Consider the following 211236-nt stretch of genomic DNA (forward strand, 5'->3'; position numbering starts at 1 on the left):
GGAGGTCAGAAGACAACTCGTGGGAGTCAGTTCTCTCCTGCGACTGCCTCCCAGGGCCTGGACTCGGGTTGTCCGGCTTGGCGACCAGCGCCTCTACCTGCTTGGAGCCGTCTTGCTGACCCCATTCCTCATTCTTCAATGGAGGTAAGTTTGCAGAACCGCACTGACGGGTTTGATGTCTGCCTCTGAAGCTGCACGGCGAGGCCTTCCCCTCCTCGGCAGCAGGATGGCCGGAGTCTTCATCACTGACTGATGTCTGCAAGGGGCTCTGTTTGAGGGAGTGGGTGGGACTCAGGCAACCTCCTCCACTCTGGACCTGTGCCATAGTTTCCATCCTGAAGGGACTCCATCCCCAAAGCCCACCTGCTAAATAGGCTTGGGGATGCAAGCCTATTTAACAGGTGGGCTTTGGAGATCCCCCATTCCGTGGGGAGGGGGAGCCTGGAGGAAGTTGGATCATTGTCGGGGCGGGATGGCATGAGGGGATTTGGGGGTGCTAGTTTCTCGCCCTCTTGGGCGTCTTTGCTTCCAGGAGGTTAGCAGCCTCCCCCATGTCCCCCGCCATGACGTCCTCTGCCACCACAGGCCTAAAGCTACCGAGCCAAATGACTGTAGACAGAACTTCTGGAAGCATGAACCGAAATAAATGCGTCCTGCCTCTAAATGAGTTCTCCCCGATGGATAGTCTGTGACAGCAGCAGACAGCTTAGCAAACAGGGATGCATCCAGAGCATATGGCCAGGGAAGGAAGTTAGAATGTCTTCAGGTTCCACGGTCATGACCCCAGCTCTCCAGCTGAAGACTTCAGTGAAGAAGAATGGACACAGACAGCCTCGAAGGCTCTGGTAGCACCAGCTGACCCCACCTCCCGGCCACACACGTCCCTCTACTTGCCAGACCACTCTCTCTCCTCCCCTCCAGACAGGTGTGGATATCTGCTTCCACCAACCAAGAAACGAGACCTGTAGACCCTGACAGTTTTCTCTTTCTGGAGGGCAGCGGGTCTTTGTCTGAAGGATGAGGGCCCCCGGGGCAGACGCTGCCCTTCCCTCCCCCTGGCCATGGGCAGCCGCTGTCCACGTTCAGCTAGTTGAGACCCACCACTTGTCCTTGACCTCCTCAGGCCTCCTCTGCCAACAGCATTGCCTAGGCCCAGGAGGCATCCTCCCCTCCGGCCTCTCCTCCTCCCCTCCGGCCTCTCCTCCTCGGCTCTCCTCCGCCCAGGCCCTGGTAGAAACACGGGCAGCCTCCGGAGCTGAGATGTGTAGAGGTGAGGTCACGGATGGATTTTTCAGAGTTGAAGATCAGGGTTCCCTCAAGACCTTAGAAATGTTGAGGTCCAGGGTCCCTCCCAGCACCGGAAGAAAGGGCCTGCAGCCCCGGGCCCCTGCCTGTGTCTGTCACATCAGCAGTTACAGACATGACCTCATTTGCTCAACCTGCCCAAAAGCAGCTTTCCTCCCTCTCCCCCTCTCTTTCTCCTTCCCCCTTTTCTTCTCCCCCTCCCCCCCATCCCCTCTGGTTCCAGTATGGAGCTGGGAGGACACGGATCTCTTTGGAAGGGTCTGGTGTATGGCTTGAGGGTTGCTGGCAGTAGAGAGGAGAAAAGCATCCCTGGACTGGAGCCAGATCCTGCCTGCCTCCCGGAAATGCAAGTGACTCACTGCTGCAAGCTCCCCCCGCTCCCCTGCACACCAAGGGTGCGGGTCCAAGACCCAGAAACGCGTTGGCCTCTCTCATTCTTGCCATGACCTGGCTTCCTTAGCCACAATCACACACAGGCAAACCTGGACATAGCCCCACCGTCCTGTCCACCTGAGTGCTCAAGGTCAGGCCAAGGCCAATTGTGTGCTTCTAAAGAGAAAGGGCAGCCCTGGGCAGGAAGCAGGCTGGGTTTCTGGAGCAGGGCCCATCTCTTGGTGACAGCAGCATCCACGTACTGGGGCATTGCATCTTTCCTTCCTTCCACAGGGGCTATTATTGGCATTCCCCAGTCATCTTTAAGACCAAAAGGGAATCTTTACAAACCACAAGAAGAGGAGGGGATCTGGGAGGAGCCCCAGAAGCCAAGTCTGGCGCGTCACTCGTGTACACACAGGAAGGCTGGCTTTCCTGTTTAGACATCATGTCTGGCAAGAGGAAATCAAGATTGAAGTAACAATAATAATTATATTAACCTATGATCTGTTAACATTGCCAGCATCAAAAATGACTGTTTGTGCAGGCCTGCCTGCCAAGCACGTCAGGGCCAGGCCGAGCTGCGGGCTGCTGTGCTCGGAGGCTGAGGGCTGGCTGTTATGGGGAAGGTTTCTCAAGGGAAGGAGATACTTTATCACCCTGATGACTAGGTGACCTTCAGGGTTGGAAGGAAAGGGCCTACGAGTGAGGCGAACATGCTCTGGAGCTGTGAGAAGCATGTGGGCCCAGCTCCCAGCCTAGGTCCAAATGCTAGCCAGTCTCCTGCCAGCTGCTCCGCTTGGACCAGCTACTCTGTGTCTCTCAGGTTCAGCCTTCTGGGCACTGAGGTGGAAATAACGGCATTTCTATTCTTACTATGGGGATAAGAAATGGCGGCATGCCTGATGCATGCTCCCTGACCCTCACACATTTACAAGCAATGCTGAGCCAACCTGAAGAGATGCATAGGCCTGAGGTATGGTGGGGGGGTGGAGGATGAGAATGGAAAACTACATGGGTCACCATGGGAGAAGACAATTTTTAAAGGACTTTATTTTAGTTTTAATTGTGTGTGTGTGTGTGTGTGTCTGTGTACCAATGTTCAAGTGTATGCGCACATGAGTGCAGGTGCCTGCAAAGTCCAGAAGATGGCAGCAGAGGCCCTGGAACTGGAGCTACAGACATTAATGAGCTGCCCAGGTGACTCTAACTGCTGAGTCACCGGTGTCTCCACCCTGGAAGAAGAGAGTTGAAATGGGATCCCAATTCAGTCTTTGGCCTGATCTGTGGTTCCCTCAGTTCCCTGTCCACATCAGTGGAGGTGGCATCCCCGGTGCCCTGTGTCCTGACTACCCTCACGGAACCCACATGTGTGTACCCACTTCCATTCACTGAAGACATGTCTGCTGAGAGTCACCACCACCGTGCAAGGCAGAGTGCAGGCCATGGATCTTTGTGTGCATGGGAAAAGAAGATGTGATGGCCCGGTGGCCTCCAAGCCCCCACCCCCACACCCCCACCCCCACACCCCCGAAGAGAAGTGTACGTCGGTGTGCCTTGGCACTGAGACCGGGATGAAATTGTCAACACTACAACCAGACACTTCCTAAGCGTGAGGGTGGTGCTGAGATTTTGTCTGCGTGGTTGAACCACCCCCCACTCCCACTCCACCCCACCCCCACTCCATCCCCACCCCCGGCTTTTGAAATGGTCTCATGCAGCCCCAAGTCTGCTGTGAGACTGAGGATAACTGCGAATGCCTGGTTTTCCTGCCTCTGCCTCCTGAGTGCTGGGATTACAGACTGGACCCCCCTCCTCGCCCATGTTCTGCGGTGCTGAGGATCGAACCCTGCACCTCATGCATGCTAGACAAGCACTCTACCAACCGCCCCATCTCTGCTTGCTACTGTCCCAGTTCTCTTCGCATGTCTTCACTGGAACTATGTTTGTAGGAAGAACTAATGAAGGGGGAAACTGAGGCCCAGCAAGAGGAAGACTGTCTGTAGTTCACATTTGCAACCTTTGAGCATGGCAGGCAACAGGAAAAAGCTTGTCAACGCCATGCTGTAGTGGTTAGCTTCGCCCGTCCACTTCCACTGAACTCATTCACTCCTGGAGGCGAGTTTTCACTCAAATGCTTCTTTTTGCTTCAGTGTCTCTGATATCTCCATACTAGATCAAGAGAAAACACCATGTTTATGGAACCTAAGAAATCATGAAAAGTACCTCCCGTCTACAGAATGGGCTGATTGTTGGTCTCTATGCTTTAACACACTGCCAATGAACTGAGGGCCCTTCTGTGGAGGGCAGATGAATAAGAACGCCATTGTGTCTGGAACAGAGCCGCTCACTCAGGCGCCTGCCTGCCATTTGCCAGCCGCCGGCCGACACCATGCTCCCACACCCTTGTCCACAAATACCCGCTGCCCACGTCACACAAGCCCTGCACAGACCGTGACCGACTTGTCACTCGCTGTCCTGTCAGTCCCACAAAAAGCAAAGCATCTCTTTCTAAAGAAAGAACTGACCATGGAGGACGGGGCGTAGGCTGTTTGCAATGCATGCATGTGGCTGTGGTCACCACTCTGGGGACATCCTTCTCCAGGGTCCCAGTCATCGCTGGTCATCTCCGCCGCCACCACCCGCCTGGACACACACACACCCTCCAGCCCACCAAACCAAGAGCGTCATTCAATACACTAGGGACCGCCCTGAAGCCAGGAAGTCAGCTCTCTGTCCGCTGCTATTCTGGGATCTTGAACTCAGCCCTGGAATTTTACCGGCCAGGCCTCTGAGCTTCTCTTTTATACTTTCCTCCACTCTCCAGAGGCCCGCCCCCATCCCTAGACAGAATGTCTGCAGCCATGGAAAGGAAGGACCTAAGCACGCAGTGGGGAGGGCCAGGAGGAACTGAAGGGAAGGGTGCCAGGCAGCCCCTGGCTGTTCAGGGCCCCTCAGGCTTTTCAACAGCTAAAGTGCAGGGTGGGAAAACTCCCCACTGAAATAGGAGTGTGTGTTGGGGGGGGGTCTCTCAGCTGGTATTAGAGCAAAGAAGACTGACCTCTGGGGGTAGGGGCTCCTGGCTGTAGAAAGAAGCCATTTCACAATCGTTCATCATCCGGGTTCCTGGCTATTGTACAACATCAGATTACATCAGGATTTTGTCTTAGTGATTGTTTTTGGAACAGAACACCTAGCTTTGAGCGGGTTTTCAATAAATGCTGGATGGATGGATGGATGGATGGATGGATGGATGGATGGATGAGTGGGTGGATGAGTGGGTGGGTGGATGGATGGGTGGGTGGATGAGTGGATGGATGAGTAGGTGGGTGGGTGAGTGGATGGATGGATGGGTGGGTGGGTGAGTGGGTGGGTGGACGGATGGATGGGTGGGTAGGTGGGTGGATGGGTGGATGGGTGGGTAGGTAGGTGGGTGGGTGGATGGATGGATGGGTGGGTGTGTGAGTGGGTGGGTGGATGGATGGGTGAGTGGGTGAGTGGATGGATGGGTGGGTGTGTGAGTGAATGGATGGATGGGTGGGTGGGTGAGTGGGTGAGTGGATGGATGGGTGGGTGTGTGAGTGGGTGGGTAGTTGGATGGATGGGTGGGTGGGTGAGTGGATGGATGGGTGGGTGTGTGAGTGGGTGGGTGGATGGATGGGTGGATGAATGGATGATATGCTCCCTTGACTCTATCTCATAACTATATGCCCTTAGTCACTGTGGGAATGAGGAAAACAATGAGTATGGGTCTAGACAAACCACCCCCTCTACCAGGATTATAAGGTCAAGGCCCAGCTCCTACTGACCAAAAGCCCCAGGTTCATCAGCTTCCCATTCTCCCTTCATTTCCCTGAATCGTGTGAGAGTGGAGCACTGCTCTAGAGGGGACTTAAACCTGACAATAAGGGACCCTGAGCCAGCTCCATGGGTGACACATACATGTCTGCTAAGGCCCTGGGAATCAAGGTGCATTGGTTACAACTCTAACAGGGACTCCAAGGCCCCAGGTGGTTTCCAGATGGGGGGGGGGTGACTGTCCACCTGACACTGAGCATCAGCAGCTCCCAGAGAGGAGGACAATCCAGCTCTTGAGGCAGTCTCTCTGCCCTCCAAATTTAAACAGTTCATTCCTGAAGGAAGCTTGTTGAGACTCAGGAAGTAAACAAGTCAGAAATCTCAGGAAGTCCCTGAAACAGACCCGATTCATAAGGCCCCTCCCTCTCAAGGTTATAGAAGGCATAAGGCCTGCTTGGGTGAGGACTCTCCGATGCGTAGAGCTGCCGACAAGACATGCAGAGTTCCAGGGCTCTGGCTTTTGTGAGTTGTCGCCCATGAGAGTTGGGCTTTTCAGCAATTCAGTTGCTCCCGTAACCTCTACCCCTAAGTAAGCCCAGTAATCTCATCAGTTTACCAAGGTGGACTTGGGTGCTGTTGTTACTTTGGTCTGCAATTTTTTTCCCCTATCTGGGGTGAGTAGACATTTGTTCATGGCTCCCCAGAAATAATATTACGTTGTCACACAACAGTTTATAACACCCAGCAAGACATCTCCTGAGCTGTGCAGTGACATGTCCTTGACCTTACGAAAGGAAGTCCAGTCCTGGCTTAGAGTCCCTTTGCAATTTTCCCTCTTCTATGCCAGAGGTTCTCAGAACCAAAAAAATCAAAACACCATCAGCCTTTTACATCATTAAGCAGGTGAATACCAACAGTCATGTGGTGCTTGGCTCAGTTTTACCAGTGTTTGCCACACAAGGAATGAACACACACCCGATACACACGAAGAGAGTCACCTCCCTAGAAAGGCATGCTTGGCCACAGAGGTAGCATCTGCTACATTCTCATGTTAGGGAAGGGAAACTTGAGTGACTTTAAAATACATATTTTATCTTGGGGGGTCATTGCCACAGGGCATGTTTGGAGGTCAGAGAAGAACCTGCAGGAGTTGGTTCTCTCCCTCTGCTATGTAGGCCCCAGGAATCAAACTCAGGCCACCAAGCTTGGTAGGAAGTGTATTGACCACTGAGCCACCTCTCTGACCCTTGGGTGACTTTTAGAACAAGTTTTCTCTTTCATTTCAAAGGCCCAGAGATATTGAGGCACAATCAGCCTCATGTCCAGTTACTTGATAAGTATTTTGTGGATCAATAAAAATTTATCAAGCTTTGGGAACAAAAAACTTGAGTATTAACTTGTATTTACAAAAACTGGACTTATGGTGTGTTGAGCTGGGTCTTCTGGGGCCAGCAGCCCTGGTCTCCAATCTGTATCAAGCCACAATTTTCTCCAACAGAGACAGACCAATGGCTTCTAAAGTTTTGGGCTCCCAGGGCGGGGACTGGCCTCTGAACCTAAGTGCTCCCTGGCCCTCCATGCATGTCTCCTAATTCAGGATTTGTCACTCAGAACTGAGATAGTGCCCTCATCCCCAATCCATACCACTGCATTTCAAACCAGTGACCATAAGCACTGTACACAGCCATCCGTTTCTTAGCAACAGGGATCTGGATCACCATTCGTGGGATATACTCATGGACCTAACACTTTTTATTGACCACCTACTATGTACTAAGCAGTGGTGATGAAGACTGGTAAGCCAAATGGGCCTTCTTTGGGGGGAGGTGCCAAGAACTATCAGTAAGGAGCGCTTTTGCTGTGGATTAGTTCTGGTCCTGGTGCCATTCGAGTTTACACTTTCACACACAATCCTCTTGACTCTTCATCCAAACTTAAAGATTGCCTTCTTAGAACATTCAACTTCCTAAGCATCTAGCTGTGGGAACAGGATTCTAGAGACCCTGAGTCTTTACTGACTCCATTCTGGTCTGTACATGAGTCTCTGGGAGCTTAATTAATGTGATTCAGCCTAAAGAGAAAGTCTCTGAGAATTAAAACAAGGGAGTGTCTTTTTTTTTTTTTTTTTTTTTTTTTTTTTTTTGCAAAGTCTCTTGCTGTAGCTCTGGCTGTTCTGGAACTCGCTCTTGTAGACCAGGCTGGCCTCAAAGATCCCCCTGCCTCTGCCTTTCAAGCACTGAAATTAAACATGTGTACCACCAGGCCCAGCAAAAGATTGTCAAAATCTTAAAGACCTGATGGGCCTCCTGCTTGGTTCTTGGTACCCCCACAAACTGACTACACCAGGTGCATGAGTGTGAAGAAAGGTCCCACGCAGGTCACTGTGGGGTAAACTCAGTGTTTGGACACAGAACTCAGGGCTTCCTGCTCTGATGGATTGGACCTTCATAGGTATTGTCTGGCCTCAGCCTTGCAGATACTCAGCACATGTTTGTCTATGAGCAAAGCACTGATAAATGGCTGATTTAGAGCTTTTAATACGACAAACCCAGAAGGTTGATTAAAGGAGAGAGCATGCTTTCAATGACTTGAAAACACTGAGCGAAGACGATTACGTTAATCAGTCTCGCTGTTTTTGAACTCAATAAAAGTGGCTTTAATCCAATTACTTCTAATTCGATGTCTATTAACTCAGCAGAGAGTTTTACAATAATTAGCTAGCCCTAAAAAGTAAGATTCCAGACAAAAACCTGAGCAGAGCAGAGATCAGGTGACTCTGAGGGGGAAACGTGATTTCCATGGGGAGAAACTGGAGTGGCCTGTCTGCCCTCTGAACCCAAGGAAGCCGCCTCAGTGAGAGCCACAGCACCCTTTCTGGCTCTCCCACGCCTGCTCGTCAATTGGCTGAAGTTTATTTTAGCCAATGTTTGTACCTTAGCCTGACTCCAAGCTTAAAGCGTTTCTAAAAGCCATCCCTTTGTACAAATTCCATTTCTCATGCCAAATCTTCAGGGCCTGTTCTAACATCTTTCTGCTTTCCTTAGAACTTGTTCTGGAGTACTCACTGTCCTCAGGGCTTGAGTCTCAACCCATCCCCATCCCTGTGGCCATGATGCCCACGAGGAGGCAGGGCTGCACCCAGGATCTCCTGGCTTCTTAAGGGCATGATATATAATCTTATGTTTGTCTAAATGACTGGCAATTCTTCCAGTCACATCTCACAGAGATCCACACGCTTTCCAGGTGACGTGACATCTCAGAAGACAGATTCTGTCCCAGGACAGTGCCTAGGATCTAGCAGTTCCTTTTGGAGGACCCCCTTCTCAGTCAGTAAGAATTCTGCTCCTGTGTAACCTGAGCCTCAGGTGAGGCAGGAAGAACCTTCTGTGATGATATCTGCAGCTGGAGGTCAGAGACTATGGCAGAGCTCTGCTAGCAATTCTAGTCCATCTTGAGGGGTCTAGCCTGGGGCAAGGATCACATCCTGTGGGCCAGCACTGGAGAATTAGCTAGAGGTGGCCTCAGTTAGACAGTGTGAGACCAGGGGATCTCCAAGAGTGGAAGGTAAGGGAGCTGGAGGCTGCCTTGCTCTTGCTGTTTAATGACCCCAGTCAGAAGCTGACTGCGGCTGAGCCTATCGTGACCTAAGCCACCAGTGCAGTCTACAGCCAAAGCTGCCAGATGAGGTTCCCCCCAGCTACCCCCCTCAAATGCTCCGCATTCAAGGCCACTGTCAGTGCCTCCCTTCCCCCACCAACAGGCTAAGCCTCTCAGCACCGGGGGCTGTGTTTTAAACGTCTTCACATCAATTATTATTGTTGTGCAATAATAACTGCATTAGTCATAAGAAGAAGACAACCCCCCAAGTGCCGGGCTCTTTGCAAGTGTTTATGTTAATGATCGTGTGTTTATGGTAGCAATTGCTTTGACTCTTCAGAACTCTGGGCCGTAGGAACTGACAGTTCCATTTCAAAGAAGAGAGCAGGAAGGGCCAAAGAGGCTCGGCGTCCTGCCCAGTCTCCCAGCCGCTGATGGGCAGACTTGGCTACTTAGACCTAACACATTTGATATTAAAGTCGGGCCTTTCTGATAAAGGGATGCTCTGTCTGACTCTGGGCAGGAAAGATGTGAGTTAGGGAAGGAAAGTCACAGAGTTTAGGAGCACAGCCATTGCCTGCTCTGAGAACTATCTAGATGTGGCATGGAGACCATGGTGTGACCTGCAGACCTCTCCTTGTCTCTGAACCACCCTCCCCCAGAACTGTCCAGTGTGGATCATTCCTGAACTATTGGAAGTCACAAGATTGCCATTTGCCTTTGTACTTGGGACAGGCAGGAAGCCTGGAGATGCCCAGGTCCCACACTGCGGTCAGCCCCACCTTAGTAAAGGACTCGCCCCACCACTGATGGAAGCTGGGGGTCCTCCTGCAAAAGGGCTGGAGGGCACTTTAGTTCCAGGAAACCTCTTGGAAAAGCCTCCAGTTTATAGGAATTCTATGTGGAGACACAGCCAGGTTCTTGGCACGTGAGCCAGGCCTAGAGCCAGACCTTTATGATGTCCCACACACCTCACAAGAGCCACACACTGCCTGTGACCTTATCTTATCTATGGATGAGGAAAGTCAGAGCAAAGGGCCTTCTGAAGGCCATCAGGAAATATGAATACGTGAATCCTTATCTGTTGGTCCCTGGGCACTCTCCTGGGACAAAGCAGAAGGACAAGGACTTGGTAATGGAGCTAGAAATGTCCTCAGGGGTCATCTGAACTACCCTCATTCATGTATCACGGGAAACTTCTGGCCCCCGGCTGAGAGGCATCACCCAAAGATCCTTGTGTAAGCCTCTCAGACATGCCTCGGACATCCAACAGAGCAGCACCTGCTTTGGGACGGCACTGGTCCAATGGCAATCATAAGGACAATGCTGCCGGGGTCACTGAAGAGCAGAAGCCTCACCACAGAGCTCCAGAAGAACAGGAAGATGGGATATTCAAGACCCTTTGCTGAAAAGGTCACATTGGCTCCCATGAAAGATGGAGCAGTCCTGGGAGGGGCTTGCAGGGTTACCTGCAGGTCAATAATGCCCTGCATGATGGCAGTGTGGACGAACCAAGCAGATCATGACTCTCTACTGTGGGGGCAGGAGATGGCTCTGCCATGGGTAACAGGATCACAAATATCTGTAGACAGAAGTGCTCCAGGTAATCAAGAAGAGCTTTCTAACACCTCGGAATGCAAAGAAGGGGATAGGAGTAATGAAATCACAAGAGAGGAAATGCACATGGCTAATAAATATACAAATGCTTGCTCAATTTCACCAGTATGCACAAAAGTAACAGAATAATTCAATGTCATTAGGCATCCACTTTGGCAAGAACATGGAAAAAGTAGGTACTATCTGAGAGTGCATTTTCATGTAGACCACTTGCTGCTCATCGTAGCTGGATGTGGTAAAATGCAGAGTACCTGGTGTAGACCTGTGCTGTTAGTGCAACGGCTGCTATCCACGTGTGATGAGAAACAAAACAAACCTAAAACTGCATCTCAGTTGTTTCCTTTTAAATGATCAAAATTTTGTTCCACGTGGCTTGCAACTATCCCATGGAATCACGCAGGGTGGAATATGACATCACTGTAGGAAACTGGTGAACAGCTTCATTTTGTATGCACAAGTGTGTTGTTCGAATCTTCGATGGTCTTATAATAAAAAACCCAGAGCCAGATATCAGGGTCAAAGATGAAAGATCAGAGAAGCAGAACAGCCACAGCCAGCCTCACCTCGCCAGCTCCTCAGCTGATCTTGTTTCCCTGGACTGAAAGCCTCTGAGTCCTCACCGGAAAGAATCTCAGCTGAACTGCTTTAGTTCCTGTTTCCTCACGCCGTATATACCTTCCTCTGGCCAGCCATGTCACTTCCTGGGACTAAAGGTGTGTGTGTGTGCTTCCTAGTCCTGGGATTAAAGGGGTGTGCCACCACTGCCTGGCTCTATTCCCAGTGTGGCCTTGAACTCACAGAGATACAGATGGATCTCTGCCTCCCAAGTGATAGGATTAAAGGTGTGTGCGCCACCACTGTCTGGCCTCTATGTCTAATCTAGTGGCTGGCTCTGTCCTTTAGGGAACACAACATATCACTACACAAGTGTTGCTTGAAGGTGCCAAGTCTGAACAAAATAACAGCAAGCTTCTCCAAAGTGTCGTGAAGTGTTTCCTGAAGCACCATTTGCAGCAGAAATGATAGAAAAATAAGAAGCATGGTGTGTGTGTGTGTGTGTGTGTGTGTGTGTGTGTGTGCGTGCGCGCGCACACCATGGAGCATGTGTGGAAATCAGATCAGAGCACAACATGTGAGTGTTGGTTCTCTCCTTCCACCATGTGGGTTCCAGGGATTGAACTCAGGCGGTCTTCTTGGAGGCATAAGCACATGTATCCACTGAGCCGTCGCTCTAGTCACAGGACTTTCAATTTATGTCATGTGTGGATATTTTCAAACAGGAACATGATTGAAAATAGCTACATAGGAATATCATTTTCCCAAATTTGGAGAAAATAGTTGGGTCTGCCATCGTCAGCACAGTGTATGACACTCTATGTTCTCTCTCCCAGTCCCACTGACTCATAAACACTGAGTGCCCCAGACACTGGACAATGTAAGTACAAAGGCAGCATGTATGCACCATGATGGCCACCAGCCTCAATGATCCCCAGCAGCAGGCTCACAGCCACCAGCAGGTGCAGGTAGGGATGGTGGCAGCAGCCAGGGTTTCTAGAGGGACCTCAAGGACCCTGTGCCCTGAATTGGGTACCAACAGCCCACAGCCAGTCCCTAAAGATGACTGCACCAACCCAAGCAGCCAGTCCTCACGACTTTAGCATCGGCTTCAGAGGGAGATGTCACTACACCCTGAGATGGGAGTGGCAGCATCAGCATCCAGGATTCAATGGGCAAACAGCCTCTTCAGACCCTCAGGAGAGTCTGGAAAAGTGGAGAACAGCTGGGATGGATGGAGTTGGAGAAACAGTGGCTTTATGATCATGAACTGTTTTAGTGTTAGTCTGGCATCTGAGTTTAATTGGAGGCTATTACAGGCTACTGCAGACTGGGTGTTTGCACATACATGTATTTTCTCACAGTGCAGGAAGCTAGATTATCAAGATCAAGGTGTCATCAGGGTTGGCTTCTTCTGAGCTCTCTGTTCTTGACAGTAGATGGCTTTATCTTTTCTCTGGATTGTCACATGGCCATTTCTCTATAGAGAAAGCCCTTCTTTTTAAAGATTTATTTGTAAAATTTTAATTACATGTATACACATGTGTCTCTGTGTGTATGTATACACACAAGTGCAGATACCAATGAGAGGATGTAGAATCCCCTGAAGCTGGAGTTATAGGTGATTGGGAGGTTTGTGTGCCGTAAACCAAACTTGGGTCCTCTGCAAGAGCAACAAGCTCTCTTTACCACTAATCTGTCTCTCCATCCCCTAGACATCCCTTTCTAATTAAAGGGTTGAACATCCATCGATTCAATCAACTGTGGACCAAAATATTTGCTAAAAACTCAACGCTATTACACAATAAACACGTGTCAATAAACTCGCACAACCTTCTTTTCCTATCATTATTCCCTAATGATGCAAAACAAATATCTGCATGACATTCCATTGTGTTGGGTGCTGTAAATAATCTAGACACCATGTAAAGTAGAAAGTTAGGATGTGTGATGGTTATCTGCAAGTCCTCCATCCTTTTAAAGAAGAGACTTGAGCACTATTTAGCTATTTTTCTATTTCTGTGACAAAACATCATGACCAAGGCAACTTATAAAAGAAAGACTTTAATTTGGAGTTCATGATTCCAGAGGGTTAGAGACCATGACCATCATGATGGGGAGCATGGCAGCAGGCAGGCAGTCATGGTGCTGGAGCAGTAGCTGAGAGCCCACATCTGGATCCACAAGCACCAGGCAAAGGGAACTAAATGGGCTTGGTGTGTGCTTCTGAAACCTCAAAGCCCACCCCCGAGTGACACAACTCCCCCAACAGGACCATATCTCCTAATATTCTCAAACGGTTCTACCAGTTGGGGACATCAAGAATTCAAATGTATGAGCCTATGGGAGTCATTCTTATTCAGACCACATGGGTGCCATCATGATCTCTACAGGGGGTCTTGGAGCCAGCATTCTTTGGACTCTGTTTCTTTTCTCATCACCTGACAGAAGCAAATCAAGGGATGGAGGAGGATTTGGTTTGGCTCATGTTATCAGTCCGCCATGATAGGGACAGGTCATTTTGGAGCTCATGGTGGCAGAAGCATGTGGCAGAGTCTGCTCAAACCTTAGTGGATCTGGAAGTGAAGGACGGGGAGAGAAATGTTGAGGGAATCTTTGTGGAATAAGCACTCCAACCATGGGAGTGGAAGAGAGGTCACCGGTGGACCAAAGCCAGGACAGCTCCTGAGAGGCTGGGTCTAGTTTGTATCTTTGTTTTATATTCTAAACCATGGCAGGCAAGCAAGAAAGATTTTACAGAAGCACATATGGCAGGCAGCTGGTCATTAAGGACAAGGACCTACTGTTTTAGCTATTTCTCCAGGTCATCCTGTTCCAGGTAGCAAGTGAAGTCATGGTTGGCAACTAGGCAGAGCGAGCCGTGCTTGAAGTGAACCATTAAATAAATCAACAAATCGGTATCTAATTGGTCCTTTCTACCTAATTCTCCTTCAGAAGCACAGGTATAAACCTCACACTCCTACCTACATCTTCCCAATGCCAACCCTGGCCAGCTAAGCCCCACTTCCTAACGGTTCAAAATCCTCCTCAAACCGTGCAATAAGAAGAGTACTAAGTTTTCAAACATGTGAGCATGCGAGAGAAATTTTACACCCAAACCATAAGAAGCACAGATTCACTGTATGTCTATGCTGCCTCTTTGTAAGGACACAGACCATACTGAAGCCAGGCCCAGTCTAATGACCCCATTTTCAGGAGCCTATCCCTAAATTCAGTCATATTCTGAGGGGGGTGCGGTTAGGACTTCAGGCTATAAATTTTAAGGGAAACACAGTTCAACCCATAAAACTGAGACAGCTTGGGATACACCTACTGTTCACTCAGTTCATCATTCACTTCAGAAATATGTGTGAACATGGTCTGGGTTCAGTGTTCAGGATGCAGAGAGGAATGAGTACGTACCTCAGGAAACCCACAGAAAGAGACAAGCATACAGACACAACAGCCCGACATTACACAGCCTCTGGAGCCCGCTGACTGGCTGCTGCCTGGTCAACAACTGTTCTTCTTTGCTCTGAGCCAGCCTCCACCCTGGAGTCTCCCAGCCTTGGCTCTGATTCCCCACTAGGTCAGTGTCTCCTCCCACTCTCTCCTTTACCTGCCCCTCTGAGATTGCCACTATTTCCAGGTATCGCGTGATTCATCATCTCTTCACCCAACACACACTAGACAAACAAGCTCCGTATGCCCTGCCCTAGATAACGGAAGGCAATCAGCCAGAGGAGCTCCCACTCTAGACCAGGGAGGCATGCCAGAAACAACAAAACAAGCCAACATTATTTCTATGATGAACATAAAGTCGGGCAAGGAGTAGAGAGGAGAGAAACTCAATGACTTTTAATCAAAGGGTTGAAGACGTGAAGCCAGGCAGAGAGCTTAGCAAGTATTGTCATGTACACTAAGATGGGAGACCATCAGGGATTCCTAGTCTGGTTGTTTGGATTAGAAACATCCTCCACAGGCTCTGGCATTTAAACACTAGGTCCCTGTTGGTTGATGCTCTTCCGGGGGAGGCTTGGGTGGTACACCTTGCTAGAGAAAGCATGTCAGTAGGGGTGGGCTTTGAGATTAAATGCCTGACACCACTTGCAATTCTTTGTGCTTGCAGTAAAGGAGGTGAGCTCCCAGATTTCTTCCCACGCCTGCTGCTTGCATCCCTACCTTGATGGACTCTCATCCCTCTGGAACCATAAGCCCAGATAAACTCTTTCTTCTACAAGTTGCCTTGACCACGGTGTGTTATCACAACTATAGAAAAGCAGCTAACACACTGAGTGAGGGCCCTCGCTCTGGCTGGGAGGGGAGGAAAAGCGACAGCAGAAATTAGCAGGTTGTGACTGGAATGCAGGGCAGAGAGGAGGAAGGCAACACTGGGGCCTGGCGGCAGGGGTGGTGAGAACTGCTTCCGTTAGAGAGGTTGGGGGTAACAAGATGAACGGCAGTCAAACTGGCTCTCCACTGAGACCAAAGGGACAGCTGCCATAAAACCCATCTCCTGGCAGCCCTGACTCAGATCAGCTTGCTGGCACCATCTCCCACTCCACACCACTGCGACTGAGGCTGATGGAGATGCAAAGAAAGACAAGGTGGGTGACTTTCATTAAATTTCATAAGTGATCTATTAAATCACCACACAAACAGAAGTGGAGGTATCATTATGTTATAAAATAATCCATTCGTGGAGGTTAGCCAAGGACCAGCTATATCCACCCTCTCCATGAAACTGATAGTTACAAAGGACTCAGGGCAAAGACTGATGGCCCCATCCCACAAGCAGGTCAGAGGGGCCACACGGGACCCCTGTTCCTTTTGGTGTTGAGGAGAAGGCTCTGTGAATAGCACCACAGAAATGACCACCAGCGCCAACAAGCAGATGGGGCCAATGCTGGAGTTCCATTCCCAGCAGAGACCGGAATCCAAGCATAGTCCTATTTGCATGTATTCCCAGGAGGCTGGGCCCAGAGGACTGGCCAAAGTTGTCCCTAGGCAGGATGTTTGGGTTCTGTTTTGATTTAGTGCTGTGACCAGGTTCCCCATCTATAACAGTAGTATCAATAAATACCTTTCCTTCCTCCCTTGCTGGAAGACAGAGGTCCTAACTCTGTCCAAGATGCTCTCATAATGCTTGGCAGGGCCCAGCAATGCTAATGCAACTGCTGCCTCCATTCAGGTTGGTACCGATTGCATGGGGTCAGATGCAATTGCTCTACCTTGCATGAGAGACGTGCCCTCACTATCAAAATGCTTTCTAGCCATTATTACTGAGACTCCAACAAGGCTACCCATCAGCTCCATTTCCAGTTAGCCCTGCAGTAGAGAGCGAGAGAAAGAGCCAAGGGAAAGCCATCTCTGTGGGTAAGTGGTACAGTTATATATTCAGAAAGTCAACGCTATCCAAGAAGGATTAGATTTAGCCATTTAATTGAACAACGTCATTGGGGTAAAGGTCAATACAAAACTAATTATATATTTTTATTAATTGCATTTGTTCTGTTACAATTTCATGTATGTATATAATATGTTCTAATTACTCTCTCCTCCCACTCCCTCTTATCTCCCTCCTACCCTGTGAGCCCCCTTCTGTACAAATCTCTTTCTCACATGCATGCCTTTTTGTTTTGTTTTGTGACCCACTTGAGTTTAACCATGTGGAGCAGAGAATGGGGAGCTGAACTGTATTTTTATATATTAGCAACAGTGGTTGGAAAATGAAGATATTTTAAAGACATTTATAGTAATATCAAAAAAAACATCTATAAGTAAGTCTAGCATAAGATTGCAGGGCCTGTGTAGTAAGAATCTTCAAAACACTGCTAAAAGAAATAAATACAATATATATTGTATTTATAACTTAATGTGCTTAGATTGCTAGTGGCCCTAAATCTGCAGGGTCAGGCTAACCAATGCCAAAATAGCGGGGGGGGGGGGTGTTTGTTTGTTTGTTTGTTTGTTTTTTTACTTTAAGAAGGTGTCTTTAAAATTTACATGGAAGCACAAAGAATGAACCAAGAACATTTGAAGAGAAAATTCAAAAGGGATGACCTGCCTGCCAGTCTTCAAAGTGCAGCAACCAGTGTCAAAGGGACAGGGACCCGAAGGATGGAGTATCTATGCAAAGGCAGACATGTCAGACTCAGGAAAAGAAACATGGCCTCAGATACACGTGGTTGGTTTATGACTGCTCTGTGGGGAGAGGAGACCCTTCCATCAACAGTGCCAGATGACTGGCTGTCTTAGGAGGTGCATGCATGCCTGCAGTTTCAGCACTCAGGAGTTGGAAAGATCAGAATTTCAAGGTTGTCCTGGAATAACAAGTTCCAGGACAGCCTAGGATACAGAAGGGGAAAAAAGAAGAAGGAGGAGGAGAGAGAGAGAGAAAGGGAGAGGGAGAGGGAGAAAGGGAAGGAGAGGGAAAGGGAAGGGGGAAGGAGAGGGAGAGGGGAGGGAGAAGGAGAGGGAGAGAGGAGGGGGAAGGAGAGGAAGAATGAGGGGGAGAGGAAGAAGAAGCAGAAGAAGAGGAAAGAGGAGGAGGAGGAGGAAGAGGAGGAGGAGGAGGAGGAAGAGGAGAAGAAGAAGAAGAAGAAGAAGAAGAAGAAGAAGAAGAAGAAGAAGAAGAAGAAGAAGAAGAAGAAGGCAAGAAAGAATCCCATTTTAAAATAAAAATAAAAATAAGGGTGATAGAAAACTCAGAAAACACAGACTGGGTGTGGTGATACAATTCTACAGTCCTAGCACTCAGAGAGCTGAGGCAGGAGGATTGTAAATTCCAGATCCGCCTGGGTTGTATCATGAGTAGCGAAATCCTGCCACAAACACAAAAGAGAAAGAAAGAAAGAAAGAAAGAAAGAAAGAAAGAAAGAAAGAAAGAAAGAAAGAAAGAAAGAAAGAAAGAAAGAAGGAAAGAGAGAAGGAAAGAAAGAAAGAAAATAGTACTGAAACCCATGAACAATGGACAACACACAGAACACTGGGAATAGTAACTCAACATGCTGATTATAATTACTTCACTCCACAACTAAGGCTGTGAAATGTTCAATTTATTCTGCTAGATGTAGAATAATGGATTATAAATCAAAGAACAGATGATTTTTAAATTTCAATATCAAATTGCCTAATAGTGTACATCCATAAAAATGCCTCTTGCTTATTAGATTTCAAGGATTAAGCCAAGGTAGATATCCAAATGTATTTGGGAAAATGAAATTAATAAATAAAACAGCACAATAAGCTCCAAGTGTCCCTTTGCAGACACAGGTAGTAAGAAAACATGCCTCCACCTGAGAGGCGCAGCTGACTGACACCCCTTGCACCCCCAAGCCCTCACCCCACCCCGACTCCCATCCCCTGACTCACCCCACATTCATAAAGCATTCACCAGGAACCCAGAGCAGTCACAGTCACAGTCACAGCCCTTGCTTCCTCACAGTGGAGGGCTGGGTGGCTGCCTTGGAGACTGTCTGGGCTGGATGTCCTGACCACAAGGAGGGTGTGATCTGTGAGTGGAGCTGGGCACTAAGACCCATGCTGATGCTTCCATGTAGGACTATCTCAAAAAAAAATTAAAAGGAAAAAAAAGAGAATGAAAAATCAGGAAGACATACATGAGCAGGCATGTAAAAGCTCTCTTTAAGGGTGTAGCTGGGGCTGGAGAGACGGCTCAGAGGGTAAGAGCACTTGGTGCTCTTCCAGAGGACCCAGGTTCACTTCCCAGCATCCACAAGAAGGCTTGCAACTGTCTGTAACTCTAGTTCCAGGGGATCCAAACGCCCTCTGCTGACCTCCACAGGCACCAGGCACACATGTGGTACACACACACACACACACACACACACACACACACACACACACACACACACACACACACACAGAGGAGAATCACCCATATACATAAAATAATCTAAAAAAGAAAGAGGGAGAGAAAGAAAGAAGAGTGTGTCTGGAAGAGGAAGCACAGAAGGCAGAGAGTGAGGCCGGGCTGGGATGTGCTCAGAATGCAGCCAGTCAGCATGTTCCTGTGCAGTCAGAGGCACCCGGGGAGTGGGGGAATGGGACGACAAAGGTCACATGATATCATTATCTGGCAAGGTCCAGCACAGATACCTTGGAGATAATTAGGCTTTGGGGTCCACACTATCTCAATAAAAGAAATGCTGTAGCCAGGTGGTAGCACATGCCTGTAATCCCAGCCTGGGAGGCTAGCCTGGGCTGCACACTGAGTCTATCTTAAAAAAATATCAAACAATACAAAGAGTATTGAAGTGAAGCAATCACAGTGTTTTGAGGTTTGCATGTGCATATAAAGCTTTGTGTACTATAATCGGTATTCCTTTCATGTTCTCATGTATTTCCTGCATTAATGTTGAGGCTCACTCTCAATGTCCACTCTAAGCATCTCTACCCCTCTGTGCACCCAGATCCATTATGTTTTAAAGCAGGATCTTGGGTTCCACAAGTAAGACTTTTATACCATGTGTGAGGGAAATGAAGGAATGATTTCCCAGCCAATGCAAATCACATGATCCTTCTCCTCTCCACTCTCTCTTACATCAGACGACTAAAACGTGTGTTACAAAGGGCTTTTTTGGTCAGTGGGGGGAATGCATTGATGAATGCCTAGGTGTGGATGATGACAGCAGGCTGTTCTTGTGTTCAAGCAAGGGTGCCAGAAACAACCCCGAAGTCCTCATCAAAGCTCCCTCGTCATCTCCTGCAAACACTTTAGCACATTCCACTATTTTATTGTTCATGTGTTCACCGGAGAGGCATCCTTGGCTTGTCTGTCTGCTGTTGGAGGCTTAGCTCTTGGCATATCTCAGCATTTGACATCTTCCTAAACGTCATCATTGCTGAGTTAAAATGAGAGACATGCGTGTCTTCCTCCTACCTGAACACTGCGGGCCATTACAGGGTTAACAGCTGGCCTCGTTTAAATAAATGTTGTGCCTCTCAGGGAGGAGAGGAGAGGGAGAGATGGGGTGCTCCCATGAAGCAGCAGTCAGAACACACCCAGCACTTAGGAATGGGGTTCACCATCCATTGTGGGCATCATTCTTGATGCCCCCAAACAATCAAATCGAAACATTAAAGATCACAGGTCACAGATCACCACCGCAGATAGTGAAATGGAAGAGTTTGAAATATTGCTAGCGACACAAACACCAAGTGAGTACGCGCTGTTAGAAGGATGACCCGCCCGACCTCCGTGTGCAGGAGCCACAGAATCTGTGCAGTGTGACAATGGCAAGGGCTAGGATAGGAGGCGTGCTAGCTGAGGAACACGGGGCCTCATTTTCCATAGAAGCTTCTTCCGTAGCAACGGGAAGGAAGGCCGAGAGGCCAGCAGGAGTGAAGGAGGGCTGTGGATGCCGTGGTGAGTGTTCTGGCACCATGCTCTTATGGTTTATCACTCCTCAGTTATCAATAGGCTCAGTAAGTGCTCGGTAGAGAGTCAGCGGGGGAGGGAGGCGTGAAGCAATGAGAGAGGGACTGTGTGATACGACACTCTCGAAGTGGGAAAGCGAACACACTGAGCTGGCCAGGCACCACTGATGCTCCCCCGAGGCCGATGGCCATGAACCTGAGACAGAATGACTCCACATGTGGGTGTCCTTGGCCACATCCAGTTGACACACAAAGAGGTCAGCATTTTGATTTGGCCAGAGCTGAGTTTGCCAGGTGACTCATACAGGGAGCAAGGGATGCAGGAGGTCTGCAATGGCGGCCTTCCAGCAGAGCACACCGTAAGGGTGAGAGCCATGACGGATGTTTAAAGGCATGGGCAGCAACCCCAGCATGGGCAGCGTCAGTGGGAAAGCACAGAGGAGACGCCGCTCCTTGCAGTCAACTGCTGTGGAGGAGGAGCACACTGATTGATGGTGACAAGGCTGTGGTGTGTGACTGGAGTTCAGTGGAAGCCAGCGGGGGAAGGCAGACTGAGGAGAATGCTCCCCTCTCCCACCCTCCCCTCTCCCTCTGTCTTTGTTACCTCCCTACTCCTTGCCTTCCCCCAGCCCCAGTCAGTCAGCGCTAAGACTGACCCAAAGCCACTCACAGAAACAGTGAAGGAGAGGGAAAGGCTCTGGGCACCTCAAGAAGTCCCTCTGCCCACGGGCACTGTAGGGAGAAGGGGCGAGGAGAGAAAACAGGACTCCTCCTCCAGGTTCAGTGGGCTAAGCAGGGAAAGGGAGACCAGCAGGAGGGTTGTATATGACATCCGACATCCGTCCCAGGGAGAGAGCCGATTCTGTCAGAGCAAGGAGAGATAGGGACAGCTGTGTGACAAACATCTGAGGTGGGAGGGGCTGCTGACAGCTATTCCCAGATTTCACGGTACAGGGACCACAAGAGGAGGATCACATAAGGAAATACGCAGAGCTCTATGGAGTCAAAGGCCAGGAAGTCACTTCTCAGCTCTATCCCAAGTCCTGGTCTAGAACTAGGAAGCAAGGAAGATCCTCAGCAACCCAAGGTGGTGGGTGAGGCACCAAAGCCCTGCCTTGGCCCAGCCTGGCCACTCCACACAGCCTCTGGTTGTTCTTCCCGGCACTTCCCACCCGTGTCTGCTCTTCCTGGATGCTGGGCCGGGAGCCCACACAAGCCCGCATCTGATCCCATTGCCAGCTCTCTTGCCTTGGCCAGGACGGAGTCTCCGCCATGTAAACATCAGCCCTCTAGAATGAGAACTCTGAAGTATCTTAGGAAACTCTCTTTCTGCTTCCCTCTGTCAAGTGAGGTGATTTCCCAGGTCCTGTTCTGACCTCCGTGGTTAGGGTGTCTAAGACCATCTGTGTGGGGGGGCTATCCTGGCCTCTCTCTGCTCTATGGGGGCTGCAGGATAGAGCAATGCTGCTCAGGGATCCCCAGGGACCTCACAGCCCCCGAGTCCAAGCCCAGAGCTACCGAGCACTACTGGATAAATCAGTTACAGGGCACAAACGTGTTACGAAGAAGACAGGGCATAGAGCTGAGCACATGGCTGCGAATGTTCGTCAGGGGCCTCAGTGTAGACGGAGGCAGATGCCCAAGGCAGGGGAGACTCAGAGAGGGGCAGCCCTTCGGGGGCGATGGAAAACACACCAGGAGCCAGGAGACCTTGACCTGCCAGGTGGGGAGGAAACGTGGGCAGAAACTAAATGGAGACTTTATTGGGTGTTGGGCCTTACGAACTGTTTGGGTTTGAGATTTAGTCATAAATTAATCCTACACATGAGTGTTCCCAAGGAGGGAACCCAGGAAAAATATTTCGATTTTAAGACTTGAAATAAATCTCACAATTTCCATGGCTTAATGGAGGCCTCCCTCAGACTGGCGCTCTCCTTCTCCCGGTCCTCCCTCCTCGCCCTCTCCCTCCAGCTCTCCCCGCATCTCTCTCACATCTCTCTCAATCTCTTCCCCGCTCTGAACCTTTTCCTCTTCTCTGTCCTCTTCCTTCTCCTCTCCTCTCTCTATTCCTTCCACTTCCTTCCTTCTCTCCTCTTCCCTTTCCTCCTCCCCACCCCACCTCTTCCTCTCCTCCTGAAGACTGGGCCCTTTCAAGGGTCACTGGCCGAGAGATAGGCTAAGTCCTGTGTGATTGGCTGTCCTTGCCCGAGCATGGCTCCCCACCCAGACCTCCGAAGACAGCGCTGCCAGGCCCGTGGAAGGAAACACAGGGCCGTGTGTAAACACATCCTAAGGTAAGCGTGATGGAGAGGCTGTGCGAGGACACCCCTCCTCCCCCGCAGAGCGCAATGCTGCTTCTCAGCCCTGACAGGATAGAAGAGAGAAGCGAAACTGAGCCCAGAGATTGATGCAGAAGTTGAAGCAGAGGAATCGGATGAGTGGCTGTAGCCAGGGGGAATCCATCTTGATCCACAGCGGAGAAACTCTGCATGGCTTGTGAGCCCTAGCCCACGGGCACCATAGTCATGTTGTGCTATGAGACACAGAAACTGTTCCCCTTCACAAAACAGGGGCTGCTGGGTCCCTGGCTTTCGCCTTCCTCTGGTTGCTATCCTTCCCAAGGAGCAAGAAGTCCATAGAACCAAGAGAATGCCCCTGAATAGAGCCCTGGCCCTGCCTCCTAGAGTTCAGACTACATCTGGTGGAACTGGATCCCTCACCCCACGCCACCCCAATTCCCGCCCAAACAGTCCTAAGTCTGCCTGTTGATCACCATGGAATGTTCCCAGGGCTTTCTCTTCCAGGATCTGTGGAAGATGGGAACAGCTAGGACGTAAGGTCCCATGTGTACACCAAAGTCCCCAGCAGTGCGAGATGGAACCCAGATGGAGAAATGTGGTAGGCTGCAGCCAGCTCTCCCAGAGCCTCAGCCTCTGACCAAGAACACCAAAGGCTAACACCCTAAACTCAAGCCCGCCTCGCTCGATCGTTCTGAGAGTGTAGTTGTCCAGGATGGAGAACAGGGCATTTGAACTTCCTGATGTACTGGCTTCTCAGAACTTTTAAATACTTAGACAAGGGGCAAGGCAAGCTCTCTGTGTTCTTCCCTTGTGCCCAAGGTTGGGCAGGTCAGCCTAGAAATGAGTACCACAGTTGTGTTGATCCTTATTCTCACTCGGGGCCGTCGGTGAGTTTGTGCGTAAATCTGCGGGAGTCAATGGGCGGTTGCCTCCAGTGGCCCTTGCTTCCTCGACTGGTGTTCAAGACTCTGGTGTTTCTCTCACTTCCCAAGTTCCCTCATCTCCCTCCTCTTTCTTTTCTTTCCCTTCCTCCTCCTCCCTTCCTCCTCTTCCTTCTGCCTTTGTCCTCTACCCCATGGTCCTCTCCTCCTGCTTCCTCTTCCTCTCAGCATCTACACTTTGTCCAGAACCCTGCTTCTTCACAAGCCATTTTCTCCCTGTCTTCCCTTACATGACTGGCTTTTTTCAGAGCCCCTTTCCAGAGTTCAACTCCCCTCTGCATCCATGAAGCTCTCTGGGGAGTTTCTTAGACTTTCTGTCTCATGTTGCCTCTGCCCCACTGGGTCGAGGCCTGCTTGATAGATGAGCAAACAGAAGAATAAGTCATACCCTGTGTGCGCCGGGATGTGGGGGGATAACACACACACACACACACACACACACACACACACACACACACACACACACACGGGCACTGGGAAATGGGAGACTCCTATTGTAGACTCAGACTCAGTTCAGCTCTGGTTTTTACCTTCCTGAGTCTCAGAACACTTGGATGTGCTCTGAGGTTGTGAGTGAGGTGAGGTTTCGGGGTGTTGCATCTCTGTGCTCCCCTTCCCGGGCCTCTTCCCCTTACCCCCAAGTGAAGCGCTTGGAACAAATGTTTTAAAACAACAACAACTAAACCGTGACTGCAAGCGCCTGCACTTACTCACCAGGTCAAGGTCAACTGATAAGGCCGTGAGGAATGAAATCAGGTCCGGTTGGAGGGGCCACAGCATTACTGAGGCTGTGGCAATCTTATTGAGAGCAATCAGACTTTTTATACCTTTATCAGAATCAGAATAGAGTGGCAATTGGCAGGATCAATACACTTGTAGGTGCCAGGATCCAGTGACGTTTGCAAGTTGTACAGGGTACACAAGAGTAAGTCTAAGACCAATTGTCCTGTCAGCTTTCATGTTTCCTTGACTACGAAGGGAACATACAGAGAGACACAAAGAGGCCTGAATGCTTCACTGCCTGAGGGAGTGCACGGGTCTCTCAGGAACTGGAAGGCACATGGGCCCCAGGCACCATGGACTCTAACCTGAAAAGCCTATAATGCATGTCTCTCAAGGCAGCGAGGCCAAGCCAACTCCATACTAGTAAACTAACCTACCACAGCCCCTGAGAAAGTTGCCAAACTGAGTTCAAGGCCAGCTTGATCTACACAGTAAGTTCTAGGCCAACCAAGGCTACATAGGAAGATCTTGTCTCAAGAAAAAAAAAAAGGTGAGTGGGGAGGTAGGGGAATGTGAGAAGATGCCCTAGACATCTTTTCCCCGTTTCACCCTTTCCTGAGGATGATCTTGGAGCACATTCTAGCCCAGGCTGCTACGTCTCCAAAGCTCTTTTGTCAGATGTAAAATCTGGTAACGTTGTACCCCATATGAGTCTCCCAGGAGAATCAACCCATAGCCTTCCTCTGAGCATTGATTCCTGATGAGGAACTGGCACCCTGTGGATTCTGAGTGAAGTGTTAATTGATCATTAAAAATAAACGGTGGAGAGTAGTCATCCTTTAAAACTGAGGGGAGCCTTGGCGGTGGTGGGAAGCCAGGCAGTGTTCAGTGTTTCACACAGTGGAAATTGTCTGGTTAACGCAAAGGAGGGTCAGGCGCTCACAGTCACAGAAGTCTGCAAACTAACCCAAGCAGGAGAAAGCAGGGCAGAGAGAAGGCTTGGTCTTCGGTTGCTATGGCAACTGCAGGATTAGTATTGCTGTCCCAGGACCAGCACAGCCACCCTCAGACCCTGCCTCACACAGCCAGTGGTTGAGCATAGAGTCTAGGTCTCCTGGCCACAGCCCCCAGGCAAAGGAAGTCTCCCACTGACCAAGAGTCTTGATTTACTTTGACAAAATCCAGAAATAACGTCAGGGCCCTGTGTGAGGCCTCCTGTAATCCCAGCGTTTGGGAGGAAAGGACTTCAACATTATCCTCAGTTCTGTAGCAAGTTCCAGGCCAGTACACAGCAAATCTGAGAAAGAACAAATTTTGTGTCAAAGGCAAACAAAAATGAAAGAAGAGAGGGAAAGAGGAAAGGAGGAAAAAAGGGAGGGAGGGAGAAAAGGGAGGGAGGGAGGGAGGGAGGGAGGGAGGAGGGATGGAGGGAGGGAGGAAGGAAGGAGGGAGGGAGGAAAAAGGGAGGGAGGAGGGAGGGAGGGAAGAGGGAGGGAGGGAGGGAGGGAAGGAGGAAGGGAAGGAGAGAGGGAGGAGTAGGGGAATTAGTCCTAAGGTTGCCATAACAAAAACCACAAACCAGACAACTTAACACAGCGGTGTACAGTCTCATGATTCCCAAATCAAGGGATGCACATGGCCCTGCTCCCTTTGATACCTGTGAGTCTTGCCTTTGTCTTACGGAAATAAAGCCCAGGGAACTGTGTGACAGAGCCAGGACCTAACCTATACCTGAGGACTCACTCCTACAGACCATGGACCATTCTTTCTTGACACCCCACAGGCATGCTGGTGTTTCTCCGAGACAAGAGGAAAGAGAGAAAGTTCTGTGACAATGACTCACGGGCTGGAGACATGTGGCTCCGTCATGGAGCACTTGCCTGGCATGGCCGGGCCCTTGGGGCCAACTCACTGGCTGAGTTCTCACCCAAGCTAAAGAGGATCACCATAGCCCCCACGCCTCTCCACCTCAACGGAGGGCCGCTTCCAGTCTAGGCCAAACACACTTCCGGTTCATCCTGTGACTGAAGGAAAGTTCTGATGTCCTCTGCCATGCACCGTGGGACCTTCCCACGTCATGACATCAGTATCTCAACTCTGGCTCAATACCTGCTAAAGCTGAGCTGCCTCTGCGTTACAGGAAGCTTCCAAGCAAATCCTCTAAGGCTGCAGTTAGGAGAGTGTGTATTTGCCTTTCAGCTGGTGCCAAGCAAACCGGCCCTGAACCAGCCCCTTTAATCTTTGACAAGCATTTCCTCATCTGTCAGTGCCTCTCTAGACCCAATCTAGAAGGACTTTGAAGACACAGATTGTTTACTGAAAACAAAGTGACCTATTGTTGCTGCTGTCGCTGCATACAGTACAAGAATAAACCGGGACAGAGTGACACTGGGGTCCTTACCCGGAATCTGGCAGATCTCCACAGTTTCCTCGGTGTGTCTGAATGCAAAGTATTTATTTATAGCGACTTCTGACACATTGTTTCCTGACTCCCAGAATGTGTGAGATCATTCTCAGGAAGAAAAAAAAAAAGATCTCTGCAAATACTGTGTCCCAGGGACTTGTTGCTGTGACAAAATCCTGACCAAAGCCAACTTGAGGAGGAAAGGGTTTATTTCAGTTTATAGCTAACCATCCATCACAAAGAGAACGTGGGGCAGACACACACAGCAGGAACCTGGAGGTGGGAACTGAAGCAGGGACCATGCAGGGATGCTGATTAAGGGCTTGCTCCCTAGGGATCGCTCAGCTACCTTTCCTACCCCACCCAGGACCACTTGCCCTTTGACCCCATCCACTCTTCTGTGTCCTACTCCTGAGCCTTGTTCTTGCTCAGAATACTCACACCCCTGTCCCAGTGGCTGAGGTTTATGAAGGCCACCACGCTGAGCAGAGCTCTTCTGTGAATTTCATGGTGGAGATGGGGAAAGCTGTACCAGGCTTCTTCTTTTGGGCCACCAACCAGCTCCCAGATCATGACACAGAGACTTATTACTAGCTTTAGGCTGGTTTCTAGCTAGCTCTTTTAACTTAAATTAACCTGTCCTCTTTATCTACCTTTTGCCCCAGGGTTTTTTTTTTACCTTTCTTTCCTTCTATATATCTTCCTTTCATTGCTTCTCATGTCTGCTGGCTGGCATCTGCCTGGCTTCTGGCCCCAGGCATCTCCCTCCTCCTCTCCTCCTCCTCCTCTGGTTCCTCTCTTCTCTCTTTCTCTCTCCTTCCCCTAGATTGTTCCTATTTATTCTCTCTGCCTGCCAGCCCCGCCTATCCCTCTTCTGCCTAGCTATTGGCTGTTCAGGTCTTTATTAGACCAATCAGGTGCCTTAGGCAGGCCAGGTGAAACAGATGCACTATATCTTTTCATAATTAAACATGTGTCCTCACATTATTAATCAAATGCAGCATAAATAAATGTAACATACCTTTACACAGTTAAAGTAATGTTCCACAACAGGAAGCTCATGCCAAGTAGGTCCTGGAAGCTTCTGGGAACCACTGCCAACCCAGTAGTAAACTTTGTCATCCAGGGATGGCTCTTACAGACGCTAGCTGACACCTTTTTTGGAATCTGGGAATGAGGCTGAGTGGCTGCAGACATCTCAAAAACATAGTGACATGTAGCTCAGAAGTCTGGGAACTCCCACATTTTGTTGGAAAACAAAAATATTTGGTACTTGAAGCCAGAGAGCCAAGGAACCACAGATGAGGAGGATGTGGGCATTCAGGAACTTGGGGGGGGGGTGTCTCTGAGGAAGTGACAGGGTTGAGAAGGGCTCCCCCTGCAGCATTTCCATGGGGACGGAGGGCTGCTCTGCTCCAGTGACAGAAAACACCACTGGCCGGCACTGGCACCAGCCTCCAGCCCCACAGGACGAGACACAGCTTCACAGTCTCAGGCCTCCTGTCCAGGACACGCCACTATCCCCAGAACTGATTCTCTGGAAAATAAGGAGAAGGGCAACAAAACTCCTGGGTTTTGTTCCTCTAATGGACAAATTTTCTGAGATTGTCATGGCGTCTACATACCAGAGGCACAGGGATGCCCCTTCCCTGTCTTCTCTTAGGGTGAGAGATACCCAGCAACCCCTCCGTCCTCCCTGCCTGTGATGTGCCAAGAGGGAAGATTTAGAAGGACTGCAGAGACGAGGCCGGCTGCAGGTGGCTGTCCATCTTACCCTTGGTCCGCCCCTCCCTCCTGCCAACCTAACTTCTGTTCTTCTTTGCTCACCTATCGCTAGCTCAGTTCTCTCCAGCCTCCAGCAGGGGCCAGGGCGAGGGCTGGGGTAAGATTCAGAGTGGTTGTTTGGTTCTGAATACTACAGAGATGTGCAATTTGCTGGTTCAAATGGGTCCTGTATTGTGTTATCTGGGTGTGCCAACCCTGGTGATGAGGAATAGGAAGACTTCCAGCAGAGAGCCAGCCCCTCTGGCCCTCTCAACCAGGTTCCTGATGATGAAGGCACTGGATAGTACTTATTCTTCTCCACAATGAGAATCCCATTGTAAGTTAGAGGACCAGAAGAGGGTCTCTAAGGAGGGTGTTGGACAAACCCTAGCCACTACCTCTGGGTTGTTTGTTTTGAGGAGAAGTTTACTTTGTCTCACAGGTTCAGAGGATACAGGTCTGTCACAGTGGGGCAGCCACAGACAGATGGTGACTAGAACAGCTCCATCTGTGCTAGCCAGGAACTGCAGTGTGGCTTCTTCTCATCTCGACAGACCAGGGAGCAAGAAGCTTGGACTAGAACCAGGAACTGATACCACCTACAGTGCCTGCAGAGGCCTACTTCTGCCTCCTAGGCCCTGGGTCCCCATGGCTCCACAACCTTTCCAAATAGCACAACTTGCTTTGATTCAGAGCCGAGAAACAGGCAGCGAGTATCAAGTGCCCTGCCTGGTACCAGGCCTGGGGCCCCACCTTGGGGGACAAGGTTTTGACCCAAATTTACTCCAGAGTTGGAAAGAAATGGGGATGTGATCTGGGGCCACTGTAATCACTCAAGAGACACAGAAGGCATGGATGTAGTGCTTGGGTCTTCGACATGACATGTATTGACTGGCCTCTTGGTCATTGGGCTATAGTGCCATCATACAGACGCTAGTGTTGTTCTGCAAGAGATTCCAGAAAATTGTGGAAGCTCCCAACAGGTCCCCCCCAAGCCAGCCTAGAGCGTACAGGGCCTATAGCAAGCCTAGGTGCCCCTCTCCTAGCCTCTGAAGAAGGCATTCTATGGCTAGGACTTTAGGGAGAATGAGAGAGAATCCTTGGCAATAGGTGACAGCTCCAGGGAAAGTTGCTGGGGATTCTGAGGCCATGTGTCAAGGGGTCTGCTGGGCTGTCCCCCACATCCACTGTCTGAGGTCAGGGATCCTATACAGTTCTTGACAGAGGAGCTTCCAGCTAGCTGTCCTCTGATCTGTGTGGCCCAGGGACAGGGCTGGGGACCAGGTGGAGACTGTGTGGAGGTACCAAGAAGGTACTGCTTGCCCACCCACTCCTGGCATCCAGCCCTGCTGGTCCAGCATGGCTTCACTGATAATTCGGCTGAACACAACCTCTGCCACTGGCAGCCCTCCTTACTGGCTCTTCTTGGCAGTGGTACCCATAATCTCCTGATATAGCATCTAATTTGAACTTCTGCAAGCATCCTCCCCTCAAAATGCTTAATTATTATGTTCTTCTGAAATACCAAGGGAATCTTTCCAGCCATCTGAAGTTCCCTAGAGGAAGAAAGGATGAGCCAGTGATTAGTGACACCCTCTCAGATCCTGGTAAATCCTGCGGGCCTTGGCTTGGCAGTAGTGCTCAGCCTCGAGGCTTTATCCAGGCAGGGCTGGTACCTACTGGGAAACTGAGGGTAAGCCAACAAATGAGATGCAAACGGCAGGCATGATGTGTTGGTCAGCTTCTCACTACTGTAACAAATGCTCAGGGTAATCAACTCATGGAAAGAGAAGGTTTGTTTGACCTTCCAGTTTAGGTTTCAGCCTGAGATGGGCTGGCTGGGTTGGGTCAGTGGAGAGGTATGTAGCAGGAACTGCATGGAGGAGCAAAACCACTCCCCTCATACCTGGGGAACAAAGAGGAAGAGACTAGAGTCCTACAACCCCCCTCAGGAGCATCCCACCAATGACCTCAAATCTCCCCCGAAGTCCCACTTCTCAAAGTCCCACATCTCCCAACAGTGCCAAACCCAAACCCAAGCCTTTAACACATGGCTCTTTGGAGAACATTACAAACAGAAGCAAACCTTATCCCACAGTTCCGTCCTGCAGCATCTGGAGCTCACTTTGTGCCCTCCTGAGTTATCCTTCTGTTTCCTCTTTGGGTACCAAGCTGTTCCTTGGGCAGAATTGTGGGAGGCCAGCTGGGAGACCGGCTCCCACATTTACCCCAGGGTACTCTTGAAGAGTGAAGGATAAGAGATTTAGATAGAAGGACAGAGGGGATAGAGACAGGTAGAAACACAGGATAGCCTCGGGGGGGCCTGGATATGTATCCACTGGCCCCTTTTGTCTCTTCTAAAGGGCTATTAATAGGGATGTCAAGGGGTGAAGCAAAAGACCTCCCCCAGCACAGCCAAGTGCAGACCCTTCCAATCACCTGGTAACCACACACGTGGTCAAGCAATCCTCTGATGCAGCCCTGCTGGGTGAAGCAAGCTCAGATCTCACTAGGAAACCTTTGTGGGCCTCCACACAGAATACTACTAATACTCTTATAAAAATGCCACCCATCCCGTGACCTTTCAAAAACTATTCTCGACCAGCCTATACTCACTTCCTCCGGGGAATGAGATGCCGTGGCCCAGTTTTGTGCCACAGTCATCTTGCTGTCCCTTCCTGTGATGGGGCTAAGCAGAAGCCACTTGACAGCAGGGCATGCCATAGCAACTCCCCACAACAAAGACAACTGTGATCACTCTCACTCCCCTTTGCTTAGAGACCTGCCACAGAAGTCCTTGAACCTTAGGGCAACTTGAAAAGCCTGAAGAATATTCTCCCCAAAACATATGGTTAATCTCATTACCATAGGCTGAGGGGGGTCCTGGTGCACAGATTCTCACCACCTCTGGGCCAGACTGGTCATGCAGGTGACCAGGACCAGCCATGTGGGAGTATTTACCCCACAGACATTGGCAAGGGCTACAGATTGCCCCGTCTTCGTTCTGAAGACCCTTGTCCCAGCCTCACACCCCAGAGGCAGAAGTCCAGGCTCTGCTGTGAGATTGCCTGATTTTGGAGGACAAGAAACTGTAGTAGACTTCCAGGTGGCCACAGCCTCATTTACAAGAGAAAGAGGCTGTACCAGTTTGTGTTGCTCGAATCTTAAATCAGTCTTATAATAAAAAACCTGGAGCTTGATATTGGAGTAAATGCTGAAAGATCAGAGAGACAAAGGAACAGGCCACCTCTTACCTTTAGGACTCCTCAGCCTAAAAGCCTCGAGTTCCTGTCTCCTCACGCTTTATATACCTTTCTCCACCAGGCCATCACTTCCTGGGATTAAAGGTGTGTGTGCCAAGCAAAGGCATGAGATCTCAGGTGCTAGGATTAAAGGTGTGTGCCTTCACTTCCTGGCTCTGTTTCTCTCCTAGACTGAGTCAATCTCATGTAGTCCAGGGTGGCTTTGAACTCACAGAGATCCAGACGGATCTCTATGTCCCGAGTGTTAGGACTAAAGGTGTGCCACCACTGCCTGGCCCCTGTGTTTAATCTAGTGGCTTGTTCTGTTCTCTGATTTTCAGGCAAATTTTATTAGGGTACACAACATATCACCACAAGTTTCTACAGAGACCCAGTCACTTTTCCCATAGTTTAACTCTATCATGGTCAATACAGCTCAATCAATTTAGATGTTTGTTTCCTCCTGGTGAGCACCTCAAACAGCAAAAGCGCAGGCTTAGCAACACTCTTAGGACCCAAAGAGTGCTTTGCAGTTTCGTATTCAACCACGAACTGTGCCCTTTAAACCCACACTGTATGTGCGTTCCGCGCCTATCAAATGACCTCCCGAGATCAAGCCGTTATGGTTTGACAGGGTACCTTTTCAGGGCTGCTGGCTTTTCCAAGAGATCGCACAGAGCCCATTAGACATGGGAACTGTGGAAGACTGGAAGCCAAGGTCCAACCACAACTGGATCTCCCAGGCTCCTTCCAACGAACCATAAGGTGGTGCCCATAGGCTCTCCCATCCACAGATTTGGAAACTGAGGTCCAGAGGAAAGAAGTCACATAACTTCCACGTGGAATTGCAGGGTGAGAGCCACACTGTCTGAGCTGTGGTGCTTCAGGCAGCATCCCTCGGCAGCGTGTGCCTTGACGGTGTGCATGGTACAAAGCGCACACACATGTGGTGGGTTCAGAACCAAGGCTGCAGTGACGTCACCCAAAGCAACACGGGCGATCACTGCAGACACCTCTGGTTCATCATCACACGTTTGATTTGAATCACTTGTTGGCTGTTGTGTGGTCAGAACCTTTTACTGATGCCTGCTGTTTCCTCTGCTGATTCAATTTTCTCTATCGATTCATAACCAAAGGAGGGTCATGATTGGGTTTAAGAGGCTGTCACAGTAAGTTCTCACCTTCCATAGAAGACTTTGAGGTAGACGACTGTTCCTTGAGATTTATTTGAGGCCAGAGAGTGTGTGGCAGAGTCAAAGAGAAGGAAAGACTTATGGACTTCCTAGAAGAAAAAAAAAAAGCAGAGAACTGTGACATAAACCAGCAGCGGCCACCAGCAGCAGCATTGGGAAGGGCAGACGCAGCCCCGATGGAAGAGGAGAGATGGAAGCCTTCTGCAGAGAAGAATGCTGGGGAGAGGTCTGGCCTCCAGCGGTCATGGCTTCCAACCTGCCTTTGCTTCCCTCCAACACAGAGTGGGAACCTGAGCAAGTGTGAGGACCCAGAGCTCAGCTGCCCTTCTTAGCAAGCTCCAGCCTGCCAGAGAGCAGCACCCACTCAGAGCCAACCGGCGCCATGCCGGCACAACAAGCCGAGGCCCATCTCAGCTTCCAAGAGCTCTACCCCTCTACCTGTCTCCCCCGGCCAGCCAGCGGCCATCTCTACTCTGGGTCTGCCCCTGTTTCTGTCTCTGGAGACCGACCCCCGGGGCTTCTCCTGCCTTTGTGTGGGCCTCTGGGGTGTACAACAGTTGTGTCTGTGTGTCTCTGTGTCTATGTATGGTGTATGTCTGTGTGTGTGTGTGTGTGTGCATGTTTGCATATGTGTGTCTGTCTGTCTGTGTATATGCATTGTGTAGGTTTGTGTCTGTATGTGTGTGTATGTTTGTGTGTGTGTATATATGTGTATATGTATGTATATGTATACAAGTGTGTGTGTGTGTGTGTGTGTGTGTGTGTGTGTGTGTGCATGTGCATACGTGTGCTTGTGATGTGGACAACACCTGAGATGTTGTCAGTCCGTAGTCACTGCCTTCTCTTTTGAAACTGATCTCTCATGGGCCTGGAGTTTGCCACATGAGGCTGAGCTAGCTGTGAGCAAGCGCCTGGGGATTCACCTGTCTCTGCCCTCCCAGCCCTGGGATTATAAACACACACCACCAATCCTGGCATTTTAAATGGGTTCTGGGTTTGAATTCAGGTCATCCCAGCTGAAATCTCCCTTCTTACAATCCTCCTCAACGCAGTTACTTTCTGTCCTGTGAACACCATTTCTGTATGACAGACAGCAGGACAGCCCAAGTGGAAGCCAGCTCTCAGGTGTCCAGCCTGGATAGTGGCTCCCCTTTCTCTCCGTAGGATGGCAGGAAGGGCACAAGATGCCCTGACTTCAGGTCTGACATGAGGAGCCTGAGGCCACTTCCTCCCTCAGACATGCATGGCTTCCCTCCCCTGCAGCCCCCAACCACTATGCCGCACAATCAGAGAGTTGTTCATGGTGGAAGGCCTCCAGTCTGTGCTCCGTTCAGCAGCCGGAAACAGTCGTGCTTCGGCTATGAAACAGCCCACTATCAAGTGTCCGAGTGTGCAATGGTGGGGTAATCAGGTCACTCTGAGAAAGCTGAGAGGCCTGTAATGCAGGCAGAAGTGTGCGACACCAGGAGTCAGCAGCCCACTCCATGTTCCCAGGGGAGGAGGGCATGGGGACGGAAATGGTTCTCTCAGGAAACCTGGATCCCAGGGAGTGGTGCAGGGGCTGACGCCTACCAGACCTGGTGAGTTCCTATTCCCAGGGGCCTGGGTGCACATGGACCTCACAAATATGTTGGTGATATGAGCCAGACAGTGAGAGCAGTGGCCATGCTGCTGAGAACCTGACTTCCAGTGTTTCTGTAGAAGAGGGGCAATGGAGAAAACATCACCTACCATTCTCAAGCCACCCTTGTAGACAAGCCAGGCAGAAGCAGCTCCAGGAGCTTCCTGAACCTCTGTATGATGTCTGAGGTTGGCGCACATCTTATCGCCCAGCCAGGGATGTGGGCAGTGTGGTTCCATCCCGTATGGATGCAGAGAGGAGACAGGTCAGCCTCTGCCCATGCTGCTGCCACCTGGCTCTGGAGCTATTTCCCCAGCCAACATCCCAGGATCGATTTCCCTTTGTTTCATCCCTCAAAGCTAAGTCCAGCTGTTTCTGGTCCTCACTCCAGCTGGTCCAGTCCAGTTGACAGGGCAGCTCATGTCCTGGCCCTTCCTCTTGTGGGTCTGGAAAGATTCCTAGCAGGGACCATGTCATGGATCAATGTCAGGATATCCCTTTCTTCCAGTTAAAAAGAAACACGTTGTCTGGGAATTCCCAGGGTGAGCAGCCTCCTGTTTATCTTGGTGCAGCCTTGTCCCGGCAGATGGGAAAGAGCCCTTCTCAAGCAGTGTGCTTCCTTTCAGCCTCCACAATTGCTGAATAGTGGACTTTCCCCTGAGGGTGGCAGCTGGCACCACAGGCCTTCGGCTTCTGAGAAAAGAGAGCCCTAAGGAAGTGTAGTGCGGAGGTGGGGGAAAGGACAGACTTGCCCGGGAGCTGTGCTAGAACTCAAGAAGACTCCTCGGCTGTCCACAGAGAACTGGCCGCCTCTCCTGGCTCAGTGTTGCGTGGAACCCTGACCAGCTGACATTGAGCAGATCTGGCTAAGGCAAGGATGTGGAGGCCTGAGGGCTCCTGTGTGTACCAGGACCTGGAGTTACGTCCTGGTACCAGAAGCAAGCCTTACTGCCAGCCTATTGACTGTCCTGGGGCAGTGCCATGTCACCAGGCAGGCGTTCAGGGTATTTAGTATCAATACTAAATACTCTTGGTATTTCCAGACGGCTCCCTCTGCTTCTTGCTTATGGTTCAGCTTCCTGGTCCTGCTCCACCACGCCTGCTGCTCACTGCTCTGCCCTGCCATCACGGATTCTTATCCCTCTGGAACCAGAATCCAAAATAAACTCTCACTTCCTTTGCTCCTGGTGTTTTACCACAGCAACAGACCAGTAACTCATACAGCTGGGAAGTCCCAGACACTAAAAGAGACTGGACTACGGTGCTACTGATGTTTCGCTAAGTGGACACACGGCCAAACTGCTTTCTAAATATTTGTGCTGATAGCCACAGAAGCACCTCTCGGCCCGGGCCAGTGATGCTTCTGTTTGCAGGAAGACAGTGAATGCAGCTGCTGTTAGTGCTTGGCCCTAAAGGAGACTTCTCTGTCACCCCCTCCAAGCTCCAGGGGAGGTCATGGAAAACTGGGCAGAAGGACTGTGAGAGCTGGAGGGTGGAGAGGACCGCCGTGACGTGTTGATTTCTGACGTGGCTGTCACAGTCATGAGCACACAGCATGCGTGCAAGGCCTGTCAAAAAGCAAAACCAAGCGACAACAGAAAGGCATGGGGGCAGGGAGGAAACTAGGCGGAAAGAAGAAAGCCAACCAAAGGAGAAGAGGATGAGGGAGGCAGTCTGGTGTGTGAGTACTATCGGAATACATCTATCCCTTGTGAGTAGAAGTTCCCAGAAAGAAAGCTCACCTTGCCTTGACCTGTGTGTGAGGCTGATTTACTGATAAAAGTATTGGTGACCATGGAGAAGTTGGAGTGTTGCATGTCCAGAGCCTGATTACAGTATTTCTGGTGCTATCTTGAGCCTCCTAAATAGCCATTCCTTGGCCACTTCTGCATCGGACCTAACACCCTGTGACCAACAGAATTTATTAACTTAACAGGATTCCAGTTTAACCACGCAACGCCTAAGCATCAGTGGCTAGCTTGAGGCCTATCAAGGATGCTTCAACTTTCCTCCTGAATGCTTCTGCCGACAGACTTGAAAAGTGCCTTGATTTGTGACTTTCTGTGTTCTCTTGCTTTTAAAAACTCAACTATTTACCACATTAGAGTTTGAGGTAACCTAAATCTGTGGTCCCTCACATTTGTAAGTGGGAATGGTTACTCACACTAGGTTCCAGAATGAACTATCTCTTATCCCCTTTGAGGGGAGAGTCATGGTGTGTGTCTCTGATAGGAGACAGAGACTCTGAATTTTCTTTTAACAACATGCTTGGGTTTAGAGAAGGAGAGAGCCACACTCCAACTCCAAAGTCAGCTTTGGTTTATAATTGAGTAGGGACAGCAAATATTTCGAGAGCTAAAGAGATTTTACCCTGTAGAAAGTAATTATACCATCATACCAGATTGTTTCTTTTCTTGGTAATTTTTTCCAGACAGTTCTCTCTTCTTTAGATGTCTATCTGTTCAAAGGTCCTTGAAGTCTTCAAGATGGATATTTTTATTTTCCTGTAAAGACAAAAACAAAACCCTGCCCCAACCCTAATTTGTTGAGTTTTTTCCTTTTGACGTGTTGAATCGCCGACTGGGTTGATGAGCTATCATCACTAAACCAGTCCTCACTGTAAGCTGTGCACTAAGTTAGAATGAACGATTGAGAGAATATCCCGAAGCATGGGAAAATGGAATGTTGAAGAAGTCAGAGCCAATATATCAACCAGTGTTGGAGAAGGTGGCAGAGGCACTGTTGGAATGATTAAAAAATCACAACAGAGCTAGGCTTGGTGGCGCACACCTTTAATCCCAGCACTGGGGAGTCAGATGCAGGTGGATCTCTGTGAGTCCAAGGCCAGCCTGGTCTGCATAGTGAGTCCCAGGCCAGCCAGGACTGTGTAGTGAGACCCTTTCTAAAAAATAAAATAAAATAAAATTAAATTAAATAAAAGTCTCATTTTCCAAGGATAGTTTCTGGGGACATTATAAACGTCTAGTCTATGATAGATAGACTCATTTCTAGAAATTTTTTCTCCCATAACTAATGACACAAATGAACTAAATATATATGTGGGAATGTTCAGCCCTAGAATCTGAAACAATTCATGCTTGTTAGTAAAGCCTTGGTTGAATAAAACTATGGAATATATTATAGACACTAACAAGAGTGATGTAGATATTTATAAACTAGCCTTTAAAGACAGTTAAGACATCACTGAGTAAAAAAATTATAAAATAGAACAATTATATACAATGCACATACATATGCATATATATTTAGAATGAGTTTTTTTCTTTTTGAAAGTTACAACATGTTATTCACACACACACACACACACACACACACACACACACACACACACACACAAACCAAAATCTTGGGACTACTGTTGTCACAAATTTCTTTCCCCAAAATTTATTTTGACTTTTTAAAGTTTTTCTTTAGGTATATTATTATCTTAAAATTTAAACTTTCCATTTTGATATTAATAATGTTTAAGTTTTCCACAGTTAACAATAAATTTTCTTAACAGCAATCTTGAAAGTCTCCAAAAGGATGATGGGGCCCCACAACAATGCTTCTACCTGGATCACAATATTTTCTCAGGACTTGGCCAACATTTCAGTTTTTTCAGGGTATCATTGTCCCCAGACAGGAGGAAGTAATTTTGGGGATGAAGCCCATATTCCTAACAGGTGGGAAGAATGGTATTTGGTCATTTGGTGGGTTATGGAGGCTTGCCATCATTTATTGGGGTTGTTTATTAATTGTTATTGGTATTGGCAAGGGAGTAAATTGTGCAAATGATATTACATTCAGGGATCTCTTTGAAAAAAGAGAGGGGATATAGGAATGATAGGATGGATGGGTAAATTGTTGAATCTACTATAAACTAAGGGACCATTATTGACCTCAAGTATTTTGTATTTGTAAGGACTTTTGTATATTGATACAAATTTAAGGTAATTTTTGTTACAACACTATATATATATATATACATATACACATACATATATTCTAATTTGGTTAAAAGATTTTTGTATGCTGACATAAATTTAAGTTATTTTTGTCACACTGTATATGTTTCTACTCTTGTCTAAGGGTTTTTGCATATTGATACAAATTTAAGGTTGTTTTTGTTACAGCATATTGTATCTGTGCTTCAACTCTTGGTTAAGGTATTGTACCTACACAGTTTATTTAAAAATGTAAGATAAAGTTCTAGTTTTTGAAAGCTATTATTATAAACTATATAGGACAATCAAGAAACATAGGTTAGTAGTTAGTCATTCATAACAATCAAATTTGTAGATATGTTAGGTATGTTTTCTAGGTTAAATCAATATATTTTAGATAGATAGATGGTCTTCAAACCTTTCAAAGACCTATAGAACATGACATTTAAAATGTTTTGTTAGCTTAAAGTTTTTCATGACAATGAGACACATCTGTTCCTGGTAGCACCAATTTACCTCAGAGAAGATAACGGGCATTGAAACTCCTTATGGGTTTGCTTTCATTGTGGCAAGGTTAGCCACTGGGCAAAGAAACTGTTCTTGCCTTTGACTTCTGACAATGTGCTGTGCAGAAAGGACATGCAGGACACACAGGAAAAAGACTGTTGAACTTTGCCAAAACAAGGCAGAACAGTCCTTCAGGGTTCCTGCTTCACAGAAGAAACTGCCAGACATTCTGCTGGACACAGAGGAAAATGACTGATGAATTTTGCCAATAAAAGGAAGAACAGTCCAAAATTCCTGCTTCATAGAAAAGCCTGCCAAATACTCTAGGCCTGTAGGCTGAAGATGGATGCCCCATTGTTGCAGAGGAACTTTGTGTGACTGTCCAGGTAACCAAATGTCTCTGTTGTTAGATAATATTACATCCTTCTGGGTCTTTGATGGAGTTGAAGACTAGATAGTTATAGTTGCAGTTTTTCTTAGTTATAATAGAAAGTAAATTAGGTATAAATTTTTGGATCCACTAAGATAGGATAGATAATGCATTATTTTCTCTGAATATGCTAATTACAAATGGAGAGAATATTGTAAATGTAATCCTTACTTGATAATTGTTATTGTATATAGTTTTACTATGTTTAAGTTAAAACCTTTTCATTTTTATTTAGACAAAAAGGGGGAATTGTAGTAGAATATTCTTTTAAGGTGTTACTTGTGTTTATGTTGCATTTGTTTAAGTCTGTGAAGCTGTGTTACTGTGCCTGTCTAAAATACCCAATGGTCTGTCTAATAAAGAACTGGCAAATAGCAAGGCAGGAGAAAGGATAGGCGGGGCTGGCAGGCAGAGAGAATAGATAAAGGGAGATCTAAGAGCTAGCAGCCAGAGAAGGAGGAGGACTCCAGGGTCCAGCCACCCAGCTACACACACAGCAAGCCACGGAGTAAGAGGAAGATACAGAAGTAAGAGAACAGGAAAAACCCAGAGGCAAAAGGTAGATGGGATAAGTTAAGGAAAGCTGGCTAGAAACTGAGCCAAGCTAAGGCTGGGCATTCATAAGTAAGAATTCATAAGCCTCTGTGTGTGAGTTTATTTGGGAGCTGGGTGGCAGGTCCCCCAAAAGAGTAAAAGACCACCAACAACAAAATTTAAAGGAACATGCACTTACAGAACCTAGAAAAATTTACATGAAATACTTCACTGTCATAGTTTAGTTTACAGAGTCCAGGACTGTCTTTGGGGTACTTGGTGAATACAGTGACTGGGTATATTGACATTACTTTTGAGATGTAAGTCAACACAGCTTATTTGCTATCAAATTCTAGCCAACCTGATAAGTTAAAATGGTCAGTTCACTGCTGAGGAAGTGGTTCAACAGGGAACAGTGCTTGCAGAGAAAGTGTAAGGACCTGAGTTCGAATCCCCAGAATGCACATAAAAGCTGGGCATGTAACTTGAATGTCTATAATCCCAATGCAGAGAGATGAGATGTGGATGCAGGAAACTTCTGGAAGCTTGCTGAACAGCTAGCCTGGCATTCTCATTGGAGGAACAAGAGACCTTATCTCAAACAAGGCAGAAAGCAAGGACACCAGAGACTGTCCTCTGACCTCTATGTGTTCCCACGCGGCACATGACCACTCCCCCAACACACACACAAACATACACATACACAAATGTTCAAACAAATAGTAGGCTGAGTGACTAGATTGTGGGAGCCCATTTTCAGGTTCCTTGTGGCCTTACCCAGCAGGTCGGCATAGAGAGGATGATTGGACCACGGGCCTGAGTGCAGGTGTCTGAGATGGTCTGCACTTGGGGGGAGGGCTTTTGCTCCACCCCTTGGTGTTTCTATAAATACCCTGGGGCAGAGACAGTCAAGGCCCATTGGAATAGGCTCCAGGCCCTCTTGAGGCTATTCTTTATTTTCTATCTGTTTATCTCCACAATCTAAATCCTTCTGTTTAATATTTCCTGCAGCTTGCACTCAAGAAAACTCTGGGGAACTGTGGGGTTGGTGGGTAGCCGCCCCACACTAGATTACCTATTTGTCCTTCCTCCCGGTGAGCACCCGAATAGACGGCCTGTTCTTATGTTTCTGTTTAGATTTGTGCAGTAGAGACACTGCCCTTTGTGACAGCTGCCACTGAGTTGTTCTTCCCAGGGCTCATTTGGCTTAGCTAATGGTTTGTGTATTATTGGAGGCTCCTGGAAGACAGGAGCCCTGCCTTGTTTGGGCCCTGGTTAAAGTCAAGGTATCAGGGGTCTGGAGAAATGGTTCAGAGGTTGAACAAACTTGATGTTTTTGCTGGGGACCCAGGCTTGGCTGCCAGCACCCACAACCACCTGCATGCTCTCATTCTGGCCTCTGAGGACACATTCGGTGCACATATATACATGCAGGTCAACATTCGTACACATAAATAAATCTTCAAAAAAAAATCAAGCTATCAAGAAATCCTACCATTTAGAAACATGACTCATCCATGTTAGTTTTAAATTATGGGAAAAACTTTGTTACTCTGAGCTTAGGTGCATTAAGCTCAATTTCATAGTTTATAATGAAAAAAAAATCTCAGACTACTTCAACAACCCATCCATTTATACTTCATTCACACTCATTCATGTAAAACTTGTTAGCCCACAGCTTACGATGAAGACAGACTGAGCTCAAACGAGGAGGCATGTACAGATGACTTATGAGGTAGATATAAAAATGCAGCCATATTTTGTTTATAAATCTGGAATTTAGAATGCTCTGTGCTTTCTAGTGGAAGCACACTGTCACTGATGGCCTTGCCTCCAGTCCCCAGTGAGGTAGACTTTCTGTCAAGTCCTGTCACCGGCACAGTAGGTGAAAAGCATGAATGACTGCTGTCTAGAAGTCAGTCAAGTGACGGAGACATGCACATGGCCAGAAAATGGCAATTCAGGGCCATGGGCACTACTGGTGAGCCCAGTTTGGGGGGCAGTGTCTGGAAAGGCACAGGCAGGTCACATCCTCCCACTCGGATGCGGCTGGAGTCAGACAAGATGGAGTAGCCTGCTATTTGCCTCCAGGACAGCTAAAGCCCCATCAGCCTGACTTTCCCGAGTCACGGGCAGGATATGGAACAGAGAACACAGGTATCTCTGCACCTTGGAGCGGGGTCTGGATAAATGTATCAGGGTAGGATCTGTGCTGGAACTGCTCTGCTGAGCCACACTGGCCCACGGTGGCTGGGTCTGCAGATGTTTGCTATAGAACTGTGTATTTGCCATGATTGACAGTGCAGAGGCTCACGGGAGGAATTCCCCTTGTTGCTCATAGGAGCCCGGGCTCCTTTTTAGAGCAAAGAAATCCAAGCTGCGATTTGGGAAGGAATTATGAAACAGTTCAGGATCATTCAGTATGCTCCTATCCTCTGCTGGTGTAAGTGATTAACAACTATACACTCTACAGCACTGGTCTTCAACCTTCCTAATGCTGTGATACAGTTATTAATACAGTTCCTCATGCTGTAGTGACCCCCAACCATAAAATTACTTCGTTGCTACTTCATAACTGTAATTTTGCTACTGGTATGAATTTAATGTAAATATCTGATATATGACTCCAAAGGGGTCGTGACCCCACAGGTTGAGAACCATTGCTCTAAAAGGCAAGCCATGCCCAAGGTCTGGAAAAAAAAATGAGCATTTCGAACTTCAGTCAGCCAACATATCACCAGGGACTAGCTCATTCTGCAAAGCCTTTCCTCAGACCTCTTTGCAAAAGGAAATTTAGCTGGAGAGAGACGCTTGTTTCTCCAAGACCTCAGTGAAGTAAGCTGGTTGGGCCAGGCGAGAACAGAAACCACCCTGCAGGCTGGGTGCGTCCCCAGGTGGCTTGATGGTGCCACAGGGAGCAGAGACCACGTTTAAGGCTCCTTGAATACAGGTGTGCTCTCATTATTCTCGCCCAGGACTTAAACTGACTGCTGAGAGAAAACCCTAGTAGACCAGTTTTTAAGAATGAGGTTTTTAACAACCGTATCACACTGCAAAAGCAGGATTACAGGTTTTTTGTTTTTATTCTTTAATTCTAGCAGTTTTCCCAGGCAGGCTTTGTAATCTCATTTAGATGATTGGTTTACTTAGTAAATCCTTTTTCCTTTAACTGTCTAATTAGCCCCAGGCCCTAGGTTGTATTCCAAGCATGGGAAAACAAAAAAAAACACACAAAAATGGCTAATTGACATATAAAATGTGGGCAAATTTTACTCTGCTACTCTATCGAAAATTAAAACAAATTCTTAAGAATCTTATTTGATTCCAAAGGCAAATATTTCTTGCAGAAAATAATCGGCCCTTTGCTCTTTAGGAAGGTAGACTCCATTACAGGTGGAATTACAACTTTGAGGCTATTGAGTTAATATCTAAGTTTAGCCGACTCGGTTGGTCATATAGTGTGGAGTCTAGGTCTTATTTCAGTATGAGTCAGAGTGAGTCAAGAGATGTACCTCCTCTGAGAGGGCTGAGGAGAAGGGTGGAGGTGCTGACTGCCAGCTCGAGACTTGGCCTGAATGCCCACTGTATTACCAGAGCCCAGTGCAGGCTAAGCTTGGTTTGTGCCACAGACTTAGTGAACATCCACATTGGGAAGAGCCCTTTCTGGGACAGTGACTTCCCGATGTCAGTGTTTTATCCCATGCACCCCTCTATATGCTGCATGCAACCCACCCCACTTCTGAATCCCAGCTGGCATTTGCACTGTCCACTTTATGTCCAACAGACAGCTTGGGCAGCTGAGAAGACCTATTGGCCCTGGTTACTCTGGACTGATCTGGGATGTGCAGCCTTTGGTTTATGAAGCTAACACCAAGAAAAATGCCATCTTTTTCTTCCCTTACAAAATATAAAATTATAGCAGTTAAAATATTAATTAACAACAGGCTGAAGATTCTACTGGTCCACCATGTTACTTTCCCTGTCTGTACGGTGCAAAAATATGGAGCCTCTTAGCATATAAAGCCAAGCACCAATAAAAATGGCATAAAAAAGCCTTTTAAAATCAACTGGAGCTCAAACATGTGGAAAGATACAATATGTATAAGCATTTAGACATGACAGCTGCTTTTGCATTTTAAAACAAAAAAATTTCATGATTTCAGCAAATTCCTTTTTGCCATGCTCAACTTTATGAAAAATAAAATCAGTCCTTTCCTTTTTTAAAAATACAGATCTTTTTTTTTTTTTTGTTCTAAAATGACTCTCCTCGTTAATATATGAAAAGATACAGCTGTTTTTGGAGTCACCGGGCCTCATTTTTTTTTTTTTTTTCATTTAGAAACGATCCTAATTGCTGGTGGAGAGATGGTTTCCAGGTGAGGCAATGGGAACCAGGCACATTTCCTAACCTCCTGAAGGCCACATCTGTAAAAGTGCTCTACACACCACCCCTGCAAAAGTTTTTAAATTTAGAATGATTGAGGCTGGGACATAGATTATTGAAATAAAGTTTAATGACAGTTTAGCATCATCTCTGAAAAACATGGTATTAGGAGGACATATGTCTATAGCAATTACATCCAGAAATCAACACCGATGAGGCTGTGAGATGATTCCAAACCATAAGCTTTTCCTTGTGAAAAATGCCTTCTACTTGGCCAAGTCCACTTCTCAATCAAACGGGGATTTAAAAGGTGACCTTTCAAGGGAGTGGGGGAGGGGGGGACAATTTGGTGACAGGGACTCAGCAATCAGAGATGGATTCTGTAGGAGTAAGAGACACAGATAACGCCACATCACCAAACCCCCCTGCTGCGGGCATCTCACAGTGCGCTGGGCTCTTTTCCCCGCGTGGAAGTTCCTCACGCATAACCTTTGCGAGGACAACATGGGAAACTTCGCTGTGACACAGAGCCAGAAATAGTGATGCTTTTCTGCACAGTAGTGAAGCATTACAAAGGAATACTTTTAAAGCTTTGGATCTCCAGCAACCAAATTCCTAGAATAATAAAGAGTAAAATAAAATGCTAAAATCCAACCCAACTAACTAGGCAAGCAACCAAAAGTAACCCCGTAGGAGAGAAGCCCAGAGAGTTCAAGGCTCGTCCGCCCTGCAGTAAGAGTGCAGAGGGCCCGCAGGCCCAGCAAGGTTCACGGGCGATTCGACAGAGCTGGGGAGGGACAAAGGCCACTGGAGGCTCCTTACTAGGACAGCTGGTGGTGGAACACAAGATGAGAGCTTGGAGGAGAACACACGTGCTTTGGAACTCCTCCATTTCCATTAGCCAACACGATGGTTCCACATTTCAGAAGGAAAACAAGGACTCTCACCGTGGGCACTGAGTCCTGCCTTCTTAGGCTCCCATCTCCCCCCTGGTCATCTTACCTAAGAACTAAATGCAGTGGGGGCTGAGCAGATATTGCACGAAAGAACAGCTCAGCACCAGGCCTGGTGCCCGAGGCACAGCTGGCTTCTCCAGGGTTGCCTGTTAATGCTGAGCCCAACAGTATTTCTCTAAGGGAGCCAGCAGGAGCACCACCCGGTCTCTCGGGGACCAGACTTCCTCAACGTGTGTCAGCAGTCTGCTCTGGGGACTACACCTGGAGCTAACCCAAGGAAGATCGTCACCGCGCCATCTGAGAAACAGAACAACTGAGTGTGCCCAACAGGCTAGGGGGAGGACATGGTGACTATTTAAGCATCTGGAGGGACATCCAGTGGTTGAGATGTCAGAGATGTTTGCATTTTCTTCAGAAACTTGAAAGAAGCCAAATGAATAACAGCCTGGCTCAAGAGAGGCAGACATGGTAGGTCACTTGTCACTGAAATATTCAAGCAAAAGTTGCAAGTATGTGCTCTGATGGAGGGGAGCTAGAGTCGGTGACTCATGTCTCCTTTTAGCTCTTGATAGCTTTCTTTTCAAGTCCTAGGATGATAGAGATCGATTTTGGAAAACCATTCCTACAAAATAACCACTAAGACTTTTCAAAAGCAACTTTTCTACTTAGGAATATTCCTACCAGATTCTTTGGAGGAACAAATTGGATGTGTAGCTCCAGGTAGAGGCTGGCTCTCCCTGAGTGAGCTGGGATGTGTCAGATGACTGACATACTACCCAGAAGGGACACACCAACAGCTCCCACCACCATCTGATCTGACGCGTGACATGGTGTCACCAAAGATGCTGCCCAAAGGCTTAGCATCCCCAGGTGTCAGCTGTCTGGTGAAGCTATCCTAACAGATCTTGGGACACAGGCGAGAGAAGCCTTATGAACATGGCCCCTTAAGACCAGAGATGGAGGCAACACTCCATACAACAAGGTCCCTTACTCTGAAGGTTATGGGAGGCCCAGACACATCTGATGGGCCTGGGTCCATCTTGGTCATCACTCAATACACCCTTGAAGCACAGTGCTCCATGGATGATCACAGCTCTGCACACTTCTTTCCGTGGTACTAACACAACCATCGCCTGGCACAGACACAAGGTGATGCCCATGACTCCTAGGTTAGGAGGTGTGACAGCAACTGTCCATCTAGTTGATGTGGAAAGGTACCAATTTGGATATAAACGTGCCATAGGCTGCATGGGGGGCGCCCATCAAGACAAATGGAATGTACTATTAAGGCACTTGGCATGGACTTTTACTTAACATATATTTTAATGCTGCCTAGTCCCTGGTTTCTAACTGAAGTATCTCTGTTAATTTGGGTCCTAATGTTTATGCTGAGCAACAAGAAGACTTCATTGTCATCAGCCAACTGCACCTCACTGAAGACGCCAGGTAACTGACTGTCTGAGAGAACCAAACCTTCTAGGTAACTCACACCTTCAATCTCATTCACTGCCTCAGGAGGGCAGAAGAGTGGTTGGTCAAGACAGGTAGGAATGCACAAGAACTACATTTTGAAATAAAAAAAAAACCCAAGAAAAACCAAAAACAACCCCCCAGTAACCTGAAAATCCAATAATCTTAACACGCTTACTAGATCTGTGTGTTTGTTCACCATTCAGATGGAATATGAAAATATTCTGGACTGAAAACACGGTGACCCGTGAAACACGCCTGTTGTTAGCCTCCTTTTCTAAGCTCTAGATCATCTCACTCCTGATTCAAAAGAACGACGGAGGCAGTGCTTCTGAATGCAATGCTAGATTTATTATAGCGTTTTTATTAACAAACTTTGGCCAGACAGTTCTGATTGTGTTGGTACAGCAGGCACACTGGCTTCGAGGTTGGGCATCTGGCAGGCTGTGCAACTGCACTTCAATCTCACAATGTCTCTGCAACTTGGTGGACTGTTTGGGCAGGCCCTGTAGCCAGCCTTCCCTATGAAATGGCTGAATATAAACTTTGGTTCATTGTGATTGGAGTGTTCTGAGTTCACATTTTCATCAGCCTGGGGCAGGCTGGGCTCCACCTTCTTCTGCGCCTTGTCAGCCTGGTTTGGTAAACTGGGGACCGTGGTTTCCGTCCCTCCACTGCCCTCTGTGTCCCCCGTGGCTCTGCATCTGCAGAGTCCCCTTTGGTTATTCTCAGGATGGCAGCAGGCTCTTTGGAAAGACTCGGGGCTCCTGCTGACCGACTGTAATGTCTCTGCTGTCCTGGGTGGATGGTCATCCATGCTCTGGAGACTGTGCATGCCGCTGTGACCAAGCTGTTCTTGGGCCTGAATGCACTGCACTGGGTGGAGAAAAAAATTCCTCGGCTGAGAATTCTGCATCCCTGGTGGCAGCATGTGCCGGGCGGGATGCATAAGGACCTCGGCAGCCTGGTGTGTGGCCTGCAGAGGCGCCACCACATTCTGAATCTGGACAAAGCTGCTGGCAGTGGAAGCACACTGGTGGCACAAGGAGTCACCTGCAGTCGCCTGCTGGCAAGAGTGAGGGCCATATTGTAAGTGTGTGTAGGCATTTGGGCAGCTACACCTCTGGTTGAGAGAGAGGTGACACATGGCGTCCTGCTCCAGACAGGGCTGTAGCAAGGCTGAGCTTGGCTCATTTCCGGGGCTTTTGGTGAGGTCGCTGTTATAGGCTGCAGGCACAGGCATCCCTAAGTTCTTTGCTTGGCCATTGAAAAATTCGGAGCAGATGTGTGGCTCTTCGTAAGCGTTCTTCTGGGAGGCGGTGCAGCTGTGGGATGCCAGGGGTTGTAACTCGTAAAACTCATGCTCCAGTTCGGATTTTTGGCCCCTGGCGTCTACACGGTAAGCACTGGCGGTGGGCGTTTCGCTTGGTCCCCTGTCACCGGGATTTGCAGACAAGGTGTGGGAAAAGGCACTGCACTGGAGCTTTTTAGGTAGAGGGATCTGGCCACAGGTGCCCTGTGGCCCAAGGCACCGGCACAGGCACTGGAAAAAGAAGGTGGCGAAGGCCCAGCTGATGCACATGACAAGCATCATGAAGGTGCCCAGCTGGGTGTAAGCCAGGACCGTGGACGGCATCATCATGGCCCCCGCCACAAAAGTGGTCAGTGCAGCCATAGCAATCGCAGAGCCCATCCGACTCAGAGAGAAGATGACCTTGCCCTCGCGGTCGGGATCTGGAGCCAAGCGATAAGCCACGCCGTAATGGACGGCGAAGTCTACAGACAAGCCGACCGCAACCGAGATGGTGACTGACTCCAACACATTCAGCTCCCAGCCCAGCAGGACGAGGGACCCAACCGTGACAAATATGGTCCCAGCTATGGAAATGATAGCATAAAGGCTTATGATGATATTCCACGTGGTCAGCAGCATCACACTAAATGCAACAGCCACCGAGAGCCCCATGGCAATGAGGGTGCCGTCGGACAGGCTGTCCTGCAGGTCATAGAACTCCAGGTTGCTGACAAACCAGCCATGGCTGAGGCCCTCAGGCGCCGAACTCAGCTCGCTGGAAATCCACGAGTCCACCTCCTTGTAGAACTGCTGCATCTTCTCGTAAGCCAGTGTGAAGAGGAAGGTGCTCTGGAACTCCAGCACCACGGCCCTGATGGTATCGTTGATATCAAACCTGGGCCCGGGGGTCTTGTTGTTCAGGTGGTACCCTGTACTCCGGTCCAGCTCCATGATGGCCTTCTTGATGCACAGTTCGAACACCTCCTGCTTATAGGGGAAGCTGCAGTGGCTGCAGCAGGGGTACAGGGCAGGCTCGTCACAGTCCTGGTTCTCCATCCACTGCTTGAAGGTCTCAATGAAACAGCTGGTGAAGTCCTGCTGGTCAGTCTGGTAGAAGAAGGTCTGGTTCCTCAGTTTTTGACAGAAGTGCAAAATCCAGGCCTGGGAGGCCGGGCTAGCGATGTTGAAAGTGCTGTCCAGTGTCAGCTTCCCTTTGCTCTTGGGGTTTAGAGGGTTGCCGCTGTCTTCTGGGGACACCCCCCAGATGACCGTGATGGGCATGTGCAGCTCTTCTCCATGGTGGACCCGCTCAAACATGAAAAGCTTCTTGAACTCAGCGTCATAGCGCTCGAAAGGATGAGAGGATCTGAACACCTGGAATTCAGACAACTCCAACGAAGGCAGCTTCATCTTTGGGTTTATGCACACGATGTAGGCCCCACCTATCGTGAGGGCAAGGAACCAGACGAGCCAAAGGTAGCGAAACCTGATGACGATGCATGGTAACACCTTTTCAAAAAAAATCCGAGATGCTTCTGAAATGGCAAACAGGACCTTGCGGCCCTTCTGACAGACCACTGCCCAGCAGCTCTTGTCGTAGGCCTGTGGCTGGGGCTTTCTGAAGCAGCTGAATATATTGAGGAGGTACCGCTCATGCAGGACAATGACAGCTGGAAGCCAGGTGACCATCAGGACATAATTCACCAATATAGCGGTCCCCGCGTACACCCCGAAGCACCTGATTGCTGTGATGTTGCTAACGTAGTTAGCGTAAAAGGCAGCGGCCGTGGTGAAGCTGGTGACGAACATGGAGAGGGCCGCGTGCTGCAAGGTGATGCTCACCGCTTCTGACGTCTCTGCACGAGGCTTGTCGAATTTGGTGTAGTTCCAGACATCGCACAGGACAAAAGCATCGTCCGCGCCAATTCCCACCAAGATGATGAGTGCCGTGAGGTTCATAAAGGGGAAAAATTCGAAGTTAAATACAACCCGGTAGAGGAAGTAGGAGACAATCAGGGAGCTGATGATGGCGAACATGGTCATCAGAGTGATAAACATGGACTTGGTGTAGACACACATGATGAGCAGGACGATAACAATGGCTATGGCAGGATACACAGTATCCATGAGGAGGTAATCCTGAAACAAGCTGTGCTTGATGCCAAACTCGATCCCAGTGACGGTGGTGATGCCGTCCGAAGAGTTCCAGTTTTCAAAGTTGTCCAGGTAAATGTTCATCATGCTCTCCCCTTTCTCGGTGGGGGAGAAGAGCATGCTGTATTTTAAAGCTGGCACAGCATAGTCAGCTGTCTTTGGGGTTATGAAGTCCTTGTCCACCAGGTAGTGGAGAATCTGGTACACGGCGTTGTATTTGGTACACTTGCGTGGCACGCTGGTGCACTTGAGCTGGTCCTTCCTTCTGGCCGCCTTGTCCCAGCAGTCCGGCCCCAGGGTACCGTTCTGGTAGTGCTTGGCACAGGTTCGCAGCAGCTTCAGCGTGTGGGAGACATCTCGCTCGACAATTTTCTGACAAGATGATCTGTTGTTCAGAATGGCGATGTAATTCCCCAGGGTCCAGCTGGGACAGCAGGAGACAGCGGTGGTCCTCTGGCAGAGGTCGCTGAACTGGGGGTGGGATCTGATCTGTAGAGACAGACACGCAGAAGGACTGGAGTTTAAACGGGCTGGCCAGCGGCAGTTCACTCCCTGCCTCTAGGTGAAGCGACACCATCCTCTTTCACAGTGTGTGTTGGTGTGCACACAGGTGAGCACTCCCCCCACAACCCCCAACCCCCCCACCGCAAGATCTCCTATTACAGCCATTCTACAGGTTGCTCAATGGCCAACAGCAAACTCCTGTTTAAAGCTGGCAAACAAATGTAACGCCATGTCAACCAGTACTGAGTTGGGCTTAAAAAGGGGGACAACATTAACACTTGCTTAGCAAACAGGGCTTTTCAAAGTCACCGTGGAAGTAACGGAGCGAACGAGTTTGGAAGGAAACAGCTGTCCAATTGCTGTCTTCCTTAAAATTCTGGTTCTTGGCACGAGAGCTTTGGTGACAAGCCACCCAATTCCCAATAAACACAGCTGAAGGCAAAGATGCCGTTCCTGAAAGTACTCCTATGGCTGTAACACGTCCCCCGAATTCACACCTTACACTCTGATCCCCAGGGTGACAGTCCTGACAGGCAGAGCCTTCTGGGAGGGATCAGTGGATTAGCGACCTCACGGTGGCAGTTCAAGAGTCTGTGCCTTTCGGTGCGGATCATGACACACAGAGGGCACTGCCTGAGAAGACAGGTACTCTGGGTGCGGATCATGACACACAGAGGGCACTGCCTGAGAAGACAGGTACTCTGGGTGCGGATCATGACACACAGAGGGCACTGCCTGAGAAGACAGGTACTCTGGGTGCGGATCATGACACACAGAGGGCACTGCCTGAGAAGACAGGTACTCTGGGTGCGGATCATGACACACAGAGGGCACTGCCTGAGAAGACAGGTACTCTGGGTGCGGATCATGACACACAGAGGGCACTGCCTGAGAAGACAGGTACTCTGGGTGCGGATCATGACACACAGAGGGCACTGCCTGAGAAGACAGGTACTCTGGGTGCGGATCATGACACACAGAGGGCACTGCCTGAGAAGACAGGTACTCTGGGTGCGGATCATGACACACAGAGGGCACTGCCTGAGAAGACAGGTACTCTGGGTGCGGATCATGACACACAGAGGGCACTGCCTGAGAAGACAGGTACTCTGGGTGCGGATCATGACACACAGAGGGCACTGCCTGAGAAGACAGGTACTCTGGGTGCGGATCATGACACACAGAGGGCACTGCCTGAGAAGACAGGTACCCTGGGTGCGGATCATGACACACAGAGGGCACTGCCTGAGAAGACAGGTACCCTGGAGCCTGCATCTGCAGACCCTTTGATTCTCAACCTTTCCAGTTTTTAGACTTGTTAGAAACCAATCCGTTGCTGACAAATTATTTTATCTAAGGTACTTTGTTACTTGCAGTCTGAACAGACTAAGACAAAACTCTATTTGGTAAATCAAATCAAATCAAAGGTGACTGGATTCAAGAAAACACTTAGACTAAAATTGTCTCCTAAAATAAGGTGAGAAGGGTGACTATTTTAAGATTAAAACATTTTTATATCTGAATTTTAGTAAGTTAATAAATATAAATAAATAAAAAGTAGAACTTTAGTTCTTCCTCTACATTCTCAAGTTTATTCAGGTTGGCTAAAACCCTTTCTGGGGAACGCTTTCTCTGTTGGTAAATGGTGGCTGGAGCTCTTGGGAACTGTGGTGACTCTGGGCTGGTGTGGACAGTGTCTTCTTTAGAATGCTGTCCTTGGAAAGGCTGGTCTCGTCACAGTGAACTACCAGCACTCTGGATATGAAGGTGGCTCAGTTCCACTCTAGGGTTAGATGAACCACCCCTTTCCTGGGCCTCACCAGAGACTTCAGATCACAGGGAGCAGAGCTGAGGAGGCGCAGCTTTATCACTTTCCTTCATCTTTATTTACCAAAGGTTGTTCTAGGGAAACCACTCCAAAGGTCAGAAAGGGTGTGGGGAGTTTTTCTAACGTGATTTCAAACAACCTGTACCTTGATTAAACTAGGCTTTGTCAACTGTTCATTAAAATATCTTTCTAAGAGAAGTTGGCTGACATACACAATGGTTTTGGAAACCAGACTTATCTAAGACCCAAGTTACATATTATTTCCTAAGGCCTGGGTAAACTGGAACAATGTGTCAGAGAGGTGTGTGTGATTCAAGGAGGCTGTGGGTTGGATCTGCAGGTGGAGATTCATTCTAATGTTCGAAGTTTTCCTAATATAAAGTTGCTCATTTTGGCTGAGCATGGGGGTGCACGCCTCTAATCCCAGCACTCAGGAGGCAGAGACAGGTGGAAACTCTTTGAGTTAAAGGCTAGCCTGGTCAACATAGGTGTTCCAGGCCAGCCTGGTCTACATAGTGAGACCCTGCCTTAACAAACCAAACCAAGCCAGAAACAAAACAAATCAAAACAAAAAACCGAAATTACTTGTTTTGAGTAATTCTTTATGGAAGAAAAGTGAGTCACAGTTATTATGAAAATGCAATAGAGTAAGTTTTACTTTCACAAAACTTCATTTTAAAGCTTATTTCTGAAAACACATAATTACTACTTTATAAAACAGTTTAATCCCAGGCTTAAAAAATTCATATATGTTGAGAAAAATGAGCTAGTAAGTCATGGAACCCTAAAGTAGCATCTCCAGTTTTCATGGCAGAGAGCAGTTCACCCCACAAAGAGACGACAGGGATCCCAGCTAGAAGGGGCTACTGAGGTGATTTCCCAGCTACAGCTGGAACAGGGGCATGGCACTGTATCCCTGCATAGCCCTTTTCTAATAAGAGTGGGGGTTTACATGTATATTTGACCAAAGATTAAAAAGTTGGGCATTATAAATACCAACTACTTCTTTGCTGGCTATTATAAAAAAATAGATAACTGCTAGTTTGCCCCCAGGGAACAATGGTGTTGGCTGGTTACAACATTTGGGAAAACTGCTTTTAAGGCCTCATATAGGGTACGAAATAGGATCGCAGAGAAAAGTATCATGATGGGCACCCTCTAACTATTCCTTCAGGATACTAGCTCCTGAAGGGAAGGACGGTAGCACTGCAGATTGCCCACTTCCAGCAAGCAAGGCCCTACATTCCCATCTGTTCATCCATTCAAAATGCCATCTCTGGGCACCTGCATGAAATGAGAGGGCCACTGTGGTCCTTCCCTTAATTTACTCTCAGAGCAGCAGAGAAATCAAAGATCAGAACTTAATGTGACAAGCAGTGCATTACAGAGACATATGGGGACCCGAGGAGGAAGTGCCCAAGTCTGAAAGTGCCGCATCACAGTGGCAATGACTAGTTTGACTTGTGACTGGGTAAAATACAGAATCCCGTATTATAGTCTGAGGCAAAAAGAGACTGGCAGGCAGGTATCTCTTCATGCCAGGGGGCAGATGTATTCTTGTCATACTTTTGGAGTAACTCCCAAACCTTAGGAGTTCATAAAAATAAAAGGGAGTTTACGAAAGCAAATCCCTCGTGAGGAACACAGCCCTCTAATTCTAGCTATTCACCAACAGGAGTCTCGGGGAATCATCCTGCGTATGGTTGTGACATGTCGTTGCACAGTCCCTAGTTAGAGAGTAGCAGGGTGGGGCTGACTTAAAATAGGGGGTAAAGAGAGAGGAGAGAGAGAAAGGCGAGGCCAGTAGTGTTTAAATGATACCTTAACTTTAAAAACTACCGGCTAAGTTGGAGGTATTTTAAGAAGCCAAGAAAGGAAAAAAGAGAAAGATTAAGCCCTCAACAGTAGGTTCATCCGAGTCCTGAACTCTCTGCCTGGTAACCAAGCTCCCCGCCACCCAGCCGAAGGGAGCTTCGAGGAGGGTGAAGGCAAAGGCCCCTTGAAGGAAGCGTCAGAAAATATATTCCGGGTCCCCCTGAGCTTCCAGGGGATTCCAGCAGTCCGTGAGCGTTAATCTAGTAAGGCAGAGTCTTAGACACCAATTCTCAAATCCCTTTTAGAGTGTGAGTCCTCAAAGCACCAACGTCTGTACCACGCAGAGGCTAACACAAGGAAAGGGCTTACAGTGGAGCAGAGCTCGGAGACCCTTCCAGTGACCGGTGTGTGTCAGCAGGTGGGTCCTACAGGACAGAAGCAAGGACCAGAGGGGGTCAGGGAGGCGAAGGAGGCTAAGAAGGGCCACCTCTGTGGGGAGGGGACAGAGCCACTCTCTCTGGAAGCCCCCGTCTCTCTGAATTCGGGCCACAAGCGGCATGGAATTTCCGTAGACTCTGGAGAATCATCCCAGCAGAAGACAAGGGAACACCCGGCCTCACTGAGGCACGGCACTCATGGCCAGGGTCAACCACTGACCCCTCAGCTCTTCTGCTCTGGATCAGGGGGTTGGTCCCTTGGCTTGAGAGCTGCCACTAACCAGTGCTTAACCACAGTAACAATGGCCGCCGAGGGGTGGGAGGAAAGGCTGCCAAGGACTCCTAACACCAGTTCCCAAGACAGCTCCAACTGGGGACTGGAAAACGCCAGTAATTACAGCAGTAACCCCAAAGCTGAGCTGTTGACCCAATGGACATTTTATCCTTTCTTTTCCAGAGTAGAAGCTGAGACCAGAATCCAATCATGTTTGCAACTGGCTTACAGCAGGGTGTTAATTTAACAAGTTAAAATTAAAAACATGGTTTTTGAAGTAGATATTTAGGTTCCTGACTGCCTGTTTATTTATTTAATGCGGTTCTGCAACTGCCCCACCAAATACTCCTTTGGGGGTGTGTTTTGGGTGTGCCCCCCAAATTCTCACTTTGTAAACATTCTGTTAAGAACTGGGCTGATGAGATGGCTCAGTGGGGAAAGGTGCTTGTGGCCAGGCTTGAGGACCCGAGTTCAACCCCTGGGACCCACACGGTAGAAGGGGAGAACTAACTCCTGTAGGTTGTCCTCTGACCTCCACATATGCACTATTACATGTGGACCTAGACACACACACACACACACACACACACACACACACACACACACACACGCACACGCACACACGCGCGCGTGCACACACACACACACATACACACACACACACACACACACACGCACACACACAAAAAGGAACTATGTACACAACATCATACTTCTTTTTTTCTTTTGAAATGCCTGACATATTCAATATGTTTAATAATTAAAAATTTAAAATGTATTGAATATTTGCAGGTTCATACTTCTTTTATCAAGAGTATGAGAGAAGGGCTGGGGAGATGACTCAGTCTGTCAAGTGTGAGCATGAGGACCTGAGTTCGATTCTCAGAACAAGCCAGGCATGGTAGCATGTGCGTATAATTTCAGTGCTGGGGAAATGGAGACAAGTGGATCCCTGGGTGCGCTGGCCAGATAATCTAGTGTACTCAGCAAGTTCCAGGCCAGTGCAAGACCCTGTTGGTGTCTGAGGAAGGATATCTGAGGTTATCTTCTGGCTTACACATGCATGCATACATATGAATTCACATCCTTGCTTTACCTGTCTCCCAATCTCTCTCCCCGTCCCTCCCTCCCTCCTTCCCTCCCTCTCCCCCCCTCTCCACACACACACACACACACACACACACACACACACACACACACACACACACACACACACAGTATGGGGGAAATGTTCCCTTCTTCAGCATTAGGAAAAGTTGCGTTTCTAAAACACATACTTGTTCCAACCTGATTTATTACCCCATCGGTGGCTTTGGCCACTGAAGGGAAACTCTGGTCCTGCTGGCTGCGGAGAGGTTCCTGACAAGCTTGCGGCTCACAGCGGGCAGCCGGCGAGCTGGACATTCTTATGCCGTCTCATCGTTACTTTTACCTTTCTTCCCATCACTTCCCATTTATAGAATTTTTTCACTTACTTATTTTCCTGTTTAGGTGTGCCTTTTTTGTAAGCTACCTTACCAGGATCACTTGATATGTACATATGGATGGAGGAAGTACTGTACTGTTTTCATTGTTAAAAGCTATTGTGACACAGTATTGCTTACCGGCTTTTTAAGTCTCAGAGTTTAATGTGCTTTAGAGGAATTAACTGCTATCAAACTGATACTTATTCCAGGCCGTGCTGACTCTTTAAGGGTCATTCAAGTAGGAAACAGCATATACAGTAAAACAAACAAAACCAGGGCAGGGGTATCGTCTTCACTATGGAAGCACAAGATCTGGAGGTTAGGCAAGCTCTGGAGACAGATTCGGCTGCGTTCAAATCTGCTACTTGCTCTCTGTGCCAAGTTTCTCCATCTATACAATGGTACTGTAGCTCATACGCTGTTGTGGGGATGACTATGACTTATCAAAATGTTTAGAATGTACACAGTGAGCAGTCCATGATCACACAGAGTCTCCAGGAAGGCAAGGTCTGAAGACCAAGGGCAGGCAGAGCACTGAGGGGTAAGAGTCCTCATCCAAGCTGAGAAGACAAGGATCAAAGGAGCTTCCCTGCCCCAAGCCCACCTTCTCACCTGGTGAGCGGAGCTGCTCTCCAAGCCACGGGCCCACAGCCACCCATTACGAACACCCAGCATAAACTCTGCATGCACTAAATACATAAGAGGATCTGGCGGCCAGTGAAGGAAATATAGCAGATAAAACCTGACCCCTGACTAGAAAACTCCTGTCTTTCTATAGATGATTGTCAGTTTGATTGGTTTGGAACCAACGACGACGAGGAAGGTGACATGGACAGAGAACTGAAGCCATAATCATGGGTAAGGTCACCCCCAAGATGTCAAATTGCTTTTCCTATGGGAGAATGGTGTAAAGCCAGGGCATTTGGGACCAACTCACTAGGTGAACTGTGAGGGAATATTTCTCTGAAGGAATTCGTCAGCACAATGATACTGCTGGTCTGGGCGACCCTATGTGCCCTTTCCACCCCATATTTCACTAAGATGCCCCACTGAGAGCACAAGATGGGAGTCAGGTTGTTCAGCTAGCTCTTAACAGGCCGGGTGCTCGGGTTTCGGACTAACCTCTGGTTCTGTATTTTAGAGGTATGCTAAGAACACACTGAGTTCCTTCTGCCTGGTTACCATCCGTGGACAGGTCCATTAGTGATGGCAGACAGCAGTTTGGGCCTGCTCAAACTGTAGCCCTTCCACACCCTGGGGTGACTGACTCCATGTCTCCGCACCTGACATCTGTGTGGCTCTGGAGGAGTCTGACAGGAGATGATTATCCTAAATCCTAGTGTCCTCCAAAGCGGCAAGGTGTTTAGATCCTAGGGCAGTCTGGATTGGAGCATGGCGACCATTGAGACAGAAACTGTATTAATGTCTTTTGATTACCCCCCTCCTCCCCCCCATACACACCGCCTAGCCTGCTTCCTAAGTTCTCTTTTGAAATCATTGGCTGGAATGACCACTGCTTGCCAGAAAGGCAGGCATAAAACTGCATAATGACAATGCTGAGAACTGACTCGTGGAGGGGCAATTGCAGAACAGTGGACTAAATAGAGAACAGAGAATACAGTAAGAAAAGAGGCAGTCTGAACTGTTATCCTAAAAAGAACTGTTGTGAAATAACAGAAGATCATCATGGTGAGAGCATTTGAATGGCAAAGGAAGAGAGTTCTTTATTAAAGACGGCAGTGTGTTTTAAAGATAGGGAAACCCAAGGACACTTTGATGCTGGGATCTGGAGAGCAAAGCCTGCCTGCTGGAACTTGCTTTGGGTGGTAAGCCTTGCAGGCACTTCATCAGTGAGACACCAGGGCAGCAGCAGAAGTTTCCATAACAACGTAACTTTATTATGCTGAAGAGATTTCAGCTGTATTTACATACCCTGGAATTATCCACATCACACATTGACTTAATTGCAGGTAAATTCCACAGCGTCTCCCCTCCTGCTGGAGCAAACACCACTCTGGAATAGCCATCACCTAGTAGGATGGAGAGGGGAAGAAAATGTCACAGGTTATTTATTCCATAAGAGTCAGAATGCAGAAACAGCTCAAGTGAGAAACTGCACAGACAACTCATCATCAGTAGGGAATTCTTTCCTTTGATAAACTCCAGGAGAAAATATGTATGTCTCTGTGTGTGCTGGGCATGGGGGTACGTTAGTGCCACTTCAGCTCAAAGCCTGTACCCACTCGCTACACGGGAACCTTGTAGTAACTATATAACAAACTGATTTCTGATTAATTATAATTAGGAAGAAAATGCTGTAACTTTCAGCAGAAAATTAACTGAAGGTCTCTCTTCGTTTCCTTAATGGCGTAAGAACTGTTAGGATGCTATACGGCAGGGTATCAAAAAGGTTCATAAGGGTAGCTTTTCTGGCAGCTGATTACAGAGGAGAGCTGGTGGGTGACTGAACTGCTGAACTCACACAAGGGGCCACCTGAGTGCTGAAGCATGGTGCCAGCCAGGACCACAGGAGCATTGCATATCCTGGCTGTGCCCAAGGCCTGTGCCACCAGGACCACAGGAGCACTGCATATCCTGGCTGTGCCCAAGGCCTGTGTCACCAGGGCCACAGGAGCACTGCAGAGCCTGGCTGTGCTCAGGACTACTCTCCCACTCCAGAGTCCAGACAAAGAACCTTAAGTTAGACTAACACAAACTGTTTGAACAAGGTGTGCCATGTACAGGAAGGGACATGGTCTTGAAATCAGATCTGGCTGTAACCAGGCCCTGCTAATCACCTGTGTGACCTTAGGCAAGCAACTGCTGACTTCCTTGGAACTACTTTCTCATTTGTAAACAGTGACAAGATCTATGTCACATAATCATGAGAATGAAAGGGAAAGCAAGTGCTCCAGGAGACTGCTTCTGGCTGGGTTATTAAAGAGGCTCAGTATGTATCAAAGACAACAAAGTACATTAAATTTTACATTACCCAAATGCCTAACTGCTTTCACAAAATCAACTGGCAAACCATCTTTACAAATGATTTATTCATGATCATTCCGTGGTCCTCAGCAAACACCTGTGTTCACCAAACAGCTATTGTCTTATGCAGACTGAGTTTGAGCATGAAATCAGCCCCATGAAAACAAGTATTTCATTCCCACCGAGCTCATGAGGGTTTTCCTCAAGCCAGAACTTTCTGCTCAGAAGACAACTATCAATGTGGACTACTGGACACAAAAGCTAGACTTACTTCCTGAATTTGCTATTGTTCTTGGTAAGACATTAACAAGTGTTGATTGAGCAATTATAATAATACTTTGAGAGGGAAACAAAACAAAACAAAAACCAGCCCCAAACAGAAATAATCAGAATTCAGTTTTTCTAATCTAAGAGGTAGAAAACGTTTGAACTTGAACTTGCATTGCTCCCTAGAATTAGTATAAAACCTGCATCTCCTCCTCTCCCCTATCTATCTGAGATATCAAGATCTAAGTGAGTCCTCTGGTATCTAATGAGGCAGGGAAATATATAATGAAGGGGGTTTTCAACAAGTTGAAATGGAAACTATGTTACTATTAATGTCGGCTCAGATAGCAGCTATTCCCCTCAATCTGCATTCTTAATCACTCTGGCCACTGAACATCTAACATGTCACCTGCAGTTCCTTACCACCTCCTGTCCACCATCCCCTGGCAGCTGTCACCTAACAAGCCAACTGACTTTACATGTAACCGAATGCCAACATTTAGAGAGCTGTGGTTCCACACTGAAATCTGGATTCTTGCAATGCCTGGGGCTCCATTCTGTGAAGGCCACTCTGCAGCAGCATCTTCAGAGAGAACAGGTGCTCCAGGGCTCTAGCATCAGCACCACGCCCACATGGCCTTTCCAGCCAGGCAGACCCAGCATCAGCACCATGTCCACGGCCTTTCCAGCCAGGCAGACCCACTTAAAGCTCTAGGCCTCTGCACCACACTTTGTTCACCTCTCCATTTCCACTGTTAAAGTGATGGAGCATGGTTCTTTCTGATCTGGGCCAGTTCACCCCTCATGATCCCTCATTTCTGGGAGGTCACCATAGTGACAGAAAAATTAGTGTCGACACCCAAACAGCACAGGTATGACAGCCAGTACCTCCATACTACAGCCAAGAGTTCCTGGACTCAAGTGACCCTCCTGTCTCCGCCGCAAAATGGCTGGGTCTACAGGCATGCACCACCACACCCGGCAAGTGGATAGTTCTTAATGTTTGCTTTCACTTAAAGGTATAGAACTTTTTTTTTACTAATAGATTATTTTAGGATTCAATTAAAAATGTACTTGTTATTTGATCCAGAAATAAATAGGAAAAAGGATTTGACATGACTTGAAAGTTCAGACAAGGTTGAAAATTTTATCAATCACTTCCTTCAATTTGAACGGAACCCTTTCCTTAATTTTTAATCCCACATGAATTCCAACTAGTGGCTGACCCCCACCCCCACCCCCCCTAGACAGAGAGTCCGTTACTTAGCTGACATCTCTGACCACAGAACCAGGGGAGCTGTTGAGTAGGCAGCAGTTTTAGACTTGGCTCTCACTCGTCTTGCCCCCCAGGAAGCTGCCGAGGACTTGGCCCATCCAGATGCGCACTCACTTGGAACATCGCAGAAAAAGCTGTCTTTCTGGAAGTTCCAGTCGACTTCTCTTCTCTCTCTCTCATGATGATCATCTGACCATCTGTCATCTCGGTGGCTGGAAGCGAAAAACAACCTCATCTTTGATAAAGATCTAGCTATTTCAAGGAGATAGGCAGATTCTAACAGCACAACCCTAAGGTTCCAACCTATTTCGAATCTGATACTAAGCTGGAAATATTCATGTGAGCAACATTAATTTTCCATGTGTAAAGAAGAAAAACCTCACCTTTCATCATAGTACAGCCAAGACATTTTAATGACAAGTTAAACTTAATGGCAAAGGAATTGAGCCTGGTAGTTTTAATTTAGCCTTTTTGCTCAGGCAGTAAGAAGGATTCATTAAGTGATATTTTATGTAAAAGTCATATAAAGTAAATGATTACCTTTTAGCTTGCTCTTCTGCATACTTATAAGGATAATTTGCCAATGTTGCTTTGTATCCTGTATTTTTCATCATGTTATTCCACGTGACCAGCCTCTGGCCTATTGCAGTCCCTCGTGGTTCAAAACCCTACGACAAAGTATTACACGTTCCCATTAGTGTATTCCATTTCCCACTAATTACAATTATGTTAATGACTTGAGAAAGCAACATCAAAGTGATGCAGAGTTTTCAACAGGAAACGTAGGCATTCCTCGCTACCTCTCAGATAACGATCATCTCTTCGCTATGACAAAGTCATCTGGTTCTCTAGTTACATGTCTCAGGAAGTGGGAAAAGAAACTTACCTGTGCCCAAGCATTTAGTAAGTGCTTAATTCTAATTGTAAAAATTATGGTCAAATTAAATTATGTTATATATTGTTACAGTGTTTTACCGAGAGTATATCATTATCCTTGATCACAGTTTTCTCTTTATTTCACCCCAGAGGAACATTTACTTAACAGATTCTATTATATCTGGGAGGTGGGGAGAGATACACAGTATCAAAATCTTTAGGAAAATACTTTCAGAGTATGTATATTCTTCAATATGTTGCTCCTTGATTAAACATGGGGACAGAGAAGTGAGGACATCTTGAGCTTGAGTTGAGGGTGAGCAAGTTCCTTGACCTTACCTAAGAGCATAGATGACACATCTATTTGGGTTTTTGTTTTGTTTTGTTTTTTGTTTTTGTTTTTGAGACAGGGTTTCTCTGTGTAACAACATAGCTGTTCTGGAACACCCTGTATAGACCAGGCTGGCCCCCAACTCACAGAGATCCACCTGCCTCTGCCTCTGGTACTAAGGAGTGTTGGGATCAAAGGCATGCATTGCCACACCAAGCTGATAACACATCTTTACTTGCAGAAAGAGAGCTTTATGGTTATTGGTGGCTGCAGTAGGTTTTTAAAGAAATGGGGAACTGGGTGTAGTGGCTCAGACCTATAATCCCAGCACTCACAAGGTTGAGGCAGGAGGATGACAAGTTCAAGGAGCTACAGTGTAAGACTCTATCTCAGAAACAAAGGAAAGGGCTGCTAACAGAATGTACCATACATTTAAGTATTTAATCCAGGGTTTGAGGCTTAGGACAGGTCAAGTTCTCCTTACCAGCAGCGGGTCAGAGAAGTCGGGAAGCTCCGGGACTAAGACTCCCACCAGGGCACAGACCACGATGAGCAGAGTGCACATGCCCAGGACCACCACGGGCCAGTCAGCTAGCAGGGCTGCGTAACTACAAGGCACAAAGCAAGCAGAGAGGACCTCTGAGAAGCAGTGTGGAGGTAAGACTACACACAAGAGCAGTGTTAGATCCACAAATTTAGACCAGCACAGGTATTCCCTAATATGATTAGAAATATTTATACACACTGATAAAGAAAACTTCAAGGTCATCATCCTTTTGTTTTTCTGATAAAGTAGCAGTAGTTAGTAGCCACAGGCTACTGGGTCAGTATAGGCAGGTTATATGACAAATAACCGTTTGTATCTGTATGTATGCCTGGGAAGAAGATGACTAAAAAGCCACATTTTATAGGCACAAAGAAGAAAAAACAAAAAACAAACAAACAAACAAAAGCCAGAGGCTCCATCTTGCAGTGTCTTTCAGAACTTCTGTTTCTGTCCTTATTTTCTTTCTCTATACCTTTAATCAGCACTTTCAAAAAGAAAAAAGTCTATGAACAGGTTCATGTAGTACAATCCAAAAACACCCAAATCATACTTCCCAGAGCCCCTTCTTCCTTCCTAGAAATAAACCAATGAAGATGCCAGCAGACTGAGTTCACGAGGGCGGAGCATTTACTCTACTCAGTGCGGCATCAGTGACTAGAACAGTACTTTGTAGGAGGGCCCAATGCATTTTTAGTGACTAGTGGAGCACTGGCCCAGGTTCCCCAGTCCCTTGGCTCCCCAGGCCCTTGGCTCCCCAGGCCCTTGGCTCTGCAGCCCCTACAGGCTGGCTCCAAAACCTCAGAACCTTCCTGCATCACTAACTCCATCACTGGCTTTCTTCCCGCGCCATCTCTGACGGTGAGAGCCACTTCCGTACCCCCCTGGACTGTGCTTTGCCACCCTCTCTCTGACAGGTTGAACCAAGTGCCCGCCAGAATCTCATGAGACTGCACTTTCTCTCAGGTCAGAAAGCGTGTGTGTGTGTGTGTGTGTGGGGGGGCTTCCAGTCGCTCCAGTCTTTATTAAAGAAGAAACCCCGTAACAGCCAGCGTGTGACTACTGCTCTCCAGTTCCCAGTTCCCAACAACGGCAGCTCACTCGGCTACTGGGGTGCCTAGTCCTGGTTCATAGGAATTTCTCTGAGAACATGCTAGCAATTACAAATCAAGGGGGCTCTACATGCCGGGAAATATTGCTGTTTAGCCCTTCCCATCTCCACGCTCAGAGTCCTGGTTTTGAACGGTATGTGTGCTTCAATGACCACTCCAATAAAAGAATTAAGCCCCAATACAGTCATGCCTGAAGGAGCCTGCCCAGGCAGTTCCCTGCTTGTTCTTTTAAAATGACTACACAATAACAGTCTGTACTCACTGCAGTGTCAGCACTCATGAGCCCTGCACAGACCATCTTCTAAACCGTTCTTATGGCCACCTTCGTGGAGAAGCTGAGCACAGACACCTAAGGAATTAGTGACCCCATAGAGCGTTGGGTAATCTGGGTCTAGAGCCTGACTTTTTTTAACTACTGTGTTCCCATCTGTTTCTTCAAATACAAGTGGAACTAAAGACACGAGGAAGAAGTAAACTTGCCAAACTTTTCAAATTCACACTTGAAAATTTCTAGGGCTGGAGACGTGGTTCAGCTGATAGAGGCTACTCATGCCCAAAGACAAGAGCTCTGTTCCCAGAGCCCACGGCTGTCTCTCCAACTACCTTTTCCAAACCTTGACCCCAGCACGTGGGAGGCAGAGGCAGGTGGATCCTCTGTGAGCTCCAGAGCAGCTTAGTCTACATAGGTGAGTCCCAGGCCAGCCAGAGCAACATAGAGAGACCCTGTCTCACAGAGAAAAAAAGTTCTAGCTCCATGAATAGTTCATTTCTCTCTGCAAAGTCACATAGACCACAGGACACTCAGATGAACATTATTTGCCAGATTGCAAACTCTGGCCTTCAGACTTCACCGAAGGAAGGAACATTTTGTTAGGCAAGAGAGAATTGCCTTTAAGGATAGCTAAGGATGTAATGGGGACACAGGAATCCCAATGTGCTGCCTGTGGCTGTTCACATGTCCCCCAGGGGCCACATGTCCACTGCAAGCACCCTCCCCCCTTTCTCGCCTACCCCACCAAACCCAGTGAGGAAATCACTGGGTTTGAAGCACTATTACCCTTGGTCTGAGCAGCACTTCTGAGACATTCTGTTCAGCACTCCATACTTTCGAAAGAGCACTTTACACTAGACCCTAAAATACCAGCCCGCGAAATGAGGATGGCTCCAGACCTAAGCGCTTATTCATTACATTCTAAAGGGGCCCACTCTTTCAAAGGAACCTGGAGTTGTTCCTTCTTACAAACATGCTATCAATAGAGGATGGTGGCCCTGCACTGCTTAGTTTTCATCTGTAGCTTAATTTATCCAGAATGACGTTTTGCTTGGTGTTCTCGAGAAATATGCACACATACACAGAGACTCTAAAATCTCTGTGAATAACTGCTTTCCTTCCCTTTGAAAACATTTGGTTTGGATTTCACAGCCCTGCCGCATGCTGTATACATGCACCAGTGACATGTGGACACTTTGTAGTTAGTTCTTTAGTGCATACTTCTACACACATTTGACCTCACTGTATCACAACGCCTTCCGCACACAGCAGATATTTCACGCTGGCCTCTCCTAGAGACAACTGATCAGTATTGCCATTGTGAGCATGCTCAGTGCTGTGGGGACATGCACAGCTATTTAGACAAGTGCTTCTCCTGAACAGCACAAACTGCTGACAGGACTTCTGTCCCTTGTGCTGCCGAGGCCCAGCTATGGGCACTACAAATAAAATGCAAATGTTTCATGTGTGATATGAAATCCAGACACTGGTTATACTATCACGATAAAAAAAAACTATAAAACTGGGAGGAGTAAAGGCAATTTAAAATGACCTATAAAACACACACAGACACACCTATAACATTTCACTTCTGACCAACAGTAAAGTATGTGCACGTTATTTTCTTTGAAAAGTGCACCACATGTGCATTAGAACAACTTTAAAAAGGACTGATCCTTTTACGCAAGCTGCCCTGCACATCAGGTAACACTTATCCTGCACCCACCTGCTCTAGCTGGGAGATGTTCACATAGGAACACAGCACAACTGTGAATGCAGTCCTCTGTAACATCTGGATTAGGCAGGGAGTGACCTGGAAAGGCTGGGGGAGTTCTCCCTGAGGGGAGGGCCTGCAGCTCTGTCTTGGTCACCACTGTATAAAGTTCATAACATCTTTCGGTTGGCTGTCTCAAGTCCTCTTAGTAACAGCGTGTCTTAAATGTTTCTATGCTCCATGACTCTGAGGGAGGGGGCACACTGGCTCCCTGGTGAGGATGGCACTGTGTGCTGGACTGGCATCCATGGGAAGTCCCTTGAATATACTTACAGAGGCTCAACCTTATTGCCAGGCCTACTCTGGAAATAGACCAGAAATAGCGATTAAGTGAGTGCCTTACAGAACTACCTTATGCTCAGGTCACTGACATCACAGGAACCTCCATAGTGAATTATTTGCTTTTCTCCTGGCTTACCCTTTGTGGCCTCTCCAGAAAACTGCTCTCTCCACAGATTTCCCTGAAAGGGTGTAAATTGACTGGATGCCCCTTTCCTGGCCACCCTCCATGCCTTAACCCTAGTAGTCTTCACTCTCCTGATTCTGGCACTGCCCAAATCAACTTAATGGTCTTGGTTTCCACCTGACTGATCTGAGGAAATTTTAAGATCTTGTGTCCTCTCTGCTTTCCTAAAGAATCCTTCCTCCCCTTGCTTATTTTTCTCCCAATAATTCTTCCAACTTCCTCTGTCCCTTAAGGGCAGGGACTTCACAATGTTTTAGTGGCACCAATCGTTAACCTAATGGGAAGAACAACTCAGATTCGAGAAAATTCACACACAAAAACAGGACGAACAACTCTTTCCTTCGTGTGAGGTTACAAATTCATCTAATAGTACATCAAATAGTAAGATGCAAGGCATCTGTAAATGCAAAAATTGGCAGACAATCTGTGCTCGAGGAATTTACAGCTAAGTGCAGAACATCAGACAGGTACAGGTATCTACAAAAGCAGGCAAATGGGCGCCTTCAGAATAGGACTGATGCCTGGCCAATGAAAACGAAGAGGTTATTTCCAGGAGACGTGGGAACTGGAAAACCAGGAAAGGCTTTTCTGAGTAAGGTATATTTATAGGTAGTTATGTTAAAAGGAAGAAATTAAGAGTCTTAAAAAAATCAATTTGGTAACAGAGGAAAACCCAAGTCTTTTCAAAATGTTAAAATTTTAGTCTGTTGAGAAAAATGAGAATATTTTTCTTAATATGGCATGTTTATTTGTATATCTTTTCCCATGTCTCTGTCTCTCTTCCAGGAAGAGGCAAAAGTGGAAGAATTAGACCAAGTATGGCCATTACATACAGCACAACAGAATATGACCAGGTACTGAAAAGGAAGGAACTTATGACACATGCTAGAATATAATGACCTAGAGGGCCTCACACTAAACAGAACGAGTCAGTTACACTGGACAAGAGCTGGATGATTCTCCTCAATGAGATACTTAGAGCAGTCAAACTTACAGAGACAAAAATCGCATTGTGATTGCCAAGACTATAAGGAAATGAGGATAAAGTTATTGTGCAGCGTTTCAGTTTTATAAGATGAAAATATGAATATATATACGAATATACATATGTCACAAAACGGCACTCTTCAAAATGGTTAAAACTCAGGCTGAGGAGCCGGCTCAGTGGATAAAGCGCTTTCTCTGTGAGCATAAGGACCCGAGTTTGGATCCTCAGCACTGGGCAAAGCCAGGCACTGGGGACCGAGACAGGCAGATCCTGGGAACTGCTTCCTGAATGAAAGAGCAAGGTCAAGGGTCAGTGAGAGGTCCTGCCCCTAAAACCAAGGTGGAGAGTGACAGGGGAAGCCAGCTGATATTGAACTCCAGCCTCCATACCATGCACACAGATGGGGACCCCCGTCCCCAAAATAGTAAAACTGCAGATGCTGCTTACTTCTGGAGCCCTTGTTTAATAAGTGCTGAGCCCTGGGCCCAACTCCTAGTATCACAAACACCCCAGAAGGTTAAAATGTAATTCATGCATTATCTTTTTACCAAAATCGTAAGTGTTATTTCAACCAGGAGAGTTTGCTAATGAGAACTTTATTTTAGACAGTGGGTGCTCCCCTTGGGGGGCTGAGTTTGCTCTAGACAGCGGTTCTCAACCTTCCCGGTGCTGCGACCCTTACTACAGTTCCTCGTGTTTTGGTGACCCCCCCAACCACAAAATGATTTCATCTCTGTTTCATAGCTATAGTTTTGCTACTGTTATGAGTTATAATGTAAATATCTGATATGCAGGATTATATGTGACCCCTATAAAAGGGCTGTTGGACCCAAAGGGCTCATGGCCCCCAGGTTGGGAACTGCTGCTCTAGACAGTGAGTGTCCCCTCGGGAGGGCTGGATTCTTCTCTCTTGAGCTTCTGTGGCAGCTGAATCTCACAGGTCACTTCAAGTTCAAGTGTGGTGACACTGTACCTAGAATCACATTGTGTAAGAGCATAGGACAGCATCTCGGCTTTATTTTCAAGAATTCTATCTATTTAAAGTTTTCTAGGATTTGGCAGTTAATACTGAATATGGCTCTGCCACCACTGTGGCATCAAGCGTCTCACAACTGCCTGTAGCTCTAGCTTCAGATCTGACACCACTGGCCTTCAGAGGCATCCACACTCATGTGCACATACCCCCAGACACACACACACACACACACACACACACACACACACACACACACACACAAAATTAAAAAAATTCCACATAAACAAATACCTTCATCTTAATACAGTTACAGTTTTTCACAAAGAAAAACATCTAATGCATTTGAAATAAACTAGCATTAATTCAAGTCACACTAGTTGGCAGGATGGTGGATACTGTTATTCAACAAATAAGATAATGGAGGTGCATGTGACCCTGCCCCCTCCTGCCAACAAAAAGGACAGAGAAGCCAACTTAAATAGGAAAGAATGCAAAGTAGCTAGACAAATAGAAGTGCAGACTCCAAGAGGATTAAAAGGCTGAGAAAATCTACTGGAGTTTGAAAGGTACTTTTATAGATATGGGGTTCTGAAAGCAGTCAATGTATAAGAAATGTATTTTTCCTTCATAAAAATATGAATGAAAAAGGTGGAAAGAACAAAGTATAGAAGAAGCAGAGGAATGGAAACTGCAGAGAAGTTTATTAGCAAACAAGATGACTTAAATTACTCTACCTTCTCGGGAACTTGAAAGGTCTGGATGGCCTGGAAAAAAAGGAAAAAGCAAAGAAATAGTGATCAGAAACAAAGCTGTGTAGTGCAAGGACGCCCCCAAACCCTCCACATGCCAATGCTTGACTCAGCATCTCTTCCATGAAGACTCCCAGGAGGATGGCCTAGGGGATGTCAATACACACGGAGAGACTGAACCTCTACCACAGGGCCTCTGTACTCCAGAAGACATGCTCAAGTGACCGAGGACAGGCGAGGAGTCCTTTGAGCATCCCTGACGGAATCCCAGCAGGCCCCTGTGGCCACCAGAGTCCCTCCCTTCTTTCTGACAGGGGTTCTCATCCCCAAGCCTCCAGTCTAAGCAGCCTCCTCTCACCCCCCAACATGACATCAATGCCTTCTCGTGCTAAAAATATTCCGTTTTCTCTTTGAGATACCAGCTGACTCTCTAGTTTTCAATTTCTTACTTCTTAACCTCCCCAATCCACTTTAATGAGGATGAGCTTGCACTTCAAATCACCACCTTTCCATGGTGTCTGTAGCTTTTCCCTGCCCACCCAAATACATAACATTAAGCTTGCTAAAGAAATCCCAAACTCAGCCTAAACTTCTGAACTCTTTATCCCTACTAGATCCATTAATTTCTCATTTGCCGGCCCAGGGTAACCCTTTAAATAAATACTTGAACAAACCAAGCCCACTCTTCATGTTTTACTGCTATAAAGCACAGTGGTTCACAGTGTGGCCCGAAGACCACAGGGGGCTCCCGAGGAGACCCTTTTCTGAGGTCTGTGAGGCTCCAAACATGTATCTACAGGAGGACACATTCTTCCTATACTTTGAACAGGCTGTAACACGCTGCCACCAATCAAAACCCTGTTCTGTTCTGATGACCACACATCAGAGAGACCCACAAGAAAAGAACCACAAGCTGTATTGTTAAAGCATTTTTCATAAAAATGTTAACTTTTACTAATATTAATGGGCTTATTATATATAGCTATTTTCAGTATTGAAGATTGAACACAGCCTCACATATATGAAGCAAGTATTCCAACAGACTTACTAAAGACTCTCTTTTTGAAATTTTTGAGAGATAACCTCACCAAGTTGTTTGAGCTTGCATTAATCTCCTTCTGCAGCCCAGGCTCGCCTCAAATGTGTCATCCTCATATCTCACCCTCCTGAGTAGCTGGCATTACAGGTTTGCTTTGCCAGGCCTGGCTTACTATTATTCATTTATGTATTTATGTATTTAGTTTTTTGAGACGGGGTTTCTTTGTGTAGCTTTAGCTGTACTGGAACTTACTTTGTAGGCAGGCTGGTCTTGAACTTAGAGAGATTCACCTGTCTTTGCCTCCTGAGTGTTGGGATTAAAGGTGTGCATCACCACTGTCTGGCTATTATTATTATTATTATTATTATCATCGAGTTAAATAACTTAAATTTTCTCAGGGTCAATACCAATATGGCACATTTCAGCTATTACACATGAAACACAACCTCTTTTCATTTGTGTAAAGGGGCCATGAGAACAAAAGTTTGAGAATGATTTCATTAATAGAGACAGTTCATGTGACTTAGCTGCCGATTGAATGACTATATTTCGTAGCTTCCGATGCTCCCCAAGCGAAATCTACTGCAAACCTCTGCACTCAGAGGAAAGAAAACAACCTGCAATGCTGCCTGCAATTCTCCACCCCAAGCTTTGACCACCCCCACCCAAGCTTTGACCCCTCCCACCCAAGCTTTGACCCCTCCCACCCAAGCTTTGACCCCCTCCAACCCAAGCTTTGACCACTCCCCACCCAAGCTTTGACCCCTCCAACCCAAGCTTTGACCCCTCCCACCCAAGCTTTGACCCCCTCCAACCCAAGCTTTGACCACTCCCCACCCAAGCTTTGACCCCTCCAACCCAAGCTTTGACCACTCCCACCCAAGCTTTGACTCCTCACACCCCAAGCTTTGACCACTCCCACCCAAGCTTTGACTCCTCACACCCCAAGCTTTGACCCCTCCCACCCAAGCTTTGACCCCTCCCACCCCAAGCTTTGACCACTCCCACCCAAGCTTTGACTCCTCCCACAGTTCATAGCCTCCTCTGGGGTTTCTTCCTTCCTTCCTTCTTTCCTTCCTTCCTTCTTTTCTTCCTTCCTTCTTTCCTTCCTTCCTTCCTTCTTCCTCTTTCCTTCTTTCCTTCCTTCCTTTTTCTTTCTTCCTTCCTTCTTTCTTTCTTTCTTTCTTTCTTTCTTTCTTTCTTTCTTTCTTTCTTTCTTTCTCTTTTCTTTCTTTCCCTCCTCCTGCTCCTCCTCCTCCCTGCCTTCCACTTCCCCCTCCCCCTCATCCCCTCCTCCAACAGGGTAAGTTCTCCTATGGGGGGACAGCTAAGCCTGGTACATTCAGTTGAGGCAGGACCAAGGCCCTCCCCACTTCATCAGGGGTGAGCAAGGTGTCTGACCACAGGTAATGAGATCCAGAAAGCCAGCTCATACACCAGGGATGGATCCTGATCACACTGCCAGGGGCCCCTCAACAGACCCAGCTATACAAATGTCTCCTATATGCAGAAGGTCTAGTCTGGTCCCGTGCAGGAGTAAAAGTTTTCTTTCTTATTTTCATTTCCATTTGTCATTAAATTTCTTTAAAATGTATTTATCTAATTCCCAGCAAAGCCATGAATGATAGGCAGGCTCCCAAACCATGGACTTTGCATTGTAGAATGCACTGTGTGTGAATCTGTTTCTACAAAAGACATATGTTCTGCATTTCATGCTTTATTCACAATCTATTAAAAAGGCCACATTCAAGAAGGGGAACAGCTGCTGAGACCAGAGGTCCAGAAGTGGATCTTAGAGAGCATGCATCTGATCCCACTCCATCCCCAGGTTCAGAGACAACCTCCTCTGGCTTCTGGCCACTTACATTCTCAGCATCAGAGCTGCAAGAACTGGAGCTTCTTTAAGAAAAAAATGTTTTTATTTGAAACAAAATTACATAGCCTTCCCTTATCACTTACCCTCCTCCAGTCTTTCCCATATCTTCCTCCCACTCTCAAATTGAAAGCCTTTTCCTCTGATCATTATTATTATTATTGGTGTGTGTGTGTGTGTGTGTGTGTGTGTGTGTGTGTAAATATACACAGCTGGGTCCATTGTTGTTGTTGTTAGCACTCTGCACTGGACAACCACTAAGAGGGTTCTGATCTGGGAGAGGCTAGTTTTCCTCCCCTCGGCAGTCAGTACCTGTGTCTAGGGCTGGGGCCTGCAGACTCCTCCCCTCCCACATCCACACTCCCACTGATGCCAGGGTGCCAGTCCCGCTGCTGCAGCCCTGGCTCTGAAGCGCCTGGATGGCTGATTTGCTGCTCTCTGAGCTCTGCCTGTGGTGTTTCTATAACCACGAAGGAAGGGAGCCCAGAGGGACAACTGTGAAGTATGAATCTGCACAGAAGAGCTTTCTTTTCTTTTCTTTTTTGAGAGACGTGGACTCAAAGTCTGTTCCTAGTAAGAACAACATAGACGAGGTTTGTGCTTTGAAATAAGACGACATTACATATTATATAAAGGCACAAAAGGTTTGTGCTTTATAATGAGGCAATATTCACAGCATCACTAAGAATACTTAACATATTCTTTCTCTGTAAGCAGAGATGTTTTTTAAACTCAAAAAAACTACATGCCTATAGAAGAAACAGCTGTACTCTTATTTCCATAACTCAGTATTATATATGGTCCCTTTGTAGATATAAATCAATACTTGTTAGGTTAGTATGTGGGCACATGTTATTACTCTGTTCGTGTTCAACAATGTAAAGACAGGACCACTAACAATGTAAAGACAGGGCCACTAACAATGTAAAGACAGGGCCACTAAGAATGTAAAGACAGGACCACTAAGAATGTAAAGACAGGACCACTAACAATGAAAACAGCAAGAAACTAGGGACACAAACAACAATGAGGATACATGTAATTCCCTCCCTCCCTCTCCCCCTCCTCCTCCCGCCCCCTCCCTCCTCCTTCCTCTTCCCTCCCTCCCTCCCCCTCTCTCTCCCTCATCTCTCTCTCTCTCTCTCTCTCTCTCTCTCTCTCTCTCTCTCTCTCTCTCTCTCTCTCTCTCTCTCACACACACACACACACACACACACACACACACACACTCACTCATTGTCAGAACCAGGCTACTTTACATTTTCCTGTATTTTCCTCCTTTGATTTGTGTCTCTGCATCTACAGTAGGGTTCCATGACTCAGTGCCTCAGGAACTCCTACTTGGATAGTTAAATGAAAAATTCCTTTTTTAAAAAAGCATGCTACACGCACTCTTTGACTGTGGTATTGTAACTTAAGCATAAGTGCTCAGCTGGCACCCTCTTCATCTAAACCACACAGAGGCTCATTGTCTTTTCTCTGGTTTAGGACTTGGGATATTTGTAAATATCCTGGTAATACTGACTGTAATGTTATCTATGATGGTTCCCCCAAGACCTTTTACATTTGTTTCTCCATGCCTAATTCAATAATAATTTTTCTTGGTAACAATTTTCTTTATCTAATTTTCCTAAGGCAAACATTTTCTTCTTAAAAAACAAAAGAGCTTTCTTTCAGAGCCTATACACAAATGGAGTGTGTTAAAATTTTTTAATTAGAAGGCACGATGACAAAGACAAGACCATCTAACATCCATATGTTTGCTAAGCACTTGTATCAAGTGCTGGGAGGGATCCATGTGTTTGGAGGACCAGCTCTGTCCACTCACTGCACAGGATTTCTGGGCAGGGGCTGCACACACAGATGGGTGAACTGGTACAGCTAGCATGGGGCACAGTTTAGAAACACAGAGGCAAAGCACCCTTTCCATACAAATGTTCACTCCTGGAGAGATCATGAAGCAATTTACTTCTTTTGAAGAAAGCTATGGGAGAATCCATGAACCTGTATTTTCAAATATAATTACATACTAATTTTTACTATAATAGCATTGGGCTATAATTCACAAACCACATATACATTCACTTAAGGTAATATATATGTGCATATATGTATTTTTTAGCACTTTCACAAAGGTGAGTAACCAAAATCACAACTACACACAGACATGTAAAGACTAAGCCATAGGAACCCCATGGGTGGAGCTATTAATGAGCTTTGAGAAAAACTTAGTTTATATACAGTGAGACAAGGGCGCTGAGCAGACGTACCCACTGTACACTGTACCTTCATCTCTTACTCAGTCTTTCAGTCACACACGTCCTCAGGACCTCTTGAAATTCCACAAGTTAAGAGATGTTGCTATCTTTAGACCAAAAATGGTCCACAGCTATAATTCTGGACTCTATCACAGTAAGATTTGCAAAGAAATGGGATTTTATGGTATACATTTGGGCTGTACAGTACACGAACATTCTTTCCTCCCACTCAAGCCCATCACATTTTGTTTTTCAACTGAGAAGTTCGCTGTGGATCTATGACCACTTTACTCCCTACAGAGAGGATTCTTTCTGCTTGAGAGCAGACTTCATTTTACTTTCCATTTGAGACAATATGTAGAAACTGTCAGCATCAGCTGAAAAAGAAAAATTGAGGTTACTACGAAGATACCCCCTCCTGGGGAAACATTCCATTCTTTTGAAGTCTCCGTACTAACAAGCACGACAAGCAGATGTTGGACATACATACACCCCTGACACCACAGAGAGAAGAGCTGAAAGCCCTCTGATTTGCAGGGCTGCTTCTTTAACACCCTCAAATGATACTGTGCAAAGGGGTCATGTGAAGGAAGTCGGATTTGACTAGTGTTTGCCCTGTCCATCATTCACATTTGACCTTTAATATCCGACTAATAAAAATCCTGAGTGATTTTTCATCTTAATTTCAGTATCCAGTGCTAATAAATAACTAGTAAAAGCAGATACATAAATAATTTCCTTTTCATGGGCTTAATTCACCTTTTGGCATTGTGTGGTCAAAGCACACATCAGCTTCCAGACAGCCAAACCATCCAACCCAGGAAACACCAGCCTTCAGCAGCAACATCTGCCTGTTCTTTGGTTAGACTGAGCCTCTACGCCTGCAGAGAAGGCCTAAAGACAGGTAGCGGTTGCACACTCTGTAACACTCTCGCACACCGTGGCGTAGCTAAGGGGATCTTGACAGCTCCCTAGCTGTAGACTGGCTGCAGGGTCAACCTCTTCCTCAAGAAAGCATCAAATAGGCTTTGAAAATGCACTTGGAAACTGGAGCACTCATAATGAGTAACAGCCACCAGCACCTCACGCCAGGGAAGGGCAACGGTGCTGGGCAGCTCGGTGTTGGTCCTCCACTAGCTAGTGACTGCCCAGTGCATGTTCACACAAGGCAGCAGCAGTCAGTGGGGAGGACAGAGAGGGGACTGGAGCTTTCCAAGGGGACAGAAAAAGAAAAGTGGAGAAGAAGCCAAGTTCCCATTCAGGCTCTAGGTCTGTTTCCCTCAATTTCTTTTCATTTCTGGAAATTTTTTAAAAGAAAGAAGGCGAGACTGTAGGATAAAGGAGTGAAGATATGGATTCAAAGACAAAAACAAAACCCTGAACTAGCTGAGGTCTTTCTGGTAATTGCAGAATTACCATTACGGCTACCTAAGAGACAGTGCCAGCTTTATGCATTCCAATTAGCTCCTCCTAGCATTTGCAAGAGCAAACCTATAAAAAATGGCTTTGGGTACTTCTGAGCTTTATGGTCGTCTCCAAATGAAAGCCAGAAAATGCCTCAAGCAGCACTTTGGGTCTCGGCAGTGACACCACACCTCGCCGTGGCATCTCTGTAAGAGGATTCTCTGCAAGGAATGACTTTGCTGGTGTGTTAGAAGAAAGAATCTGAAAAGAGGAATCCACACTTTGATGAGCACTCTTTTAAAGATTTCCAACAAAAACAAAACTGTTCTTCCCCATTAAGTATTTCCATGAATCATCACTGGCACACGGGCTACATCTGAAGATGAAACAGATACCCGGAGACAAGCTAAGCCTCGACTCCAGGCATTTTTCACACACCACAGATGAATGTTTATGGTCTGTGTCAAGTGACTGGAGGGATAACAATAACCACAACTGTGTGTGTAGTGCATTTCCTGAATACTTAAGAGATACAGGTTCAGAAGTGCTACCTATCTTGCTTTAGAAATAACTGCACAGAGGCTGGGCTACCACACAAAATTAACCAAGAGGGGGGAAGGTGGGCGCAGGGGAGCAGTACTGAAGGAGCACCTGATGAGCACCAAGCACTTCCTAAATGTTAGATATGAATTTAGCATATGTTCAATTAATATTTTAAATATGAGGAGTCTGTGTATAAGAGAACAGTGAAACCAGAAGGTATGTGGGAAGAGCAGAGGTTTATCTAAACTTCATGAGCAAGTCCCTGCATTACTCAGTGTTTGGTAGCTAGTACAGGTAACAGCTTTCTGAAAATCATTGATCATTATCTGACAGAAAAATATGTTACTACTGTTCTTTTGGGAAAGCTGTCAAGCATGGTTAAGTAATATAGACAAGTGATGAAGAAATAAATACAGAGCTCTTCATTTGTAGGTTCTGTGAACCTCTATGGATAACAAGTTTCAACAACACTGGCCAATAGCTGGCTATGAAAGATTGGTGGGGACTCATGGTAGGACTCAGTGTCAGAGCACCTGCTCAGCACGCACAGAACCTGGGGTGATTCTCAGCACTGTTAAAGAGAGGGTGGAACTCCTACAAGCCTAATTGGCACGAGGCCTTTAGAACTGTAAGGAACCTCAAGAGTCACTCATTCAAAGGAGAAAATGTTCTCAGGCCACAGAGTAATCAGTGGGAGAGCTGGGTCTATAATGCACATCCATCCCTGAAAAAGAGAAGCTTCACACTGATAGAGGCTGGGGCATTATTGCTTGTTAACTCAAAATGGACAGGAGGGCAAGTGGGAAAAGCTGCTTCTTCACCAACAACTGCTGCAGGTAGACAACAGGGTGTATGCAGGGATGCTCACTGAGGTGTGGGGAAAACTGAGAGCAAGCTGAGTGCCAATCGATCAGCAAGGATGCCTAAACAATGGTGGTGTGCCCATGCTGAGACTGCACAGAATGAATGCGCGCGCGCGCGCGCGCGCGCGCGCGCGCACACACACACACACACACACACACACACACACACACACACACACACACGCTAATATGGACAGGGCTGCAGGACAAAGCTAAGTTTCCCCGCAAGTCATACGCTGGTTATATGAGCTACATATAAACATACAGATGCATTTGCAAACTGGAAAGGGAGTGAGCCAAGGCAGTATAAATGTTTATCACAGGGACACAGGAGGGATGAGGAGGATCAGGGTCGGGCTCTACCTTGTATCTTTTCATTTTGTCAAGATTACCATGTAGATGAAAAGAAGCAACATTAGACCCCAATGAGAAAATTTCCAAGAACTCAAAATAGATTGAATTAAAAAAACTATATTTAACTCTATTTAAGTCAAATATTTACTACACTAAAACTAAATTTCATCAAATACCTTTCCCGTCATTGGAATCACCCGTGTGATTAATTTTATTAACTTATTACAAACGCCCAGTCCCCATCCCGGGACCTGGTACAGTAGGTCCTGGAGTACAGCCTGTACAGTCAGAGTCTGTGCCACTGCCTTAGGCAGTCTGCCAGGAAACTATGACCTGTAGGGAAGCACAGTGAGACACCAACACAAGAAATACTCAAAATTTAATGGCGTACTCTAAATTAAGTGAATGAGGCAGGAGAGCACCCCACTGCGTGCTTTTGGAAAAGGCATCTCCTGGGACTGGAGCTAAGAAGTAGAACGTGAACTAGGTGCTCTGGGAGGGGTTCCACAGGTGGACAGGAGGCAAGTCAAGGAGGCAAGTGCTGGGCCAACACCTGTACTGGACACTCTGAACGCAGCATGCACACAACCACCAAGAACCTGAACGGGAGGAGGAATAAAGAGTAGAATTTGGGGGATCAGGAGACAAAGGTGGGGACCGAGACAGGAAGCCATTCAAGTTCCCCAAGCAAGAACTGATCTTGTGGAAGCGGCTGCTCTGGAGGACTGAAGTTCTGGTAGTCCCGGGCAGGACAAACTGGCCCACCTCTAACAGGGAATGTCATGCCCTCTTCTGGCTTCCATTGACACTTCATGTACACGGTGCACACACACACACATGTAGGCAAAACATCCATACACATAGAATAATTATTAAATTCTTCAGTTATTTTATAATCTAACGTTTAACTTTTAGTATACCTGCATTCAAGGTAAAAATTACAAAATCTCCTCAGTATTATTAATCTTTCTTGAATTCAATTCAAAAAAGACTTTGGGGGAAGGAGTTAAGAAAAACAAAATTACACTCTATCACACGGAATTACAACATGTAAGTGATCCCTTGCAGCTGTTTTATTAGCTTCATTTTCTTGGTGAGGTGGCAAATTTGTGTCCTCAAACATGTACAAAAATTTTTTAGTTACACTTCTAAGAACTGATTTCCCCTTACATTGTATATTTTTAACTAAAAAATTTAATTTATGGGGGTTGGGGTACAGCTCAGTCATAGAACACTTCCCTTGTTATGTATGAGGCCCTGGGTTCACTTGCCAGCACATTTCATGTCCACCTCCACCCCCATAGTTAACTCAATGACTGTCAAGAGCTTTATTTAAACAAAGGTCAAAGCAAAACTCTTAACAGTTTTAGTAAAGATAATACTGACCCAAAAGGAAACTCTTCTCTATCAAAGTCTAATTAACAAAGAAAACAAAAAACAACTGAGCTTAGAGAATCCAATTAAGGACAGACGAGAATGTTCTATAGATGAGAAAGCGTCCTCAAGCAGCAGAGATGTCCTTGTGAACTTTGCCAGTAGGGCAGTCAACCTAAACTGTATTTCATTTTACATTTTTGTGGTGCCGAGTACTGAACTCAGGACCTTGTAGTGCTCAGCATGCACTGCATCACTGAACCTCACCCCCAGCCTATTAAAATTCTAAATTCATGTATTTTTCTTGCCCAGACAAGGTCTCACGTAGGCTGAGCCTGGCCTCCAACTCTCTACGCAGTAAAGCTGGCCTTGAGCTCCAGATTCTCCTGCCTCTACCTCCTAAGTGCTGGGATCCCAGGGGGGCACCACCAGGCTCAGCTGTATTTGCAACCTTGAAACCAATTGTATATGCTAGCAATAGCCAAATAATGATGTCCCAGTATTTAGGAGCATATTGTAAGGATGACGTTTTTAATAAAAGACCACAACGAGACATCAGAAGGCCTGTTTCCAACTGGGCTTTAACCTCTCTGGCTCCAATTTCCTCATCTGTAAAATAAAGAGCTGGATTAAATTGTTTCCAAGGTCCATTCCTGCTGTGAAATTCTATTACATTCTGCTCTGGAATTTTAGACAATTCAGATGCCTGTATCTCCTGTCTCCTGGGAAGTATTTCAACACTGTCAGGATAAAAGCTGCTGAACTAGGCACCAACCAAATTCAAACTCCTGTGTTAAACATTTCATGTACATGTCAACAGAAACCCCCCAGGCTTAACATTTTAAGTATCTAAGTAAAGATTTAATGGGAGGGGAAAAGGTGTAGTGGAAAAAACACTCAAAATTGTAATAGGAGAGCAGGGCAGAGTCTCCAGGTGCTAACTTCAGATGAGCTCAGAAACTGGCAAGTGAGTGACTCCCAACCCAGATGGAAACTGGTGAGCAGGAGACACCCAACACATTTGTGCTGGTGCTTGCCAGAGCTAGAAATACCATGGGAAATCATGCCAGGTTATTAAGAACACTGGTGAGAAGCAGTTGGCAATGATCTGGCTTGCTACCTCATGGACTTAACTACAACAGCAAAGCTCCGAGTGTTTGACATTGAAGAGGTTTTTGAATCTCCCAAAGTATTTGTTCTGGGTTTCCCATCTAATGTGAGAAAGACCATATCTAACGTGAGATAACCTTTTCCTCTTATTAATTCTAAAAATGGACCTTTGGTAGGCTTACTCTAACATGTGCAAGCCCAGGCTGGGGTTCAGTCCCCAGAACTGGGAAAGAAATTATGACTTCAATTCTAAGGGAGGAAAAAAGCTTTTGTTCAAAGGTACCTTTTTTTTTTTTAAAAGTTGCTTTTGTTGTCTATTATAAAACACATGCATTCATTTCTTATAAGTCTGAAAACAGAACACTCATCCGTACTCTCACACAGATAAAACCTGTGGCTTCCCCCATACCTAGTACAGGCATTGAACATGCATAGCATAGTAGCACTCTGGGTTATTATTTTTTCTGTGTACTTCAATTCTTCTGAAAAGTAGCCATTAGATTTGGCATAATTTATTACCAATCACACAACTGCAATCACATTATTGATCTCTTAATTTACACATATTTTCCTTATTTAAAGGAATTGTAAGTTAATGTTATGACATAACAACTCTGGCAAATACTTTTCCTAGTTAGTGATACGTGCATCAATTTAAAAAAAGTGTGTGTGTGTGTGTGTGTGTGTGTGTGTGTGTGTGTGTGTGTTTCCAGGAGTCAAGCTTTAAGTGTCCCGGGGACTGAACTTAAACTCAGGTTGTCAGGTTTGGCAGCAAGCGTCTACCTATTGAGCCATCTTGCTGCCTAACACTTTCAACATGATTTTTCGGACACACATTTCAGTCCTTTCAATGCTGTAATTTTTTAAATAATTTTTATGACTACTTCTACAGTCATTTTTGATCTAAGATTGGGGATCCTTGTTCCATGTGTTGAAGATCTAGGCCAGCCTGATTAGTCTGCCATATTATTATATCACAATTGTTGCAATTCTTATTTTCAGGAATGCCTTATATTAAGGCATTAATATAAGAAGAGGAAAATCCAAAAGCCTATTTCCACAAAAGCACACAAAAATAACATTTTGTGGCACACCCATGGACCCAGGGGACAGCATTTTCAGGGTATGGCTCAACCATCCTGGTCTAGGCTATGGTCTAGTGCCATCTAGTAGCAATTTTTCATTGGGCTTAATCACCAGTGGAGATGCATGTGACCCCGCAGCTGACTTCCAGATCTATAATAGGAGCCACCAAGCCTTGATGCTATTTGGTGACTTGAAGAAACCGGACTGGGAAAATGATGGGGATCTGAGGATCTATTTCTGTTGCCTGACTTCCTGAAAGGGAATTGCTTATGATTTCTTCATCTGTCAGAAGCAAAGAATTTTAGCCTGGCCTGTCTGAGCCTGACTGGACAGACGTCAGAAGCCACAGAGTTAGAAGAGGCTTTACTTGGGTGAGGTCTGACATACTCTAGGCCAGTCTCACCTCTGCCAGTGAAGCCATCAGTCTGTCTACCAGTTCCAGTCACGGAAAAACACTGTTAGAGTTTGACCTCAAAACAGGGAAGTCCCAGGATAGACTACATTTATGAAACTCTAATTCCCTTTAAAACTTACAGTGTTATTCTTACATCTACAGTGTGAAAATAACTTCAGTTAAATTCACTCAGAAAATAATGTTAGACCAAAAGAGACTATTAAAGCTGGGCAGTAGTGGCACACATCTTTAATCCCAGCACTTGGGAGGCAGAAGCAGGCAGATCTCTGAGCTTGAGGCCAGCCTGGTCTACAGAGTGAGTTCCAGGACAGCCAGGGCAACACAGGGAAAACCTGTCTTAAAAACAAACAAACAAACAAACAAACAAACAAAAATGAGAGAGAGAGAGAGAGAGAGAGAGAGAGAGAGAGAGAGAGAGAGAGAGAGAGAAAGAGAGAGAGAGAGAACGCACTATTAAACAGGCCATCAGCCAGACATAGGGATATTAGTTCTCCATGACATGGACACATGCATGCTAAATCACAACCCAGAACAAAGATTCTGAAGGAAGTTTCAAAAGCCTATGGGTTCAATTCTCTAACAGGACATGTGGGAACTCCCACATGCTTTCCTCATGAACAGACATTTCCTACAAAGGAAACCCATGCAAGATTCCCAGTCAATTGAGCATACCAAGTCTTCCCAGACCCCCATTATAGGATGAGGTATGAGGGAAAACGGGGCTTATGAATCTGGACTCCAAGGCTTTGTCATAAATGCTCAAATCACCCTCCCATGACTTCTTCCCGACCCTAACTCTGACTCTTCCATCTGGAAAGTTTAAATCTTGCTACAGTCTTGGCGTACTTCTCTCTTACCATCTCAGATGGAGCGATGGGAAGATGGATGACTACCTTCCCTGAGGAGGGCTGCCGAAGGACAGCCTTTTATTTTCTCAGCAGTATTAAATCAGTCTTTTGTCATCTCTTCTCCACCCTCAAATTCCAACTCACTAAGCACTTGCTGAGCAACAAAAAAGCAAGAGATATAATTTCCACTCTCAAGGACCAAAATAGGAAGATGAGAGGCTCGCAAAGATGCAAGCAGGGACAAGAGGCGAGAAATGCACTAGTGTGCTCAAGCCGCAAACTATATTCCTACCCTGCGAGATTCTAACATCAAAACGCTGGTGTTTTCACCTTCTTGAAACCGGGGGTGGGGGGTGGGGTGGATACAAGCAGTAAGTTGAAAACTAAAAGTAGACCAGTCTTACCAAAGAAGCTACTGAGCGCAGGTAAGGCAGTTGGAAAGGGACCCCTTCACCATCCTTCATCCTGTCTGACTAATGAATACAGCACAGTCCTGGCCTTTCCACTGTTCCCAGGAAGGCCAAGAGCGTGAAACAAATAAAAACTTTAGGATGCAGACAGAGCTCTTTCAAATCCCTCATGTGGTCCTTTTACCACACCACTGAAGTCTTCAAAGGCACAGAATTCAAGTACAGTATGGTAGATGTTTATACACACACATACCCCTATGCCAACACTGCTTACACAATGACATTTTAGCACCCAAAAGCTCCCTGTGCCTCTTCCTAATCAATAAGCACATTGTGCCCCCAGAGTCAGCTTGTAATATTTGATCATTATAGATTTGATTGCTTACTGAACTGTCTTTTATTAAGAGAAAGATAAAATTTTAAATAGAACCTTAGATCATTAAACTTAGATTTAAGAAAATACATAAAAAATAATCTAGTAATATTTTCAATGTCTGACTATGAAGTGAGACTTCACCTATCTTTTCTCTTGCAGTTTTAAGAAATACCCAGATGACTTACAAGTCATAGATCCCTAATGAGCAATACAATTTACCTCACACACATAAAACACACTTATTCCCACCAGCACTCAAAACCCATTGTATGCCCCACTTCAGCTAACATGTGCAAGCCTAACATGCATATGAGAGACGCAGGATGCAGAATCAGGTGGAATTCTTCTTCAGGGTCTGTACGAAGTGGAGTTTTCAATATACTGTTTCCAGGACCCAAAAGTTCTTAGAGCAGTCTAAGCCTGCTCCCAGTGCTCTGACAGTTACACTGAGGTGTGTGCAATCAGTGTGAGCTCAGTTCTGTGACCTCAAGAATGAACCTGCATGGTGCCTACAACACAGTTGGATGTGATAACTAGTTCTTCAACTACTGCTGGAACTGAGAGAGTTACAGCCAAAGCTCTCTAATCTGATGTGACATACAACTGTGATTAGGAGGAGGGATTCCAAGTCTCTCGAAGAGTTGTTTACCCATTGGGCATCTTTTTAAAAGCATGATGTCTACTATGTCAAAATTTTAGGATTCAAGTAAGTGCATCTAATATTGGTGGGGGGAGCAAACCAAAGAGACCTGGACTCAGTTTCAAGTTCTACCACAAATTATTAGCTATTGAATTAATACCTAAAATATTATTCAATTTTTCAAACCTCAGTTTCTTCTATAAAGTGCAGATGACAATAATAGGACTAAATTCCTTGGCTTGTTTTCAAAACTGTAAAATATAATGTGAAGCCTGGATATAGTGAGGTCCCACAGAAGTCGTTAATAATGTCATCATATATTTTAATGGCAACCTTATGCCATTAAAGCTCAATCATTTAACTAAGGACATAAATACAGTGCATGACCAAATTCTGTGTCATAATTCTTAAGAGTTTTAAACTCGGACTATTATACAAAATTGTGGTATCTTTCAGAATATTTTTGGTAACAAACTTTATTATTAAAATTATTAGAAAGGTCATTTAATTTTAAAAGTCACAAATTAAATAAAGGAGACCATAGGATAATTGGAATGTTATGTAGTCTAAGTCACAATGCTGATGCACACTCTCAGCAGATTCTGTGGCCCAGAGCCATTTAATGTAGATTCGGTTTATAGCTGGCTATTTCTATGTGAAACGTGTATACCTGTGGGTGAGTAGTAGACATACATTATTCAAAATGCTCACCTCTTCCCACTTTGAAACCCTGAGGACACACTTCCAGTGTTTCACTCAAGTACTTTCTGCAATAATTTAATTTTTAGGATAATTCATAATAATGAAATTTGTTTTTCTTTGCATAATGATTTTAAACAAAATGTCTTAGGGTAGTTATTTTTACTGAGTATAAATAAAATATTTAATCTCTAAACAATGCAATCATAAATCTTACTTAATACAACACTGACCTGATCTCTTTTAATATCTACCTGGCCCCAGATTATGAGTGTGCCTTCAGCGGTCAAGGTCTGCACTTTAAACATTCAGATTTAGATTCTCTTTATACCTGACAGGAATGTGCCAGTGTGCTGGAGAAAATGAAGCCCGAGTTTCTGCTGGAGGGTCTGTGGGTGACTCAACAGGATGTGACAAACATCCACAAGCTGGTCCTGCTTTAAAGCTCACCTCGGCACTCAACGACTACTGGTTATTTGGGGAGGGGCGGGGCTCTTACCTCCAATTCAGCTGTTACTTAGTTTGCAATTTCTCCCTAAAGCCATAAAGAATATCACTGGGAAGATATGCTAAAAGGCACACATGAGGCAAAAACATAGTGAGCATATAAATACCAGATCCCCACACTAACATAGCCAAAATTAACACCTGAAACTCGCAAGGTGTCTATCTGCTGGAGACATGGGTTGTCAATTATAAGCCAAGCCTGGTGACCCACAAAGGTACTGTTATGGGGTGTTCCAAAAGAAAAGATGTTTGTGCATAAGACACACGATACTGGCTCATCTACTAGGTCCACCCACCCCCAAAACTTGTACAAGTCAGATGTATATAACAGCTTCAGTTCAACTTAGGGTCAAAAGAAACTTGCTCTTGGGCTGGTGAGATGGCTCAGAGGGTGAATAATGAGTTTGCCGCCAAGTCTGACAAGCCAAGTTTGATCCTCAGGACCCATAAGGTAGAAGAGAGCGGATCCCACAAGTTGCCCTCTGACCTCCACATTCATTATGACATAAGCACACATGCACACACTCGCACAAAATCAAGCAAGCAAGCAAACAAAACTTTCTCTTATGAGTTGAGTTCAGTCCCAAGGAGCAAGCAAGGAAGGAATAAGGCTATTTTGACCAACAAGAAAGGAATCCTGCGTACAAAATACAGGGGAGTGGGATAACTGGGGGCCTTAAGGTGTAAGTTCCTCTTATTCTATTAACAAAATCTTTCTCCCTAAGACAATCTTAAGCCTAGCATATCTCTGAAAAGTGGCCATTCTACACTTAACTGAAAGGTGACAGAAGCAAGCCATGGAGTATTCATTTTCAAACACATCCAATCTCTGCACTTATCACAGGGACAGTGGAAGGCAGTATGATCAAAATACCACAGGTTTCTGTTCCTGGGCAATGCACAGCCAACCAGAATCTAGGAATGCCTATTTATTACTAATGAACTAGTTCAAAACAATTAGAATTCTAAAAGGAACAACCGGTTAATTAACAATACTTTTAAAGACAGTAGCTTTGACATTCTTTTTCAGCACATGCAAGTTAAATATACTAGTTTAGTTGGAGGTCATGAAGCGAACAGCCCATGCAAAGTTACACTATATTATAACGTACTCACCCTTAAACCCAAGCCTTTCTCTACCAGACTGCTGCTGAGAATGCTGTGCAAAGCATGCTTAATGAGCACATAATATCATTTTCTTAATATGACATGAATAAGAATCATTAATAAGAGGCCCGAGAAAAGGCTGTAAGAAAGCCAGAAAAGCCTTGTTAAACTTAAGTAACCAGAGAGTGTGGAATGCAGAATGAAGCGTACAATCCTCAAGCTAAAACACTCACTAGACACTAATGTTGCTCACTGGGAATTTTCAGTTGAGTAAAAATCAATACAACTGGAGCTCAATGTGAAGTCTAACCATTAGAGAGAAGCCCTGTAGTGATGAAATAGCACATTTAAATAAATCTTTCCTGAGTACTCCTTCATAATGAAGCAGTTTTAGCTTCCAGTAGTAACCTGTTAGCAAATCACTGCTTACAACACAAAACCAGAGCTCCACACCAACGCCTCAGGACCCAGGCTACTTAGTATTCACTATAGCCAAGACATCACTTCTTGCCAGAGCTCCCCACTGCACATGCAGTGGATTTCTGATTAAACTTCTATCCTGTAAGGAGATTCCCCTGCTGGAGGAATCTGTTCCTCAGGTTGAGCACTGTTCCCCTTCCACATCCTCTCCCTAGACCAGCATTCAGAAAGGCAATGGGAAGCTGTCTAAGAGCTGGAAGCAGTGGACTGCATATCTACCCTTGATTCCCTTTCTCTTCACTAATGAAAAAATGGTTGGCTGGTTGGTTGTATTTTTTACTTGTTAAAATGTTATATATTATGTGTACAATTGTTTTGCTTACATGTATGCCTGTGCATTATATGTGGCATGGTGCCTTTGGAGGCCAAAAGAGGCATTGGGGTGATGGGTGGTTATGAGATACCATATGGGTGCTGGGAATTGAACCAAGGTACTCTGGAAAACTGAGCCATCTCTCCATCCCCTGGTTGGCTGTTTTCAAAGTCAGAAATCAGTGCATTTGGGAACTTTAAAGGACAAGAATATATTCTCAAAGACAGGTGAGTTCTTCACACTTTCTCACACTACCAAGGAAGCATCTCATCCTATGTGATAGATCAACAGGGCCTAGTTTGTAATATCAAAGTATCACACCATCTCACTGAGCTCTCTGCAAGCAAGAAGAGCTTGATCGGTGCCCAATTATCTACTTAGTTTTCTCAACAACTGATTCTGAATGCTTACCAAATGCCAGGCACCTTGCTAGGTCCTGAAGAAACAGAATAGTATAAAAATGGTTTAAAAACTTAGGACAATATCAACCACAAGTATTAGAAGTAAATAGTTACTGAATACAAAGTAGTCAGCAATAAATCTATGCTGTAATGATGGGTGGACAACATTCAGAACCCACTGCATCATGGGAGGAGTATTCTGGACTAGTTATTATAGATGGCTTTCCAGAGCTGATTGTGATGACCACACAGTGACAGACACCACAGTGGGCATATCTCTACACAAAGGAAATGGCGAAGTTGAACCCTGTCCTGTCTTCGTTCCCACAGGTCTCCTCCTCATATTCCAGGTACCTGTGCAACTATGCATGTTTGAGAAACCTCTCCCATTTATTATGATACTTCCTCCAAGCTCTCCTATGGCCCCATCTCTTTCTTTAGGGCTCAGGTACTCTCTAAGCCTTACTTTGTTACATGAAGTCACTGAGTAATTTTTGCCTAAATCATTCCCTTCTAGAAACCAAAGTTGTTTGAGCACAGTTGACTATTTTAACTCCATGAGGTGTTTTTAAAAATGTAAGTTTGGGGTTGTTTGTAAAATTAGAAAAAAATATGTCTTGAGAAATTCTTTTATTCTTTCATCCATCACATATTTATTGAGCTCCAAATATGCCTCTGGCACAAAGCTATACTTTAAACTCCCAAGTGCCAAGCAATCAGTTGAATATCTGGTTTGTGTTAAAAATGTAATTTTGCACAGTTAATTTTACTGACAAGAGTGTAAGGATAGCAATTAAAATTCTTCCATAAACGTTAAGTCCTATAACTTCATTTCAGTTCCCCTTAGCAACACACTTGAGTTTGGGAAGAAGATGCAGTCAGCAGCAACTGTCTCTTTCTTGGAATCAACAAGTACCCGATCCTTAACAACGCCTTTTTATTAAGCCTCACTGTTTGCCAAGCATCTCACACCCTTTCAAAAAATCTCTGAGAAAACTTAAGCCATACTCCCACCCCACTTTTCTCTTCAAACTAGCAGTAACATGGAAAGAAACAGATTCATTTCCAAGAGCTATGTTAATTTTATGAAATAAAACTGATCTTGTTTCTTAACATTTATTATTAAGGTAAAGGCTCACCAAGGCTCATATTCTGGAATGCGTTACACACTGTGCAATGCATTCCATGGGGCAAAACTCTATAAAATATGTTCATTTATAATATGAAGAACTCTAAAAGAACTCCCCTAATAAAATAAGCCTTTGCTCAACCTGGCTGCCAAACTGACTGAATTTGGCAAGCAAGCTTGGAACATTTTACATATTACAAACATTATCCCTTTTAAACAGTTAACTTGACTATGTTAAGGAATGTAAAAATAAACCCTGGTTTTGGTAAAATCACGAGGAAGTCTTAGCAGACTTCTAACATGATCTGTAGCTATCATAATAAGATTATGTAATTGGCAGCAAGACTCTGAGTCTGGGCTGGGGAGCCTTTTCAACAACCCCCTTTCTCAAAAAGAAAACTAGTGTCCCTCCGTTTTCCTATGTGGATGGAGAAGTGTGTAATTTATACTTAAGAAAGAAATGGGGTGCCCCCTGCCTTTATTTAAACCAGGCTGCTACGGCTGTGTTTTTGAAACAGGACCAACAGAAGGAAACACAGACAATAAAGACTGACAACAGAACAGGAATGTGGAGGGAACAAAATCAGCAAAGAGAAGAGGGTGGAAATCTAAACAAGTGTCACTCGGCCATCACTCCTGCCTTCGCAGGACTGGAGACTCCGGCAGAGATTAAACCCTTGCTAAGGCCACAGAGCGAGCAGCAGAGTCAGGCTTCAAATGTACTGAGCCTCTTTCCAAGCCTGGCCTTTCTCCCCCACTCAGTGCAGCAAGGCGAGGTGAGGGCTGAGAAAGGGAACCACCGACAGGCAGCACCAACTATTTCCACAGTCAGTAGGACTTGTTACTCTCGACAACTATGCTTTTCATCAGAGCCAATTTAAAGAGCCCAGACAATTATAAATCATGGGAGCTGATGCTTTTGGTTTCAGAGCATCTGCAATGATGACGTACAGTGGCTTTTGTGGGATCTGTGATCTTCAGATTTTGAAGGACATTGTTTGTGGTGATATTTTATTTGTACCGAAATGTTATTTTAATTTTATGTTAATAAATAAAGTTGCCCTGGGGTCAGAGCTATTAGAGCCATAGTAAGAGCGTGGTGGTTAGAAGAGCTAGGTAGATTTCTGTGTGTTCAGGGATACAGCCAGTATTGGAAACATACGCCTTTAAGACCTGGAGGGCGGTACTTACAGGCAGTGATGAGGCAGTCATGTGGTTGGGTTTACAACCAATGAGAAGGCAGAACAGAAAGATTATTTAAACAGAGACACAGGAAGTACCTCTCTCTCTCTCTCTCTCTCTCTCTCTCTCTCTCTCTCTCTCTCTCTCTCTCTCTCTCGGAAGCTAGGAGCACTGCAGGAGGTAAGATTTTATCTCTGAGCTCTGACCTCTCGGCTTTCTCTTTTACATTGGCTCTGTGTTTCTTATTTTAAAAAGACGATTGGTTACATCTACAATTGTTTATCCATTATACAGTTTTTCCTAATGTAGGAATTTGGTCTTTGAAATTTTTGAAGAACATTTTTATCATTTATCAGTTCTTTGTTATACACTAAACAAAATGCAACCAACAAAGCTCCAATTAAATGGACAAAAAGGGGTCCTCACTCTCATTGATAACTGTTTTTATGCCAGGTAGATGATCCAGTTAGTAAACTGCTTGCTGCACAAGCTTGATGACCTGAGTTCAGTCCCCATCCAGCACGTGAGAAGCCGAGTGTGCTGGTGTGTGCTGGCCAGTGAGCGCTTGGGTTCACTGAGAAAGACTGTCTCAAAAATAATAATAATAATAATGTGGAAAGCAACAAGGAGGACATTTGATATGATTCCTGGCCTCTGTGCACGCGCACACACACGCACACACACGCACACACACACACACACACACACACACACACACACACACACACACACACATACACACAGCTGTTGTTCTGTATCATATAAGTTCCATTTGCTGCCACAATTAAAAAAGGATCTCAGCTCCTTTATAGAGCCAAGAAAGGCAGCCTGGTGCAACAGGACTCTACTGACAGAAATCACCTTCATCTGTGCTGCTGGCAAAGCCACTTGTGTAAGGCCATGGAATACTTACAATGTCACCAGTGTTTCTGAAGAATCAAATTTCAACTTTCATTGGATCTAAGTGAATGACGAAGGTCTAAAGACTGGACTTTATTCCTTCTTGTAAAAGCTGCCTGCCGGGGAATCCTAAAGATGCCATAGTTTACTTCAGGAAATGAGGACAGAGAATTCTTTCATGGTTAGTAACTTTTTACTGATACAAAAGGAAAAAGGATATGAATGTGCACAAGTTTCCATATTATATTAGCCTGACTTATACCTCTGTAGCAACACGACTGTTTAACTTCTGTGCTCCAAGTAATATACCAAATACTCAGGAGGACAACAGCCTACCCATGGTCAGCCCATGCTGGGATCTAAGTGTCTTAACCAGTATGCACCACGTTCCCACCTCTGAAGATCAGAACCAGGCTTACAGCTTTTACCTGTGCCCAGCACTGAACAGCAAATCCTCAGTGCGTACCTGCTACTAGTGAATAGCAGCCTTTGACCTCCTCCACCCAGCATCTCAGAAAACATCCGGGTTGACTCTGAGTGGCAGGGCAAAGCCAAGATGCTAGGTCTGTGTCAGTGCCTCTGTTGATGAAGAGTGCAGACCAACTTCTGTTCATGTTTCTTGGCTAAATAAAACAGCACTGTCAGTCACCAGGGCTAAGACAGAAAAAAGGATGGGTCCTGCAGACCAGCCAGAGCTGTAATGGTACCTTGAGATGTTATAATATATTTTATTCAAAATAAGGTGCATCAAAGGGATGGCGCTTACTTCTTTTACTATGACACATGAATTCTCATTTCTTACTTTTTTTTTTTTTTTTTTTTTTAAGAAAAAAAGGCCCTTCATAGACAGCGACTAGTCTCTTTGGAGAACAGAAATAAAGCCTCTCAGGTAGCCAGAGACTGGCAAACCAGAACTAAAGGAGAAAGAGAACACAGGGATCAAAAATTATTCTGTTGCAAGTACATGGGGGCAGTAATGCTCAGTGGCTGGTGGCAGAATTCCAGGGTCCCCATGGCAAGCACTGCTAACTCTGCATAGCTCTGAAGTCTTTCAGTGTGCTGTTGTCTGTAAAAGCACCTCCAAAGAAACAAAACTGCACTTGGCAGGAAACCCCAAGTACAGGTTCAACATGATAATGAGCCTATGGCACAGCCAGGTATGGAGTGCTCTGTTATAACCAAGAACCCTTGTCTGCAACACCAAATTAAAAGGTAAGTGATTGACATTAGAACTCCTGGCTGCTATTTTTGGCTACAAAACTCCTTATTAACTGTACAGTAATATTATGGCCTTTCACTTTAATATGGCAGTAAGATCCCAAATGAATCATTGGAAAGTTGTTTCCATAGCATAGGAGGAACAGGACTGTCCTGCAAGGCACCTTCCAACCTCTGGATGACAAAGAGCAGTTGGTCACTGTACAGACCTTTACACACCTGGGCAGCATTTGGGGTGTAAATCTAAGAAAATGCCTCAAGACCATCTCAAATGACTCCTCTCTCACTAAATTCTCTTTTCTACCCTTTCTTAAACACATTTTTAAAATTAAAAAATAGATTTAAACCTCAAACTTTAAGGTCCTTCTGCCTCAGCCTCTGAGTTCTGGGATTATAGGCAGGTAGGTATATGCCCTACTCTGCCTAGATCAGTATGATTTTATTATTAATTTATAACCACCCTCCATGACCTTTCTCCTCATCTCCCTTTATGAATTCCTAGCCATCCTTAAAGGTCAACAAGTTCCATTCTTAGGCAGACCTAAAGTTCATTCAGCTCATTGGTTCTCACCACCTGAACTCTTAGAATTCTTTATTTTCATTGCAAAATTTCCTTATTAATATATTCCACTTATTTACTTTTGAACTCCCCAAGTGACCAGAAGAACAACCAGGCCAGAGACCCACTGGCACAGGCTTTGTTCTATGGCAGGGAGAAGCTACTTCCTGCCTTTCCGAATCCTTTCCTATCTTCAACTAATCAGGTTAATTAATGATTGAACAATGGATATGAGGACAAGAATCTGCAAGTGAAAACGTCTGAAGCTTTAAAATATTATCCTTTAACTACTTTATAGTCAGTGACAAATGATATTAAAACAGGATGTACTAAATGTAACTTTGAAGCTGGGCAGTGGTGATGCATACCTTTAATCCCAGCACTCGGGAGGCAGAGACAGGCAAATCTCTGAGTTCAAGGCCAACCTGATCTACAGAGTGAGTTCCAAGACAGCTAGAGTTTACACAGAGGAGCCCTGTTTCGAAAAAACAAAAACTAAATGTAACTTTTGCAATGATCTTAATGTTATGAGTCATAAAATTAAGAGAACTTTTAAAAGAAACAAATGACCCACAAGTGATTGACATACTGGCCTCAAGAAGATCAGCCAAGGAGTGAATGAGGACCTGTACTATCTGTGAAAGGTGAAGATGTGGGAAGATGACATCATCTTAAGTAGGGAGCAAATGACCGGGGCCAAAGTTACCATCATCTGTTTGATGGACCTTTGAGAACACTCTATGGCTTGAGCACTTTATGAATAACTACAGATGTTAACAATAAAGAATACAGCGGGCAGACTGATTTGTAGCACAGATGCAAACAGTGCTGATGACCCAGAGCACGCGGAGCCCCTATGCTGTGGGATGTTCTGTATGTCCTGTGGGAGCCCTTCTTGGGTTCTTTGTGGCGTTACCCAGCAGGTCCGCATAGAGGATGATTAGGACCATGGGCCTGAGTGCAGGTGTCTGAGATGGTCTGCACTTGGCTGTGCTGGCGGATGGTCTGTATGTCAAGTTGTTCTGATTGATCAATAAATAAAACCTGATTGGCTGTGGCTAGGCAGGAAGGATAGGCGGGACTAACAGAGAGGAGAAATAAAAGGACAGGAAGGCAGAAGGACTGACTGCCAGATGCCGCCATGACCAGCAGCATGTGAAGATGCCGGTGGGCCACCAGCCACGTGGCAAGGTATAGATTTATGGAAATGGACTAATTTAAGCTATAAGCACAGTTAGCAAGAAGCCTGCCACGGCCATACAGTTTGTAAGCAATATAAGTCTCTGTGTTTACTTGGTTGGGTCTGAGCGGCTGTGGGACTGGCGGGTGACAAAGATTTGTCCTGACTGTGGGCAAGGCGGAAAACTCTAGCAAAACCCCTACCCTTGCACTTTACCACAAGGCCGTCCACCTTTAGGCATCCTCCATGGAAACGTTAAGTCACAGACACAGTTTACATAATGTATTACTAAATGGCAACATGCACTGCTGTGCCATCCATCACAGAGATTTAGGAATGGACAGCAGCACCTGGGAGAAATCAGCCTCTAGGATCATCTCCTGAGAGAGCAGGGTAGGGCAGCTGATAAAAGCAGTGCAGTGACATACAGCATTCTCATTTTCAGAATTCTGTACCCCCTTCCGACTCAGCTGGCCTGCTCTTACACCACAGGTCTATCACGCACAGAGGCTTTGTTGACATTTTATGGGAAGGGAAACAGAGGGCAGCACCTGGTTCAGTGCCCTCCCGTGCCACAGCAGAATTCTGCAAATAAATACCCACTAGCCTGGGGTCTTTTGAGATAACCCCTAACAATACTACTGTCCTCAGTGTCACTGCCACGCATCACCCTCTATCATCACGCTTTCAAGGGAGCTCAGGGGACAACCATCCTTTTCTCTTTGCGAGTGTGTGTGTGTGTGTGTGTGTGTGTGTGTGTGTGTGTGTGTGTTGTGCAGGTACTCATGGAGGCCAGAAAGGAGTGCTGGAAACTGAACTTGGGTCCTCTGGAAGGGCAGCAAGCACTCTTAACCAATGAGCCCTCCCTCCAGCCCCAGCCATCATTCTTCACGGTGACTGTTCCAGCATACATAATACCCTGCTTTAATACCCTGCATCACCAAACCCCGGGCCCTCTGGATACTGTAGGCTCTGTGCTCACTCAGGACCCTTTTTCTGTTTTTTTCATCTCTGTGACTGGCATTACCCTCCACCCACCTCCTCAGGAAATAAAAATTCACATTGGATTTTTCTAGAGTCTCAACTAATGAATCACCGAATCCACTGCAGTCTGCTCCCTTTGGAACTGACTTCTTTCTAAATCCTAGTTCAAGGCTCCATCATTCCTATCTAGCGCTGTCTTCCTGTCTACCACAGTCCTGGCCTAGTTCAGTCTGTCCTCCACAAGGACAGTGATGCAGCAAACCATACCATGATTCTGACCTATGACATCACACTCAATAGACGGCTCCTCCCAAAACCAAATAAGTAGAATAGCAAGTGTTGGCAAGGATGTAAAAACTGAATTTTGTACACTGCTAGTGGGAGTGTAAAATGGACAACACTATGAAAAAACAGTATGTGGGTTATTCACAAAGTCAAAACACAATCGCCATGGGATTCTGCAATTCCACCTCTGGTGTGGGTATATACCCTCAACAACTGAAAGCAGGAATTCCAATAGGTATTTGATACACCTATGCTCACAGTAGCATTATCCACACAAAAGGAAGTGTCCAGATGTCCCTATGTCCATAACAGATGAACATATAAACAAAATGCAGTACTCACATACTGCCACATGCTTTGACTCTGTTGAGTCTTGGCAACATACTAAGTGAAAACAGTCACAAATGGACAAACACTGTGATTTTACATATATGAGGTACCCACAATACTCGAGTTTGTAGAAGGAAGGTAGAGTGGTTATTGTCAAGGGCTGGAGGGGAGGAAAAGGGATGCTAGTATTTAATAGGCACAGTTTCCAATTGGGAAGATGTATCTTTTGGTTTGGGTGGCCATGATGCTTGTTTAGTAACATGAATGTGTTTAATGTCACATAACTGAACATTTACTCAAAAATGGCTAAAATGATATTTTATGCAATTCATAACTTACACACACACACACACACACACACACACACACACACACACACAGAGGCAGAGACAGACAGACAGACAGACAGAGAGACAGACAGAGAAGCCACACACAGAGCATCAACAACAGTTCCTGAGAACAGAGCCTAGAAAGCCTTGGTTTGCCATCATCTCCTCCAGGACTGGCCCCGGTCACCTCCCCCTTACTGCTCCTCTCTCTTCCACGGGAGTCAATGATGCCCAGTGATGCTGCCCAGTGATGCTGGAGCGGGGCTCACACTGCCTTGCAGCTCTTTGCACAAACACTGTCTGCAGGACAGCCAAGACAATGGCCTCTGTTCTCTCTCCATTGGTGCGATACATCTTTAGCCCTGTGTGCACCTTCTTGGCAGGATTTATCACAGTACTGTAGCAGTCTATTTGATTTACCTTTCTAGTAGACTAAAGACTTGATGAAGGCAAAAAGGATATTTTAATCTACTTAGAATGATACTTTTGGTGTGGCCCATTTGAGTATCCACTACAAAGTGTTGATTATATATGTAAATAAATGCAAGAACTGTGGGATCATTCTTGAAGCAAAATAAGGTAGGCAATATGTACACCTTCTGCCCAGGAAAGCGGCTAGCTTTGCATCACTGTCTAGTTAAGATCTAAAGGAGAATTCACAGGGACAAGTCTAGGAGCCCAGTGTTCTACACCATCTACAGTAAGTTCACCAGGGTTGTAGGATCCCCAGTGCCAACCATAGGCAGTGGCAAGCCCAGCCATTTGCCATCAGCCTGAGTTTTAATGTTGTTCCACTTAACATACGCACAGGACTCTCATTCCTTTCGAATCAGGTCATGAACAAATGCTAAGTAAAATCCAGAAAATCTTGGCACAGTCTGGCATATTGAAAGCCCTGGTTATTTGCCCAGAGTTGCTGTAAGACTCACAAAGTGGAGTTCAGCTTCAGCAGCTTCAGCAGCTTCAGCATGTGTAACTAGCTGTTCCACCTCACATGCTACAACCATATATAATTAATGACCTAATCACAGAAATACTTATGAGTATGTAATTTTAGAATCCACTAGTTACAGAGTTTAATTCAACATGGGAAGAGTCCAAACCTGATCATGGAGCCCAGAGCTGTCAGGACAAATCATCTAAGGCTAGCTCTGGGAATTCCGTACACTTCTAGAACATAGAGGCTCTCAAATCTAAAATGGAAATGTACTCAGAGCCCAAAGAAACATACTTCAGAGACTGCTCCCCTCCCTCCCCATGTTCTTTGCTCTTTTCTTACATCTCCTTCCTAAAAGACGAAGAGCAGCCAATCTTGACAATCTGGAAAACCTGACAAAGGTGAAGACTCTCCCCATACTGGACTTGGCTCCTCACTGGCAGGAGAGCCTGCAGCATGTGCACAATGGATTACTGGTCTGCAGTACAAACACAACAGTAAACAATTACACACATCTTTACGATGTTAGGCCAGGCACAAAAGAATAAATTTGCAGTATGACTGTGTGTCCAGGGGCAGGTCAACAGAATGACCACGGTGTGAACTGCAGCGAGAGGCAAGGACAGACAGAGCACGAGGGAGCTGTCTGGAGTGACAGAAATGTTGCATATCATACTGAGATGTGGACGAACTGATCGAAGTGCACCTTAAGCGCTCTCTCTCTCTCTCTCTCTCTCTCTCTCTCTCTCTCTCTCTCTCTCTCTCTCTCTCTCTCGTGTGTGTGTGTGTATGTGTGTGTGTGTAGTACACCTAGATTGTAAAGGGAATGTTGTTCTCTTTCTCAAAGTCACATGCTAGGGAAGGGTGTTACTTCTCTCCGACATCAATGTACTACAGAATCACTCAAACCCTAGGAATAGAAACTGTGAGCACAGATGCACAGAATCATAAGGAAGCAAGCAGTTTTAACTTCTTTTTCATACATTACTAATAACCATTACTAATAACACAACAAGGAGGCCCCTGTTTGGGTAACCTTACCACAAATATATCTCTTATGCATAGTAAGAAAAAAAAAAACACCCTGGGCTGCACACAAGCCCCTGTCACATCCACATATACACACCACACACATATACATGCACACCAAGTCAATGGATATCACAAATACACTATTTCAATTATATTTTAGTGGGCTTCATACAATCCACAAAATGGGTGTCTATTTCCTGACCATTTTTCTTTTCCCTCCGTCTTTTGGAGAAATAAATAGAAGCTGTCACGTTCAACACTCATGTGGGATTGATTAGTTTACTGCTGAAAGCCGACAAGACATCAGCACACTCACCTGATGACGGCCAGGTGCTGCTGTACAGGCTGATGTTGGAAATGGTCAGGCCACGGGTGATGAAGGCAGAAGGATGGTGAGGGCTGGAGGCAGTGTGCGGCCTGATACACAGGTGAATGGTTTGGACACCGGGATGCAGAGTATTCGGAATGTGGCTGCATGCAACAGGAGGCCAAAGCGGAGGATGCTGTGGGGCCAGCCTCGGGATGGCACTCTTGGTGATGGTTATGGCTGGTCACAGGGTGATGGTATGGACAAGGGTGGCAGCACTGAGCTGACATCTGAGGTGTTCTTTGGTTGTCTAAAGGCAGAAAGGATGACTTAACTGTGCCATTAAGTTGCAGGCATCCATTTGGACTGGCTTTTGTTCTCGGGGCTTCTCTGGGTGTGAGCTGCTGGGCCGTGAGGTCTCCATCACTGGGGATGAGGGAGCAGGGATTGGTAGTGCTGGTTGAGATGCTGCCGTTGCTCAGAAGCACAGAATCACTTCCACTGATCACAGCCATGCTCCAATTTCTTGGCCCTAGAAATGACAAAGATATAAAGCCATCCAGTTCTAAACAAGCAGGAAAATATATAAATAAGGGAGAGACTTAAACCATCTAAATGCAGCTCTTGGGAAATGAGGGCTCCTGCCAGAGTCTCGAGCCGGTGTCTGTGAAGGGCCAGTCCCCAGGGGCCCTCCTCTACTGTGTCTTCTCTGCCCTCACTGGATGTTCTCTCTACCCCACCCTTCCTCTCAGGAAAGGAGAGAGGATACCAACGACAAAAACACCCTTCGACTCCTAATTCAGGAGCCGTGGGCAGAACGAGGGCAGCATTGAAGGTGACCGAGTGCCCAGTCAGGAGTGCACACCACCTTAAGGCTGGTTTACGGCTTCAAATCTCAACAATTTAAGATTTCTTTTTCTCTAAGTCACTCAAATCCCAGAGTAAGAACAAGCCTACTGAAATAAAGATTAGTTAGCTAAAAATTCTTACAACACAAAGTGTCAGGAATACAAGGGTTTTTCCTTTAGGCACACCATAAAAGTTGCTCACGAATTTACTTCCCGTGTTGTATACAGCAGGTAACATTTGCACAAGGAAAAAGATACTGTAGGAAAGATTTGTTTCACATTAAATTAGGTTTGCCCCCGCTTCTACCAAAGGGCCTGGGCCTTCATATACAGGAAATCCCTCACATGCTCTCAGTACCAGGAACACTTCTGTCCAGTAAACATGCAACGGCAAAACTAGACAACCCTGATATCTCCCCACCCCAGCAATCTGAGCCACCCAGCTCATTCTGAGGAACATACACAGGAACAAAGTATGGGGATTTACAGTAAGAATAGTCATAAAATACCACCCATCTATTCACCATACACATGGACTCCTTTAGATCCCTAACCTTTTGATGTGGCTTCTAGAGCAATCTCTCTCCAGTCCCTGCCCACCTCGGACATATATAAGTGTCAAGAGAAGTGACCTCTTTTCTGTCTGCATGTACGCTCCTGTAACCTGGGTCACGCAGGTCCAAGAGTCCTGTCCTGCTCTCACCCACTCCATCAACTCTGCAGGGGCCATTCTGAGCAGAACCTGCCGGTGGAATGCACAAAGTCCTCATCTGAATAATATGCATATGACCAGGGTAGGGGCTACAGCAGTTTAATGGTGAAAAAGGCAAACCACTCAAATTACAGTCAACAGAGAACTTAAATTCTGCCATATCTTGTTAGGTGTTACATATAACGGAAAAGAATGAGTCAGCTTGGCATGATGGTAACATGTCTAGAATTCCAGAACGTGGGGGCTGGGGCAAGAGAATGGTGAGTTTGATTCAACCCAAGCTACATAACCAGATCCTATCTCAAACAAACAAACAAGTGAATGAATGAATGAATGAATGAATGAATGAATGAAAAAATAAATAAGAGAAGAAAAAGAAAAACCACATAAAACACAAAATAAAACTAAAAAAAAATAGTGATTTAGATCTAGATATAATGAATGGGAAGAAGTCAGTGGACACCATTATATACAAACAAAGCTATCTGAGAAAACTCTACTGCGAAGAATCAATGTGGTTAAGGTCAGCAACTGTAGCTCAGTGGTAGAGAGCTTGCATGTGTGAAACTCCAGAACTGCCAGGAAACCGTCTATATGGTTAAAATAAAGACTGTGTGTGTGTGTGTGTGTGTGTGTGTGTGTGTGTGTGTGTGTGCAGGGTCACCAGTTTGTGTGCTTAGAATTAGATCCTATGAAATAAAAAAATTCACACTTCAAATAAAAAGAGCACATAATTGAAAATCTTATATAATCATGATACAATCTGTCTGAATTATGAAAATTTATCACTAATACAATATGCACCAAACTATATCAATAACACAACTCACTTAAAGGATGCCATGGAACTACGCAATGGCTTCAGGAGCACAAAGGCAGCAGCTAAAGTACATGAAGCACCATACAGGCCCTGCTTAGAACTGGAAGTCACAATTCTAACAAGTCCAGAAAACTGCCAAGTAAAAATCTGAGTGTGCTGTTGAAGAGGATACACAGATGTGATCCAATTACCACAGTAAGCACTTAGTGAAGCCATCACTACCCTTAACAAACACAGGACTCATAGCCTGAAGGAACACTGTCTTCCTTGCCATCAACAGCACAATAGTGCACCTCTTTGGTATTTCAAAAGCACTTTCACATGCATCATCTCACTCCAGTTGATCCCACTAAGAGCCTTCAGGAAAACAGATGTGGAAGGCATTACCTAGTCCATTCTGCAAAATAAAACTTGCTGTAGAGACTAAGTAAGGTGCCAGAGTCACACACCAATGATAAGGGGTGAAACTAGGGTGACGGATGCCAAGGTTAAGAGCGCTCTACCTTCTAAAACCTCAGATGACACATGTGGAATAACACTGCCTCCCCAGACTCACAGCATTAAGTTAATGGTTAAGACTGCATTCCAGTTCATAGCCAAGCATGCTTTCAAGAGAGTGAGGCTCCCTAGAGCACATCCGCTAGACTAAAACATTGAAAGCTAGCCCCATGCCTCCAAACTTAGGGGTCTGCTGGGGATGTGCTTAAAAGACAGGTTCTGGGGCTAGAGAGATGGCTCAGAGGTTAAGAGCACTGACTGCTCTTCCAGAGGTCCTGAGTTCAATTCCCAGCAACCACATGGTGGCTCACAACCATCTGCAATGATATCTGGTGCCCTCTTCTGGCCTGCAGTCATACATGCTGTATACATAATAAATAAGTAAATCTTTAAATAAATAAATAAATAAATAAATAAATAAATAAATAAATAAATAAATAAAAGCGTACACCGCCAGGTGGTGGTGGCAAAGCCTTTAATGAATGAATGAATGAATGAATGAATGAATAAATAAATAAACAAACAAACAAACAAATAAATAAATAAAGACAGGTTCTGAACCAGGTGCCTAGAGGCGGCAACCAGCCTCCAGCAACATGTCTGTGCTGCTAGTCCTTGGTACACATTCTCCAGGAAGAGGAAAACCTCAAACAAGGCTTCAAGGCAGCAAGGGCACTAGGCCTATGCAATGGCAAGAGGATACACAATGCAAGGTTGGACAAGAGGGCTGAAGAAGAAAAAAATTTGTTCTAATAAGGTAGGGAAAGTAATACATTTTAACTTAAGTTCTAAATAATTTTTGAGTTTAACTATAGCTTGTATCAATTCTCCCAAACTGTGTTGTGCCTAATTTTGATAACATCTGACAGGATTTGAATCTCTTTGGTAAAGCGTATATGTAAAGAATGAATTACCTTGCCTCTTTTTTCTACAAACAGAAGATGGGTACACAAAAAGACTTTAAGTTTTTCTTTTCACAAAGGACTAAAGGAGATTTTGGAAGGATTTGTATCTATCATTTATCGACCTTGTTTTGGTAGGAAATCATTCCTCTGACACTGAGTGATCTTACCCTAAAATGATGGCCTTGGTTCTGATCACCAGCGGCACGCTGGCTTCTCAGTATTTAGTACTGTGGCAGGAGAGCACAGCTTCTCTAGAGGTTGTGAGAAACAATGTCTGTGTGCCGGGCATCCTCTGCATGGTGCTCTTCAACTAGGGGAGGGTTTAGAAGGATATCAGCCAGGCTTTGTCTCTACTAGCTGTTTTCCTCAGAAAGCATTAGTAGAATTTTTTTACATTACTTTGCTGTGTGAATCACTTTCTCAAAATACCTCTATGAAGATAGTTTAACCCATTTAAGAGAAAACTAAGTGTCAACAATATGAAAGTCTCTTCCAAATCACATGACTGGGATTCAATTCCACCCCAAGACTCTAAGGGCAAGGCTTTCCAATACGTAAAGATGACTCCAGGGAAATGCCAAGGTCAACAGTATTTATAGGTTCACCAGAGATTACTGACATAAGACTCTGTCTGAAGACCCACATGAAAAAGCCTCTAAATTCAGTATTTCCCAAAACAGTTTAAAAGGTTATAATTCAACTTTCAAGAGTACCAGAGACATCTTAATAAATTAGAGGTGCTATCCAGCCATTGCTACATCACTAACTAGAAACAAACAAAAACAAGCCAATAGATCGTCCTTACTCTCAGCTACTATTCAGATAATTTCAAAATAATGTAACAGTAACCTGAGCAAAGCCCATATGTTTAGAGACTTAAGGAGAAGGTCTTACAAAGAAGTGTCTTCTTACCTTCTGAGACAAAGTAACTTTTTTTTCTAGTTCATAAACTTTCTGCCATTAAACTCTCTTCCAATAAGAATATTTATAAATATTTCCACCTAAGCACTTAAAAACATTTTACAGGTTGCAAGAACCATACAAAAGTATTGTTGCTATTATTCTCCATAAGCATAAGATGCAGCAAATCCGAAGCCATGCTTTTGATCTAATCCCACAACTATCTACCTATTCCATAGACATCCCATCAGAGCCTCTTTGGCAGCAGGGTGCTTTCCCACACTATTGAACAGGCAAACTGACTTAGGTATGAGAGGAGCTCTGGAAGGATTATAACTCTTTTTCATGAGAACTTGCTGTTTGACTACTAAATTAATATTATCAATTAGGTAGTGTCAACTTACACAATAACAACTACCACTTTTGAAAGTAAAATGTACAAAGCATTTTACTGTTATATAACCTCTCTGAATCTATATATATATATATAATATATAGATAAAGACATCAAAGATGATAAACCATAAGTGCTACATATCTTTCTACAAAACTATCAATAGTATTTATAAAAACTTAATGATATAGCAGAAAAATGGAGAGACTTTGCCCACTTTACACTAGAACATGATAAAAGTAAAAACAAAACCTTAGGAAGATAGTAAACGCTCCAGAGCAAATCAGAAAAACCACTGAATTTAGCTAGCTAGAGATGTATCAGTTGCCAAGGCATGAATTTATACATGCAGGGATAAGTTAAAAGGGGAATTTAGGCTTACAGAAACACGACTCCTATTTTTTCATTTGTTTTATGGCCATGTTCCTTTGGCATTGGGTCTATGCAGGAAAAGATAGGGGTGTAAAAATGAGATTTCTTGCTTACCATCTGGGACAAAGGCTGCTACCATTTTCATTTAGCATGAACACCTACCTCCCTAACTACATATACTACAAGAGCCCTATCACATACTGCAATTAAGAAAGCATTTCTTAAAGAGCCAAGAAATGATCACACCACACAGTACCATGTCTCAAACTCACATTGTAAGTGAGCATCATGAGAGATGAGACTCACTATCTTTGAGTCTGTAGTTCAGAGGTTAAGTTCCATTAAATTGAATTATTTTTTTAACTCTAAATCTGGAGTACTGTGCTAATCCATATAACAAAAATTACATAAACTAAAGCCAAAGAATCTTTCTAACTCAGGAATGTCAAATAATGGTTATGAAAAAAAAAAACAGGCAAAGTCCTTCTAAAGGTGGTTTCCTAATTCCCATCCCAACCAAGGCACACATCTGGATCACAAGTCTGAAGGGAAATGCAATGGATACAACAGACATTTGCAAAACCATAGGCCTGTTACAATAGTCTCCACCTCAGCTACACATCAGAATCATTTCAGTAATGTATATTTTTTAAATTACAGAAAGAGACTGCTAGCCAGCAATTCTAATTTCATTCATACTGCAATGGTATGACCATTAGTGATTTTTTTAAAGCTCCCAAGTAATTCTAATATGCAGCCAAGGCAGCAATTATAGTTTACATAATTAATATTCATCAGTTTTTAAGAGAATCCAACTGTCACTCAACACATCTCCACTTGTTCCTTGGTGGCAGTCCTTGCACTGGACAGGCAGAGGCAAGGACAAAGTGCAGAAGCCTTTCTAAGACATCAGCATTTAAGGAGAGACAACTGCAGAATTCCTGTGCACATGTACAGAAACCTGAAACAAACCCGGTGACTTGTGCGTCTGCTGAAGGCAGTTTAGGAAATAGCTAATTTGACGAATGAGTTTATTTAACCTTCAAGAAAAGTATATCCATAAGCACTGGTCAGTTTCTAAAGTGAACTCTCCAGCTCCACCAACAGAAGAGCATGTTCCCCGAAGTTCACTCCAAGAAAAGGGGAAACAATTCTGGTTGCACTTTGAGCATCTTAAATTTCTAATGCTACAGTCACACAACCTACAGATGACAAGGCTGCTTCCCAGCTTCATATCCCCACCAAATAAGAATTACAAAGTGTTCTGGAAATAAAGCCCTTGGGATGTAAGTCTTTGTCTTGAGGTCATCTGAACACACTCTTTTCTCAAGAAAATTCAACTTGCAACAAGTCTTCTTGACTCCAGCTCTTCTTGGTCATGCCAGATAATATCACTGAGCCAGCTAATGGAGAGTAAGCCACAGGCTCATCTGGAGACATGACAGCCACGATACTTAACATTCCACCCAAACTTCAGAATTTATCATCTCAGAGTAAACACCCATCACTGAGGTAAGTCAAGAAGAAAATCTTCCTTTCATTTATTAACACACTAAAGGATGTGAAGATTTTTTTAAAAAATGCTCTCCTTTTGTCAAAAACTGGGACTGATTTAAATGGTAATGTGTTTACTGAGAATTAAAGTTCCCCCACAAATGTTGTGTTTGTCCCAAGCCCCCTTGCTGATCTTTGACCTTTGAGCAGTAGCAAATCAAGTTTCTAGGGCAGCTTCCCAAATGGGTCCTTCCCTGCAGAGTCTGGCCCAGATGTCTCAAGGGGATCTTTTAGTTTATTGAGCAACTTGGGAAACATCACTCAAATATTTGTATGAAACACTGATAAGGGCATCCTCTTATGAAAGGACTCTGAAACTGTTTTAAGCTTAGAAAACACTGAATTTGTAAAGGCTTTTTCTTATTTCAATCTGATTTTGCCAGGGTATAATTTTCATAACTATTTTTCTATTCCTTACTTAAATTATCACTACAAATGCTCCTGAATTCTGATATATGCTTTTTAATATGTATCAGATGAACAGTGCAGCATTTACTATTGACCTGGGATTTTTGTTTGCTTGCAAAAGTAATTAACCCATATTTTTTAGTTAAATAGGTAAATGTCCCTATTTAGCAATCCATATGAGAAACATCTACTATGCTCCTTGTGAGTTTTCTTATAAATTAAATATGAAGGCTGGCATTAAATGATCCTACTTAACAGTAACTAAAATGAGAAAATAAAAAGTAAGTAAAGAGAACAGCCCAATCTGTTTCTCAAAGCCAGCATATATATCTCTATGTGCTATACAATAGATTGGTACATCAACCAACTAAAAAGTATATACTCGTTCCATACCATAAGCCATTCACTGTCTTGATATTATCTCAATTTTATCTCCTGTGTTGGGGGGTATGATCACTGATTGCAATGTTTTAAAAATAGGAAATGTTCAGTGTATGTCAATGTATGTCCAGGTTATCCAACATACACATTAGTGTTTTAAGAGTCATACTGTGAGAATGCTCACATTCGATCCCGGGATTCACAGCAGTAAGGACGGAAATAGAAGAATTGAGAAAAACAACCATAGAAAAGGAGATTTCTCAAGGGTGACCAAAAAAGGTAATTGGTTCAATATAAGCTAGGAAGATAAGAGTTTACAGCTGAAAGTCAGAGGAATCAGTAATATACAGATCATTTTACAAGCTGAGACAAGGTTAACATGTGTTTCTTAAACTGCACTGTAGAGCAATCATTTCAGACACTGCATATTCTTTATCATCACTACAAGTAATTGATGGTCACAATTCTTAATTTCAGGTGTATAATGTAAACTACATGAAGTACGAGACATTCCAAACGAAGTGTAATTCTTTACGTATTCTACTGTTCAGTATTGACAGTAAAAACATCCCAGCGTTACCAATTAGAGAGGCAAAACTAACGAGTAAATAAACAAGGTAACTATTTCAGCACACTACAAAGCAGAACACGCCATCAGGAATTAAAGCCAGGGAAGCAGAGAGCCCCGCCCCCAAGTCCAGGCTTACTTCTGGGTCTAGTGCTGGCCCAGCCGTCAGAGCGACCTGGAGCTCCTGTCTGCAAATGTTAGGGTCTAGAATCATCCTCTACAGGGAAAGGAGTGAATTTCATTCTTACGTCCACATGGATACTTCTCCAGTAAGGACAATTCTTAGTAAATCACAAACATGCTCTGAAAGCCTTGCACTGTCCCTGCTGAAGGGCATTTTTGCTAACCAGAGACCAGAATGAGTGATGTTAGCTTTCATTACCACACAGAAACATTTTTTACAAAGTAAGACCAGTGTGAACTTTTTTTTCTTTCTCTCTCTCTCTCTTTTTTTTTTTTTTTTTTTGCCAGTTGCATATAAATTACCCATTCTCACTTGAAAGAAAAGTCAATCTAGAAAAACCTATTTTGTTGCTAACAGGACGTTAAGCAGTGACTCCAATCCCACTGCAGCCATCACTGGTACAATTAAAGAACATACAAGGCACAGCGTTTAATTAGCTCAGGAGCAGCTCGGAGGGGCACACTGGGCTGAACATCTGAAATGACCGGGGGAAAACTGAACCTGCTGCTGGGCTTAGCTCCCGAGGGGCTCCCTTCATAGGCTGGAAGAATAATCCACTGCTCTTTAAAAATACTTCATTGGCAGAAGCGAGTAAAGGGATTCGTTACTTATCTTCTTATCAACTGGTGATGGTAGGGGCACATTTTCAACCCCCCAACCCGATTCAGGCAGAGATTAAACAAAACTCGAAAGGTAGGAAACAATATACTGCACTTTAAATCTTAGGTTTCCTTCCAACTCCACAAAGAAAGCACATTTTAATAAACTTTGGAATAGCAGACCCTCTTCCACTGTACCAAACTACACACTCAAATGAACGCTGCACGATTTTTGAAGCAGTAAAACACTATTCAGAATTTATACTGGAAAAAAAAAGTAAGCTGGATTTTAAAATACAGCCTTTAAAAAGAGGTTCAGTTTAAAAAGAAATTCCTTTAAAACAACAAACACCCACCTAGGAAGCAGAAATAAAGACATTACCTCCTGTTGAAAGAAGAAACTCCTGGCTCAGTTTGATCTGCAAAGGCTGGCAGGCAGGCGGCAGGACTGGCCAGGCAGCAGAGCTCAGCCCAAGAGAAAGCAGGAGCTCGCAGGAGCAGAGCTGGAGGGGGAGTGAGTGGCAGGCAGAGTGCTTTGAATCGGCATGTGAGGGGCTGGGACTTCTGTGTTTGCTCTGGGATAGGACACGGGAGTTTTTCTCCCATTTAACCCCTCGGGGCAAAGTCTTAATAATGGTAACAGCTGGCATACAGAGGGGCTTGATCTGAGCACCGAGGTCAGCCAGCCAGGATATGAAGGTGACATGTAATTTCTAGCCTTTTCCTGCTTCTACAGGGAAATTGCAACAAGGGCTGTTTTTGGTTATAACGTCCTTTGATCTTCAGGATTTAGAGTTACTTAGAGTAAAGCCACGCTGGCTGATACTCTTTGCTTGCTCAGCCTAGTATAAGTACTACAGACTCAGTTTTCCGACATGTTGGCTACTACCTCTAAACTAACACAAATAAACACCAATACCTGTTTATTTCCACCTTCGGGAGCTTGTGTTCTTTCACAAATGGCTTTTAAGATCTTGCTTTCAAAGCAGAAAATTCACAGTTTTAAAAGAGGCAGAGTCTTTAAAAAAAGGAGGAGGAGGAGGAGGAGGAGGAGGAGGAGGAGGAGAAGGAGGAGGACTAGCCAAAGCAGTGATAAGTGGTTTTTTGTTGTGTTTTGTTTTGTTTTTGCTTCAATTTTCCCAAACAAAAATAGTCATTGGCTAAATGGCTTTAACACTGCTTTTTATAAACAGATGGTTCTAAGGATGCCAGTGTAAACTTCTATATAAATCTTTGTAAATCCCTGCAAACAAATACCATATATTTATAAATGATAGCCTTTTAAAAAGCAAGTGAGAATCTATTGAAAACATAAACTCCACTCTTCATGTCTTTAATAATAAAAATGTGTGAACAGTTTTCTGCCAAGACACGCTGATTAGTTAATTACATGAAGAGTGGAAAGTCAAGTTTCCAAAGCACAGGCAAAGGAGAAATTGGTGAACCTGGGCCTCATCAAAACAATGTCTCATACATCAAAGGACAGTCTCAAGAAAGTGAGTACACACACACACACACACACACACACACACACACACTCACAGAATAGGGATATATTCTCAAATTATATACTTAAGTGCCTACCATCCAAATACATGTTTAAAAACAAAAACCAGAAGTCATCCATAAAAGGATAATCCACTTTAAAAGAGGCCAAGGTTTTGAAAAGGTGTCTCTCAAAACACTCAAGTAACGAATATACATTAGTGATTTCAGGAAAAAAAAACCCACAAAGAAATGGATATTATTTCATATCCTCAAAGATGGTTATAATAAAGAAAGAAGAACTCAAAACATCATCAAGAGCAGAGAAGCCAGAACGCTTCGCTTCCATGGTGCTGGTGGCACTCTAACAGACTAACACCCTCAGTGAACCACTAAAATCAGAGCCATCACATGATCCTGAAAGTCCACTGCCAGGTACAGATGGTGCCTAGCATCAAATACATTATTTCTGGGATCATACTCTGTGAATTTGCCTGTTAGATATAACTTACTTGTAACCCTCTACATAATTCTTGTGGTATTTTCACAACTACTGCAAGAGGGGAAAATTTGACCTGCTGGTACACAACGTCCCAGGGGAAACCAATAGGTCTCTCTCTGGCAGCTCACCGAATGCCACATTTTTCACAGTGTTTGTGCTTTCTGTTTGTAAACTCACTGTTTTAAGGGTACTGCTGAAGAGTTGCCTGGGACGCACAAATCAGAGAAAAACGTATGTGTGAAATAAACCCTTTCAGGCATGAGTTACATTGCTCTCAGACATGAGTGTTACTATTAAGGAACCAGCAATATCCATCAAGGGAGCTATCGCAAAGCAGAAACACACAAATCCAGGTTGGTACTGACTATCTGATGGGAATGTTGTGAACATGGGCTCACAGGAACACAATCCTGTATCTGCATGATTCACTGCTCACTTGCTTCCAGTGACTTTCTGGACTTATCATTGACAAGTGATAACTGACTCTATGTACCTAAGAGAACTGAAAACAAGTTCTTGCAAAATGTAGACATAAATACTCAGAGCACGAAAAAAGCAGAAACAACCTGCATGTCCGTCAAATGAGTAATGGATAAACATGTTACCAATGTGTCTTTCCAACACAATAAAATTCAACCATGAAAACAGAGAAGTGCATTCAAAGCATGAATCAACCTTGAAAACCTTGTCAAGTGAATGGCAGAAACAAAAGGCCACATATTCCATGACTTTATTTATATAAAACATCCATAATAGGTAAACCATGAAGACAAGAAAACAAACTAGTGGTCACCCTGAGCTGGGGGTTGGAGCTGGCAGTGGGAACTGGCTGCTTATAGGTGTGGAGTTTCCTTTTGAGTGATGAATGTTTCAGAATTAAACAGTTGCACAATGTGGTGAAAATCCACTTAACCAGACACTGAAACAGTGAAATCCTTGATATGTTAATTATGTCTCAATAAAAAAATAAGAAAGGTGCTGTGGAATAACCCTCTTGTACACTGTAAAGATTTGTCACTTGAATTGGTTTAATAAAACACTGGCTGGCCAGTAGCCAGGCAGGCATTACAGGCAGGGCAACCAAACTGAGAATGCTGGGAAGAGGAAGGGCGGAGTCAGGAGTCACCAGCCAGAAGCAGAGGAAGCAAGATGAGAATGCCATACTGAGAAAAGGTACCAAGCCATGTGGCTGTGGGGGAGCAGCCCTCACCTTTTACAGAGTTCCTATGAGGATAAGAGAGGAATAAGGAACTTGCAGATAGAATGATAGGCCTAGCCAAGAAGAATAAAAAAAGACAGAAACACAGGATAGCTTTGAGAGGACCTGGATTAACACCCAGTGGCCCAGAACTTTATTCAAAAGGGCTTTTTATAACAATGCCAAGGGGATGGGCAAAAGACCTCCCCCTTGCTAGATACAACCAAGTATAGACCCTTTCAAACACCTGGTACCCAGGCCCATGGTCCAATCATTCTTATGCAGTCCTGTTGGGTAAAGCAAGCTCAGATCTCACTAGGAAACCTCTGTGGGCACCCACATGTGACTAAACATAGATAAGAATTATGGGTTAATTTAAGTGTAAGAGCTAGTCAGTAATAAGCCTGAGCTACTGACTGAGCATTTATAAGTAATATTAAGCCTCCAAGTCAATTATTTGGGAAGGGCTGCTGGGTATTTGGGAGTTGCTGGAGGGACATAAACTTCTACCTACAGAAAGGTATAAAATTATAGCCATAAAGCCTGTGGCTCTCAACTTGAGTGTGCATCAGAATTCCCTAGAGGGCTGTGGATACACAGGTTACTGGGTCATGTCACAGAGATTCTGATGCTTAAGGTCTTGGGCAGAGATCAGGGTTGGAGGTAGGCTGGAAAATTTGATTTTCTAGGAAGTCTGAGCTGGTGAGAAAAATCTCTATTTTAAGAAGCACTGCATTAAAGACAATGCCTAGGATCCTAAAGGTAATTTTTCACCTCTACATCTTCTACATGTACCTAAAATACAGTTAACCTGGAGGTCGGGGGCAGGAAGTCAGGGAGAGGAAGGAAGGAAGTGTTTAGTTGAGAAAAAATATTAGTCCCCGTCTTAGGGTTTCTATTGCTGTGAAGAGACACCATGACCACAGCCACTCTTACAAAAGAAAACATTTAACTGAGGCTGGCTTACAGTTTCAGTCCTTATCATCATGGCTGGAAGCATGGCGGTTGGTATGTAGGCAGACATGGTACTGGAGAAGGAGCTGAGAGTTCTCCATCTTGATCTGCAGGCAACAGAAGGAGACTGTGTACTGCACTGGGCATAGCTTGAGCATATAAGACCTCAAAGCCTGCCCCCTCGGTGACACACTTCCTCCAAGGCCACACCTACTCCAACAAGGCCACACCTCCTAATGGTGCCACTCGCTATGGGCCAAGCCATCTAACACATGAGTTCATGTGGGCCATACCTATTCAAACCACAACAGTCCCTACCATCAATGTCTGATGATTTGATGTCACACATACTCCAAATACTGTAACATCTAAAAATCCTCAAGAAAAAACTATATTAACTAATTTAAAAAGAGGGTATTTTAACACTCTTTAGACACCTGCACAACACTTTGGTTTAGTTTATTAACATGACTAAGACCATTTCTCTGTGCTTCTCCTTGCAAAAAATGAAAATGCTTTAGAGCTGATCCCATACATGGCTTCAAGAAACTCAGTAAAGCAGTTACAGTGTTACAAAAACCGAAGGCCTAACTCTCCAGTTCCCAAACCTGTACATCGTCATTTGCATTTGTAGCAGCTGCTGCTTTCTCTCTGACCTCTTTTCAAACTCAGGCAAGAGAAAGTACTATTGGTATTATCATATGGTGTGTGTGTGTGTGTGTGTGTGTGTTATAAAAATATAAAGTACTATTTTATAAAACAACAAACAAATAATTTCAACCCTTTCAGTAGGTTTCTTAACATTTTTCAGAACAAAAAGGGAAATGCTTAGCGACCTTGTGAAGTTCTACTACTCTCTGAAAAGTGTTTTACTTTTTATTGTATAATTTGGATTTCTTTCTTCTTTGTGAAGTCCAGAAGAGCACAGGAGAGGGTTTAGGGGCAGGGGGGCAGAAGAGGCACACTTAGCACTTTTTAAAAAGTGAAAGGAAAGAGCTGCTAACGACAAATCCTTCCAGCTGAAGCTAGACTAGAATGCAGGCTTTGTTATAAGATATTTATCAGCACCGACATGCTGCCTGCTTTCCTTACTGGTGAATGTCAGAATGGCAATGTATGAGTAAGCTGGGAAACAACAGAGCAATAGTCCAGCAAGGTGTTTTATCAGTTTGGTCAAGCCAGTAGCTTAGTAATTTGTAAATATAAATTCAGAAAAGCAACCCAGCAAAGCTACAGACAGTAGTCCATGCTGTGTTAGTTTCTGGCACACAGCTCATTAGATACCTAGTCAAGATCTCGTCCAGAAGCCACCATTGCTCAAGTCACACCACAGTTCAGGAGGCGGGCAGGCAGTAAAGACAGAGAAACCCAGGCTCAGCTTTCTGAGCTCACAACCTGTGAGTACTCACTTGATCCAGATGTTACATTCTCCATCTACAAAATTTAAATGTCAGGAAAGATGATCTCACAGGCTCTGAATTCAGTTTTGATAAATTTGGAGGCCATTACAAAAAGATAAAATAAACCTGGTTTGACCATTTAAGATTATATTCCAGGTTGTGTCAGTAGGCTGGGAACAAAGGCAGAGTAAAGGTAAACTAGCAAACCAGTCAGCGGCCCTGTGCACTTGGAAAATGGGCATCAATCTTCCGTGCTCCTCTTATCTGACAACTGTCATCTGTTAATCTCCTTATCCCATTTCCTGCTGGAAATCCTATCTCCAGATCTGTAATTCTCACAAATGAAAACTGCCCTGCTTTCTCTCTCACAGCCTGGCAGCTGAAGAATGTGCTCTTCCCCCACCTCTTCTCAGGGCCTCCAGCTCTAATCCACAATTCCCCTGGCCATCTTCACTTGCTTACCATTAATTTACTCAACCATCACACTGCAAACACATCCCCTAAACCTTCTCTGAGTCCCCTCATGCTCTGTTCTCCCTGATTTGGGGGTGTTAATGAAAACAGCCTAGAAAGGGAAGGGCACCTAAAGAATCAGCCACCTCTAGGAGGCTCTCTGTGTCGCTGTGATTCCCATGTGCCAGCTTCTCGACTGAAATCCACAAGAACACTGAAAGCCCGCCCACCCGCGCTCCCTGCTGGAACCCTTCTGCAAGTGATGCTGTGTATTTCCATGCAAAGGAAACTAGATCCCGAGTTTCTTCAACACTTCCACCTCTTCCTCAAATGTCATCTAGAACTTGTCCATTATCACTTGCAGTGTCTGATCCTTTCCTAACATAACTATTTATGCTATTTTGGGTACCCTTAAAGGTAGCCACATGCCACAGGAACTATTTCATCTTAAATTAATTTAGATGTAAAGAAAGCACATCAGCACCACTCTGGGTGCTCAGCTGCCAAGCGGCAGAGTGCAGACACAGCTCCCTGCAGAGCACACAAGGCTGGGCAGCACAGCTCTGGCTCCAGGACACAGGGCTTTGCCTCATCCGCCCTCTCAAGGGCGCCTCCATTGTTCCTTCATGTCAGCTCTTCCACTCACAAAAACTCTGGAGCTTTCTTCCAACCAAGAACTCCCTTCTTTGGCCTCCTGGTCCTTGGGCTTCTCAGCCGACCTGTTCCTGTCTTTCAACTACCACACCCAACCCAGGCCTCATCCCACCCTCCTCCTCTTCCCACACTGATACAACTGTTGCTTCCAGAATGAGATTCAGGAGTCCTTTTCCAGTATTCAACTTCATCTGCGTCTCTCCACCTGCCCACCCTGCCAGCATTCTCTTTTCTCCTCCTCAGTTCCAGTCATCTCTGCCTTGTTGACCTCCACCGCATGCCCTGGCCTGACCCTCCTGAGTCTCTTCCTCTAAACTTGGAGCACGGCCTGACGCTTTCTTTTGTTATCTCTGCCGATTCCTGCCTATATTTCATTACCCCCAACTTCTGCTGCTTTATTTTGCAGCTTCTGTTGTCCGTTTCATTTACATTTCATTTACATGTCCCACTGGCTGTTTAAAGTCAACAATCTAAAACATAAATGGTCAGCATCAAAGAGCTTCTTGAGTTTTCCTATTCTTTTTATACAAATTTTATTTTAAAAGTATAGGTGTTTGTACCATGTGGTTGCAGTGTCCACAGAGGCCAGAAGAGAGCATCATAGCCCCTGAAACTGGGGTTACAGTTACAAGCCACCACGGAAATGCTGGGATTTGAACCCTAGTCCTCTGGAAAAGCAGCCAGTGCTCTTAACTGCTGAACCATCTCTCCAGCCCAGGGTTTTTGGATCTATTCTCTCAGTTACTTAAACCCACAAATTCCACTTTAATAGTTATTTATGGATCACTAGAGCTATGCTGCATCCTAAGGTATAGTAGGAGTCACCTTTGACCTTTAAGCAACCACAACATTTTTGATTCCCTCCCTAGCCACTGTCACCCATTTCATCATCTCATTCCCTCAGTCACTTAGTTGAATTTTTCCTTGGATAAATTGTGAGCCTAACAGATGTGATTAGTGCATAGTTTATACTTTTTCCAACCTACGCAACATAGAGTTTCTATATTCATCAGCAGAAGAAACAGATCTGATCAAGTTGCCCTCATTCAGAAAATGGTAATGGCTCCCCTGTCCCAGTGCACAGAAGTTCAGTCATTTTAGCTGGAATACAAGATCCATTCTTGAGGTCCCTTTTCTCTCCCAGTCAGATGCCCCCCAAAACATATTTGCTTTCTCCTTGTGCTGAGGGTGTAGCTCGGTGTTAGTGAGTAAGTTTGCCTGGCATGCTGGAGCCCTTGGAGTCAATCCCTAGCATGAGGGATGCTGAGTCGGGTCACAGTGGAACGTGCCTTGCACCGAGCAAGTCTGCACACGCTCTTTCCATATTTACACAATGCCTTCCACCAGCAATGACCACTAATTACATTTCCAACCTCTTCCCACAATCCTTTTCTTGGTAAAACACATGCCTAACCATGTCTTCCATGAAGCCTTCTCTGATTGCCTGAAGCAGAAATCCTGACAGCCTACTCTAAGTCACATGACCCGAAGAGCTCTATTATACCACTTATCATATAGCAATTTTAAATTGTTTTTAATGGGGGCTATTTAGATCTCTCTTCTGCCTTCTTAATCTACATTTAAAGGCAAAGGCTCTATTATGTTTAGGCCTCTGAGGAAGGTATTATAAAGAACAGTATACTATGTGCTAAGTTAAATATTTACACTTCATAAATGTTGACTAAACAAGTCACGTTTCACAATTTGTTACTATTACACATGTTGCATTTTTATTATGCAGAGTGTAGTATTGAAATACAGTCTGTAAAACAAAATTCAGTATACAAAATCCTATTTTCCTGCTGATGTATATAGGCCCTAGGGACCATTCTCACCACAGCTGTGGGAAAGAAACAACAGTCCAGATTGAATTCATGTCAAGTCTGACCGCAGTGTGTTGTACTACTGAGTACTAAAGCGCTACTGAGTACTAAGGAGAGAGAGGAAGTGGCCAGCCACCTTTTCTCTGAGCCAGCAGCAGTCAGTTCAGGAGCTAATATGCAAGTTCATCCTCAGAGAGCTTCTCAACTCTCTTGGTTTTTGTGGAAGGATTTTCCTATGCATTAACAGAAGTATTTTTAAACAACAACAAAAGAATTTTTCCCCTCCACAGTGAACCATTACAGTAATTAATCTCTAGCTTATGTTACTGTAGTAAATCTGATCTTTGTGCAAAGCATCATGGAAATGTACAAGTGTAGAAATCTTGGTTTTTATCTCATATATTCTTTGCTTGATTTGATTAAAATTAGAAAATCATATGCATCTTATCAATAATACAAGAAATATTTTGCTCATCCAGAATGAAATTCACTTAATATTAACTAATAAATTATCAAACATTTTAAAGAGATCAGAAACTGGAACGTGTACTTTAGAAGAGAAGGGATGGGCATTGGTGGGTCTCAGGGAATTTCTCCACAGCAATTCTAGCCTCCTTTAACCTAGCCAAAAGAAATTATTATTAAAAACCCCAAGCACTTGGGAGGAGATGGTAGGAGGATCAGAAATACAGGTCATCTTCCACCATCCATACAGTTCAATGCCAGCTTTTCTCAAAATACCAAAGAAAAAACAAGCCCTGCCTTTTTTAATGTGCAAGTTAATACAAGGCCACTTTATTGCAGGTTCCACATTTGTCTGCAAGGAGAGCTTTCCTGTCATGAAAGATCAGTGTTAGATTTCAGGAGAGGAGCCTCAGACTTGATAGTTTTATATATATTAAAAAAAAAAAAAGCCAAAGCATTTCAGGCATTGCAAAATAACAAGAGTGCAGACAGATGACCCAAGAATATTATCTTGAGATGCACAAGGACTGAAAAACAAAGTATAATATTAATAGCTCTGGGCAGCTTCCAAAATATTTCTGGTTTGCATATAGGATTTTAAAATGTGATACTTTACTTTTCCAATAGAAGCTCTTGGCAGGAAATCTCCTGCCAACACAAAGAACAATGTACTTAACTTGAATCCAATTAGAGCATTCTCTTATGGGTTTCAGTTGTGTTTTGTTACCACACTCTGCCCTGCGTGTAAATGAAAGCAGTATGCAGAGTATGGGATTATACCTAGCAAACTGAAATCTTCCATAAGGCTGACTTGGGGCGTTTATGGGGGAAAGTTACATTTCTTTACAGCATGAGATAAAAAATTCAATTTTCTAAGCATTAGATATTTTAAGGAACTAAGTGTTATCTGAATACAAACATGTATCACCATTGCTAAAGACTAACAGATACATCACGTGGATACATCACATTCTCTGATGTAAAATGAAGTCGTATAGAAGGGTAAATATAACACAAATCCCCTTTAGTTATTTAAACTTTTTATAATGTATAATAATATTGGTTTGGGCAAGGAAAGAACCTGAAACAACCCAATCTCTAAGACTGAAGACACTGGGGTTAGGTATTTCATGAATGCGGAGGAAGCTACTTTAGATGCTGAAAAGACATGCATTAACAATTCAAAAGTTCAAACAGTTCAAAATTGTGAAAGCCATACTCAGTCTTGCTTCAGAAATTTGTTTATATGAGATAAAATTCTGTGAGATGGCTATAAAAAGTTAAGAAATAAGGTAATAATAAATGAGAAATTTTTACTTCCATCAGAATTAAAGACTATAAAAACACACAAAATATCCCAGGAAGGCAGTGTTGTTGGACTCACCGTGGGGGCCTGGCTGCAAGCAACACTTACACAGATGGGGTATAGTAGAGAGTAGGCTCGAGTCCCGGGTGGTGAAAAGGCCGCACTGTCTTTAAGGGCAGCAGCATCGGTCAGCTCAGCAAGGCCGCCTGGAGAACACCGAGATGGAGTTGGGCCTGCTGCCGGCCTAGCCTCCCAGTTACTGGTGAGAATGAGGCAGTGGGAATTGAGTCAAGGAATTTAGAACTAGTTTATAGAAGAAAGTGAGACCCCATCACATTAAAAAAAAAAAAAAAAAAAAAAAAAAAGCCCAGAACAACGCTGAAATAAAACATCTCAATGTCTCTTCCCTTCCTCAGGGAGGCAGTTCCAGTCCCAGTGACCTGGTGCAGTTCCACAGGCCTCGGTGCTGAAGCCTCAGCAGGTCCTGGCTGACTAGTAGTCACCCACAGTGGCAGACTTCTCTGGGGCTGTCAGTCAGAATGTTCCTCCTGAGGACTCAAGTAGAAACTGCTCCACTCCAGTGTTGTGACAGTGACTTGTGGCTGTGACAAGGTGCTGTCCTAATCCCACTGCGGCTTCCCGAAGACTGGGTCCAGGCAGAGCCTGCAGAAGTCATCTTCACCATTTCAGGGGAAAACAGGACTCCTTGTTAACATATTCCAGGTCCTACTCACATAACCTAGGTTTGCAATGTTTCTGACACAAGTGTAGGAGGAAACGGTTTCACACGTTTAAACTCTTTCATTACAAAACTCACAAGCTAATCTTACTGTGAAAACGATCTGACAAGCAGGGGGCAAAGCACTAGGTAAGCACTGAATTAGTAAAGAAATGCCAAAGAAGAGCTTAAAGAGTTACTACTAAATAAAAAATACATGTGTGTATGGGAACACAGAAAACAATGTGTGGGAGTCATTTCTCTCCTTCAACTATGGGGGTCCTGGAGACCAAACTCAAGTCATCAGGCTTGCTAGCAAACATCTGGATTAGCAGAGCCTTCTTGTCAGTCCTTATACAATTACTGATAGCAAGAAAGTACTGTATTTCCTAAGAAAGGTATTGCATTGGAGTTCCAAGTTAAGTTAGTAAACAACAGAGTGCTGCCAAGATGATCTTTTCCTTAAAACAAAACAGCAATACATTGAAAAGAGAGATTCATACCACAATGTTAGGAATACTAGTCAGTGTTCATACTTTGCAAAGGCCTGTCATTACCAATACCTTACACGACAGGAGATGAAAATAACTCGGAGGAGCCACAAAAATGAAACCAGCAAGTTTTTTTGTTTTGTTCCTAAGATATCCGCTGTGTTGAATCAACAATACTACTGCTTTGCTGGACCTCTCAGACAGTGTCCAAGGACTCCTAAGTACTCTGTTCAGTGTTTGGAGTCACATTAGTCCCTTAGCATCCCAGTGAGTGCAGCCCCCAACTGCAGGGACGGAACACTATGCTCTCCCCTCCCATCCCTGCGGGACATTAGGCAATGGACACTCACTCCTTGCTTTGCCAAGGGTGATGCCTTAGAATTCACATCCACACCCTACTGGCTCTGCAAGGAGTCAAACCAGCACCAAGATTCAAGCTCAGAACCTCTATACGGAGAAGTACCATTGCCACAAACTTCTACTACAATCCTTATTCTTATACACAATCAAAATACACCTACTTTCATCAAAGAATTTTAACTCTGGAGGTCAGCAAGATGGCTTAGCAAGCCTGATGACCCAACTTGGATTTCTGAAACTCAAGAGAGGAGAGAATCAACTTCTGAAAGTTTCTCAGACCCACATATACACTGGCACATATATAAGGGCAGACACAGACACATATACACACACACACAGACACACACACAGACACACACAGACACACACACACACACACACACACACACGCACGCACGCACGCACGCACGCACGCACGCACATGCAGATACACACAGGCAAATACAAGAATGCATGCACACACACATGGGCACATGTTCAAACACATACACACACATATGCACTCATCCCCCACAGGTACATTTTTCAAAATGTTTTTAGAGAATTTTAAGTATTGGAAGCAAACGTTTTTTGTCAGTGATAGCTTTTTGTCATTTTTGTCAATTCCTGGGATGATTTAATCAGCTGTTTCAGCTTCCTGTCATTATTATACAAATATCTGAGAAACCAAGCAGAGGCCAAAATCACAAAGAGAAAGGACTTACCTGCCTATCGTTTGAAGGTTTCAGTACATGGTTGACTGGTCCCATTGCTATTGGGCGGGTGGTTAGGCACAAACCCACTCACCCAATGGCCAGGGAGTAAGAGAAAAGGAACGGGCCCAGACCCCCTTCCAGGGGACTCGGAATGAATTGTAGGCCTCCCATCAGGCCCCACACCTTAAGCTTCCATTACCTCCTGTTAGCACTAAGCCGAGGACACACACAGTCTTCAACAGATGGACTTTGTGGGGACCATCAGCAGTCACTATGGACAACTGAGAAAAACCACTTAGAGGTGGCTCTCAAGATAACTGGAGCTGAACTCGGATTTGAGAAAGCCAGGAGTGAATGAAAGAACTCAGTCTTTGTTACTGTGTTCTTAATGGCTCCATGACTCTTGACACCGTGAAAAACTGAGTTTTACAGGGCTTCTCATTACATTTCCAGATTTGAAGTGTCTGTTCCCACAGTGACAAATGCCTGTGTCTTTCCCTTTTTTAGTTAAAATTTCTATTATATTGATTGTGTGTATTGCCTACGAGGGCATGCATGTTGGAGGGGTCAGAGGACAACTTGCAGAAATCTGCTCTCCTTCCACCATGTGGGACTTGGGGAGTGAGTCCAGGTCATGAGGCTTGATGACAAGTCATCTGGTCAGCCTGCCTATGCTCTCTGTGAGAGAGGAAGTAATGAGAAGACTGAAACAGCAGGTAAGGTCCCAGAGTCCATGTCATCCTGTTTCTGGAAGTGGAGATCTTGGAGCTGTTCTAGAGAAAGCAAAGGTTCCACTAATAATAATGTGCACAGCTCACAGGAATGGTTTTTCTGATCTTAACTTCAAAGCATAAAATTAACATCCCTTTGGTACATGTTCTGAAGGCAATTACATCTGTATATAGTAATATATGTTTATTTCTGGATTCTGAAAGTTGAAAAGTTCAGTTGAGCATTTATTTGCACAAGTCTGCCTAGTAGATTTAGTTTTTAAAAGTTCCTTCTGAAAACTTATATCTGGTCCTACTAATAAAGACTAGCTACAGTAGCGAAGAAGACGCTTTAACAACACAGGAGGTCACTGAGTGTCTCTGGCTCACCTGCAGAGAAAGCTTAAATAAGTTTGGGGAAGAGACACAAAGGTTATGTGCACAGACCTTACCCAGGTGATTTGTTCAGTTTGTACTTGAAAAACCAAAGCACTCTCCTTCTCAAGTACAAATTCGGGAATAAAACAACTTATCCCTACTTGGATCTGTGCTGTCTCAAACAAGAAGTGTGAACTACAAAAAGTGAGGCGTGTTTCAACCTCCAATTTTATAAGAGTTCGCCCAAGGTGCCCTCCCTCCCTCCCTCCCCCATGCTGGGGATTGACACAGGGCTTTGTGGGTGCGGGGCAAATTCTCTACTGCTGACTATATCCTAAGCCAGCTCTTTTGTTCTTTACTTACCTTTACTGAACGTTTAGCACTAATAACTTGTGACTTCTTTGTAAGACAAAGCAGTAACAGAAAGAAAGGGGAAAGTGGAAGCTGACGATACAGGAAAAGCAATCCAAACACTAGGAACCAACTTCTTTCCAAGAAGCCCTCACTGAAAGTTCACATCTCCTCGAATGCGGCCGAATGGCACCATCTCCACCCTCCACGGACACACTGAAGCTAATACTGATGTGATCTAGCTATCAATGAAATAGAGCTGAACTCATTAATAGCTTCATTAATATTCTTAACTGTATATTTCCCTTCTAACCATTTCACAGGAAAGCATTTAAAGAGTATGGTTAAGTACCAAGCACTAGAAAGCACTGTGAGGTCACTCCTCACATGGAAGAAATCTACCATACTTGGTTCTAGTCGCTGCTTTTCCATGTTGCAAGGCTACCAAGTGAGTTCCAGGAAAGGCACAAAGCTACACAGAGAAACCCTGTCTCGAAAAACCAAAAAAAAAAAAAAAAAAATCGGAAGCTATATCAAAAACAGCTTCTTCCTGTTTCATCCTCCCTGCAATAAACGTCAGGCAGGCAGGGGACAGCCAGGCACACCGCCTCCAAACCTAGACCACACGGCTCGCTGCACAGGACCACTGTGCTTCTCAAACGCCAACAGCCAGACTGGCCCACATCCCTGCCACTGCTGTCTCTCTATCGAGGATGTTTGGGGAGAACCTCAAATAAATAAGTTCAACAAAAGTTTACTGAAGTGTAAGAAATTATTGTGATTTCCTTTTTTTCTTCTGTTGTCGAATACGCCTGAAGAATAAATCATACTTAAAAATGAATACTTTGATTTCACAGCTCTTTACTCTCTACTATCATATCGATTCTCCTACTACTTGAAGGCTTTGTTTCTCATTAATTTTTAACTGACATACTTATATATATTTATGAAGTATGATGTGATATATGCATTAATTTATAAGGATCAAATCGGGGTAACTGGCATTTCCTGTCTCCTTAAACTGCAAACTTTCATGCATTATTATAGCATGTATTAACTACACAAAATAATGAATTTCAGGACTGGGGAAAGAGTTCAGTGGGTAAAGTGCTTGCCTCTCAGCGTGAGGATGTGTGTCCCACCGCACACACACAACACCCCCCACCCCCTGGGGGAGGTAGAGACAGGAGGGCCCCTGGGGCCTGCTGTCCAGACAGCCTAACTGGTGAGCTCTGGGCTCTCCTGAAGCTGCAGATTTTAGTCATCTGTAGAGCAGATACTATTGTACAAAGCAGCAGATTTTGTGACTGGAGATGGCTCAGTCGGTAACATTGCTGTGCTAAGTGTTATTTAAAAAAATTAAACCCAAACTAACCTTAACTGCAAACACATCATGATTCTGTACCCAACTTGGAAATTAAATTGTTTAAAACAAGAAAAATAAGGAGCTCCCTGCTGCCCAACCAAAATCCACACTGAAGTGACTTTTCCCAGAGTAGAAATGGACATGTGGTGAATCTACTTCTCTTTGGGGCCCTTTTCAAATGCAAGAGCCGTTTTAGAGAGTTCAGGAGTAAGGGCCTCACAAGGCCGCCACCATTCATGCTGCACAGATCTGCTCTACAGATGCTGCTTAAGAAAGCAAGTGCTGGAATTACAAGTTGCTGCTTAACATGCTCTCCGGGCACAAAGAAAGGAAAGCACCTGTGGGCAGAGGTGACCCTTGTGTCCTGGTGTCTGGGGAGGTGAGGAGAACCCAGCTAAAGCACCCACAGTAGTTAACTCTTGCAGGGAAGTACTTCAGAAGCCATGTGCCAACAACACACAGGCAATTTCTAACTTCTCAAAGTCCTGTGAAGAAATTCTAAATCTGTATTTTTACTAATGCTTGGTTTTAAAGTATTTATTTATATCCTAGCAGCAGTATGAATGAAGTCATACAGTCTATCCAAAACTAATAGCCCTCTGGATTTAATGAAATTTATTAATGATAAAGGAAGCTTTCACACAGACCAAATTAATTCACTTCTCCATCTCCAGTGACGTGCACCAAAAGAGCCTAGGTAACTGGTGCTGACACAGCAGGCAACAGACGCAACCAAGGTATAAATCACAAAAAAGTCCAACTTTTCCCAGAAACTGGCCAACATATACTTATGACCAAACGCACAGATGCAGGCAGAGGGCAGCTAGTGATGCCGAGGAGCACACAGTCAACCTCTGAAGTCATTCTTTAATCAGCTAACTCCACGGCAGGGCTGATGGCTGTTTGGAAACGAGGCTCGCTGTGTAACTGACATCATACACAGCTGCGTACACAGATTTACTAGGACACGCTCCTCTAGCGCGCTGTGGGTTTTCCATCCGAAGCATTACTAATACACTCTTCAAACTGCTATGATTTAGAACTCAAATTTAAAGCAAGTTTTAAAAGCTTTTAAATTATTTAGCTATTTTGTAAAATAAAATGCTGGCCAGGCAGAACATTTCCCATCTCACGATCCATCCTATTTTTACTTGTTTTTTATGTTCCAACTTGCTTTAAAACGGACTATGACAATTTTTTATTTTCGATACAGTAGTAATACAATTTCCATCAAAAAAGTTAATAGCATCAATCTAAAATTATTTGATTTGCACTTACCAGCAAGCACACTTAACAGCATAAAAATTTTGTTTTTTTTTTTTTAGTGACAACATACAGTTGAATTAAGTAAAATACTCCATAATATAATTAAACGAAGGGAAATCACATCATTGGTTAAGACAGGGTTCCTGAGAAAGCTCAAGATAAAGACACTTTCTAGGCTTTTAAAGGTTTCTGGGTTTTTACTAAGTATCACATTAAAAGGAACCATCTCAGAAATGAGCTTTGAGTTACTTTTAGGAACTGTGACTGTGAACACATTCAAAGAACCTGGGCAAGTCAACAGTATTAATATGTAATAGCATCCTTGGAGCACTGCAGACCAAGTGGCTTGGTAATGACTGCCAGGCTGCACGGTCATTTAACAGCAGAGGCCTGGGAATCTTGTGCAAACCAGTTTTCCATCTACCAAGTCATTCAGACATCAAACTTGGAGATTACTTTTTAATTCTGAAAATACAAAGAAGGTTTAATACTTCACATTGACAAGTACTCAAACGCCTTCCCTTCCTTAGTGGTCTTCTAAACTTCCTAACCCTCACACACTGGAAATGAGACTACTTCCAGCTGCTGCCCCACACCTGGGAGCTGCATCCTTCCCGATGGAGAATGTAAGGCAGACCACTTTTCCTAAAGGGGTTTGAACTCCAGGGGCACAACTCAGGGACTGTTTGGTCAGACCTGAGTGCCACATACACACTGACACAGACAGGGAGAATTAAAGTCCATCTAGGCACAAATTCCTGGTCTCTTATTGTGGCAGTGCCCACACATTAGGTCTTTAAACACACAGGAGTAATCTCCTCCCTAGCTTGGTAGCTGATATATCAAAGATGTACAATATTAATCTTTGTTATATTTGGAAACCATTGTCAAATATGTGGCACCTTTTAATTTTTCATAGTGTAGACTAAAGTCATGCAATATCTGACGTTTCTAACCAGTGGGGCCCAAACAACAGAAGCTCCTGAAAATCAGCCTACAGCTTCTCCTTCCACTCACTGTGAAGGGGAAGAACGCTACGTAAGCATTTGTTACAGAAAATATAAATCTAAATTCATCTGCCAACATTTTAGTAGATATACTTAAGTAATATACTTTTATTTTTACTATCAAATACCTAACTAGACAGACCAAAATACCTATTTCTTTGTTAATAGGGATTCTTGTAACTCATGTCCTCCATCTGGTCCAATTGTCTTCTGGCTGGAATATATGGATTTATAACTGAGTAAATAACTGAGTAACATTCATTCTTAGTCTCTGATGGTCCCTAAACTCTCTTACTTATCTAAGTACCTTCTTTAGTACTTTGAAAACATTATCTCATTGCCTGCTGCCATCTATTAGAACTGGCTGCTGTCAGCCTTAACCTTCAGTCTTGGTGGAAACCCAGTCTTTTGCTTGTTTCTGTGTATTGGAGCAGTCTTGCAATGTTGCCTCAGCTCATCTCAAAGCCACCATCCTCCATGCCTCTGCCTTCTAAGTGCAGGGACCATAGGCATGTTCCCACACCCAGATGAAAACCTGTCTTTTGTGAGGGCTTCCTCTTTTCCCTTCAGCTAATGATTTCACACCTCTCCCTGGGTCCTTAGACCTCTCATACTCCTCTCTTTGTCCTCACAACTGACTAGTGAACTACTTCCTTAAGACCACACTAGTAACACACTAGCACTCAGAAGAGATCATCCATCACTTAGCACCAGCATCTGGCTCCTGTCACCTCACCTGTCCTTATTTCTCTCATCTGTATTTCTGTGTCTTTAGAGCATACACATGCATGAATTCGAGCATGTAGGAATGTGTGCATGTGTATAGGTGTATGTACATACATGAATGTGGAGGCCCCAAGTTGATATCCGGTGTGTTCTCTCAATTGCTCCACACTTGACTGATGCAGGATCTCTGACCAAACCTGATGTCATAGCCAGCTTGCCCAAAGGACCCTTTGTCTATGCCTCCTCAATGCTTAGATTACAGGTAGCTGCCATATCAACCTGGCCCTTATGTGGTTTCTGGGGATCTGAACCTAGATCCACACACTTTAAAAGAACTTATAAAGCACTACCTCTCCTGAGCACCTCCCAAGCCCCTCTGCTCTCATTTCTAAGACTAGCTCTTCTTTGTGTGTGCGAGATCGATCTCCTCTCACGGACTCAGGATCAGCTCATCCACGAATTCTCCTTCTTCTCCTCAGTGTCCCCAAGCTCTCCTCTCTACTGGATTACTTCCATTAGCTTACAAATGTGTCTTTGTTTTCTCTTTTTAAAACAACAAAACAAGCAAAACACTACCCCTGATTCTGCAGAGCTCAGATTCTCAACAAAGCCATGACTTGATCTTCCACTCACCACCCTGCTCATGAGACATGAGCTGAGGGCAGTTTCTGAAAAGTCTTTACAATGTATTTTCTAAAAACATGTTTATTTTCTCCAAAAATAATTAAACACACCAAAGTTAAAACAGCTCAAGAAACAATTTCTCGTATCTTATCAGATCACACTGGAATAAAACCATCACTTCTGAAGGTAACCTTATTTGGGAATAAAAGTTGTGGATGTCATTCATTTAGTTGGGAAGGCCCCCTAACCCAATAGGACCGATGTCCTTGTAAGAGGGACCCTGACACAGGAAGCACAGTGGAGAACACAATGTGAACAGATGGCGCAGATCATGGTGATGTGTCCCTTCACCAAGTAATAGAAAAAACTGCACAAACCCCCAGCAGACAGAGCGGAACCGACTGCCCCTCAGTCTTCAGAAGGAGCCAGCTGCACTGGCATTGTGACCTCAGATTTTCAGCCTACACAATGACAAACCATAAATCTCTGTGGTTCAAGCTTCTCGGTTTGCCGCACCTGTTGGGGAGCCAGCAGACACACAGACCCAGCTCCACTCCGAACAGACTGTCACCTCTTCCTGCACTCTCTCATTGTCACTCCCAACTTCCTTTCTGTCACAGCACCTTTACTTCTTCCTTTACGGCAGCTATATTTACCTGCGATTAATTACACTCATTTTGATCTCCTCTACCAACCACAAAGTAGACCAGGCCAGGGTCTTCACAGCTCTCCCTTTGTTGATGTCTTTGAAGTTCTAATTCCTACCTGTGATAAGATTCTTGGTTGTCAACTCGACTACATCTGGAATTAACAAAAAACCAAGCAGCGGGGCACACTTGTGAGGGATATTTTCCTTAATTAAATCATTTGAAGTGGGAAGAATCACTTCTAACCCAGATATTTGAGGCGGAAAAATCCACCTTTAATGTGGGCCACATTTTCTGCTGGCAGCCTGTAGAAAGGGCACAGAAGAAGGAAGCCTGCTCTCTCTGCCTGCCTGCCCTCACTCTCACCGGCAAGTCCATCCCTTCCCTGGTACTAGAGCCGACTTCTTTGGGATTCTGGCATGTACCGAAGACCAGCTGAGACACCCGGTCTCATGGACTGAACAACTACTGGATTCTTAGACCTTCTCTGGTAGACAGCCATTGTTGGACTAGCTGGACCACAGCCTGTAAGCCACTCTAATAAATCTAAATACATAAATATAAAGGCAGAGAAAGGAGAGAGAGATTCATTCTACACGTTCTGTTCCTCTAGAGAACCACCTTGTCTAATACACTATCTGAAATTACTTTAGTCATTAAATTCCTGTTCAGTGCTTCCTTCTCTCTCCACAGAGCGTAACCCCAGATATAACAATGCCCGATACATAACTGATGTTCACTCGTTCTCTCTCAAATGTCTGTTTTGCTCACTGTGACATACAGAGTGCAAAGTATATAGAGAGCCAGCTATATAAAAAGCAATCAATAACTGCACATGGTGAATAAATGAGGGAATGAGCCTACTTGATGATGTCAGACATTTTATTATGAAGTGACTCACACCTGTAAGATCAGGGCTTGGGAGGCTGAGGCAGGAGGATCCTGAATACGAAGCCAGCCTGAGCTATATGTACATAGTGAGAATATGTCTCAAACAAAGAAACAACAAATCACTTAAGATTCTACAAGGCTGGAGACTACAGCATCATGGACACTAATGTAAGTCTTTCTTAGTAACGTCACGTTACTTTACTTTATAGATTACATGCACTACTTAGAAACATGCCAGCACCAGTCCAAAGGCCCAGGTCTCAGCTATGACTGACCTCAAAATGATTTACATTCATGAAACAAAAATATAAAATTACTTTCTTAGACGAAGTCAGCAAAGTGGGAAGGAAAATGGGGAAGGGTGAAAATAAGTTTTTCTTTTTCTTTTTTCTTTTTTTTTTTTTTTGGTTTCTCTGTGTAGCTTTGCACCTTTCCTGGAAAAAATATTTTTCAAGATGATAAAATAAAAAGCTGCCTACATTTGCTGGCAACATTAACTCTTAATAAAATAACTGTTTTCCACAACTGGATGTCTCTGACATACCTGCTGGTTCTCCCTTCTCTGTGTATTGCAGCCTCAGAGGACAGAGACCACACAGCTGTAATGACATGTGGCACTTCCTGGGAAAACCAGCTTAGCCTCACCACCGGTCACTTCAACAGAAAGCCCATCCAGGGGCGCCGGGTGCCAAACAGCCAGCGTTTGGAGGGCTAAACGCTAATTTATTTTATACTAGCTTGCTAAGATTTTGAGGGCCTTTTCTTTCATTCTTAAAATTTTTGACTACAAAAGGATCCCAACATCCTTTCCCCAAACTCCCATAATAAGAAATGAAAAACTTGGCACTTGAATGATAAATGGAACAGGAATTTCCAAACAAACAAACAAACAAACAAAAGTGTTTCATAAGTAAATGTTTACTTTTTAAAAAAGTTTACTTTATTTTCAAGATTAAAACACACATGCAAACACTAATAACTAATGTATTAAAACCCTTTGAAGTAGAAAACACATCCACACCCAAACTGCCAAAACGACTTAGGAGGCCGTCCGTCACTGAGTGACTGCTCCCTTCCTGTCCTCATGGTATACTCCCCAATCCTGAGCATGCTTTTGCTCAAGAATAAATTTACTTAAAGTATAGACTTCTACTTTTTAAACCCAATACAAATAGTAAAGAAGATTTGTAACACGAATCTTAAAAGGTCTTATTAATAAAAACAAACCCAGAGCCAGATATTGGGGTGAACGCTGAAAAATCAGAGAAACAGAACAAGCCACAGCCAACCTCACCTCAGCTGATCCTGTTTCCTCAAACTGGAAGCCTCTGAGTCCTCACCCAAATGGATCTCAGCTGAACTGCTGCTAAAAGCCTAAAAGCTTAAAAAGCCTAAAAAGCCTCTAGTTCCTGGTCTTCACACCTTATATACCTTTCTGCTTCCTGCCATCACTTCCTGGGATTAAAGGCGTGCATCTTTCCCAATCAAGACAGGAGATCTCAAGTGCTGGGATTAAAGGTGTGTCACCATGCCTGGCTCTGTTCCTAGTATGGCCTTGAACTCACAGAGATCCAGACGGATCTCTGCCTCCCAAGTGATAGGATTAAAGGTGTGAGTGCCATCATTTTCTGGCCTCCATATCAAATCTAGTGGCTGTTCTGTTCTCTGACCCTCAGATAAGTTTATTAGGATACACAATATATCAACCACAAAGATTTTACTTTAAGAGTTCCTTTCCTTTTCCTTAAGATTAGTTTGTTCAACATAAGGAACAACATATAAGTAGAGTTTAATACGCAGCACAACACACACACACACACACACACACACACACACACACACACACGGATTTGCTCTACCTCATTCCATCCATGTAGTAAGTGCACAGTCCACTGTTAACACATGATGTTCATTATGATTTTATGATTGCCCAGCATATCTAAAATTAAAATTTACTAGCCTCTCTCCATCATGCACCCACCACTTAAAAGTAAATTGGAGAAAACTCAACTAGGGCCATGTTATAATATTGCAAGAAATCTTATAAAGTTAAATAAATGTTCTCCTAGAAATGGTCTTAAGTAGAAAAACATAAACCTGGTTTGAAATGCCAGCTCTAAATAAGTTCTATATAACTTATAGGCAGGTTCATTCTGCAGTTCTACTCCAAACTGTGAACTGCAGAACGCTGAACAGTCAATGTTTCAGGGCCTTGCAGGCAACCTGAATCCAGGTTTGACGTGAGTGAATCACATGACACTCACGCAGCAGGGTCACATCTCTAACAGGGTTGTGACCCAACCCTGTTCCAACCTGCCAAATTAGGAACAATGATTGCCATTCTCAATGGCATCTACATTTTAAGCACAAAAATATTAGAAACGGTAACAACACAACATTTGAATTTCTTAGTTCAGGAAACCATTAAGCCAAACTGTGTTTATTAAAACAGAAAGAATCAACAAGTTGTTTTTTAAATCAAATCAACTGAACAATGTAGATATTCTGGTTATGACTGGAAGATGATAAGCAGGCAGGAAAAGAGGGGCTTGACCTTCAGGTCCTCAAGCAACTATTTCAGAAATGTGCCTGTCTTAACAAGCAGCATTTTAGGGTGTATGAGGGTAATACATACCAGCTTTCATTCCCAACCCCCATTGATCTGAAGCCAGAAGAGAAACGCTAACTTGGTATTTCTGAAACTGAACCTTCAGCTTCTATGAGCATTTTCTCCGTTCTAGCTAGCTTTAAAAAAAAATGTCTCAAGACATATTTCAAGTGTAAGGCACAGTTGTGCCATTTATCAGCAAACTGACCATCCCCCAAAACATCTGCAGTTAAACATGCCTGAGCCCAAAGAATTCTGAGACACATCACACTGAACTGTAAATTCCATAAGGAATCGTTTGAAACAAGGAGCCCTTTACCTCCAAGTAAACGAGACTAACTGCAAAGATCTCCCTTGAAGCTGTTGAAGTAAATGTGATGTTGCAAGTCCCTTGTAGCAACTTTCAACTCCCTTTTGGTGAAGGAATTTTCTTTCAAGGCTCTGTGGGTCAGAGACCTGGCCCTCTATAAGGAAAGGTTCTTCAAAGGAAATACAAGAAGATGGCCTCCGAACAGAAAGCACAGCAGGGCTTCCTATGCCTCTGAATTGACAGGGTTGGTCTATGGAGCTAGCTTCAGAGGGCTGGCTCCCAGCCAGCCACATCTGCACTCACTTGCCCTCCATACTGTGTTAATCCCCTTTTAAAAAGAAATGCAGGTACTATTTACCAGGAAGATCTAAAGTTCCTCTCCTCAAAGTCAGCGACACTCTATCTCACAGGGCACTTTGAGACTGTTAGAGTTGGATATGAAATGTGTTCCCCAAAAGGTGCCTGTGTTGAAGGCTTGCTCCCAGCTGATGGCATTCTCTATTGAGGGTGACTGGATCATGAGGACACACTGGTTAGTTCACAGTGGATGGGCTGTTAGGAAGTGAAGCTGGGCCAGAGGATAGAAGTCATTGGGAATGTGTCCACCTCCACCATGGTGTACTGACATATTCTACCTCATCACAGCCTCAGAGGCAAGAGTCACATGACCACAGACTGAAACCCCAGCCAAGTAAATCTCTTCCCTTAAGTTGTTTACATCAAGAAAAGATAGCCTTGGATTTTTCTTTTTCAAAGAAAACACAGTGGAAGATGGTCTCTAACAACAGTTCAGTCTTCGAAGCACATGAAAACTTCCCCTCCATTGGACTGTGTCCTCCTGGTCACTGTTCCACTGCTGTGAAAAAACACCGTGAGCAAGGCGACTCCTATAAAAGAACGCAGTTCATTGGGGACTTGCTTACAGTTTCAGAAGGTCAGCCCATTATAATCCCGTGGGGAGGTGGTAGCAGGCATGGCATAGAGCAGTGGACTACAACCTGGTCCACAGGCCAAAAGAGAGAGATACCAGGCTTGGCATGGGTTTTTGAAACCTCAAAGCCCACCCTCAGTGACACACTTCCTCCCACAAGCCCACACCTCCTCATCTTTCTAGTCTTTTCAAATAGTGCCACTCCCTGGTGACTAAACATTTGAATACACGAGCCTCTGGGGGCCTTTCTGATTCAAACCACCACAGACTGGCAGGGTTAGACTACTCCGGGAAGGAAAAGCTGACTAATGGAGTGACTGTGTTAGCTTTTCCATTATACTCTTAAAGCATTTAGTAGATGCTCAATTAAAACATCTTGAGACATGAATTCCTGCATCTATAGCATAAGAAACAACACAAGCTAACAGACACAGTAGATGCACCCACCATCAGGTTCTACCTAAAAAACAGACTGTCACTCTGTCCTTGCATTTCTCTGGACTCACTCTTCGTGCATTCCAGAATTAAGCTCTCTGCCATTAGCATGAGAAAAACACAAAGGGGAAATGGGAAAGAAATCAGATGTATCAGATGCAGTGTCCAAGTCAGGGAGGTGACTGAGGGAGCTTCTCCCTCATGCCTATGTCTCCCTGTGGTTGAGATGCAGAAAACTTCAGGCTGTACAAAGATGTCATGATAGTTTAATGTCAATTTGACATAAGCTAGAGTCATTTGAAAGGAGGGAACCTCAGTTGAGAAAATGTCTCCATACGACCCAGCTTAAGGCATTTTCTTAATTAGTGATGGGTGAGGGAGGATCCAGCCCATTGTGGGTGGTGCCACCCCTGGGCTTGCTGGGTTCTATAAGAAAGCAGGCCAAGCAAGTCATGTAAGCAGCACTCCTCTATGGCCTCTGCATCAGCTCCTGCCTGAGTTCCTACCCTTGCTGCTTTGATAATCAACTGTTATATGGACTGTGAGTGAAATAAACTCTTTCCTCCCCAAGTTGCTTTGATCATGGTGTTTCATCACAGCAGTAGTAACCTGAACTAAGACAAAAGACAGCAATTTAAGCCTAGACACTTCTTTCCAATTTGCACTCTGCAAATATTTTCACATTTGTTCTTATGGCAAAGCACCAGAAAAATCAGTTTGCACACATAGTGTCCCCCAAGGGCTGAGTGTCAATGGCTTGGTTAGCAATCTGTGTCACAGGTGATGGAACCTTTAGAAAGTGGAGCCTAGTGGGAAGAAGTTAGGTCGCCAGGGTGAGCTCTTGAAGAATACATTGTTTGCTTTTGTATTGCAGTGACCAAAATACCTGAGAGAAACAGGTATTTCTTGGAGAGAAAAGGTCTATTTTGGTTGGTGGCTCAGAGACTCCTGTGCACCACGGTGGCAAAGGCATGGCAGCATTCATGATCGTCATGATGGTAGAATCATGTGACGATGCCTCTTCACAGCTCAGTGGAGCAGGAAACAGGCAGAGTGAGATTAGAATACTCTCCAAAGCCTTTCCCAGTGAACGAGTTTTGCCAACTAGACCCTCCTCCCCAGATACTGCCAGCCTCTAGGAACAAGTTTTCAAAACATGAGCCCGTGGGTCATTTCAGATACAAATCATAACAAAAGGGAGAATGAGACCCTGAGGTCCTTCTCTCTTTGCTTCCTGGCTGCAGTCAAGTAAACAGCCTCCTCCAGCACACACTCCCTTCCTCCCTCCATGGTCTAGTGCGCCAGCATGAGCACAGGGCAAGTGCATGTGCTGAAATCTCTACAACAAACCTCTCTTCCTCTCAAGTTGTCTGCCTCGGCATTCTCTCATAGCATCTGAAACGTCCTTCTCGTACTGTGTACTGGACATCAGACTGGCTCTTTGTGAGATACTTCCATAATACAATATATGTCAAACTCTATTACAAATTAAGAATCCCTTTACTAGAAGAAAACAGTACCATAGACATTTTGAAACAAAACTCAACCAAAGGTCTGGGTATCACAATAAAAAAATAAGCTTTCAACTTTAAATAATCAGTTCATGTCTGTTATTAATTGATCACCTAATTTAATTGTCCATTTGTTTTGTTATCAACGTTTGTTAACAGAAAGGAACAACAGATTTGAACGATTTATAAGAAACGAACACTGAGCAGATCCCATCCCATTGGTTTATCATTGTAAAACTACTAACAAACTGAAGGGGAAGGCCTTCGGTAGACTTGTAGGACAAAATGCACACACCTTCAAGGAAACCAGAGTGCCACGTCAGCTGGAGAGTCCCACTGGCAGCATAATCAGGACAAGCAAAGGAGAGGTGGTGGCGTGCCCCACATCAGGCCCTGGGCAAACTTGCTCCGGGAAGAATGCCCTTCTGAGGGCACAGCCAGGCTAGAACTCCCCTTTCTCCCTCAGCCCAGGAAAAAGGAAAATGTCACGTAACCCAGAGACCTTTCTGAGGGATCTGCACTGCAGGCAGGCTTTCACAGCAACACCAAGTCAGAACAGGCCCCTCACCCTCCTCCTCTCTGGAGCATCCAGACAGTTCTCAGGGGCTGCATGATGCATGGTGTTTCAACAGGATACTGGAGCAGACAGGAAGCCCCGGTACCCATTAAGTCACACAGCAGAATGGCTCACAAACAATGGAGAATAATTGGAAACTAGTTATCTCGCATGAAATGTTATTTTACATTGACATGCAACATTTTTTTTTAAATTACACTCATGATATTAATCACATTTGTGGTATTCATAGATTACATTCACAGTATTCATTCAATTATATATATAATATATATATATTTAATTTTAAATGTCAAATGTCATTTCTTGAAGGGGGTAGGAGGTCTTAATTACAGGCTTACAGCATAATGGGAGGACCCCGGAGGGCAGAAGTTCGCTACTGATGTTTTACAATCTTGCATCTAAGCTGTTAACGCCCATTATTCAGGATACACAGACAAGGAACTTCCCTTAAGCATTCAGGAGGGTGGAAGCTGGCAGGGAATTAGCATTGGGAGGATATCAAGGTCAAGGTCCGCAAGCAAGGCAACAGTTACCCAAAACAGGGGCCAGGGCCCTGCAGGTCCCCCTTTTATTAAAAAATGAGCTTCTGACTTGGGTTGCGTGGGACATCAGCAGGTCACCTTACCCGTCATGGAGACGCCTGCCCAGGCCACACAGGTACTCTGTCTTAGGTTGGTGAGTGCCCCCCCCCCAGGCATTACCTGTCTCTGAATACTCATCATCATACCGGCTCAATCGTGTGTGAGCTGCATGGTTAATTGCTGCCAAAGATCTCAAAGTGGCACTGGGCTTGCAATCTGTGTGTTCGATACAGAAAAGACCAACAGAGGTCCTATCTCACCCATAGCCAGTAGGCTAAAGGCAACTGAGCCATTCCCTTCCTTATCGAGCCATACTGTACAATGGAGACCTTGTAAGATAGTATCCCAAAAGCAACTGGAACTTGAGTTTATAAATTTATAATTTTCAAAGCCAATCAAGATGTATATAAATTTATCATGCCCAATAGAATGAAAGATTAACTAACTGTGGTAGCTACTTTTGTTGACATACAACATATTTTAAAAATTAGTGAACAGGCTCTGCTAAAGTTGTCTTAATTTCTGCTGAGGAACAACTGGTAGTTTTAATTCAAACAAAAAACGGTCTGAGCTCCTCAATCAATTTTAAGAGTCTAAAGCACTAGTTCTCAACCTGTGGGTCACATCATCAGATGTGTGTGTGTGTGTGTGTGTGTGTGTGTGTGTGTGTGTACGTACATATATATATTTGGTTTTGTGTTTTTGAGACAGGGTTTCTCTGTGAAACAGCCCTGGCTATCCTGGAACTCACTCTGAAGACCAGGCTGACCTTGAACTCAGAGAATTGCCTGCCTCTGCCTCCCAAGTGCTGGGATTAAAGGTATACACTACCATACCCAGTGAGATATTTACATTATAATTCATAACAGTAGCAAAATTACAGTTATGAAGTAGCAACAAAATAATTTTATGGCCGGGTGGTGGTGGCTCACGCCTTTAATCCCAGCACTCTGGAAGCAGGGGCAGGCGGATCTCTGTGAGTTTGAGACAAGCCTGGGCTACAGAGTGAGTTCCAGGACAGGCGCCAAAGCTACACAGAGAAACCCTGTCTCAAAAAACAAAACAAAACAAAAAGTAATAATAATTTTATGGCTGGGGGTCAGAACAACATGAACTATATTAAAGGGTTGCAGCATTGGGAAGGTTGAGAACCACTGTTCTAAGGGGTTCTGCAGACCAAAAAGTTTCAGATCTACTGCTTAGGGGGTAAAGCTGGACCAGGAGAGGGGAGAGACACACCTGAGGAAGCAGCACACATCAGACCTGGGTGTGGGCCTAGAGCACATGAGGCAGAAGCAGCCTGTAGTGCCATGCAGGCTGGAGGAAGACACTGTGCTTAGACTCACAGCCATATCCCTAGACTGTGTGTGCTCACTCGCCCCTGATTCTGGCTAAACTACAATGGTGGTCATAAAACTTCTAAGCTTCAGGCACTGTGGGAACATCCTGAGATTCGTATTTAGTCAAAGTGGCAGGACTATAACATCTGCTCTCAATATCTTATTTCAAAGAAAGTCATGGGTGGGTTATAAAAAGGAAGAAGAAGAAAACATGAAGTTGGAGGAGCAGATGGGGGGAGTGGAGGGAGAAATGGGAGTCGGTATGATCATATTTCATTATATACATGTATGAGATTTTAGAGAATCAAGAAAAATATTTTTAAAAGAAAGCCATCTTTTTTATGCTGCCTATTGATAGAATATGGATGTTTTCAATTCTGGGGCACACGTGTGTGAACACACACAAATTAGACATTTTAAAGAGGTTGATGAAGTAAACATATTTTAAAGCATTCTAAATTATTAGCCAGTCATTCAAAAACCATCACTAAAATAATTTTATTATCAATTACTTCTTTGTCAGTACACTGAGAGCAGTGTATTGCCCACGCTTTAACGAGACTTTACTCAGACGGATATTGTGATATCACAGGCTGGGTTCTAGTGTCAGTTAATTTAAGCACTTGGTTTAAGGGTTTTTCACATACACATAAAGCTCTCCTGACTAATACAGGAAGCCAAGGAGAAAAAGCTCATCTTCAGCTGTTTTACTAAACTATGGTATTTGTTTATCAATTCTACTCATTAACTGTTATGGGTTGTCTTCATGTACTGAGCATTAATTTAAAATGTTTTAACTGCTCGTCATGAGCGGTTGTCCTCCTTGCCACGCAACTGCTATTTGGGGAGTTAGGCTGTGCCCGCTGCAAAGATCATCCTGGACAGGCATCCCCCACCAGCAAGAGGTGCAGGAGATTCTCTCCTGACTACCCAGGGGCTCCTCCCACCCGCTCAGGCTGCACATGGCCTCAGGGAGGGGCTAGAGTATAGGGAGGCTGGAAAAGACTAAAGGGGTCTCCACTGGAGCAGCTACAGGTGAGCTCTCCTCCCTGATGGGGAAGGCTTGGCAGGTGCCGCCAGCTGTGAGAGGAGTGCCCACGGCCCTGTAAGTGACCGCTCACTTAGCTCTGGAAGGAAGCCCAAGCACTCTTTGGTTCCCCAGGGTGAACTTCCATGGAAACTTTCCTTCTTGGGATCTTGGGAGGAGGGGCAGACATTATGTCTCCCCTACGGAGAACTCTTAACATCACGGCTACCGGTGGTGACTTCCACAGCTCACACGTCACGGGACAATACGCACGGTGAGTGCACTGATAGCTCTAACAGTCGTGTCCTGAGTGGAAGAACTGAATCACAGCGAGAAAGCACGACTCTGAAGCTGGTTCCATAAGTGTGTGTCAGGTGTGAATGCCATTGTCAGGCCCCACTTCAGATCTTCCCGCTCTGAATCCGCCTCTGAAAAGGACCCTCAGAGAATTCTCAGGCACATTCACACTGAATGGTGGGGCTGTACATAGAGACACGTGAGCATTTTCAGTAGTGAGAATACTAAACACCTATCCACCTACTGTTCAATATCAAATGGTATTTAAAAGAGGAAAAAACAAAGACAGGTAACTATTTTCTACAATGTGTGCATGCGTGTGTGAATGCATGAGTGCATGAGTGTGTGTGTGCATGTGTAGTGTACATACAGGGAGTTGTACACATGTGCTGTACAAGTGTGGAAGCCAGAGGTGTCTTCTTCTATTACTCTCTACCTATTTTTGTTTGTTTGTTTTTGAGACAGGGTCTCACTATAATAGCCATGGGTGGTCTTGAACTCCCAATGTAGACCAGGCTGGCCTCAAACTCAGAGTGCTGGGATTAAAGGTGTGTGTCATCATCCCTGTCCCCCTCATTGTCTGTTCTCCGGTAGTTCCCTGGAGAGATATGCATGTAACCTACACTACGGCTTAGGTATCCCCTGAAGACCCATTGTGATTGGAGGTATGACACCCCAGTTAGGAGTCCTGAGATGTGCTCACCTGCCTGACCATGCTTCCGCCACTCTACCCACCATATCACACATCAGGAACTGAGCTGTGCCTCTGAGCCTCCCAAACAGAAATCAACAAAGCTCCTTTCTTCAATAGGTAACGTGTATCCGGCATTTTGTCCCAGAAATGAACACTTTTTTCTATATAAAAGTTTCATAATTATTACTTCTTTTAGCCCTAGCCTCTTGCCTTGCATTATCAATGATAAGAGACAGACACTGTCCTTTCTATAAACTACTACACACCGCTAACACAGGATCAAGTCAAGCCACAAACCTTGTTGGTTTTTGTCACTAGGAAAGAGCAAGTACCTCTGTGTACAGTAGCAAGGTAATTAGTGTTTGCTAAACATGAGAGGGGTGACCCTCTGTGGCTCGGGCTCTCTGAAGCAGGCATCATGGGCAGATGCTTCCTGGGTATTCTGTCATCCTCACAACAACCCTTACAGGTAGGAACTGGAAAACAGCTCTCCACTCTTCTGTATCTAGTCCTTGGCTAACTTTAAAGTCAGGGCTAATTCCAGAGCTCCCAAGCTAGGGCAGAGCTCTAGGAAGCTTTTCAAACAACAGCTTCCCTCTTTTATGAGCAGAACTTTCTTGTACTGCTCTGACTCTTAACCCCATGTTTCACATCCCCAACAACATACAAAAGTGAAACAAAACTAAGATGATCCACAGTCTAATACGAAGGGAAGAAACAATCCTAACTGTACTACAGTTGACTAGCACACCATACTGGAAGGGGTAAAGGGCCTAATCAACTGCATGCTGTAAGAGGAAAGAAACTGAACTGCACATGAATATTTCATCCTAACTAGCACATTTCATTTCTCACAGGCTATAAACTAGTAACGCTGGAGCTACTTATTTTCTCACATGGGGCACTACTGGCATTCTATCTTTTTCTTTCTTTGTTAGTGATGAGGGAGCACTTTTACTATACAGCACATTCTGGCCTCACACTTGCAATCCTCCAGCCAGATTCCCATGTACCAGGTTACAGACATGGCGACCTTGCATGGCTCATCAGACATTTTGAACCATGATAGTCACTGTTCTGATGATAATCAGGAGCATCTTTGACCTCCAGATGCCATTAGGCCTTTCCAACCCTGACAACTAAAATACTCCCAAGCACCTACAACTGTCTCTGGGGCAAATGTCTCACTGGAAAGCCATTGCTTTATCTACAGAGTCTATACCGAGTAGTGAGCACTGCCCCCTTACCACTGCAGAAAGAAATTATACAAAGGGGAAAGGTTCAAAGTGTCAGAACAAGAGGAGGAAACTCACAGTGCTGAATATATGGGTGCAGAGTACAGGTAAGTAGTGAAAATAAAATGCATATGGGTGTTTGGTAAAGACACATGTCATTTCTAGTTCTACCCACTCAATGGGCCTAAAAGCAGTGATATCCACATAGCAAGGACAGTCGGGACCTGGACCTCAGTCTCCATCTTCAATAAAACAGGGTACCTGCAGCTCTTGCTGGACAGGGAAAATGCAACTATAGCCTGGACTATCCTTTGGTGCCCTGAAATATGGGAACACTCAAAAGACAATGTGGAAGGACACAAGGTCTCAAAGGAGACCCCAACAGCCCCAAACAATCTGAGCAACAAAATAAACCAGTAACAGCAATGCATCATAAACTGTTGTAAAAAATATTCAAGAGAACACACTGTATGTGTCTATTTCCAGCAGCTCCGTATGCACAATTGCCAGCCTGTGCATGTTTGTGCCCATGCAACGACTCTGACACCCTTGCATAATCTGTCTCTAAACAATGAATAGATGATCTTTACTTTGAAAAACCTGAAAATGAGTAAAATTATTTCTAATAATTTTTTTTACATACATATATCTAGGGAGGTGAAGGTTCTAAGTTATTTTCTCAGGGTAAATTTTCATGCTTAGAATTACTGGGACAGAGATTATAGATACTTTTGATATCAAATGTATAATACTCAATTATAAAATACTTTAATACTTCCATTATTTTGTCAATTCCATGGAAAATGAGGCAGAGAAATGGAAAATGGACAAAAATATACCAAATAGTACCCCTCAACCAGAGTAATCAAGGAAACACAGAGCACATTCTTCTCTGTCATGAAGTTCAAATGGCAAAACCCCAGTCACTTAAAGTTGATCTACAGAAATTTGCTTTAAGCAGAGATATTTTTAAATCTAACGCAGGCAAGAGAGGTCCCATGGACTTTTCCTTCTGCCATTGTACAGAGTTATTCTAAACATTTGCCATTCCCAGATTACAAACAGGCAGTGAGAAAGCATGCTCCTTTGTAGTGCAGCTGATGGGTGGCCACAGGAGCAACAGCAGCATTCTCAGCCCAAGGAGTCAAACCGAGAGGCTGGACCTCAATACTGACACCCAACCCCAACGTGAGTAGTTTTTGATACAGAATTCCCTCACTCTTGGTTAGTTCACAACTTGAATTGTCTATGACAAACAGGCATAAAGAGAAAGTAACAAAGCCTCAGGGGCCTCCATGTCCACCTCACAAGGGAAGCAGGCAGTTCTTTGCATGTTCACGGATACTTTTTAAAGGATTTATGAAAACTTCCATCTAAGGAAAGGAAATACCTGCGATTTTTCTAAATGTTAACTGCTAAAGTCTATGGACCCCTCTCCACCTCAGCCGCCCTACTTTGTGTTGGCCCAAGCTTGCGTTCCCTTTGTAAATGCTCTGAGTAAGTTACGTATACATGTTAGATACACAGGCACAGACAGGCTCATAAACACATAAGAAGGTGTCCACTCAGTCACTTGTCTCACTGTGTTGATTTTTAAAGTAAGAATACAGTGCATGTCTCCTCCAAAGTCTAGAACTGCATACTAATCAAATAGTTGTTTTCCTATAAACCACAGCTAAGGGCATAAATGTTCTGTAAAAACCTTCAAGAAATCAAGACAGATGAACATATTGTGCTGACGACTTTACAACCACAAACTATGGTTAATACCAATAGACTTTGTCAATAAACCCATTATAAAGTCGGAACACAACTACTGGTGCGAGGCTGCAAAGAGACAGAGGGAAGAAGAGGAAAGCAAACCTCATCTGAGAGTCCGTTAACACGAGCAGCTGAGGTGCCACTTCATCAACCCCTCAAAGAAGCAACAGCCCACCGTGCTGATAAACAGTAACCGAAAGTCTCCTCAAACCAATTAAAACCCATTTTCCTGTAGCCAGAACATTTTCTAACACTCTTTCCTATCGGGGACTATGGGGTCCAGCCCCTCGATAGTCCCCTCCCAGGGTCTGGGAAGAATCTACAACCAGCTGATAATTAATCTTTGTTCAGAAGAAATGAATCTATGTACACGAAACTCCTTAGTCCATATACTTTATTATTCTGTGTCAGTTACAAGCTTATATTCTGCTCTCGTATTTAGCTCATTTCTAGCCTGATTTCTCTCTACACTTGTCTGCGGTCCCCTCTAGGTTCTATCTTAATCCCTTCATCTAGTTCTACCCCTTCTAGGTTCTCATCCATCTTGTTCCTTCCCATATAATCTCCTCTCCCATTTCCTTCTCTCTCCTCATCTCGTTCTTCCTCATCTTGTTCTTCCCCATCTGGCTCTTCCTCATCTTCCATCTCGTTCTCTAGTACTCTCTTCTAGCCATTAAGTCTAGTTCTTCCCCATCTCAGTTTGTTCCTCTCAAGTTCTTACCCATCTAGTTCTTCCATTCTCTTTTCTCTTCTCTGTCTTCCATGTGCCCTGGAAGTCCTGGTATATATGCTCTTACAAGCAGTATTCCCTTAGCAGTGCAAAGCCAGGCTTCCAGGGTAAAATGGAGGGGTGATAAGAATCACACAGGGAGGCAATAACCTTTAATTATCATTTGTAACCCCAAAGGGAAGTGACCAATGGGGAAATGAATTAACTAAAGGCTAAATTCAGGTAATATCTAAGAAGAGGACTCTTATGTGCTCAACTATAATCTTAAACATGATTGGTAGAAAATGTTAAGAATCTATAAGTTGCTAGGTCAATGGGAGAAAATAAAACTGTCTTCTTTTTTCCTGTGACTCATATCTGTCCAAGCTATCTGCCGTTTTTTTCTGCAGGGTCGGGGAAAGTGTGCTCGGTCGCTAGGCAACCTGTACAGCTAAATGCCTCTGGTGATAGTTAAAGGGAGATCTGGAATTAGAGGTAAGGTTTGGGAAAGGAGAAAGTAAAGCTTAATTGGCACATCTGCCAGGCCTTCTCAAATAGGTAGCCTGGACGCTTAAGTCTGTTCTTAGAGAATACAGAGGTATCTCTAATAAGGTACTTTCCTCCATCTGGGGATGGACCTGGCCGGATGCTGCCAATGATGATAATTACAGGGAGGCTTGAACTGGGGTTCTGGCTGAGCATAGCTGTCAGTGCAGAAGGTCAACCAAATATTTCTAGAAGTAGTTAGATAAGGAGTTAGAGGTCTATAAAGTTAGTAAGGCTGTAAGAAAGGAGGGTCCAAGCTAAATTGTATAAAGCTATTACTGAACATCCACCTGACCTAGGCAGTGTCTCCTTGTGGAATTTGTCTTAATTCAGGAGACTTGCATGTGGACTGTTATTACTGCTAGTCCTTGAAAGTGGCCAAGGTATTCCAGAGAAAGGCTTTCCTGAGGAAGTTCTCCACATACCTGGAATGTGTATGTCCAGAGAGTGTCAGTCCACACTGTTAGCCCTTCTTAGGGAAAAGTCAATTGGGAAAACTATGAAGGCACACATGATTTTCATAACAGAATACAGCTGATATATAACAAGCCAAGTAACACCAAAAACTCCTTGGGATTTGGCTTCCTCTGGAGGAATTCCCTGATCCCTCCAGGTAGTGACTTTGCCATAACCAGCTGAGTTCTTATGATATATTCCTGCGGCCTGCAGCACTTTCCAACATGATATTTTAGGAGACTCCGCACACAGAAAAGCCACATTTTCCATTGAACCATCTTAGTAAGTTCCATTACACAGGAAAACATTGTCCTCTCTTTAAGAAAACCAACATTTTACCCTGTGATAAACAGGCTTCCCACAAAAAAACAAAACAAAACAAACAAAAAAAAAAATCTCTCCCCAAGGCCCATCCGGCCCATTCCCTAGTACTGAAAGGTCACTGCAGAGGCGATTTTAAAATAATGTTCACTGGTTTTCTGATCACAAAAGTCCTTGCACACTGAAGAAAAACTGGACCACACAGGACAGCAGGAACAGAACCAGGGAACAAAAACCCACAACCCTGAAGCACAGGTCCCCCGTCTACATTGGCAGTTTTTTTCACATGTTCTTCTTTCCAAGATCACTGAGAGTATACTCCGGCTCTTACCTACTCCCATCAAAACAACCCCTCAAGCTGCATAAATGCAAACCAAAAGGTTCATAACACTGTATCGAACATATTCAGTTTCAAATACTTGGTTTCAAACATCCCTAGCATGACTGAACTATCAGATTGCTTCTGGGGTTTTTTATATTTAAAAAACAAATCTCAACAAAGAATCACCTGAGTGGTGATAACTTTATGTGTGACTTTTTTACTTATTAAAACATTCTTAAGAGTCCTACAAATTACTTTCTCGAATGTTAACATACCCAGGACATACTTGCTTACCTCAACAAGTCTTCCCCGATAGCTACAATATTCTGTTAATGCTAACAACTACTTCTAAGAGAAGCTTACATTTCTTTGATTATTAAGGAAACTAAATCCTTTTTCTTCTGTTTTGGAGGGCAGGGTCTCATCATGTAGGTCAGGCTAGCCTTAAACTTGTAGAAAGCCCATATAGGCATATGTTAGCACACTGGGCACATAAATCTTTTTCTGTACATGATAGCAGCATGTATGTTCTCTTTGGGAACTGCCTTTTTGAGTTTTCATTTTGTGTGTATGGGTGTTTTGCCTCCATGTATGTCTGTGAACCATTTGCATAACTGGTGTCTGAGGAGGCCAGAAGAAGGAATCTGATCCCCTAAAACTGGAGCTGTAGACAGATGTGAGCTGCCATGTAAGTGCTGAGACTTGAACCTGAGTCCTCTTGAAGAGCAGGTAGTGCTCTTACCTGCTGGGTCATTGCTCCAGCCCCAAGGAAACTGGCTTTTCGCTTATCATTTTGATCTTCTGTTGCCAGCCCACGTTTCCAGCAAGGTGAGTAACGCTGTCATTTCTGCCAGCACTGGAGAATTACCACCTTGCTTTAATCTTCCTTTGCTTGTAAGTCTGAGGACTTGGAAAACTAATCTGGCCTGGCATAGTCATGCATGGCTGTAGGCCACCTATTCTAGAGCCTGAGGAAGGACTGCTGGAGATCAAGAGTTCAAGGCCAGCCAAACAAGACAGAATGACCTGGTTTCAAAATAAATATATTTCTCTTCATATTTAAAATATTCCTCATAATCTACAAAAACAGATCTATAATTACACTAAAATTTCTTTATCGATCCTTCATAATATTATACAAGGTCACCAAATTTCAAACAAGGCTCATTTCTGTCATCTCTGACATCCCCCTCACATCACAATGTGGACTCACTTGCTAATCAACACTAAACACACTCAAGTGTAATAAACACGCACTTGGAGGTTTAAAGCAACTCAACTTATTCTGTGTGTTTTAAAAAAGTGGTATGGGGGGGGTTGGGGGGCGGCGGTAAAAATATTCCCCTGCAGCCTTAAACAGCTAAATAGCCAAGCTGGCTGTCACAGGGCCAAAGGCGAGGCCTAAGTAACATTTTGAGGCAGATGATGCACTCACCAGTCCTTCCCTGACAGAACCCACTTCTAAGGTAAGAACCCCAGAGCCTGAGTCTCCCCAGGGCAGACTAACTGCACAAGAGAGGACAGAGCAAACAAACACACATGAATGAATGTGTTCCTTTTATTTACGTGCCCAAACCAAGGTCATACCCCTAACCTCTGTACACACAAAATCATACCATTAACACTAGAAAGTAGACCTTGTTTTCCCATAAATTAAGACTGCAGAACCTGCCTCAGAGATCTGTAAGAGGCTAAGGATAGCCGGGGGCGGGGGTGGGGGGGGGGTGGGGGGGGGGTGGGGGGGTGGCGCACGCCTTTAATCCCAGCACTTGGGAGGCAGAGGCAGGTGGATCTCTGTGAGTTCTAGAATAGCCTGGTCTACAGAGTGAGCTCCACCCCAGGGAAGGATATACAATGAGAACCTGTATTTAAAGAATTAAAAAAAGCATTTGAAAGTTGTTCTCAAAAGTAAATGAACTTACACAACATGTAATACTTTGTTTTTATAACAGTTTATGTTTACAAAAATGCTTTTCTACAAAGTGGTAAGTGATCGACTCCTACCTTCCACATGAATGGACACCTTGGCTGGGGGAATCACATGATTCACCTTAATGCCATTCCCAGGGCACAGCTCCTCTCCCCAGGCCCTCAGTCATGAGTCTTCTGCAGCCACTGAGTGAGCAGCTGGAGCCAACCTAAGTAACACAAGACTACTGGTTAGAGCGGGTAATACTGGTAGGTAACTAACAGCCAGAAGACGTGAACAAACAAGTTATAAAGTTAATAAGTTCAAAATTGCTTACTCATAACAAAACTTTGTTCCAATCAAAACACTAAAATGTAGATGGCTGGTGCCCACAAAAGTGAGGAAATGTAGTGACAATGTAACTAGAGGTCTCTCTACAGGGCAGTTATAGCTACTAACAGACTTCAATGTACCTTGTAAAGTCCTTTCATCTAGAAACCCACTGCCACTGGCGCTCACCCCATGACTAAGCCTAAAATTTCATTCAAACAGTGTATACAGGGATATGGGTTACAGCATTCTTTGTTTGAGACAGGGTTTCACTGTGTAGCCCTGGCAGTCCTGGAACTCACTCTGAAGTCCATGCTGGCCTCAAACTCACAGAGATCCACCTGTCTGCCTCCTGTGTGCTGGGATTAAAGGCGTGCGCCACCGCTGCCCAGCTGCAGCATTCTTTATTTAGCAAAAAGAAAAGGGAGGGTGGGGGTGGAAGGGGAGAAACGGAGGAGGAAATAAATAGAAAAGGTCTCCATCAACATGTTAACATGGGCACTATCAACATATAACTAGGGCACTAGTTATAAAACTACTGAAGTCTCCATCAACATAAACCTAGGGCACTAGTTATAAAACTTACCGAAGTCTCCATCAACATATAACTAGGGTAACTAGTTATAAAACTTATCAAAGTCTCCATCAACATATAACTAGGATACTAGTTATAAAAACAAAGGTCTAAGGAAGCACCTATGTGTGTCTCTACTCCACCCCAGACAGGGTTTCGTTATATAGCTCCAGGTGGCCTCTAACTTGCCATATTTCTGCTTCAGCCACAATATGGGGCATTTCTTCATACTTAGGTTTTGACTGGGGAAGTGAGGCAGGGCTGGGGGAAGCTGTTGGTGTTGTCTGTTTTATTTGAAACAGGTTCTCACTATGTAGCTTAGGTTGCCCTGTAATTCTTTTTAGTTCAGATAAATGAGGTGGATCTCTAGCTTCCATTTTTAAACCAGTCATTTAAAACAGTGACCCACCCACCCATTCTCATTTTTCATAATAGTCCACTGGATCCTTAACATTCTCTAAATATGACCAATAGAATTTGGGGTTTGTTCTTTTTGTAAAACTATTTTTAAAGCCCAAACTAACAGACTCTCTCCTTTTCTCCAACTGCAGGGATACAAACCCACAGAATGGAAAGTGAGAGGAAGGAAGGATCTTCTAAGAGGGACGCCCACACCCACACACCCCCAACTGCCAAGAGATCACCAACCAAGTAAGAGTCCAGAACAGGGTATGGCACACCCTGTGCAAGTACTGTCTGAACCCATTAAAGTAGAGAAAACAAAAGATTTATGCTATTTAGTAAGTACTTCTCTAGCAGTAGGGTAAGAATATCATTCATCAGCTCAGTAATGAGTAACGGTTAGAGACAATGGCACCCATTTAGAGCATTGTTAAACTTCTTGTTAGTGGCTCACTATTCTAGGAACTGGCTGTTAGTAAAAATGCCTGAATTACAAAATGATCTCGTTTACAGAAGGAAAACACACATGGTGCCTAACGGGCACAGTGGATCGATAGAGGGGCAACAACAAGGAGAAAGGCCCCATCTCACACGAGGGGAGGTCAGGGCCAATGTCAAGGATGTTCTCTGACCACCACATGTGCATAGTATGTGTGCACACATGCAAAGACACACACACACACACACACACACACACACACACACACACACACCATACACAAAAACATTAACCATTTGCTTTGTGTCAGATACAATATTAAGAATTTTAAATAAATTATACCCTTTAATTCTCATGATAACCTACAGAAGCAGATATTATCAATACCCCATTTTGCCATCTGAAGATGTATTTCACTTGATATTTCTAGAATTTTCCTGGCTGTTTTCACACATTTTTCTCCTATAAAAACATTTAAATCATGAACGAATCCTAAAATTTAATAGCAAGCATGAATCTTACACCTGCAAGGGTCTGCCTAGCATGTTGGCATGTATCTGTTTCCCAGCACGTAGGAGGCCTGAGGCAAGAGGACTGCCATGGGTTCACAGCCAATCTCGGGCACACATCAAGACTTCATCTCCACAAAACAACAAAACCATGTCAAAAGCAAGACTTATGCATGCTTCTAACATGCCTCTAGCCAACGTCTGCTGGACCATTTCTAATTAAATTAACATTTGCTCCTCAGGAGCCCAGAAAGGCACCAGCCACTTTCATTGTTCTTTGAGCTTCCACCACAAACGGAAAAAGAGAAAATGGTCAAAATAATTAATACCGCATTTTAAGTTTAATATCCTTACAGTATATGCAGAAAACATGCAACCGCATGCTGCACAGCCTTAAGTAAGACATGTTCTAGAAGTAGAAATTAGGGCCCTCTAACAAGCTAGGTTCTCCAGCAGCCCCACTGCACAACAAGCCAGGTCTTCTGTGCTCTCCTCACCAACGTCACAGCAGGAGTCAACCACAACGACCTACTTTTCAATGAAAACTTCATAGCAGCAACAGGGAAAGGTGGTCAGAGTTCTTCATGGAGGCTAACTTAGTAAACTCATTAAAAGCTAAGGAAGACTGTGCAGCACATCGGATCTCCTGCCTTCTTCTTGTTTGTTTGTCTGCTTGCTTTTTCTTTTTTCCTGAGACAGGGTTTCTCTGTGTAACAGCTCTGGCTGTCCTGGAACTTACTCTATAGCCCAGGCTGGCCTTGAACTCAGAGATCCACCTGCCTCTGCCTCCTGAGTGCTGGGATTAAAGGTACGCACCACCACTGCCCAGCCCCCTCCCCCCTTCTTTATAACTATTCCCTCATGTGCAATTTACTTTGTTCCTTTGTAGCTTGAACCAACTACGCTCCACATTCTGAGCTTGCAGACCAGCACTGGGTTTCTACAAGCTTTACAAGCCCCATGGAGTGGACGCTTCCTGTGTTGAGATGGATGTTAGGCTGGTGAGACGGCTCAGCAGGCAAAGGGGCCTGGTGCAGAAGCCTGAGGATCTAATGACGGTGGACCATGCGAAGGGAGAAGGGGAGAACCGACCACCAAAGTTGCCCTCTGACCTCCACGAGTACAACATGGCATATGTATCCCTCCCACATCATGTACACCCACAACAATAACCACAAAGACAATTTTAATGTGGTGTTTAATTGCAAGACCTGATTACACACTATAAATATTAATCTGATGCTACTATAAGGAAAAATAATAGCATCTAAGAGCAGTTAATTATAAAACACATTTCTTAAGCACGAAAAGAAATAGTATTCTGTTTTCTCACCCCAAACACAAATTATCACTTGTGTTTTCCTCAGTTTTTAAATTGCCTAGTTTTTAATTTTTCTATGAAGAACAGCTTTGTTGGTGCTATGTGAAACCTGTGACTAACACGCTTTCAGTAAATATTTATACCCCAAAATATTTTTTCTTTTATTAGTATCTATGATTTAAATTAAACAAGCAACTTTTTAGGCCAAGGTTCTCCAGTGCTGGAAAATTACAAGAGTATTTATGAAGTTATTAAAGGCTCAAGAAACTCAGGACTTAGAAAATCCACATAGTACAATAGTAATCTACTTCTAGCAGAAGGGTAGTTCCAGTCTTCAGTTAATCAAAGGTCATGAGAATTCACTGGCCTTGATTTTATATGGAAACAATGTCCCATACAAAAATTTGGTGAATATACTAACTTTAATATGTTTACTGCTAAATATAAGAGATTTATGAAATAACACGAAACACATTTTAAAAGTAAGTGAATCGGAACTATAGGCATTTGAAAACTCTCAGCTTAAGAGAACATGTCTTAGTTGGGGTTTCTCTTACTGTGAAGAGACACCATGACCATGTTAACTCTTATAAAGAAAACATTTAATTGGAGTGGTTCTCTTACAGTTTCAGAGGTTCAGTCTATCATCATCATGACAGGGAGCATGACAGCAGGCAGGCAGACATGGTGCTGGAGTATCTGAGAGTGCTACATCTTGCAGACAACAGGAAGTCAACTACCAGTCGCACAGAGGGAGGGAAGCTTGAGCAAAAGAGAGCCCACCTCCACAGTGACACACTTCCTCCAACTAGGCCACACCTCCTAGTAGTGCCACTCCCTTTGGGGGCCATAGTCTTTCAAGCCACCACAGAGCACATTTAAAAGTCAGCTTCCAGAAGAATGCAGTGTGTTGCAAATGCACAGCGCACAGTGATTCAGAGGACAAGTCCTTTAGAGATGTCCTTTTTCTACAGGAAAGTTTATTTGTAGATGTAACCAACCATCTTATTAAATAAGAAACAGAACCAATGTAAAGAAGAAAGCCAAGATGTCAGAGCTCAGAGCTAAAACCTTACCCTTCCTCCTGCGGTGGTCCTACCTCTCCAAAAGAGACCTACTTCCTGTGTGTTTGTCTTTATATAGACTTTCTGTTCTGCCTTCTCATTGGTTGTAAACCCAAACACATGACTGCCTCGTCACTGCCTGTAAGTACCGCCCTCCAGGTCTTCTATGTTATTGAGATTAAAGGCGTGTGTCTCCAATGCTGGCTGTATCCTTGAACACACAGGGATCTACCTAGCTCTTCTACCAAGTGCTGAGATTAAAGGCGTGCGCCACGAACGCCCAGCTCTGCTATGGCTTGCTATTAGCTCTGACCTCCAAGCAACTTTATTTATTAACATACAATTAAAATCACATTCTAGTACAAATAAAATACCACCATATCTATGAGCTGTCATCACTATTTTCAGCTTTTCAGCTTTTAAGCAAGGAAAGCCTGGGACACAGAGCAAGACCCTACTAGAAAAACTAAAAATTAAAAAGATCTTAAGTCTAAAATTCTATAAATCGATTTATTTATTTCTATTTTATTTAATAAAAGTAACACGTGAAAGTAACACATTAAATAATATAATTATCAGAGAAAAAGTAATTTATCTCCCAAATGCCAATCTATCAATATAAAACTGCTTTGACTCCTCTGGGATCACTCAATCAATACAAATATAATCTTTAAACACATATGTAGACATGCATACACAGGCCCACGTGTGCCAGGCTGTTGTCCTTTTCATGAAGTAATACTTAGGAATCTCCAGCTGGGCTTGCCTATCTCTCCTGGTTACACCTTCGATCAACAAAGCAGAGCTAACCAGTGTCTGCAATCCCTGTAAAATGATCACATGGTACAGCCACAACATCATTCTTCTCTCCATAATCATTCTTCCTGCCCTGCTAGCAGGTCAGAGCTCTCAAGTGTGCGCTCCAACCCTGACAGCCTAACGAGTCCTCATCTCCTTAGGTTTTCTTCTCACTAACTCCCTCTTCAACAGGCATAGGGACCTAGCGCTTGGGAAGAAAGAAAAGCACAGAGAAACTAAGCCTGCCCCCGATTGCCCTACATTTTATCATATATCACTGCCCCGATAAATCTGCACCAAAACTCTGACTTCTTGTTTTATCTGCCAGTTAGAGGTAAATTATTCACAACAAAGATGCACTGGACAAGAGACCATAAAACCCAGGCTCTACTTCCAGCTCTGTCCCCATCTATTGATGTGGCATTGACAAGCCACTCAGCGCTTGGAGGCCTTTCTTCTTGTAAATAATGAATTGCTTCAGCAAGATAGCTTCTGAAGTCCCTTCACACTCCAGTCAGTGACACTATACTCTGTTCAACAAATCCAACTATAACAGCCCTCAGTAGGGAAGTTAGCAACAAGTTAAACAAAGAACAGTAATCACAACAGAAAAGGAAAAAATTAGCCCAAGAAAGCCACTGTTTAAGTACCTCCATGAGAACATTGTAACTGTCTGTTTACAGACAACGGATATGCAAATCACAACTGAAAATGGTCAAGGCACTGTAGCAGTACATATAAAAATTTCACATTATTATGTTTGGCTTAGCTCCAACTATTACACAGCCTGAAAATAAACTCGTTTTGAAGACAGAGCAAGTGATAAGCGAGCGTGAAGTAACTTGGGGCTCCACGTCTGTCCTAGCCCATTCCATCTGCAAATTAAGATTCCTTATCTGTAAAATGACAAGTCAACTGTATGAAAGGAGATTCTATCTTCAATTGAAAAATAATCAAAGAAAAGTCAGACAAAAGCTCCTGAGATTCATTCATTCTTCGCACACATCTTAGCTGAGCATGCACCACGTCCGAACAAACCCTGCTCTGCCCAGGGATGCACTGTGAGAAGGGAACATGGCCTCCTCTGATGCCAGGTGCCGCCTATGGCTCTGCACCTCAGGATGCTGCCTTCCATAATTTGATTAAATGTAGAGTTTATTATGTATCTTTTAAAGATTCTTTTTAAATAAATATTCTGCCACACTTGTGATTGGAAATGGGAGGAAAAAACCATTGGTTTTCACTTTAACTGAAAAAGACAGCTCCCACCGTCAACACTGAACCTGAGTGACCCCTAGCAGGATGGAGTTTCCTTTCCCATTCCTCTTCTGGGTTGTATCCCTGGGGTTCATGTATAACCCTAAAAAAGATACTGCACTGTCATAAAACCCAATGGGACAACTACTAAAAACTGAAAATGAAAACAAAATCATAACTGGCTAAAAGTGCAAAGATGTATTTGAAACTACAGCCAATAGGTCATGCTGTGACAGCAGTGTGTGTGTGTGTGTGTGTGTGTGTGTGTGTGTGTGTGTGTGTGTGTGTAGCAGGGACATACATCATGACAATCACGCCTTGTCTCACGGGACATAATTAGCTCTGAGTGTCCACACTTGAAAGGTTTGAACATATAGAACATGGCTCTCAAGTTTACTCTAGAACAAAAGACTATTCATATAAATTGCCATTTCAGTTTTTCTTTAAACACAAAAATGCCTTTAAGATTAGAGTGCTTGGGAGGTTTTGATCTTTCTGTCCAGTTTTTAAAGACCCACTCCTTCATAAGTATGAAGAGAAAAGCCTAAAACAAATACATCCATCTGGGTTAGAAAATCCACAGTGAAGAAAAATCTCTTCTAACAAAGGCCGTTCCTAGATGTCCTGTGGAAAAGCCGGGCTGAGCATGAAGCTATCATGTCCTCCCTACTTGCCTGGTGGCATGAGAAACTCACATTAGAAACTGTTACGAGAAGCCACAGCTACAACTAACACACCTGAGGTAAATAAACAAGAGTAAAACAAGTAAAGATCACTTTGAAAGCACATTTCTAAGAATAGAACCACCCTGAGAACAGGGTATAGTTTTAATTACATCACGGAGCGGTCCTAAACTGTCACTATGTAACTGTGGAGGGCACAGGGAAGGAAACCCTACTGTTTTTTCCAGGACTACACACAGCGCTAACAATGTAATTTGGGAATGAATCTCCAGGTTATCAGAACTCTCTGGTCTCCAGCTCCTCAGTCAGTTCCAAGCATTCTTGTTTAGCAGCCTAATACCAAGCGGCAGCAAAGGGAGCTCTGTCTGTCTGGCAGCAGGAGGCACAGGAAGGGATTCAGATGAAGAATATATTTCACATTGCTACAGCTGACAGGTGTGAGAAACGAGCCCGACAAAGTCTGCAAGCTAATTCTGTAGTCAGAAATGCTGAAGTCTGTTCGATACTGCTGCCTACAGACAAAGGAGCTATTTTTCTTACTGAGCAATTTTATTAAGTTCTGACTTTTTCTTGTTGGAAACAAGCTAGATGTTAATAGTTCACAGTAACTGAATAATCTATCATATCCATACTTTAAACAGTAAAAAGCAAGGATATTTATATAGTTGTATATCATATAGTCAAAAGCAGAGGTTTCTCAACCTTCCTAATGCTGTGACCCTTTAATACAGTTCCTCATATTGTGGTGACCCCAACCATATAATTATATTCATTGCTACTTCATAAGTGTAATTTTAGTACTGTTATGAATCATAATATATTTTTTGGAGACAGAAGTTTGTCAAAGGAGTCACAACCCACAGGTTGAGAACCACTGTCAAAAATTTAAAAAATGAACATACTGCTTCTTCTACTTCATGCCGAACACTGACCATAGAGTGAGGATACCTAACACTGTAACTGTTTATTATAACTTAATTCAAACATTTCACTTAATGACAAAGCAGGGGTCCTACCAGGGACAGAAGATAATACTACAGAGCCAAGTTTTTACCATTAGAAAGTCACAAACAGGATCTAGAATGGGTACTGTAGTGTTGTAGGTACTCTAATGAGCTGTAATAATCAACACGACACAATGCAGACACACACATATCTTTCTTTGCTTGGTTCCTGAAAAACATGAGATCTGATGGCATCTCCAACAATGATACGTTAGCAGCAGTGATTGCACCAAAGACTCAGATCTTGTCTTTAAAACACCAATTTCCATGAAAAGGACCCAGAGCACCTTAGAGAAAAGACTGAGCCTAGGGCTAAGGTAGAAAGAACAAAAAGAACTTTGAATACCTTAATACACGGAAAGATAATGCAGACTGCGTAAATGATGAAGCTCTATCAAGAGAATGAGGCTATTTGCAAGGGTTCCTACCAGCTAGACCTGAACTAATTTAAGCATCAAAATGTTTAATGCCAGTAATAAATTAATTAATGTCAGTAATAAAATATAATCTACTAAACAAATAAGAATCTGTGAGTTCAAATGAATAGAAATAAAAGCGGCAGAAGGGAAGCCTTCCTTAGTAGGACGGCACCGGTGAATGAGGAAGGATGCAACAGCAGACATCTAATGAGGAAGGAGCTAGTTCACATCACACGGGAGTTACAGAGGGACAAACCATAACCTGACCCTGGGGAACCCTCCTGTGCATCTTAACCAAGTGATCAACAGTACCGCTACAAACTGGTACCAGGTGCCCACTGACACACCTGGGAGCTGAGTGTCCTCCCATGGGTCTCCGCAGAACTGCAAAACCTTCCTCTATTAAAACCTCACAAACCCAAAGTGAGGGGCAGTTTTCAAACAACAGACCCAAATTCTTCAACAAAAAAAAAAAAAAATAAAAAAGAAAAGCCAAGAGCACTTCAGCCACCGACTCAAGGGCCAAAAACGTCTACCCGTGTCAAACCCGTGTCAAAGCAGTGGAAGTCAGAGAGAGCGGGATGGAGATGTACGGGAGCACCTGCACGGACCACTCACAGTACAGCAAAATACAAACCCAGGAATGAGCACAACAGCCACATGGCGGATCGGTTCTCACACAGACAGTCCCTGCCTGCCAGTGGACAGAGAGATGAGCAGAACAGACTCCCACCTCGGAGGACACCAACCCCCCTTCTTGAAAGCACTGCAAGTTTTTCTCATCACTTTCTCTGAAAGCAAGCCACACTCCACGGGGTGGAGAATGTTTTGTGAAAAACGTTTTCTCACTGTACTAGAAATTACACAATAGATATCATTTAAAAAAACAAACCTATTTTCTGACAGAATTTTTTCTCTAAAACCTGTGTGACCTCTCATGGTATCCCTAGAGAAGTGAGGGGGGAAAGTATAACTTTTCCTTTTACTTTATTAACGCCAGGCATCACTTTAATAAAAAAATAATTAACTGTGATGCTTTCAAAGAGCAGGAAGAAAATGATCGCAGCAGCAGCAGATGATAGGAACTGAAAATGTCTCTGACGTGCCAGGGCCTAGGTGTTAAGAGCAAGGAGTGGTTATTCGGAGGGAGGGAAAGAGGTGCAGACAGATGGCAAGCAGCCATCAACACTTGCTCAATCCTTGAGGAGGAAAAATTCCTCTTGACAAGCAGATGGAAGCTCTCAAAGTCTGAGCAAATAGTGACAGCATCACTCAGAAACAAGGCCAGAGTAACCACAGTGAGCACACACTAGCCATTACTGTGTGCTGAGCAGTTCATCTGCTTGATTCCATTTAATCCAGACAGCAACCTCCATCATGAGGAACCATGACCATTTCTATTATGCAGACGAGGAAACTGGGATTCACAAGGGGAGATAAGTAAAATGGCTAGTAAGCAGTAGAGATGGATTTGAAATCCAGGCTTGTCTAACTCAAACGCCATGCTCTTTTAAACACTAATAATCTCCTTCTCAATGGCATATGATGATGTCATATCAGATATCTGGGAATCTACTATGCACATGTACTGTGACTGCCATTAAACAGTAAACAGAGCTGACAGCCCTTGGCCTTGTAGAACGTACAATATACACTAAATAACTCAAAGGAACAACACTGGCACATGAGTGGCCTTCATTACGGTGAGAAGTGTCATCATTAAAGGAAGCTACAGCAAGAGATCACAAGTGACTTCTTCAGAGAAAACAGTTCACTACAAAAGATCTCCCAGGCCACATGGCTACAGTTTTACTCACTGTACTATTAAGTCAAAAGGCCATGTCAATTTAGAGAGGTGTGCTGGCTTCTTTAATATATCCCATACATCTGCCAGAGCAAGTTAAAAGAGGGAAGATTTATTCTGGTTCCTGGGGCCCATGGTTGCTTGTAGTCAGATGTTTCTCGGGTCCAACCAAGCCCCCGCAGTCCCATGGCCCACTTGTAGAACAATCACTCAGAAGTTATATTAATTATAACTGCTCAGCCATTAGCTCAGGCTTATTACTGACCAGCTCTTACACTTGACTTAACCCATAATTCTTATCTATGTTTAGTCACATGGCTTGGTACCTTTTCTCAGTTCTGCCTTGTCATCTTGCTTCCTCTGTGTCTGGCTGGCAACTCCTCAGTTAGCCCTTCCTCTTCCCAGAATTCTCCTTGTCTGCTTGGTACTTCCTGCCTGTATTATACTTCCTGTCTGGCTACTGGCCAATCACTATTTTATTTATCAGCCAATCAGAGCAACACATATTCACAGCATACAGAACGACATCCCACAGCAGTTGCTTGGGTCCATGTGCTCAGGCAGAACATCATGGTGGTGGGAGTCGATGGAGAAGGTGGACAGACAGCACCGACTGAAGAGACTGGTATAACCCTCAAAGGCACACCACCAATGACTGCTCCAGCCCTCTAGGCCTAGTCTCCAGACCCTCTCACAGCAGTGCCACCAGCAGCCAACAAAAGACCCTGTGTGGAACAACAGCAGAAAATGGATCAGCAATGAAAGCAGAAAGAGAAGGAGAAAGATCACATGTAAAGGACCAGTTGGGAAGATGCAGGTGACAGACACAGCCTTAATACACAGAAGGATGCAACGTGGCGGCATTAAATGCCTTCAATTTTTGTTTTGCCAAAATGAAGCTACACTATTTATAACTAGTTTCACAGACATGTATCAGTGGAGGTAAGGGCTCCTACCACATCCTTCTTCAGCCATCACTTCAGCTCCCTCTAGATGCCATGCCCACGGGTACTTCCACATCGACAGCCAAAGCTTCCACACAGCCATCCTAGCTCTCCCACAGCATGCTCCGTCCCTCCTTCTCAGTGCAGTCACCACCACTGTCACTTACAGTAAGGACTGGTGAAATACGGCCAGCCTGGTCTACAGTGAGTTCCAGGACAGCTAGAGTCCTGGACAGTGAGACCTTGTCTCAACACACACACACACACACACACACACACACACACACACACACACACACACACACACACACAAGACTATTCCCAACTGACCAAAAAAAAAAAAAAGAAAGTAAATTGTCTTTCTTGAAAAAACAATGTTTCCTTCTCATTAGCTCCTGCTTAGCTTAGTTTATTATGTGTCTTTTCTATGAAAGATGAGGCTAATTTCAGTCAAAATATTAGAGAATCTACTCTGTACACATGCTGTGTCAGCAGAGAATAGTGAAGAGGAGCAGAAAAACATTCCCCGGAGTCAGTGCTGGAGTCCAGACCACAGAGCTGACTGGAAGAACAGCCAATCACCTCAAACTTCTGAGGCTCTGTTGGTCAAGTGCTAAGCAGCTTCAAGTACTCTCCTGAACCTCTCACCTCCTCTCTAGTCTACACCGCCTTACCCTTTCTAAAGGTACCTTAAAGACTACTTACTTCACCTCCTAACTCTCCTGCTGAATAAGTAACACTTTAGATGACCACGAGTCCATCTTTGAATGGTGCTGTGCAAGTACCCTGTTGCTCTTTATAGATACTGCACACTCTATTACCCAAGTTCACAAGTTCTGACCCTGACTCTGTTCCTTTCACATTCTTTTTCACCTATTTTGGTTTCATTAATATAAAACCTTTGTTCAAACATGTCTGCTCAAGTCAAGAGAGCAAGAACTGAAGTGAACAGTAGGTATACTTAGATGTGTGCAATGCACCATCTCGTGACACCATCATAGGCTAACATGGCAAATGACCTTTTCCAATGGGGACCCCAAAACCACTGCGTGTAGACCTTCTAATTAGTCTCCCCAAGAAATGCTTCCCATTCTCCTATATGTCCTTCTTTGGAGTGGAACATGTGAGGAACAGTCATGAGCCCAACAGTCTTCTGAGTGCTGGCCATTAGAAGCAGGCAGAGTGTCACAGGTTGGCATACACATTCTTGTTTGACCCTGGTAAAACCTTGGGCAGACCATGTCATTCCAACTTACGTACCAGGTTTCTTCTTTTGGGATACCAACCAGCTCCCACATAATGACACAGAGACTTCTTATTAGTGTTGAATGTTCAGCCTTAGCTTACACTCATTTCTAGCTCGCTCTTTTAACTTAAATTAACCTGTTTCTCTTTATCTACATTTTGCCTCAGAGATTTTTACTTTTTTCTTTCTTGCTTGCTGTCTGTATGTCTGGCTGGCTTATGCCTGCCTGGTATCTGGCCCCAGGCATTTTTCTCATTCTTCTCTTTTTGTCTCTGACCCACGGCCCTGTCCTATCACTCCTGCCTAGCTATTGGCTGTTCAGCTTTTTATTAGACCAATCAGGTGCCTTAGGCAGGCAAGGTGAAACAGATGCAACACATCTTTACATAATTAAACAATCATCCTTATATTGTTAAACAAATGCAGCACACACAAATGTAATACACCTTTACACAGTTAAAACAATATTCTGCAGCATAAACAAACGTAACACACCTTTGCCTGGTTAAAATAATATTCCACAACAAGCTTACTCTCAGAACATCCCTACAATGGCCAAAAATTTCCATCATCTACTCACACCCCTTCATTACCTTTGATCTCTTCATTTGTTATTTGTTAATTATGTGTATCTGGTGGGGGTGGGAGGGGGTAGGGGGTACAGTGGTAATGTGAACATATGTGCTAGTGCTCACAGAAGCCAAAGATGTCAGATCCTCCCCCGTGGAGCTGGAGTTACAGGTGGTTGTGAGCCACCTGACATGACTGCGGGAACCAGACTTTGGTCCTCTCAAAGAGCTCTCTCTCCAGCCATGACCTGTCTCTTACTCCTGTCCAACCATGTTCATAACCTTGGTTCTCAAGTTTGTCTCCACATGCTCCAGGCTTTCACTAGTCATCTTGATGCCTACAACAGCCTACCTCTAATGGGCTTAGCTCAATCCCCATCTTCCAAGTCACTGCTCAAGCAAGTCCACTCAACCACCTCACTGTAAAACATGACCAGCCCCTCCCCTCCTCTCCTCTCCACCCCTTCCCTCAGCATACCTAACCTTCCTTATCCCATTTTCTTCTTCACTATCGGTCACCGTCTAACACTATTTAAATCACTTCATTATGTGTAGTGTGTGTTATTTCCTCCCCTGAGAATAAAGAAGGTTCGTACTTCAGTGACTAATGCACACCCAGTGCATGTGAATCTGTGACTTTCCAGATCTTCTCCTTCAATTACAGTCTTTGGTTCCACCCTGCAAACATCTACTTCTTAGCTTTTCACTAACTTCCAAAATGTGGTTCACGACTTACTACTGTTATCACCTCTCCGTTTTGGCGTGGTCCTTTTCAGCAGAGTTTCAAGGAGAAGCAGAAAAGCAAGTGTGTGGTCAGTGCCACCTTCACCCACACCACTCAGCACCCAAGCCCTGGAACTACCCCTTCTTCACTGTCCTCTGCGCGTCCACAACCTCCGGAGGATCAGTGCCCTCCACAGCTATGCCCCAGTGGTAGCTTCCTTCTCAGGCTGTATCTGAGTACACAGTGTCCACTCGAGCAAGTCCAGTCTCCCCAAGATATGGTGCCCTGAGGACATGGAAACACCATCAGGCTGAAAGTCAAACATCTTCAAAGCCTCTTGGGAGATAACCAGCAAAGCTCTTATTTTTTGATAAATTTATCCATAAATTAAGTATTTCCATACTTCTAAGTTCCAATAGAAAAGAACTAAGTTAGCAAAAAATAGGGAGGGAGAGCTAAAAAAAAAAAAAGTAATATAAGATAAATGAGCAAGCAGGCAGGCAATTTATGATGCAATATAACTACCATTTTCTGAATACCAGGCATACCTCAGATACTTCATATCTGCCATATTATTACTCCTCCTACCAACTCTATAATTTACTTCCCCAGTTCATAAGCTAAAAGATCACCCATCACTGGTCTAAGGTCACAGAGCCAACTGAAATATAAACTCAGAACTGTCCATCATGCCATTTTTAAGTATTAAAAATTAAGTATTAATCTAAAATATGAAATGGTGGTACATGCCTGAAATCCCAGTACATAGAAGGCAGAGACAGCAAGATCACAAGTTCATGGTCAGCCTGGGTTACTATCAAGAAAAACAGAAAGGATAGAGAGGCTCAATGGATAAAGCCTGATTGATGATCTAAGTTCCATCCCTGGGACCTTCATGCAGGTAGAAGGAGAGAACCTTCACCCTGGCACACACACACACACACACACACACACACACACACACACACACACACACTAATGAATGAATAAATGCAATTTTTGTTTAAAAGTTGAGGGAGATAAGGAGAAGAGAAAAAGAGAAAGAGAGAAAATCATTTTGATCTGGTCTGAATAGAATGGTAACTGGTGATGAAACTTTGAATGTTTCTAAAAGCCTTGTGACTAGTGAAAAGAATAAACAAAAATATAATGTTCATTTAATTAATTTCACATTCTGCCCCCAAATGGCAAACATAACCAAGAAGTATTTTACGTAGGAAATAGCTGATCTCTGCGGCATCAACTTCCAAAGTTCTTATTTTTCCATAATGCCCCAACATGGCCTGTCTTCCCCTGTATTGTGTCTATCATCAAGCCCATATCCACAACAGCCCTAAAACAGAGCCTAATTGTGTCCATGTGGAAAGGGCCAACTATCTGTAGTTGCTAGAATCCCAGGCACATTAGCACTGACTTCTCATGGGAAAAGGGCAAACACTGCCTTTCAGTTCAGAAAAGGGAAATTAAAAACAGTGAGCAGCAGCCATACCTGGATTATGATGACTGACAGCAACACAGCCTGGAACTATCAGTTTCATCTGGGCCGGAAGGAATCTCAGCAGAGGAATTTTTGGCTGCAGCTCTATTTGCTGAGAATTTTGAAGACTAACACGTCTCCACTCAAGAGGAATGTGACTGTGTAGATCTCAGCAGCACACAGGTCCGTGCAGCCAAAGGACTACATGTCAAAAGTAAGTTTTCAATTTTTCCACTTGAACTTGATAAAAAATAAATGACAGTTATAGTATTCAAAATATCCACACCCCAGAGTGGCCAAAGTACATAATTTAATATCTTTGTGAACAGAAAACCTTTTCCCCCAGGACAGATTTTTCAAAATATTAAATGTTCTGTTTAGCTCTCCTCTTACAAGCAGCTGGAATCTTTTTTGAAACTGGAGAATGATGGGCTTGCCCTCTGCTGTAATTGGAGAAAAATTCCAGTCACATTAGATAGAAAGCATGCAAATCTCATACCTACATAACTTATAAATTATTCTTTATATTATGTGATATTTAAAATGAAAAAATCTTCTAAGGGTAGGGACAATATGCTTAGGAATAAAAGAAGCAGCAGCATTTCACACTACAGAACTAAGGTAGCCTTCCCTTGAAGTTTAGTTTCATTAAGTACGGGAAGCATTTGGCCAGCCCGTAAGAGGAACTGTGAGAATCAGAACGGCCTGCTCTAATGAAGCCCTGGCTTCTGACTTGAGAAGTATGGTGCCGCTCTATCTGCTGCTACATAATGATTTCCACGTGTCGGCCCCGCAGAGTTACAGCTCATTACTGGTAAAATATGCTGCTTTCTAAACGCTTTGGCTTGTTGCTTACCTCCATAGAGTCTTCCTAATGAAGATAACATATTTTTCCAGTTAGGTAGATTTAAGAACATAATTTTGAGGACCTTGAAACATTAATTGCTTGAATCTATCATTTTTGACAGGTCTTAAATGGCTTCTAGAATCCTTATAGCTGAAGTCACATATCTTTTTCCATTTTCCTCTCTGCCTCAGGGCAGCAGAGAACGTGAGGAGGGAGAGGAGGCAGCCCAGGTGAGAGCTCTCGCTGTGGCTACTTAGAGCAGGGGACAAGCTCCAGCACTGGTCTCGGGAACTGGAACTCAGGAATGACACGACAAAGAAGCAAGAACTAGAACACATGGCCACAGGCACACACACAGACACACACACACACAGACACACACACACACACACACACACACACACACACACACACACACACACACGGGCTCCAGGAAAGCCACTCTCTGTTCTCCAATGTCTTGTGAAGCACACTATGTGACCCCTCACCACTCAGGTTCCAAAGCCCAGCAGTAGAAGAAGGCACAATGTCAGCCATTTGTAAAAGGCTGGGTTTTTGTTTGTTTGTTTGTTTTTTGTTTTTGTTTTTGTTTTAAACAAAACATTTAGGCTCAACTCTATGATCCTCTGACCAGCTGAAAGGACACAGAGGCCTCCATTTCATCATCTCTACAGAAGGGTCAGGCCAGAGAAATCTGTCTAAACTGTCTTTCATAGAGCCCCACACCCAAGGCAGTCTCCAAAACAGACTGTGGAGTTCTTTACGTCAGCCTTAGTAAGGGATCTGCCACCAGGGAAACAAAAACCAGAACCCTCCAGTCTCACCCCCCTTTATCAGCTGTGGCCAACATCTCCTGCATGGATCATGACGTATTTTCATTTCCAGAACAAAATTTGTTTCAAGGTCCAAAAGCTTTTGTATCACCACTGCTGAACAGCCAAACATAATGGCCTGGCACCCATTTCACTATTAAAACAGATTAACAGTGACAAAATGAAGGTCTTTTTTCCTTATCAAACCACTACTTGTATATGGCATTCTATAATCCAACACTCTCCTAACTGAGCTATTGTGGTGACTGTAACTTACTCTCCCCAGACTGTCCAGTCCTTCAGTGTACTTAAGACTAATTGCATAGGAATTACAGTACATAGGTGTGAATATACTTTCTTTTCTGGAGGACAAAGGCCCTGTGTGCTACACTCACTGTTGGGCATCAAGAGCCAATGCCAGGCACTCTTTTCATTTCTGTTAAATAATTTCAGCACATGTTGTTGGGTCAATAACCCAGAGCTGATCACCAAGGGTTAAGAAAAGGAGGACACATGGCATTTGTGTTTGTCCATCTGATCTGATTATCACAAGCACAGAAAAGGACTCTGGAAACACGTCTGTTTCTGAGGTCAGGGTACCAGTGCAGAGATGAAAGCAGCATGGTTTTCAGAGGAAGGCTTTTTTTCCTCAGGCTTTCACGGACGCTAAGATGCATGAAAATGCCTTGCTTGGTTATCTCATTTTCCTGGAGGAATTCTAAATTCTTCCAGCTGACATGATGATTCATGTGCATGATGATTTTGGTTAAGAAAACAACTGTGGTTCTTTGGCCAACTAGAAATAATATACTGTAAGTCTACATGACTATTTTGTTAAAGCTGCCATATTTGTCTTCAAAGGCTAAAGAAATCCAAAATTCTGTCAATGTGCTTTTTTTTCTGGTGAATTTATAACTAACTTCAAAACATTCTTTTTTCACTAGACAATTATCTTCTAAAATATTGAACACTTTGGTTCCAAGTTGGCACATTCCACATATAAGAAAAGGAAAATCAAAAACCATTTGCCACGTTTCAAATTGAGCTGGTCATTTACTAGGAATATTTGTATAGTTGTTACTTTTTTATCACTGTGATGAAACGCCATGCACAAGGCAACTTGTTAAGGAAAAAGTTTATGTGGGTTTACTGTTCCCAAGGGTTAGAGTCTTGGAGAGTGAAATGAAGGCATGGTGGCCGGAGCAGGGAGCTGGGAGCTCACATCTTGAACCACAAACACAAAGCAAAGAGAGTGAACTGGAAGCAAAGTCCTTAAGCTTTCAAAGCCTGCCTCCAGTGAGTGACATGCTTCCCCCAAGGCCACACTTCCTAAAATCCCCAAATACTGCCACCAACTAGGAACCAAGTTTCCAAATGCCAGAGCCTATGGGTGACATTCCATTAAAATCACCAAATTTGAAACCAAGAAAAATAACTTTGAAGGAATACATACAGCTGTAGCTCTGAAAGGGGGGTGGGGGATTACAGCAAGGCTGCTGCATGCCAAGAGTGAAGAGCAAGAATCAAGTTCTGGAGGCAAAGCTCCTGATAACACAACGACAGAAACGCATACACTCTGAGTAGAGACAGCAGCAAAGAGCACCTGGGTGTGATGGAGAGGTCCTCACACCAGCAAGGCAAGTGCACAGGAGGCTAGCAAGGCATCTGGGAGGAAGGGCAGTTACATCCCAGGAAGCAACAGTTCCTAACCTTGCAGAGTTCATGAAACGCTCTCAACAGCATCAGGAGTTAGAAGCCTCTCTCTTCTAAAAATACAAACACATACAATTTCAGAGATCCTGAGGTCCCCCAAAGGCTCTTCAAAAATCTCAGGTTAAGAGTTTCCCATGGAGAGCTACATGCCCATGAAATTTAGAGAGAGAGAGAGAGAGAGAGAGAGAGAGAGAGAGAGAGAGAGAGAGAGAGAGAGAGAGAGAGAGACTGAGTCTACTCAATAAAAGAATGGGAATTGGAGATGAAGAAATTCAAGAAGATACTAGACATCAGATAAAGTAAAAACAAAAAAACAAAACAAAACAAAGGGTCAGAGGCTGGAGAGGTGGCCCAGGAGTTAAGAGCGCTACTGCTCTTGCAGAGGACCCAAGTTCACTTCCCAGCACCAAGGTCAGGCAGCGCACAGCCACCTACAGCCCCCCCTGCCCCCATAACTAAAAACAACAAACAAACAAACAAACAAACAAAACCCTCACAGGGTCAGAAGGCTAAGGAAAAGTCAATGGAGAATATTATGAGAGCTCAAGGAATCTACAAATCTAAAGGAGAAGCAACGGTGAGGGTGGAAGGCAAGATGGAGAGCGAGCGGGCGCGCGGGCGGGCGGGCGCGCGGGCGGGCGGGCGCGCGGGCGGGCGGGCGCGCGGGCGGGCGGGCGGGCGCGCGGGCGGGCGGGCGGGCGCGCGGGCGGGCGGGCGGGCGAGCACACGGGAGAACAGGAGAGGATGTCTGCCCGTGCTGGACGGCTGCTGGCACAGGCCAGGCAGGCTTCTGCTGGGAACAGGGTCGGCACTCTCTTCCTCTCACAGGACCCTTTGGGGGCCCGTCTTACGCACTGCACAGCTCGAGAGACTGAGGGAGACATGGTTGTCCTGTGACCGTTAGGAGTTCACAGAGCCAGTCTCTCATCTTTATTAGTAATGCCTGCCGTACAGCCTGCCCTGTGACACCCTGAAAGTACGCCTTCGAGGGCAATGTTCTAACGAAGGTGAGACTAGAACACAAGCCCTTCTTGGTAGACAATGCCAGACTCTGAGTTACATCTACAACTAATTGTCATGATTCGCCTTAGTACTTTCAACGGTTTTTTTGCCTTGGTTTGGTGTTTTGTTTTGTTTTTCTCTAATTCCATATTTCTACTTGTCAAAAGCGTATGACATTGTGACGAGCTATGCACAGAAAGATGGCCTGTAGCAGTCCGCCACTGCTGGGAATGCTCCACTCCTCCATGGAGTTCCACACCTTCCTGTCACAGCCAAGCGGCCAGCCGCTTCGCTTTAGTCATGTTAACAATACTGTTTTGTTCAAGCTGCTCCAGAGTCATGGATACATCCGTCAGCTGCACTGATCTGGAAAGGTTTATGATACACAGGTTTGGTCGGGTGCATCTCATTACGGTTTTTATTTTAATGGGCTTTTTATTTTATGAATACTAGGTTTACAAGTAACTGTTCTCCAAGTTTCTGTAACTGGAATTCGCCACATGGCTAATGGGTAAAAACATAGACGGTGTGTTTCAAAGCTGGGGCATGCCCTGATAATGTTTCTCTTTTACAAGTGAATGGTTGAAATGATCTTGTCACAGGTGTTCAACAAACACAAAACAGAGGAACTAAAGTATGAAATCTAAATGAGCTTGAGTGATAGAACACAAGACACACTTGGAGAAAATGATGTTAGAACCAAGTGTTGTCACCGCCACCACGCTGGATGCACACAACCACTCTCCGTGATTATGCGAGAGCTCGACATCTTTAAGTGCAGAAGATACCTGGGAAAAGCAATCCCACAGTGCAACCGTTTTTATCTCTGCAGATAGCACACAGGACTGGGGTGCGTGGAGGGCACAGACAAGTGCTGTGAGAGACCACTTAAACATGCTCCTTCTCCCTGTTTAGGAAGATGGCTCAGCGAGAGTGTGAGTCTGTGCCCTCTGACCTCACTACTCTGCTGCGGAAGACACTCAGTACACTACACATGCGCTGGCAGTTTTTATTTATGCCTGTCTGTCTCTAGGCCTGTTCTTCCAACCAGACTGTAAGCTGCCCAGGGCAGATGCATGGTGTCTGGTGCACTAGGTATAAAATAAACAAGCATTAAGTGAAATAAGACACGGACTCTGCCCTCAGAGAGTTTACAATCCAGAATACCTATAATCTCAGTAGCTAAACTTTAATCATGAATGAATTTTCTAACACAACTGATGTGTGTAAGAACATGAACTATCATCATTCTATAACTGTTTTAAAAGTAGGTTCGAAGCTTCCAGTGGGAGGGATGTCAGAACTTTTTGGAGGGGAGGGGGGTTGGGGGAAAGGTGGCAGAAAGACCTGGCTATGCACCGGATTAGCCTTGAACCAACAAGCTCCAGCTCCAGCTTCCCAGATGCTGAGGTGACAAACACATCATCAGGACCAGCTCTCCGCCGACTTGTGACCATACTTTCACACGTGGCTCCTCAGAGGCTGCTGTCATTTACTCCCATATTTTTAAACTTGATCGTCTACTTTGAGATAGCAGAAATGGCTAATGTGTTGACTTAATTCTTCCAGGCTGGCATGTCTCACTTACAGCTTGTAATTACCCACTGAAATAAATACCACACTGCCTCACTTCCAGGTACACAGTGGTGCCAACAGAGTAGAGAAGCAAGGCAAGGCATAACATGGGCTGGTATTTCAATCAGTGTGGGAAAGATGGGTTAATCAGTGTTAATGCTGGAATAAAAAACAGAAACAAATGTAGGTATGTATGCGCTATATACATATATACATACATTAATATATGTATAAATATATATATAGTTATGGCATTTAGAATCAAAGATCTGCATACTACATATATTCACTGCTATGATTATGGAGGTCCACAAAGGTTTCCTAGTGAGATCTGAGCTTGCTTAACCCAGAAGAGCTGCATTAGAGGATTGCTTGACCATGCGCCTGGTTTCTAAGTGATTGGAAGGGTCTACACTTGGCTGACCTAGGGGAAGGTCTTTGCTCTACGCCTTGGTATTCCTATAAATTACCCTTTGGAAGAGACAGAGGGGGCCAGTGGATAAGGATCCAGGCCCTCCCAAGCTATCCTGTGTTTCTATCTGCCTCTTTCCCCTCTATCCTTCTATCTAAATATTTCTCACTTCTCCCTCCTCAAGAGTACTTTGAGGTAAAAGTGGGAGTGGATCTCCCACATATGATGACATCATTTTTTTAAATTTATTTTTATTAATTAATTAATTTATTTATTCCCACCCAATCAGTTTCTCCTCCCTCCCTCCTCTCCCTCCAGTCCCTACCCCAACCTCCCCTCTTCCTCCCCACGCCATCCACTCTTCCTCCTTTCTCTTCAGAAAAGGGCAGGCCACCGTGTATATCAGATAGCCATGGTATATTAAGTTGCAGTAAGACTAGGCACCTCTTCTATTGAGGCTGAACAAGGCAAGCCAGCAGGACATACAATTTGCTCTACCTACAAGATATGCTGGGTGGGGTAAAGGTGGTGCAGAAATTATGGGAATGGCCAACCAATGAATCGTCCAGCTTGAGACCCATACCATGAGAGGGAGAGCATCCCTGACACTTCTTAGAGGGCTAGAACTCAGAGGGTGGACAGTCCAGAGACCTAGGATAGAACCAAACATGACTGGCAAAAAAAATAAAATAGTCAATGAAGTGATTCCTAATGATATTCTGCTGTGCTCGTAGATTGGTGCCTAGCCCAAATGACATCACTGTTTTTAAGTCTTGTCAGTGCAGAGAAATTGGAAATCATAGACATAATTCTACTCAGCTAAAACTTTTAGCAAAATAGCTAAGCACAAGGCTAGGGTAGGGATGTGCTGGATATGCCTAGAGTATCTTGCCATCAAAGAATGAAAGAAAGTTCTCACACATTATTAGGATTATCAAAAGACACGGAAGTTGGCTGAAAGGGTTACTGGCCACATCTGGGACAATTTGAGGGTACCCACAAAAACAGATGTAAGACCTGACTTTTGAGAATGATGTGAGATGCCTATATCTCGAGATTAAAAAGCAAGTGCAATAGAGTCATGAAAACTACTTTCTTTCATTTTTTTATTTAAAAACTTTTTTCATTTTACATACCAACCACTCCCTCATTTTACATTCCTCCTCCCTTCCCTTCTCCCATTCCCCCGCCCCGTGCCTCCCCTCCCCCATGCACTCCTCATAGAGGGTAAGGCCTCCCTTGGGTAGTCAACACAGGCTGGCATACCCAGTTGGGGCAGGACTAAGCCCCTCCCTCCTGCCTCAAGACTGAGTAAGGCATCCCACCTTAGGGAATGGGCTCTAAAAAGCCAATCATGTGCCTGGGATAGGTACTGGTCCCATTGCCAGGGACCCCACAAACAGATCAAGCCACACAACTGTCACCCACATTCAGAGGGCCTAGTTCAGTCTCATGAAGGCTACTCAAATGTCAGTCCAGAGTCTGAGAGCTCCCACTAGCTCGGGCCAGCTGTTTCTGTGGTTTTTCCCGAAAGAGATATCTTGACAGAGTGAGCCAGTATGGAGACAGAGAGAAACCTGGTGCTATGGAAATCCCCAGGAACCTACAAGGGTGTCCCCAGCTAAGACTCTTATCAATGGTAGAGAGGGTGCCTGAACTAGCCTTCCCCGTACTCGGATTGGTGACTACCCTAACTGTCATCATAGAACCTACATCCAGTGACTGATAGAAGCAGATGCAGAGACCCACAGCCAAGTACTTGGCCAAGCTCCTGGAGTTCAGTTGAAGAGAGGGAGAAGGGATTATAGGAGCAAAGGGGGTCAAGAAAATTACTTTCATTGAGTTTTCAAAACATCATTCATTCATACAGCTACAAAATTTAAACAGTATTGTGGAGCCATAAAAATCATTATAATGGAGAATATATAATAACATACAGAATTAGTTACAGTAGATTAAAGAATCTTTCCATTAAAAGTCTGCCTGTGTCCTAACAGCCTGTCAACAGTGACTCTTCCAACTCCACACACCTAACAGCTGGAAGACACAACTGTGCTCCATCAGCCAGAAATTGCCTCTTCTGCATCCAACCCTGGTCACAGCCCCAACTCCTGGAGCCACGTGCCTCCTACCTCCTACCTTCATACAGCATTCCCCAACATTTTCTGTTTCTAAACTTCCATTCCCTCTGTTCTCGTCTGCGGTCTCTGGGTGCTACTGTCCTAGATCAGTTGACTGTGTCTATTTACCTTCTCCTTGAAACCTAACTCTGTCTCCCTGTGCAAAACTGAACACACACACAAACACACTCAAGAAAATCCACGTACACCATATCTATTTTTAAAGTAGCCTGGTAAATAAGCTATTGCATATAAAACAATGACATTTGTCATAATTAGAAAATAAACACAGATCAGTCCCCTACAGCTAATTTTCAGTTTTACTGCCTTAGAATGAGTGTTAGGAATGGATGTTTATTACTTGCTATGATGTGAATGTGTTTCTCCAAATCCATATGCTGGAAATGTAACTACCAGCACAACAATGTAGGAGGTGAGGCCTAGGAAGAAATGAGCATGAATTGAGAGTGGTGCCTCATACTTTTAATACCAGCACTTGGGAGGCTGAGGCAGAAGGATCCTGGCAAGTTCAAAACCATCCAGGGCTTCAGAGTGAGGCAGTCTGGATGAAAATAGACCCTCATAGGCTCATATATTTTGAATGGCCTGGCTCCCAGTTGATGGAACCCTTCGGGAAGGATTAGGAGGTGTGACCCTGTTGGAGGAGGTGTATCACTGGAGACAAGGTTTTTAAGGTTTCAAAAGCCCACACTATTCCCAGGAAGCTCTCTGTGCTTGGTGCTTAGGGATTTGATCTAAGGACTCAGCTTCTGCTCCTGCTCCAGTGTCATGTGCCTGTCTGCTGCCATGCTACCTGCCATGACAGTCATGGACTCATCCTATGAAACTGTACAAAGCTGCCTTGCACAGTGTCTCTTCATGGGAACAGAAAAGTAACTAAGACACTCTTCAAGATGGGATCTGCCCAGCAGGGCTTACTGTGGTATTATAAATCAGTTACTGCCAGAGGGAATGTGATATAGAAGCAAGATCAGCCATCTCGTGATGTCCTGTTCTCACCACCCCTCGGCTTCTCCTGTCACCGTGTTAATAGCACAAAGGCCTTCATCAGACGTGGCTCAACTGTGGGCCTGTAGCCTCCTGAACTATGAACTAAATAAAACTTGTTTCTTAAAAATGATATAGTCTTGAGTGTTCTGTTTTAGCAGCAGGAAATAACTTAAACCCAAGCATGGCACAATTGCCTCACTTACTCATCATCATAAGGACAGTTGATTATATCTATCGCATTCTATCTATTGTATCTATCTCCACAGAGCATTGATGTGTGGAGAAATGAAAACAGTCAAGACACATCAATCTTCCTTCTTCCTAACAACACCCATAGTTTATGCCATATGCACACTACACCAGTGAGCATAAGCAAGACAATCAGAAGGCAACACTTTCAAACACAATAGGCCAAGGGGTGAAAGGGGCAAAATTATAAAAATTATCACCAGAATGATTTCAAAAATCATGCAAAATGATTTGGATTGAGTGACTTTCGTTGGCATAATTCTACAATATGGAACTAAAGAAGATAAATAGACCCAGGTAAATAATTAGCAAGTTCTTCTTTTGTGCAAAGAAAACCAGACTATAGAATTATTCCAAATATGCATATATTAATGAGACTTCCTGCCTTTCCTTGGCAAAGTGAAGGCTTTGGATGTTCTCTAAAATGGCCGTCTCTTATTCTAAGCCCTTCTCTGCCAAGCCAGTTTTCTATCTCTTCTTGTTGTTGTGTGGATGGTGGTTGGTTGGTTTGTCACAGGGTCTCATCATATACTCTGGCTGGGTTGGAACCCTCTTTGTAGACCAAGCCTTGAACTAAGAGCTCTGTTTGACTCTGCCTCCCAAGTACTGTGGTTAGACTGTCTTCTCTCTTCAGTGAGTATTTTATCTTGTAACTCGCTAGATTGTGAAATTATCCTACCTTGACAGATAAATGAGTCATTTTCTTGAAATTTCAAAAAGAGTTGAAACAGCCCAGTTTTAGACAAGTAGAGAACCCCTAAAATGAGTTGAAACTTTAATTCTTGTCCAAATCCAATCCTATTTTTATATTCAAAGTTTGTTTTTAATAATCAAAAACTAAATTTCAGCAAACTGTTGACATGAGGAGTTACTCTAAACCCACTTCACAGTGTCCTAAAGGCCTCACTCAGAACGACAATTATCAGTACAAATCCTACAATAATTGTTCCATTCTGTTCCCTCCACATGGCACAGTGCCATATAATGTATTTTTTTTAATTCAGAAAAACTCAATGTCTTACTCAGAAACAGCTTGAAAAGTTGGCTCATAGCCTATTTGTAACTGATACTAAAGCTTAAATACCTTCTCAGCAAAGTTATACTAACTTCAAAATACCCTGGGATCAACCATTAAAATGTTTTTGTTTCGGTTACAACACTAATGAACACCAAATGCTGGAATGTGTTTTAATGGTCAAGTGCACCAAGGATTTTCTTAAAAGCAAAGCTAGATCCACTGTCCATTACATACCTAAAGGCAGATTAGCCAGGACTGATACAGATACACTTGAAAGATTTAATACTTCAGTGTGCAATCAAGCATACAAAAATTTAACTCAAAAAGCCTGCTCAATTAGTTATATTTTTTCCTATAAAAATACCAAACTCCCACTTTCCAAGCTGTACTCGAAAGCCTCTTTCTTTTATTCTTTGCGCAAGTAACTCTCCCTTCACCCTGATGTCCTCATTCCTACAAAAATGAAGTGATGTCACCAGGTCTAACGGCTCCTTCTTATCCCAAAATAACATAGAAAGTACAATTAGGGTAGGAAAATGAATACCAATTCATCAGGATTATTCAAAATCGGCAAGAACTATGATGGGATTTTAGGAAACAAAGTATTATTTTAAAACTGCAAAGGAGAATAAGCCACTTAGGGCATCTCTGAGGGTTCACACAACATCTAGAAGGTGGCACTCTAAGGGCTGTTCGGGAGCCGTCCCAGGGCCACACCAGATCGCAGCAGGCAGGCAGTACAGCAGAGCCACGGTGGAGACTGCAGGATGACTCCTTTGTCTAATCTTGCTATGCTTTCCTCTTCATGCTAACTGTGGCAGCTCTGGCTCCTGGCCACCCTCACACCCACGACAGGTAGGGCAACCACCATTATCACCTCTCTGTTTCTGATCTTTCATTTTTCCCTTTGTTGTGTCCTGGGATGGCCATTTTGATTTTGCCCGTTGGGGCCTTCATTATGGACTTTCCCAGAACCCAAAGTGTCGATGCTTTCATTTTGTTTATCAATTACTAATCATTCATTTTTGCTGAGATAGTTTTCAGTTCTTGCTTGCTACTTTAACACTGCTCAAGGGGGTTGGCTTTGATTTCTGCCCTTCTTCATTTAGAGGCTCTCCCATCAGGCCTTACTCCCATGTTTCATTCTAGTCTCAGGGCACAGATAACTAAGAATTTACAAGATGTACCATAGACACAGGCCTGTAATCCTAGCTACATAGAAATCTGAGGCAGGAGGATAGAGTTCAAAGGCTTTGCGAGCTACATAACAAATTCAAGCCTAACCTGGGCAACAAGGCAAGAGCCTGTCTCAAAATGTTTTCCACAGTGGAGGTGGGAAGGGCGTAAGGCTCAGGGTAGAGTGCCTGCCCAGTACCAGAAGGCTCTAAATTCACCCCACACTTTAGGGATGGGGCTAAAGACTGACTATGTTATAAAGAAAATGAAAGCTAAAGCTTTAGAGAACTACTTAAGTAGTCTGTCACTTCAAAAGTCACTATCAACTTGCAAAGTGTAGTGACGAGCTGCTGCTGCCTCTCTTCAGACTCTCCCCCAGACTCTTCCACATGGGGCTGATATGTTAGCATGATTTTTAGATGGAGTGTGTACAATAATAAACTATATTTCTTTAGAAGACTGTTTTGTTTTGACAACTTAGATTTACACAGTTTCCTCAATTAGTTAGAATCAATGAGGTTTATCATCCCATTATTAGATACCAATAGAGTATCCTTTAAAGTCCTTTAAAGCAAATGTGTTATTCTATGTTACCATGCAATAACACCTTGGAAAATATAAATATACACAAAACTCTGTCACTATCCAATATTGTTTTTAATCATTGACATAAACAGTTGTTATCAGGTACTCTGTTGTGGAATATTACTTTAAGGTGTGTTACTTTTGTTTATGTTGCATTTGTTTAACTCTATGAACCTGTGTTACTGTGTCTACTACCTAAAACACCTAATGGTCTAATAAAGATCTGAATACCCAATATTGAGGCAGAAGAAAGGATGGGTGGGGCTGGCAGCCAGAGAGAAAATACAGAAGGAGAAATCTGAGAGAAGGAGAGAAGGAGCCAGACAAGGAGGAAGACATCAGGGGTCAGCCACCCAGCTACACAGCAAGCCACAGGGTAAGAGTAAGATTTGCAGAAATAAGAGAACAGGAAAAGCCCAGAGGCCAACGGTAGATGGAATAATTTAAAGTTACAGAGAGCTGGCAAGAAACAAGCCAAGCTAAGGCCGGGCATTCATAATTAAGAATAAACCTCTGTGGGTGATTTACTTGGGAGCTGGGTGGTGGGCCCCCAAAAGAGTAAAAAACAACCAACAACAGTTCTTTATTTGTAGGAGAAGTGGGTGTGGACAAAGGAAAGGGAAAACAAAGTGCTCAGGGTTGGAGAGATGGCTCAGTGGTTCAGAGTATGCACTGCTTTTGCAGAGGACCTGGGTGAGTGTCTACATCCAGATGGTGGTTTACAACCACCTGTAACTCAAGAGCCAGGGGATCCAACACCTTCTTCTGGCTTCCACGGGCTCTTGAACACACACACACAGTGCACATAAACTCACACTGGCACACACACATCACACACAGTAACTGTGGAGGGACACACAGTGCTGCTCACACTATCACACTGCTGGAGCTGACATCACACAAGTCTGCCGCACTGGGTTTTAAACATGACAGTTTGTTTCACAGAGCTCTCTGATCTTAGACATTATTTTCCCCCTTGGGCTTCCTAGAGACTTTGAGCAACCAGAGTATCAGGAAATATCCCAGAAGACACCAAAGGAGAGCTAAAAATAAGAATAAATAAGTGTGAGCCTGAGTGGGTAACAATGCCAAGCTCAAACTCAGCTGTAGTTTGAAGTTTCAGACTTCTTTCTTGAGCCACAGAAATGGGCAAAAACCAAACAACTCCACACCCTCAAATTCAGTGTGATTAGTAGAGTAAAGGCGTTGCTAGACCCTACATTTTCTTGTCAAAATGAATGTCAAAAGCAGTAGTCAAGGGGCTGGAGAGATGGCTCAGAGGTTAAGAGCACTAACTGCTCTCCCAGAGGTCCTGAGTTCAATTCCCAGCAACCACATGGTGGCTCACAACTACCTGTAATGAGATCTGGTATCCTCTTCTGGCCTGCAGTCACATATGCTGTACACATAAATAAATAAATAAATAAATCTTTAAAAAAAAAAAAAAAAAAAAGTAGTAGTCAAAAATGAATAACGTGTCTAAAACACCAGCCCTCCTGATCCTAACTCCCATTCCTCCTCGCTACTGAAAACATATTTAAGACACAAACAACACTTTATCAACAACTAAAAGTTCAAGCACCCAGCAGTTACATATCCCTGACAAATATACACATGGAGGCCGGAGGACAATGAGGTCCTGCTCTATCACTCTCTACCTCATTCCTGTGAAATCTGATGGTTTAAAATTTATTTTTATTTGTGTGTGTGTGTGTGTGTGTGTGTGTGTGTGTGTGTGTGTACACGCATGCGCCATGTGCATACAGATGCCTACAGAGAGCAGAGGAAAGCATTGGATCCCTGAAGCTGGGGACAGGCAGTTGTCCAAGGTGGGTGCTGGGCACTGAACTCAGGTCCTCAGGGAAGGACACCAAGCACGTCTAACACCTGAGCCATTTTGCAGCCTATATCTTATTCCTGTGGAACAGTTTCTCGCTGACGCTGGTGCGAGGCTGGTGCCCAGCAAGCCACAGCAATTCTCCTGTCTCTGCCCGCCACAGAGTTAAGGGCCCACATGCGACCACACCCCGGATTTTAGCATGGTCTGGGGCTCCAAACTCAGGTCCTCATGCTTATGTGACAAGGGCCACTGCTAACTGAGCCAACTCTCCAGCTCCACACTGTGACACTCTGAAATAATGTCAATCTTGACAAACATCAATTTTATCACTAATATACAAACTTCACACGTGTTTATACTAGTTAGAACTCCCATAAAACAGTCTGACTAAGAGGCATGCACAGTAAGTATTACTGCTAGAAAGCTGAGCACTGTAGCCTTCTGGTCACAGGTTTGTCTAAGGGGGTGTCTGCCATGCACAGTGGCTGAGGACATGGACTTTAGAACACGGTGAGCTGTTAACATCTTTGTGCTCAGAGACCGCGTGTATGGAAATGGCAATGGCAGCAACTGCCTCGCGGTTCTTTTATAGAAATTATTTTGAGTGTAAAACAGGCACACCGGGAGCACAGCAGAAATGCTCATTACGTTCCTCTTCATGTGTGCTGAGACAGGGTGTCACTACGGACCAGCTGATTTCAAACTCATCATCTCTCTGCCTTAGTCTCCTGAGAACTGAGATCACAGGAGTGCATCACCATGTCCCATTTAAACAACTAACTATTTATTGTTAGAAGATATTTTAAACTACTTGAAATAATGCTGATAAACTTTTTTAAATGGTCAAATGTGTAGAGAAAGCAAATCAAACATGTTTATAAAAGATTTACAGATAAATGCTATTTATCTCACTTTGTCAACTGGCACACACTTATTTTGTCATTTAAATAATTATTAAGCATATCTTCCATGCCTGGCACTGTGTGGTGTAATGATGTCACATGACAAATAAGGTCAAATCTTACTTTATCTACAAATATCTGCTGAAGATCAGGTACTCTGCTGATGCTTATATTAAAATACTATGTGTATATCTAAGTATTTAATTACAGTCCTGTGCATATTTGCTTAAGATTGTGCCTAAACCTACTACAAGCCCAAGAAGGTGGCTGATGACAGGGAAGAACAAGGATTTCATCACCTTTTCCTTCACTCTTATCCCAGGCCCAGTTCACAGTTAATGACTGTTGGAAATGATAACCTAGCATGAATAGTACTGCCTTCCTTGTGTTTACCAAGTAACTTCCTCCCTCCCGGAAAAACACAGAAATCCTCTTCAGCAGCTGGCCTCCTTCCTCTCAGGCAAATCTACAGCTGCTCAGACCTCTTCAAACTGCCACTGTGTGGATATCACTATCACACATATAACTTCCTTTGAACTTGACTAGTTCAATCTGCCTATACTCACTAGCTTAGATGATTTAAGTATAACACACAAAACTTCAGTCAGTATAAATGGCAAAATAGGATTTAAAAGAAAATTCTTACATAGAAATAAACAGCTTTACATATATTTTAAAAATAGACAGTAATTACCCAAATGACTGTCTTCCTCTTTAGCTCTAAGCAGCTGGATATTCTTAAATTTAAATATTTAGGAAATGAGATAATACATTCCTAGGAAAAGACTCAGACTTCCAGCCTTCTCCATTCCTCGATGGCTAATCCCCTGGGGAAAAAAAATCAGCTGCATCTGTTTGTCTTTGAATTGATTTTTCTTAATTTTTCTTTTGTGGTAAGATACACATAAAACGTATCATCTTAACCCTTTTTAAGCTTAGTCATGTGGAGCACATCCACACTGTTATACAAACAAGCTCTAGGACTTTTGTCTCTCGGAAACTGAAACTCTACACCCATTAAACCTCTCTCAATCATCTTCCTCCCTGACAACCACCGTTCTCCCATCTGTCTCTGTGACTGTGAACCAGACAGTAGACACATACGGCATCTGATTTTTTAAAGACTGCTTACTTGACTTAGTATAATGTTCTCAACCTTCATTTATGCTGCAGAATTGTCTAAATTTCTTCCATTTTAACACTAATGATATTCTACTGTGTGTATTTGTTTTTCCAGCTACCAATCACAGGCACTTTCTTTCACATAACAATTATTATAATGTTGCTATGCACATAGCTACAAATTGATTTTTAAACAATTCGTCAAGAGCTCACGGTAAAAAAAAAAAAATTAGAAAACAGACTCACCATATAGCTTCTAGAAAAGCATGCTGTTTTTCATACAATAAAATTAGTTAGAAACAATGGTAAAGCTTATCTATTTGAGTTGTCACTAAGTTCTATTTCTTCGGCATTCAGGCATGACGTGTACCAGACCACTGAATGGAAATCCCATTTCTAAAATGACTATATAACACTTTATTATGAAGGAGCCTCCACCAGTCTCTTCCCATAACAAACAGTTTCGTGAGAAAGCAGTAAAATAATGGCTGATTTTTCATGAAACATCTTTACAGCCTCACTGACCAGTTCATGTTTCTTTTTTCAATTTTCACTTTTTGAAAGGAAAGCATACCTGTTATTGAGACACATTTAATCACATAATCAATAAGCTGCTTAGAGGTTTAAAGTATCACAGATAAGGATCTTAAGTCTTGTGTAACGCTAGGTAAAGCTTTTCTGTTTGGACAAAGGTGGTGAGGGCATGAGCACCACACATCAGAGCACTTGCTTCCAAGTCTAGAAAAGAGCATGCTATTAAGTGCCAGGAATCCCAAGGCTTCTATTATGTGTTTCAGCACCAGTTCCCATGCCAAGGTGTTGCAATGGTAGAGCATTAGCTAGACTAGCTTACAGCATTATTATTCCCAGAAGACTGCTCAACAGAAAATATCAGAGCTCAGGCCTCAGTTCCCTAATAACCCCTCCCTTTAAGAAGATTCAAGATGGCTTACTGTGCTTTAAATGGCAAATATAATACATACAAAAATCATCTGTTTACAGGAACATTTACATTCACTGTTCCACTAAACAGATGAACTGCAAAATGCTTCTAAGGAGACAAGAAGACACCACTACTGTTTCTTGGAAGAGTTAGACTGGGGATGCTCACAGGGGGAACTTATTTTCCTCCAAAAGTTCAGAGGAGATTTTTAAATTGTGACACTTGTCAGCACCTATATGACTACACAACACAATCTTAATATAAATCCTAGACTATGAGCTCTAGTTAATACTAGCACATCAATTATTAATTCATCGTTTGGAAAAAAACTGTACCATACTAATGCAAAAAATGTTGAAAACAGAAAACTGGGGAGGCAGGGGGTAAGGAGCATAAGGGAAGGTTTTATATATTCCATGCAATTTTTCTGGAAGCATAAAACTAGAAGCCTAAGCAATAAAGTCTACTGGTCAATAAAGATGCAAGAAAACCCAGTAATTTTTATATGTAACAAGTATAATATGTATGTTTTAAAAGAGATGACTTAGTTATTAAAACTCTAATTACAATTATTATAGAGATAATAAGAGCTATATCACTGTAGGACTCTCATTCAGTAAAATATTTCACATTTTCAAAAAAAAAGTTCTCACCTAGAACACACAAGTGCACAATCCACAGAATGAAGAGGCATCGTGAGAGATGATCTGGCAGAGACCGCACAAGGATGATCCGTAGTAGACCTTCATCTCTCCTTTCCATAACCACTCCCTAAGGGATCCTTTGAGGCATTTTTCCCTAGCTGTGCTCACCTATGAAACCCAAATGCCACAATTACTACTACATCATTATAAAGTCACTCTCCTCATACATAATCTAACTTGCCATTTCTTTTCCTATCGGGGCCAAAAATATGTATCTAAACAGCCTGTATAAAATTTAATTGAGGATTCTCTAAATTTTACATAAGAATATACTGCTTTTATTCTCAAGTATAACCTGTCTACAACATGAAATAGTCAATTCAAGGAAGAAATGATAAACATGTCAAATATAGCCTTTTTGGTGTATTAGTAGGTCTAAAGGTTCTCTCAATTAGGCAAATATTATTTCTGCAACAGAAAAACATTTACAACCAATTATTTTCAAACTGGCTTGATCCAAGCACTTAAAGTCTTTTAGGTGACTATATTTTCAATGCTCAAGGACATATGGGTGTGTTTAGGATGTGGATGGAGAATTACAATTAGCTGGGTTCAAATCTCAGCTATCTTCCCTGAGTTTATTCACCAGAGGGTAATTACCTTATTCTCTCAGACTCAGCTGCCATACCCTGAAAATGAGGATACCAGAATCACCAAAGCACAGGTTGTTTTAAGGCTTAAATGAAATAATAATGCTAGCACAGGGGCTGGCATACAATAAACACCAAATAAATGGTAGGTGAGAAAGAGACAGGGGCTGTTACAGTGTGGCCCATGCTGGGCCCATCTAGCTCCTTAGTGGGAAGCAGGAACACTGCCAGTAAGCTGCAGGCACAAAACCTCTTCCACGGGCTTCCTGAGGACAGTAACCATGCCCAACTCATCACACACTAGCTGACAACTAAATGGCTACATAAATATATGGACCATAAAGGTCAGAGAATGCTCCAAGTGCACAGATGCAGTCATGCAAAAAGTCAGGTTCAGAGCAAGAAAAACTCTGAATAGATATAGTATGCTTAAAAATGTACTTAGATGCTGAAGAAAAGAAAATGGTTATAGACAGTCATAGAAAAATAAATAAATACCTTAAAAGTAAAAAACTAAAGTCTTTAAAGAGAGAGTAAAGCAATATAAAAGAAACAAGCCATATAAGGATGGAAAATAGCACACACAGGGCGCCTGGATCCTTATGTTGCTTTGTTGACTTTGAGTTATTTAAATGTTAATAAACAAAATTGACAGCTGCTAAGAGATATTAGATTGTGAAGAAAATTACTGAATAAACCAACCTATATATTTTAAGGATGTCTTAATTTTAGAATGGAAATCAGAAAATATGTTGCACTGGGAAAGAGATTATGCCTTTGTTTCCATAGGAAACAACAAACTATAGATCTCTTCAAAATTAATGAAAATCAGATTTGATCAGGGTAGACCTCCTGAAAATCTTGGCTACAGACATGAAGGAAAAAAACTGCAAGACAGGTGATATATATGCTGATCCCTCAACATGAGAACAGCTCTGAGACTGGATGAGACATGATAAATCTTGTTGGCTATAGAGTCCTCATAACTTATTATTACATGCCATATTCATATGGCATGGATAAAGTGTTGTGGAATATTTGTTTATCTCTGCAAAGATGTGTTGCATTACTATATAAAGATGTGGTGCATTGTTTATTTGCAGAATATCTGTTTAACTATGTAAAGATGTGTTGCATTTGTTTAACTATGTAAAAATGTGTTGCTGTTTTACCTTACCTGCCTAAGGCACCTGATTGGTCTAATAAAAAGTTGAAGGGCCAATAATGAGAGAAGAGGAATAGGCAGAATTGCCACGCAGGGAGAGTAAGTAGGAGGGGAAAATTGGGATTGGGGAAGAAGGGAAAAAGAAACACCAGGGAGATGCCATGGGCCAGCCAGCCAGAAACGGAGGAAGCAGGAAAGTAAGACATAGAGAATGAAAGAAAAGTAAAGAGCCCTGAGGCAAAATGTAAATGAATAGAAACAGGTTATATTAAGTAAAAGAGCTAGTGGGACAAGCCTAAGCTAAGGTCAAGCATTCATAACTAATACTAAGTCTACATGTCTTTATTTGGGAGCTAGTTGGCAGCCCAAAGAAAATTCCAACGACAATAGAAGTTTGATTATACAGTCCTAGCAGACTTATAAAGTTTACAGATGCCTTTTATCTGCTCAAACATAAACAAAAAAAAGTCATCTTTAGCTGACTTGTGCACACCACACATTCCATACTTGTGTTAATATGGATATATATGTTACCTTTAAAAGTTTGTGTTTTTCCAACACACAGACCCTGAGCACAACAATTAATAAATGGGACCTCTCGAAACTGAGAAGCTTTTGCAGGGCAAAAGACACAAGTCAATAAGACAAAAAGACAGCCAACAGAATGGGAAAAGATCTTCACCAACCCCACATCTGACAGAGGATTGATCTCCACAGTATATAAAGAACTCAAGAAACTAGACATCAAAGTACTGAACAGTCCAATTAAAAAATGGGCTAAAGAGCTAAACAGAGAATTCACAAAACAAGAACTACAAATGGCTGAAAGACATTTAAAGAAATGCTCAACATCCTTAATCAGAGAAATGCAAATCAAAACGACTCTGAGATACCACCTTACACCTGTTAAAATAGCTACGATCAAAAACACCAATGACAACCAATGTTGGAGAGGATGCGGAGCAAAGGGAACACTCCTCCACTGTTGGTGGGAATGTAAACTTGTACAACCACTGTGGAAATCAGTATGGTGGTCTCTCAGAAAATTAGGAATCGAACTACCTCAAGACCCAGCCATCCCATTCTTGGGCATATACCCAAGGAATGCTGATTCATACCATAAAGATACATGCTCAGCTATGTTCATAGCAGCACTATTTGTAATAGCCAGAACCTGGAAACAACCTAGATGCCCATCAACGGAAGAATGGATGAAAAAAATGTGGTACATATACACAATGGAGTACTACTCAGCAGAGAAAAACAATGAAAGCATGAAATTTGCAGGCAAATGGATGGAACTAGAAAAAATCATCCTGAGTGAGGTAACCCAAACCCAGAAAGACAGTTATGGTATGTACTCACTCATAGGTGGATTCTAGATATAAAATAAAGAACAATCAGACCACAACCCATAGAACCATAGAGGCTATATATATAGCATGGAGGTCCCTAGGACGACTGTGGCTTATAATAAATTTCAGTTTTACTCAATTGTTGAAAAAAAATAGCCAAATGAATGGAAACACATGAACTATGAACTAAAGGCTGAGGGGCCCCCAGCTGGATCAGGCCCTCTGAATAGGTGAGACAGTTGATTGGCTTGATCAGTTTGGGAGGCTACTAGGCAGTGGGACCAAGTCCTGTGCTCATTGCATGAGTTGGCTGTTTGAAACCTGGAGCTTATGCAGGGACACTTGGCTCAGTCTGGGAGGAAGGGACTGGACCTCCCTGGACTGAGTCTACCAGGTTGATCGCAGTCCTCGGGGGAGGACTTGTCCTGGAGGAGGTGGGAATTGAGGGTAGGCTGGGGGTAAGGGGAGGGGGTGGGAAGGGGGAGAATAGGGGAACCCATGGCTGATATGTAGAACTGAATGGTATTGTAAAATAAAATATATATATATATATATTTTTTTTTTTAAAAAAATGTTTGTGTTTTCAGAAAAAAAGAACCAGACATCAATGAAAACAAGTAGCCCAGGGGATTCAGCCTCTCAGAATGTCTCTGTTGCAGTTTCTTCAAAACTGCATCCAGAATAACTTCAAAGCAGCTAGCTGAGATGGTCCAACCTCACAGACTACTTCAGCCAGGAGTAATCTTCAGATAACCTCACACTTTCCCATTACACAGAAACTAAACAAACAAAAATAATAGTAATACAGCTAGCTCCCCCAGGACTTGACAATTATCTCAATTTTATCAGGATCCCCTAAAGATGTCGTTGACCCCAGACATCAAAAAGCAGTCTAGAAACCACAATACCCGCATTCCTGAGAGGTGGGGTAGACAGTTTTGGTCAATCAATGGGTTATGGATGTTTCTCATCCTTACGGGGGTTGGTTACAAGTTGTTATTGGTCATGGTCAGGGAGGAAATTAAGCAAAGGAGATTGATTCAGAGATCTCATTCTAGAAAAGGAGGGGATAAAACTATGATAGGGAAAGAGGGTAGATTACTGAATCTACTTTTAAACTAAAAAAAAAGCAACTATTAATCTCAAATATTGGTACAGATTTTTGTATATTGATACAAACTTGAGGTTATTTTTGTTTTAACATACTAAATATATATGTGTTTCTACTCTTGTTTAAGGTATTGTGCCTATGCAGCTCATCTAAAACTGTAATGTAAATTTCTAGTCCTTAAAAGTTATTATTATAAACTATTTAGGATAACTAAGAAATGCAGTTAGTAGTTAGTCATCTACAACAATCAAACTTGGAATCATGTGAGGTATGTTTTCAAGGTCAAGCAGAGATATATTGTACATAGATGGTCTTCAAACACTTCAAAGGCCTAAAGAGTGTATTTCAGATGTTTTAATAACACAAAGCTTAAAAAAAAAAGTGAAGTGAAAATGTGAATTTAACAAGAACTTGTATATTTTCAACACTGTACACAAACTCCTTTGTTGCAAATAAATATTTATGCTTAAAAAAAAATAACACAAGGCTTTTCATGACAATGAGATATGTCTGCTCCTGGCAGCACCAATTTAATTCAAAAAGGGATGATGGGCAAAGAACTTCTATATGGAGTTTGTTTTATTTGTGACAAAGCTAGCCACTGGACAAGAATCTGCCCTTGCTGTGGGAGCCTAGCTGGGTGAACAGCTCCCACATTTTACAAGAGGGTACTCTTGAGAAAGGAGAGGATAAGAGATATTAGGTATAAAGATAGAGGGGAGAGAAACACATAGAAACACAGGGTAGCCTCAGGAGGGCCTGGATCATTATTTCCAGCCCCCTCTGTCTCTTCAAAAGGGATTTTGATAGGAATGCCAAGGGGTGGAGCAAAGACCTCCCCCTAGCTCAGCCAAGTGTAAACCCTTCCAATCACCTAGTAACCATGCACATGGTCAAGTAATCTTCTAATGCAGCTCTGCTGGGTATAGCAAGCTCAGATCTCACTAGGAAACCTTTATGGGCCTCCATAACTCCCCCTTCTTGATATAAGAAAAGGCTCCCCAGACCCATCAGTAGACTGTGCCTGTCTTAGGTCATCCTTCTTAATTAATCTTCCTTACCGTTATGGAGATATACTTTCCATCAAACATATGCTGGCTTACGTTGGAAGCTATCAAGAAGAAATTTCCCCATCTTTGGCTACCAACCTCTGGCAGGAGGAGTTACTCTCTGACCCAGGTCCCTATTAAGAGCTTGCAAACATCCACAGTGATCTCCATAGCTGCCACACCTCCCAGTAAAGGAGTAGAGGATAATAAAGATGGAATATCCTTTTTGGAATGGGTCTAAGGTGATTTCAGCACTCTTAGCTGCACTAAGCCCTTTTCAAAACTCTCAATAAAATTTTCAAGAGACTACTTTGATTCTCAGGAGAAAATAGTCATTTCAAAGCACTTCAAAGTACCCACTCAAGTAAACAAAGACCCATGCTAATTATAAAGACCTTTTTATAAACTAACTTGATGTGGGAGAATTATCCCTTTGAGGAAGGCCAACCCCTTTCTAAATAGAAACAGGAGTAGAAACTTCTAGGAAGAAGACAGAAAAACTCCCCTAATTATGACACCTTCAGTTGTGTTTTCCCAGGGGTTACTGAGATCATAAAATTGTATTTTAAGCTATCATAAAAAGTATTCAAATATATCTGAAGGTAAAACATATTCCTTGAAAAACTAATGGTACCTAATTTGTCTAGACAGATATTGATGTAGTAATAAAAACAATTTACACTTACATTCAATATTTAGATTTTTTACAAACTCACATTCAACATTTACACTTTTTACAAACTTACATTCAACATTTGCACTTTCTACATTCAATATTTACTTTTTACATTCAATATTTACATTTTTCACAAACTTATATTCAAGAGGAAACTCTATAGAACTATTTTACAAACTTATCTAAAAGAATCTCTTAACAGAACTAACTTACACTCAAAAGCAAACTCTATAGGACTACTTTACAAAGTTTAGCAAACATCTAGAAGAGATTGAATTCTTAACAGAACTATTATATTTTCATTCAACAAAACAGAAGTACGCAAATCATTTCTTAAGTTCAGAGTTTATAGTCAGCTTGGATATCATTCTGAAAGTTTTCTTGAGAGTTTGAAGTCAGAGCCTAATTCATCAGTGGCTCTAAGCTTGACTGAGGGTAAAATTCCCTCTTCTTTTTTTAAAGCTGCTTTTTAAAATTATCATGAGCATTTCAATGATGCCAATATTTCTCTCTTGCATTTTAAGCACAACCCAAGTTTCTTATTTTTTATTTGTCCATAAGTTTTTTCCATACCTAAAGCAATTTCCCAGTGTATGGACCAATTTCCCTTTCATTCTTAAGGGTTTCAAAATGACCTGAGAAGCATCACTGGCATCTTAATTGCCTCCTGACAGGCATCACCTGTTTCTCGTTTTCCCCTCGCCAATAATCCCCACCTGATAGCCAGGCTGTTTGACTGTTTCTCATTCCAAAGAAGCAAGCTAACAAAGCTTGTGGAAAAAATAGCATTTTGAGGTGAGAAAACAGTGTTTGGGGGCAGTGTAGTACTAACATCTCTATTATGAACTTCATTTCCCAAGCTGCCTTTCTCTATATCATCATGCTATTAGGAAGGAACCACATATCCCCTGCTGCCTTTCTGGGTCCGAGAGAAAACTTCCATTCACATGATCTGTATTCAAGCTTTTGCTTTTACCACAGGAGGTTTTTGAGTCAATATTTTGCTCTTTTCCAATGGGAGATTTGAGTTCTCCCTGAGCCGGCATTGATAGGTGTATTTCCTTCACCTGATATTGTCCCCAGAGTGGGCTGCTTCTGTCCATCCTTGCACACATGGACAGGCGTTTTGGTAACCCTCTGTTCCCCTGCCTTACCTAGTCAGTGAAAGAGTAAGGAGAGTACTTGAAAATAGAACATTTTTAGAAAGATTTTTTTTTTCCCTGAGAGAGAAAGCAAAGAAAGAGCTTGTTCAGAGAGCTTCATTTTTGCAGCCGTGGGTGCTGTGTAGGCGGGGGCTCCAAGTTGAGCCCGTGGCTCTCGCTGTTCCCACTGGCCTTGTTTGTATGGCCAAATTTTGCCTCAGCTTTTCCCATGCTGCCATTATAGCTACTGGGAACTTAGACCTTACTTTTTTATGCCAGCAGCTTTTTCCCCCTGGGTCCCGCACCACCTCTGGTCCTTCAGCGGGAGGAAGATGCCCACTCAGCTCTCCGCCTGCATTCTCCCCAGAGACCACCACTAGGCTCCAGCCCCAGGGGATTCTGGCTAGGGTCCAAAGTAGCTGCTGATTTTTTCTAATACCAGCTTGAAGGGGAGATAGGACTAGCAAAGAGGATACACCCCGTTCCACGAGGTTTTTTGTTTTTTTCTAGAGCAATTACAGGTGATTTTCCCATACTGATAGATGTTATTTCCAGGTGAGTTAAATTTTTGCCCTAAGAGAAAGAGAAAAAAATCTGAAAAGAAAAGACCTGAAGAGCTTCCAGTTTTTTAGAGAGAGATTACTAAGTTTTTCCCAAGAAAGCTTTTAGTTTTTGAGAGAAAGATTACTAAATTTTTCCCAAGACTTCTGTTCCTTATTCTTGGCTTCATAGCCAAGGAAAATAATTCTGATGGTATGATGTTTTCATACTGTAACAATGTCAGTGGAGTGAAGAGTTTTATTTCATCCACATCTGACTCAGGGAAAATTCCTCTGCCATTCAGGACTTAAATCTAATCCACAGGAAACTTTCTCTGCTCATTTTTCTCATCTTTGATAGATTTTTCTCTGATTCTTCCCCCAGAAGTTTGTGTTCATGGTCCCATATTTGGAAATCAAGGACATAGTTCCTCTGTCTTGTTATTTATCTTATCCTAAGTTTTTTCTTGCACTATTTCTTATACTCTACTTTATATATATTATTTCTTATTACCCTAAGTTTTTTCTACACTACAGTCCTACATTATACTTTATATTTTTCATTAATTTTTATACATAGAAATTAAGAAAGGAAAAAAAGAATAAAAACTTAGAGATATTCACTGCAGCCTCTCTTTTTTGTTGTTGTTTTGTTTTATTTTTGAGACAGGGTTTCTCTCTGTAGCTTTGTGCCTTTCCTGGATCTCACTCTGTAGCACAGGCTGGCCTCAAACTCACAGAGATGCACATACCTCTGCCTCCTGAGAGCTGGGATTAAAGGCATGCACCCCCACCACTCAGCTGCAGCCTCACTTTTTAACTTCGGCATTCTGCCACCTGACTTTCACTCCCGAGAATAAAATACTGTCGCCTTTATTTTTAATTCCTTACCTGGCATGCCCCTGACACCCGTGATGCTCCCTCTCTCCTTTCATCAAGTCCCTGTCCCTGTTCCTGGCACCATTTGTAGGAGCCCAGCTGGGAAATCGGCTTCCACATTTTACGAAAGGGTACTCTTGAGGAGAGAAAGATAAGAGATATTGGGATAGAGGAGAGAAAAACACAGAGAAACACAGAGTAGCTTTGGAAGGGCCTGGATCATTATCCACTGGCACCTTCTGTCTCTTCTAAAGGGATTTTTACAGGAATGCCAAGGGGTGGAGCAAAGACCTCCCCCAGCTCAGCCAAGTGTAGACCTTTCCAATCACCTAGCAACCATGCACATGGTCAAGTAATCCTCTGATGCAGCTCAGTTGGGTATAGCAAGCTCAGATCTCACTAGGAAACCTTTATGGGCCTCCACACCTTGTCTCAACTGTTGACAATATGCTGTCCAAACTGGATAAGCAGGACACAAAATAAGGTGACTGCCAAGACAAGGTAAGGCAATCCTTTAAAATTCCTGCTCACAAAAATGTCTGTCAGATATTCTAGGCTTGTAGGCTGAAGATGGATGCCCCAACATTTCAGAGGAACCTTAGGACTATCCAGGTGGCTGGCTGTTTCTGTCATTTCTATTGTTTTGGAAGTTGCTTGCTTTGCATTTCCTGTTTATTCAGGTAATATTATATATCCTCTTCAGATCTCTGATGGAGTTGAAGACTAGATAGTTATAGTTACAATTTCCCTTTTTACCAAATTCAGAAAAGAAATTCACAAAAGAGGTGTAAAGTATATAAGGCTGAAAAACATAAAAGCTTAAGTTGTTTATCTAAGAAAATGTTTCAAGATCTAAAAAGACATTTTTAGGATGGTAATACAAGTTAAGATAAAAGTGGCTTAGGTATAATACTTTGGACTCATCAAACTAGGATAAATAATAATTTCTCTGAATTTGCCAAATACAAATGGACTGGACATTGTGAATGTAATCCTTACTTGGTAATTGTTCTTATTGTATATGGTTTTAATATGTTAGAGTTAAAACTCTTTCCTTTGTATTTAAACAAAAATGAAGAAATGTTGCAGAATATTTGCTTACACTGTAGGAAGATGTGTCACTGTGATTGGTTTAATAAAGAGCTGAATGGCCAATAGCTAGGCAGGAGAGAATAGGCAGAACTTCTGGGCAGAGAGAGGAAGTAACAGGGAGGAATCTAGGTGCAGGGGTTTTGCCAGCAGACTTGGAGCAAGTTGGATATGCTGTACTGAGGAAAGGTAAAGCCACATGACAGAACATGGATTAATAGGAGCAGGTTAATTTGAGTTATAAGAAAGCTAGCTGGGGACAAGTCTAAGCTAAAGGTTAAGCTTTCATAATCAATAAGAAGTCTCTGTGTCATTATTTGGGGGCTGGTGATCCAAAGATAGTCCCATAAGAAAGCTTGCTACACTCAGGTTGCTGCTTCATGCTGCCATGCTTCCTCATCCTGATGGATTCTTGTCCCTACAAAATAAACTCTTTCTTACATAAGTTGAGTTGCTCAGGACTTCTTATCATAGAAAGAGATGAGTAATTAATACAAAATGGAAACAGAACACTAGTTCCAAGTGGACCCTATACATTGGGTGCATATTACCACTTCTGTATGTTTACTGAGACTGCAAGATATGTTATCTTTGAGCCAATTTTCTGGAGCTAAAGGAAGAAACCTTTACAACCACAACATTTTCTCAGCATGAACATGTCTAAAATCTAGTGTTCTCACCTGCCTCACCTTCCCATGTGCTGAGGTCACAAATATCATGCAACCATACCTAGTGAAAATAAAATAATTTAATCCTAACTTTTTTCTATTTGTTTTTAGTTTCAGGATTACCAAATGATCCTAGTACCAATCTGTTCCCAGAAAAATAGAACTCCTCATTCCTTTTATACCAAGAGTCAAGTCATTGGTAGTCTACTACAAGCTATATTTAATATCACTATACTAAGTACAAAACACAGAGATCTAAGCTGGGTGGTGGTGGTGGTGGTGGTGGTGGTGGTGGTGGTGGTGGTGGTGCATGCCTTTAATCTTGGAAGGTAGAGGTGGCAGATCTCTGAGTTCAAGGCCAGCCTGGTCTACAGAATGAATTCCAGGAGAGCCAGGGCTACACAGAGAAACCCTGTCTCAGAAAACAAAAACAAAACAAACAAACAAACAAACAAATAAAAACGGAGATCTAAAGCCAGGCATGGGAGGCTTACACCTGAAATCCCAGCACTCAGGAAGCCAATGCAGGGGAATCATTCAAATTCAGTGGCAGTCTGTATTTTACAAAGTGAGACCATGTATAAAAAAAAGTCTAAAAAATGTACTTAAATTAAATGTTTAACAGATGCCAAAGTTGCCTAGATGAAACAAATTTACCACTGCATATAATTTCTAGCAAGCTTATTTTCTTCCCAGTGAGCACTAAAGTCCTCAATGAGATTATGCCAAAGAGCTCAGCGTTCTGTTGCTCCAAACATTCAAGTGCACAAAATTATGTTTAGTCAACAACTGGCCACGTATTCACATTGGTCCCATAACAATAAAGCTCAGACTTTCTACTGCCTAGTGGCACCAAAAGGCGCTCCAGTAGTATATTCTGTGTACATGAGTCTGTGCTGATGCTGGCATAAACATGTGGTCAGATATGATACAGTTATGTACAGTTCAGGATACCTGATGTGATACAGGACTGAATTACAAGTTTATATACTTACTACACTATACTTTTCTCCAGTATTTACTTATGTTAGGTCCCCTGTAAAACAGGGGCTGTGTTCCACCATCAGCAAGCAGCTCTATGCAGGAGTCCTATTTGTACTTGAATTACTATCATGTTTATTTATCATGACCTTAGCAGCAAAAGCCCATACCATGTATGTATAAACCCTATAGCTAGTTGCACATACGTTGTATTATGTAGGTGTGTGTACACACATTCTATAGTGTTCATGCCACAAAGTGACCTACTGATATATTTCCAAAACTCTATCCTTGCCATGAGTGATACAAAATGAACATTTAAGATCATCTGAGGAAACTTAAATGTTTGCAAGGCAGTGACTTTACCCATATCCTAGAGCACACTTTTAAAGTCTCAGTTCACTATCTGTATCACAGAGCACAGTGATGATCACAGTATAAATTACATTACCAAAAGTTTTTTGAATAATAGAAAAAAATCTCCAGTAAAGAATGAATATGTGGGGCTGGGGAATGGCTCTGTTAGCAAATGCTTACGTTGCAAACACAAGGATTTGTTTGATCCCCAGAACCCACAATTAAAAAGCTAGGCAAGGTGGCATATGCTGGTAATCCCAGGGTAGTAGAGGTGGGTGAGGATCCCCAGGGCTCACTAGCCAGCCAACCAAGCCAGTTTAGAGAAAAAATGTAGTCGGTGCTGAGAACCAACACTGGTGGTTGTCCTCCAGTCCTTGTACACTGCACACACACATGTACATGTACCCACACACGTGCATTTGTACACACACATGCATAGAATGAGTGAATATAATAGCTATGTTTTATAGTGTGGATGGGTCCAATTTAGCTCAAAAGGACTATTAACATCTATGGATCTAAGGACACAAATATAACCCAAATAAAATTAAAAGATAAACAGCCACTTTTAAATTTGAAATTACCTTTTTTTCAATGATGCAGTTGTGACAGCTGATACGTGAATTACTACACATAATTCAACAACCAAGATGGGCCTTTATTCTCAGAAATGTACGAAAGAAAAGTATAACTTAAATTTAGTTTAGAAACAATTACTGAAACCCACACAACTGACATCTGGAATGGTCATACCATACCAAGGGAACTTACTGTCAAACAGTATAAAATAATAATAAAGCAAAGCAAAATAATAATAATACTATACAACATATATTGCATGTATTATTTTCCATCCTAAAAACAATTCTCCAGAGTAAATAATAATCTACTTTGCAACTGAAAAAAAAAAAAAGAATCCAAAGTTGGGCAACATGCCCTTTATCTAATAGCTCATGTACAAGGTCAAATCATTCTTTCAGAGAAACTAGGTGGAAGGTGATATTTAACCTACTAAAAATAATTGTGAAAGCATCATCAGAAACTATAAAGGCTTACCTATGTCACATGTCACTGTAAGAACACTGACTTACATTCATAAACAAAACAACTACCATTTTTAAAGCCTGTAGTTTGGATTCCTTGTATGCATGGGCTTCATGTGCACTGCCTAGCTAGGACAGAATTTCTCAGTAGGGAGACCTGAGGTATATCATTTTGTATAGAAGATATAACCTTGGACATTGCAGCCCAGCAATGTCATCTACCATGTTCACACTGGAGAACAATGTAATTGAGTTATAAGACAAAACCTCGTATTTTAAGAAGTTTACATTTTTGCATCAGACCAAATTCATAGCTGTTATGGGTGGAACCCATTGCTGATCTGTCTCTCCTTTACTTCCAGAGACCAGATCCCATGGTTTCTCCATCTAACTACAGGGCAAGGTACTATACTCTGCCTGTCCCATATTTTCAAAGATGGCAGAGGGTTAATAAAATACCTAAGGAAAAAAATGGGAATAGGAAAAATAAAAACTCTAAAAAAAGTTTTTAAACTTAGAAATGAAATAACCATGATCTACACAGATGCTGGGTAAATACAGATAAGACCCCATCCCGAGGGAACTTCCAATCTCCTCGTCTGTGACAGCTCTATAGGTACAGGTAAGGTACACAAAAAGACACAGGATTTGGATTTTTGGATCTGAATGCTCAGGTGATTAAGACTATGCAAATATTTCAAAATACAAAACTCTCTGAAATCTGAAACACTGGTCCCTAAATGACAACATGTTCCAATGACTCCAATCAGTTTCCCAGTGATACATGACATTTAAACAGCCCTTGGAATTTTATGAAATGCTTTCTGAGCATCTCACTTTAAATCTCATTACAACAACCTACAACAAAAATGAGTAGTCTCCATTGACTAACGAGGAAGCAGATTAAGGAACACGATACCCCTGCCTGGGTGGCACAAATGAGAAAAAAAAACAAAGTCAAAGCCCAGCTCTAGACCAACTACATCCAAAGTCTCTGAAGAAAAATGAGTCTGGTTTCCATCACGTGAATTCACAGCTCAAGTCAGACCCTCTGAAGTGAATGCCTCGTAATCCATCTATCATAGCACAGTTTCACAGTCACGACAAAGCCATGGGTATATGAGGAAAGTGAACAGCAACTAAGGACAAACCCTAACGAAGGCTGGGCAACAGGACCAGCTTTTCCTACTCACTTCTCAGGACAAGCCCACTCCTCACATTCTCTACCCTGCCAGAGTCTATACTATACTGTTCAACAGTATGCGAGAGTGGACGATAACAGTAATCTTTATGCAGCGTACTAGAGAGATCATCTCAAACACTTATACCCCCACTTTTATACCACACTAATACCAGCTTCTGTGAGATCATACTTGTGACTTACTTCTTCATTAAAAGTATCTTCTCTCAGCTGGGCAGTGGTGGCATGCGCCTTGGGAGGCAGAGCCAGGCGAATCTCTGTGAGTTCGAGGCCAGCCTGGTCTACGGAGCAAGATCTATGACAGGCACCAAAACTACACAGAGAAACCCTGTCTCGGGGGGGTGGGGATGGGGGGGTCTCTTCTCAGGCTGGGGACACAGCTTAGTTGGAAGAATCTTTGCTTTGTATGCATGAGGTCCTGAGTTAGACCCCAGCACCATGGGATTGCAGAAGTGACAGGGAGACATCTACTCTTAAAGACTGTTAGGGATATATCCCATTGCTAGTCTGTAAGATGCTATAAAAACTACTTCTGCCTACCTAGCATGCTTTCCTAATTCTTTTCTGGCTTGAGATCAACAGGAGTGACAAATAAGCATCTACTTTGTATGCAAAAATCACTCCTCAATCCACATTGTCTTCAGAAGGCTGAAAACCCTAAACTGCCAATGCTTCCAGGCCATCCTTTAGCCTGACAGATGGGTGCAAGTATTCAGACGGTGACTTATAGGGGGTTGTACTTTTGGATTTTAAATTTAACATGGCTCAATTTAAAATTAAAAACATATCATTTAAATTATATTCTCTTATATTTAACTTAAAATCAAATTAGGCAGTATCCACAAGAAATCAAACTAACTAAACAGTATTCTACACTTTAAAAAAATCTCAACTGAAAAACTTTTTTACTTTTTTGGGGGGAGGTGGTGCTAAAATTTGAGCCTGGGGCTTCACACTGTACTGTTAAACCAAACCCTAAGGCCCTCAGCTAAAACAGCTTATGAAATACAAAATATCTGTTAGTGATGATAAAAGCTTTCTATATATCTTATGATCAGTTGGCCAAACTAAAGGTTCTTATAATAGCTTCTTAGATCGTAAACACCAGAATAGTTGACAAAACTCAATGACTTGGCAATTTTATCATCACAGACAGGTCCAGACCTACCAGTAAGCATTAAATTTCAAAGTTACAAACTCATTATGCCATCAAGCAGTAAATTAAGATTTAAACATACCAGTTTTAGGCCCCCTGGGAGTTATGATCTTGCCTGCTGTACCATTCTGCCTAGCTGGCAGCTGGCACACATCAATATGCCATTGGCTGTCAAATGAATGGAAGATCACTTCACTAGTTCACAGTCATTAGCATATTCAATGTCCTACATGTCCTGGTTCCATCTTACAGGAGCCTCCTAATAGGCATCCCATATACTTCAGGCTATTACTTCAAAAATTGTTCCAATATTTCTAGTTTGGGGTACTATCTCTTCCAACAGAACCAATAAAACACCGACATTCCACAACAGGCTTTCAGTATACCTTGTTAAAGGAACCGAAAAGGTACTGCCACTATCTAAGCTATTCTGCCTAACCAACATGCAGTCCTAAGCTTCTTCCTGATTAGGAACTCAACAGCAATAACCAATAAACATCTACCTCATCTTTGCAGAGATCAGTCCTCACATATTATATGTGTGGAGTTGTCAAATAAAAATCCCTATTCCATCCCACCTCTGAAATAATCTGTGGTGATATTGTGTCTCCCAGTATTTGTGCACCCTAATAAACTTGTCTGGGGTCAGAGGACAGAACAGCCACTAGACAGACATAGAGGCCAGAAAATGGTGGCACACACACCTTTAATCCTATCACTTGGGAGGCAAAGATCCATCTGGATCTCTGTGAGTTCAAGGCCACACTGGAAACAGCCAGGTATGGTGACACACACCTTTAATCCCAGAAAGGGATGGCAGGAAGCAGAAAGGTATATAAGGTGTGAGGACTAGGAACTAGAGGCTTTTAAGCTTTTAGGCTTTTAGCAGCAGTTCAGCTGAGATCCATTGGGATGAGGACTCAGAGGCTTCCAGTCTGAGGAAACAGGATCAGCTAAGAAGTTGGTGAGGTGAGTTTAGCTGTGGCTTTCTCTATTTTCCTGATCTCTCAGGTTTCACCCCTATATCTGGCTCCATGTTTTTTATTTAATAAGACCATTTAGAAATTAGTCTACAATTGACACCCAACTTTTAAAGAGCAACAACTTGTTTAAAAATGTTTTACATTGCTATAGATTTTAGTTTATTGATACAAATTTAAGGTTAATTTTGTTATACTGTATATATATTATTCTAGGCACCCAAGTCCATGTGCCATTTCAGTTCTTCACCAACTCAAACATCTAATGATCAGACAACCCAAGCTTAAAGCAGAACAGTCAGAAACAATGCAGAGGGTACAATCTTACAATTGTTATCACCTCTGAAAGACAGCATGTGATCTTATAAGTAAAATTTAGGAGCCTGTTAGCTTCAGCTAAATGGTTAACTGTTGATGCCAGGGACTATGTAGGGAAGACCAGCCAAACTATGCTACAGCGATCTCAAAGATGGTGGACTAAGAAGAAAGTGGGGGAGGCTCTTATACCCAGTCACACACTGTATAATGTTCTTTTCATCGCAGTGACCTACAGAAATAAAAATTAATTCCTCTTACAAAGGGTTCTTTGAAACCATGACTTGATTTCATGGGTAAGCTATGTGGTTTGCAAGACCTGAAGATCAAGTCAGTGATACAGCAAATCACATGGTCCACTTAAAGAAAGTCAGAAATGGCGTCTGGAGTTTATACTGGCTGTGCAAACGAATGTGCTCGGTTCTTACCCAGCGTCGCCACCTGAAAGCCAGCCACTGTCCCTTGAAAGCCATTGTCCCATCTTTTCTATCAGAACTAACTGAGAAACATGGCCCCAAACACCAAACCAATACCACCTGCTAGGAAATATATTTTTCCAGTGTTAGTAAGCAAAGCAAAACATCTCACTTAGGTAACAATATTACAAGATTATACTGGGGGGGGGGGGGCACGTGAAATGCTGCTCTCAAATTATTTTCTACTCCAGGATACCCTCCTAAATTTACTGCTAAATGAGTTTAAGAAAAAAATTACTCGGGAGGCAGAGGCAGGCGGATCTCTGTGAGTTCCATGCCAGCCTGGTCTACAGGTCTGTCCAGGACAGGCACCAAAACTACACAGAGAAACCCTGTCTCAAAAACACAAAAACAAAAAGGAAAAAAAAAAGAAAGTTAATATAGGCATTATTTTCTTCATCCCTCCCCCCAAACTGAGACAGGGTTTTTCTGTGTAGCTTTGGCACCTTTCCTGGAACTCACTCTGTAGAGCAGGCTGGCCTAGAACTCAGAGATCCACCTGCCTCTGTCTCCCAAGTGCTGGGATTAAAGGTCTGCACCACCACCACCACCACCACCACCACCACCACCACCACCACCACCACCACCACCACCACCACTACCGGCACCACCCCCAGCTCCTTGTTTTGTTTTTTGTTGTTTAGGAAGATTAGTATATTGGTACACTGCAAAGGAGCAATGGGTTGAGCAGTCAGTATGGAGCTGCTTGCATCCTAGGCATTATTTTTGGTAACAATTTTTTCAATAAAAACCTCTTATAAATTTTTTTTGTTAAAAAGGAAAACTACATCTGAGCCTAAAATGCCTCCAGAAACACATTAAAAATCACATTTATAGAGAATTCATGAAGTAAGGTCATCGTCTTTGAAAAGCTTCATTAAGAAGCTAAATCCTTAGAGCAAACTGCAAAGTTCCAATATGAATAAGTTTTGACATGTTCACGGTAATTCCAACCTTTATGTCATAAATATTCTCAGAGCATTTGTTCCACCCATGTTCACAACACACAGAATCCCGGGTACAAAGTGGGTTGTGGAGCCTGTTCACCGCAGAGTCAGATGTACAAGAAACAACACTTCCTTCCATTAAAGGTCTGTTCTCCTTCCTTGATAAGAAGGCAGTGAAGGTTCCAACAGGGGACGTTTTCAAAGGTTGTTTTGGAAATCTTTTGAGCTGTTTCTTCCAACCTGTTTATTTTCTACGGCTCTCAATGAACAAGGTTTGCCAGTTACCTGAATGCTGGACTAAAACCGAAAGTCCTCTCACACATCACTACTCCACTACCTTGGCTCAATACAAAATACTCCAAGGAATGAGGTGACAAGGTGGCCTTGTTTCTGACAGGTGAATATATGTCTGGAGATCACCTAAAACAAGTTGGGTTATAGTGCTGAGTATAGGACACCTACCTCTCGGTCAATTATTGATCAGAGAGGCTCAGAGGCCACCTCAATGATACAGGCTATCACCATTGCTCTTGGTGGCCACCAAACGTAGATGGCAATAATGCAATAGTGACGTGACTACTATGGGGACAACCAGCCACTTTTCTACTCAGATATGAGGCCCAACCCATAGTAAAAATTCATGCCTAGAACTGTAAACCCGATCAAAAGCCCATGGCTGCAGGTCATAGCCCTAGTGAGGGACCTACTATTATTTTCATATATGGACATGGTATAAAACTACTTTCTAAGTATTTGTGGTTATAACCACAGATTAATGCTGATCTCAGCCTCAGTGAGAGAAATTTCATTTGCAGTTGGCAATGGTTAACGGAGAGACTGATAAATGGCCAAAGTGCGGAGAGTGACTTTTGCGTGCTCAGTATTAAATGGGACATCTCTCACTCCCTCCAAGGCTCTGGGAGAATCCTGGAGGAGGGTGTGGAGGAAGTAGAAAGCATGTGAGAACCTAAGATGGAGAGGAGTGCTATAAAACACTGTTTCTAGACACGACATGGATGCTGCCTTCATGAACTCCTCACAGCAGCCGTGGTCAGCTGCCTGCTCAACACCTCCCTGTCCACATCCCCTCCCGTGTAGGAGGAAGTCCCGAGGCCTATCCCTACCTGAAGAGCTGCTGGCAGGTAACTGCTGCTTGCAGAGGAGGAATCTTGGTCTTTAGTGGGATAGCCACTGGAAAACAGCCCATGCTCCAGTAAACATCCTCTCTCTCGCCCTCATGCAAGCAGCCCCAATGAAACTCAGAGGGTCACAAAAGAACAAAACAAAACAGAAGACAAGAAAGAGGGGGCTTTCTGGGAAGAAGGGGTTTGGCAGGAGTAGTAAAGGGGAAAGAGAGAGAGAGGACCATGGGCACAGAAAGGATGAAAACACCTTATCAACTTACGAAACTAATAAAAGGTATTTTAGCTGGGCGGTGGTGGCGCACGCCTTTAATCCCAGCACTCGGGAGGCAGAGCCAGGTGGATCTCTGTGAGTTCGAGGCCAGTCTGGGCTACAGAGTGAGTTCCAGGAAAGGCGCAAAGCTACTCGGAGAAACCTTGTCTCGAAAAGAAAAAAAAAGTATTTTAAGTGAGTGAAATCATTTAATGTATGGTAAAGTCAGGCCAGGCAGTGGTGGTGTACGCCTCTAATTCCAGAGGTAGAGGCAGGCTGATCTCCATGAGTTCGAGGCCAGCCTGGTCTACAGAGTGAGTTCCAGAACAACTAGGGCTGTTAAACAGAGAAATTGTGTCTCAAAAAAACCCAAAAAAAAAGAAGAAGAAAATATGGTAGAGTCAGAAATAAACTACAAGAAATGTTCCAGGGTCAGAAATCATGAGAAAGTACAAATCTAGTGATATATGCCTATAATCCCAGAACTGGGCATGAGGCAGAATAGGAAGACAAAATTATGGGGTTGTGGGAAGGGAAAGGAACCTCACTGTGAAGTCTGGCTGAAGCCTCTTGCCAGCTGAGAATCAAGAATTTTAATACAACTAACAACATCTGCTTCAGGTCTTTCACTCCAGCTGTACAGCTGTAATTTTCCAGGAACTTCTCAGAAACCCCAGCACAGCAAAATACAGATCCCAGCCCTCTGCGCTCCTGGTTTGCTTTTCTGACTGAAGTCTCATCAAAGGCATCTTCAGAGCCTCTCTGGAATCTCAACTATTGAAAGGAAGAAGAAAAATAGAGGAGTCCCTAGAAACCCACTGACTGCTGACATTGCAAAAGCTTCCAAACCCTACATACAATCACCACAGGACACCCAGAGCCGACTCTCCTTGAAGAAGCCGCTCATGGCCCGGTGTGCTTCCCTCTTCCCCTAAGGCCGTGGCCCATCCTAAACTGTTCTTCCCAGAAGCCACAGATAGCACTTTCCCTGAGTTGAGGTCCTAGAAAACTCAAGACTTGAAACACAAAGGTGACAGTATGCTCTGTTCCTGCGGCCACTGACATCCAAGGGTGTTCCAGGGAACACTGGCGAGTGCCCGCATTGATACCCAGCTGCTCTGCTCTCCTCCTGGCTTCCATGCTACGTCGCTTTCTTTGTGTCTTATTTGGGGTTTCTATTGCTGTGAAGAGACACCATGACCATGGCAACTCTTATAAAGGAAAACATTCAATTGGTGCTGACAGAGTTTCAGAGGTTTGTTTAGTCCGTTATCATCATGGTGGGACATTGCAGCATGCAGGCAGACATGGTGGGACATCCTGGGAACTCGAGGACCTGAGAGTTCTACATCTTGATCCACAGGCAACAGGAAGTGAACTGTGTACCACACTGAGCACAGCTTGAGCAAAGGAAACCTCAAAGCCCGCCCCCACAGTGACACACTTCCTCCAATAAGGCCACACCTACTCCAACAAGACCACACCTCCTAATAGTGCCACTCCCTTTGGGGGCCATTTTCTTTCAAACCACCACACTGTGACTATTTTCTGACCAAAGCCCCACACAGTGTTTAATGTGGAAATATCACTGGTACCAAAGATTAAAATCCCCTAGAGTCGCTATACTCCATTCATGTGGCAGGTGGTACTGTACATGGTTTATCCAGAAGGACATCACCATAAGGACTGATAGATACACCAATATCCTAAGGCACCCTTCTGCCTCTAAGAGAGCCACCCGAGCCCCTGTAGAGGTAAACTAACTCTGGTGTTAACCAGAATTGAGGTCCCTAAAAGACAAAAGGGACCTCCAGGCTTCTGACTACAATGGTGTGACGCTGCGCCTCTATCTCCACCATTGCTGAGAAGAGGCAGAGGTGGGGTGCCAGCTTGAGACCTCCCTGGGCTACAAAGTAAGTCTCAGGGCAGCCTAGGCTATGTAAAGAGACTGCCTCAAAAAGAACAGAATGAACAAATACAGAGAGGTAAATTAGTTCTAAAGCCAGCAGGTCCTGGTGGCATCTGCACAGTCCTGGTGGTGAAAATTCGAGGCATGGTGCAGAAAATTGGTAAGAGGAAGTAAAACCTGGCAGTCTACACACAGTGCAGAGCCAGACACCATCCCACACAAAGCTCCACAGCAGAGTAAATTCAAAAGTAATTTGTCATACGGATGGAACACACAGAAGAATGATCAGGAGAAGAAACAGGTTGAATGTTAACAGCTAATCTAAATACTGTTATTTCTGAGGCTAAAAGATGAAGTCTCAAGAATCATAACATAAAAATAGATGACATCAGAGGAAGTTGGTATTACTGTTCCTTATAGTAGGGAACAGAGGCTGCAAGAGCCATTTTGATTAGACAGCATGGTGCCCATACAGATGGGCATGGGCAAAGCATGGGCAAAGATGACTAACATTGGACATCTGGGGGACTATGACTCAGGAAAAAGGAGGGGCTAACACCAATGTCTGGAAAACCCAAAAGCAAACAGCAATGTAATCTGTTATATAAAGAAGGCTACTTTTATGTGATGCTGGATAAATATGGCCTTGAGGTCAGAGGCAAGTGCTTTGATCTCTGCCAGTCTGCCTGTGTGTGGCTGCCTGTAAGGCTGTCTGTATTCATACCTATGTGGAGTCCGTGTGCCAGTCTGCCTGTGTGTGGCTGCCTGTAAGGCCATCTGTATCCGTACCTATGTGGAGTCCGTGTGCCAGTCTGCCTGTGTGTGGCTGCCTGTAAGGCCGTCTGTATCCGTACCTATGTGGAGTCCGTGTGCCAGTCTGCCTGTAAGGCCATCTGTATCCATACCTATGTGGAGTCCGTGTACCAGTCTGCCTGTGTACCGATGCATGGAGTGGGTTCTCTCCTTCCATCTGGATGTGGGTTCAAGGGATTGAACTCAGGTTTTGAGGAGGTTCCCACTTAGCTATCTCACGGGCCTCTGAAGATTATTCTATTTTATAGAGCTAAACACTGCACTCTAGAATTTAAAAGAGTATAGTAAAAGCACTGTAGGTCAAGTATTTCCCAGTGAAAAGCTTTAACTCAACAATCCACATACAAACTATCCCCTTTCCACTCTCATGGCCAATTTTAAATCAACTTTTTTTTTCTTTTCTTCACAGGATGTTTCTACAACGCTACCATCTATATGTCCATTTAGAATAAAAATTAATTTCTCTATGTATCTAAAATAAACTGCCCCACAAAGTACCAGAAAAACCTATAACTGCTATTGTTAGTGGAAGAGAAGGCCACTCCCTCCAATAGGACAGCACAGGCAGTCATCCACAGACAGGTCCTCTCAGCCTGGGGTGCGAATGCTAAGAAATCAACAGCCAGGCACTAACATTGAAGGGGAACATTTATTACAGTAAAATGGACAGTCCTGCCTGCAAATACAGATTCCTATCAGAAATGCCACAGGAGGGAGGGATTTCTAGGGGAAATCTTAAGTAAGGCTGCATTGTGCATAACACAGAAGGCATCCGCTTGATGAATAGCATAGTTGTTAAAAGCTAAATCCTGGACTTCAGGTTGCCTGGATTCAAATCCCAGCTCCAATAATTACTGTGTAGACAGGGCAAGCTATTCAGTCTCCATAAACCTCAGTTTCCGTGTCTGTAAATCTGGTATAATGGCTCTTAATGGGATTGTAATGAAGACTAGATGAGACAGGACAAATTCAAAACCAGAGATCAGCATGCACTAAACAGTTAGTAATTGTTAGTAGTCATCTAATTAAGACTAATCTCTTTTATAAAACAGATCTGAAATGCCAAAAGCACCTAAACAATGGTTAATAAATTATATTTTAGTTGGCCACTTCCTAACAGGAGTAGATGACACTAATATCCATCACACAGTCAGCAAATAGAAAAGCCTGGAAGCCAGAAACAGCTAGAAATTAAATCCTTTTTTAAAAGGTTACTATTCAGTAAAGGCCCTAATAATCAGGTTACAATACTAAGGACATGTGGTGGTATTCTAATTGTACTGAAATGTGATTTTGATTGCATGTTAATAAATAAAGTTGCCCGGGGGTCAGAGCTATTAGAGCCATAGACAGAGTGTGGCGGTGGTGGCGCACGCCTTTAATCCCATAGATCTCTGTGTGTTCAGGGATACAGCCAGCATTGCAGACATATGCCTTTAAGACCTAGAGGGCTGTACATTCAGACAGTGATGAGGCAGTCACGTGTTTGGGTTTACAACCAATGAGAAGGCAGAATGACTGGAAAATCGATTTACACACAGGAAATAGCTCTCTTTTGGGAAGCTGAGACACAGCAGGAGGAAGGGTGAGATTTTAGCTCTGAGCTCTGACCTCTCGGCTTTCTCTTTTACATTGTTTCTGTGTTTCTTATTTAATAAGACGGTTGGTTACATCTACAAGGACATGTTTCTATGTTATGCTACTGCTAAAGCTATCCATCAAGGAAAGCGTCTGGCTAAATCAACCACAGGACAGCCAAAGGAAACAAAAAAGAGCCACCTATTTGGTAAGTACAGTACTTCAGTCCTTCCCTCAAATACCTAACTTGCATGAGAGAAGAGGGAAAAGACAGGGTGACAAGATATCAGACATGGGCAATGCAAAATGTTCCCTGAGGTTTCAAAGACTAAATAACACACTACTGCAAGTAATCATAAATGTTACATTTGGCCTTTAAAAGTGTTTTTAAAGATTTACTTTTTATTTATGAGTCTATGTGTGTGAATATGTGCAAGGAAACCAGAAAAAAAAAGGGCATTGGATTCTCTGGAGCTGGAGTTACAGGCAGTGGTGAGGTGCCATGTGGGTGCTGGGAACTGAACCTGGGTCCTCTGAAAGAGCAATAGTACATGTCCTTTAAACTAATTGTTAATTTAACCAATTAGGGCTAGGGCTATATAGCCCAGGGGTAGGACATCTTTCTAATACACGTGAAGCCCTGGGCTCAATTCTCACATTGAAAAGAAAAAAATGAACACAAACTGTATATATGTTTCTGGTGTTTTTGCATACGCTCATTCGCAAAGTCAAAGCACTTGACCTTGAAGCTTAAGAAAACCTACGCAGCATCCAGGAACGAGCCACCTCTGTCTAAAACCTAAGACCAGTCACACCACATCTGCCACCCACGCCTGAGGGGATCTATTTGAGAACAAACTGCTAACTGTCAGCCACAGTCATCAGCATCACCTGTACAGGCTTCCAGGACCGGAATCTAATAACTACTTGCTTGATAGCCACTAATTCACTCTTCATTTCAAAGTAGCCTTTTTATCTAGGTTAAAACTGTCTAAAATAATTTCTTTTGCAGCAGATGGAAATGAATTCATTATTACCCTACACTATCCTTTTCAGCTGGCAATAACTTGTGATTGTAGAGGGAAAAAAAAAAAAAAAAAAGCTGGGTGATTTTCATCCAAGTTTGGATTCTGGCCCTGCCCCGCAGCATGCTGTCAGATGAGAAGTGTTCCAGCCTCACATTCCGAGGAAAATGGATTTCTATGTGAGCCGCCCCCATGTTAACTGCCACCTCACTTTCTGCACAGAGTAAACATGTCCAAAGTATATACTACTTTCAACCACCCTTCATGCTACTACATTAATTGAAGTAGCATCCTTGGAGGAACTGACCAATTAGAAGCTAACTGCACCTAATGAAGACTTGAAGTGAAACACATGAAATAAACAAGTGGCTAAAACAACCCTAGTTGTGCACAGATGAAATAAAAATCCTCCCTCTTGTACTTTAGGTTCACACAACAAAAACAACAACAAAAGAAATTAAGGTGCTTTTGAGAAAAGAAAACAATGTATACTTCCCCAGGAAAGGACTTTAAAATATGCTCCAGCATTCACTCCAACACAGAATTATATATAGTACCTTAGCCTCTCCAGAAGTGAAACATAAATACCTACTGTCTTAGTTTGCTTCCTCTTGCTGTGATAAAGCACTGACTGAAACCAACTTGGGGATGAAAGGATTTTTTTACTGGCTTACATATCTCAGTCACAGTCCATCACTGACTGTGTAAAGGAAGGTAAGTCAGGATAAGAACTCAATCAGGGCAGAAAGCTGGAAAAATTTCTCCTCACAGTCCTGGACTACAATTGATTAACAAATGGCATTGATGTTACTACCAAGATTCAACTCAAAAGACCATTTAGATCCTACAATGCCCCCAGCGTCTCCTTAAACCCTGTGGAAGAGGGTTTCCAAAGTCCTGCCCCACAGACTTTGTGGGTTCCATGAGCACCTGTTTCTTTACCACCAACTTCTTCCAGAAGGAGAACTCTGAACAACTTCTCCAGGTCCTTGTGGTCCCTGTTCTTAAGGCTTCTTGGACTATCCCCATGAATGATGCAATAAGTAGCTTATAGTTGCAAAAATTCTTCAAGCTCCATGGGCAGCACACATCACGATGTGCCCTAAATGGGCATGTTAACGACAAGAAGACTACAAAATTAACTGCTGAATCTCCAGCCTGAATGTGTCACTCCCTCAGATGAGATGATCAGTGCCCTCCTCTTTGCTCCCCATCTACCTATTCCCCTGAGGCAGGATCTCTCCTTGAAGTTAGGCTAGGCTGGAAGTCAGCTAGCCCCAGGAATCCTTTTCTGTCCGGCTAGAAGCTGGGGTCCCATGAGTTCTGGGATCAGAACTCTGGTCCTCAGGGTTACGCCACACAGCAAGTGCTGTTAATTACTGAGCCATTTCTCAGCCCCCTTAAAATAAACCTTTAAATCATAATAGTAATAATACACATATGCTCATTCATTCCCCGCCCCCCAGAAACCCTAACTGATACACTAATAGAGTAAAAGTCAAATGGGTATTTTTTAAAGTCAGGGTTGATAAATGTATCTTTCTAACCCTTCAAATACGACAGCATGTTACAGAAATGCGGGCTGCTATTTCTAAGTTAGTACTTTCAATGCAATGCCAACACATCAGCAATGCTATTATCTCACTATGATCATGAATCATTAATCACTATCATCGACCCAAACCAGCCCTGACTCAATGCAAGCTTTACGGAAGAAGTATTTTAAATGCAGAAGACCAAGCTAAAAATAATCATTTACAAATGAGTTAGAAAATGGACACCAAAATATACCACAACAAGCAAAAATAATAACCTTCCTAGAATAAGGAGATAAAAATTAACAAATATGCATAAAAGTTTTCAGTTTAAGAAATCATTAATAGCAATACAGGACATCAGATCCACACCGAGTTCCTACACAAGTTGAGGGCACTTTGGATACCAAACAACACAGGAACAGATGTGTCTCTTAAGTTTTAGTGCAATCCAGAACTCCCAATAACAATGAACATCTGGTAATAGTATGGAATGATGTCCACTTTTCAAGAAGAAATAGTCTAGCAATTTGCTGCCTTCATCCCGGCAAAGATAATAATATAGACGATTACAAAACAATGTTGTTTAGAGGTAGCAAATTATACACAAATTTCTGATAAAAATGATAAGCTCTACCTCAATTACAATTATTCTTAGCTTGCCCCTGGGTTCTTCTTTTCCTTAGGGACTCAGCATAATGGACTCTGCCCTTCTTAACAGAACCACAGTCTTGTGTAGCTGCTTTGAATCCCCTTTGAGTCACTGAGGCCAGAGTCACCTTGGTCACTATGAACGGAAAGGACTAACTCAGTGAGGGAGAAAGGATACGGACTGGCTGTAGGAGACGGATGGACTGTGCCTCAGCCATCCTTGGTGGCTCTGGAGTGTCTCCTAACCCACAAAGTTGTGTTCCTCAGTCATATCCAATTTTCTAGACTGGATCAAATGACCAGGAATTTGACCTCTAACTAGGACAAGCAGGTAACTGGGAATGTTCTATGCAATAATAGAGCTGATAGCCAGAAGGCACTGAACCAACAAACTCAGTTGCTTGATATACATTACAAATTGGTGACTACCCAAACAAAACATTTAAATACATGTATATGAAGGCTGTCTGAATTACCACTGCTTGGGCAGTTCTCCCTCAACAGACACACATCATGCAGTAGAAATAAAAAGAAAATGTGAATCCATACACACCAATAGCTAGCAATTTGCGGCCCCTAATCAAAAATTCTCACTAACATAGCTAACTATGAAACACATCAAAATCATACAGGATGCAAAGAATATATCTAAAGGGAAAACTAAGCAATTTATTCAGCAGTTACATCAAAGAATAAACATCCCAATGATTTCCTAAACCCAAGAAACTTCGAACACCTTTCAGATCTACAACTAGAAACCTACCACAGAAGGCAAGCATTCCTGCATTTCAAGGATGAACACTTCCACCACCCAAGAGCTATAAAGACTCGAGTGTTCTCAAGGGTATCTCTTTTAAAAGTCAGGGGTATGGGAGGATGGGGGAATTGCTACAGGTTTTTTTGGGATTTTTTTGGGGGGTTGGTTTTTCGAAACAGAATTTCTCCGTGTAGTTTTGGTGCCTGTCCTGGATCTCTGTCCCAGGCTGGTCTCAAACTCACAAAGATCTGCCTGCCTCTGCCTCCCAAGTGCTGGGATTAAAGGCGTGCGCCGCCACCGCCGCCGCCCCCCGGACTCGATACAGATTTTAAATCAAAACAACGTGCTAAAATAAAATCAAGCCTTATCAGATAAGCAACAAATCTACCCCCCTCCCCAAGAAGTGAAATTAAGGGGCTTGGAGAGATGCTGCAGCCATTAAGAGCACGGGCTGCTGTTCCAGAGGACCTCAGTTGGATTCCCAGCACCTACATGGCAGCCCACAACTCGAGTTCCAGGGACCAGGACACCCTTTTCTGATCTCTATGAGCACCAAGCCTGCATGTGGGGCACAGACATACAGGCAGGCAGAACATCCATCCATAAAATATTTTTTTAAGAGATTAAATGAAGACATGCAAAAAAATTTATCACAGCAGTTAGCACAGTAACTTCCGAAGACTTCATTCAATGTCTTCATTAATACGTTAAAGCCCTGTGTAGGGGACCATCCTACACCGGTAAACATCAGCTGTACCACTCAACATACCGTTATCACAATAACCATCTCACTGGAGCGGAGCACAAGATTCAAGGTCACCAAGACGTTCTAGTAAGTTAGTGAGATACTATGATATCAATAAATACACAGTGTTTTCTGATTTGTTTCAAATAGCTCAGGTCAGATCGCTAAGTAAGATTTAAGTTACCTGTACTGACAAATACAGGGGGCGGGGGGAGCGTGTGTGAAATTAAGATTCTAACTCTTGGGATGTGAAACACTTGAAACAATCCTTACAAATCAGCCTCCATCCGTGATGGCACTCTGGCTTTCCCTAGCTACGCCCAGCATGTGGCAAAAATCCAATCTATTTAGCATCTAAAAATGTGTCACTACGCTGGGAAGCAAACAGTAGGTCGTAAAGTGCAAACGCGAAGGTGCTAGCCTTCTCCAGACATTCATCCCACGACAAAGGGAGTGGGACAACCTGAACTCGCAAGGTAGAGCGGAGTCCAAAATGAAAACTTCGGTAGGCTTGCTTGTCTGAATCAAAGGCATTAAGTCCTGTGAGTCTGACAAAGAAAGGTAGCCTGAGTCGGTGCTAGGTGAAGTTAAGAGTTCAAGTTTTCCCTGTGAAGGTAGAACATTGTCCAAAGCCCACAGGAAGAGGGGGAAGACTGGAGAGAAAGAAACAGTATTGCAAAGAAAGCGGTGGCTGCTGAGCATGCAAGCCGCGGCTGGTCATCTCGCAGATGGGTTAGGTCAAGACGTCCTTCTCATCTTCGACCCCGATGGAGAAGAGAGCTGGCCCTGGAGCCTCTCCCTGCAAGCCCCCTAGGCCACCTCGGGCCACCTTCCCCACAAGCTGCGGGACGCGGACACACCCCCATGGAGGATGTCACCTCGGCCTCCTCAGCCCCTCGCAGCGGCCCTGCGCCAGCCGTCCTCACCCCGGAGTCCCGGCTCTCCCGCGCCGACTCCCGCGTGCCTCCCCGGCCTCCCCCGAACCGCGGCACGGGGCGACGCAGCGCCGAGAAGCGTCCACACGGACCCCGGGCGTCCGGGACACTGAGGCTCCGAACTCAGCTCCAGCCGGAGCTCGCGAATCCTGGCCCGGAGCCGCGCTTCCGCCTGGCGCGGGCCGCGGTCGCCAGCGGGACCGGAAGTCCCGCCTCTGGCTCCTGGGCCCGGGCCTCCCGCTACTCCGGGCTGCAGCAGCTGGGCTGGGGTGTGGAGGCGCGTGCCTCTCCTCCCTCTCCGGCTCCCCGTGGTATGCCACTTAGCCGGTCTGCAAATGCTGGGCCAAGTGTCCACCAGATGACTCAGGCGCACACTCTGGTTGCAAGTTGAGATAAACAAAAGCAGTGGCTGATCACACCATGAGGGAGTAGATTTTATTTCATTAACGAAGATATTTATCTTCTCCATCACTCAGGAAACAGGAAAATGGTGAACGGAGAACCACACCTTGACGGGCTGTCTAGTTATCTTTTATCTCTTGTTTTCTATTAAACCCTACTTTCATTTCAGGACCTTGAAGATGAGTGTTACTCGATCTTATCCCTCTTTCCAATGAAGCAACATTGAATAATTCTCCTTTTTCCGCTTTTCCCTATTATTTTGGGTCCTTTCATTGGTTTATTGAAGTGACTGAACCTTGTTTGTTGGGGTACAAGCTGTAACCCCTCAAGTAACGCAACAACTTGCTAAGAGCTGCGGCAGTGTTGTGGAGAATGCTATGGTGTAGAGAGTTGAGCAAGAAGACTGCCTATGAACGACAACTTCTGAATTAAAGAATGAATAAGGGATAAAGTAGGCAAGGACATGCAGGATACCAGGAAGTGAGAGCCTGCCTTGGACAGGTAGCTGCAGAGAAGTGGGGTCAGTTCGGCAAGGCCAGATGATGCTCAACTTTATTAAAAAAAAAACTTGGAGCTTCCAATTTCATAACAACAGAATCAATGCAGTCACTAGTAGAATAGTGAATCGTGGGTTTTCCTGAAGTGACTGTCCTAGTTATCAAAAAAAACAAACAAACAAACAAAACAAAACAAAACAAACAAACAAAAAACCAGAAACCTGATAGTGGGGATTTTAGCCCAGTGATTATGGTATTTGCCAAAGTGCATGAAGCCCTGGGTTTGCTATCCAGCATCATAGAAGCTGGTACAGTGATGCACACCTGGAAAGTTAACACTCAGGCGGTAGAGGCAAGAGGATCAGTAGTTGAAGGTCGCCCTCAACTACAAAGCTAGTTAGGGAGCAGCCTGGATACACAAGATAGGGAGGAAAGGGGCAGGGACCAGGGGAAGAGGATAGATGAAAAAGATGAAAATAAAAACCTGTAAGAAGCCATAGGTAGAAATGCAGTCTTCCCTGCCAGTGTTTTCTCAAAAAAAGCCATACCCAGATGGAAAAAGAATGAGCAAATACTAAAACTCTCCCAAGGCTCAGAGCTTTGAGGTTGCCTCAACCAACAGAGATACCAACCAAACTATCCAACAAAGAGATACCAACAAAGTATCCAAAGATACCAACCAAGGGAGGAGCCAGGGAGGAGCAGACTTCACCGACAGCAGTGAGGACTGCTGATTCTGTTGCTATTTTTTACTCACTATTGGTGTTACATAGGCTTCTGGCATACCACGCTCTCCTTTCTCCTTACTTTCTTCCTTTTAAAACAAGGTTTTACTATGTCACCCAGGCTAGCCTTGAACTCATGACCCTCCTGCTGCATCCTAGACCAAATCTTTAAGATTTCTTGTCTCAGGAACTTCAAGTATGGCGTAGGGACATACAGAGAGAAGACAGCCATTAGAACTGAGTCTCAGGGCTGGAGAGATGGCTCAGCCATTAAAGGCTAGGCTCACAACCAAAAATATAAGAACTGAGTCTCGCATGTGTCAATGTCCTAAAGAAAAGTTCTATGAATAAACATCTTTGCCAAGAACCCAGGTTCCTTGCCCTGCTTCCTTAGATTACAAGAAGTATCTGTATATATTTCCAAGACATTTTGTTTTAATATCCAGAGAGCATTTTGCTATCTGTAGCCAAATAACCTTAAGGAATGTATCCAGATCATGTCCTTGTTTAAGATAATCTGCTTCCCAACCCATCCTCATTCTCATAGAAAACGAGACCAGATGTTAACTCTTAACCCAAACAGGGCCAGGGAAATTTCTTCTGCACTAAGGTTGGTCTCAATTTGCACCCTGAAATGAATATATCATGTAAATCTAGAATTAAATTATATATATGTAAAATGTTCAAAGATGGTGGATGGGCATAAAGAATGAGGAAGAAGTGAAGATTTGGAGAAGAGAGATATAGAAAAAGAAGAATTATCAGAGAAATAATTGCCTTAGATACAATCTTCCCAGTTTTTGATTCCCAGTTCCTTGCAAGGTGAAGCTGGGCTTCCTGGCCTTAAATTCTATGGAAATCTGCATCCTCCCAGCAAATACCCCCATTTAACTACAGTGGGTAGGTCACTATTCCCAGCAATCATGTAACTAATCAGCAATTCACAGGATACAGGAGACTTGTTCATTCCGAGGCACCCACCTGAGCTTGGAAGACCACATCTCTCCCTAGCCTAGGACAGGAGTTTTCGTGCCCTCCTGTGGGTGCCAGATCTTCAGATAACTGTCGCGATGACCACAGGCCTTGACAGATTAAGTGATAAAATCACATAGGAGGACAGAATCTTGTAATCAGGGCATAAAGCTGAAGGGAGACTAAACCCCAACACCTAGCTAGGTATAGTGGTTTCCCTAAGACCAAACAACTCAACAGGCCCTGGGACAGGCCCGGTTCCGTCTTCGCTCTTCCAGTCCTGATCATCCATCCCAGTGTGTTGAGCTTTTTCATGGGAAAGGCTTCGCTGCTTTTCTCATCACTGTGATAAAACCCGAAAGAAGCAACTTAGGTGGGGGAGTGGGGGGGGTAGTTTAGATGGTGAAGGGGACTCCTGCATGGCACAGGCTCCCTTCCAGACCCCGACTCAGGCACAAACCACACCCAAACACCTGTTTTCACAGAGAGACCCTTTACTAAGTGGGGAAGAAATAGGTAAAGTGGCTGCCCCTGACTCAGGCAGAAAACCAGCAGCAAATGACCTTGCAGATGTCATTCTTAAGAGGAGAAGAAGGGGGAGGTCTGTGTTAGAAGGGGCCAGGGTGGGACGGTGAAGGAGACAGAGAATGAAGGAGAACAGGAAGGGGACAAGGAGAGGGGCAGGGGGATCTGTCCCAGGGGGACAGAGGACTGCCTCTGGACAGAGAGGAGACAGATGTGGCACATAGGAAAATGACAGTTTATAAAGGTACAAGGGGAAACCCTGTAATAGGATGGAGTGTTTAAAATTAGAATTGGGAATGTTAATTAGGTGAGCCAAAGGGGACTTTTGATTGCTGGACTTTTGATAGCTGG

At 43.9% G+C, this 211236-nt stretch overlaps 1 protein-coding gene across 10 annotated transcripts; it reads right to left on the bottom strand.

The window, feature by feature from the left end:
- Nucleotides 1-47391: 47391 nt before the first annotated feature.
- On the bottom strand, nt 47392-207949 carry Disp1 (dispatched RND transporter family member 1). Of its 10 annotated transcripts, none has more exons than XM_076548131.1 (10): nt 207756-207949; nt 145203-145336; nt 111217-111310; nt 97931-98453; nt 69435-69464; nt 63054-63177; nt 61903-62030; nt 61477-61574; nt 58767-58864; nt 47392-50999 (listed from the first exon to the last, which is right to left on the bottom strand). In XM_076548131.1, exons 4-10 carry the CDS (start codon nt 98434-98436, stop codon nt 47415-47417), a joined length of 4569 nt encoding a protein of 1522 aa, XP_076404246.1. In that variant the 5' UTR covers nt 98437-98453; nt 111217-111310; nt 145203-145336; nt 207756-207949; the 3' UTR covers nt 47392-47414. The 10 variants fall into 10 exon arrangements, with proteins under 10 accessions (XP_076404246.1, XP_076404247.1, XP_042114687.1 ...); XM_076548132.1 differs by lacking the exon at nt 111217-111310 and adding an exon at nt 178652-178810 and having other exon boundaries at nt 145249-145336; XM_042258753.2 differs by lacking the exon at nt 111217-111310 and adding an exon at nt 178652-178810 and having other exon boundaries at nt 207756-207948.
- Nucleotides 207950-211236: the final 3287 nt, after the last annotated feature.

Source organism: Peromyscus maniculatus, chromosome 11, assembly GCF_049852395.1.
Source record: "Peromyscus maniculatus bairdii isolate BWxNUB_F1_BW_parent chromosome 11, HU_Pman_BW_mat_3.1, whole genome shotgun sequence".
Lineage (NCBI taxonomy): Eukaryota > Metazoa > Chordata > Mammalia > Rodentia > Cricetidae > Peromyscus > Peromyscus maniculatus.

Excerpts from the sequence above, each read along its gene's own strand:
- Disp1 (XM_042258752.2), bottom strand. The coding sequence starts at position 107,714 with ATGCCAGCTGTTACCATTATTAAGACTTTGCCCCGAGGGGTTAAATGG. Across the intron at positions 63,178-69,434 it reads CCTTTCAAGTTCCCGAGAAG|TTACGCAGCCCTGCTAGCTG; the intron begins GTAGAGTAATTT and ends TGTGCCTTGTAG. Across the intron at positions 58,865-61,476 it reads CTTTTTCTGCGATGTTCCAA|GTGATGGCTATTCCAGAGTG; the intron begins GTGAGTGCGCAT and ends CCATCCTACTAG.